The sequence below is a fragment of the Diplotaxodon limnothrissa genome, linkage group LG7, assembly GCF_057381915.1.
Source record: "Diplotaxodon limnothrissa isolate DT_005_m linkage group LG7, D_limnothrissa_male_GT1.1, whole genome shotgun sequence".
NCBI lineage: Eukaryota > Metazoa > Chordata > Actinopteri > Cichliformes > Cichlidae > Diplotaxodon > Diplotaxodon limnothrissa.
In genome coordinates, this window is record NC_140602.1 from 46,991,446 (window position 1) to 47,279,803 (window position 288,358).

Consider the following 288,358-nt stretch of genomic DNA (forward strand, 5'->3'; position numbering starts at 1 on the left):
TGTCTCCTACAGGATCCAATTTAAACTTTTACTTTTTGTTTTTAAGTCACTTCATGCCCGAGCCCCTCCTTACCTGTCTGAGCTCCTCTCTGCCTATGCTCCAGGAAAAACCACGAGGTCTAGCTCAAAACTAATGTTGGCCATCCCACGGACTAATCTCAAATCCCGTGGTAATAGATCCTTCTCTGTGGCAGGTCCCAGACTTTGGAATAGTCTCCCCTTAAATATTAGATCTGCACAAACACTTGAGCAATTTAAATCATTACTAAAGACACATTTCTATGCCCTGGCTTTTAACACACTATGACCCAAGCATTTTGGTCTTATTTGAATTAGTTTAGTTATTGTTTTAATTCTTTTATTGTCCTATTATTGTTTTTTATTGTTATTATTGTATTACATTGTTGCTTTTTAATGCCATTTTTATATTGTTAAGCACTTTGTGCAGCATCGGCTGTTTGAAACGTGCTATATAAATAAATTTGACCTTGACCTTAATATCAAAGCAGTACCTCACATCATAGTCCATTTTCAATTATTATATGGCTATATAGGCTACAATGGGTTTAAATAGTTAGTCATGTGAGCGTATTGTCTATTTGTTCCTTATAAAATTATCCCTTGTTGACTTTCAGCTTGATGTTGTGTAATCGTACACACGGCATGCCTCGTGGGGACTTCAACGTTTATTTTGCCAGCAGCAGGCGAGGAAACGTCAGAGCTGAGGAGTATGTGTCTATTGTCATCTTAAAATCATTGCTATTAAGCTACTGCTGTGCCCAAATTTGTATTGTTGTGAACACTTTAAAACCCATGTGCAAAGAAAAGTTTTTCTCAATTTGAATTGTGTTGTGGACCACAGGGCAGTGGGCATAGCTCTGCTGGTTGTCATCCTTGCAGCACTTCTCATCCTGGGCTGCTGGTACTTCAAGAAAAGGAGTGGCTACAAACTTATCAGAGTGAGACCATCACACTTTATAACTGATTTATGTTATTCTGATTTGTTGTTGGTGAACATCTGTAAAATGTCAAAATGAAAATTCAGTTCACCCTATTTCAAAGAGCATCATGTGTTCAGTTTGTACCCATCTTTTCCCAGCCTGTATCACTATGTTCTCATTTTGTTTCATCACAATGTTCTCATTTTGTTTCATCACAAACCCTCGTACACATTTCTGTAACTTGCAGAGCCCCAGATCAGGTTATACAGGAAGCCAGTACTCGGAGGCAGGATCTCCAGCAGAAAACAAGATGGCTCTTACTGATTTTGGCAGCTTCCGATCTGTGGTGAGACAATTACTTCAGGAATAATAGCCACATATACAGGATATAGTAATGCCCCGCCCAAAAAAAAAATCACAAATCAGTAGGTATTTCATTTAAATTTTGTGCAACCTGATATTCCACACAGAGCCTCAGAGCTTTGAAACATGATGTAGAGCACGTGAAAGCAAAAGCTGTGGATGCCTGAAGCAAGGATTATGTCACCAGACTGGAGGGAGGTATAAAAATGTTTAGTTCCCAGAGATGATGTGTGTATGGTGGAAAAGTGAAAGGAGGATCAGAGCAGCAGTCTTTCAAATATCATGTGGAATCCCGTGTGTGAAAAATTGACATTTTGCATTTGTTGTTATGACACGTCCCTAGGGAAATAAACTTTGGCTTCACTTTTCAACGCTGCATAAACATGTTATTCACATATAACTGAACTGTAGCTTTCATTTTTGTTGTTGTTCCACTTCTCTACAGGTTCCTAATGCACCTCCAGCCTATGAGAAGATTTCCTCTGGGCCTTTGCCACCTCCGTATTCCCCCTGAAGCACTGTGGCTGAAGATGGAAGAGGCAAAGAAAGACAATGAAGAAGGAACTCCAAGCTCACCTTGCTGTTTGAAAATATATAATCTTATGTCCCTAGCAATATAGTGCATTGTAGCCAAATATAGGTGAAACTACTGTATCTCCCACTTTGTAAAATTAAAAACGACAAAAATGAACACAGCTTTAATACTATAGCTTGTTTCAATAAACAGTAAAACACTATTATTGCACATTTCTGAGGATAAGAAAGCAGACACGCTTGTTTGGGACAGTTGCATTGTTTATTTCCATGCAGTATCGTCCAGAATTGTTCCATGAAAATGTACCTAGTAATTTTTTTTATTTTTTGGGGGGGAAAAAAATCTATATGGTAAAAATAAATAAATGTGACTTTAAAACATTTATATTGGCTCAAATATGTAGTACAAATTTCTCTAGTAGTTTATTTCTAAAAAGTAAAATGCCTCTTTCAAATAGTTACTAGTTGAAAATAAGGACATGACAGACTGGATGCTGATGGATTTTTCCTTTCTTTTCTTTCCAACCTGACAGACAAAAGTAGAGCAAGTTGTAATGATAAATCGTAAACAATACTGGGACTGAAATGCTAAACTGCTAAAGCTCAACTTGAAATCTATTTCATCTACCTTCCTGTTGTATCAATTGGTTATAACACTTGCAATTACTCAAGGAAGGGTCTACACATTTGAAATCAGGGCAACCTTAGTAGTGTCCCCCTCCAGAAACTCTTCACAGTATACATTTTTCACCATGTCTGACTGAGCAGGTTTACATGTAAGACAATTAAATCAGAGGATGAAACCTAATGTAGCATAAGTTTAAGTTAGGAGTCAAACTAAAGCTGAAAATGTAGTTCTTTAACCAGGATTAAAACAAGCAAAAATATGTGAACCCTGCTAAAACTAAGCAGCTGAAAAGTGGTGTCTGAGCTTTCACACTCCACTTTAATTGGTTCACTTTGTGTCTGCCGTTGAAGGCTGTAAAGAGGAATCATGTGTTTGTAGTGCTCCAGTGGAACTGTTGGTACAAATCACCAGTGCATCCCGAGGTTCAGTCAGCTCTGCTGAACTGACCGGCCGCTGAACAGTGCTCAAAACAGCCCCATCGGGACTAATGAGCATCTTGGAAGCTACACTTGTATGCAGACCCAGGGCTGAGGTCTCCACAGAGTGTTTTCCAAGTGTCTGATTGGTCAGTACAACAGGTGGATGGATGGTGGTGTTCGTTTTACTCGATGGGATTGTTTGACCTGGAGTGATTATTACAGTTGTGCTGGATGAAGATGTGGTCTCCACAGTTGCTGTTTCAAATGTGTTGACAGTGCTTCCGATGGGTGGAACAGTAGCAACAGGCAGTGCCTGCATTCTAGAGACTCCACTGATGATTGGTGGAACAGCCACAGTTGGCAAAACCTGTGTCCGTGTGCCAGCAGGCACTGTTTGCACGAGTGGGGTCTGTTTTTTGATTGATGTGTTGCTCAGCCCTGAATGCATTAAAACCTGTGGTTGAGCGGTGGTCGGTGCTGCAAATCGGACAGCTGTCTGCTGAGGCTGTATGCCTAGGGTTGTCACTGCAATCACATGCTGGGTAGGAAGAGAACCATGCAAAGCTGGTGTGTCTGCTATTACTGGTGCTACTGGCGAAGAGAGGGGTGCAGGAACTGGTATAACAGGGCTGGGTAGGGTAACAGCTGATGGCCTGGGTACTACAGGCAATGACAGAGGTCCCGACAATCTGGCCAAGGGGGGTGCTACTACAGGTGAAATGGTTGATAAACATTTTGCTTGTGTAGTGGCAGCTAGTCTGACTGTGCCCTGTGCTGATCCAAGACAAGGGGCACTTGTTAACACTGGTACAGTTGGTACACTGTCTAACCTTGCTGTAGGGGAGACCAGAGTGGATGTACCTACTGGAGGTAACGCAAAGTTACCCACGTGTGCAGTTGGCAACCTAGGAAGTGCCGATACTACATTTGTTTTACTGGGTAACAAATTTGAGCCCAGGCCAGGTGTTCCTGTTAGTTTTAGTGACAAGACATTAGGAGTGGTTGCCAGCAACGGTGGAACGACAGCAGGGGTGCTTGCCACAAAGGGAGAACTTACAGCTGTGACACCAGGCAGCCTGGCTGGGGGTTGGGGTAAAACTGGCGCCCTGGGGGCTACCATGGCATGGCTTGCACCTTGAGAAGGTACTGATGGTCCAGTGCTTGTAGGACTGGCAGGAGGCACTTGTTGTGCAGGGCTAGAGATGATAAGGACGTGGCTGCCTGGAGCCAAACCCTGGGGAGGGACTACAAAGCGTGCATTGTTGAGGAGAATTTGTGTGCCAGCAGCAAGTGGCGTAGAGGTGTTAATGACTATTCTCTGCTGGATTGTGCTGGTTGCAGAGGTGGTGAATGGGGTACAGGTGGTTGTTGCAGAGGAGAGAGGGAGTTGGGTTTTATTGCGAGCAAACTGAGATGAAGAGAAGGAGGAGGAGGAAGTGGTTTCTTCACCAATACTCCTCTGACAATCAAGAGTGAGTGTGGAAGTTCGGTCTGGCCTACTCTCCACAGTAGTAGCTGTCTGAACAGGAGTGGTGATGGACACTACGCTTCCTGGGATATTAACATCATTCTTTATCATGTTTCCCTTTGGCTGAGCAGCAGCAGTGTTTATGGATGTATAACAGCCTGTTTGTGACATCAAGGAGGATGCTGGGATTCCCTGGAGGTGAGAGCTGGTGCTGACTGATCCATGAGAGACAAGCTGGGAAGAACTAGTGATGGCATTTAAACTTGTTGCTGGGACCAGTCCAGTGGTAGTGGTGAAGGTTGTTGGACCACATGCATTTGAAACAGACCCTGGTGTGAACTTGGAAGCAGACTGTGACAGGGCATAAGTAGTCTGTCCAGTAGTTGCTTTCCCTGGTAACTGGATTTGAACACCTGGTGAAACATAAAGATGAGAAAAATATTTATTAAATTTGTGGTGGAAAAGGTTTCTTTGATTCCAGCAAATCAAGCACTACAGCGAAGTAGTCAACAATGCGAGTCCAACACATCAGTCTTTTTTCCAAGCCAAACCAACTGTGAAGATGACATCATCATATAGCCATGCTGTCTCTCTCTCTCTCTCTCTCTCTCTCACTCACTCACTCACTCACTCACTCTGAGTAAGAAGGCAGCATGACCAAGACGTGTTGTCCTCAGTTGTTCTGCAAGATAATGCTTTCTACAGAAGACAAGAGCAGCACACATTCCTGTAATCACTATCAAAATCACAGGTAAGTCACTTATCAAACCATCTTCTCTTCTTCTTTTGCCTGCATCCTTTTAAGGCTGCCATAACGAATTATCTTCTTCCCATTCTTTCAAATCAACCCTCTCCGTGCCCTTCTTCACTGCATACATGAACCTTCTCTGTGGTCTTCCTTGTTTTCTCCTGTCCACATGGCAACTCAATCTTGAACATCCTTCGTCCAGTAAATCCACTATCCCTCCTTTGCACATGTCCAAACCATGACCTCAAGTTAATCTGTCTATCACCACTGCAACCAAGAAGGGGTTCAGAGCAGATCCCTGCTCACCAACTTCACTGCTTAAAAAGCTTCACCTGCTCTGCTACATTCGATTTACTTATATGCCAACATTGGATAGTGTGGCATTTCTCCCACTATGAGATACATGTTATACACATAAACTTTACAAAGTTTTCAAAATTGAGCCAACCCAAGACAAACAACAAATAATAATAATAATAAAAAAACAAAAACTCACCTTGGGGCAGGGTGATGTTTTTGCCCTTGGACAATGGCTCCAAGCTGATACTTCTAGCAGGTTTTCCTGGTTTTAATCCCACCTTCAGAGTCTGACTTGATAATGAAGTGGTTGCTCCCTGTCCACTTGCACACGTTGCCATCGCCGGTGCTGAAAGGCTTCCAATGACGGTGGCTGATGATGTCAATGCGGGCTGAGTGACAAACATGAGTCTTGAACTAGGACCTGGCTTCGGGGAGGAGGGTGTCCCTTTGGATGCAGCTACATTTGAGGATGAGGATGAAGATGGAGTAACCAGGATGAATTTGGTAACTTGGGATCCTTCATCTGTAGTGGTGCGTTTCATACCAGTCTTGCTGGTGGCTGCTTGGGAAAACCCTGAGCCACTTTGTAGTGGCACGGCAACACTGCTATTAGCTACTGAAGCTTGAAAATGAGAACCAGCAGCAGGTGTGTGGACTGGCTGAGAAATGTTTGTCACAACTGTAGAACCAGTTGAGCTACTGAGGCCCTGACTTACAGCAACAGCACTGGCTGTAGTTTGACTTTTTGGGCATGTTATACCACTACCAGTGGTTGCAGTGAGCATGGTATTTTTGAGAGAGGAAGGGGTTTTTAACACAGGATGGATCTGCTGCTGGGGTTGGGAAATTGTCATTGCTTGGACAACAGAAGGTGCGGTCTGAGTGGGAGCAGAAGTAGACTGTGTGGCCTTGGACAGAAGGAAGGCTTTAAACTGAGGCGAGATAGTGATGACTGGACTGGTATGTACAGAGCCAAGTGTGTTTTGGTCCGAGGATGTCTGGACCTTGACAATGCCCGTGTTGCCACATCTAGTTGTTACCAGGATTGACTGTGAGTCACGGATGCACACAGTCTTCAGCTCCTGTTTCGGGTCTGTAGGTTTCTCAGGCTCAGTACAAACTGCATTTGAAACTGCTGTGATGGAGGTTGTGTTTGGTGTGGTATCGTGTGAAGCACTAGCTTGGACACTGCATAACTGTGTCTCTTTAGATCCTGCTCTGTTTAGAGCCCCGTGTTGAAGACGAGGTGAAACCGAAGGAGAAGGGGTCTTCACTGTCCTGGCATCTTTTAGGGGCGCCACTTGTTGAACAGGAATTCTGTTTTCAGGAATCCTGAACCCAGGCACATCGGTAGACATACAAAAAGAGCTGGCCACTTTGGAAACTATTGCCTGAAAGCCTTTAGTCTGTTGTTGAGCTAAAGAGCAAGACTTTGCTTCAGTTTTATGAACGAGAAGGTTAGAAGGCAGAATCACTACTTGCTGGACAGTCTTTTCTCCAGTGTCTTGGCCCAGGACGGGCTGAACTGAGATCTTTATTGGGCTATTGTTGTCTTTCCTTACAAGGTGACCCAGTCCCTCAGGCACCTTGTACACCACTTGGACTGGATTTTTAAGTGCAGTCTGTGTTGGTTTGCCTTGTGGAGATTTAGGAAGAACTGCTGCCACAGTGGCCACTTCTGACTGCTCAGGGGCTTTTGTCTGCTGTGGTCCTCGTACCTCAATCTGTTGCTTGTTCTGTTGGGAACTGGATGGAGAACTTTGTGCTTTTGAAAGTTTGGTGTTAGCTACTGCAGTTGTAGGCAGCGAGACCAAAGACCTCTTGCTCGGTTCATCTTCACTGTTAACACCTGGGCAATCAGCAGGTCGATTCATTAAGGTCACTTTGTTTCCCACACTCTTAGCCAGCAGGGTGGGGATGGGCGTGTAGCCCTTAGGTAGTCCAATGGTTGGGTGAAGGATGGGGGATCTGGGAGGCGCTGAAGCATGGGCTGTTACCCTTTCTGCCCATGCTGAATCCCTGGATTTATTTGCTGGGTTCAGGTCAGATCTCGACTGTGACCTGGAGTCGGCATAAGCAATTATGCTGCTTACAGTCTGATCTTTTTGCCACAGACCAATTCCTTTCTCTGCACTGGCTTGAGGGTGTTTTAGGTGGTTTGGAGGTACACATGTCACCGTGTTTTCTCCAGTAGACTCAGCCTTAATGTCTCTAGTGCTTTCTGAGAAGAAAATAGAAAAGTCTATTAGAGATATATTGATTTATAAGCTTTACAATTGCCTATGAAGGTTCAATAGGCAGTGACTTTCATGTAGTACAGTCAAATAAGCTAAGAACAGTGTAAACTGACTGCACTACTGCCTACAGAATGAGGAAAATCTTACATTTCAGTAAACAAAACAACAACGTTAGATTCAAGCGCAATTACCTCCACTCCAGAGACCTCTGGGAACTCTGTTTTCCATGTCTTCCTCTTCTGATCTCCCATAATGATCTGACAGTGAAGGAACCTCCTTCCCTAAATCCCTTTCTTCATCATCATCAGATGATGATGATGATAAATTGCTCTCTTCGCGCTCAAAGTTACTGTACTCTGGGTGCTTCTTGAAATCATCAAATTCCTTCTTCAAACGAAGCCTGACAATAGAAAAACAATGAAAAAAATCAAGACTTCAGTAATGATGCTATATTACAATGAGCTGTTTAAATAAAGTTGTCATCACTATACTTTGTTCTGGACAGACGACCACCAAATGAGCAAACATACCATTAAGACCAGCAATACAAATTAAACAGAAGACAACACCAACAAAACTCAATCATGGTAAACCTTAAATTCAATTTGAATGTATTTGAATAAACACTCACTGGCCAATTTATTAATTGCAGTAGGTTAACTGCTTGTCATCATAAATGGCTAACAAGCCTATCACATGCTTCCAACTCAAAGCATTTAGGCACGTAGACTGAGACAAGATGACCTCTTGAAGTTCAAAAGGAGCATCAGCATAAAGATAAGTCAGGTAAGATTTTTCAGCACAACCCTCTCTAGGGCTTACAAAGAACAGACTAAAAAAGACAAGAGAAAATATCCAGTGAGCAGCAGCTTTCTGATTAATAATGCCTTGTTAATACCAGAAGTCAGAAAACAATTTCCAGATTACTTCAAGATGATAGAAAGGCAACAGTACCTCAAATGGCCATGCCTTACAGCCGAAGTATGAAAAAAAGCATATCTGACTGTAGGGTTTTGAGATATGACGAAATATATTCGACGACGAAATTAAAACATTTATCGTTTCATATTATACCCTACTGTTTGTTTCATGGTGTCGCAAAATACACTGTTTACAGCAATCTGTTTTCATCGTTTGGATGGTCACCGTGTGGATGCAGGCACAGAGAATACCAGCATGGCCAGTCAAGATGGGGCAGAACCAGGCAGCTCCAAACAGAAGGACCTCTGTAGCATGGACATGGTTTGGTTATGAAAAGTCTGACACGGACCAGAAAACTGTACTATTCAAATTATGCCCCACCACAGGCTCAAAACACGACAAACCTCTTCTACCACCTACGCAAGAATCATGTGAAAGAGTACGGAGAGAGTTTACGGATGAGAAGCCTACAAATGATACAGGCTCACCAAAATCGACAATAGGTGATTGGAAAAACATTGCCTGATCTGACAATTATTGATTTCTGCTATAAAATATATTATTTCTTATATTATTTTCCTGACACACTTTGAGCCCCTCAGTATCAGTTGAGCATCATTTTAACACCACAGCCCACCTGAATATTATTGCAAACCATCCTTGTATGACCACAGTGATGGTGATGGTTGACAACTGCTTTCAGAAGAATAACACACCAACTACAGAATTCAAATGATCTAACACTGGTTTCCTGAACATGACAGTGAGTTCTCTCTGTACTCAAATGCTTCCACAGTCACCAGATCTCAATCCAACAGAGCACCTGTGGGATGTGGCGGAAAGCGAGATTCACACCATGGACATGCAACCAACAAGTGTGCAGCAACCGTGTGATGCTATTTCGTCAAAACGCCCAAAATCTCTGAGCAATGTTTATAGCACCTTGTTGAAGCTGTGCGATGAAGAATTAAGGAAGCTCTAAAGACAAAAGGGGGTCAAACCTACCTACTGTTGTACCTAATAAAGTGTCCAGTGAGCTTGCATAAATATGAATGAAGAATAAATCCAATTATTGTGTAAGCGTCAAACCTGTTCCTTTGGTGTGCTTTGACAAGCTTGGGTTCCCAGGGTGAGAGCTCATTCAGTAGTCTGATTAGTGTGCTATGGAGGTCTTTCACTGCTTCTCTCCTATAGTACCACCGACCCTGCGAGTTCAAACGTGTAAAGGAAAACTTAAGTGAGTGGGCAACACTGAAATGTGAGGAAACAAACTTTTTTCCCTCTGCTTAATAAAAATGACTGTAACCTACCAATCTCTTTTTAGTGCTCTCCAGGTCATCAAGCTCATCTTCAGTCTTACCGATCAGCTCGCGTAATTCCTCGAGACTGGTGCAGACCAACTATACAAGAGGAAAAAAAGGGCACAGAAAACTGTCAAGGACTAAATCAGGTTTAAAATTAAAATAGGAAAAAACAGACTAACAAAGGAACAAGATCAGAGTGTACAGTGAATCTGACTACCTTGAATGAGGGCTCAGCTGAAAGTTCCTCTTTGATTTTCTTTGAACATTCAGGTTTTTTACCTGTCAGAAATAATTAATACACAAATGATTTTGATGTAATACTGACGGAAGCCACAGGAGCGACATCATTACCAATCTTTTTTCCCCTCACCTGTTTTATGTTTCTTTTTCTTGTCTTTTCTCTTGATTGTTGTGCCAACTTTCCGCAGTGTAGACTTGGCAGCCTCAGCTGGGGACAGCCTCATCCTGTCCACATGCGGTAGCTGCTTGTGCTCTCCTTTTACCCTCAGCAGCTGTTCCCTCCCTCGCTTTTTCTTCCGCTTTTTTTTTTTAGTCCATATTTTGTCATTCGCCCTCTCTTCAGTCGAGTTTTGAGTGCTCTCAGAAGACAGCTGTGTGGCCAGCTCTGATGGACCACAACAGAAGCCACACTCCTCAGATTTAACACTGCTAGTTTTCTTTTTACAACATTCAAAACACGAAGATCTTTGGTGTCCCTGAGTGGGACTTCCTCCCTCCATTTTGACTCCCAACGGTTTAGTTGGAGAGGCCAGATTCACAGATCGAGCTGGAGACCTGCCTGTGTAGCTGTGCTCCCCTACATTCAGACAAGGCTCTTGTGTTTCTGCTTTAATAGTGCGAACCGCACCCAGTGTCAAGCCCGGCTCCTGTTTTATTGTGATTCTCTTTGCTTGTTGCTCCACATCTAAAGTCTCTTGCTTTAAATGAATTCTTACACTACCTCCTTCACTGGGACTGATGTGTGTGTGGCGCAGTGAGTTTGTGTGTATTTTTAAGTCCAGTTTAGAGTCTTCACAAGAGTCTCCATCAGAGGACGCTAATTCAGAAATCTGCTCCAGCGACCACAACTTTAACTTTTTTTGATCTTCTTCTTTCTCGTTTTCCTTTTTGAAAACACTAAATGTCTCTCTTTTCCGTTTTCCCAAATTACCGGTCTCTACAGTGTCCATGGAGACTCCAAAACACCCCCTATCACTTTTATTGCCCTCATCCCGCATGCCATCTGACTCATCCTCCGTACCTGGCTTAAAATCAACTTTTTTCACCCATACCAAAGGAAATGGGAATGCTGGGGGTGTGCTGGGGCTCTGGCGATAGATCCTCAGGTCTGCGCCACAGAAATGTGGGAAATGTATATAGGTATTCTCCTTGCTGTCATAGCCCAAGATAGACTCCCTACATTCGTGGATGGGCTGGGCGAGCACAGCATCCTGTACATCCTTCTGTGTTTCATACACATGATCACATAGCCCCTTCAGAAGCCATACTCGCTGATAGAAGGGCAACAAGTGGAAGGGTTTCTCTTCTAAAGGGCTAACCTCCCCTAGGGTGCTAAAAAACTGGTGGCAAAGTCCCAGCTGTTCAGCGCGACCTGGCTGATCACGGGAGGCACCAATGGTTCGATACCAGCCTAAAACACGCTGCCTTAGCTCCGACTCCCATCGCCTGTAAGGCAACGTAGGCCGGCGGTGCAGTGTGGCCCTCCTCTGTGGAGGCGAGAGCAGGGAAGACATTATTTTGGAGAGGAGCAGGCTGCAACGGGGCATCAGCAAACAACGTTCCAGCTCAAAAAATATGATCTCAGGGAGGTTGAGGGCAGTCTGAGCTAGGCAGAGAAAGTGTCCTATAGCAGGGAGTTCCCAGAGGGTCTGCACAGTGTGGGGAAAAGCCAGTGAAAGCAAGCTCTGCTCCCACTCTTCCACCTCCTTAGCTGACATTTCTTCAGCCTCTTTCTTCTCAAGCTCACGTTGCCTGCAAATGCAAAGGTATAGTTGTGGTTTTAAACTCTGCTTTACTTTTGCACTAAATCATCACAAAACTCAACACGCAACGGAGACTTTTAGTCTTTCCTTTCAGCAATTCACTCACCTCTTCTCCTCCTTGGCCCTCTGTTGCTCCTCTAGCCGCAGGGTCTGCACCATGATCGACTCGTGCCCACCGACAGTGATCGTAGCAAGGCTACGAGGTGTGGATCGCCGCCGCGTGGAGGTGCCCCCCGTGCCCCGTTCCTCCTCTGCCCCAAAACGTCCTTTAGAAGTAACTGCCAAAGTTGTTTTCTCTCGCAGCGTTCTAGTTTGACAAATGGAGAAAGAAAAAAGGAAAACAAAAAGCCGGGTACACCAAAACGAATAAAGTTACTTTGTAAAAGCAAATGAACATGGAGTATAATGACACTACTAATGTGATCAAACAGACAAATAATTATTTAAAATGGGATAACTGTAACATGCAAGTACATTTTGTTATTAATAAGCAAATAAATACTAAATAAGATGGTTGAGACATAATTTGCTGTCTCGTTACTTTATAAACATTACTTTTTATTATTATTATTAATTTTAGTTTAGTTTAGTTTAAAATAATATAAACATTACTATTATTATAAATTACTGACTGGAAACTTGTGAAACACCAACTTGTTGAGAATCCAAGTGACAGAAAACACCTTTGGTATGATCGTGATTGCAACTTTACAATACTTTGGACATTTCTCTCCGCAGCAATCTGTTCAAGAGTGTAGTTTCATTATCTTTACCTGGACAGCAGCGTCAGCTTCTGCTCCAGCATAATTTCCAGCTTTTGTGCCTGTTTGGAGATCCAGTGGTCCACACCATGGTAGCGATAACAGTTCTCCAACATCAGTCTGAAGTCCGCAACAAACTCTGTTATGGTCTCGTATTCCTGGCTGACAAACTTCTCCTCCATCCTCCGCAAGCACATCGACTGCCTGAGCTGTGACTGCACCCGACCCTTGACCCCTCCGATACCATGCTGGGCCTCCTGGTGGCCAATGGGATAGAGGAATGGGCTGGTGATCCCTTTGTGCTTATCCAAAAGAAAGCCAGTAAATATCCTATAAGCTTGCTGGACCTCATAGTTCATGTCCTCTTCGAAGGTATTGCTGTTGGTGGAAATGCAGACTTCAGGCAGTGAGAGGTCACTGTTGGAAAACTCTGACATACCATCATTGCTCAGAGCCAGGTGGTCACCTTCTGCAGTGAGATCTCCACTGTCACCAGGGCAGCACAACGCCACCACTGTATCAACGTCACAGGTGCCATTACTGAGCCCCGCTTCTGTTATAACGAAGCCGGTGTTTTCAGCGTTGCTGCGCACCCATTTTTGACTTTGTGAAGACATGACGATGTCAGAGGCGAGCTGCTGAGGTGCGGAGTCTCGGTCAGTCACATCTGCTGTGATTTCCTCGGTCATGTCCTCCTGATCCATAGCACTGACGCCTGAAGAGGGTGACAGGTGTCACCTATGGCGACTTCTTATTTTACAAATAACACTCAGTGATGAAAGAATAGACTTGGTCAAATATACAATGCATTTATACAGCCCCCAAAAACCGCAAAATGGGAAAACTGTAAATTAATTTGATGCCCAACATCGCTGAGCTAAGTTTGCTTTCATTTTAAGCGATGTCATGAACAGTGAACACATTATCAGAGACACATGATAAAACGCGGGGGTGTTTACCTCGTAGAATTAGCGGGGTGACTTATCTTACCCTAAATGCCCCATCTTTCAAAACTTTCCCTGCATCAGTGTCTAGCTAACTCGAAGTTAGCTGTTCACACGCTAGCGCAAAATCAAGTCAGAATAACGGTAAGCAAACAAAAGTTTGCTCTGCCTGTTCTTCAACAAAAACTAAAGGGCACCCCCTTATCGCTCCTCGCATCCTGACCACGTGCAAAATAACAACAAAACGAAGTGACCACAGACAGAATTTGGTTGGTTCAACGACATACCTCGCCGTTTTCAGCTCGGCTCCTCAGACGCACCAGGCAGGGCAAGCTTAGCAGCCACGAAGGCTTGCTAGTTCTGCTAGCTTTGCTATTGTTTCCAGCCTAGGGCCTGCAATTGCTGCGTTTGCTCTCCATGGTGAAAATGTTGCAGCGGTTACATGTCCAGGTAAAAAAGTTAAGCGGGCGTATCATGTCGCCATCGCACGGAATGATGTCAGTGACAACTGGACGGCTAACGGAGCATTAGCCGATTGTTTCAAAACGCATAACAGTTCATTGTCACTAGCTACCCAGCTAACCAGCTAGGTTTTCAACTTGACAGCTACTTTATGGCGGGTAAAAATGTACACATTCACTTCAGAGTCAAATATACACCGTGTGGCAGGTATACTATGAACGCTGAGCGCTTACAAAAAGCTAGTAACTGACTCCTCTGGGTTGTTTGAAGACAACTGAAGTGTCCAGTTCGCTTCCACCCTGCGTGCCCTCGATGCAAATGTGCGCAGCTTGACGCAGCTAGCATGTTCCGTGTCACGCCGAACCGTTGTTTTGTTTTGTTTATTTCTTACGAGGGGGGGAAAGGCGGGCACACACATACATTACACACACTCGATGCTGTATCATTGAGCTTTTTAAAAGTATGTCTCTTATCGTCGTGCAAAATGCGAACGCGCTGAGACACTTATCATTACACAAATTAATACACGCGTAAAAATCCACCAACTGATAAAGCCACAATGCACAGAATGACACTGTTTAAAGTTCATTTACACTTAAGGGCTTAAGCGCCTTAAAATAAGTTAGATGAGATATAAAAGAATGTTCGTGTACGACGTAAAGTTCTGCAACGCACACGTCTCACGTTTGGCCGGTAGATGTCGCTAGAGATCAATGTACGGCAGATGAGCGTCACACGCCTGTGATTAGAGTAAATTTCCCTTCTTTTAATCTCTCAGGTCGTCCCTTAACCTCTTTATTAATTACCCCAAATCACATTGTGGCTATACTTGTAATTAGAGTGTGATTTAGCACAACATGTAATACAACTCATAGGTTTACATTAACAAAGCACGTGACATGGAGCCGCAGTAAAATGAGCAACTCTGACAACGAGGTGGTCTCCTGCTGGGACAACTGTTAATTAAGCAATTATGCCACCAGGGAACCGTGCTGCACAGAGACTTCAGCGCAGCTAAAAGGTGGGTTTTCAGTCCAGTATGGGCCCTCATTTTGGCGCAAAATAATGGATGATTATGAGTTATATGACACTTAAGAAATACATTAAGAAAATCCGACTAATATATAAAGCACAAAATACGAAAATATGTGTACTTTCTCCAGTAAATCGTAAAAGGGATATCCAGAAGGTTGGAAATACTGAAGATGGTCAAGAAATTGCTTCCATATGTCTGCAGCATAGTTGCGATACTATGACTGCATTTTAAGTGCCCCGCATGCTTTTGTAGAACATAATGCATGTATTTGATCCCATGTGTCATTAAGTGAAAATATAAATGAAAAAAGAAGAGCAATTGGTTTCCTTGCTGGAGCAAGAGCAGCATCTTTCTCAAAGTGATGCAGCTGTAGGCCTTCTTGTGAGAAGGTGGAAGGTTTGACTAAAATTCAATACTGTGAAAAACTCTTGAGTCACCCTTATTTCTTTATATTTTTAAGATGAAACTTAGAATAGGTGCCAAAGTTAACTGATACATATGCAAACATTAATGGAAATTCAGTATGCAAGACAAAAACAGTTGATACAATTCTAAAGAGCTTGAAAGTCAGTATTTTCGTATGACCACCTTTGTTCTTCAGCACAGCAAGAAGCTTTCTTGTCATTTCTTTAAATATTCTTCAGGAATAGTTCTCTAGATTTTTTGAAGACATCTAAAACTCTGTTCTGTCAAGATGGTCCCACTGCTTCAATAATGTTAAAGTCTGGCCTCTGGGGAGGCCAATCTATGACTGATATCGTACCACTGTTTGTTTTTCCAAATATGCTTTTACTGCATTGCTAGTCTGTTTGAGATCATTGTTATGCTCTTGTCAGTCAGTCTTTCTAGACAATATTGTATTGTGGATCAAAATCTGATGGTACTTTTCTGGCTTAATAAATCCATATTAACAAGATCCCCCAAGACCACTGACTGAACTGTGGGCCCAAACACGATAGAACCTCTGCTGTGTTTTAGGTCTTTCCTAATATTGACAACAATTTAAACCACAAATGTCAAATTTGGATTCATCACTCCATGAAACCTGTTGCCACTGACTTTCAGTGCAGTTATTGTGTAATTTGGCATACCTCATCCTTTTCTCCCTGTTTTCCTTATGTAAGAATCATTTCTTGACAGCCACCCTTCCACTGAAATAATTTCTGATGAAACTTTGGCAAACATGGATCAATTGAAGAGCAAAATGTATACTGCACTGCACAAAGTCTGTGCAGGCCAGTCAAGTTCTTCCAGAACTCGCTCATCTCTGTCTTTATGGACCTTGCTTTGTGTGCAACACGAAGAGGCCATCTTCAAACTGTTCTGTCGGCATTGTTTTGGCACAATGCAGAGAGACAAGTACCGCTCTCCTGGCAACTGCCAAACCCAGACTTTTCCATCGGCATGCCAGATGAAGAACCAGGATTTGTCACCCCAGAACATACTGAACAAAAAGAACACACTGTTCTTGAGCCAATCTGAAGGCCATGTGAAGTTTGGAGCTCTGACTCTGCAGAAAGTTGTTGACCTCTGTGCACTATATGCCTCAACATGCACTGACCCCGCTCTGTGATTTTTCATGGCCTACCACGTCATGACTCAGTTGCTGTAGTTCCCAATTGCTTCCGCTTTGTTACATTACCACTAACAGTTGTCTGTGAAATATTCAGATAGAGGAAATTTCATGACTGGACTTGTTGCACAGGTGGCGTCCTATCACAGTGCCATGCTGGAATTCACTGAGCTCTTGAGAGCGACCCATTCTTTCACAAGAAACAGTAGAAGCAGTCTGCATGCCTACGTGCTTCATTATATACACCCGTGACCGTGGAAGTGATTGGAACACCTGAACTCAATGATTTGGATGAGTGAATACTTTTGGGAATTGAATGTATCTCTCAGGTCCTGTGTCAGGTCTTTGCTGGATTTTTTCCCGTTTTTATGGACATGACTTTCATATACTGCTTACCCGCTTTAGATAGTTTCTCACACCTGCTACATCTTCTTTTGTCCTGCACACCATGCTGAGATATGTCAAATTTTCAGCTAATAGCACTCTGGCAAACCCCTTGTTGGTGCAAAAATATAAATTTATGTCTGTCAAGCTGTGCTGTCTTTAGTATTTGTTAATACTTACTAAAAAAGTACAAACAAATGGTGTGTTTTTGTGATAGTCTCCTAGTAACAAAGTGCCTAAAAATTTAAAAAGGGTTCTTTGGTAAGTTGTCTGTTATGTGTAGACACAACACTGGTTCAGCCCTTAAACTAGGCTCAGTATATATAGGGCCTTGGTGGTCGGCACACTGAACGGCATCCAGAGGACGGTCTGTTTATTCAGCCTCACCTCTGGTGCCAGTGCCCACTTCTCAATTTTAAATCGCACATAGACATTGAGGGTTCCTGGGAGGGGCCGAGCTGTCACCAGCTGAAATCAAGAGAGGGTTGTTGGGACCGTGCCTCTCTTTTAAATGCACTCAAGAACAGCACCCATCAAGACCACACATGAGCGGAGTGAGGCATGGAGTCTTCTCACACCCACTTCTCTGTTTGCCGTCTGGGGCAGGGGGCTGGGAAGAGGAACTGGCCGTCTGGTTGGGGTCTGGGCTTCAGGTCTCTGGGCCTGGGTCTGCTCTGGCTTAGCCAGCTGCTGATGGAACCTGTGGGCTCATCACCGGCTGCTGAGTGACCCCCGTTCCAGGGCTCTCCTCACCTTTTTTCTAGGCGTTTGCCCCTGCAGTGGTCCTGCAGACACACGCAGGTGCGCACACAATATTGTATGCTGCTCAATAAAATTTAATATTTCTTATTTACTGTTAGCAATGCATATGTTGGTTGTTGCTGTGGTTTCCAAACTGTGTTTTTGCTTGTTTTTTTCAGCAGGTGGTGAAGCAGATTTTCAGTGTTTTTTCTCTCTCTATCCCTCTTCTTCTCTATTTTCTCTCCCTTTCCTCTGTTAACTTTCTCCCCCCCACTTCTCTTTCTTCTTCTTTTTCTTTTCTGTCCCCCGGTCTTGTCTGGTCTGATTGTAAAAACTCAAAATAAAAACAAACAAACAATATATTTATTAAGCTTTATATTACAGAACAAGCAAACGATAATCGTACAGTTAACATAAGATTTACATTAAACAACATAGTCCCCAAAATAAACAAATATAGATAAAAATAAAATAAAATAAAACCAAATCAAGCATGGGTAAAACAAACAAAACAAGAGCAAATAATAAATACAAAAAAAATACAAAACAACTCAGCACCAAGTATCATTTTCTAAGTTAATTCCCTTCATAATGTCTCAGAAACTCAATTAAAGGTAACCATATTTCTTCAAATATACTCCCTTTGCTCTGACAATATGAGTAAGTCGTTCCAAATCAACACTTGATGCCATCTCCTTCACCCAATCTAATAAAAATCTAATAAAATATGACTATCAAATGGACCAGTATAGCAAAAGCTATAATGGTCCACTTGGAAATATAAATATGTTGGACATCAGTTGTGACTGCTAAAAAAGAAAGAAAAAGAAAACAAAATTAGGCTAAGTTTTTAATTTTTAGATTGGTGTTAAGTGGTTTACTGGGTCATTATAGTTAAATTAAAAAAAATAGAGAGGTAATATGCTAAAATTCTATTACAGCCTGCCCGATGTGGTATTGATGAGCATACTTCTTGAGACTTTGGCTGTCTAAAAATCTTTGAGTAAACTGTTTTCAAAAAGTTCAGTGTTTTTATGGTAATATCTGCACTGATTTGCCCAAATCTTTTCTCTGATATATGCCCTCCATACACCAAAAAAGAAAAAGATGAAAACAAACTATGAAACTAACTAAAACAAAACCTTTTGAATAAAAACTAAACTGAATTAAAAAAAAAAAAGTCAAAACAACCTACAAACACATCCCTATGAAAATGGTCAGGTACAAGGAGTGGACTGAAAATGAGTGGAAAAAGCACCGAGTGGCCTCAAGAAAGACCTCTAGACAGCCTGAAGAACTCTTTGCAGTATGGCTCATTGAAGTCTTCAGCGCTGTAGACTTCTTTATAGGACCCTGGTTTAGGCCGAGGAGCATACGTCACACATAGTAACATATAGCCCCCACGTGTTGTTGCTAAACATACCATAAGCTTGTTCGGTGGTCTGTACTTGTGTTATACTGCAAAGGGCCTTTTATGTCACTCCTAAGTCCCTGCTGCGTTATTACGTATTTAAGCCTTTCACGCAAACCCCGCAGTATTATTGTAAGACAGCCAACTTGACCTCGTAAGTACACAATAAGAAGTCAAATTCAAATGGTCCCCCCATTATTTTTAGACTAAAAGGGGGAGCTGTGCCTTTAAAACTGCACACTGTGCTTAACGTTACTTCGCGAGATTTGCTTGGCGCCGCGACCTCATGTGAGGCACCTCCTGCGCGAGCCAGTCAGACGTTACCTCTGCAGAGGAAAACGCAATGAAGCCCTAAAAAACACTGACCATTTAAAAAAAAATCTTTAACCCTGGGGCGGGGGAAAACAATTTGTTGCCCCGAATTACCGTTGTAACTTGTTTATCTGAGGCGTAAGACGGCGGCGCAACGATGTGGATCCAGGTTCGTACTATAGACGGGAAGGAGACACGAACCGTTGATGATCTTTCTAGATTGACAAAAATTGAGTCCTTACGCCTGAAAATACAAGACATCTTCAATGTAAGCCCGCAACAGCAGCGCCTCTTCTACCGAGGGAAACAGGTAAAGCCGTGTTTTTGTTTCACCCCGTCACGCAACAGTCAGTTTTTTGACGCTTGGCGAGAGGGTTACGGGTTGCTCGTTGGAGAGTGAGCGGTCCTCCTCTGAGTGTTGTAGCCGTTTCGGACCCTTGCGAGCTTCCTGTTTTGATAGGAATTCGCCAATAGTTCTTGCGCAAGAGAACCGGGGGTACACCGTGTGCAGCAGTCCTCTGGGACGGCACGGATGCGTGTGCCTCCCCATTTTTGTCCCCCCTCCCCACATTGTTTAGGTTGGTGCTGTGGAGAGCTGCATGCAACAAATGTCCCACCACAGTAGACATGTTTGTTTACATTGCCGCGCGAGAGAATAGGGAAGCTCGCGCTCTGTATCCACATGTAGAACGAAAGTAGTGCTGTGCAAACAAAACAGCCCACATCCCTCACAGATGTGCACCCCATTAACAGTTTTTTCTTCTTTCTTTCTTTTTTGTACATTTAAGTATCCTGAAAACACGCTCACGTATATCTGCACTGTATTTCTAACTTGGGTGAGTCGTTTTTTCAAGCTTTTATTGATCCTGTGTTGTGTTTGCGCTCGTGGTGGGTTTTAAGGAAGTACAACACGTGCCCTGACATCTAAAAGCAAGTGTAGTGTTTACAATGTGGCGTCACCACGGTACTCTCACTGTACAGTGAGGACAGTGAGGGCTGTCTACTGTAAACATGCCTGCCTGCCTGCCCTGTCTGCCTTGCCTGACACTGTTGTGCACACACTGCGCTCTGTAACATCCAGATTCACACGGAATACAGGCATGTTTTGCATTAGACACAGAACTGGGGTCCAGACTCTGAGCCTGTCCTCAATGCCATATGATTCTGCTTTGCAAGGCATTGATCCAGTATTTATTTAGCCGCTATAAAAGTCTAATACTTATATTATAAATGCACAGTTAATATGGTTTATATAGAAATCTGTGTTGGAGTTCATATTAAACAAAGTCTCTTTTATGTGCCCCTTATTACTTCAGCAGTCCAGGCTCTAGAACAAGAGTTTATACCTAAGCTACTAAAATGTTATCTTTTATTATAATTGCACCATTACTTATTTATTACATTAAGACTTTGCTAAATGAATGATAGTAACTGTTTTCTGTAGCGCATGATATGTCAAATGTTAAAGAAAAGCATTAATGTGTATTCTTAAATATTCTCAGGTAAATAAATATGACTTTAACCTTTTAGTGTGTGCTTTTAAATACTATTACAAGTATTATGTAAACAATCTAACATTTACATTGTATGTAATTTAATCTGCCCGCATAGACCACTTTGGCTTTTTATATTGCTTTCATAAAAAAAGGCAAAATGTAACATTTTTTGAGATATAAGTGGAAGCATGGTAATGTAGTATGTCACACCTGATAGCAGCAGTGTTCAAGGGGAAGTGTTACAAAAATAAAGAGCTCAAGACTAATTTGAGATTAAGACAATATCTGATTGGTTTTCAGGCTAGAATATGGCAAGAATATGTGGTAATTGGCTTCGGCTTGCAAGATTTTAGTGCACAATTTATCTATCTTTCATATTAATGAAAAAAAAAGCTCATCATCATCATCACTAGCTTTCCATGAAGACGATCGTGAAAGCTGTAATCAGCTTCCATGAGACAGGCGTGCACATTTGTGTGTGTCATGGCGGACGGTCGCATGCAGCTAGCAGCCTCACAGCCTCACAGCCTGTGCTTATTTCTTTATTTTAATGCATGCTGGCGCATTTTACGATCTACCACACACGCATGCATGCAGACTTTTTGTAGCTGTTGAAGGAGTCTATGCAAAAAGCATTAGGAAAATCTATGACTATCACCTGCGTTTCAAGTCCTGCACGTTTGAGTTCAGGGTCTTAATTATTCTGAAAGAATCCAAATATAACAGCGTGACCTGCGATATCTGAAGGTGTGTAATGCGTGAAAGATCACTGGCTGTAACTATCAGTAATAAGCAGAGGATGCTTGCTGCTGGCAGGACACTGGTGCCTTGATTTATACTGAGTTTTAGCATAACATTACAAAGCTGATATTAACACAGTGTGAGTCAGCCAGCCGAAAAAGCCCCGAGGAAGCAGGCAGCCTACGTGATATGTTGATCTCACTTTGTTTACATTCGTTTTTGCTTCCTTCTTCACATGTGTCAGGCTGTATTATAGGCCGAGGCATTCCTCTGCAAAATGGTCCTCTGTAGTTTCAAGCGGGCCTAACTTTCTTCTTCTTTGTCTAATTAAATGATAACAGGCGCTCAATTCTGACTCATGCGTGTCACAATGGGTTGATTTTATTGTGTCTTTTTTTTGTTGCCGCATATACTGCACGACAGAGTGAAAGGAAACTTCGAGAACTGTAGGCAGATTTTTACAGCCTAGCTCGCCGTTGCGCACTCATTACGGCAGATCAAAGAAGAACAAACTGTTGTGATGGAAAGCGATGGTTGAGTAGTTGCTTTTACACCTCTGCGCCTCTCTGGCTAGTAAACTAATTTCAGTGCTCTTAGCACCTTTTTTCTTTATAAAATCCATAATAGCTACCAAGCACAAAGCAAACTGCTCCTCTTTAAACTGTTTGTGATTTAATCAGGGGTAGTAGATAAAGTATAGTAGTGCTATTTGCTCGATGAACAATTAATGAGCTGTTACATTGCAGTTGTTATGTACTGTCGTAGCTGTGGCTGCAAAAGCTAGGCCTGTGTATTAAATCTGATGCTATGCTTCCTTTATTTCACTGGAAAATAAGTGGAGAGCGTTGATTGGGGGATTTCCATGTGTTAAGTAATGCATGGAATGAGCCAGTGACACGCAACATGCACTGGCTAGTGCCCTTACACGCACAGTGGTGCCTGCGCTCTGTGTTAGGATTTAGACTTGTAGCAGAGCAACTCGGTCTAATTCTCTTTTCAAAATGGCGTCTTGTTTTTCCCTCCAGCTCAGTGCTCACGCTGCCTCACCAGTTCAGACTCAAGCTTGCCCTTGAGTCGGAAGGGTCTCAAGCCAGAAGCTGTGCAACTTTGCCACGGTGTTTTGATGTTTCTTTGTTTGTTTGCATTTTCGCCGAGCGGTCCTAGTGTCTCTGTTTCACTTTGAACGTCTCTAGTCAGTCACATTCGCGAGCAGGCTCACACACACCTTCCACTGGCCGTGCGGCCTTTCTGCTCAGCGCCTACACTCATTTTGCAGCAGGCTTCACATTTACTTAGAGGTTTGACTTTTTCCTCAAGTGGTTTCAAGCTCAGCTTGCATTGCACTTATTTGATTTAAGTATGAAGCTTGTTTTATTTTTTTTTTAAATTTAATACCAAAGCAGCAACATGTTTTATGCGCAAAGAGTCGGGATGTCTTCCACTGTTGCTCTTGCCCTGTTGTCGGGCTATGGTTATTGGCTTGCTCCCATTCACACAGGCGCTCGCCGTGACCTAGATATGGTTACTCTTTGATTACACATGGATTGATGTTTTGCCTGCTCACTTGATGGGTTTTCTTTTGTTATTATTAAGTTGTAGATTTCATAGAAAATTTCAAGGGAAGCTGAGTTTTCTGCAGCCTTGAGTGCACACAGTCACACCCTTCTCCAACTGATAGACTGGACAAAGGGCAAATACAAAGGGAGCCATTAAACTACAACCATAGGCTTTCATGTTTTCACAGCTCTACATCTCCACCTCATGGCACTAAAAAAAGCCTGCTTGGTGAGATCAGATTTCCTACCTGTTTAACGCTGCAATGCAAGCTCTGTTACTTTCAAATAGAGTAATACGTTATTTGAATATGTAGACTAATTTAAAGGCCATTAAACTCTTAACTATGCACAGATGCTTTCTGATAACCACAAAAGATTGTTTTAAAAATGTTTGAAAACACAGAAAAGGCAAAAAACCCCAACAACTTTTGAATTGTAATCAAAGGAGCAACAAGCAAAGAGATTTTCATGTTTATGCAAACTTGTTTAATTTGAATGAATGTGGCCAAAGAGGACTGGTCCTCTTTATAATTTAATGATTAAGTAATTGACCTGCTTTATATAAACGATGCAAAACAGCACAGTGTGACATCTGTTACCTTGCCGGCACACTTCTCGTTAAAACCCGCCGTGCGAGCAGTCACCAGGTTATGAAAAGAGCTGCAAGTGGAAGTTACCTTTCTAGGTAATTTGTGCTGGCGAGCAGGGGATTTTTGGTAAATAGATTGGATGACTGTGGGCGGGTTGAAGAATATAAAAGAGCCAAGATGGAAGCCTTTATGTTGCAGGGAAGCAGACACACCCCGTGTCATTGTTTTTGGTAATTTGACCTATTTTGCTCAACTCCTTGCCATCATGGGGCGTGGGTGAAGAAAAAGAAGAAATTGTGCCGGAGCAGGGTGGTCTGCCCGAGCAAGGAGGCTATTTTCTGCCTCATTCTCACCGTCACTTCAGACCTTCTGGTGCTGGTATTAAATGCGCTGCGTTGCTTTCTTGGTCTGTTTATTTGATTCCACCTTTTCATCGTTACACTAAGCAGGTTGCCTAGTTACTTTAATGGCAGAGTGATTCGTGTATTAAAAGCCTTTAAAGTCATACATTGTGATACTGTGTGACAGTACGCTGGTAGAAAAGCGAACGATGGAGTTACCAAATCACTCTCCACCACCACCCCCACACACACCCCGGTTTTTGCTCTTTTATAGGTATTATTGGGTGTATATTCAAAACAATATAAACAGATTAGTTTCACAATGGGAGGTCTGAAACAGAAAAGGGATTGTGGTTTAATATCTCAAGAGTAATGTGAAGAGTGTAGATGTTCAGCATGTTTTTACAGCAGCTACAGGTCTTTGTCTTATCTCGGTTTGATTTTTTCTTTCTTTCTGACATTATACTTTGTGTTTTCTTTGGTATGATAAGCCATTAGTCTTTTAAAGGGCTGTCGAAATTCAGCAGAGAATTTAGCCTTGTTCGTTCGTAGCTGTTAATTTTATTCCATTCGACATTGTGATACACTCACAGGCGAGGGCGCGCGCACGTACACACACACTCTCGTGCAACATCGCCATGCCAAGGATATTTATTATTTTCGACTCTTCGAGCCTTTTGAGAAATCTTCAAGTCAAATGTTTCGGGTTAATCTAAAGCTTTGCCGTGATGTGCGGTCGTGACTAAAGTCAGTCTCCCCCTGGAACAGTAAATGACATTTCAGTGAGTCACACAATGAAGATATCAGAAGCAAGTGTTTTTAAATACTGCCGCGGTTATTGTGGGGAATAAAATGTCATGTCCTTAGTCAACGTTAACGGCATGCTGTCAAATACATCTCGTCCTCCTTGAATGTATAAAGCCCTTTTTCTTTCACCCCCAACATTTGCTGGGTTAGTTGCTTGTTCTTTGTTTTGGGGATTATTCATGTGAGTATGACTGAAGTCAGGACTGTAACATCTCGCAGCGAGAGGCTGATCACACTAATAGTAATGAAGCCGCTGTGGAAAGCAGGTAGAAGCAGCCCAGATATCATTTGTGCGTTTGGTGCAGTGCAATTCTGCTGTATGTTGTTCTCCTTCTCTGTCTGTCTGTCTGTCTGTCTGGGTGATTTTCCATCTCTCTGCCCCGCACTTCTCAGCAGTGAGGCTGCCTCTTTGCAGGTTCTGCCTGCAGTCCTAATGCATATTTTTTGGGGGGAGGTTTTTCTGTTTGTTTTGTGTACTTTTCTTGGTTTAATGCAGTATCAAGTCGCAAAAGATGGACAGACAGACAGACAAGGCAGCGGACGATAGGCAATTACTGAGGCTAAATCGAAGACCGAGCTTAGGCAGGGAGACAGAGAAAATGCTGATATAGACTACCACAGAAAGATAGACAGGTAAGCATAACAACCACTGTATGGCTGTATTTGCACCACTGCTTCTCTGATCTAAATTTCATGAGACTATTAAAAAAAAAACCACACAAAAAAAAAAAGCATGCACGGATGGGGAAATTGTGATTGCTCCCTCTACTGCTCGGCTGCTACACGTCCAAGCGTTCTCCACCTCATTGTCAAATAACGAAAACGAGAGAGCAAAGGAGAGAGAGAGTGGCGGCCATGCTTGTCTCCCCGGCACAATGGGCTTGTGGGGTTGAGCGCTGAAATGAATAGCTGATGTCTGCAATGAGTTGGCGTGTCCACCATAAGCTTCACTCCTAAGGCAGTGGCTGCACTGTACGCTTAACAGTAGATCGTATGTGGTAGAAGAGTGTATTTGGATTTGTAATGGGCCCTCATGTGTTTTTTTTTGATACTTGTGTTTTTTTGTTACTTGTCCCCCCTCCCAGAGGGGAGGGAAAAACATTTGCTGAAGCTCATATGCCACATTGCCTGTTAGGGCCATGCTGGTGATGATGATGATGATGGTGGTGGCGCTAGTTGTAGGTTGGTTGACAGTGATTTTATATATGATTCAGAGTCATCGGGGTGGGGTGGGGTAGGGGGTGCTCTCTTTCGGTTGTCATGGCAACCCAGTCATTTCTTTCCCCCCAGCTACATCTGCTATCACTTTAATTCATGCACCCAGATCTCTTATTTATTTTTTCTTGAGAAAAACCGCTGCGGATGCTAGAGAGCGGCGCCCGCATTTCAGCACATATCCCATTGTCATCGTCAGCAGCGATAGGTGCTAATTGTTACAAATGTTTGTTTTTTTTTCCTTTTCCTCTACGCTCAGAACAATCAGTGAAACACTTAACTTGTACGTGTAGCTAATTGCATTCAATCAGTAGCAGAAAATTGCCCAATTTAAGAACAGAGAGTAAATGTTGTTGCTGCGTCTTTGAGCACCGCGTGCTTTTTGAATTTAAAAGCACGTGAACGTATCGGAAGTGCCGCGTGTGTTTTAATTTCCTCTCTCGAGTGCCGTAACAGTGTGTGTTCTACTCACTGTGCTCAGTGTTGTATTCTGGTGTTGTTTGTCCTTGACAAGCAGCCTCTTGTATTTGTCTGAGGGCACTCTGCAGTGCAGCGGTGGTTATTTCATTTTACACAGATGTCCATTTAGAAAGAAATGTAGAACAAAAGTAAAAAAGTGATGGTTTGTTATGGATTTAAAATGAGCTACAGTATTGCTAATGCACAGTTTAGTAGTGGTTGGAATAATCCTATTTATAAAAGTTAAAATATGTTGGTAAACTATTATTATTTCAAATGTATTATTGTCTTAGCAACATTTTAATAGCTTGTGTTTATTTATAGGCAGTGAAAATGATTGATTGCAGTGTTGTATACAGCAGTGGTTTTCTGCGTCTGTACATCTTTGCCTGTTAATGTTAAAGAGTGAGATTTTCATTTGTATTCATTTAGATGGAGGATGGCCAGACACTGTTTGACTACAACGTGGGTCTCAATGACATTGTTCAGCTGCTGATTCGCTCACAGACCGACCATCCAGACAGCCCTGCCACCAAGGACTCCTCGGGTGTTGGATGTAGTTCCATTTCTCCCCCCGATTCTAAGTGTGAAAGCCACAACTCCTCGGCTCTCGTCTCCCCCGCTGCTATGGAAACCACCAGTATAGACAATGACAGCAGCTTCAGTACCAGCACTGTTAATGAAACCAAGCCAGACGCCAGCATTACCAGTAACGCAACCAAAAATGGGTTCAAGTCCTGCAGCCCTGCGCAGGACACTCAGTCACCCACGTCCAGCAGGAACACACTAGTCGATCCAGGAATTGGCATGTACAAGGTGAGGATGACGGATGTAAATATTTTGGAAATGTTTGCATGGTTTTGTATTTGAGTGGCTGTTCTGGCTCTAGGCCAGCTTACAGAGAGTTTAGTGCCCTATAAGCTAACTCACTGCCAGAGACACTTGGGCAGGTTCTCCTGTTTATGTGGTTGTCAAATCAAATTAGAGACTAAATGTGTCTCTGCTCTTTCACTGCTGCTGAAAACGTCAGATTGCATGGCAATGATGACGTCAGTGTCATTTTGAGCATTAAATGTTGGCCGGTTGCAGTCATGTAATTAAGCCTGCCTGATGAAAGTAACCTGAAGAAAAATGGGTAGAAACATTTGATTTAAGCACTCCTTTTTTCTTACCAGTCATCTTTTACATTCCCTATTGTCTTATGTATTAGCACATCTGCTTAGATATAATATTCCAGCCACAAATTACCCTAAACTTTCTCATATGTAACCATATTCTGGTGTGTTGACACTTAGTTTTTTCCTCGCTCTTCAAGTGTTTGTAGGTCTGATACCCTAATTGCTTTGGGTATAAGCTTCACGTCGCTTACCTTGTCAGGATAGCAACCACACATAAGAAACAGGTTTATACAACTGGGTCACTAACCAGCTTAAAAATTATAAATAGAAAGTCAAAGCCCATACTGGGTATGGATGAGTCTGGCTGAGAATTATATCTGTGGGACTGGACTCAGTTTGATGCGTACAGTCCCGTCCAGCATGCAGGAAAATCAATAATCAAGTAGATGAGCTGCAAATTGTGCTACTGACTTGACTGGATTTTAAGGCCACGTGCATTCACAGTCTCTAAGCATTCAGCACAGACATGGTGTTGACAAATAAACACGAGTAGAATAAATTAATGAATACTTGTGAAATATTTCTGCACAAAAGCATTAAAAATAAACAAAATTAGCACGAACGTGACACACAGGTATAAGTGGTTTGCATGTTTAAACTCATTCAATATGGAAAATTTCAAATCTTTTGTCTTCTTGGACTGTTGTGCAATTTTAAGGTTTAATATGTGACATTTCCAGATTAAGATATCAAGTAATTACTAGACCAGAGTTTTTTCAATTCAACATAGTCAGGTTTTCTTTGTGTTAGCTGGCTTGACAGACCCTAAAACCCCAGTTTAATGGGTATCACAATGATAGTTATCAACTTTCTTTGTTAAACCAGGCTTTCTGCTTCAAGCTCCCATTTTTTTCAGTGTATTTGGATCAACTAAGCACTGCCTAGTCCAATCACAGATGTCATCAGAGGAATAGGTGATAGAGATCTATGAAGAATATAAAAAATATGACAGTAAAATGCAAGATTGGTGCTGTAACTGAGGCATGATGGTAGGCCTAATACTGCAGAAAATTGTTTATTTGATCATTACAAGCTTACATAGTGGTGAAATAAATATATTAATATATTCATTTTTCCACTCATGGAACTCATGAGTGCTGTTTATTTCTAACGTGACAGCTGCACATTAAACTGCAAACTAAGGTTGGGCGATTGGACGAATATATTGAATATCGATCGTTTTTACAAGCGCGGTTTATTTATTTATTTATCCATGGGTAAGTTTGCTAATGATGTCGGTTGAAGCTAACAGAAGCATTCAACAGAAATAATGTTTTAATGGCACCCTCCTTCAGCTGCGAGCAGATGCACACCTCAGAGTGCACCCAAATGCAGCAGCGATTCGTTTACTCAAACTCATAAGAAAAAGAAAGCACGGCAGTAGCCCATGTTCAGAAAAAAGAAAAGCATTTTATTTAAATAGAAAAACAGATTGGTGGGGAGAGAAACAAAGAGAAAATGGCTTCTTTTTTCCACTATAACCGTGTTTACAGGCTGTTCCAGTGTTTATCTGTCTTACATACTTGACCAAACAACATATAAGTTAAAAATCAAAATGTCTCTTCCAGTGAACAAAAAAACCCCTCAGACGTAAAGTTAAGTCTTTTGTGCGATTTGACGCATCTCAAATAAATAAATAAATACATGAATAATCTAAAAAGTAGCTATATTAATACTGAAATAAACAAGAAAAGAAGGTAAAATATTCCCTCCAAACAAAACTTATAAATTCTTTGACAGGAAAACAAGCATGTTTACTTCATCAGGTTTTAGCAGCGGTTAACAATATTACCAGCAGTGTTGAAGACAGTGCTTGTGGCTGGTATACACAGATATTTCCGTGTCATGTGTGATATCAATGGGAAACGTATTTCATGCATTTTCCACCAAGCCAGTGGATCGTCTTCGACTTCCTCGCTGAGGTAACAGTCCGTTATCTGCGCCTTCTCCTCCAGTGTGCAATTTGGCAATTAGCTTGTCCATGTTTGGTCTTCTTCTGTGTTCTAAACGCGCAAATCAAAAAGTCTGCACATGCGCGAATATATCACCTATCGTTGGTTATTGAACTGACGATTGTTGGTTGGAAAATTTGTACATATCGTCCAACCTTACTGCTTACAATTAATAGTTATGTAGCGTAATGAAAAGGAGACATGGGAATTGCTTCATTTTTTCCTAGATAAAATAAATTTTATTTGACTGAAAGGCCACCAGTCAAATAAAATTGGAGATAAATAGCCTAAAAATATAATTAATCAACTCCAGTAGTGTTCTAAAAAAGCCAGACACAGTTTGTACCACTCTTAACTTTACTGCTGGACGTTATTCCATGGTGCTCTTAACTTTACTGCTGGACGTTATTCCATGGTGCTAAATGTGTGATACAGCCACTAGGAAAAATGTATATTCCCCCAACTGGTTGGTGAATGGTTGTTAGCGGTTGCTGGCTGTCGCCACACGAAATTCGTTGCAGAGGTTGCTGCATAAACAGCCTTCATCTGACTGCTTTAACTGCTTTGGCACTGTGAGGGACCAAGCAGCCAAGGCATAGAGGACACAGGCAAAAAATATCTTCAAAAAGGGTTTTCTTTAATTTAACCTAGAGCTGGGCGATATGAGATTTTTTCATATCACGATATGTTTTTTTCATTTCAGGCGATAACGATATCTATCACGATATAAGCCAAATAACTATATTTGTAAGATTTAAATGTGCCGTTGCTCACAAGTAAAATGTGAAATAATCAGCAGCTTGTTTTTAAATATTTATTTCCCATAATAAGTTCAACAGGGTAGATGTACTTAAGGAACATGAGACTTTTTCAGATAAATAAAGGCAAATATTGCAAACTACACAAAAGGCAGCCGCTAAAGCGTTTAAGTTTCAAAATAGAACAAATGAAACAGACTAAATTGTCAATTCCACTTAGAAACAAAATATTAATTCTAAAAATAAATCTTAGTTTGTTTTACAGAAGAACAGACAAAACTGACTAACTTTTGTCAATATCAAATAAACTGAGAACTAAAAGGAAATTCTCAATCTCTCCTTGTTGTATAGCTTAGCTTTTCAAACAGTTTTAACAGTTACTTTAGTCTGACAAAAGCCGAATGACGAATTAGCGCTTCCAGTCAGAGACTGAGGCTACGTCCACACGTACACGGGTATTTTTGAAAACGGAGATTTTCCGTTTTCGTTTTAAAAAATAATCCCGTTCACACGTAAAGGCAGAAATGAAGGAAAACGCTGCTATGAACATGCCAAAGCAGCAGGTGGCGCTAGATTCCTAACCGTGCAGAAATGTTGGCCAATCAGAAGTCTAGAAGCCTCGGTGGGAAAAAGTAAACAAAGCTGCGGCATAGAAGCAGAACCGAGTTGTATGTGTGGACGGACAGTAACTGTGTGTATATGTAAGCATTTAAACACTGCAGAGAGTAGAATTAACAGTAACAGTATTGTAGAAATTCATTTCACCGAAACAATAACGCGGCGCACAGTGTGACGCATGCACCAGTTTATTGTATTTCCAGACTTGCTTTCGGCACAATTTACAGTGCACGCTACTCTGTTTTTTGTCAGACTTGAAATAGCCGAAATACCTTCACACTACGGAACTTCTATGGCTCTTCCGTTCGACAATCTCTCCGGCATTGGAACCATCATCGGTTTTCTCTTCGGTCACGCTCGGTTGATTTTTCTAGTCGGCACACTCATTTCCTCCATTATGCGCTGGCTGCTTCCCAAACAAACACACGTGCAGCTTGGCACTTGTTCTGTACTTAGCAAGTCACGCGACGTGACTGCGGCTGTGATTGGTTCAGCTCTGCGCTACTGAATTTGGATCGGCTGACCTTTTTTTTTCTTTTTTTTTTTTTTTAAGAGGACAAGAGCGGCGAGGTCTATCGCGATAGCTTAATTTCTCTATCGAGTAAAAGTTATATCGCGATACATATCGTTATCGTTCTATCGCCCAGCTCTAATTTAACCCTCAAAAAAGTTAAAAAATGACAAAATTCAAAAACATAATTAGCAGGCCCATAAAAGAGGTCAACTAAATATAACTCCACGAAAAGTAATTTCCAGAAACTTAAACAAACAAAGTGAGACACAACTTAACTCGCAAACTGACCTAATTACAAAGACACATGAGGGTAGCTTTTATAATGGTTTAGCAAAACCATTTACACATAGTAGGGGGAAACAAAAACACACACTAATATTAACTAAGCACAGAATAACCTAACTAAACCTAAAACACCCCTACTCCTGGTAAGCCCATGGTTGGTCCTGCTGAGCAGGCATTTTGTTCCCGGAGTCCTCAGCCACGCCTTTTGCCCAGACAGGAAACAGCCACCGCCCAAACCCAGGGAACTCAAAGAAAGAGAAACATAATTAATATAACAAAACATTTTAGAAAAACCACACAATGCTACTATGTGCGCGCCTCGTAATATCAGTGTTAGGTTTAACCAAATGATTAATGAATTATATTAATGAAGAAAACTGCAAAGCAAACTAATAAAGTGAACAAATGGACTAATTTACCCCTGTGTGGCTGATGCCATCACAGGCACACAAGTAAACATCACATGGTAAGCAGCCAAGTGTCTGCATATCTCAATTGTAAGGTAAAGATCCCTACAATCTTAGAAGAACAACCCCACAGACTTGGCGACAGTGGGCAGGAAAAACTCCCTTTTATAGCTGGAAGAGATCGGAACTAGGCAGCAATCTGCCTCAGACAGTTGGGGAGTGAGGGGAAAGAGAAGAGAAAAAAGTGAGCTTAGAGATATATGACAAAAAAGAGACGTTGAAACAATCATGCAATCATTCAGTGTGGTTATACTTGTTTTAATGTAAATGTTTTGACAGCAAAGCTAGGCTAATCCAGAGTTGGATTTGCAATGAAGGAGTGGTTGAGTCTTATTACGTTTCATTTTCAGTTAATTAGCTTGGCATATATTAGCATTATGCTGTTTCTGGCTATTCTTTTAACCTAAAAACTGTAAAAACATTTAAATTCAGCCCATGAAAACCTCAAAATACATTAGCAAACATGCATGTGCTTTTACAGAGGATATCCCAAAAGAGTCATCACTTTTGAAATATTTTTTTTCTTTCACTAAAAGCTACTTTCAGCTGCTTCTTTATTCATAAGGGATTTCCACAGTGGGTAGCTCCGTATGTTTGATTTGGCAGATTTTATTTATTTATTTATTTTTTACGCTGGATGCTCTTTAGGGCTGAACGATATATCGCATTTGCGATAATATCGCGACATGATCAAGTGCAATTTTCTAACCGCAAAGGCTGCGATTATACTGCGATTATATTATACAATTCATGGGCTGCATCCTCCTGAGGCCGCATTTGTAGACCGATTACGTCACAGCGACACGCCGAAGGCTGTCCAAATTACTACCATATCCCAGAATTCATAGCGCGGCCCAGCCAAACTCCAGTTTCCAGCAATGGCGGCCGCTACTAAGTTTTAAAATTACTCATACTAATCTTTCTGGGTCACAAAATAAACTTTTAACATATTTTCAGGCGAGAAAGTAGTTGTGTAAACATCAAATATCTGCTCGGTTTATCAAGATATCCCATATTTGCAAAAGTGCTTCGACGTTTTCAGAGGCGTCTGCTACCCACCAGCTCGACAGCTAGCCGGGAGCTCGAGGGTTACTGATGCGGCCGAGAACGGCACAACTCCCGGCACATCATTTTCAGATCACCGCGGAGTTTCGCTGCTCGGGTTAAACGTAATATATAAGTCACTTAGACAACCTAAAAATGTTATTGTTGGGCTTTTTTCAGTGTTTTGTTTGTTCGTGAGTAAATCGGTTTGGCTGAGATTAAAGTTATTAGATTAGATAAAATAAAACTTTATTAATCCCCCGGGTGGGTTCCTCCTTGGTTTTCACACAGCTGACTAAACGTCAAACAGAAAACTTATTAAACAGAAGTATGAGACAGTCGAGAATTTACACCAGTGTCTGGTTATATTTTAGATAGCAAGAAGCAGACGGCCGAGTTTATTAAACTCCACCGAGACAGCGGTGACGCTAATCAGAACTAGCCTTCTGATTAGCTAATCAGAAGGCTAGACCGTCCAATTTCACGCCTTTAAATTTTAAAGGCGTGTTTGTGTGTGTGTTTATACAATTGCTATTATGTTTGCACTTTATGTGTAATGTTACTGACTGCAGAGATCAGTAAGATGTGTGTATTTTTTATTTATTAGTTTTATTTATTTAATATTATTTTTTAATTGAATGACTGTCTAGTAGTTCACAGATGTCGAAAAACTGAGTGTGGTAAAGCCACTGATTTTTTTTATGTATATTTCTGCAATCTGCACATTGTACTGACTTTCATTTTAATGTTTACACCAGGGTTCCTTGTCAGCACTTTATGCTCAGATGTTTGTAAGCTAAAAATAAACTATTGTGTATGTTCAAATATACTGTTGTGATTGAAGAAGTTAAATAAAAATGTCAGTCATCAATTCATGCATCACCTCATGTCATCATAACAGAGGTCTGTCTTCCAGGAAAGAACAGTTTAAAATTAATGTAATATAGTATTGGCCATACTATATGATGTATTGCTTGTCTTTGTTTAATAATACAGAAGACAAATACCTTAAAAAATAATCGCATATCGCATCGCAATCGCAATATTGGGGCAAAAAATCGCAATTAGATTATTTTCCATAATCGTTCAGCCCTAATGCTCTTCCTGATGCAACCCCAAAAGGATTTGTGTCTTTTTTTGTCTTTCAATATATAATGTTATTCTTTCCAATCAAAGGTTTTGTTTTTTATCCGTTCCACTGAATAACATTCACTCTGTGATGGTTTGTTTTTTGTATTTACTAAGTGAAAAAGATAATAACAGGGTTATTGCTGTTTTAGAATTTTGACTCTGGCATGTGCTGTATTAGTCTTTGACACTGGATGTTATAATCCCCCTACACATCAGCTCCTCAAAAAAAAAAGACGATATTTGTGTGCGGGGTTCGAACAGGACCGGGTGTTAATTTAGTCATTTTCTCTCCTCAGATTAACGAGCTGGTGGACTGCAGAGACGTCAGCATCGGTGCCTGGTTTGAGGCCTGCATTGAAAATGTGACACGCGCTCCCAAAGGACAGATAACGCCCACAAAGGGCAAGGTGGGCCGGCCCCCAAAAAGGACTAATGGAAAACTGGAGGCCGAGCAGGGACAGGCCCACGGCCACGGTCAAAACACGGACAGTAACAGGACTAATGTTGTGTTAAACTCTGAGAGTAACGGAGCCTCCACCTCTCAGACAGACTCTACAGCAGCGTCGGAGAGCAAGGAGAGAGAAGAGGACGTAATTTACCACATTAAATATGAAGAGTAAGTAGTGGCCCATTCTACTGATGCAGCCTAGCAGTGATAACAAACGCGGCACATCGGTGCGGCGGCATTTTGTTCTGGTGAAAGAAAATCATTCTAGACGCTCAAATCCTGCCCGATCGAAATTTTTTAGCGCCAATGCAAAATGTTTGCCTTCCTCACAGCAGAAAGTACGGTTTCATATCCCAGGTATTAAAAACATTTTTGTTCATGCAGCCAGTGCGTTCACCACTAAACATAAATGTGCTGTGTGTTTGTTTATGGTACTGCTGGCTGCAAGCATCACTAACCGCTGGGAATAGCAGCCTGTTTTCTCCTGGCAGTCCGGGGGATGGAGAAAGGGGGTTTGTGTAGTTGATACTACAATTTGGACTCTATCTCGCGCATACCCCTTTTCCAGCAAATTCATTCAAAAGCCGATGTTTCCATGGCAACTCATGAGTTCTCAGGAGCATTACCTCTTTGCTTGCCTTCTTCAGCTTTGTCTGTAATTGCTGTGAACATGCCACCGGTGAGACATAGCCTCCTCGCCGTGTCTATCGTAGTGTGCATGTGTTTCTGTCAAGGGCTGCTGCGCCAGAGAAATGGTATCGGGGGTTTGTTGAGCAGTCATTGCGTTTTCTTTTATGTGGGCTTCATTCCCATTTGGCATCTCCCAGTTTCCCAAATCTCCAGTATTCAGCTTTGATTCAGTTTTGTATCATTTGCAGCGGGATAAGAATGCTCCTGTAAGGGGAATTAACAAATCTACATCGTTTTTTCCCCCCTTTTCATTAAAACATATAAAATATCATTCTTATGAATCACATATGCTTCTGTTTATTTAGTTTGCTTTAGTCTCAGGTTCCTTATTTGGATTATTCCATTGTTGAAAGTCAGGAGAGACAGAAAAGGGAGAGAAAGGGAGAAACCAGTTAGAACAGCTTTAAACGCAGGATGTTACCATAATATTTGATTTGCATCTTTACCAGCCAAGAATATGATCGCAGTTAATGTTCTTCCCACTATCCGCAATTATTAGCTTTCGTTTTCAGTACGAGCTTATCCAGTATATTCTTTTGCCTCCTACTAAGTGCATATTTACCTCTCTGTCCTGAGCACCATTCCAGGTTTTTTCCATCATTTTGTTTGCCAGAGAAAATTCGAGGGTGGTTAAGATTCCTCTTCCTTCCCACGCACACGCACTCCCCCTCAAACTCCTGCCTGTACAGTCTGAGAAAGACAACCAGCCCTACGAAATGAACCGCCATGTTTTTGCATGCAATGTTTGGGGCAGTATTGCGACAGAACATAATGAGCCGCAAAAATGGAAACGGGGCTAAATGTTGGGACAATCTCCTCTTGGCTGCTCTGAGGAACTGAGCGTGTGCGCTAGACTGTTACATTTTTGCTGAACCCGACATAAGTGTAAGATTCTCGTAATCATTAAGGACATCACAGGCAAATCTAAATTACAGTTGGAGGTTTTCTGCATTGACTACCCCCTAAATTTTGGGCTGATATTTATCTAAACTACAATTAGGCTATTCATAGGCAATTCATAGTAAGTGAACTTCTCCAAAACATGCCTGGAGAATTTAACCAATAAAAATCACTTATATAGTTTATTCAATCCTCTTCTTAAGAAGGATTGGATCTTCTTAAGAAGTGTGGACCACTTGAATTGAGCTTTGAATATAAATTAAACTTTTAATTCATCTTGCCTTTGACCTTAGAAGAAGCTGTATAGTTACGTGTTACATTAAAGACCCAGATGTTATTCAGTCCATTGTAAGATAAAGTTAATACAAATAGAGAAAAATTCAGGGGTCTTCCGAGGAGTAAGAGAATTCCCTACAAGTTGATAAAATCTTTGTTAGATGTCTAAAAGACTATAAGTGTCACGGTTCGTTGTGTGGCAGGCAGGAGAAGGACCCAAGATGCAGACTCACAGACACGGGGATAAACTTAAAGAACACAGCTTTAATGCTGGCACGGTAGAATACAGGACATACAGAACTAACTGGGAAAAGTAAACTAACACTCGCAGGAAGACACAGGAAGATCCACACAACATGAGGGAGAACGCGACGCCGAACAGAGGGAGACTCAGACAGAAATACACAGAGGGTAAACGAGGAAAGTGGGCACACACGGGGAACACAGGTGACACTGATAATCATAACGAGACAGGGCAGGGTGAACTGAACATGACATGTACAGGCACAGAGGTTCAGACAGGAGGAGAGAGAGCACGGGGAAACACAGACGTAACGGGCTGGGGAAACATGAAACAACCACAAGGGGAGACGAGGGCTCATAAATACACAGAGGGCACACAGGGGGGAGAGAGCCATGAAGGGAAAACACTTAGGGAACAACACAACAGGGCAACTCAGAAAACATGGCCTAAATAAGGAACAAAATACAAAAATACATGAAAACTAAGAATACTGGGCCCACATGGCCCAGGACCATGACACCACCCCCCCCTAAAGGGCTGGCTCCCGACAGCCCAAACCCGAGAAACAAAAACAAAAACAGAAAACAACCCACCCAGGGCGGGAGGCGGGGGACCAGGACGGAGGGACCAGAACGGGAAACAAAATAAACAACAGAAAACACGGGAGCACATGACCATAGTCAAAAATAAAGTTCAGGGGGCCGACCCAGAGCCCACAGGCACCAGAGTTCACGGGTCACACGGTCGGGGGGCCGACCAGGCGGGTGGCACAGGTGGCAGAGTTGGTCCGGAGGCCGGCCGCGCGGAAGGCAGCGGCGGCGGCGAAGGAGACGACGGAGCAGTTCAGGGGGCCGGCCGCGCGGAAGGCAGCGGCGGCGGCGAAGGAGACGACGGAGCAGTTCAGGGGGCCGGCCGCGCGGAAGGCAGCGGCGGCGGCTCTCCAGTGTCAGGCGTACTGGCCGAGGCCCGGTGGGCACGGGACCAGTCGAGGTGGGACCGGGCGAAGCACAGGCTGAGGCTGCAGCGGACGAAGACTCTGAGGCTGCAGCGGACGAAGACTCTGAGGCTGCAGCGGACGAAGAAGACTCTGAGGCTGCAGCGGACGAAGACGACTCTGAGGCTGCAGCGGACGAAGACGACTCTGAGGCTGCAGCGGACGAAGACGACTCTGAGGCTGCAGCGGACGAAGACGACTCTGAGGCTGCAGCGGACGAAGAAGACTCTGAGGCTGCAGCGGACGAAGAAGACTCTGAGGCTGCAGCGGACGAAGAAGACTCTGAGGCTGCAGCGGACGAAGAAGACTCTGAGGCTGCAGCGGACGAAGAAGACTCTGAGGCTGCAGCGGACGAAGAAGACTCTGAGGCTGCAGCGGACGAAGACTCTGAGGCTGCAGCGGACGAAGACTCTGAGGCTGCAGCGGACGAAGAAGACTCTGAGGCTGCAGCGGACGAAGACGACTCTGAGGCTGCAGCGGACGAAGACGACTCTGAGGCTGCAGCGGACGAAGACGACTCTGAGGCTGCAGCGGACGAAGACGGCTCTGAGGCTGCAGCGGACGAAGACGACTCTGAGGCTGCAGCGGACGAAGAAGACTCTGAGGCTGCAGCGGACGAAGAAGACTCTGAGGCTGCAGCGGACGAAGAAGACTCTGAGGCTGCAGCGGACGAAGAAGACTCTGAGGCTGCAGCGGACGAAGAAGACTCTGAGGCTGCAGCGGACGAAGAAGACTCTGAGGCTGCAGCGGACGAAGAAGACTCTGAGGCTGCAGCGGACGAAGAAGACTCTGAGGCTGCAGCGGACGAAGAAGACTCTGAGGCTGCAGCGGACGAAGACTCTGAGGCTGCAGCGGACGAAGACTCTGAGGCTGCAGCGGACGAAGACTCTGAGGCTGCGCCAGACGAGGACGAAGACTCTGAGGCTGGGCCAGGCGTAGCAGAAGCACAGGCAGAGGCTGGCCCAGGCGTAGCAGAAGCACAGGCAGATGCAGCCGGACCAGGCGACGACGAGGCGGTCGCAGGTGGCGGCTGGACAGGCTCCTCGGGCCCTCCAGCTGATGCGGCGTGAGGCTGAACGGGCCCCTCGGACCCTCCAGCGGAGACAGGAGGCTGAACGGGCCCCTCGGACCCTCCAGCGGAGACAGGAGGCTGAACGGGCCCCTCGGACCCTCCAGCGGAGACAGGAGGCTGAACGGGCCCCTCGGACCCTCCAGCTGACGAGGCATGAGGCTGGACGGGCCCCTCGGACCCTCCAGCTGACGAGACAGGAGGCTGAACGGGCCCCTCGGACCCTCCAGCGGAGACAGGAGGCTGAACGGGCCCCTCGGACCCTCCAGCTGACGAGGCATGAGGCTGAACGGGCCCCTCGGACCCTCCAGCGGAGACAGGAGGCTGAACGGGCCCCTCGGACCCTCCAGCGGAGACAGGAGGCTGAACGGGCCCCTCGGACCCTCCAGCTGACGCGGCATGAGGCTGGTGCGGTTCTCCTGAACCCCCAGCTGACGAGGAAGGTTGCTGAACGGGCCCCTCGGACCCTCCAGCGGAGACAGGTGGCTGAACGGGCCCCTCGGACCCTCCAGCTGACGAGGTAGATGGCGGCGTGGGAGCCGCGGAGTCCTGGATGAGCTCATCCGAGCCCCCAGCAGGAGCTGATGCAGAGCCAGAGAGATTTGAGACCCCTGGCTGGATGTTAAGCTGACCAGCGGACCGTACTGCTATCGGGGACTGGGCTACAGGAGCTACTGGGGCCTGCGCTACAGGCGGCACTGGAGCTACTGGGGCCTGCGCTACAGGCGGCACTGGAGCTACTGGGGCCTGCGCTACAGGCGGCACTGGAGCTACTGGGGACTGAACCGGGGGTGACACTGGAGCTACTGGGGACTGAACCGGGGGTGACACTGGAGCTACTGGGGACTGAACCGGGGGTGACACTGGAGCTACTGGGGACTGAACCGGGGGTGACACTGGAGCTGCTGGAGACTGCACCGGGGGTGACACTGGAGCTGCTGGAGACTGCACCGGGGGTGACACTGGAGCTACTGGAGACTGCACCGGGGGTGACACTGGAGCTACTGGAGACTGCACCGGGGGTGACACTGGAGCTACTGGAGACTGAACCGGGGGTGACACTGGAGCTACTGGAGACTGAACTGGGGGTGACACTGGAGACCCAGGTGACACTGGTGTACTGGGGTGAAGGCAGCGAGGATGCAGTCTCTCTCCTAAGGGAGGATCGAATGATTTAGCGATAAATCTTGACGGGAAAAGATGCCGATGCTGAAAATACCAGGCAGCGGGGGCTTCCAGGAGGGTAGCCGACTGAGCTGTGAAGGGCTGCGAGGGAGCTAACTGAACTGAGGGTGGCTGCGAGGGAGCTAACTGAACTGAGGGTGGCTGCGAGGGAGCTAACTGAACTGAGGGTGGCTGCGAGGGAGCTAACTGAACTGAGGGTGGCTGCGAGGGAGCTAACTGAACTGAGGGTGGCTGCGAGGGAGCTAACTGAACTGAGGGTGGCTGCGAGGGAGCTAACTGAACTGAGGGTGGCTGCGAGGGAGCTAACTGAACTGAGGGTGGCTGCGAGGGAGCTAACTGAACTGAGGGTGGCTGCGCAGGCGATAAGCAGCTCGCTTTGACCTCCGCCACACAAGACACAGCTCCTGAATGAACAGTCATAATGTCTGGAAAAGACACAGAGTCCTCACTCACCACAGCAGGTGAATTAGGAGTCCGAATGTCCGGCTGTGGGGTGGTGCGACGGCGGCGTGAACGCCGTTCCTTCTTGACTGCAGCTCCCGATGAACCAGACAACGGCGCTTCATGCGCGCCGGGCGGCGTCGCAGAGGCTGGTGAACTGGGTGCTGATGGAGCGGTAGATGAGAGTTCCTGGAAGCTCAGGGGACCCCCGAGAGCCAGGCGGGTTCCCCGGAAGATCTCCTCATAGTCAGGAGCTAGCCACGGCTTCCACCGGAGCTCTTCATCCAGTTGATCGCATGCTGCACGCTGCCGCTCCTCCAGGTCGAAATCCATGACCTCCCCCGCATCCTCGTGTGGCTCGTTGGAGGGCGAAACATGCCGTAGCGCTGGGCGACGGCGACGCGAACGCCGCTTCCTCTTTGAGGTGGTCGTGGATGAAACTTCGATTTCTGTGGCGACCGGCTCCTCGTCTTCTGACCACATCCGTGCCAGATAGGAAGCGGAAGACGGGTAGGTCGGTCGAGGCGGTGAGGGTGAACGACTGAGCTGCGACAGCGAAGTGGAAGCCGGCGAGTAGAGGGACGGCGCCAGCGTAGAGGAGTGTGGTGCCGTGGCGAACCTCAGCGTGCCGACTTGTATGCTCACAGCAGGCGGAGGGGAGGCTGCGCGGCCACGGGGCTGTGGTGACGCAGTCCGCACACCGGACCGCTGATGCTGCCGAGGGCAGGCTGGGAGGATGGTGCGGAGGAAGTCCGAGATCAGAGGGGGTAGCGCCTCCCATAACCAGGGAAAAACCGTGACGCTTGTCCCCAACGAGGAAAGTAACTCCTCCCTCTCCTCCTCGCTAGAGCTTCGGCTCCACTGGTAGCATAACGACTCCACCGCTTGTATTACGTCTCTGCCAGGAGTCGCTGGGTCCATATCGTGTTCGCGTTCTTCTGTCACGGTTCGTTGTGTGGCAGGCAGGAGAAGGACCCAAGATGCAGACTCACAGACACGGGGATAAACTTAAAGAACACAGCTTTAATGCTGGCACGGTAGAATACAGGACATACAGAACTAACTGGGAAAAGTAAACTAACACTCGCAGGAAGACACAGGAAGATCCACACAACATGAGGGAGAACGCGACGCCGAACAGAGGGAGACTCAGACAGAAATACACAGAGGGTAAACGAGGAAAGTGGGCACACACGGGGAACACAGGTGACACTGATAATCATAACGAGACAGGGCAGGGTGAACTGAACATGACATGTACAGGCACAGAGGTTCAGACAGGAGGAGAGAGAGCACGGGGAAACACAGACGTAACGGGCTGGGGAAACATGAAACAACCACAAGGGGAGACGAGGGCTCATAAATACACAGAGGGCACACAGGGGGGAGAGAGCCATGAAGGGAAAACACTTAGGGAACAACACAACAGGGCAACTCAGAAAACATGGCCTAAATAAGGAACAAAATACAAAAATACATGAAAACTAAGAATACTGGGCCCACATGGCCCAGGACCATGACAATAAGAAAAAATAAACATGAAAACTGAAGATTTATTTATAAGAATAGGAAAGCCACTTTCAAAAGATTTCAAAGCGACCAGTTAGGCTACGTCTACACTTAGCTGGATAAATTTGAAAACGGCGTTTTCGTCTAAAAACGCTCCGCGTCCACACTATTGTTTTCAAACTGTACGTTTCTGTACTGCACATGCATGAAATGTAAGACGATTCGACATGCGTCATTCCCATCTGCCGTTTATTTACTTTCCGGCTCTTTGAAACGTTGCAGCAAAGCGTCGACTTTTACAAGTTTTATCTGGAGCTATCTGGAGCACGTACAAACTGATATTAATCTTTAATAGGGCTGTCAAAATTGAGAGCAAACAAAACAACTGCTGGACAACGCCGTCCGCCATCTTAGTTGAATTGGCCACATGACTGCATAATATGACTAAAATGCGTTTTCGAAAGCCAGCGTTTTCACAGTCCACACTGTGACGCGAAAACGGCATTTTCCATTTTATCCACTTTGGAGAGCGTTTTCAAAAAGCTCAGTTTTCCTTGACCATAAGCGCCGTCTCAGTGTGGATGGAAGGCCAAAACGGAGAGAAAAAGGTGTGTCTTCAAACCAAAATGTATTAGTGTGGACATGGCCTTAGATACTTGACAAAAGCCCAAAATAAAACCCTGCATACCAACATCCAGACCTCATGTGTAAAGCATGGTGGAGGTGGCATCATGATTTCAAGTTGCTTTGCTACACTATGGTCAGGTCATCTTAAATAACCCTGTAGAAAAGAACAAATTCAAAATTAGGGCTGTGCGATATGACCAAAATCTCATATCCCGCTATGAGACATTTATCGTCCTGACAACGATATATATCACAAAAATCTTCTGTAAATTCTGTGAATCTCGGGCATTTTTCAGGGCAGCCATTTTTTTGTGAGTATTTATTACACGGCGTGCTGCGGGGAAAAGCCTGTTCTAACGTTTGAGTCTAAGGTTTGTTTTGAGCACCTGACGGCTCTTCTTTTGCTTCTCGTCCCTAAACTCTCTCCATACTCTTTCATGTGATTCTTGCATAGGTGGTAGAAGAGGTTTGCCATGTTTGAGTCTGTGGTGGGGTTATTTTAAATATAAGAGAAAGAGAGAACTTTAAGAAATGAATAAACAGTTTATTTTGTAAAACCACGAAAACAAACGATAGCGTAATATGAAACGATAGACGTTTTCATATCGTCGTCCGATATATATTGTTATATCGAACAGCCCTATTCAAAATTGTGTAAGGAAACATTATAGGGGAATTTTGGGGCAGCAGTCCATGATCTGAACCTTGGGTCATGTAACAAGACAATGACACAAAATCCACAAATTGAAAACAGGTTTTAGGATGACCTGGACATAACTTGAAGTGGGGTGGTATGACATTTAAAGTGCTTTTCAGTCAGTATATCGACGTGTTATTAATGATTAATTATTATTCTTTGGTCTTTTAAGTGCCACAAGAAGCTACAGAAAATAGCTTAAGGAAATTTTGTTTAAAGAATAGCGATATATAACGATATTACAAGGAAATGTGGAATGGAGGCAACAGCATTCAATGCAAACAAAATCAAAGGCATTTTCCAGCCTTCTATTTCAATCAGCTACTCTCATTGGTGACACATACCTCATTCAAAGTGTGAATCAGTTGCCATAATGTGCCAGGAGTAATATTGTAGTGGAATAGTAGTGACACAGTGTAAGTAAAACATGAGCACAAAAGTAGCACAAATGTTGTTTTCTGCCCTGAAAGGCAATGGCTGTACTAAAACTATGATGTTTTATGATGTTTTTATTACAATGTGATGAGGTCAGCCTGTTAGGACGTCATTGTGACGTCATAGGGTGTCATATCGAAAAAAAATCCCAACATGTTTTTTCATATGATGATTACTTGATGTGGTTTCTTGACATTTTTTTCAACATCAACTTAATCAAAATTAAATCAGCTCGAGTTGTTTGTGCTATCTACTAGGGCTGCCACAAACGATTATTTTGATAGTCGACTAGTCACCGATTATTTTTGCGATTAGTTGACTAATCAGATCATCATCCATTGGACGTAAAACGTACAGCTTATTGCACCAGCATGAATCTGCTCTTATATAACTATCATTAGCTTACAGCTTTAAGTGTTTAAAGTATGTGCTAACTAAAAATAAAGACTAGATGGTAGTTTATTAAATTTTAATGAAATTTGCAGATTGTTTCGGTGAAGTTTAATAAACTCCTTGCTATCTAAAATATAACAGGACACAGGAGTATATTCTCCAGCATCTCACACTTCTGATGATCAGCTGTCTGCTTGACGTTTATTCAGCTGTGTAAAAACTATAACTTTAATCTCAGCCAAACCGATTTACTCAGGAACAAATAAAATACTAAAAAAGCCAAACAATAACATTTTTAAGTTATCTAAGTGACTTATATATGTTTAACCTGAGTAGTGAAAGACAGCGGTGGGTTTGAAAACGATTTGCCGGGAGTCTGGGATTCTCACGGGCTCTAGTTAGCTTTGCCCCCGGCTAACTATCGAGCTAGTGGGGAACAGATATCGGAGCGCTTTTCAAAATATGTGGTGTCTTGATAAACTAAGCAGATATTTGAGGTTTACACATTCTCGCCTGAAAATATGTTAAACATTTATTTTGTGACCCAGAAAGAATAATAAGAGTAATATTAAAACTAACTAGCTGCCGCCATTGTTGGAAACTGAGCAGGGCTGCGCTATGAATTCTGGGACAAAGCTACTTCTTCGTCTTCGGGGTTTAACGGCAGCTGGCATCCTTGTACATGCAGTGCTGCCATCTTCTGTTTCAGTCCGTTATTACACTCTTAAATCCTACTACTTATTCTTGCGTCTTTTGTGATCTTACAAAGCTTCAAACGACGCATCGACTATTAAATCAGTCGTCGACGTAATCGTGACTAGGCGACGTAATCGTGACTAGGCGACTAATCGTGGCAGCCCTACTATCTATCATCAGGCAAAATTTGAAAAATATTTTGAAAACTGGCTGCTAGTCTGGTAACAAACAAACAGAACCAGTTACATACTCCCTCCCTTTGAAGGAGAGATATTTAATACTTTAGTTGAATAAAAAAGTAATTAAAGTAAATTGTAACTCTTCAGGAGCCTGCACACATAATAAAATAGGACTTGAAAAATATTTCCTGCCTGAGATGTTATGAGATGCTAGCTAACACTTGCATTTTTTGCAAAGTATTGTGCTTTTCTGGAGATCTGGCGTTTAGTAGGCAAGCCACTTCTTGCTATTGAATTATCTCCCTCTTTAGGTGTTAAATTGTCATCTGAGACTGACACGCTGCTTTCGCTTTCAGACATGCTTGGGCTTCTGTCATTATTATGCGAGCTGGGGAACATATACCTACGGTGTCACTGTGTCATTGATATTGTGAGAGAATACTTTTTATGATATGGCATAGGAGCTCAAAGAAGTGTTTTAATTTTAGTATCCTGTTATTTAGCATCCTGGCTCTCTTTTTTGTATTCTTTACTGGGGCACTTATTTATCATTGCAGATACTTTACCTGCAATGAGAAGTCAAAACTTCTGTTGTAAAAAGTTTCTGCTACTATCAGGAGTTCTGCACCTCATGTGAGGAACTGAGATGTGTTTTTAATCCCACTCGATATTTACGTTTTTAAGCTAAAAGGGGTGTTTTTTTGGTCAGTTTAACTCAAAGTGAAGCTTTAGTGGGTCTCGTCTTCTAATTAACGTAGATCCATGTATGCTGAAGAGAAGGGCTTATTAATATCTAAAGTGCTGGCGGTTAGCCTGCCATTATCTGAGCACGAGAGTATCGCTAAGGAAGTTTTATCTCCTTTCATTCCTAGTTTAGTAAGTGCCAAGGAAATAAGGATGAAACAAAGTTTAGTTTCAGTTCTCTTTCTCACTCTTCACCCACTCTGTTTCCTTTTCTGCAACAGAGCCGTTATTGTTTAACTTTTGAGTTGCAGCACCATATTACTACATGGCTTTTATTGGCTTTGTACAGTTGTAGTGAGAATATCCACCGGCATTATGTAGCTTACTAAATTTAAGATCATGTTTAGTATGACCATGAGCTCTGACAGGCTGGTTTATGGCCTCTTTTCCTATTTTATATTACACACATATAAATTATAATCTAATTCAGTTTAGCTATGTCAGTTGTAGTGCCTGCATGCATGCTGTGGCTGTCCCATGGCTTAGTGGGATACCAGAGTAGGTCAAAACCATTACCATTACCATGTCTGTACCTTAGCATGCTACTCATTTGGTCAAATTATTCAATCACTGTAGTCACTATTTCAGTGTTTTTCTTTTAGAAGTTAAACAGTGTTGCTTTAACATTTTATAGTTGTCCAGACATTTGTGAGCCATGCAGGTAAAATGGGAGCATTAGAGTGGCTGCAAGACAGTACTCTGTTGGATTGTACTTGAAAGCAGAATCTAAAGAGAATAGCCTCCACCCATTAACCATGCCTGTTGTATGGAGTACTGATGTCTTTGCTGAATAGCTGCCAAAAAGTCTGGCAGCTGTTGTCGGTGCTTAAACGGTCCAACAAAACAATGCCTACGATTTTCTGTTCTTTGGGTCATTGTTCTGTATCCCCAAACAAAAATGATTGCTGTAAGTTTTAAGAGGTATTAGAAGATGTTTTGTTTGCAGCTGTAGCGGTGCAGTTTTAAAGAGTTTGTAATTGTACAGTGTGCACCAGTAATGGCAGCAGAACCTATGATTTCTGCAGCTGTGAGGGTCAGTGTGACCCCCGTGCAGACGTCTGAGCAGCCTGAAATATGTAACTATGCGGTTACATCACAAATCACTCTGAGACCAAACTGAACAGAATCACACAAAAAATGAATTCATATATCTAAAAAAAATGCATCTGCTGTCCATATACAAATCTGGAGCTGTCTGCATTTGTGCACCATCTTCAGTCTGTGTGAACAAACTTAATAACCAATCCTGTCTGACCCCAGAAATAGAAAAAAAAACAAACAAACAAAAATAATAGCAAAGTCTTTCTGAAGCTTTTAACACAATGGAATGCAGAGACAGTGGCCTTGTTTTAATTCATCTGAGGCAGCGTGCAGTCATGTTTCCCATTAAATTAATTGTAGTGCACCCATGATGTAATTCTGCTACCGTTTACAAGCGTATGAAAATAACTGAATCGTATTAGACTGTTGACGTCACTGTTAATCAGATTGTCTGTCCTCAAAAGTTGTTGTTGTTTATATTTACATGCAGAGGACTGAGTTACAATTTATGGTACTTCTGCCTCTGCTTCCTGTTTAAACCCCATTGAGAGCCAAAGCCGATATTCCTCTCTCACATGTGTGTTTGTAACGCATGTGCATGTTGATGTTTGTCTGGGGGTGGGTGTTATTGCTTGTATTCACCCCACTCTTTCTAAAACCACAGTAATCCCCTGGGCCTAAAAGAGGAAATCCCATAAATGAGCCTCAGCCTCCACTTCCTGGGAGCACACTAGCTGTGCCACAGCTTACATTTTGGTCTCTGTGGGCTCTCTCCAGTCAGTTTAAAATGCCTTCAAATAGGCCCCAAAGGCTTATCAATAGACAGTAAAGCAAGAAGTAAGTAAAGCAGCATAAAATCTTCCACAATAAATTTGTAATATGTTGGGTGTTCTTGGCATTTTTAGCTGAGCACAACGGGGCATTGTTGATTTCTGAGTCAGTGGTCAGTTTTAGGCTCAGCTTTCCAGAGAAACACACGCATGCACTGCTCGTTCATGCACACAATTCTCTACTTCTTCCAACATGAGCCCCCCCACACACACACAGTTTGTGAACGGACCGAGTCTGTGGGCCATTATGCCGTTAAACACATTGTTCATCTGTACGCATAATCCCAGCTATTGGCAAGCAAGCAAACAAGCTGTCAGTTTATCCTGAGTTAGGTCTGATCCTTACAGCTTGATGATGATTGGCATGCAGAGAACCTGCACAATTAACCTCCCTATAGTCACCGGGAGTTTGCTAGACAAGAAGCCATTTCTCACTTGTTTAAATCGCCATTTGGCAACAGAGGTAGATTTAAAATTATACAGGATGTGCTAATGTTTTTCCTCTTGGCCAAAAATGGTTTTCACCACAAGCACATCTGGAAAGAAATATATATATAATAAATATAAAACTGTTGTATTCGACTTAAGCGTTTTTTGTGTTCAGTCGTCCATTTTGAGGATTTTAAATGAACATTTAAACACAACCCTAAAGAAAATATTTGATTAAGTTAATTTTAAATACTTTGTAAAGACTACTTTGCAGACAATGACCGTCTAAAATTCAAAGACGTCCATATTAAGTTAAATAATTAATCCAAGTATACAGCGAATAAAGCACTGATTACCTTAGCTTTCAAACTGTAAGGTGCACTTAAAATCTTTTAATTTTCTCAAAATCGACAGTGCGCCTTATGTATCAATTCTGGTTGTGCTTACTGATCTCGAACCGATTTCATGTGGTACACGGCGCTCAAAAATTTGTCAAAATGTTTTTGCGCGACTTTGGTAAGCTACGAACCCGCGCCGCTTGATGGATTGTTGGAGCATTACGGCTACCGTAGCCATAATGCCGTTCAGGAGCCTCGCGGAGTAACACGTACTGTGATTCAACATAAAGGTGTGTGGACCCCAAAATGGCACGTGTTAAGAGATATGCTTACGAAGCGAGTTTAAAACTCAAGGCTATCAGTCGCGCAATTCAACTTGGGAATAGAGCAGCTTCAAGAGAATTCCGAATTAATGAATCAATGGTACGGAAATGGAGGAAGCAAGAAGATGAACTGCGCCAAGTAGAGGAGACCAGACAGAGTTTCCGAGGGAACAAAGAGAGATGGCCACAATTAGAGGACACGATTGAACAGTGGGTTATTGAACAGAGAACAGCAGGTAGACACGTCTCTACAGCCTCTATTCGACAAAAGGCAACAGCAATAGCACGAGACATGAAGCTCGACGACTTTCAAGGAGGTCCTTCTTGGTGCTTCCGTTTTATGAAAAGGCGTAATTTCTCCATCTCCACAAATACTACTATCTCGCAGCAACTGCCAGAGGATCACGACGAACAGCGGGTCATTTCTCGCGTCTGCTGCAAGAATAAGATCACTGAAAAGAAGATCCAGAAGAATTTGGATTCGCGGAAGAGGAATGAACGGGAAAAGTGAGTGCATTGTTCTGTATTTTATGTGTTACAACTTTTGAGAGTTATTGTGAATGGGTTGAATAAAGTTTGACTTATCTATTTTGTTTCGCTTAATGCCCCTTCTAATCCGGTGCGCTTTATGTATAAAAATATACCCGTTCATTGAAAAATACAGAACGTATTAACTGGCCACTTCATTAGTACACATGTTCAGGGCAAATCTGGCAGCAAATTAGTGAATGTAGGTATGATCAAGGCAAATTGCTTGAGATCAAAATAAACATACACTGGGACTATGTGCACGTTAGCATATGCTACTTCCGGTGCGGGAACTCCTGTGGGGAGCTTTGTTTCCGGTGTCCTATTCGCGCCTTGTTTACGGTCCAAAACAAGTTAAGCAAATGAATGAATCAAGCAGCGATTTACATTTCTATAGATGTCTTGGGCATTTACCCAATATATCTGTAAATGATGTTCATCGACTTTTCGATATTTTTCCCCCGCCTCAGAGCAAAGGAGAAAAGGGATTCAAATGTTATAGTTCTCAGTATCTGTAAACAGTGGTCCCTCGTTTATCGCGGGTGTTATGTTCTAAAAATAACCAGCGATAGGTGAAATCAAGTAGCCAATTTTATTTTTTGACGGTGCAAAAGTTTCGTGGACATCATGGACATACAGTACTGCTCGTCAGAGTCACACTGCTAGCATCGATGCAGCGATTCCGTACTGTACAGGAGAGACGTCAGGGAGGAGATCGTCTGCAGCGATCAGGACGCAGGACACAATGTGACGTAAAAATAAGCATGCAAACTTGCACTACAAAATCCGCGAAAAAGCGAGGTGAAAGGTGAACCGCGTTATAGCGAGGGACCACTGTAATTTTGAAGGTAAGTCACAACATACCCTTCGTAAATACTAATGTATAGAAACCCTTATCAGCAATCATTAATTTTTTCTGTGGCTTTTTCCAGAGGTGGGACCAAGTCATTGTTTTGCAAGTCTCAAGTAAGTCTCAAGTCTTTATCCTCAAGTCTCAAGTCAAGTCTCAAGTAATGTCAGGCAAGTCAGAGTCGAGTCTCAAGTCACTGGTGTAAAAGTCCGAGTCAAGTCACAAGTCTGAAACTTTGAATTTCAAGTCCTTTCGAATCTTTAAAAAAAATATGAAAAAAGCATGTTGCAGTTATGCTAAATGTAAATATTAGACCATGTAATTTTAAAATCTGTTTTTCTCAACACGTGACAAAATAGTGAACTTAGAAAATATACACAAATTGTGAAATTGCACCTCTTTAAAATGCAGCTCAATTAAACCTATCTCCAAGAATAATTTTCACCGACAGTTCTGAGATAAGCTGCATGTTATTCTTGGATGCGGTTGTAGGACCGGCTTTAAAATCGCATGACAAAAATATCATACACATTAAAAAAAACTGTATCACCAACGTAGCCTGGACAACATTTGCTAGTTAGATGAAGTCAGCTATCTCATCGTAGCATATTTATATGCATATTTATAATTATACGGTTCTTGGAGTGAGTGCATACACTCATGAAGTTTAGTAACTTCAGGTCACTGCAACAAGCCCAGGTACAGTTTACCGCCGGATGGGTGCAGGACCTTGAAATGTACCGTGTAGAACGAAAGACCATCGTACCTATCATAAGTTTACCAGTCTCACAAATTGTCTTCATAAATACACATTCCTTAACCGTTTATTAATAGGACCTTTGAGCTCAACGGTAATTAATTAGTAGTGGAAATAATTTCTGGTACGCGTTACAGAAATGTAGCAGTGACAATAATACTGTATGCTGTAATCGTACTGGGCAATTAGTGATACAAAAAACCTGTTTTATCCTGTGAATAAAAGTATATGTTTTTGTCAATGTACCATGGTAATAACAGAAGCGAAACGCAATATTGTGTCAGGACAATTCACTATTTATGCACAATAAATAAAGGAGCATAGTGCAACAATTTCTGTTCAGCGCCAGACTTGCTTGTAACCTATATCACCAATTATGTTATGAAAATGACGTATTAACTACTAAAAAACACTGACCTTCGTGTAAATGCTTGGAGCAGACTAACCTGTGAGCTGGAGTGTTCTGGGACGTTATATTTGATCTTTGAATGGCTGCAATCCAGGCCACCCGTCGCCTCTTTGTTACTTCGGAAACATGGCTCGAACAATTTCTCTTCAACGACGTAATCCGATAACAACCGATCTCTTTACCTGTCGGCTTCCCGTGGCTGTCATGCGACCGGCTATTGCAGTTAATAATACAACAGCTTCTTGACATTTTTGTGTTTCTTTTTATCGCTGTGTGACTGATTTCAATTGAAAGCCTGCTTGCGCTAGTACCTCTTGCCACGAGTTCCCAGAATCCTTTGCGGTTTACCCCTGAATGACGTCACATTTTCAATCTCTATATAATATGCATGTTAAATTTTATATTTGGGGTGAAATATCAAGTCTTTTCAAGTAAACCGGTTCAAGTCCAATTCAAGTCCCAGGTCATTGGTGTAAAAGTCCAAGTCAAGTCACAAGTCTTAGAACATTTTTTCAAGTCAAGTCTAAAGTCATAAAATTAATGACTCGAGTCTGACTCGAGTCCAAGTCATGTGACTCGAGTCCACACCTCTGGCTTTTTCTCACGGTTTGTTAACATGCTGTGCGGGTCTGCACTTGACTAGCTGATATCGAGATAACGGGAAACATCTAGTTTGACTATTCTTCACCTGTAGTTTGAATGCTGAACATTTGCCTGTTTAAATCATAAGACCAGTTACTATACAGAGATGTGCTTCTGAATGTGGACGATGTGTCTTCTGCATGCAGTAATGCAGTTCTGCTTGTGTTGAGTGATGAAAAAAACTGATCAATCTAAACTCTTTAAACGTCAAAATTGATCATTAGATTTTTTTTATGACACAACAGTGGTGAGTGTTTCCACCTTCTGCTCTTCTGCTCTCGGTCTGATTGACCGCAAAGTAAAGCTACCGGAAATGTACAACCCCACATCCGGTCTCAAACCAGGAAGTTAGCATTTTCTCGTGCATGAGGTCTATTAGCTCAAGAGTAGTGTTTAGAGAGCTTCATGGAATGGTTTCAGTGGCTGAGCACTTGCGTTACCTTACATCCCCAAATGAGATGCAGTGGTTTAAAGTGTGCCGCCACTGGACTGCTGATTTGTCACTCTCTAGAGTGATGTATCACACTTCTCCAGCTGGCTAGCTGATGGACAGATTTGGTTTGGTAGTTGCCAGGTGAACGGTACTTGTCTGACTGCATTTCAGACAAGTGTAGTTTGGTGGAGGGGGAATATGGTGTAGGTTTCTTCTTCAAGAGTTGGCGTTTGAAGCAGGAACTCTCAATGTTTCAGCATACCGAGCAATTTTGGACAATTTCATTCTCCCAACTTTGTGGCAAGAGTTTGGGAATGGTGTCTTCCTGTTCCAACATGACTGCATACCAGTTTACAAACCAAGGTCCAAAATACATGGATGAGTAAGTTTTGTGTGGAAGAACTTGACTGGCCTGCACAGGGTCCTGAACTCAACGCGATAGAAGACCTTTGGGATGAATTAGAGCGGAGATTACGAGCCAGGCCTTCCCGCCCAACATCATTGTCTGACCTCACAATTGCGCTTCTGGAAGAATGGTCAAAAATCCCCATAAACACACTCCTACACCTTTGTACCAACTTGGATTGGTTGTGGTTGAGGCACCACAGCCTACAGGAGTATCAATGCTGACCATCCCTTTATGACCACAGTATATCCGTCATCCTCCACCAATATAGCGCGCCATGTCATAAAATTCACATCATTTTAAACTGGTTTATTGATCATGACCATGAGTTTACAGTTGAAGTTGGCTGCATAAAATATTGCAGGGAAGTCAACCATCACGGTCCTGACGGACATGGGCATTCAAGGCAAGCTCAGTGGCAAGTTCTTAAAGCTCTGACTAGCACTGCAGAACAGGCTAGTCGTTGACTTTGAATCAACATTAGAGACACTATTTCAACTAAAGTAAAAGCGGTAACTGCAGCAATAAGGTAAATTAAGGGAGGTAATGCAGAGGGACACACACCCGAGATGGCAGATGTCGCTGGTAACACTTAGCTCCACATTCATACCATGAATGTGGCTAACAAATCTGCAGCATCTGTGTGACGCTATCATGTCAATACGGACCAAAATCTCTGAGGAATGTTTCCAGCCGCTTGTTGAAACTGTGCCATGAAGAATTAAAACAGTTCTGAAGGCAAAAGCAGTTCTAATCCAGCACAACTGAGATTTATCTAATGAAGTGGCTGATGAGAGTATGTCAAAGGGTAAAATCTGCAAAGTGCTTTGAGTGGTGAGTAGCAAAAGAAAAGTGCTATATAAATGCCAGTCTATTCCATCTCATGAATCAGTGTGTGCTTGTGTCTATTCCAAAAATGTGGTCCTGGAAACTTCTCGTACCTGGAACTAACACAAAGACGGGTTTAAGAATTTTGGTAGATGTTTATCACCTTGTGAGGTAGCTGGATTCTCCTCAGAATCGTGATAATGAGCAAACCTTTTTTGCCAAATTTCCAGCTTTGCGCTTGTAGCCCAACCACAGTTGGCTTGAAAAGGTCAGTGTCTTGCGAGGATCTATTGGACGTGTTTAAGATGCGACAAAGTGTTTATATTGCTTGGTAAAATAAATGTAGTTTAATAAAGTATTCTGATTCTGATTGATTCTGTTTTATTTAGCCTAATCCTGCCATAACTATGAATTTTGCTTTTGTCTGCTGTTGCTGACTGTAGCAAAAGGTGGAGTGCTTCCCAGAAACTGTGCTGTGTTGATAGATGACTAAAGCTCAGTCCAACCACACTAGTTTTCTTGTTTTGTTAAGTGTATGACTTGGTTAAATGAGCCCAGAGAATATAATAAAGCTGCTGTAGAGAGTAATGGACATTTTCTTTTCTGAAAACAACACGTCAAGTGGAGGTCTTCTGAAAATATCTGAAAAGTATAATGTGTAATTTGTCAGTCACACATGAGCTCTTGGAAATAAAACAGTCCAGTTGTTAAGTGGTAAGAGGTTATTCCAATTGCAGTTCCAAGGTTGCTGAATTGAATTGATTTTCTGTGCAGATGTGCCACGAGATCATGGTGGTAAGAATCTATTATGATCCTTCTCTCAAATCACCAGTCAGAAAGATGTTGTGGGCAAATGTCTCCTATAGAAATGCTTCTCTGAAAAGCTACAATATATGAATAGATTTGATTTTAAATTAGTAGACCTGTGGTGTCACAAGGACATCATAAATTACAAAAACTGCACAATTTGTGACTACTGTATTTTCTCCCTGGACACAAAGACGGTTAAATTCACATGTAAAGAAAAAAGTAGAATTAAGATTTTCTGCAACAAAAAAGAATGTGAATTGTGCAGTATTATCTGTATTTGACTTTCAGTATTCGGAGGTTCATGTAGATTTTAGATCTGCGCGTTCTTTCATAGGAATAGTTTTATTTGTTATCAGTGGAGCAGTCTGTGACTTAACCCATTGTGCTTTGAAATACTTGGAGTGCTTGTCCATCAGCTTGTACCAAAAACATGGCTGCATATTCCATCTTTTCTTTCCTCTGGGGATTCTACGTTTTTCTCAAAGGTACATCACAACTGTGATTATTTTAAGTTTAAGATTTCAAGTGAAGACCTTTTCTGTTTGTATAGAGAAGTTTCCCATTTTAATTTAACCTATGGGTTTATATTGTAGTTGTACGTTAACTGCTCACTTCACAAGCACTATATTCAGTATTTGTAGTAGCTTACATACAGCATTGAGACAAATTGGGTTATATAACTGTTACAAAGATTCCATGCTCTTAATCTGTCTCTCCTCAGCTACCCAGAGAATGGTGTGGTGGAAATGCGACCGGTGGATGTGCGACCACGTGCCAGGACACTGCTGCGGTGGGACCAGCTTGAGGTGGGCATGCATGTGATGGTCAACTACAACATGGAGACACCAGATGAAAGGGGCTTCTGGTTCGACGCAGAGATTGTGTCCCTCAAGCAAACCTCCCGCACTAATAAAGAGCTCAGAGTCAATATCCTCCTCGGGTGAGCATCTTCCTTCAAGATTTCAGGGTGATGCTTTCAGGTGTGAAGGCATTAGTGCTAGTTTTATTTTCTTTATCAGAATATCAGTTTGGCAAATCTTGTGTTTTTTCTCTCTCTCTCTCTCTCTCTTTTTTTTTTTTTTCCTTTCCATGTCACATGCTCTCCATTTAGGGGTCCTGGAGATGTGATTGGGGATTGTAAAATTCACTTTCTGGATGAAATCTACCAAGTTGAGAAACCAGGAGCTCGTGCACTATCGGCTGCAGACGGACAGTTTAAACGTATGAACGAGCTCAATCCTGAGCACTGAAAATAATACCAAACTTGCCGTTAATAGTTTGCGCACCAGTATTCAGAAGGCATACATTTGTTCCCAAAGTTAACAAATTAAAAAAAGCTGAGGAATTAGTTAGAAAAAAGAAGAAATAAAAACATTTTCTATAGTGGGTCTTTATTCTTAGTCAACATGTTTTTTTTTTTTTTTCCTCACAACATGAAAAATGTTTGTAGAGCCACTGTATCACCAACAGTTATTAGTGTCAGTCAGAAGAAAAAAAGGAAGACTGATGTTAAATTATTGTTATTTTGCTAAAAAGCCTGAAAACCAACCAAGTTGTCAGCCACTGTTTTTTGAGTTTAGATGTGCTGTTGCTAGTTTCCTCAGGTCTAGAGATTGCCTAGCAACCACCAGTCACCATGGAAGAGTATCCCCCAACTGGTTGCAAGTGGTTGTTAGGTGAAATCGGTCACAAAGAAGATTACAGTATGTCAATGAAAACATCTTTGCCATCGCTTTGATTGCCAGCAGTTTGCCACGGTTGCCTGTAATTTGTCTGGAATGCGCCAACTTGTCTGCAGACATTTGCCAACTACTCTGTAAGCAGTAGTGAAACTTTGAAGAGTGCAACACAGCTCAAAGTAAAAGTTGTGCCTTTTAGAACTCGGTTTCAGTGGTAATGAGCCATTTTTTACCTTGAAAGGGAACATTCTGTGTTCCTGGTTTGTTGCACTTTTTTTTCAGGTTTCACGCACAGTGGTCAGTTAGCAAGTGTTTGCAGACAGCCTCTGTGCAGAAGCCTCTTTGTGACCGATTTCACCCACCGACAGTTAGTAAACTCTTACCAGCCAGCCAAGGAATACATACATATTTTTCGACCAGAGGTTGCCAGGTGGTTGCTGACTGTGTGATTGATGCCCAACTCGTCTTATAACAGTGCAGCCCATCCTTCTTGTTTTCAGTCTGCTTCAATAGCACAGTTGGCATAAAAAAACGTCCCAGAAAACAAATTCTCGTTTGGGAAATGAGCAGATATCAAGCTGAAACACTAATAGCTGTTATTCAAAATAAATGAATGTATTATTGATTTGAACATGTGACAAATACACATTATAGATAGGTTACTTGAACAAAATGAAGTCTGACAACTTAAGACTGAAGAGTAAATTATGTCTGTGTGTGGATTGACCTAGCATTTGTAATATTAAATAAAAACAGTTGGGAATAAGTTGCCCTAATAACCATAATGCAGAAAATCATGTGTCTCATGCTTAACATGTCCCCTTGCAGTGCTCCTACAAAACCTACGCCTGCCAATCCTTTGTCGTTATGTAGTGCAGGAATACCATGATATTATCATTCTGTTCATACATGTGTTTGCATTTATGAATGCTGCAGGAAAGAGTGGTCCGGAGTGTAAGCACTGCAAGGCCGACCCTGACGCAGAGTGCCGTTTCTGCTCCTGCTGCGTGTGCGGGGGGAAGCAGGACGCTCACATGCAGCTGCTGTGTGATGAGTGCAACATGGCGTTCCACATCTACTGCCTCAACCCACCGCTGGCCACCATCCCAGATGACGAGGACTGGTGAGAGAGAGCGCCGCTCGACATTTTGCTGCGAGATTTTGAGCCTCGCAGTCATTTAACCAGGAAAAAAGGCTGATGAGTGCTGTTTAAATGTGGGCTGAAATGTATTAGTGTAGTAATTAAGCGGTGATTGAGGGTAAAATCAATATATAGTAATGAAACCATGCGCTCACAGGTGGGAGTTAATCTAATCTTTGAAAGACTTTCTGCCAAACAGATCTCCACGCCTTCTTGGCATCATTTTCTAAAACGGCACAAAGCTTCATTATCTTGCGTTCTGGGTTCTGTCTGTTTCTCCCACAGTATTGCAACGAAGTCAGAGAGATTATTGGAAAAACAGTTCAGGTACTGATTGTATCTGGTGCGGAGAGAAGATAATACTAATGGCTTTGAAAATAAACATTTTTAATTTTTTGTCAGTGTGGGAATTTAGAAAAAAGCTTAAGAAAGATTAAATCATGGAAATTCTTAATAATTAAGGTTTACAAAGAGCTCTGGTAAGGCATGCTTTGAGAACAGCTCGGCCTGCTTTTCTGTTGTTCTTTGTATAAGTAAACGACAATAAAACAAGACCCCTTCATCTATCGTTTTTAACTTTTTGATGCATTTTCGTAACGTCCACAAAAATTTCATTCTTTTACGTTATGTTTCCTAAACCTAAAAAAAACTTGTAGCTCAGGGATGTCAAACGCATTTTACATTATGGGCCACATACAGTTCACTTGGATGTTTGTAGGTCAGATCAGTGATTAGATCAGATCCCTGAGATACCACAATATAAGAAAGAAAAGTGCAATTTCAACAATATATCTGTTTTTATACATGATAAAGAAATGCTGCTTTAGTTAATGAAAGAAATGTCAGTACGACTCTTGTGCTTAAATTTTAAGAAATAAAATATGTAAATAATTTTATAACTGGAAAAAGATCTGGTAACCATTGCTTATTGACCGTCCTGTAGTTATGAAACATGAACTTTGTGTTAAATAACAGAAAATGTCCCCTTTTTTGTGTGTGTGGACCCATTGTTTAAAAACACAACAAAACAAAAAAATCAGAATTTTTTTTCATTATTAGCACCTTTTTTTTTTTTTTTAAATTTTACATGACTGTCAAATTCTGTTCATATAATTCAGGGCTCTCTCTCTCATTTTAGATCCCGGGGAGCATAAAGGCTAATTTGATCTTAAATTGGCTGGGCCACTAAATCTATGGGATTAAAGTCCTAAAAAAAACCCACCCCAATATTGTTGCTTTTTCTTTTAGTGTAAAACTGTTCAAGGAAATGTTGTTCGCATATCACGAACTACTTATGTCTGTTTTTTTTCTTCTCTACATTACAAAGCAGTGCTGCTGTTGTAAATCAAAGAAACCCATTAGTACTGCTTCTTGGGCTCACACTTTGAGAAATTAAGTGCTGGCAGCTCATTATCCAGACATTTTCTTATAATTAGAAAACAGAAATTATGTTGTTTTTATTTTTTCTGTAGGAGGAAGACATACTAACAGTACATTTAAAAAAAACACCTTGTTTTAAGTCAGATAATCAGCCAATAGTAGCTATTTGTGGATATATTGGTATTAATATTTACAGCAGCTGATCAATTATAATTTTATAAGTAAAGAAGAGGCGGGACAGATATTCTTTAACTGTGTTGTAAGTGTTGATGATGCATACTTTCCTCATCAGAGGGCACAGTTTCCATGTTGGCAACACTTGTTGAAGCTGATCAAAGCAGAGTTGGGCAGAACGTGAATGTGTAAGCCACGCATATATCATAAAATAATATCAATGACAAATGTTATGAAAATCTAATTAAGTTTTGCGTGTCTGAAAGACAAAAATATCGGCGGATATATCACAATTTTAAAATCCCCAAATATTGGTGTTGCTATCAGTCTTAAAAATCCCATATATGTTAAGTTGTAACATTGTTGCTGCAGTTTTTTGATTTTACAAAGCCAGAGTAGAGGCATTTGTAGGCTGGCCTAAAATTTTAGGAAGCACTGACGGAAATTGTTTCCTTCTTATTTTGCCAGGTACTGTCCAACCTGTAAGAATGACACCAGTGAGGTTGTCAAGGCAGGCGAGAAGCTTAAAGCCAGCAAGAAGAAAGCCAAAATGCCTTCTGCAACCACCGAGAGTCAAAGAGACTGGGGAAAGGTGAGACCCAAGGGCACCCTAAAGCACACATACAGCAAAGGTGGACTGACAGCTGCTCTGTAAGAATGAAAGTGAATTTCAATAGAAAGCTGGAGGGAAGAGTTCATATTGTCCTGAAGAAGCAAAGGCCATGTAGACAAATACAAATAAAACAATAACAAAGCAGGGGGTTTTTTTCTCGAAGGGCTTTTCTCTGTTTTATTATCAAAACACTAAAAAGTGCTTCACTCCATCATATTGGCTATGAGAGACAGAAGAGGCGTTTTACATCTCAAAACCTGAATAACCAGATCACTGAAGGAACTAACTGTAGAGGCTAAGCCTACGCTTGAAGCCACTGAGGTGGTCGTTAACGGGGGTGACGCGATGTCACTGGTATGCATGAATTAAGTTCACAGTCCAATAAATCCAGCAGTATGTATCTTGTCCTTTTTGGTCTTTATTCTGTATCGACTTAGCATAACAGCGCAACGGTCACAAACTGTTTGCCTTCTCAATGACACACCTGACGCCGATTACGTGCGTCTACCTTAAATACCTTTACATTACATAATCAAAACAGAAAAAGGTGACCTCTAGTGACCACATAAGGTATTAACCCAAGAATGGCTCCTACACTAACGGTGAACATTTATGCTTCCAGTGTAGTACATTTTATAATGGAAACAGTATATTTACATAGAAATGTTCATAATGTTTTAACATGACTTACTTTACTTTAATGTTTGTTTCCTTACAGTTAATTTCTGTTGTGAGTTTGATAGTTTGTTTAGTCTTTGAAGTCTGAAAAAAAAATTAGTTTTAGTTTAGTAGCTTCGGTGTTAGCTTAAATTTTTTATTCATTATTATAATAGCTGTGATCTTTGTCATAAGTGAGATAGAAGAAATTAACAAAGCAAAACACTTTAGACACTCTGAGTTTCTGTAAGCATGTGCATGAAAGTCTCACCAGACAGGCCATGAGGTCTGCGGCGCTCCAGACTAAAATTAAATATATTTACAGTATAGTTTTATGTTGTTTTACGTAGTTTTGTGCAGTAGCTTTCACGTTTTTAAGGTGAAGGTTTTATTTTTGTTTTAGTGAGACACAATTGTTTTTTTTCTTCACACCGTTTCAGTTTACTCAATGACCTTACGACAAACTGCTATAAGAAGAAAGCTAAGGCCATGCAAGCAAACATCGTTGTATTTCATTCACTTAATCCAAGCTGCCTTTTCTTCAGTTTACTTTTTACATGTTTGCTGTCAGTTATTGTCTGTTGTGTATGTTGCATTATGTTTGATCAGAGACAAAGTAGCTTGTTTCAAATTAAGTTTTCACGTAACAGACATACTCCATTTATAAGGTTTTATTGAACGTCTCATACATGTGGCTCCATAGTGTTGTGGTTAACACAATCACCTTACACACCAAAGATTCCTGGTTTGAGACACACACATAGCCTCAGTGGGGCTCACAAGCTAGCTTACACAGTGCTGTTCCTACGCCCGGATAAATGGGAGCATTTCATCGGGAAGAACATCCGGTGTAAAACCTGTACTAAATCAAACATGCAGATCCATCTGCTGGGGGAGACCCCTTGGGATAAAAGGGAGCAGCCAAAAGTAGCCTTTTAATAAGCAGTAGATATAATGTATTATAAGTTAAGCATTTATTAAGCTTTATGCCGCCATCCCAAAGTGACTTTATAAATTCAGTCTTTCAGTCACAATATACTGATTTTGTCTCTAATATTGAATTTAAAATTTATTGTCATGTCAAAAACAGGCAGATGATAATACTGTAAATGGCCAAGCGGTCTAAACAGACATGATTGGTTTCACTTGAAAGTTTATCACAGCTTTTTCACTATTAGCAACAACTACACTGCAGCGTGGTTACACACTTTACAGCTGAGAAAATAAAGGTTACTGCTGCTAAAGGCATTAATTTTTATGCTACTGTGGTTACTCCTCTCGTACACCAAAAGACTCGCATTCCACACCAAACCCGCTGAGTTGGGGTGAGTCACTGATGCAACAATAGTCACACTCTTCAAAGATGGGGACCGGGTCTACCACCACTCACGGACGGTCAGCTACCGTCTTCAAAGCAACTTCGGTGCAAAGCAGCAATGAAACGACAATAACATGGTGTCAGGCAATTTTGAATGGGGTTAAATTGCACGCAATCTGTTTGTGGTAATGTGATTAGTAGCTGAGAGAAACTGGTGAAAATTTCAAGTCTGTTACTGTCAACATACACAGAACTGTGCATTAAGCAGAAATTCACATTCATTATTTACAATCTGAGACTCTCTCAGACTGTGTGTTGGCTAGGGCTGAACGATTATGGAAAATAATCTAATTGCGATTTTTTGCCCCAATATTGCGATTGCGATGCGATATGCGATTATTTTTTAAGGTCTTTGTCTTCTGTATTATTAAACAGAGACAAGCAATACATCATATAGTATGGCCAATACTATATTACATTAATTTTAAACTGTTCTTTCCTGGAAGACAGACCTCTGTTATGATGACATGAGGTGATGCATGAATTGATGACTGACATTTTTATTTAACTTCTTCAATCACAACAGTATATTTGAACATACACAATAGTTTATTTTTAGCTTACAAACATCTGAGCATAAAGTGCTGACAAGGAACCCTGGTGTAAACATTAAAATGAAAGTCAGTACAATGTGCAGATTGCAGAAATATACATAAACAAAATCAGTGGCTTTACCACACTCAGTTTTTCGACATCTGTGAACTACTAGACAGTCATTCAATTAAAAAATAATATTAAATAAATAAAACTAATAAATAAAAAATACACACATCTTACTGATCTCTGCAGTCAGTAACATTACACATAAAGTGCAAACATAATAGCAATTGTATAAACACACACACAAACACGCCTTTAAAATTTAAAGGCGTGAAATTGGACGGTCTAGCCTTCTGATTAGCTAATCAGAAGGCTAGTTCTGATTAGCGTCACCGCTGTCTCGGTGGAGTTTAATAAACTCGGCCGTCTGCTTCTTGCTATCTAAAATATAACCAGACACTGGTGTAAATTCTCGACTGTCTCATACTTCTGTTTAATAAGTTTTCTGTTTGACGTTTAGTCAGCTGTGTGAAAACCAAGGAGGAACCCACCCGGGGGATTAATAAAGTTTTATTTTATCTAATCTAATAACTTTAATCTCAGCCAAACCGATTTACTCACGAACAAACAAAACACTGAAAAAAGCCCAACAATAACATTTTTAGGTTGTCTAAGTGACTTATATATTACGTTTAACCCGAGCAGCGAAACTCCGCAGTGATCTGAAAATGATGTGCCGGGAGTTGTGCCGTTCTCGGCCGCATCAGTAATCCTCGAGCTCCCGGCTAGCTGTCGAGCTGGTGGGTAGCAGACGCCTCTGAAAACGTCGAAGCACTTTTGCAAATATGGGATATCTTGATAAACCGAGCAGATATTTGATGTTTACACAACTACTTTCTCGCCTGAAAATATGTTAAAAGTTTATTTTGTGACCCAGAAAGATTAGTATGAGTAATTTTAAAACTTAGTAGCGGCCGCCATTGTTGGAAACTGGAGTTTGGCTGGGCCGCGCTATGAATTCTGGGATATGGTAGTAATTTGGACAGCCTTCGGCGCGTCGCTGTGACGTAATCGGTCTACAAATGCGGCCTCAGGAGGATGCAGCCCATGAATTTGGACATGTCCAGAGTATAATCGCAGCCTTTGCGGTTAGAAAATTGCACTTGATCATGTCGCGATATTATCGCAAATGCGATATATCGTTCAGCCCTAGTGTTGGCAGTCTGTCTTTGTGTAGAAATGACAATTACTTGTAAACCTTCGCAGATCTGTGTGAGAGTGATTTTAGTCAATCCAACAGAATAGAAATTCAATCCAATCACAGAGCAGTCACTGACTTTTTAGTAGTGGCAAGGAGGTCTTATTTCTACTCTGGTGTGACGGAGCACAGGTGCAGATACGCTGTGGTTACCTTACAGACGGTGAACTGTTGAACGTTTAATCCTCAATCCTAATCAACGATCTGTTTGTTTTTTGCCGCTGCTCCTCCACACTCTGTGATTTACCGGCGCTCTGAGCTAACGCTAGCTGTTGTTTGGCTGGTCTGATGAGTCACTGCAGTTTGGTGCACTGCATATATCAGCGACATTTGTTCATGTTTTTGTCTTTTTTTTTTAATATTTGCCTATTAGTCAGTTGTTATTAGTCAATTATTAGTATTTTTGGATGCCTTAATGTCCTGGTTTATAATGCCACTTTGTCAAAGGTGTTGATTCACAAAACACTTCAATAAATAAAGTGAAGGATCTTTTTTTTTTTTTTTTTACAATATGGCCAATTGAGTTGTGTATATAGTCAACTTGCACATTAGTATATATGCACAAATTTGGCTTCATAGTCAGAAAATAATAATCTGCTTTACTATATTTTTGCTTTTTTTTTTTTAGTGCAGTAAATTTGTATATGCAACCAGAACTACATATATAATATCTAAAATATATTAATTTATCATATGTCAGCTAAAACTAGCATTTTGATTAAAAGGTTTGCACATTCTGGTGCATTAACCATTACAGAAACATTAAAAAGAAATTTTTTTTGGTAATTACCAGTAGGCCTACTGTTAAATTTAGGGCAGCTGTGGCACAAACCTTACACTATGTGAAGGTCTAATAAATTTGTTAAGTGCTGTGGATATATAAATATGTATGAGTAGAATATGTAATTATATATTCTGAGCAGCGTTTGGTAGCTGCGGCTCAAGTGAAGGACAAAAAGTTAGCAGTGATGCTCTGTGCTATAGATTTATTTTCCAAATCACACCGCTTTGCTTCACAATTTAATCTAAAACAACAGAAAAAAATGGCACCATTGTGTAAATGAGAGGTAAAAAAAAAAAAAGTGAATGAAATGTCAGACATCATTTTCTCATCACAGGCTAGACGATCGCCTATTGATGTGTTATTGATTATGAAGGGTTTTGATTATTATAATGAGTGTGAACTTGCTCCATTCACTTTTTCAAGGCGTTAGAAGGTCGCATTTAAACTTCCTACTTGGCAAAGCAACAACTGCATCCTTGTATCTGCTGAAACAGAAAATGAGACAGGGAGACTTCTCCCGCTCACTTAGTTGCTTATTTAATTTGAATCTGATCTAAGCATGCTGTTAAATATTTTCCTCAAAATCCCTTCAGATTCTTCTCATGGCCTGTTTCCATCCTGGCCTTGCTGTCTCTCTGACGCTCTGCTCCGCGGTGTGTGTAATGTGAACAATGCCATTAAGCATGACTTAGCCACTTTCCTGGAACTGCCAGTGGAAAATAACTCCTTTCTTTACCAGAATGCTCCCTTTCTCGGTGGACTAATTGAAAACAGCCTGGCTTGTGTGTTTGGGCACATTTATGCGCCCTGAGTCATGCAGCATTTATACTTGACTTTTCTTATTAACACGATTTTAGAACCCTTAAAATAAAACGCTTTTCCTCGCAAAAGCTGTCTTGCATTCTGACTTTCAAGAACCGTATATGCCACCTAAATGGGATGCTGATCGCTGTTAAAATATAACTGCTGATTAAGCTACTGTACATTTGATATTTGCATGACCGCTGTGCTAAACGAATGCAATATAAAGGCATTTGTGCTCATTTTGGTATTTTTTTGTGCACATCTTTGTTCTTTCTTCATATAATTGCAGGGTATGGCCTGTGTGGGGCGTACTAAAGAATGCACTATTGTTCCTTCAAACCACTATGGACCCATTCCTGGTGTTCCTGTTGGTACCACTTGGAAGTTTAGAGTTCAGGTTAGCTGGCGTTATTGTTTTTTTAACATTGCATGATAATCAGATATATTTTGAACATTTAAAGAAAAATCATGCCTCACTCTGCACTTCTGTTTCTCCTTCCGTGTATCCCCCTCAGGTGAGCGAGGCAGGGGTTCACAGGCCACATGTCGGCGGCATCCACGGGCGCAGTAACGATGGCTCCTATTCGCTGGTGCTGGCTGGAGGCTTTGAAGATGAAGTGGTGGGTCCTATAATGTTTCTCTCCCCGTGCTAGTTTATTGTGAATCTTGCACGTTTGCCTGTTGTTCGTGATGTTATGGTCACTGTGATCTGTGGTAGGACCGGGGAGACGAGTTCACCTACACGGGCAGCGGGGGTCGTGACCTCTCAGGAAACAAACGGATCGGAGAGCACTCTTTTGACCAGACGCTGACTCACATGAACAGGTGGGGCACTTGGTTGTTTCTGATGTCCATGCTTCTTAATATGAAAGCTGCCTCGCTTCAGGTTTATTTGCTTTAATCTCTTGATTTAAATAACAACATGAAGTATAGCCTTCACATTCATTGTCTCGATTTTTAATTAGTAAATAAATCCTTATTTCTGTACTGAAATAAGGATTTCTCAACCATTAAGCCATCATTTCTTGTAATTCTCACATGTAATAAAGATAATTCTGTTTTGCCCGACCCCTTCAGGGCACTGGCCTTAAACTGCGATGCACCTCTGAATGACAAAGACGGAGCAGAGTCCAGGAACTGGCGAGCAGGAAAACCTGTACGAGTGGTCCGCAGCTCCAAAGGTCGCCGCATTAGCAAGTATGCTCCCGAAGAAGGAAACCGCTACGATGGCATTTACAAGGTATCGCCAAATCTTGTCCACCAGAAATACATCTGCTTACTGCAAGCAGCACTGCATAAAATAGTGTCGATATAGAGTGCAGGTTGTGTACAAACTTACAGAATGATTGAAGTTTTAAAAGCTGCCTTTCAAGCTATATGGGATCCTATTACAGCCGTGTTTCTATAACTAACACTGCGCTTCTAAATCTTCATCTTCTTCTGTCTTAGAAACCGTTTGTCACCAGTCTTAAGTCAGAGCTGCTTCAAAACTTCAGTTCACTTTTTTTTTGAATGAAATTTGCTGTGGTTGATGGCGGCTCGTAGGTGGTAAAGTACTGGCCAGAGATCGGGAAGTGCGGTTACTTGGTGTGGAGGTACCTGCTGAGACGAGATGATCAGGAGCCAGCGCCTTGGACCCCTGAAGGTGTGGAGAGGATCAAGAAACTGGGCCTTGCTGTTCAGGTTAGATATGTGTCTTAAATCAGGCACGTGTGCCTTTGTTGGTGCACTTCATTTCTACTTTTCAAAATTAGGTTCAATCTTCTTTGTCTCTCCTTGTGCGTCTGCAGTACCCCCCAGGCTACTTGGCGGCCATGGCCAACAAATCAAAGAAGGAGGCTTGTGCTCGACCCGGTCGGGGCGGCCGCAGTAAGCACTATCCCGGGAGGGGGCGGCCACGGAGGCAACGCAAGATTAAGGAGAAAGAGGAGAGCGATGACAAGGAGGAGGAGGACGAGCATCCAGTGGCCAATGTGGAAGAGGAGTCTCCACAAAGTAATGGAGTGCAGAAGACAACAAGAGATAGTGGTGGGTGCTTTTAGAAGCTCAAAGCAGGTCAGACAAGGTATTGTGAGACGAGGACAGGTGAGACCAGTGTGATCACTGAAACAGTTTTGAAGATGGGAAATGAATATTTAAAAGCACAAACTCCACTAGGATATTTTTTTTACCTAGCCATACACCACTGTAAATATATATATATATTTTTTTAGTCTCCGAGGATAGATCCTTCTGTTTCTGAAGTCTTAGTTTGTTTTCTCAGCAGAGTCAAAACCGGTGGAAGAGCCTCCTTCTAAACGGGTGAAGATAGAGGAAACCTTCCAGCTGTCAGAGCAGCAGCAGCAGTTGATCCAAGAGGACACAGCCAACAAGAAACTCTGGGATGAAGCCATGGAGCACCTTAAAGAGGGACCGGTATAAAATTTAGTATACCACAATACACATCTCTGGTTTATGTTTATAAAAAATGTTAAGTATCTCACAGCAACTCGCTCCATGTGCTCTAAATAATAAATCTTCTCGATGTAAGAAGATTTACTGACTGAGATTTACAGCCTGTCTGTTGCTGTTGATTTATAAGTAAAGCAGGTTAAAAAGGCAGCAACATCGCCATAATTCAAAATTGCTACAACTTTAGTGTGTTTGTTTCTTTCCCACCTTCATTCCTTTGACGTTTCTTTTTGAAGAATTTCCTTCGCAAGATGGAACAGATCTTCATGTGTGTGTGCTGCCAGGAGTTGGCCTTCCAGCCCATCACCACTGTCTGCTCACACAATGTTTGCAAGGTATAGGATTTGTTTTCTAACTATTATGTGGACATGCTGCGGTTATTGTTTGTTGATTATTATTTCATTTTGACTTTTTGTTTCACTAGGTTTCCACATTAGGTGTGCTTGTTTCAGTTTAGCTTTTTATTGTTTGAAATGTTTAGTTTGTTTAAGTCTCAGTGTTTTAATCTTTTTAAGTATTATGCCAGAGGGAATGATTTTAGCAAGTACGTCAGTACAGGTATAAACATGTTGATCAAAGCTTCATCGGACTTCAAGTATTAAACAAATACTTAAAATAAGAAAATGTTACCTGTATTTTATATTGTATATTTTAGTTTTTTGTCCACATTCACAAAATCACATATTACTTTTAATATTTTTCAAGAATCTAGTTTATTACTTTATTATTTTTGTTAAAAAATTGTTTGGTTTTTTTTTCACATTTTGTTTCAGTTTTTTGTTTGTGATGCCCATTATATGGTGTTTTAAGGTGTGTGAAAGCAAAAAAAAAAAGTTCGTTTTAGCCTGTTGTTAGGTGGTTGCCAGGCAACTTGACAGCATAATATGTCACGCACAATTGAAGTCTTGCGAATATAAATTAGATTTTATTTTTGAGAAATAAAAATGTTTGATGCAGTGTTATAGGTGCATAATTTTAAAAAACAGTTTATTTAAGCCTGTTGCTCTGTGGTTGCTTGGCAACATGATCACATCAGAATATATGATGAGGATGAGAACCTTCAGGGGCTCAGGTGTACATGTGTACCAAGTTTGCTTAGTCAGCTCCTGATTGTGTAGGGGGAGAACAAACACACAGTCTTCATGTATTACAGTAACGTTCACCCTTCTCTTCACAGACCTGTCTCCAACGGTCGTTTCGGGCAAAGGTGTACACCTGCCCCGCCTGCCGCCACGACTTGGGCAAGGACTACGTTATGACCCAAAACAAGACGCTTCAGATGCTGCTCGACCAGTTCTTTCCCGGCTACAGCAAGGGCCGATGAGGTCGAAATCACGTTTATAAGTAGGATACACGCACATAAGCACCCATTCTGTGCACCCTCGTATACTGTCAAGTACCTAGAGCTCCACTTTAAAATGCATTGCACACTCATAATGTACTTACCCACGGGCTAATGTATATTGCATATACAGCCATTTATGTATACAATCATTCATACACAAACAACCTCAGTAGGGACTGACCTCATCTGTTGAACTTGGACTGTCTCCATCAGCATCACCAGCCTGAAAAATCAACCGAGGACATTTTTTAAAACTTCCTGCCACACGAACGCACACGAAAACCAATGCACAAAAAAAAAAAAAAAGAGTCCCCAAACTCACGCTCACACTAGCCATCTCAACAGTTTTTCCCTTTCCACCGTGTTGTCCACCGGTTCAATTAATTGCGTTATGCCGTCAGAGTGCAAATTCTCCCCCGGCAACATCACAAGCGCAGCAGTTAAGAGTTTAGTTTCCTGCCACCCTGTTTGCATTTTGTGTACCATGCATGCAGCTTTACACCAAAGCACTGAGCCAATCGGAGCCGTTTCTGAGCTGGCTAATAAAAAGTGGCCGGTGCTAGGAGGCGGCGGAGGTGAGTAGGTCGTTTGACTGAGAGGGTGCCCACAGAGTTGATCTGTTGTTAACGTGCATTTATAATGAAGCACACTATGTCTTATTCCCATGAAGCACTTTATTACCGACATGTGGAGCAGGCTTGTTTTGTAGGTTAATCAGGAGCAAGTGCTAACATCCTGCTCCTCGTGTCACTTGGAATAATGCCATTGCTTTGCCTTGAGCTAACGGGAATAGCAGATGTCTCACCAGGGGTAACTTTCCTTGTATTGGCAGGGAACACAAATTGGCAACTGCATCCAGTTTGTTTAGAGTGCTGGAAAATTTATGGTTCCAACAAAGCTGCAAATTTTACATACTGATGAGACGCACCAGTGAGTCCCCTCTTTACGTTTTACGTCGAGTCAGAAAAGCCATTTGCTTTAATAAAGACACAAGGCCACAGGGCCGATTATGGGCAAAGATTGCAGGAGTCTGCTTTTAAAAAGTAACCTCGGCTGGTGATTTGTGCCTGAACACGAGATAGAACAAACACACTGTTGAAACTTCTTCAGAAGCACCAAAAAGTCCAGCAGTGTCAGAAATGTGTTAAACGTCACACGCGGAGGATTATAAATATAGTTCTGGTTCACGGTTGTACTTATTAAGTCAGATGACATCGACAAAACTGTCCTGGTATGTCAGGTCCATATGTTCTGGTGTTTTTCAACGAATGCTTTGATGTTACAGGAATAAAAGACTAAAGAGTTTTTAGATGCACTTCTGTTTCAGTGACTGGTGTCCCTGCACTCAAGAAGGCCTTCACATAAAGCTGGCTGGTCTTTATTGTTCATCTGCTGCTGTTCTACCTGTTAGTTAATGGTCGGTGGAGAGCTCTGGAGGTGTCCAGCATGATGTTATTCTCCTCTATTTTGGAAAACTACTTTTTTAAAATGCTTTTTTTAAATAAATAAAAAAAGTTTTTTTTTTTTTTTAATATATATTTAGCGACCCATCCCTGATGTTAAACTAGACTACTAAAAGCACTTGGAGTGCACTGCATAAATCATTAGCTTCTTTGAGTTTGAGACACTATAACAATACCTAGTCCAGGATACTACTGACACTCAAAAATATTCTTACTTATAAGTTGTTTGGGTTTTTTTCTTTCTTTCAATGTTTGACCATAAATCACATTAATCCCCAATTGTTATTGAACTTCTTGTTCTTTATTTGTATGTTTGGCTGCATAGTAACACGTGGTAACAGTCCTGTCATCACCTGTTGGACCCAAAAACAGCACATCCTCACCCCCATGTTCACTTACCTTGTGTTATTTTTTTCTGCTGTTGCCTTTCATCAGATATTTTGTTGACATTGAATTCAGAAGCCTCTGTGCCCTCTGACAGTATCATACTTTAAAAAGGTGTTGCTTTAATTGTGAGCGCAGGAGGCAGATTCGCACCTCTTTCCAGTGCTGATATGGTACTTTAAAATGTCCAGGGTTGGCAGGTCTGATAGCAGCTTTAACAAACGCCTCACGGAGAGCAGCAGCGGCGCAGTCTCGGACAGAGGTCACCTGGAGCGCTGACGTTCGGTTCGTGCATCCGAGTCGGCTTTGTGGGAAAAATGTAGCCCTTAAGGTGCAAAGGCCTTCGAGGCACAGACGTGTTTTGCGTAAAGCTGAGACGAGGGCAGCCTCAGCTTTTTTCTTTTTTTAAAACTCTGCTGACATTCAGATCAGAGGTGAACGCTGTCTTCTTGTCTGACCCCTCCCCCTCGAACCCCCCCTTCATTGGCAGGCTGTTTGTATGTGGTGATGTCCTTGTTTCTGCTCAATCATTCAGGATTTTCTTTTTTTGTTGGGGTTTTTTTTTTGTTTATTTTTTTCTCTTTTTTATTAACATGCAAGTACAGATGCTACTATGGTCTTTAAAGCTAACTGTGATGTGCATTACTTCCACTGTTGCTTAATATTGTTCAGATTTATTTCTTCTTGCATTGACTGGCAAGCTGATACCCCTCCTTTCTTTCTCTGCCGTGACCTTTGCTTCCTCCTCCTCTCACTCCACTGTCTCCTGCCCTCCGTGAACCTACAGTACTAACAACTTTTAGACGTCTTGTGGACGCTTGGCTTCAGTGCTGTGTTTTTTTTTGTTTCGTTTCTTTATTGCACTCTGTTGAAGAGAAAAAAAGTTTAAGAAGTCACATTTGATTTTCCTAGAATGCTTACTATTATCTGTGTCTGCACACCTTTTTTTTTTTTTTTTTTTTTTTTTTTTTTTACTCAGCCATTTTAGTTGCTTCTGTTTTAATCATTAGTCATTTTTTTTATGTTGGCGACTTCAAACATTTGCAGCAAACGCCAGTCTGAGGAGTTTTATTGCTTCATATTGTGATCTGAAATTTTATACATGTCATGATATTACTTGATATGTACCTATTAAATATTTGGATTCAAGAAAGCAATGCTTTGTAATAGTATTTTTTTTTTGTATTAACGAGGTAGGATAAACACAGTGTAAACTTCATCCTATTCTTCTTCAAGCTCTGCTTTTTACTGCTTATAATGTATTTTGTTATTATAGTTAGATTTATATATTCAAAATAAAACAGTCAGTAAATCCATCTGACTGTTTTGCAGGTAAAACAAATATCCAATCAGTCTCCTTGTTGAGGTCAGAGGAAAATGGCCAGATTGCTTTGAGCTGAAGGCTCGAAGCTCAACAGTAACTCAAATAATTAGTCATTACAACCAAGGTAAGGAGACCAGCATCTCTGAATGCATGTCAAACCTTGAAGCAGATGAGCTACAGCAGCAGAAAAGTCACAGCAGGTGCCATTCCTGTCAGGTAAGAACAGGAAACTGAGGGTACAGTTCACACATGCTCACCAAAATTGGAAAAATGTTGCAGGTCTGATGATTTTCTATCTCTGCTGCCACAGACAGTAGGGTCAGAAATTTTCAGTAACTAAATAAAAGTATGGATCTGTTCTGCTTTTGTGTAAACAGTTCAGGCTGGTGGTGATGATGTAATGAATTGGGGGATATTTTCTCAGCTTTGGGCCCCTTAGTATCAGCTCGATTCAGTTCAGTTTTGTTTTTATAACACCAAATCACAACAACAGTCGTCTCAAGGTGCTTTCTATATTATAAAGCAGAATCTCTATAATAATACAGAGAAAACTCCAAGAATCAGATGAACTCCTTTGAACAAGCACTTGGTGACAGCGGGAAAGAAAAACTCCCTTTTAACAGGAAGAAAGCTCCAGCAGAACCAGGCTCAGGGAGAGGCGGCTGTCTGGCGTGCCTGTTGGGGCTGAGGAGAGGAGGACTGGACAACAGACACACTGTGGAAGAGAGCCAGAGATTAATAACTAATGATTAAATGCAGAGTGGTGTGTAAACAGAAAAGCTGAGCCTCGTTTAAACCACAGCATTTCTGAGTACTCTTACTGGCCGTGCCCATCCCTTTATGACCACAGTGTACCCACTGTCTGATGGCTGCTCTCAGCAGGATCATAGTTTCTTAAACATTACAGTGAAATTTCCTCTACAGTCATAAGATCTCAATGCATATGAGCACCTTTGGGATGTGGAGGAATGGGAGATCTTTGCCACAGAGAATTAAAGCAGTTCTGAAGTCAAAGGGAGTCCATTTTAGTACATAATAAAGTGGCAAGTGAGTGTAAATCCCATGACACTATAGATGTCTTGACAACCGAATGTATTTAATTATTTAACAATGTAGGGCACCAATAGAGGAAATTACTGGTTTCCTGTCAAATTGAAGATTATACTAGAGTTCAAAAGCTCTAATACAGATAAGACTTGAAATTTCACTACAGCATTTCATACTTGATACAATTCCAATTAATGCAAGCTACCCTTAGGAAGACTGGCCATCTGAATATTAGCACCTACTCCCATTTGAGCCATTTTTGCCACATTTCAGGGGTTAAAATGTAGTTTAGTCATTTCTGATTTTAGAAATGTTTGCTGTGATCACTTAATGGGTCTTCATCAAAATTGTGCTTGTCAGTTTATGGGCAATAATCTGTAAATTGTGATTGATTGTCAGCTGGATGAGGTACTATGTCACCTGGTTATTTTTCTTTCTTTCTTTCTTCCAGAATAAAATCTGAAAAGGCTCTTTGCCATATTGAAAAGGAATTATGTAACTTAAATCAACACTTTATCACCATTTTCTACTGTTAACAAGAAACAGGAAAAAGAGATGATTTAAGCTTTGTGTCTACAAATTTTTAGCACTAAATCTTTAAGTTTGCCTTTAAGTGATGGTTTGGTCCAGATCTGAGCCAGGGCATCACTGAGCTCCTGGACAGTCTAGAGGTGCAGCCTGGTGCGTCAGGTGGACCAAAACATAACCTCCCAGATGTGTTCTGTTGGGTTTAGGTCAGGTGAGTGTGGGGGGCCAGTCAATGGTATCTGTTCTTTTATCCTCTGGGAACTGCCTGCATAATCTCACCACATGAGAGCGGTCATTGTCGTGCATCAGGAGGAACCCAGGACACAATGCACTGGCAGGGACTGGCAGTGGGTAACGTTAACGTTTTCCACAACTTCTGCAGACAAGTTCACACTTATCACACGTGCTCAGGGTGAACCTGCACTCATCAGTGAAAAGCACATGGCACCAGTGATGGAACTGCCAATTCTGGTATTCTATGGCAAATCCCAATCAGACTCCGCGGTGCCGGGCAGTGAGCACAGGGCCCACTAGAGGACATCGTGAAGTCTGTTTCACACCAGTTGTGTGCTGGAGGTCATTTTATGGGGCTCTGGCTTTGCTTGTCCTGTTGTTCCTTGGATAAAGGGGCAGATAGCAGTACTGCTGATGGGTTCAGGGCCTTCTACAGCCCCATCTAGCTCTTTTAGAGTAACTGGCTGATTCCTGGAATCTGCTCCATGATCTTGAGACTGTGCTGGGAGACAGCAAACCTTCTGCCAATCTGCACATGTTATTGTGCCATCCTGGAGGAGTGCGACTATGTGCAACATCTGTAGGGTCCTGGTATCACCTCATGCCACCAGTAGTGATACTGACCCTAGTCAAATGCAAAATATGTGGGGAAAAAAACAAAAGGTGAAGAGTGTGAGTAGCTTCCACCTTTAAAATGATTCCTGTTTTGGAGGTTGTCTCATTGTTAGCCCTTTAGTGCACCTGTTGTTAACTTCATTAACCCTAAAGCGGCTGAATCTGATTAAGAACCAGCAGACCAGATCAATATCCTACAAGTTTAATTGACTTGATGCTGTACTCTGACTAAAACGTTTTTAATTTTTTAGCAGTATATATTTTACAATTTGCCATTTAAAAACAGATTACACCTTTGTAGAAATTTTATTCTATAGTACTGAAAGGATTTGTAAATGCAAACATTTACAAATTCCATTAGTTTGTCTCGTTCACGACTAAGGGTCATAAATGATAAGTTTTTTTTTTATCCATACCTTTTATACATGCATTCAGAAAAACAATGGTAGGCCTGCAGGGTCCTGTTTTTGCACTCCAAGTAGAGTCACACAAATAAAAGAGAATTCAAGTGAAATATCCAACAATAAAATACATTACAGACCACAAACCTGAGATTACAGGTATGATAATGTTAATCAAGAGCAGTGCAATCACCTGTGGGTGTACCATGGGAGTCCATGGCCTTGAAGCTAATTTTAGTAAACCACACACTGTGAACACTTAACATGCAAATGGTTCCTCTGCAAGGTAACAGTACAGAGTACACACGTGTGAGTCAACCCAAGTTCATCACACCATCTTACTGAAATGAAGGTGTGACGGAAATAAAGGCGATAAGGACGTAACCTTCAGAAGGGTTTAGCAACTGCACGTCTCACACGTGCAATTGCTAAACTTTAAAATTACTGTTGACTAAGATTAAAACTCAGACGGAAAGTGCATCATTACAGGGTTACAGAAGAAATACACAATTCAGTATAATAGTCATAGGAAACTTACGCACATTAAAATCGGATACATAATAGAAACCCAACTTATGAAACGCAAACTACTTGAAGGCCGTTCTACAAAATTGTAAGGAAAACCTGGCTGATCTGTGGAGCCATCTAACGGGCTAAAAATCACATCGAGTGCCGTGGAGCCTCCTGGTGGTACAAGTGTATTTCACAGTCTCAATGTCTTCATCGCTGCATATATATTTGTGCGAGCAGCACAAATTGCATTATGATGTAGCCTAGTTTTAACATGACTAGGTCAAACAAAGGTATATGATATTTAAAATGTACAGAAACATTAAAGCATCTCCCACAATCATATTTGGCATAAAAATTACCTACAAAATACAGCTGCTAAAAACTCAAGACACCACAGCTGAATTTAAAAGCATTGGATAAACAAATACAAAGGCCAATGATCAGTTTTGTTGTTTTATTATCACAGAAGCACAACAGGTACCACTATGCAGGTGAACAACAAATTCAATACTATCATGAAAATAAAGTAGTTAAAAAGGAATGCTTATCTGAGAAAAAGAAAAATCCAAACATTACATCCTTCAAAAACAAACTTTCACAATATTGTCAGATCTACATGGCAGAAAGAAGCAAAAGCACTTTGGATTATTCACTTTCCTTTTTGCGTTTTGTACCAATATGCTCCACAAGATGTTTAACTTGAAACTGAAGCACTTACATCAGACACATGCAGTAGCTTTCATCTTTTTTCGCTCCACTTCTACTTGAAATGGATTCATTATCCAGCTCTAAAGTACCAATTATCAGGAGTGTGGCTTAAAAGTTTCCAAATCCACAATATTACCAGAAGGATATTGGTGCTGCAAAATGAAACTGGTCCTGCTGAAAGGTGTTTTTTTTTTTCAAATCAATTCAGAGAGGGGGGGGGGTGGACATAGAGATATGGGGAGAAGTTTAATGTATTTTTTTTTTAGCCAATCAAAAGAAAGCTGGAGTACCCGAGTGTAAACCTGATGACTTTTTTTGTTGTACATTCAACAAAAGACTGCTCCAACTCAATTGTGAAAGGAAATAAAGACTTTAACCTAAAAGCCATGACAACTGCATTAAGTCAAAAAAGAAAATCCCTCCTTTTAAAACGACTAAATGGAAAACACTATGAAAAAACATAAAACAAAAAAAACCCTCAAAGGATAGATGCTGAAAACAGAAGACACACAGCTTACAATTTATTCCCTTAAACACAAAAAGCATGGGGAGGTGAGTACTTGCATACAGAGCTACAGCCCAGGGTTTAACACAGACAGTATGTGAGTAAGCTGCGACTGAATGGGGGAAACCATACAATAGTAAGGAAAACAAAAGACGTAAGCAGGGGAGGTTGTCCGGCGGGCTACTCCTCGTCTGAGGAGTCCCTGTCAAAGTTGTAGGCCATGAAGAAAACGTCGGGTCGAGGTGGGACGAGGGCATGGCCTGGTTTCACAATCTCAAAGCCCAGGAAACTGAAGGTACGCACCAGTTTAGCTGGAATGAGAAGGTGGACACATTAAAATGATTGAAAATACATAAGTCCAAATTAACATTGTCTTACAGGGTGGACACAGAGTCAAATAGGTGAAGAAAAAGAAAAAACGCTGTTGGCACATACCACGATCATCTCTGTTCTTGTAAAAGCAGACAAACACGCTAACGACTTTCAGATGTTCTTCAGCATACTCCAAGAGAGCTGCGAAACTGCAGGGAGAAAATAGGGCAGCTTAGCTTAGAAAATGGAAAACAAGCCTGCAAGAAGCACGCTCAACCACAATTGACTTTCTCACTGAATCTGGAGCTTATCCTCAGAGGATTAGATGAGTTTTCCTGATTTCTGTATACGCTGTGCTTTTGGTTTCGCCTGCTATGTTTCATGGTCAGCAAAAATGTGATTTTACAACAGATCCAAGTTTAAAGCGTGCAAAGGCGCCAGGGTCCAATCATAATCATAAAATGCACACACCAATTATTCTAACTTTAATTGCTTGTGACTGCTCATGAGGCACCTCACATCTGCCAACCTGGAGATCTGCAGGTATTTTCTGCATATTGCTGCTAATCAGGCCTCACCTCTCCTTGCTGCCATCAGGAAGAGGGTCCAGAGGTATCTCCACGTAGAGTGCACTGCTGCTTAGGACAGCATCCCACTGTATTGTCTTGGTAACGGTAGGACGACTTTGGAAGTGGAGTATCCCAGGGCGACCGTTCCCTGGCGGTTCCTCCGTTACAGTCAACTTTCGATCCTGGAATTTAGAAACACCACACGTGAAAACAGCAGTCTGTGACATCACATTATTATATTAACCCCTGAAAACACTGCACAAAGTGGCATTTCTTCCAACTTACTGAGTAGAGCAGTCGAGCTGAAGGAGTGTGATCCCGTGTGCCATTCCCTCGCCCACCTGGGATCTTCAGGGGTGGGAGAGGGGCATCAGGAGCACCACAGAGGCCCCGGGCCGCGGGTACTACTACAGTGCAGGGAAAGGCTGCAGGCAGAGCAGACAAAGAAAATGTAGTCACACAAACTGCACCCTTACTTTGTGAGGGATCTTTCGTGCAAGTACAGGCACATACATGTCACAGGACTGCAGAAAAACACATACTCGGCCTGTGTGTTCAAAGAAGAGGAGCAGAAATTCATTTCCTGGAATTTTTTCTTTTTGAGGATTTTGTGAAGCATTTCACATTGTGCGCTACTGAAAACTACCTGCAGGCTCTTATTCCTACCAATGAATTATAGAGGATGTTTATGGCACACAGCGGAGCCAACAAAACCCCGATGGGTCACGTGCAACTGTTTTGTTTGAACTGTGAAGCAGCTGCTGTGTCTACACCTTAACACCCTAGGATACAGATAACCCAAACCACTGTTGCACTGGGCACACTCATCTCAAAGGAAGTTCTTGTTCTTACAGTGTTTGATCACACTGATATGCTGATTTTTTTTTTTTTTTTTAATATTGTGAAGTTTAATTATCTTAAAAACAAACACAAGATTAGAAATTATGCTTACCAAAAAGGTTTTGACAAACTAAACTAGCAAAGGCTACAAACAAACACCAGCAGGTCTGGTCTTTTAAATAATTTACAGTTTCAGTTCCCACAACAATGGCACTATGTTTACAAAGCATCTAAAGGAGCCAGCACACCAAAGCAGAAGGATGAAGTGGGAGGCAAACAGCCACAAGCGTTTGCTTTTAAAAGTGCAAACGTGGATTTGTACTCTCAAGCTCCAGTTTGAGTGTGGTTAATTCACCTAGTTTAAATTAACAGCTTAATACAGTCAAACGGCCAAATCCACAAACTAAACCTTTACGTGCTGTGACGCAAACTCATAGATTAACACCATCTTGTGGTGTGTTACACTGACAGGTCAAACTTCTTTGAGAACAAAGCATTGATCAAAGTAGGCCTTTTGTTATAGATGATTGTGTAACATGACTGCCTATCAATACAATAACTTAGTGATCACTAGTAAGCTGAGCCTGATTACTTTTCACAATATTGATTAAATCATCTGCTCCTTATTATTTGTTCCCCCCAATTAAATAGCACTTTTCTACCAACTTTGAACACAGTAAGGGCTTTCCTATAACAAGCATCTTTGTCTAGCTCACACTACAATACAGGCACCATGGGAAACTGGTGTTCGGGATCTTGCCCAAGGACACTTCAACATGTAAGACTAGAGGAGCAGAGGGCTGACCTCCTGACCTTGTGGCTAAACTTAAATCTGATGTTAGATAAAGCACTGCTTTATTCACACTCTACTCTGCTTAGTGTGAATACAAAAGTAGCATCACATCCACACAATTAAGGAGCAGGAACTGAAGAAAAACTAAGGAAATTCTGACTCTTTATTTTACTTAAAAAAAAAAAAAAAGTAAAAGAACAATCTCAAATTGAGAGTGATTAGACAAAAAGGAACGATTTAATAAGAATTTTAAATATTTCAGAGATATTTCAGTAGTACGTACAGTAGCTGTGACATAAATTAATACTCTAATGACTACTTAATAGAACTTCTATCCTATATTTTGTCTGTCATTTAGAAATTTGACACCAAATGATAAAAACCACCCCAAAAAGTCTTTAGTATTGAGCGTACTCTTCGGTTACAGTGTTATACGTGTGCGCATTTATAATGGTACGTCCATCATTGTGTACAGTAATCTTCTCACGTCACCTTCAGTAAAATGGCAGTTGCGTAATAATTTACCGAGTCAGCTCACGATGGCAAAGTCAGCAAAACGTGTTCACCTTTTTAAAATCAGTCTAGTGGTATCATACCTCTCGCTTCCGTCCTTTATTTATCTGGGGCCACCAAATGTTTACGGGAACAGCGGGACTAGCGTTGTTTCCCTGTTTCAATGCGCACAGCCCGATGAGGCGAGTTTTAAGCATTAACAATGTCACACGACAGCTGCCGTATAAAGATCTGCTTCATTCAAGAAGGATATCAGTTTACGTTGTCGGCACGTATTTCACAACATGATGTATTAAATTGCGTGTTTTCTTTTTACTTTCTTTGACAAAGCGATTAACTGTTAAATGCTGCCTACTTGCTAACTGCAGTGACGCAACTCAAGTTCAACGACGTCTGCGGCTAACGTTAACTAATGCTGGTTAAACTGCTTCTCGGGGTCACACAACAAGCCTACGTACTTTCAATATAAGAGTTTTTAAAAGAATATTAAAAACACAACAGACAAAAAAGTGTGACCTAAAGGGTATTTGATGATACTGCGTTCTACTTAAATGCTATTTACTTCCGCTTTTCTGGTGGGCCGCTAGCTTAGCCACCCCTCCCCCCACATCGCGATTAGCCGTTAGCTTAGGCGAGGTGATGGTACTTACTTCCCAATCATGTCACAAATACCGCTACTCAAATTCGCCATGATAGTAAGAGGCTGCGTTTTTCCTTCTTTCTCGCGAGCAAAGCAATGACTGTTTAGGATCCGCTGGAGGTTGGATTTTACCATCCGGCCTCGGGTAGAGACACGACGGGCTGACTGCTCTCTGCTGCGCTCCACTCGGTAGTGAACGTTCACGGAGCTGAGAGCTGGTTAAAAAAAAGAAAATCAAGCGACACAAAACGACACAAAACACCACTTCCTATTTTCAAAAGAGTTGTGAGGACGTTGCGTCTTATGCAACACATTATTTACACGATATTTTTCTTTTAGCATTTGGAAAAAGACTTTATTACATGTTCTTCTTATTTACAAAATAAACTAAACTGATCTGGACTAAGATTACATTGCTGCCCGCAACAATGAGAAAGTCGAAACAGATTATTTTTAATATAACAAGAATTTAGTATTCTAGCAATACATCAATGATTTGTCTTAATAACTATATGTCATAAATTTACCTTATTCTCTGTATATTTTATTAATTTCAAATTAAAAATATTAACGGGGACTATTACTGTGAAAGAGGAAAACGCATTAAAACAGCTATGCCTATTTAGAGCTAACTTTACATTACTAAGCTAATGCTAACCGTGTTAAAAATGCTAACGGAAAAGATATTTTAGGGTGCTAATGTAAAATCTCACATTTACCAATATCTGAGAAAACTGACTCTCCCTGATATGTGACTGGAAAATAGTAAATGTGATCTATGACAATGTCTCCTCAAAGCATAGAAACATTTATTTAAAACTGCGATTTCTTCTGTTTATATTCTTTAGCTTGTTTTATGCTAGCACACACCAGTAGAAGGGGGGGGGCTGTGTTTACTGGGCCCGGAGGCACCTAGAGAGAAAAACTTAGAACAAAGGACTGTATATGAGGCCTATATGGTATCTGAACTCGTACATGAAAAATACCACCTTTAAACTTGTGCTTATACGTTTCTTGCTAGATTTAGATAGATGTTAGGTGGTTTGGTTTACAGCATTTTTTTATCTAAGTTTAATCAGATCTATGAAAATTACATCTAAGTTAATATAACAAAAAGAGTCAATTTTCATTGGAAAATGAACACATTCTGTGCTATAGCAATCACATGATGGCAAGAATGGCATTCAGTGACTTCGTGCGACGCTCCCTCTGTCCACCAGGTGGCGACAACATTCTAAAATTTCGTTTTAGTTCAATGATAATTGTTATAGGTTGAAATAAAAAAAAAAAGTTCATTGTAAGCTGCATGGAGAAGACCCCACTGATGTTGTAGTGGTAGTAGTAGTAGTAGTAGGTGAGACAGCATAATCAAGTGTATCTTTTCAGATGAAAAAAATAAATTGTGTTTGTGAATCTTCTTTCAGTTCCATCTGCACTACAACACGCCTCATAACAGCCTCAAAAACACAGTGAAGCTATACTCCCAAAACACAAGAATGACCACACCTAATTTTCACACACTGAACTTAGTTATAAAACATATTTGCAGCACTTAGGAAATTTATTAGAACACCTGTTAAAAACATGAATTTTTATCATAATGTTGTGAACTTTCAACCACTAAAAACAAAGTTTTCTGTTCATGAAGTATACAACTTCAATTTATAATCTTAAAATTAGAAAATTCACGGGTGACAATCAAAATATTTTAGCAATAAAATAGAAATATTAATATTTAAATAGAGATCTAGTGCATACTTGTGTATTAACCATTACAGAAACATAAAATATGATTTTAGTGATTAGCAATACTGTTAATATTAGGGCAACTCTCACGTAAACTTTACTCTGGGTGGTATAGTCTAATAAATCTGTTAACCACTGTAGTTTATTGTAAGGGTAATCCCCTTACAATAAACTACAATGGTAAGAGAGACAATGTATTTAATTGACACTTTTTTATTTTCAGTATTTTATGGAATAATATTTTAGATTAAAAAACAGAAAACAACAACAATTAAACAGAAAAATGAACTGAAAATAAATCTGGTCTACGTCAGAGGTCTACGTCTACGTATCTATCTATCTGTCTATCTATTTTTTTTCTTCAGGAAATTATACTTAAATATTTTAGTCTCATAAATGTTAACTGAACTGAAGTGTATATAAAGCTTTACCTTGCACAGGGGGTTCATTGAGTTCATTTTAAAGGAATAATTCACGTTTTTTTGTCTTTCCCCGATATCTCTTTTATATTAGTAATTTTAAGAAAAAGATATGGTACTCTGAGAATCTTTAATCGAATCCTGGGAAATTTAAACAACCGAGATGGAGGTGGTAGAAGCATAACTTCAAAGGGGGGAATAAAAGCTTTATGAAACCTTATTTTCGGACGAAGTCAGTAAAAAAAGAAAACGTTTTTAAATCAAATATAAATAAATAAATATATATTTATGTGGTTTTTAAGTCCTAGTAAGCACAGAAATGTAACTTAATTTGCATAACGTTTCGACAAATCTCTTCTGATTTCCCTCCTCCTCCCGCCCTCTCATTCAAGTTTGTCCCTCTGCGCGATCCGTTTGTCGTCCGAAGAGAGGAGGAAAAAAAGAAAAAGAAAAAGGCGAAGACCGAGAGCGACGCTTGCAGCTGATGTACCGCTGGCTTAGAAATGGAGGGCGACACCACTGTCCGGAGAATAAAACCCTTCGGGACTCAACAATACGTCGCTCAGGATAATAACGGAGCCCAGGACCGCTGCGAGAACAACGGCTACAACGGTGAGCCGAAGAGGAAGCCCGAAGTGAACCTTTACCTGCTGCGAGAAGGGCTCGCAGCTTCCCTGGTCTCTGTGTTTATTTTGGTGTTGTGGGCACTCGTTCACTTGTCTTTGCAGCAGCTTGTCATTGGAAAACCGACGGGCGAGTTCAACGCAGTGAGAGCCAGGTGAGTTTTACGATAAGACCAGTTTTATTCTCTAGGTGTTGGCCCGGTTAATCTTTCTTTTGTTGAGAAAGAGACCTGCCCAGAAACCACTGCCTGTTCCGCTCCATCTCCACCTTTACCTTCAACCTAAGCCGCGAAGTGGACAGGTGCCAGTCTCAGGAGAGGATAGGTGCAGCGACTATTAGGACTAATCTGATGTAGTTAACCATTATTCCTCCCCTAAGCCTTTTAAAACCATCCCTGGGTAGATGAATAACAAATTTACTGTCTAAGTCCTAATTCTGAAAGCCGTCAGATGTTAAAAAAGTAGGTGTTTATTTATATACGGTAGCACACAGTAAGTTTTTTATTTGGTGCATTTCCAATGCAAATACACGACAAAGGGTTTTAAAGGACCGGTTGAGAAACAGGAAATGCGGATTTAAAGCACGTGAGCATAGCGGTAGCATGTACATGTACATGTAGTTAGTTCTCTTATTGTAGTGGGAGACAGAAAAGACACCTTTGGGAGCAGGGCTTTTGTTAGATTACATTATTAACAAACAGGAGGAGGAGAAGAAGAAGAAATCACCATATTGATCAGTGACAGTAAGCATCAGGAGCTATCCTACTTATCAACCCTGACATTTTATAAAACACAGAAAAAAATCGAATAAATGTTCAAATACAGTAAGAGGGATCATAATAAACATCACACATCTTGTCCCTGTAAAAGACTGTAGAAATTTCAGATTAAAAGTTCATTCAGTTTCATGGCGTAACAGAGGGCTGCAGGGATTATAGCATTGAATCTGAGGTCTGCTGAGCTGCTGAAAGTGCAGAGCAGCTGGATTTGCCATCTTTTGGCTCATTGCTCTATAAATGAGTGAGACAAGCTGCATTTGAACTGATTAGAGCTCTGAGCTCTGTGTCTGTCGCCCACAAATCCAGATTTTGCAGTAGGTCATTGAAAAATTGAGTGAAAGCAGCACTTTAGATTTCTGAAATATCATGTGGTGCCACACTGGCTACAAGAAAACCAAATTGAGCAGGAGATTGGTTTTTAATCTATACGGATAACAGCTGGACTACAACACATGACTTTAGAGGTCGTGGTTTGATATCAGGCACAGTTCATTTGTTTTAAGTATCAGTAACCACTGCTGTATTTTAGTATCTCTAAAAGCAAACAGCAGTTTTCTTCTAAAGAGAAAGAAAGGGAGTAAGCACCTCCTAAGGCAATATCACTGTTCTCCAATCCCCAGACCTCACTCTTAAGCTTTGATCAATTGTCTTGCTTCCTTAAAAATGTCTTGTGTACAATGCTTCAGGAAATACTGAAGATTGCTCAGTTCAGTTTCCAAGTCTTGTTCTGCATGTATTCAATCACTTTTCAGTAGAAAGCAAGACAAGAAGGGTGAAACTTGTAATCTTTTACAGTTAAATTTGTAGATTTAAAGCAGTTCCCCCCCCCCCCCCCCCCCCCCCCCCCCATATATGTTATGAAAAGCTGCCTCTTTGGAGACACAATTACAGTAAAGTATGATCTAACATTGTTTGTCATATACAACCTTGTTTAGCCCCACAACACTTGGGTTAAAGTACTTGTACAAATATTTTGTTAATCAGCAAAGCCAGCAGCCAGTTCACTGTCTAACACAAAAAAGTTTAAGCCTCGTTGTTTCTCTTACAGGCCATGTCAGTGAGTTCACTCATGTCTTCAGGACATGCATTTAATATATTTTAAGTTTTTTGAAACTTTGTTGATGCTTTGTCTACACATGCACAGTGGCATTCAATCAGACTCTGTAATTACATGACTGAACTGTTAAATTGATGAGCTATGCTCAGATCTGTTGGGACAAGTCACCTTGATTTACTGATGTTTCACAGTAAACATGGCAGGTTATTTTTCTTTCTCTCTTTGTCCTTTTCTCTCACCTCTCAATCTAGGCAGCACTTGGAGCAGATTACTAGTGCTGGCCCTCGGCCTGTGGGCAGCCAGGAGAATGAGGTCCTGACAGTGGGATACCTGTTGAAGCAAATCGAGGACATCCAGGTCGAGACCGCCGCAGGCCCTCATCAACTCTCGATTGATATTCAGCGTCCCACTGGGACCTTCTCCATTGATTTCCTCGGAGGCTTCACTAGCTTCTATGATCACATCACCAACATTGCCGTTAGGCTGGAGCCCAAGGGTGGCGCGCAGCACCTCATGCTCGCCAACTGCCACTTTGACACAGTGGCCAACAGTCCAGGTAAAAACAAATTAATTACTCATTTGAACAGACATGCCTCCGTGAGGGTGAAACCCTGAGTGTGGTGGTGTTTGTTTTATTTATAGTCCACACCTTGCAAATTAACACCTGGAGACCATGTCAACAGCAAATTCTGTGCATTTTATAAAAACATCTTCTTAAATCTGTTGTTGTACTGCAAGTGCTCTTTTGTACTATTTATGGTCTCCAGAGGATGGAGCTCATCAGACTGACTTTGATCACCTTGATTTGCTGTCATTTGTAGTTAGAGTGACACATTTAGAAAACCACTTGGTGTTTTTAATTTTTTTGAGTGACATTTGGTTAAAAAAACCAGTCATTGCAGTGGAGCTTTTGCACGCCTGAGTTGCATGCAAGAACATGTGCATGAGAGCTTTATTTCTACTCCGTTTTAAAACTGTGTCATAAAATAGTTTCTTTGATACTTAAAATTTAGTTAAACACCCCCTCCCCCTCCCCGCCCCAATTGTAAAAGTGGCACAGATATATCTATAAAGAATCTGATCTATAAACACATTAAATAATGTCGCTGATGTACATAAACTCTTAACAACAATCATCATTATTTATAGTCCCTACAGGATGAATTGTAAACTTTTCTTTTCCCTGCTTGGTTTAAATATGTAGCACATTGCAGTGTGCAGCCATTGTGCTTTAGTCTGGTTTTAATTCAGCAGTTTTTTTTGTTGTTGTTTTTTTTTTTAACTCTACACCCTCGAGCCTTGTGGGTAGGCATGTTTTCCCAGCTCTCATTCTCACACACACATATGCGTTACACACAGCTACACTGGTAAAAGGAAATTGATCCAAAAGGTGTGGACCAGGAAGATACACATATATTTTCACATCCCCCGGTGCTTGCCAAGCCTTTGATTTCTTGGAATTCTTAACGTTTGTTTATGGAAAAACAAAGAATAAAAGCAGGCAGGACTTGGTAAGAAACTCATAAGTTAATTCAAAATACTTTTTTCCTGTTTAAAGCTAACCTGCACAGATGCATGCATTCTGAAGTCTTATGGTGAGAGAAAACTATTAATATGCTACTGTCATATGTGGATGGTATGCAGACACAGGGTGAACAAGCCCCCACCCCTACCTCATGAACTCACTGAGTGTAGAAAGCCAGAGCACATGATGTCTGAGTTTGCCCCTCTGATCTGCAGGTCATATTTTCCTTACTTTGGTATATTTTCACTGCTGAGCTGTGTAATCTTTCTGTATCACATGCTCCTTTCTTTTCATCTCATTGGTGCCCCTTTTTCTTTATTCTCTCACCAGGAGTGGTGGAAGTTTTTTTTTTTTTTTTTTGGTAATCAAGTAGTCACATGTTCCTTCACACAGGGCCTATTCTCTACACTTCATAATTTAGAGCTTTATTTCTACCATCTGTGTTTTGTTATCTCGCATTATTTTGCTAGGTAAGGACAGATGGATGTTAATTGCATTTCTCTGAATGTAAATAGCAGGTTAAGACTGATTTCTGTTGCTCTCACTAATGTTTTAGTAAACTAGAAGCCCACGATTGGTATTCGTGACACACTGCTCTCTGTCTAAGACAGTTTCTCTGTCTTAGGTGCCAGTGATGATGCAGTGAGCTGTGCAGTGATGCTGGAAGTCCTCCATTCTCTGGCCAACCAGTCAACTCCTCTTAACCACGGCGTCATCTTCCTGTTTAACGGGGCAGAGGAAAATGTACTGCAGGTAAAAAGAACATTTGGTGGGATGTTAAACTAGCCTGTAAGGAGAATTGGTGTCATTTTGTTTAATTTGTATCTCTTTTTGTTGTTTCTCTCTTTGTCTCTCTGGATCCCCACGCTCTCCTTTAGGCCAGTCATGGTTTCATTACCCAGCACCCATGGGCCAAGCAGGTGCGAGCCTTCATTAATTTGGAGGCTGCAGGTGTTGGTGGCAAGGAGGTTGTTTTCCAGACAGGTACTGTAACGTACTACTTTGAGGAATTAGCCTTGTTTGTTTGTTATGATGCCTTTTTTTTGGTGTTTGTGTGTGCAGCCTACCATCTATAGCATGCAAAAAAGCATTGCAGGTTCTCCAGTTAAAGCAGTCAACTACTGTTCCTTTGTTTAGTACTTTAAAGAGACTTAAATGTTTACAATACCAAAATACAAGCAGGCAGGTTTAAAAATGGTGGAGGCGAGGGGATAAATAACTTTGATGATATATCTTTGTCTACAAAAGGATGAATCTGTATGACAAAATTTAGGAATCAAGGCTAATTGTCAGGTATCTAAAATATTTCAGCAGCCTCTTCTCCCTTAAAGGTCCAGAGAACCCGTGGCTGGTCCAAGCCTACGTGCATGCAGCCAAACACCCCTTCGCCTCTGTGGTCGGCCAGGAGGTCTTTCAGAGTGGTGTCATTCCCTCAGATACGGACTTCCGCATATTTAGGGACTTTGGTAACATCCCAGGTAAGTCCACCGATTCTTACACTACATAACAGAAGCCAATAAGGAAAATATGCAAGTTCTCTTTGCAGAATATGTTTATAGCTAAACATTACTTTATTATGCTTTTTTAAAAGAATGTTAGGAAGGATGTGCTTCCTGACCCGCTGCTCTGGTCAGAATTTAGTGTAGCTTGCACACAATGATCCACTCAATTGGTCTTCACCTAAATTATGCTTAAGGTCATATTTCCTGTGTTATGAGTTTTCAAAATAATCCCTATTCTTCTTGAAATCAGATTTTTGGGATGTGAGTTTTCGAGCCTCCTTGACTTCTCTGAGAATTTTAATACTTGCTAGTTTGTGTAGTAGAACCACTGACAATGAAATGTATCACTTTTTTTTCTGTGCTTCACACGTTACAGTAACCTGTGAATTGGATGAGCTTTTCCATTACTGGCGTTCTGGTTTAATATATTTTTTTGCAGGCATTGATCTGGCTTTCATTGAAAACGGCTTCATCTACCACACCAAGTACGATACAGCTAACAGGATCCTAACAGACTCGATACAGAGAGCGGGTAAGCAGCGGACCTCATATGCTTCCATGCTCAAATATTTATTACGCTTTTATTCAAGACTCATTGCAAATATGTGAGAGCTGTCACTCCAGCACCATTTTTCTGTTACAGACACCTGCTGTGCATTTGTCCTTTGTCCACCAGTCTGTCTGAGGACTTAAATATGCACACATACAGCGGCAGTCACAGACTGTTGCCCCTTGTGCTTCTGCGTTGCTGAATAATTTTGCTTAGCTTAGCAGAGAATCCAGTCAGACAGCGCTAAAAACCTTGCCATCAGTTGGCATCTTTCCTCTCTCCCTCAGGAACTACTGGACATCACCCTTCTGTTCTTCTGTGTGCAGCAACTCCCCATGAAAGGCATGAATTATTAGAGAGAGAAAGTGAGATTTCAGACGGAGGCAGAAGGTATTTTTAGCCTGTAAAGAAGAAGGCAGAAAAGTGCTGTAAGGTGGAGAGTAGGACACAGCACGGAAGGCGAGGATCTATCAGCAGTTCTGCTCTTTTGAAGCTTGTGATGAATACACCCTTTGGCCTCTGCGTAAAAATCTGTCTCTCGGTTTGGTCTAAGCGGAGCAAGCGATTCACTTTTGTTAAAAGCAAACGCAGCGTGGATCTCTTGTAGAGATTATATGTGAAATGTTTTTCTAAAAAGAGCATGTTGCCATGTTTATAAAATGGATCTTATCATTACCATCAGTGTTGGCTTTGTGATAGAAACAGAAAATAGAAAGATGTGAGCAAATTGCAAGCAGTGAACTTTGTACAAAATCTTGATTGTGCAGTGTTGTTTTGGCCACAGCAAAGCTACCAGGCGGAAGAACAATGGAGCTTTGTCTTGCCTTGTGTTTTTGTGCCATTAACTGTGCAGATATGGAGGTAGTATAGTACAGTAGTACAGAGGAAAAAAAACAAAACTGTTTTTTTTTTGTTTTGCTGCAGTGGATTGAAAACAAGTTTACACACCCCTGTAAAAATGCCAAGTTTTTGTGATGTTAAAATACGGGACGACAGTGAGTCATTTCAAAACGTTTCCCGCTTTTTATGTGACCTACAACCTGTGAAAATGAGTGCATTCAGTATTCTTGAGTAGGACTCTACTAGCAGAATAGAATAATCCTTTAATTGTCCACAAGGGGAGATTTGGGTAGCATGGCACATCTTGACTTGATTTGCCCACTCTTCCTCAGACAAGTGCTGCAAATCTATCAGATAGCACTTGTGCACAGCTCCCTTCAGGTCATCCCACACATTTTTAAGGATTTACATCTGGACTCTTGTTGGGCCATTCCAGATTGAACTGGGGCTTTCGTAAAGGTGGAGGGACAAGCATACATCCAAATCAACAAAATAATGGATTCAACAGAAGCAAATTAAAGTTTGGGGTTTTTTAGGTTTTCAGTAGAATATTTGTGGGGTGACCTGAAGAGGGCTGTGTAGAACAACTCAGATCTGACACATTTGGAGTGTGTTTGCAAGGAAGCATAGGCAACTGTTCCCAAGTCAAGACATGCCATGTTGACGAATGGTATGCTGTGATAAAATCAAAAGGTGCTTCAATAAAGTCTTAGTTTAAGGCTGTGCTCATAAGGCAACAGGATTTTTAAATTGATACCATAGGTGTATCTACTACGAGGCTGATGGGTAGCGCTGGCAGTATTTTTTTATATCCACTGTATAGCTCGCTCTTGCTGTTCCTTCCTGTAATCAGATTTCTGATCTGAGCTGAACTTCATATTTGGAGTCAATTTAAACAGAAAGCCCTTGGTGCCCCGTAAACTTGTGTACAGCTGTAAATAAGATTTGTACACACACACACACACACCACTGAGTACTGTCCTTATCTGTCAGATCCTATCATCCTCTCTTACATGTCCTGTCATGGGGGGAAAACTCTTCTGTGAGTAAAACAGTATATGTGTGTTTAATAGGTTTTTACAATATTATTGTTTGTGTAAGAGGTCGCAGTAGTCATCTGCATGTGTTGGGGGCTGTAATTTACCAATATAGTGCCATTTAACAGGCCACCCTCTTTGTAGCCTTTTCTGCTCAGTCAACAGTAACAGGTGTAATGCATGTGACATGTCAGCTCTGTAAAGGATGATCCTTTTAGTCATATGAGGTTATCACTTTCATATTCAGTCATATAATCTGTTTACTTCCCCGTATGTAGGATAAAATCACAAGTGGTGGAAACTCTAAACCTCTATTGACTAAACCTCCCAGTTCCTCTTATTCTGTTGTCATTTACTGTCTGGATAACTTGATTGTATATGGCAGGCTGCCCAGATGATGCACACTGTTCTTTATGGAGTAAATGCACTGAAGCTTTGACTGTCTTTAACTCCTTATTTACGTCCTGTTTTCAGGTGACAACATCCTGGCCGTTCTGAAGTATCTGGCAATGTCAGAAAAGTTGGCTGATTCCTCAGAGTACCGCCATGGCAATATGGTGTTTTTTGACCTGCTAGGTGTAATTGTGGTAGCTTACCCAGCTCGTGTTGGCACTATCCTCAACTACATGGTGGCCACAGCTACGTTCCTCTACCTGGCCAAGAAAGCCTCAATGCCTGGCCATGGAGGTAGGTCACCATTTCCTGCACTTAATCCTTGTTACTGATTGGTCTTTAAATCAAGGATTCTGACTAGGGGGCAAGGTAGTCCTTGAAGAGGTCATTTTCTAAGAAATTGATCATTAAGGTTTGGGGTTACATCACTTACCAGAAAAGTAATGAACATGAAATGCTTTCATTCATTTGCATTAATGGCCCCAAGCTGCGTATATTTTAATGATATGTTGCAGTTTTAATATTTAGAACAAATAGCTTTGATGAGCTCTTGTGGATCTGCAGAATAAATTGGTAAAATCCTAATTTATTTTCTTAAATGGTCACTTGTCTCTGTGTCTCCAAGGTGGGCGCTATGTTCGAGACCTGGCCTGCGCCACAGGTGTAGCATTGCTCAGCTGGTTTGTCACCCTGTTGTCGGTGCTGATTGTGGCCCTGCTTGTCACTCTGTTGGGCCGCTCCATGTTTTGGTACAACCACTTCTATGCCTCAGTCTGCCTGTATGGAGCTGCAGCCACTGGCAAGATGATACTTATACACACACTGGCCAAGAACCTGTACTACGGGGTGAGTGAGTGGAGTTTTAAATATAGAGCTTCCAGTAAATTTCAAGCAGAGACCGAGTGGCCGGACATGATTAACAGTAGCAGTAACACTGAATGTGAAATGTACTGTTAAACCTTTTAGGAGCGATGTCTGATTGTATGGTAAAAGTGACTTTATGCATCACTGTCAAAGATGTGGCTTCTTTCTAAAACCCACTTATATTTGATGAATAGGAAAAATGAATTGTCACAGACAAATTTTGGACTATTTGTTGTGTTAAAGTTGGAAAAAGTATCTTTATTCTTTAAATTTGTTAGTTGCACCTGTTCAACTGCTTATTAAGGCAAATGTCTAATCAGCCAACCATATTGCAGACAACATGCTAATGTTCAAAGTGAGCCTCAGAATGGGGAAGAAGGGTGATTTATGTGACCTTGGATGTGGCACAGTTGCCGGCAGTCTGATCTACTGGGATCTCCAGAGTTTAGAGAGAATGGTCAGAAGTCACTCCTCTCAGTTTAGAACAGAAAACTGAGGCTACAGTTCAAAACTGGACAGCAGAAGGTTGGAAAAAATGTTGAATAGGCTGATTAGCCTAAATTTCCCATGTAACTTTCAGATAGTAGAGTTTGAATTTGGTATGAAAGCATCCATCTAGTCTTGGATGAACATTTCAGGCAGGTGGCAGTGAAATTGTCTGGAGTATATTTTATTGGCACACTATGTGCTCCTTAGTACCAACTGAGCACATGCGGGGTATGGTGGAATGGGAGATTGACATTATGGATGAAAGGCTGACTAATCTGCAGCAACTGTGTGATGCTGTCATGTCAGTATGGACCAAAATCTGTGTTTCCAGCACATTGTTCAATTTGTTCTACAAAGAATTAAGAGAAAAGGGTCTAACCCAGTCCTAGCAAAGTCTACCTAAAAATTGGACGGTGATTGTAGAGTTCAAATCGGTCTTAAATTATTCTTATTGATTGTTTTCTGATTGTAGTAAAGTGGATATTACAGTATTTCACTGTGACTGATGCGTCATGATGACTCGGTAAACTGCTGACAGTCGCCTGTGTGTGGTTATAAAACTGTAGAAATGTGAGACAGACTGTCCTTTGTGCCTCACATGTACATTTACCAGATTTGATCTCTCTCACTGTGGTTTTCAATAGGCTTTCATTCAGCTCTTAGATGTTAGCACCTCTGTCATAAAAGCAAAATCCATTTCTCACATGCTTTAAAAGAGAGTGTTATAGGTTTCTTTGGTAAGTCGTTGAATACTTTGTAGAAACAGATGGTTGAAATTGAATGGGCGTATTGTATGTGTGATATTTATAAAATACGAGCACTAATTTAAAGCTGAAAGAGCTGCACTGAATTGATTTAGATCTGGAGCCTCAGCTTACCACAATGTGAACTGCATCTTATCATGGCCATTTTCCAGTAAGGACACAGACTAACCTTTGTCCCAGATTACATAACGCTTCAGTGAAACAACATGACTATTGAGAGAACGGCATGTTTCCTTACTCTAATCCTGAATGGTATATTCTGCAAGAAAAATGTCTTGCTCCAAGGACAGAGAGTAAAGAAATTATTAGTCCTCAAATTAAACTTATACAAGTTATAGTTGTAGTGATTGTCATTTTCTTAAGTTGTTTTATCCTCCTTTTAGTTTACAGTTGTGATTTCGGGATAAAGCCGTGGAAGTTATTTCTTGTTTTTTATCCACATAGATGAGTTGATGATCTTATTTGCAGTTTATGTAAGAAGAGCCCAGCACTCACATTTCACCCAAATAAGAACCCCTATGTACTATTTCACCATTAAATCGTGTGAACTGAAACTTGACAGCAGACCAAAAGCCTCGGCAGTCAGTTGTTTGCAGTTTGAAAGTTTGACACTTTTAAATGAATCCATTGATTGTTATGCCTAATCTATGGGGCAGGTGAGTATATTAGTGACATTAATTTGTTACTGATATCCCCCCAAAAGTTCTGATTAGTATGATGAACTTCTCTGTATTTGTTTTGCTGTTGTTGTGGTTGTTTTGCAAAACAACAATTAGATTTTCATACTTACAGGTTAAATCCTCATCTGTCAAAGCATCACACACCTTCCCCTGCACATTTCCTGTATGTTGAGTATGTATGTTTTCCTCACAGGGCGTCCGCCTGGTAGAGCTGGGTGACCTTTACTTTGACGTGAGCTTGCTGCTGTGGTGTTGCAGCCTGGTGTGGTTGACCCAACATGGCCTGTGTTCGGCCTACGCGCCCATGCTAATGGTGGCTTTCCCCCTGGCCACCAGACTGCTGCTGGCAAAAGAATTCAAACACAGAGGTAAAGACTTGATCTCAAAGTTGACCTTGTTTACCATGATTGAATGAAGCACAGGGTACTAAAAACTGTTGAAAGTAAGGACGGTTGGTTAATTATTAATACTTTTTCTAGAGTCACAAGAGTAAATTATGTATATGCTCATACCTGCTCTTTATAAGCTCTCTTAGCAGTAAGATGAAGCTAGCATCCTCTCATTGTACTCTAATCTTATCAGGCTATTTTAGACGATTGTGTTATCACAGAAATAGTCAAAGTAACTCCAAGTAACTGCATGAAATAAAGGTGAACCCTCTTCCTTTCTAGCTCCTATTGTGCTCTTGACCAAAGGCCTGTGTATGCTTAAAGTTCTTATCAGACTATCTTATGTCTTTTGAAAAATACACACAAAAGATAGATATGTATCAAAGAGGTGTTTTTTGTTGTTGTTGTTGTTGTTTTTTTGCCCCCAAGTGATCAAAAGGGTTCCGGATTGGATCCTAAATGATTAAGTCGCTGGATAAATAGTAACAATATGATGGATGGATCATGCAGCAACAGACAAATCTTAAGTAGCAGCAGCAGAGTTCAGCGAAATGTTTTTCTAAATATATTGTAGGCAGGAAATAAGGCACACATTCACTGAATCTGCAAAACTCACTGCAAAGCATGTTGTTTTCTTCTGCTTGCACAGCAGAAAACAGGACTGGAATCACATTTGAGTTGTAGTGTTTAGATGTTAAACTTTGAAGACTGTATAAACGCTTTTCTCTTTAAGATGGATTTGGGGGCAGCTACGAGAATCCAGTGTGTGTGTGTGTGTGTGTGTCTCTGGCTCAGTTATACCTGACAAAGATTTCTTTTTTTCTCCAGGAGCATCAGCGAAGTACTGCGTGCTGTACCTGCTGGGCCTGGCGTTGCCATATGTGCACTTCATGTTTCTCATCTGGGTGGTGTTTGAGATTTTCACTCCCATCATGGGGCGGAGTGGCACAGAGATACCCCCCGAGGTGGTGCTGGCCTCCTTAGTCACTCTGGCAACCATCTTCCTCTCCTCCTTTTTTGTGAGTATTTCTACATTATATATAGGAGTGAGAAGAAAATCAGGATTTTTATTAAGCAGAAGAAACAGAGAAATCCCATTTTGAATTAGACAGAATATACTTGACTAAAGAATTGTTTTGATTAATCTGGTAGTAGTAGTGAGTTTATTTTCAAACCAGATACAGAAGGAAATATACGTATAGTATGGAGTATAATTGGCAGAAGTGAATTTAATTTAGAAAATGTGTTGGAGAATCAGGTATTTTGTGCCACCTTAGTTGTATTTTCAAATGCCCGTTCCTTCTGCTGTTTAGTAACACATGCTCATGTCTTTGTCAGCTGCATTTTATCTACTTGGTGCGTAGCACTAAGCGGATCATGGCAGGTCTTGGGTTCGTCTTCACCATTATGTTCCTGTTGGTGTCCTGTGGCCTCTTCTTTCCTTACTCGGGCGATCTAGACAGTCCGCGACCAAAGAGAGTTTTCCTGCAGGTTGAAATTCATAACATGCACACAAAAACACAAATATACACAAAAATGATACAGATACAGTATGTAAGAAAAAGAGAAACTGGATCTGCAAGAAGTCAAAACCAGTAAATGTATTCATAACGGCCAAAACCTAAAGCTCTGGCCTGTCCATTGCATGACGTTTGAGGTCTGAGTGACTCGGTTTGAAATGAAAATGATGCGAGAAGACATTTCTAAATGAGTGGCAGGAGCTTGAAACCCTTGAATTAAAGTACGGTCTGATCAGTTTTGCAGCATTTGGCTGAATCTGAGCTGAGCTCATAGTCCCATACACTGCACAATTCATTCTGCTGCTTCTATCAGCAGTCACACCCTCAAGAAACCAATGTCCACTGGCTGCAATACCTGCTTATGCCATAGTGTTACCTCCACCACAGTTAAATGATAACGTGGTATGATTCAGATCATGAGCTGTTTCTCTTCTCCATAATATTCTCCGCTATTCATTCCAGCACATGTCCATTTTGGTTTCATCTGTCCCAATAATTTTTCCAGAACTGTGCAGCCTCTTTTAGATCTTGTATGACAGTCTAATCTGGCCTTCCTGTTCTTGAGTGCAACCTGCCCGTTTGCACCTCGGTGTAAATCCTTCGAGTTGTAAACAGTCTCGAGGAGCCTAACTCCTCGAGTGTTCTTGACGTGTTAAATTGTGTTTCTTAAACATGAAAATAATTCTGTCATCTTTTATTATTATATTTCCCTCCTTGATGTGCTCACGTATGTAATTTACATTGAGTCATTCCAGCTAAACAGATGTAGCACAAAGCACGTGAAAGAAAAGAGAACATGTTAACATCAAAGAACTTCGTTGTTTTTCTTTTCCTGTTACTCTCCCTGCAGCATACAACACGGACCTTCCACAATCTCCAGGGAGAAGTGGAGAGCCGAGACTCAGGTCTGTGGATAAACAGCTTTGACTACACGGGCATGCAGCACATCACACCCCACATCCCCGAGATCAACGAAACGGTTCGGACCCGCTGCAGAGAGGACCGACCTTTCTGTGGTTATCCCTGGTTCCTGCCTGTCAAGTTCCTCAGCAGGTCAGCCTTGTAGCTTTGATGCCTCTGGTGTCATAATAAATGCTTGTTTCAGTCATGCTTTGAACTTCACAAGTGCTCCCGTGTGTTTGCAGGAAGAACTGGTACCTCCCCGCTCCGGAAGTGTCTCCGAGCTCTCCGGTGGAGTTCAGCCTGCTGTCCAAAGAAGAGACGAGCTGGGGAACGATCAAGATGACATTCAGTGTGAAAGGTCAGGAGCAGCTAATAGAGGGTTAAGATTTTGGGGATCTAAAGAAGTACCAAGTGATAGCAGAAGGAGCAAACCCAAAACATGGACCAGGTGTAAATCAGAAAATTGATGACCATTTTTAAAGAGCATGTGATCACATGTGCAGGATGTGTGAAGAATGTGAGAGTGTTGTGCGTTGATTTGTAGCTGTAGGTATCACTTTGTGTTTCACCCTTGACCTTCCTGTCTCATGCAGGCCCGAGCCACATGTCTTTGTATCTAATGCCTCATCGAGGAGCCAGCCTCTCTACCTGGTCCTTCGGTGACGGGACGCCTCGATTTGACCTGAGCGGAGAATATTTTATCTTCTATTCACATGGCCTTGACGCCCCCACATGGACCTTCTGGTTTGAAATACAGGTACTGACCTTTTCTTCTTATTTACATTTCCTATTTCCATCTTCATAGTGACTTTGGCGCATCAAGCAGTCTGTACCGAAAATTACCTGCAATAGTTTTGCAAATTACAGTAATTAACTGTGATAAACAGGCAAATATCATGTACCTGTTGCCATCTACACACACAGGAATTCACATTAACTTGTTAGATTCAGAGTCCAGCCACAGCCACATGGATTTGACACAGAAATGTCTCCACGAATAGTTGCTGCAGGATGGCAATTTGAGTGCAAAATAACACATGACTGGAAACTTTATTTTTAGTAAAGTTTAATACAAGCACAATATAACCAGTTGAGCCAATCCCAGGATTGCAAATAAATTTGTCACAGATGACTAACTGTTTAATTGCAACATGTTGTCAATTTGTCTTCATTTATAAATTCGATGGTAATTATTTGTAAACCTGAGTGACTGCAGTCAGTCCAGCAGTGAGACCCATGATTATTTGGAGACAACCTGTGCAGTTGCCATCTGAAGCTGGTCACCCCACTACTTGCAGTTGTTTGCTGAAAGTGAAAAACACTGCTGGGAAACCACAGATTTTTCCTAGTCACGAGGTTTTTGTCCTATTATTACGGCCAAACATAAGGCCTGGGGGCCAGAATCAGAAAAATGTAGAATTTTGGACTTTGAACTATGTTTTCATCAGTTTTACTTTTGCAGCTATAACGAGCTCCCCTGCTTTACTGATCAGCTTCACTGATTCCGCTTGCTTAAGATCAAAGTCGGCTGCATGTGGCCCATGTTTTAAAATGAGTGGGACTGAGCCACGATTTGCAATGAATGCTGCACGTAACCCCTCGTGGCTCAGACAAACTCCTCATGCAGCATAATCAGACTTAATACATTGCTAATCTTATTTGGTTCTTCTGCTGTTTTATTTCTGTCCCTCTGTTTGTCAGCCTCCCGCAGACCCTGACCCATCTGGCCCCGAGGGGATCGTCTCAGTCGCCATCTCCTCCCACTATTTCTTTGGGAAAGACCAGAGGACTGCTCGGTTGGAGGAAATGCTTCACAGGTTCCCCACGTGGGCTTTTCCCTCTTCCTGGGTCAGTACCTATGACATGTACCGATACTGAGGATGTCACACATCCCACGAGGCTGCTGCAGAGGAGAGCTTTGGCCTACAGGGCTCCACAAGACAGATGTAGAAGAGATTACAAGGAAGAATACAGAGGAGTGACCCCACTGCCTTTTCACTCAAACTGTAACACACACAACACATGCGAGCTCCACCCCAGCCAGCCTGAGAGACCCCCACCACTGTGTCAATAGGCACTGTAGTTAACCAAGGAGAGATGCTTGGTGCTGTGCTCACTCCTGGCTTAGTGAAAGGAAGGGGTTAGTTTTTTTTTTTTTCTTCTGTTCTCTACTTGTTCGATCGTGCCTTTTGCTTTACTTGCTGTAACTCGCTTTTCCTTTCGCTCACATCCACCCTCGCTCTTCCTCACTAACGCCAGTGTTCCTCCCGAACAACTAACACCGCACGGCTACCTCCACTGCTCTTTATCAGCAAAACCACTCTGAACGTTGTCATATTAAATGTGTCTACCAACCGCGCTGTGCATCGCAGGGTGCAATAACACATGATGGATGAGTTCAACCTGTTCTCTCCTCCTCTGAATTTAACCGGATACTTTGAAAGTCACTTGTCATTAACCTGCACTTGTTTTAATAGTTTGATTTACTGACTTGCCCTTCTTTACTAAGACCACTCATTTTTATTTTTTTTTATTTTTGGAGCCACGCGTTTTAACGAGGAATGTAACGCCTGCTTAAACTATCGGAGGACATGGCGTGCAGACAGAAAACTGTTAAATGAAAACAGATGTCTGAATTCAAGCTGTTCTGGAAGTGGTGGTTAAATCCGGAGGGCAGTGTAATTTCACTTCACGTGTTTATGCAGTTTAATTTTGTTTTAGGGTTTAAAATTGTTCAGGATTACCCCCCCAGTCCACAGGGGGGTGTACCTTTGCATCCGTTTCACATTTGTTCCTACTGTAGTAATAACTGCACTTTTTTTTTTTCTTCTTCTTTTTTAAGAGCAAGGGGGGAAAAAAAGGAAAACTTGACTATGCTTCCAGCCGTCTCCAGCAGTGACTTTAACAAATGTGATCCTCTGCTTTTGTTTATTGCATCTGTAAGCAAAAGAAATGCCTTCCCGGGTCGTGGGTCAGACAATATAAGGTGTCTGAAAACCTCGGGAATCTGGGATTGGCTTTTATTCCCACTTTTTGATTTTCCCTTTCTTGAATGTAAAATCAGCTGCTGGAGAGGGCTCAGTTTTATTTGTGCTGTTGTTTTTTCTGTAGCTCACATCCACAGTCTGCTTCACATGGTACTACCACTACCTCCGGACTGATCAAACTCAACACCGAGATAAGTTTCAGATTGAATGTTACTGTGGGAAAGCTTTAGAGGAGGTTTAGCTAACAAAAGTTAACTAATGTTGAAAAGAGAGATTATTTAAATGGTTTATAAAGTGTCACCATTCTTATCTGTGGGCTACATCCATTTATAGATGTCCATATCTGTGTTTTCAGAAAGTCTGACTTCCCTGCATCCCCAGGTTTGACTCCTCTTTAAAGGAGTCAAAGGTGGAATCGGGTTGTTGACTAATGAAACAAGTCTTTCGTCTGCCTCGAGTCTACCTAGCGAGGTGTCACCGTGAACCATGTTGTCTGTTTGCCACAAAACGAGAAATCACAATGAAAGGAGGCCTTAAAGTTTTGCTTCCAAAGACGCACAAAACGTTTACTGTTGTGGACACGAACATCTCAGTGGTCTTAAAAGCTATCAAGTGCCACACTGCAAAGCGTTTTCATGCCCGTGGATTGCTAACATCCATCACAGCCTTCAGCAGATTGTCCCACTGTGCTCTTTTTTTTGAAAGTCAAACTATTTTAAAGTCATAAAATTCACATTGAGCCACTCTGTAGCTATTCTGGAGTTATATCTCAGCACGTGAGTGGAGTTTGTGTTCGTGTCGCCTCACGGGTCAGATCAAATGATAAAGGATACTTCTTTTTACTGGTTTCATAGCAATGAAAAAAAATTTCAGTCTTAACTTTGACGACAGGCACTTGAAGCGCTTCGACTCCACCTGCTGAGGAAGCCCGTGTGATGCAGGCGAAAGCGCCTGCTTGGACTTTTTCACCTCATCAGCTGATTCCTGCAAAGATCAGCGAGACCTCGGTGCTCCTTCAAAGGATAAAGATTTAAACAAATTAGATTTTTGCTTGGTGGTGATGTAGTTTTTGCTCTCACTAAAGTACCATGCCTATATACATTTAGTTTTTTTTGCCATTTACCTCATGATAACGTTCATCACCTCACCCGTGTTCACGTTTCGGGCGTCTGCAGTTTGAGTGCGGCACTAAAACCTGGGAGGAAAAAAAAGTCCAGTCTTTTCTGATCTGTCCACTGACGGCCGACTCTGTACTTGATCCTGCTGCTCCAGACTGAAAGATGGATTTTTTTTCTTTACTAAGACCAGTAAAAAGTCTCATTTTGTCCCAAGCAGGTACTGCTGTAATAGAGGGGCAGAGCGGGGAAAGGCTGAGAAATGGCTCACCCTACACTGCTGTTACTCCCAGTGTTCGAGAGCTTCATACACACTCCTTTTCAGATGTGAGTGATTTGCATTACTAATGTGTTAGTGTGAGCTAGTGTAGGCTGAGAGGCTGACGGGCACTTCACTGAACGTTTTTGTTGAGCGTGAGTTCAGATTTTGGACTTTATCTTCTTCACACATAACAGTCTAGAAGTCCATATCAAGTCAAGAAATACGTTCTTTAACTGTGGGATACTTTTAAATATCTTAATGTGATATCTAAAAATATTACATTTGAAGTTTTGGGGTTTTTCTTTCTTTAAATTGACCTTTCATCCACATCTGTAACTGCTAGTTTTGTTCTTAGAGTTGATTTCTAACAAGACAGATTTTTTTTTCTTTCTTTCTAACGACCGTCACATAACCGTTAACCTTCTTCCTTGAAGTTTTGTTTTCTTAGTTGGAACTGTTGACTGTTGAGCTTTGGATTATTGGGTCTGGTTAACAGGGTATCCATGTATTCAATTTACGGGATGATTTCACATTATGCAAAAAGTTTGAATTAATTTAACACTTGTACAGCAATTAAAAAGCTTCTTACGTTTAATCTTGGCAAGTGTCACTTCTTCAGACGTGGACACTAACATCATCAGCTATATCAGCTACATGGTGAGGCGGGGTTTCATGTTCACCCAGGTAACTTCAGGGTTAAGCCTGGTTTTTCTTTGATACATCGGCATGGTAACTGGCTACTGACCAATCAGTGTCACTTTATGTCGAGTGAATATGTCCATTTTCTGCCTGTAAAGTATATCACCAATACAAACAAAATCCCTGCCGTTCTGTTACAGCTGACCCTGACATGGCAACCATTTGACACTTGTTTAACTAAAAATTACATTTTGGCCATGAGAATTTTTGCATAAGTAAAATAACTCTGCTCTCTTTCTACAGGCAGAGGAAATGCAACCACTCCTGCTTGCTGATCTTACTTCAAAACTGCATGTACAGATATCAATTATGTTTTAATATAAACACTGCAAGGGCACCACAGCTCGAAGAATAAAACCCAGAACAGTCTTTTAAACGTGAATTTAACAAAACAGTCAATTTAAAGCCAGCAGATTCCCCCGTGTGATATTCATGGAGTTGTAATGTTAATATGTCAGTTAACTCTGTTTTTTCTGGTGTCAAACATTAATATAAGAGCTCTTTTCTAGAGTATGTAAAGCCAAACACACACACACGTTGCTGCTTTGTCTGCAGCTGCTCCGTTGCTTTAAAAATAAGGAGGTCAAAGAGGCAGACAAACCTTTTAAAAATAATTTATTGGTCTATATGTACAAGGGGGGGAAAATGAAGTAGAAAACCAAATATAAGTAGAAAAGGCGAATGTACAAGAGAGTATCTTTACACTGCATTGAGGATGTCTGCTGCCCCAGAAATAAATCTCGACTCTGAGGAAACGAGCAATACTTTTAAACTGTACACAGGTGGGAGGGAGCTGCTGTCCACGTTTTACTGAGCGAGCGAACGACACTCCTCCCTCACAGAGAAGGAAACCATAAAAGAGCTGAAATATTCATTTCCGTAGGAAATTGTCTCGCATACCGTCAGCATTAGTTTTGAGCGATGATGTTTCTGATGAGAGGGCTGGGATGTGCGCGAGTGAGATTCTCCTCCCTCTGCATGAGGACTTGAACGTTCAAATCGGGGTTAAAACAGAAGGCCTCTGGACGTAAAGTCTTTGGTTCATCAAGTGTCCGTGTTCAAGTAAAGCTTGTAGTGGAGCTGTAGGCTTGTTCAGAGCGGAAGGAGGGTCGAAGTAGACGATACAGAGCTGCTCGGGCCGTCTCAACCTTTTTGTGTATAGTGACGGGCAGCTCGTAGAAGAGAAACCATTCAAGAATCTAAACAGATAAACACATCCAACTATAACTTATCATTTTGGTCTAGTATGAGAAGCGCACAGCTGGGGGGGAATGAAAGAAAAAACAAACCCAAAAGCAGTAGTAAGCATAAAAAAATAAAGCTGAGTAACATTTCAATACATTGCACAATATAATACTGACGCATTGTTTTTCTTTTAGTGCTTGTAGTTGAGCCAATGCATGACTTTGATAACTAAAGAGGAGGGAGAAGGAGTTTTGTTATCAGTCATTAAAAACAAAGCAGGAATGATCTCTCAGCTAATAATCCCAATAAATAATAGTAATGACGAGGACTAATGCGATAAAAATCAATTCCACGTGATCAGAGTCACCAATCATGTCAACATGGTGTGAACACGGCCCTGCACACGCGTTCAGATTTCCACTCGGAAGCACGAGAACACGGCGATCGGCCTCCCGCTCGTCTCGCGGGTGGTCCGGACGAACTGCGAGAGGGTGAGGGTCAAAAACCACACGGCGACTTATCTATTGCACAACAATCAATCCCTCAAACTAAAACAATACTAACGCGTTGCTCCTAACACTGCTGACAAGCCAACGATCCACCTGATGGCTTTTAAAAACTCACTAATGATGTGCCTTTGGCGTGATGGGAAACAAAGCCTTTTTTGAATTTATATTAAAAAAAAAAAAAAAAAAAAAAGCATCTTGTGATTTTTTTTTTTTTTTTTTTTTTTGTTCAGCGCAGGAAGTGTTGAGAAGGATCAACACAGATCTGCTTTGCTTTGTGTGAAAACCCACACGGGGAAGGGCGAGGCAGCTGATTCTGTACTTTAGCATCACTAGGGAGGGGGTGGGCAGCGGGCGGGCGAGGTGCTGATCAGTGGTAAGAAACTAGTCTGCACTCAGAACAGTGGGATTCTACTCACAGATCATTTTCTTAGAAACCTTAAATTCAACTGTTTTAAAGAATCGCACAGAATCATCTGCTGAGGGTGTTTTTTCTTTTTTTTTGGTCACAGGGTGACTGCAGAGGGATAGAAAAATAATGTCATCCTGTACACTGTTACATTATAGAAAAAAGGTATCACAAAATATTTTAAAATTATACTGAGGTATGAAAGTATGAAACACCTCTTGTGCACACAGACAGAACGGCACGCTTCACGTACTGTAGGCTCAGACGCACTTCAGCGAGTCCCGTAAAAGGTTCTCGAGCTTTTTCTTTGTTCTACGTTATGCTCCGCGGTTAGCACAAAGATCCGGACAGACCCTTCGAACTGATTCTATCGCTCTACCCAAGCTTTCGCGTGCTGCTCTACAGCTTCCAAAACAACACAAGTGGAAAACAACTGACATGAGTAACCCTCCTCTCTAATCTACCAGCACAATCTGCTGAAATGAGCTCTGTTAAAAAGGAACCGTTTGTGCTGTGATGTCTTTGTGCCTGTCGGGCTGATAGCGATCTAAAGAGTGGGTAATACTGACTGAAGTAGGAACCGACAAAGAGGCGCACAAACGCAGGCACGCACATGCTCGCTCACACAAATGAAGTCTTTTTCCAGTCAGCCAATGCTGCAGCTTTCTCCACTCCGGCCCTTGAAGGGTTCACAGGTTAAAAAGTCCAGAAGAGGCTTCAGGACAAGGTGCAGTCGTAGGTTCCCTCCTCCTCCCCCTGCTCCTCCGTTTGTTCGGGAGGACAGTCCTCAGAGGGGGGACGGGGGAAAACTCCTGCGGGTTCGAGAGAGGGCAGGGCCAGGCCCAGCGGGGTCACCACTCCTCTGCTGTCTTCTGCCCGAGGTACCGCGGCTCCTCCCAGACCTTCAGAGCCACTGAGCTTGGAGCATTGGGTGGCAGGCTGGAAGGCTTCAGGCTGCACCTGCTCCGACGTCGACTCCATCAGCCGCTGCAGCTGCGGCTGGATCAGGCTGAGGAATGGTTTGTAACCCAGGCTACGGGAAGAAGACAAAACATTTATTGTAATAAAAAAGGTAAAGAAATCTCTCTATACGAGTTGTTATATCCATCAGTAGAGTTGGATAGGTCAATCCAAATACTGATAGCATAGTTATCAATACTGGTATCGGTATCTGATTGTTACTGATCGTGACTTTTGATAATAGGATCGATAACAACGCCGGCACTGGTATCGGCTCTATACTAGTGTATTAGGACTGATGGTACTGCTGGAAGGTGTGGTTTGTATTTATTGCGTAATATCCATCCACGCATTCGCATCCGCTTATCCTTATCCCAGCTGTCATAGGGCGAGAGGCGGGGTACGCCCTGGACAGGTCGCCAGTCTGTCGCAGGGCTAACACACAGGGAAAAACAACCAGTCGCACTCACTCCCGCATTCACACCTATGGGCAATTTAGATTTTTCAATTAACCTATCCCCACAAAGTGCATGTCTTTGGACTGTGGGAGGAAGCTGGAGTACCGTGGCTCAGGGGGTTGGGAAGCGTATCTGTAACCGGAAGGTCGCCGGTTCGATCCCCGGGCTCTCTGTCCTGGTCGTTGTGTCCTTGGGCAAGACACTTTACCCTACCGCCTACTGGTGTTGGCTAGAGGGGCCGATGGCGCGATATGGCAGCCTCGCTTCTGTCAGTCTGCCCCAGGGCAGCTGTGGCTACAACCGTAGCTGCTTCCACCAGTGTGTGAATGTGAGAGTGAATGAATAGTGGCATTGTAAAGCACTTTGGGTGCCTTGAAAAGCGCTATATAAATCCAATCCATTATTATTATTATTATCCGAGGAGAACCCACACAAACATGCAAACTCCAATTCCTGATGGTGGAATTGAACTCAGGACCTTCTTGCTGTGAGGCAACAGTGCTAACCACTGTGCTGCCCTATTGTGTAATATAAAAAAAATAAAAAAAATCACAGTGATTTAGTGGTCATTAAAAATGTGTCACAATTTCCAAACTAAAGATGACATCTCATAAATCAGAACACACTGCTCTCCCCTACATAACGTGTTTTTATAGATTAAAAATATCGGTACCAGCACAGAACTACCCACCAGTCTGTGGAGGCCCACGCATCGACTGCTAATAATCCGTTTCGGACACTCTGCACATTTTCCGCAGGAACCTCTGGGTTGTCCAGGAAACTGATCACCTGCTTGATGACATTTGCATCCCGCAGGATCAAACCAATCACCACACACCACTCCAGGCAGCCCGCCTCCATGAACACATGGAGAAGATATCTGATAGACACACAGAAGGCGCAGCTTAAATATACGTGTTGATTTTGCATTGAATTAAACGACCATAGTTTGAATGGGGTCCCACCTGAGCTGCACCTGGGACTTGTGCGGGCCTTTGTTGGCCAGCTCCATGGAGATGTGCTCCAGCTCGGCCTGACTCAGGCTCAAAGTGGACGAGTTCTCGTCCACCATTGTCCAGTCGCCATCCACCACTGAGCTGGTCTCTGTGAGGTCTGTGGCCGAGCCGATGCTGTACTCCTCGACTAGAAAGCGCAGTGAGTGAAAGATGAAGTTCAGCTTAAGCGGATGAAAACAAAAGAAGGGAATAACTGTTAAAGTTGTATTACCTTTGTTGGTGAGCAGTGACAGGAAGGCCTCATGAGTCTGTGGTGAGTGCTGGTTCGAGTGAGCAGAAGAGGCTGTGTCCATGTCTTTGGGTCTCTGCTCAAGCCCGTCCATCCAGGTGTGGTTGTCAGGAGCTGTCGGAGGCGGTGCCGTGTCCATGTCGTTGTTCAGCAGGCTGTCTGCTGACTGTGACTTCAACAACCGTGGGCTCAGCACTGAAAACAACAACGAAAAACAGCAAGAATTACAGCGATGAAGCCAGTGATGGCATGTAAGGATTAAATTGTCAGTAGTATGCAAACTGGGGCACCATACTGGATGGCTATTCAACCATCACCTTTAAATATTTAAAGTAATAATTGATTTCTCTGTAAACCTTCCTGTTCTTCACTCACCTGTACGGCACCGTCCATTCTTCAGTGGTGAGCTGAGGTTTCCCACAGGAATGACAGGGAACGGCCAGAGGAAGTCCTTATGGAGCTTCTTCAGCGCCAATACAAAATCATCAACTCGGGCCACGCGGTTTCGCTCGCGACATAACCAGCCGATGAGTTCGAAGCCCAGCTGAGCGGAAAAGCATCCCAGATCACGAAGGCGCACCTGCTCCAGGAGGTGACGGGCATGGCGCCACAGCATCATGTCGATATACATGTTCTCTGCACACTCCACATCCCGACTGGCGGGAGGATGCAACAGAGGGAAAAGACAGGAATAGTTAGATGAGCAGAGCACATTCTGAACAAACTGCAGTACTAGTGTCCACTTTTATGCAAAATAATGTGCAGGTACCCTTTAGCAGAAGATCCAGAAGGCATACTGAAGGTCTTCTGCAGGTTGAACTTTCCTGCGGTGACCGAGTCGGCCGACTGAGACAAGCTGATGCTGCGATTTCTAAAGAACTCGAAACCTCCAGTTGAGCTGGGTTCCTGAACACAGAAACACGTTTGAAGGTTACCAGTTTAAAGTTTATAAAAAGTGCTTTTCATGGGCATGTAGTCAGAAAGAGCTGTGCAATAACACAGAATAAAACAAATAAATAAAACAGGAAGAGACAATAAAAGATCATTAAAGGACAGTCAGTGAATTTAAGACAGAATAAAGATAAAACCGTACGAGGTTGGTGCCCTTGCTTGAAGCCAGACTGACAGTCACTGTAACATTTTCAGCTCCTCACCTGAGTAGTGGGTGTTGGGGGCGGAGTCTCCATCTCCCCTGAACCAATGGCTTTGAGGAATCTGATCATGTGCCGGCAAAGGTCCCACTTGCCCTGCTCGAGAGCCGTGTTGAAGAGAAGAGTGGCGTGCTGTCTGCTCACTGCTGGAACCTCCATATTCTTTATGGAGGAGGAGAAAAAGAGGAACGCCTGAGACTTTGAGGATCTTTTTAAGGATCTTGGAAAAATAAATTAGACTCTTTTCCAAAGATTTTCAAGGGTGAAAATGCAAATAATCTCTGCCATTATAAAGTTAACTGAAGTGGGGAATGTAGAATATGGTAATATGAGCTGTTGACTCCGCTCGTTACCTGCAGTATAATCAAATAGGAGGCCGCTGTGTCCAGATCCTGAGCCATGAGACACTCCTCAAACAGATCTTTGGGGTTTCCCACGGCTGCAAACAGGTAGTTCCACAGGGCGTACTCTGTCTTCCTGGCGCAGTGGACGATGGTCTGGAGGAACAGGGGGAACTCTGTGATGAACTTTGCAACGGTGGGAAGCAGCGGGTCGGGTATGGGCTCCCGCGACGTTGCCTCTTCTTCCAGCACTACATGAACCATCAGCTCCATGACATGGGGGAAGTAGGGGAGGGAGGCACATGACTGAGCCAGCATCAAAGCCTTGAAAGGAAACAGTAAAGAAAGGAATAAATTCTCTCATATACTAACATCGCACACACTATCAATATTTTCATACCTGAATTTCTTGGTAATTCAAACAAATTCATACAAATTTGAAAAGAAAGTTTCTCAGAGCTTTGTCATCATCATGCCCTGATCATCATCGTGATCAGTGCCTTTTGGTCTTTATTTAAAGTTTTCCTAAACAAAATTGCAAACGGAAAAAAAGTAGGGTTTAACCTTTTCATTTAAAAGTATTCCAGTATCAAATATCTCATCTTAAATTGCCTTATGTGCTCTTAAAAATGCAGTGCTGGAAGCCTCATTTCTTTTCTGGCTTCCTCTTTGGCGACAAGTATCTCAGTTTCTTCGGACTTGGATTTCGAGGTTCTTTTTGCTCAGGGTAAGAACATTACGAGGCTAATGTGATTACAGTATGGACCTGTGTTATCGCTTACAAAGAATGTAGTCAAAACTACTCCAAGCAAAGCAAAACCCTTATAAAAATAAGCAGATATGTTGAGCCAGGCTGCTCCAAGTACCTGTTCACCCAGGTTGCGAACCAGCAGCTGTCTCAGTATGTGGTGGAGGTAGATCTGTGAGGTCCTCTCTACTGTGCAGTAGGGAAACAGTGCCTCCAGTGGCTCTGAGGATCCCTGCATCCCGTCGTAGAGCACAGTCTCATTGGTTGCCCCCAGTACGAGGGCATCCTCGAACAGCACGGCCAAAGGGTAGATGTTGATGTGGAAGGGCAGCATTATGCGTCTGGAGAGGAAGGAGTGGGGTTTGCGATGGTCTCGGGGGAAAAGTGGCAGCCACACTTTCATGCCCGCTTCTCCACAGGACAACCAAAGAGCCTCCAGCAGATGGCGCTTTTTCTTGTTGGATCGACAGGTGGTCCAAACATTCTCCACACACTGGGCCAACACGACAGGGGGACAAAATGGGAGCTAGTGGGGGAAAAAAAAGCAAAGCTGTTATGAGCGGATGCCTAAAATTTAAAATTCAGTTTTAGTGGTGTGAGGTCTGATTTCTGTTTGCACGGACATCAGTATTATTAGAACATTTTGCATGCAAAGATATCAGTGTGAACTCACCAGCTTCTTGTTGACAGCAGCCGTGTCTTTCTCTCGCACTTGCGGTCCTGAACGGTCCCGCTGTAGCATGATCAACTGGCCAGCCAGATTTAACATAATGCTCTCTGCCATGCAGGCCTGACACACACACACACACACACACACACACACACACACACACACACACACACACACACACACACACACACACACACACACACACACACACACACACGGCATTATTAAAACACCTGTAGTTACAGATCGGCGGTTGCTGTATGCTACTGTGTTCCTGCACTACCTGCTGCGGGGCTTTTAATGTGATGCCAGTCTCGGTGCGCACAGACGTGAGAGTGACAGACACCACAAGGGCTGGATGAGGGATGTAACGGGACATCGACACCTCCTGCAGCAGCTCCACACTGGCTGTCGGGTTTGGACTGGAATGATAATAATAATCAGGAGCTTAATGAAAGAAGACTAATGCACGGGAAAGAAAATAATCCAAGAATGCAAAGAAAAGAGCTGAAAACCATACAACGATTCTACATTTTCTACTGTGACAGCTTCACGTTAAAAGGATTTTTCTGTTTAACCAGTTCAAGGCCGGCAGTCATGAAGTGGTCACAGGAAAGCAACATCTCAAGAATCATTCATTATAGTTTTTTTGTTTCATTTGTAAGAATAATTTTCATCATATTTGACATTTTTATAAAATTTTGTTAAGACTCGCATATAATTTCCTGAATAAGAGCCGAGCAACCTTGACTCTGACCACTGTATTCCAAACAAATTCTGAAATCCAAATAAACCGACGTATCAAATCTGTGGGAATTCTCTCAAGGCGTTCCAGATATATAACCTTCATGAAAAGTGATGAATGAACAGCTGAAAGCAGGACCCAACAACATAAGGCCCTCCATCCATAACGGTCACTGGCACAAAAACTGATAAAACCTGCCCAGCGTAACACCAACAGATGACGTTCTTCTCCGGAAACGGTTAATTTGTGATGTAAAGACTGGATTCGTGTGTGTATAGAAGCCCACCTGTCGTTCTTCCTCTCTATACTATAAAGACAGATGGAGCAGTCGGCTCTGAAGAGTATGACCATGTCTCTGAAGACATTGAGCAGCAGAGTGTCAGAATGTAGCTTAGTAACTGAAGCAAAGGCATTGTCCAGGTTGGATGAGCGTTGATAGAGTCTCAACTACAGAGAGACCACAGACGGAGACATCAAAATTAAAGACAGGCATTAGATCAGACAAAAAAACCAAAGGGATTTTTGACACGGTGGTATTATAGGTGGTGCTTCAGTCTCACCTGCTCCTGCTGGTCTATAAAATTGTAACAGGCCACCACCACAAAGTCATTCCACCAAGCCAGACCTCCTGTGACTGTCATGTTCTGCTCCTGCAGAAAAAAGCAACAACACATTTATCAGGTACTGTCCAACAAAAACACTTTTGTGCACAAATTCATTTTTTAAACAGACTGTTATTCTAATTGTATTTTCAACTGCATTTTTAGAGCTTTTGCATGGAATAGCTTTCTCCACGTACATACGCACAAACAATATATGGACAAAAGTACTGAAGCACCAATAAACACACTTATAGAAGCTGTCTGGATCTGGAAACCCACACTGTGAAGCTCCTGACACACAGTTTTTGTGGTGATGTTAATGTCAGAGGAGGTTTGCAGCTCTGCAGTTATTGAGTGAGCAGAGTGGCTTTTACACACTATGCGTCTAGGCAGCACTTAGCGACCCTGCTCTATGACTTCATGTGGTCTGTCACTTTGTGGTTGAGTTGCTGTGGTTCCTAAATGCTTCCACCTTTCAGTAACACCACTTACTGTGGATATGCGCGTTGGAGGAAATGTCACAAACTGGCTTATTACATCAGTGGCATCCTATTACAGCCCCACACTGAAATTCAGTGAACTATTTAGGACGACCCATTCTCTCACAAATGCTTGTGAAGGCAGACTGCATGGCTAGGTGTGTATTCATATTCACAAAAAAAAAAAGAAGTTACAAGTTATTCCTGGCACATTTGTCTTTGTTACAGTGGCAGTATTTTCAACGTGTGGACAAAATAAAAGTATCTTAGAGCTCAGATGAGGTTTTTCCGTCATTGACCACCTATTGATCGCTGCACCAAAGTCATCTATTAAGGTGTCAACATACCTGAGTGATATTCCCAAACAGCTTCCATTTCCTTGTAAACAAGGAGTAGTGTGCAAAGCCTCGCCTCCCTGCTACAGCCATGCACTGGCCTGCTGTGTCTATGGCTGCAAACTTTACAAACATACACAGACGTCGGTAAGATACACCAAACACCAATTTCAAGTGTTGACACAGAAAACGAGCAACTCCATAAAACTAAAAACAGCTCTCACTGGTTTTGCTACCAGTGTGATGACATTTTTTTAAAGTTAAGTTGAGCTTGTTTATAGAGCTTTACATCATATAAAAATGAGCTTTGGAGGCCAGAGGCAACCAAGCCAAAACTTTCCACATAAAAAGAGGACTATACTTCACATTTATCTTCTTCTGCATGTAAAACAAGCTTACTTTATAAAAACTGAATGCATGCATTTATTTATCAAACATCACTGAGATCAACATTAAAGTCAAACACACACACACACACACACACACACACACACACACTTACCCGTATAGGCCAGTTGCTCTCTAGGTATGTGCTGTGAATCTAGAGGACAAATAAAATTCAATTTTAAAAAAATGAAATGACAATGAGCTAAATTTTAGATTTACTGACACACACAGGCCACTTCAAGCTACTCAGTTTATTTGCGTCTGTCTTTCATAATCCATAATCCAGAAATGACTGCAGTTTCTGTGCACTAACTTATTCTTGATAATGACATACAGGAAGTTTGCAGAGCAGCAGGAGGAAGCACATCCTTACCTGGACCACGTGCCAGTGCTTGTGTCCCAGTAAAGTGCTGAGTCCCTGAGAGAGAGAGGAGTCGGGGTTGGGGGGCGGGTGCAGCGGGCTGCCGTCGCGCGGGTGTAAGTGTGTGTGTGGGTGTGTGTCAGAGTTGCTATGGATCTGTGTGGGGTCACCGCAGGTCAGGTAGAGGCGGTCTTCACCGTGGAGTAACACCTGCTCCTGGTTACTCTGCAACAGCCAAGAAAGGAGCAAACCGAGCATAAATGCAGGGCATGGCGCGTGTGTGCGGTGATGCTTCCATCAGCACCGTGCATCTTCTCACCGTGCAGGGGTTGACTGTGAGGGCGCTCTTAATGAAGTGGAACTGCAGTATGCCAGCCTGCAAAGCGCTGGAGTTAGGAGGTGCAACCATCTCCACATCCTGCTCCTGCTCCTCTTGTCTTCTCCTCTCCTGTTTGTGAGGGAGCACCCATAGGTGGTAGCCTTCTGCACCCCAGCTCTAGAAAGGGGCAAAGTGCAAGATTCAGCATACAAAAAAAGTTTTCACCTCTATCACAAATAAAGACTTTTATTTTGATTTTTTCACTCTTAAAACAAATGTCTACATACCATAGAGCTGATTTTAAGGGGGTCTTTCTTGGTACCATCAGATCGATGTCTAAAGGGAGCAAACACACAAAAATCATTACAAACGAACACGCTGTATGAATGTAGCAGGGCCGCATCTGTGCCTTCACTCACATGAAGTCCTCTCCCAGAGTGCAGATGAGGTGAGCTCCGAAGACGCTCCACAGCGACAGGCCGCCGCACTCCCACGTAACCATGACAACGCTGCAGTCAGGTGACCAGCAGATTAGTTTGACAGGGCCCGTCTTGTTGTAGATGTCTGAAAAGGCAAAGAGTGCACAGAAATTACAACACTTCTGTTTTACTGTTGTATTGGACTTTTTCTTTTTCTATTTTATTTATGCACCAAGTTCTGTTGTGTTTTCATTTTTATACATAATGACGAGCAAAATCTGTGAATGGCATCACGTTGGGTGACATCAAAAGAGCAATACTGTTGATTCTGCACAAACACTTTGTGCTTTTCTAGATTCACTGGGATTTTAACAAACATGTAATGACAGTCGACTGAATGTGCAGAAAGGCCACTGCAGGTAAAACTGTGCCACATTTGGCTCTTGTAGATAAAAACATTTATATAAAATCAGAATGATATTACCTAATGGTAACCTAATGAGGGCTTAGTTTGTAGAATGTGATGCAACTGGGATAATATTACAGGAGCTGCTATTTAATTAAAGAGGAGGAGAATTGCATGACACACCTTGCCTCAAACTCTGCGGGAGTTTAAAGTAAGGTGTCTTTACGCTAAGCTCTTAACTACAAAGCAAGAGGAAGACACCAGCCATTTTCATTGTTTAAACAGCCATGGGTCTATAAGGCAGTTCAGCCACTAGGGTGAGCTATGGCTTTGGACCACAAATCCAACAAAAGTGATGCAGGATATCAGATACACAAAGAGAAAGACAAAAAGCTGAAGGAATGTACATTACAACCTGTAAAAGGATGCTAAGTGGAGCTAAGCTAAGATGAAAAAGGAGTAAAAAAAAGCAAGACACAAGAATTGAGGGTAAAATGAGGATACCTGGGTAGTGTTTTGGAGTGAGCTCCAGTTTGTGGGAGAGCTGCATCGACCCTGTTGTGGTGTCGATCATGTACACCAGCACCGAGCCGCTGCAATGACAACACACGCATTTCAACCAGCGTAACATGCTGTGTAAGATGAGAGGAACTGCATGAAACGTCACGGCCTAGCTACAATTCTGTGCTGTGAGCTTCCCCCAGCATGTTTGTGCATCTCTTTGCACGTTAACATGAGACAAACATACATGAAAACAATTAAAACAGCAACACAAGCTCAGCATCTGTACTGTATGTGAATGCCATTAAACACAGATGCTTAAAAATCGGATGTCTGCAGTTGCTCCCTGCCGATATTTTGCTTAAGCTTGTTTTCAAATATGTGAAGACTTTAGTAAAACATTTGTACTTTATACATTTCCAATGTTTTGAAAAATATAGTACAAAACAGTGTAGAAAATAGTGTCCGAAACATGGTGAAGGGGAAAAGGAAGCAGCATGGAGAGAAATTCCTGCCAACCTGGCGTTATTGCTCTGCGTGAGGAGTTCCTGACGAGTACACACTACTTAGCCTCAGCAAACACAAACTGACAGATTCTCACACTGGACACACACACACACCACACTGACAACAACCTCTCTGTACCACACACACACACATTCAACAAACACACCCAAGATCGCTTTCCAGCACTGCCCTGTAAACGATGTAGGGAGACGGCGAGAGAGGGAGACGTTTGCAGAGACATGTACCTGGCGCAGCCAAAGGCCATCAGCCTGTACTTGTTGTTGACAGCCACACAGGTGCCATCAGTCACATCCGCTGCCCAGACACCCTGCAACTGCTGGACAAACACAAGAAGCCTTCTTGAATAACAGGTAACAGTAAAATGATGCAGACTGTCAAAAAAAGAAAAGATAACAAATCTGAGAGTAAAGCACATCATCACTCGATTGGTCACAATTTGTATCTGACATTTATGTCTTGATGTTAAAAATCAACACCCACTGTCTATTTTCCAGCCAAAATATTAACTGTAAACTGAGATGCAAGAAAATGTTTTTCTTGATGGTCATTTCGGTCTTCACCGTGCCAAGAACACTAAAAGCCGCAAGCTCTGTAACTGAGTCATTACCGCAATATTATTAATAACATTTTGTTCTGGCTTTGTGTGTACTTGAACATGTTGCATTATTAGTGTGCATAATTGCTCTCTGGAAGTACTGCTGTGCATCTCCTGCATGGTGAAAAAGCAAGTATATCGGAGTTTCTGACAGTAAATCAGGAAGGGACCAATTCCTGCCACTATTAAAAATGTATATCTTGGAAAATAAATAAATAAATAACTAAAATGATAAAAATAAATGGTATTCAAAACTTTCCACACAAACAAATTAGGTCCATAATCAGACACTTTTTGTGGCTTTGCCTCTGTACATCACCACCACAATCAATATGTGATTAAAGTGCAGATTTTAAGCTTTAATTCAAAGAGTTTCACAGAAATTTTGCATTTGTTCAAAATTAGTGAAAAGCAGTTTTTAAACCAGGTTCTTATTCAAAACAAAGCAGACAAAGGAGAGAAGAGTGTGAGATGGTGATCCATCAGCTCACATCATTTTAAATGTGGTGGCTACAGTGTTACAGCATGTATGGGAGCCAGTGGAGCGGGCTCACTATTTATTGATGATGTAACGGTTTATAGAAGTAGCAGGAAGAACTCTGAAGTGTACATGGCTATACTCTCTGCTCAGATTCAGCCAAATGCTGCAAAACAGACAAAGCTTCACAGTGCACATGGATAATGACCCAAAGAATATTGTAAAAGTTAAGGCAAAGAAATGGGATATTCTTCAATGGCCAAGTCTGTCACCTGATCTCACTCGAGTATAGCAGCTTTTCAGTTACTGAAGATAAAACTGAACGCAGGGAGCTTCACAAACACCTGAAGGTGACTGCAGAAAAGGCCAAGCAGAGCATCTCCAGGGAGCAAACAACACTTTCTATGTCCATGTTTTCGAGACTTTAGGCAGTCATTGACTGAAAATGATTTTCATCCAAGTAATAACACAACCTCTATTTAAAATTACGCTAGTTTGTCCAATAAACTCGAATGTGTAAATGTGTATAAAAAATGGCCATAATTGCTAAATAGTCAATATAAAGGTTTCGTAAAACCCTTTGAATTGAAACTGAAAGTGTGCACTTCAATCACATAGTGACTGTCTGATTGAAAAGCTACAAAAGCAAAACTACAAAAAAAAAAAAAAAAGAAGAAGAAGAAATTCTGAACTTTATACCCTGAAACAAGCTGTTCTAGTCTACTAAAAGCCAACCAGAGCACTCAATTGATTTGCAGAATAAAAAGCATGGTTATCTTCACGAAACAGAGAAATCATTATGCTGTTAGTGATTTGGCTGCATGAAATAGGGCTTATAGTGTTCCTATCATCGTGGTGTCAGGTGTCCTGTAATAATAAATTGGCTATTTAATGCCATAACAACAGCAGTTTTCACACATGCACTGCAGCCTTGAGCATTTCTGAGTGGAACGCTATGTGAGAAAGCAAAGGTCTGACTCTGTCGTCTTGGACATTTAATGGCCCTTACGCTGCCAGCTCCCTACTATAAGGTCTGTGTAATGTGATTTTGCCCATGTGAAAATAGAGCAGGTAATTATTCAAGAATTCACTGCGGACGGCTGGATGGCATGTGGCCGGCCTGCAGCACCCTCGCTTAAACCAAACATAGTTTGAGCAGTGAGAACAGATCTGACACAAACCGCCTCCTGCTGTGTACTGCACATAAACAAAGGGCCAACTGCGCACAATGTCTCGACTATGATTATTACGCCGTTGTGGAAAATGACTAATTCAACTGTTTTGACCGTCTGTGTGCTTTAACGTGACCAGTGCGTGTCTGTGAGCATCCTTACGTCTGCAGTGATGGTGTTGCTCAGTGGGGTGATAAAGCCCAGGCGTCCGTCACTCAGTACGACAGCAAAGCCATCCAGGGTCACACAGTACTCCATACAGCGGATATGAACCCCCTCCAGGTCCAGAGAAGGGCCACCTAAATACACAGGGAGGGAGAACTTCTTTTATAAGATAACATTTTCCCGGCTGAAAAGCTACTGTAGGCTGATTTTGTTTTAATGTTACTCTGTTGTATTTGAGCAGAGTGCATTGATCTTTTAACCTCGAGCAGACTGCAGGTCCAATGAGAAGGGGATTGTAGTAAGGCAGATGGCCTTGCGTCCATTGCTGCCGAGCCCATCCCAATGCAGCACATGGAGATAACCGTCTGCGGTACACACCAGCAAATCCTCCTGGAGGGACTGCAGGCTAGTGGGAAGAAGTTTTTTAAAAAAGTAAATATTAATCAAAGGAACAGGGGGAAAAAAAAGAAGTTAGTAAAAGAAAGCGGGGGGAGCTAGGTAGGCAGGGTAGAAACAACATAACAAGACAGAAAACAGTGGGCTATTCATCATCCAGCTGTGCCCCGTGTGAAGACTGAAAGTTTTACTGGGCAGCTGTGATGAGGCCATGTAGCTGCTAGTGCCAAGTCTCCCTATCTTTTAACACACAAGAGAACAAACAACAGTGTGTTTGTGTGGGTAAAGTACTTCATTGTATCCTAAAAATAAAAAAAAATAAAAAAGGGGTAAGAGGTTTAACACAGAGGAAGGCACGACGACAACAGCCGAGAGTGAGCAAGTGGAAAAATGAAGGGAAGCAAAGGCTTTAAGCACAGTGGACTGACACTGTGGAGGAGGCAACGTCTTTTACTGCAGCTTCACGCAGCAGGAGACACCCACTCATCTCCTGCACAATCAAGCTGTGCCTGTGAAATGCCAACAGAGCGCTCTAATTCAGATGACTACCCCGTAATCTCTGTCGAGCACAGACAGCGGAGGAGAAATGGCAGATGAACACGGAACAATACAAACAAAAACAAAAAGGCGGACAAAACGAAACAGTAAAAGTTCTTGTCACTCATTAAACGTCAAACACGTCAAGCTCCAGGACATGTGGGTTATAGCTGGAACAAAGACAGAAACTAAAACAACACAAAACTCAAACCACCATAGAGCAGAAAGCAATTGTATTAGACTGGCTCCATCGTTCTAGTGCCTCCCCTCACTTTGCGTGTCCAGGGAGCTACACTAACTATACATTTTGGAAAATAGTCTTGAGCAATATTTCTCTGCGATTTCTGAAGATCAAAGTTCTTCTTTTTACATTGGCTGCTTTTTCACTCATTTTCAGTCCACTCCTTACCTGATCAGTTTTACAGGAATGTTTCTTTATTTGTTGTTGTTCATTAAGCCGCTCAACACTGACCTATCATTTAAGCATAAATGGCCTCTAACTGAAAGGATAAACCAGTGTTGTTTCTCCACAAACAACTGAGCAAAGAACTCATTTTCGATTTTAACACGTTGACACGCATAAAATCTCATTTTTCCACCAACAAGAGAATTTGCAAGCGCCATTAACCGCAAAGTTGGCATATCTTGAAGTGGTTTGCAGAACGTGCCCTTTGGTTGGTCCATCTACTGTTCACTGAAGCCTCATTGGAAATGGGTGGTTACCAGGAAAACATTCTTAAGGAAGAGAAACAGGAAGAAAGGCTGAAGTATGCCAAGTTACACAAGAACTGGACATGAACTGAAAATGAATGGCACCAGGTCTTTTTTGGGTGATTAATCCTAATTTGAAATTTTTTGGTTCAGATCATCACCAATATTTACAGAGGAGGTCAGGAGAGAGTGCATCTACAGTCATGGTTTGGGGCTGCATTTCAGTCAGTGCTGTTGGAGATTTAGTCTAAATTGATAGAAGAATAAAAATACCATCAGATATTGATCCACCATGCAATTGCCATCTGGAATGCTTCTGATTAGCAACTGTTCATATGTAAAAACATACTTAAATGGAAAAAACAAACAAAAAAAAAAAACACACTGTGGATCATTCTAAGTCATAGGTCGGCCTCCCCAGAGCCCAGACCTTAAGATTACTGAAGTAGTGTCAGGTCATCTTGACAGAGAACAGAACAAAAAGGCAGCCAACATCCAACGAAGAGATTTGAATGTCCTTCAAGAAGCCTGGAGAACTATTCCTGAAGACAACTTAAAGAAATTACAAGAAAGCTTGACTAAGAGAGTTCAGACTACGTTGAAGAATAAAGGAGGTCACACCAAATACTGACATACAGTCTGAGGAGAACTCTACAAACCACATTTTTGTACTTGTTTTAAACAATCACAGCACCCATTTCCCCCAAGAGTTTTGCCCAGTACTCTAAACGTGCTGGCCATTTCATTAATATATACTAAAAGCTTTTACAGTAACATTGATGAAATCATGTGCTTTGGTCACTGAACTTTCACTGTATAGTGTAAATTCAGTCACACTTTTTAATCAATTAATTTGTTGATTGTTTTCTTAATTTATTCATTGCATCACAAAGTCCTGATGATTTATTGATTAGACTTTAACATTTTAAACGTGAAAGATTTACATTTGTTTTTCTACAAATATAGTGAGGTCATTAGGTAATTGTCCCTGTTATTCAGGCTAACACAGAGTACAATGACTGGAAATGGATCCGTCTTCACACTGATATAAACATGTAAAAAATAAAAAAAATTTACAAGCCCTATTTGCCTAATTTTTACAAATGAGTTTGAGCCATTTAAATGAACTTCAGGTTGTCTGACATAATTAAAGACCTAATTAATGGAATAAAAACAGTTCACACTCGTTAAAATGCAACAGGCAAAACAGAAACGTTACATCTGGAGAGAAAGCACAGTCAACAAACCTATAATGGAAAAAACAAACCAAAAAAGCTAATGATGGATTCTCATCAGACAATTTGCATCTTTAAAACACCCTGTGATGATCTGAATACAAACTATCCAGAAAACAAGAGTCTGATTTGAATTAATTATGTCTTCTTTGCTTTAATCAGTTAGCTCATCTGTCACTCACTCCTCCCTCTCATTCATTTTTGCCAATTCATGCATTTCCTCTCTGTGGGCCTCTGCCGTTAAAAATCCACATCAGAGGACTTTAGCTTCTCTTTGCACCTGAGCTGTCTCTCACTGCCAACACTGTCTTTCCATCAGAGGAAGAGATGTTTTCGAGCCATTACCGTGAGCCAAATGGCTGACAAAGAGCTACATTTGTTAAAAAAATGTTTTAATCTTTAAATAGCTGCTGATAAACTACCTGAGAAGCATTTGTGCACAGCTTAAATCTTTAAAATGTTTCAAATCCAACACTATAGTTAGCGCTCACACAGAACAACAGTGATTCTGATTCTGTTGTGCAGGTTTTATGGAAGCTATCCTGCCTGTGTTTAATTTACGACATTTTAAATCACTGTTTTGAAAGTAACAAGAACATTTATACCCAGGTAAATATTTGTAGGTTCAAGAAAGAGTTATTTACATGGAAACATAAACAGATAATGATGAAGCTAAGCTCAAGGGGTGGCCATAAACATTGTTGAGAGTTTACAGTGAGTGCTTGAATGGAGACAGAGTGTGAGTAAACCTTGAGTGTGTGTGTTTGTGCAGGAGAATTTGCCTGTGTAAATGTGAGCTTGATGACACATCAAAGACCGAGAGGGAGTGAGCTGATGCCTGTGTGAGGCTGAGGCAGACAGGTAGACACAACAGAAAGAAAGTATGTATGAGAGAGCACCTACCTGGTGATGGGGGCCTCCAGATCCACAGGCTTCTTCATCTCCAGAGAGAGAGCGGGTGCACATTGCTCCTCCTTAAAACCAGGGGTCACCTTCACACGAGGGCTTCCTCTGTGCAACCACATCATTCCAAACACACATTTTACTCCCAGTTACGTGAAAGTAAACCCAGTGAAATGCTAAAATTGCAAAGTCACAGAGCTGACAATGAACACTGAATATGTCCTAACTTGCTCAAACGCTGCTGGTGTGCTCTAAAGGAATGTGAAGTACACGCTTTGAGCCGCATTTCAATCAAACAAATGCTTTATATGGTGAACAAACATGGGAGAATTAGCAAGAGAAGAGAGCAAACATCCCTAAGCAGACGGAAAAGTATTCACTTTGCTAAACTTCATGGATATTTTATTGTGTTTTAGATTTTGAATGTTTAAATTATCTTACGGTCCTATTAATCAACACTTCATGGCAAAAAAAGAAAGAAAAAGGAAAACGTGTTTTTTTCAGTTATAAAAAGCTAAATGCTGCAAAAAAGAAATAAATGAAAAATCTGAATGTGCTCTGAATATTTCTAATCCTCCGAGGATCAGCTATGGAGGTAATGGAGAAACTGCAGCTATAATTTCACCGCCTGCTCTAATGACGCAAATGCAATCATGAGCAAACAGAGTGTTTACTAGTAAACTGCACCTGTATACCTGCTACTGCTTTCCTCCCCCCACACATGTTGATAGTCATAATGATACCACACCCATAACATTACATAACCACCTTTCACTGTCAAAGTCTGCATCACAGACACAGTAAAAGATTAAACTGGCAACTGCAGTTGCCAGAGTGAATAAGTTAAGAGTTTTACTTCAAGGCAGCGTTTCCTGTTCTCTCTCTTATGGTTGACTGTATATGTAGACACAGGTGATGGAGACACAGCAGTTTAGCGAGGCAAACATCACTGACAGAAGAGGTAACCAGTGCAATCTGGGCCCTGTTCAACTAATCACTGCATATGTATATAAAGGATGAAAGTACCGACTGTAAAATCAAGAGAAAGGTTAGTGTCCTCCTGGTAAACACCAGCTTACACAGTGTATTTCTCAACCAGTTGCAGAGTGGTTGCAGGAGGGTACTTGCTGGTCACACAGAGGTACAGTGGGGCAAAAAAGTATTTAGTCAGCCACCGATTGTGCAAGTTCCCCCACTTAAAATGATGACAGAGGTCAGTAATTTGCACCAGAGGTACACTTCAACTGTGAGAGACAGAATGTGAAAAAAAAAAATCCATGAATCCACATGGTAGGATTTGTAAAGAATTTATTTGTAAATTAGGGTGGAAAATAAGTATTTGGTCACCTCAGACAAGGAAAATCTCTGGCTCTCACAGACCTGTAACGTCTTCTGTAAGAAGCTTTTCTGTCCCCCACTCATTACCTGTATGAATGGCACCTGTTTGAACTCATCATCTGTATAAAAGACACCTGTCCACAGCCTCAAACAGTCAGACTCCAAACTCCGCCATGGCCAAGACCAAAGAGCTTTCGAAGGACACCAGGAAAAGTATTGTAGACCTGCACCAGACTGGGAAGAGTGAATCTACAATAGGCAAGCAGCTTGGTGTGAAAAAATCAACTGTGGGAGCAATCATCAGAAAATGGAAGACATACAAGACCACTGATAATCTCCCTCGATCTGGGGCTCCACGCAAGATCTCATCCCGTGGGGTCAAAATGATCATGAGAACGGTGAGCAAAGATCCCAGAACCACACGGGGGGACGTGGTGAATGACCTGCAGAGAGCTGGGACCAAAGTAACAAAGGTCACCATCAGTAACACACTACAACGGCAGGGAATCAAATCCCGCAGTGCCAGACGTGTTCCGCTGCTGAAGCCAGTGCATGTCCAGGCCCGTCTGAAGTTTGCCAGAGAGCACATGGATGATACAGCAGAGGATTGGGAGAATGTCATGTGGTCAGATGAAACCAAAGTAGAACTTTTTGGTACAAACTCAACTCGTCGTGTTTGGAGGAAGAAGAATACTGAGTTGCATCCCAAGAACACCATACCTACTGTGAAGCATGGGGGTGGAAACATCATGCTATGGGGCTGTTTTTCTGCCAAGGGGACAGGACGACTGATCCGTGTTAAGGACAGAATGAATGGGGCCATGTATCGTGAGATTTTGAGCCAAAACCTCCTTCCATCAGTGAGAACTTTGAAGATGAAACGAGGCTGGGTCTTCCAACATGACAATGATCCAAAACACACCGCCCGGGCAACAAAGGAGTGGCTCCGTAAGAAGCATTTGAAAGTCCTGGAGTGGCCTAGCCAGTCTCCAGACCTCAACCCCATAGAAAATCTGTGGCGGGAGTTGAAAGTCCGTGTTGCTCGGCGACAGCCCCAAAACATCACTGCTCTCGAGAAGATCTGCATGGAGGAATGGGCCAAAATACCAGCTACTGTGTGTGCAAACCTGGTAAAGACCTATAGTAAACGTTTGACCTCTGTTATTGCCAACAAAGGTTATGTTACAAAGTATTCAGTTGTATTTTTGTTATTGACCAAATACTTATTTTCCACCCTGATTTACGAATAAATTCTTTACAAATCCTACCATGTGGATTCATGGATTTTTTTTTCACATTCTGTCTCTCACAGTTGAAGTGTACCTCTGGTGCAAATTACTGACCTCTGTCATCATTTTAGGTGGGGGAACTTGCACAATCGGTGGCTGACTAAATACTTTTTTGCCCCACTGTATATGATGATGTACTGATAATGTCCTTGTGACTGATTTGGTAGCGCCTAGTTTGCATGGAAGACACTGACATGCCTTAAAAAACAAACAAAAAAACCCACTCCAACGACTTGCTAAACAAAAGTGAAACTGTGAAGAAACCTGAAACACAAACTGTTTGCCTTTAAACTCACAGCTGTGGCCTTTATAACATGATGCTTGAAGCAGCAAGGTACAGCTTTTTCATTGAAGCAGAGGCTCTCCGATTGTAGTTTTTACCTGGTACAAGGTACTACCACCTAATTGAAACCCCACAAAAATGAGTCGCAAAAGCAATTACAAGGAGATTTTTTGTGATCTTTGTTACAGATTTCACTCAGCAGCAGGCAGCAACCACTTGCCAACAGCGAATCAGGGAATACAGATTTGGTTAGTGACCAGTCTCTAAGGCCTGTGTGGCTCATACTTCTGTTACTGCAAACCTGTTATGAAGAGTGAGGGGTGGATCTGCCTAAAACACCTAGCACAGTTGTGCAGATGGTCATTTGTGTTTCTCATGAGTGTCTTTTGATCTCAATTTTTTCCCCGGCTTCTATTTGTTGTGAGCGTTGCTGTTGTTCCCTTTTCTTTTCTGTGTCAACAGACTGTAGACAAGCCCACAAAATTCCCACCGTTCCTCTTTCTGTGTACCCAAAGACACAAATGGAGTGATGCTGCTTAAACCGCAGCAAAATGTCAATCACAAGGTAGGCTCGTCTTCAAGCACGCACTGTTTATAACCCTCTTTGATACTAATGGGGATCTTAAACACATTTATCAAACAATGGTTCGATAGCTCTTTAAAAGTAGTCTGAATGTGTGGCGCACTCACTTTGGATAGACAGGCTCATAGAGGTACTTGTCATCCCCTCCACCAAGCACATCAAACAAAAGGATGTAGCCTTTGGCAGTCTGAAAACAGAGAGGGGGGGAAAAGTCATTAAAACATCATAAACGTAACTGTTGACAGGAAAAATGAGGAAAAGGTGCGAGACAATAAGATGAGTGCCTTTTCAGACAACAACAGAAACTATAACAGATTAAGTCTGAAGCCCTTGTCAGTGACAGGTTTCTAATTTAGCACAGATAAAGTCTGACTAAGTAGCCTTTTTGCACATTTCTGTGAGTATATATGGACTTTACACAGTTTCTGCTCGTAATGTCTCACCATAATTTGGCTACAGTAAGAATCGAGCACTGTTGTTGTTGTTGTTGTTGTTACAGTGAAACTGTTTCCATAGCTGGGCGCTCCTTTTCATGTGCCATCAGATCATGTCAATTAATAAAGAACACTTTATGAAGACTAGATAATGGAAGGAACAGAGAAAGAAAAGCCCACATCACAGCAGGAGGGTGGAGGAGGAAGCAAGGAAGGGAGGAAGCTTAAAATCACAGAACGGAAAACACTGAAGCTGCAGGTCTGGAACAACAGGTCTGCAATGACAATCACTGCAGAAGTGGATAATTGTGATAAGTTTAAAGGCCTTTTATAATTAACGTTATTATGTTTTTATAATCATAGTGGTTATCTTAAGAAAAATGACGCAACTAGACCATCTGATGTGGTGTTCGGCTACAAGTATTACCTACACAAACATGCTAGAAAAAAAAAATTTTGATCAGGTTTTTCGGGTATTTAATTAATGCCCAAGTTGTTTTCCATATCTATATTTGTAACACCATCACAGACACAATAGAACAATAAACATCCAACTGCACACATCTGTGCCGCGACCCTTCATGGCACAAGCTTGAACCGTCTCAACTGTTGAGACAGTTCAAAGTTATATAGGCTAAGAAAAAACTGACAATCACAATTTTGTTAGCATTTCAAAACAGCCCATTTACACCGAAAGCTCTGTACAGCATTTTCTTGTACTTTTTCCACAACACACACGCAAAGAGCTCTGTAGGAAACGGCTGAAACTGAGAGCTTGTGGAATGAAACATGACACGAAACCTGATCTTGACTCCAGTGTCTGCGTTAACGATCCAAGGTTTGCATATAAAGACTGCTGCGGTGCTCGAATATGACCAAACTAAACTCAAATTCTTCTGCTTATGGTCTCCTGAGCTGAGCTCCAGTGTAGGGCAGTATTTTGCTCTGACTATGGCAGTAACCCTTTACGGTTTTACTAGTGTGGTGACAGTGCTGTTACTACAGCTTTAAGAAAAGCCAAGAGGAAGAAGAAAAGGTAATTTCCAGAAACCGACAAAGAGAGCCAGACTGAGGCCTGTTAAAGCCATCAGCAGCCTTGGATCTTGAAAATCTTAGTGATGGGTAAAAATAAGAAAAACTGCAAACCAACAGCACTGCAAAATGCATTAACTCTAAAAAAAGATCAGAATACAGTAACAAAAAAGGTCTGCTTCATACGCTCACTTCTCAAGACTCGCTCACAGAGACCTGAATGTGAAAACTAGAGATTTAAAGTATCATTTACAGGGTTCATTAATTAATGGATAACATTAAAACCAGAATGTTTCATAGCTTATAACCCATAAAACAACAAATCTGACTTTGACATCAAGCACAGTTTGTGTGCAGACCTGATTAGGTAATCACGGTATGCAAGTTTGATTAATTCTAGAGGATTACCAGCTATTCCTGTGAACTTACTGTGGCATAAGCTCGCCAGTCCTGTGCCTGGATGAGTTAAAAACAGATCCCCTGGCGATGGGATCACAGCAGCCTCATCACAGGTATTTTCTTGACCTTCCTACTTCTGCAGTACTATATTCAATACTTCTTGAGCTGATAATCTGCAAGTCTTCCAACAAGTCCTTCATTTTGATCTCAACTACACAGCTGTAAAGATTCATCTTGCACAGTGGGGATGCTACCACACGGAGAATCCAGACACACAAAACACCTGCCAACGTACTCAAAACCACCACTGTGGTAGTTACCCGTAAAACAGATGTTTCTCACGGCACCACATTTACCCTTGAAGACTGATTAAGGAATGAAGTGATGCTGCATTAAACATAACCTTCATAGATTACATTTTCATGTCTAAACAGTATGAGATAATCATCACTAATAAAAGTAAAAAGGCTGCACATGTGCACATGAAATCACCACACAAAGATGTTTACTTGAATCACAAAATACTCTACAAAAATGTAATGAATTGCTGAATCACCTGCACTTCATTTCCCCTCTATCATCATGATCTTCCCTTTAAGAGTGTATCAAGAGTCTAATTTACTGTGTAAGTGAATTAAAGAGGGATGAGTGGGCTTGGAGAATTCTCTGTTAGTCTGCTGAGGAAAATCATTGTGCATTCAGGCTACAGAGACAAAACAGCCTCTTCATCATTTTCATTTTAGCACTATATATAGTTTAGATGAACAGTAGTCTCATCACAATGACCTAGTTAGTTATAATAGCCTCACATGCTTGTGTGATCCACATACAAATACAAGCATTTACAGAGTTCACCCTCCAGCAAAGGATGCACAATTCTTCACATCTACTATTGTAACAGCAGAAAATGTTTGGAATTTGTTAAACCGCTTGAGTTTTCAGACTTGTGGCAAAGCCTTCTGTTAAAGACTATAATTTTATCATCGAGAGCCATAAATTTAAATATAGTTATGTGGCTCAGTTACAAAAACCTTCTGCAGCATTGGGGAAGGCGCAAATCAAGCAGGAATAGAAACGGACAGTGTGGAGGGCAATGAGAAATATGGCACACAGCCAGTTATAACATGGAGTAAACAAACAAGGCTTTCTCCCCCCGAGGAAATTTATAAAAATGGAAATGCGAGGGACACTAGCATGTGAACTGCAGGGAATCTCGCTGAAATATCAAAGATGGGAGGGAAGCTGCAGAAGCAGAAAAACTTGGCAACTCATGATGAACTTCAGTAGTGTCCCCCACTCTTATCATCTCCTCCCTTTAACCTGTAGTTTTGATCACACTAACACATAAAAGCGCTCAGACATCCATTCATCCATTCATGGGCCTTTGATTAGCTTTATTTCAACCTGTCCTATCTGATAAGTGAGCGCTCGTGATGAAAGCAATTGCAGACGAAGGCCTCAATTGGGATGCATCCCGTGTTTCTAGGACTCTTGGTGGGTTCACACATGCACATATAACAGTACAGGAAGAGGCAGGATGCCAGTCATTCTCAGCTGAAACCCAATAAACAAGCAGGCACTGCAATTCAAAGGCAGTCAGTGACCCAGGGCAGGGGAAGTTGCTAGTCACTTTTGTTTTTTCCATCTATGCCGTCTCACTAATAGCAGTCACAAACTCAAGCTGCAGCATTTATGGACAACAGTGAGGCCCTGAAATGTTTTTAAACAGGCCTGTAAAACAGGATGCATCTAAAGAAACCTCAGAGTAACATGTTTGGTATCCTATTGTGCTCATGTTGTGATCAGTAGAGTCTTATGAAAAAGTGAATCACATGAGAGAAATCGATCATTTATTATCAAATGACTTCAGTGCACTGGTGTGTTGCTTTCACTTTTGTCACTTAAATCGTCCTCTTCTTCAGCTTGATAGCACAAGCTGTGACTTAGCATTGTATTTAAAAAAGACAAGAAAAAGAGGAAGATCAGAAAGGACAGACTAAAGGACAAAAAAGTCAAATAAAGAGAGGAAGAAGCCCACTCAAACACTGAAATGAAAAGTGGGAAATAGCTGACTGCTAAGTGCACCAGTTCAGTGTTGCAAGCGGAACGAAAGACTTTGAAAGTTGTTGCTGCAAAAGTAACAAGTCAGCAGAAAGAGTGTACACAGAAAGCACGATGAGCTGCTCTTCTGCATGTCTGAACAGGCTCCACAAGTACACAGGAACATAAACTCGAGGGAACACCGCAGTGTTAAGTGCATTATAACAAAAAAAGAGAAGAAAAAAAAATGGATGCAAACTATTACGATCTGCAAATATTAGATACCTTTCAGTTTGGATTACAAACAAGTATAAATAATGCAATAGCAGAGCACAGATGTGTAAAGTTGATCTACAGCTCTTGCGTGTTAAGTCTTACCGAGTGTGGTTTCAAGGTACACACAGATGTTAACAGTCCTAAATGAACCATGGCAAGTCTAGCTATCTGAACGGCAATCAGTGTGCTGCTCTTGATGAACAACTACAAGACTGGTGACGATAACAGACCTAAATCGCCATTATTTTCGTGGCAGATAAGGAAATATGTGCGGTAGGTAAATCTTGTGTATCTCTGAGTTTAACACTCAGAAGAGTAGAAGTGCCAGGTGAACGGAGGCAAAATGGGCGCTGTTTAAATGTGGAAATTCATATTGATTTAATCATTAGCATCGTAAACAGTAAGCACATTTCTTTTTTAATAAACCATTGGAAATAAATCAAAATGCAACATTTCTTTGTGATCAAGGAGTGGCCACAACAAAAAGCAAAATCTGATACAACCTGCAGTCTCAGAACAAAACATGAAGTGGCTGGAAAAACCAAAAACCAAAAAAAAAAACCTGTCCATTTCTTTCTGTCACGTTTTGTTTTGAGAGTTTTTTGTGTCAGTGAACACTGACAGCTTGAAAGGAATGCATTTCAATAGGAAGTAGATTTCATGTCAGGAGCAGGTATTTTGTCCAGAGAAAGCGGGTAGGTGTCACCATGGCAACCCAGAAAATAAAGCTTTAAAAGAAGTGGAACCTGATCTTTTTTTTCTAAGCTAAATACTGGCGTGTTTTAGAGTGATACGAACGAACGTCTGTGACGTGCATCACTCAAACCTGGGTCTTCGTGAGTGGTGGCAAAATGATTTGCTCCACCTCCACCCTCCAAATGCCTTTTAAAAGTGGAAAGCATTTCATGTCTATGGACATGAATTTGTACATATAAAAAGAGACAGATGAAAAGTCATGTTCAAGGACACAAATATAAGACTGGAAAATTGTTATGCGGAACATGAATCACTAGATTAAATGTTGTGGCAATTTCATAAACTGTCGTGAGACTGGGTTGTTACAGCAAAGAGAGCTCTCTGGTACTGGTATGATACTAAATTTTATAATCTGGTTTTTACTTAAAGAAATATGAAGATTTATTGTCTCAGAAAATTAAGATATGTTTAACAGTAGTGAGTTACTAAGGTCATACACAGGGTGCATTTCTCTAAGTCTAGACTTTCTGAATTGTATCCAGAAGTGGAAAATAAATGCGATAAATGCCATCGTTCTCCTTGTCACCTTAGCCACATGTTTTTTCTGTGTCCTGAGCTACAAGGTTTCTGGACAGGGTATTTTGCTATTATGTCAACTGTTCTTGGGGTAACTCTTCATCCTTGTCCTCTGATTGCTGTATTTGGGATTCCTGTTCGCTCACTTACACTTGATTCCACACAAAAGGATATTATAGCTTTCACATCCCTATTAGCGAGACGTCTAATATTGTTGCATTGGAAGTCTGTTCAGTATCCTACTATTTCCCGGTGGCTTAAAAATGTCATGTTTTTTTTTTTAAAACTTGAAAAATTAAATATACGTTGAGAGGTTGCACAGCCAAATTTTTTCACAAGTGGCAACCCTTTATCTCTTATTTTGCTAGTCTAGAGGAATTGCCTGTTTAAATGCACTTCTGTTACTGTTATATTCCTCTCACATGTTTGATGGCTGTGTTTTAGAATGCGTTGTTTTATATAAGTTTATTTACTTAGGAAAATGAAGAAGGGTTGATTGTATTTCGGTAACCGCAAGTACTGTTGTTTTCTTTTTTCAATAAAAATATTTTCAAAAAAACAGTAGTGAGTTACATCAACTTATTATGGATGTCTAAAGAAGCTAAAATCACATAATCTTAATTCACACTGCTAAAAAAATTAAAGAAACTTTGAAAACACATCAGACCTCAGGAGGAAAAAACCTGTGCTGGGATATTTACACTGATATGGACTGGTAAAGATGTCAGAAATAAGAGGATGCGCCATCGTTTGATGGTAATAAAAATGATCATCTTATAGAGGGCTGAGTTTAAAGCAACTCTAAAAATCAAAGTGACATAAATTAGGAAAATAATAATAATAATAATAATAAAAAATAAAAAAAACGCAAACTCTGATTGCAAAAACTCAAAATGGAATTCAGTAGTTCCCCTTCAGTCGATTCACTCGGTACAACACGTAAGAATGGGATATCATGCCCTCGCGTATCCTGGCTGAAGAAACCTTTATTCACGCCTTTAAGGCAGATGACGTGTGATGACACGCGCACGGCCCCGCCTGCACATATAGCATCACAGTCATCCCTCAGTTCTTACGCTCTTCACCTCGCTGAATCCGCGCTTTCCAGCCACGCACATTTGTCGGAGCACAGAGTGGCCGCGTTTCATCACTGCCTCGCTCAGTTTAATCTCTAAGAGCCACCCATGTCCCGGGCCACCCAAACCTGGGGCCGGACCTTCTCTCCAGGGGGGGTCCTCTGGTGAGAGAACGGAGGTTACACCCTTTAATAGTGGCTCAGATTTGGGACCTAGATACCCTGGAAGCAAATAGATATTTTTGCTTCCAGGGTAAATACTCACTGCCCCCTGTTCTTCTCCATAATTGACCATGATGCACCCTTGGGCTTGGATGCGCTAGCGCACCAATGGCCAGACGTGCTCCTGTATGCATTTCCCCCAGTAGAAATTATATCTCCAGTTCTAGAGAGAGCGCGTCGGCATTCCCTCTCTCTGATTCTAGTGGCCCCTTGGTGGCCCACAAGGTCTGCTAGCAGCGAGTCCTTGGCAGCTTCCTCTCCACAGGGATCTCCCCTCTCAGGCTTGTGCAGAAGTGTTTCATCCGCGCCCAGACCTGTGGCGCCTTCATGCTTACCTGCTGAGAGGTTAAACTTGATTGCTAAGGGTTTGCCACCTAGTGTGATAGCGACAATTCAGAGCGCTAGGGCCTCATCTACTAGAGGCTTGTACGCTTACAAATGGCGAGCCTTCGAGCAATGGTGCCAGGACCGCCACACTCCCATTTCAGTGCTCTATTGTGGATGTTTTGACATTCCTGCAGGAGCTGCTGGATAAGGGCCTTTCATTTTCGACAATTAAGGTTTATTTAGCAGCTATATCTGCTTGTCATATTGGCTTTGACGGGGTGACACTAGGTGCACATCCCCTCGCCATACGTTTTCTGAAAGGAGTTCACCGGCTGAGGCCCGTGCTTAAGTCCAGTGTCCCTGCTTGGGACTTGTCTTTGGTGCTGGAGGCCCTTTGTAGCCCCCATTTGAACCCATTGAGTCTGTGGATATGAAATTTCTTTCATATAAGACTGCATTACTTCTCGCTTTGGCTTTGGCAAAGCGAGTGGGTGACCTTCATGCGCTGTCTGTGCATCCCTCCTGCACACAGTTCTCTCCTGATGGCCACGAGGTCGTATTGCGTCCAAATGCTGCCTATTTTCCCAAGATCATGCCTGCATTTTATAGCTCAATGGAGTTTGAGTTGCTGAGCTTTTGCTCCCCTCCTTTTGCATCTGAGGAGCAGAGGAGGATGCATTCTCTTTGTCCAGTGCATGTGCTACGCACCTACATTGAGCGCACTCAGAATGTGCGTTTATGTGACCAGCTGTTTGTCTGCTTCGCTAATCCAAATAGAGGTAGAGCTCTGTCGAAACCGAGGCTGTCCCACTGGATTATAGAAGCTATCTCACTGGCATACGGCACCAGAGGTCTTGCTTTGCCCCACGGGGTGAGAGCTCATTCCACCAGGGGGATGGCGACCTCATGAGCTCTTTTTAAAGGGGTGCCTGTAGCTGATATTTGTGCGGCAGCTAGTTGGGCATCACCGCACACTTTTGTGCGGTTTTATCGGTTGGACGTTACAGCCCCTTCGGTGGCTCATGCTGTCCTTTCTGCTGGGTCTACCACTCACTAAGGATGTGGTGGTCCAATTCCGGTTCGGTGGCTGCTCTGCAGGGCATGTATATATGTCCCATACTTATGTGTTGTACCGAGTGAATCGACTGAAAGGGAACGAATAGTTATGTCTATAACTTCTGTTCCCTGAAGGAGAGAAATGAGGTACAACACAAGGTGGCCCCACTGAGCAGTTTGGCTCAGTGAAGAGCGGCTATCAAACTGAGGGATGACTGTGATGACAGCGGCTATATATGCAGGCGGGGCCGTGCGCGTGTCATCACACGTCATCTGCCTTAAAGGCGTGAATAAAGGTTTCTTCAGCCAAGACACGCGAGGGCGTGATATCCCATACTTATGTGTTGTACCTCTTTCCTCTCCTTCAGGGAACAGAAGTTATAGACATAACTATTCATTTGTATGGGGCTTATATGCTTGAGTGCTTGCTTTACAGCATCGGGGCATGCGCCTAATGAGACGATGGATGGCATCCTGGGGCATGGCATCCTGGGGCATCTCCTCCCAGATCGGGACTAGAGCATAATTAAGCTCCTGGACAGTCTCACACTGAACCTGGCAGCATCAGGTGGGTCAAAACATAACAATACACAGTCCCATGCGAGCCCAACTAAACCGGTCATGCTGACCAATGTTCCAGGCAGCACAACATTCTCCACGGCTTCTCCAGACTCAAGGTTAACCTGCTCTCGTCTGTGAAAAGCGCAGAGCGTGAGTGGTGGACCTGCCAATCCTGGTATTTTATGGCAAGCTGGCTCCACAGTGCCGCACAGGGAGCACAGAAGCCACTAGAGGACGTCAGGCCCTCAGGCCACCCTCATCAAGTCTGTTTCTGATTGTTTGGTTTGTTTTTTGTTGCATTCCTGTGCCCAGTACACTTACACACTGACCCGACTGGGAAACAGTCATCGCTATGAGAGTCTCACTCTTAGGGCCTGTAACAGCCCAACACCGGAAACCACTACTTACATCCACTAGTATAAACACCTAAACAACACATAACTGAAATCAAGATCACAGCACCAGTCACATGACTCTTTGTGCAGAGGAGTTCATTACTTCAAAAATAAAGCTCAAATTATTAACTGCAACAAGTGTACCAAACTACACTTGACAAAAAGTAACAGTAACTCAATATAAGTTGTAAACTAAATGCACCAACAATATATAGTTATAGGATGTTATCATATATGATATAGTTTTATAGTTATAATTATGTAGTTATGTAATAACTACATAACGGGGCGACGGTGGCTCAGGGGGTTGGGAATCGCATCTGTAACCGGAAGGTCGCCAGTTCGATCCCTGGGCTCTCTGTCCTGGTCGTTGTGTCCTTGGGCAAGACACTTTACCCTACTTGCCTACTGGTGTTGGCCAGAGGGGCCGATGGCGCGATATGGCAGCCTCGCTTCTGTCAGTCTGCCCCAGGGCAGCTGTGGCTACAACTGTAGCTGCCTCCACCAGTGTATGAATGTGAGAGTGAATGAATAGTGGTATTGTAAAGCACTTTGGGTGCCTAGAAAAGCGCTATATAAATCGAATCCATTATTATTATTATTATATTAATTATATAGGACATAATCACATTTATATATAGCTATATTACAGCTATATTTTAGTTATAGGACATAGTTTACGGTTACTTTTATATAGCGCTTTTCCGCATTAACTGAGCATCTAAAGCACTTTTTATAACAAGCCACATTATCCCATAGACACGAACATGCACAATCGCACACGCATTATATAAACACACAGAATGTTAAAGATAAAACAGGAATGAGCGCTGCCTGTGTTTACAAAATATGATACAGTGCTGAAACTGCTGACTCTTTACTTTTAGCTTTCAGTTCCTTCTTTAAAAACCAAAATAAAACGAAACCCTTTTGACCCTAATCCTTTTTCATTTTAGAATGTGTTTATAAATGTATGCTAGTAATATAACTATGTATGTTGTGCATCTGTGTGATAGAAAATTGCACCGTATTCTTGGTCAGTCTTTGGTGAAAACACTTTCCTGAGTGCTGCAGTGTGAGAGACTAAAAACAGAGAGGGAACACGTTGGCCTCGGAAAGATCCCAAAACACACACACACGAGAAAAGCTAAATGGTAAGAAGTATTTCCCGTGTCTGAAGAACGTCATCCTTTCTTGACGCCAACCACACGCAGAAGTCCATCCCTCTCCCTGCTCTGTCAGTTGCTTTACTTATTTCTCTGTCATTCTCATACTCACAGACACACACTGAGCTAAAGATAGTCATAGCTATGGTTTAGTTAGCCTCAAGGCCTGCAGTCAAACATCTGGAAAACAGCTGGTAGCTGAATTAAGGACTACTGCCTGGGCAATGGTGGCTTTTATTGTTCTGCAGTCCAAATCTGTTCCCTCTATAATTACACTGCAGTGCTAATGAAGGTGTGAGGATTTATGGCATTGTGAATAAGCAGCTTGTCAAGACACCACAAATCCTGTGAATGCTTCAAGCAAACTTGAGACCTGTAAGCCTCGATGACTTCTTATGGTTGCATCATCTTTGCCAAACAAATGAAGTGCATGAACATAACTCCTTTCAGCAGTAAGTAAACCCAGGAAGTGAGTGGTGTGTGGGCCCTAGTATTTTTAACTTCTGCACCTGCTCCCTGTTGTGCCGACAGACCGAGCCTGGGACTTACTGCTTTCTCAGACACGTTCATAACATTCATTCATGTATACTTTGGCACTCTTGCAGCAAGGAAAAAAGGTGAGTGAGAAAGAGAGGTGAGATTATTGCACTAATATTTGTTCCACTGTCTTTTGGGTGGGGGTGGGGGTGGGGGGGTGGGGATTACCAGCATATTCCCCATATTTTCTAGCTCGGAAGATGTAAAAGCCAATCAGAAAATAGCATCTGCTGAATAAGCGTATCTGCTTTGCACACTGCAGTATTTGTACACTGGAGCAGCTTCTTTAACACCTGATTCTGCAGAACGGATTCAAGAACAAGAGGTAGTGTTTTGGGACAAACGAGCACACTGCCACACCTCTGAACAATGTATTGTGCCCTTGACAGTTTTTTTTTACATGGAAATGCAAGGGAATCTAACTAAGGTATACCAAACTCCACAAAACACAAACAGGGGATATTCTGCCATTTATAGCCAAGTGGCAAAGTGACCATACATAGCATTATTTGAGACAGATTTTACAGAAATTTTACAGACGTGAGCATCAGAATGGAGAAGAAAGAAAACTTTGAATGTGGTTGCTGGTGGACTGAGTATTTCAGAAACTGCTGGGACTTTCCTGCACAACCATCTCTAGAGCTTACAGAGAATGGTTGGAACAAGAGAAAATGTCCAGTTAGCAGCAGCTCTCTGGGTGAAAAATGTCTTGTTAACACCACAGGTCGAAGGAGAATAGCCAAACTACTTCAACATCCATCCCTACGTGACCACAATGATGGTGCCTTCCAGCAGATTAACAAACCATGTCATGATGTTCAGATCATCTCAAATTGTTTTCTTGACATCAAAACGAGTTTTCTGCACTCAAATGACCTCCACAGTCTCCACATGTCAATACAAAAGAGCACCTTTGGCATGTTGTGAAATTAGAGAATTGCATCATGTATCACCTAACAAATCTGCATCAAGCCCGTGATGCTGCGTGATGCCTTCATTTCAATGTGGACCAAAATCTCATAGGAATTTTTCCAGCACCTTCTTGAATATATGCTGTGAAGAATAAAGGCAGTTCTGAAGGCAAAAGTGGGTCCAACCCAGAACTAGCAAGGTGTAACTAATAAAGTGGCCAGTTAGTGTATATATTAAGAAAAAACTCAAAGTACATATAAAAATTACACAATTAAAATTCCTCATCCTCTGGCTGCATGCCTCTGCAAGCATGGATACTAGCACACCCAAACACAAAGCAGTGGATTTTTTGGAGCAGACACTAATGATCCTAATGAATCAATGCTCTGTGTGCCGGTTGTTTTGATGCCTATCCTTTTGTTTTCTGTCTTGGCAGTCGTGCTATGTGTTGCTGATCACATGGCCTTTAGAACCCGCTTGACTCATCTTCTGACTTAGACACTTGTTTTGTGAGGTTACTCAACCTGACACTTCCATCAGACAGTTATCCCAGTAGCTCAGCTAACAATCATGACCAACTGTAACCAATGACTTCCTGTATGTACAGTAGGCATTCCTGCTCAGGTATCAAGGTAGGAAATTTTGAATGGAACTAGATGATAATATATGAGATGAGCTCCTATCAAACATTTATCCCCACAAGCTCTATCTTATCTTGCATGCAAAAAGAGAAACAGCCCGATTCCACTAACACTGCTCATCCTTCTTTATGTGCATCAGTATGTTTGATAGAACAGATGCAACGTCCGTCTGTTACGTTGCTGAAGAAGACATTAGTTCAACACAGAGAGGGGTCACAGGCAACATGTACCAGTGATTACAATTGAAAATGTATACTTTACAGCGTGCAGATGTACACGCGCACACACACGCACACACACACACACACACACACACACACACACACACACACACACTTTTAAGATGTGGAGATGTGACAGTAAAGGAAATATCTGTCTAAACTAATATCAATAAGCATGTGTGCTTAAATGCTAACAGATGGTGGAAGAACATTTCATCTCCGCAGACATTACCATGTTTTCTACGTCCTATCTGACAGGGGAGTAACATGGTAAGATCCTCTGGAAAATTATAACATCTCTACAAACGTGATATCATTTTGTACAACTTCTAATCTACTTATTAGTGCTCTTTAACATAAAATTTCTTTTTTTTTTTTTTGGTCACCAAAATGATTTTTGTCCTAATAGTGAAACCCCACTCCCAAACAAATCCAAATTTGAAGGCTTGAGTGGTGGGGTGGGGGAGTGAATCACTCCACCATTCCCAAATTATCATTAAAATGGTTACATTTAAGCAACAAAAACTCACACAAAAATATGGTTTGAGTTGCCATTTCTTTAAAGCTTTATCGTCTCTGTTACCATAATAAAGCATGGCCACTGAAGAATCTAGACAACGTGCTACAGACACAAAATATACTTCCTCTTGATATACGTTAGTTATAAAGTCGTCCCTGATGTCCATAAAAAGAGTCAAATAAATCGATATTTTTTGTGACCATTTAATTTTTATTTTTATTTTTTTTGCAATGAGGCCAGGCTGGTTTGGCAGGGCATTACAGTTCCACTTTGGCAGAGAACAATTTGCTTCACTTCAAGCCAACTGCATACTTAATCAGTGTTCAGCAAAGGATAAAGTATGACACTATAGATTAGGAGCAAAGTGTAACCACAGCACAGACATTGTTGCGTCACTGTAAAATCCTTTCTGTTCTTCCGCAACTAGTCCCCCTTCGACATTCCCTGTGCTTTTCAGCACGCTGAGCCCCTCTCAAGTTAATCTTGTCTAAATTATCTCTAACTGTCGACACTTTTACAATTCTTCGCGTCGTTGTTGATGTTTTGCCGTTATTTACTTAAACAGCTGCAGTAGACTTTTTGAATGCTGCAGGCTATTCCGTTCGTGCAGCATTAAACCCGGAGCTGCTTGTGGCCTTTTGAAAGTTGTAGACCTGACACAAGTCAAAGCGTGTTTAGCTTCAAACTTGCTTTTTTGAAACACGTGGACATGACAGTATGTCAAGAGTTCATGTTTTTCAATCAAAAACGCCAGAATTGTGAACACTGATGTACAAATACTCACAACAGGTACCCAAAATGATCTTTAAAATATCTATTATTGAATAGCGAGGCCATATGGTTTATGTCGCTTGTGCGATTCTGCCTTATTTTTATCCACAAAGTGTTATTTTTCTTGACTTAATGTTATATTTACTGTTATATTATAGACCTTAAACATGCAAACTTCACAGTAATATCACACCATAGTTAACGCTGCAGTATGTGTGACTGAAAGTGATGTCTGATGACGTGGACTGCTCAGCAACTGTGTTTCAGTGCTATTGCCGTCATTCACCTCCTACATCGTTCCCTCGCTCACCTGGAGACCGCTGGGAGCACTGTGAGAATCATGTTCTTTGATTTCTCCAGTGCCTTCAACACTATTCTTCCCACGGTCCTGAAGGACAAGTTGGAGAACTCTGGAGTGGACCATCACCTCACTACCTGAATTTTGGACTACCTCACCGACTGACCACAGTATGTGAGAACTCAGGGCTGTGTGTCGGACAGAGTCGTCTGCAGTACGGGGGCCCCACAGGGAACGGTTCTGGCTCTGTTCCTCTTCACCATCTACACTGCAGACTTCTCCCACAACTCCACCCAGTGCTTCCTGCAGAAGTTCTCTGATGACTCTGCAATAGTCTGCCTCATCACTGATGGGGACGACAAGGAGTACAGAGGACTGACTCAAGACTTTGTCGACTGGTGCCAGCTGAACTACCTACAGATCAACACCAGTAAAACCAAGGAGCTGGTGGTAGACTTCCGCAGGCACAAACATCCTCCACTGCAACCACTGAACATCCAAGGTATGGACAAGCTGTGGACAGCTACAGGTACCTTGGTGTTCATCTGAACAACAAACTGGACTGGACTCATAATTCAGACGCCCTCTACAGGAAAGGTCAGAGCAGGCTGTACCTGCTGCGGAGGTCTTTTGGAGTGGAGGGCCCACTCCTGAAGACCTTCTATGACTCTGTGGTGGCCTCAGCCATCTTTTATGGTGTGGTCTGCTGGGGTGGCAACATCTCTGCTGGGGATAGGAAGAGACTGAACAGGCTGATCCGCAGGGCCATCTCTGTTCTAGGATGCCCTCTGGACCCAGTGAAGGTGGTGAGTGACAGGAGAATGGTGGCTAAGCTTTCATCCCTGTTGGACAACATCTCCCACCCCATGCAGGAGACTCTGACAGCACTGAGCAGCTCCTTCAGTGGCAGGCTGAAGGAGACAGAGACGGAGAGATTTCGCAGGTCTTTCCTCCCCACTGCTGTCAGACTCCACAACAAAGACTTCAACTGATCAAACACATTATTAGTCATACTAATATTATTGTAAAAGTGCTACATCCACAAGCATCTTAGAACCACTAATTAAATCTCCATATGTAACAAATCCCAACAGTCATCATCTGTGTCTATCAAATATTGAGATTCACTGGTAAGAAAAGTGATTAATGTTGCACAAACTAACCATAATACACATAAAGATGTTATTAGCGATTTCAGACAGTCATGTAAAACACCGATCCCAGCATAAACTTTTACTTCAACCGCGCATGTACAGTGGGGCAAAAAAGTATTTAGTCAGCCACCGATTGTGCAAGTTCCCCCACCTAAAATGATGACAGAGGTCAGTAATTTGCACCAGAGGTACACTTCAACTGTGAGAGACAGAATGTGAAAAACAAATCCATGAATCCACATGGTAGGATTTGTAAAGAATTTATTCGTAAATCAGGGTGGAAAATAAGTATTTGGTCAATAACAAAAATACAACTCAATACTTTGTAACATAACCTTTGTTGGCAATAACAGAGGTCAAACGTTTACTATAGGTCTTTACCAGGTTTGCACACACAGTAGCTGGTATTTTGGCCCATTCCTCCATGCAGATCTTCTCGAGAGCAGTGATGTTTTGGGGCTGTCGCCGAGCAACACGGACTTTCAACTCCCGCCACAGATTTTCTATGGGGTTGAGGTCTGGAGACTGGCTAGGCCACTCCAGGACTTTCAAATGCTTCTTACGGAGCCACTCCTTTGTTGCCCGGGCGGTGTGTTTTGGATCATTGTCATGTTGGAAGACCCAGCTTCGTTTCATCTTCAAAGTTCTCACTGATGGAAGGAGGTTTTGGCTCAAAATCTCACGATACATGGCCCCATTCATTCTGTCCTTAACACGGATCAGTCGTCCTGTCCCCTTGGCAGAAAAACAGCCCCATAGCATGATGTTTCCACCCCCATGCTTCACAGTAGGTATGGTGTTCTTGGGATGCAACTCAGTATTCTTCTTCCTCCAAACACAACGAGTTGAGTTTATACCAAAAAGTTCTACTTTGGTTTCATCTGACCACATGACATTCTCCCAATCCTCTGCTGTATCATCCATGTGCTCTCTGGCAAACTTCAGACGGGCCTGGACATGCACTGGCTTCAGCAGCGGAACACGTCTGGCACTGCGGGATTTGATTCCCTGCCGTTGTAGTGTGTTACTGATGGTGACCTTTGTTACTTTGGTCCCAGCTCTCTGCAGGTCATTCACCAGGTCCCCCCGTGTGGTTCTGGGATCTTTGCTCACCGTTCTCATGATCATTTTGACCCCACGGGATGAGATCTTGCGTGGAGCCCCAGATCGAGGGAGATTATCAGTGGTCTTGTATGTCTTCCATTTTCTGATGATTGCTCACACAGTTGATTTTTTCACACCAAGCTGCTTGCCTATTGTAGATTCACTCTTCCCAGTCTGGTGCAGGTCTACAATACTTTTCCTGGTGTCCTTCGAAAGCTCTTTGGTCTTGGCCATGGCGGAGTTTGGAGTCTGACTGTTTGAGGCTGTGGACAGGTGTCTTTTATACAGATGATGAGTTCAAACTGGTGCCATTCATACAGGTAACGAGTGGGGGACAGAAAAGCTTCTTACAGAAGACGTTACAGGTCTGTGAGAGCCAGAGATTTTCCATGTTTGAGGTGACCAAATACTTATTTTCCACCCTGATTTACGAATAAATTCTTTACAAATCCTACTATGTGAATTCATGGATTTTTTTTTCACATTCTGTCTCTCACAGTTGAAGTGTACCTCTGGTGCAAATTACTGACCTCTGTCATCATTTTAAGGGGGGGAACTTGCACAATCGGTGGCTGACTAAATACTTTTTTGCCCCACTGTATGTTCCCTAGTGTGTCCAACCAGGCAAGTCTGACAGCAAGAGCCGTGTGTCAGCCTCTGATGACACTTTAGTAAACTAAAAAGGGAGCTACTTCAATAACCTCCAACAAAGCACTGCTCCCACTAAAGATGGAAACAACTAACGTGTTTCATCACTTGAGGCAAAAAACATACAGTTGAGCACAATCAGGCTGTAAATGACGAGATGCTAGCAGCTGGTGACGTGCAACCAAAAAGTAAACAAATGATCCCCCCACCATGACACGAAGAGCAAACAGTGGATGTAAATTATTGATTTGGTTACGTAGTGGAAAAGCAGGGCTTTAAGGAGCTAGTTATAAAACTCGATCGAAGACAAACCAATAGAGGAAGGAAGATACATTTCAGCATTAGTTATTTTTAAACTAAGATGTTACGCAGTCATGTTATACTTTTCCTTAAATTTCAAGGAAAGATAACGAGGCTACGTTTGTGTCAACTTTTGACTTACGTTGTGTCACAACTAGAGCACCATAACGCTCCTGCTGCTGCTGGTGGCACCTTTTTCAATCGACTCGCTCTTCAAAGTAGGAAGTGGCTCAGTGCAAAAGGAGGATGGAAAACACCCATTTATTTACACTCATAAATGCTGCTACTTGTGGGCATCCAAAACAAAAACAAACAAAAAAAACCACTGTTCACAAAATTTTTTTCTATGTAGTCAAAAAAATGTATTGCACATTTCCTTTAAATATTGTGATATACTTCTGAAGCTGTATCACCCACTCCTGGGTGCAACATGTTATATCTAACACCAGCGGTCCCCAACCTTTTTTGCGCCATGCACTAGTTTTGTCTGACAATGTTTTCACAGACCGGCCTTTAAGGTGTCATGGACAAATACAACAAAATAAAACCAAGACTGGTACCAAAAAAAAGAAAAAAAGAAGGTTTATTCATAACACACGGGAAAAGACCCAGGGAAACAGAGTTAACAATAAAAACGACAAAAAAAAAAAAAAATAACGATAAAAACCTTAAATTCCACACCCAAGGCTCAACTCTCACGGCCCGGTAGCAAATGACTCACGGGCTGTGGCCCAGAGGGTTGGGACCGCTGTCTTACACAACATGAATTTGCTTTTGACCTTTTTTAACTGGGGTTTTTTTCTGCACACTGAAGAAGTTTTGATCTTGCAACCAATTCTGACTTTTAACTTGTTTCTTAAGGTTGGGTTTAATTTACTCACACCTAAAATCAAATGGCCTATTAAAAAAAAAAAAAAAAAAAAAAAAGGAGAAGAAGAAACAGGCAGAGTTCTTGTAAGAAGGCAGCACAGACTCTTTGCCTTAACTGCATGCGAACCAATCGTGCTTATGTGAGCAGTCAGCCCTCAAAGACATATGTTTGTGTATGCCAGAAAAGGCTGCTTAACCAGGACATAATTGTGATATATGATTGTTTGATAGCACTTGAAAAGAAAAAAAAAATCTCAAAAATATGTGTTGATGTTTACTCTAATATGCGACACAATTTGTCCCAGGGAAACTCAGTCAAAACTACATTTCTGCAGTTGGTATCAACTTTAGTGTTTTGCAGTAACAGAGCTTGGGGGAGAACGTAAGCTGATCAGTCAAACTGCAAATATGATATGACATTGCCAAAGGGTGTACTTACCGCCACAGCTATCATTGAGTCGTCTGGTTTCCATTCTGCTTTCTGGTAGAAGCCAAACTGAGCCGCTGCCTTTGCAGACTCGATATAGCTGACTATCAAAACACTGGGCTGTGGGTGGGAAACAGAAATATGGGAAAGAAAGTGAGCTCTGGAGGTCAAAATCATCTGATTTGATATTAAACAAATAACACTGGAGCTACAAAAGAAAACAGCATACCTCTTGTATCAAGTAATTAATATAGAAATATTTAAAAAATGCTTAAAAAAACATGCTGTGTGACAGCTAGTAACTCATCTATCTACGAAAAAATAAAAATGAAATAAATCCCAGGCAGCAGCCCAGTAAACAATGTCAGTGTGATATTATGACAGCAGCTTTATTTCTAGTGTTGGTTGTGATTGACAGAGATAATCTATAAAGATATTTGTCAGCCAATGTGCTGGAAGGGGATTTGTCGGGAATGATTTATTGCCTCAAATGGTGGGTATTTGGCAAAGAAGAAATACAGATTTGATTTCAAATTCTTTTCCAAAAATGGGATGACTATAATACCTCAGTGATGCCAAAAATCTCCTACCTAGTGAGGCCCATGGACTGTGAAAAATCTATTTTTACTGAGAAAACAAAAGCATGTTGAGGCTTCTCTTTCTATCACGCAAAATGGATAAACTACAGGTGTGTTGCGAAGTTCTCATACAGCCATCATGGGCATAGATGTCATGGCAATTACCGGTATGTGGGTTTTCATGACTTTCATGAACTGTTCTTTTTCCAGGGCTGAATGACTGTACAGCATACATCTATAATGACTTTAAAAAAAACAAGAACTGGGTGCACAAGGTTCTACAATATCTTTTAAATTGGCAAGACCAAGGCCTATTAAATTCTTTTAGTGATCATGACTACAACTGGTGGTTTTTCTTTGGCAGCATAAAAATGATTTGTTTGATAGCACTCATTGGACTGACCAATACTCAGAACAATGGGGAATTCCAAGGAACTCAGTGATGACCTAACATTTACACAAGTTGACACAAGGAGCCATTGCTAAACAAATACATCTTTCAAAAAAAATGTACACAAATCCAAGTTACTTGAATGTGTCACCACTTTTCCAAAGGGACAGTTTAACCCCAATGACCTGAAAAATGCTGGAACACCAGCATCACTGTCCATAGTGAAGCAGGATTACATCAATGTGGACGACCAAGAAAGAAGCCCTTGATCCAAAATCGACACCTTCAAACTCTACTTAAATTTGCCTTCAGGAGCCAAACGCCTTCTGAAGAAAGTTTTATGTTCAGATGAGACACAATTATTTGGTTGCAATGACAACAGTTATGGTTGGAGGAGTAAAGGTGAAGCTTTCAAACCTGAGGACACTGTACCAACTATCAAAGATGGTGGTGGTAGCATCACGCTCTTGGGCTGTTTTGCTGCCCTTGGCAGATTGCACAAAGTGGATGGAATAACAAAGGAGGACTACCTCCAAATTCTTCAACTTCACTTTAACTCAAGAGTTAGACGGTCGAGCTTTGGACACAGTTGGATGTTCCATTGTTCCAGGAAGACAATAATCCCAAACACACATCAAAATTGGTTTTGGAACAGATAAAAAAAGGCTAATATTAAATTTTTGGAATGGTCTTACCAAAGCCTTAACGTCGACCTTATAAACAATTTGTGAACTATGATTAAAAGCCATGGTTTGTACCTGGAAAATGATCAAATTAAATTAATTCTAGCAAATTCTGCCAAGAAGAGTGGTCAAATATCCAGCCAGAAAGATCCTAGAAGCTTGTTGATGGCTACCAAAAGCAGCTGGTCGAAGTCCAACTTGCTAAGGAATGTTTAACCAAACATAATGGGGATGTACTTACATATTTGAGCCAGTAAGTAAACCTTTAACCCTGTGTGATTTAAAGAAGATCCAAAATGACTTCATCAAAGTTCTGCATGTAATTCTTGTGTTTTAAAAGATGTATGCTGCACAATCACCCTGGGGGGGGGGGGGGGGGGGGGGGGGGGGGGGGAATAAAAAAAAACAAACAAAAAAAACAGTTCAGAGAAATCACTGCAAGCCCAAAGTTAACATGACATTCATGCCTGATATCTGCATGTATACTTATAACCACAACTGTATGCTTGAGGCTACCACCCTTAGTTTACCTCACCTTATTCTCTCTACAGCAAAATAAGAACTAGCCTACAGCTTCAAAAAGAAAACCTGTATGTCCAACCAATAAATTTTCAAGTTTTAAAACAGCTGCTGAAGAGGAAAAAAATGTGAAAAGATTTGGTTTCTTAAGATCAAGCATCTGGCACAGTATAATTCAACATTCAACAATAACAGTACAGAGCATCAACAATAATGGAAGCTTGAGACTTGCTACAAAAGTATGACTGCCAATTGATTTTACTGCCAATTGAAGTGGTAATCAAGCTTTTTCATGTGTGGGCTTCACTCTGGTGACCTCTCTTGATTCAGTTAATCCTGTCCTTCCACTTACACAATTAGCACCACAATCATTGAAAACATTTTAAAAGTATGTATGGCATCCCAGAGTGTTAAAGTAAGGCTGTTGAATCAGTTTTCAGTGAGATATAACAAGGATCATTATTACAGTAAAAACAGGACACTGGCTATGGTGAGGTAAAGCAGTAATGTAATTCCAGCTGTGCAACTTTAATGCTGGTATCTACTCACTGTAATGAGACAACGGGCTTAACCATTCCTAACCTATTGTGTCGCTTTCGTAGAATTAAAATTTAATAATGCCAATGATACCTGAACCTGATGGAAACAGAAACCTATCTCCTCATTAGGAAAAGCAAAACTTACTTAAATAGAAGTAGCACACTGACATGTTGGAAGCTCAATAGCTTACTTTTGTCTTTCTACATCAACACACTGGATTTGAAAGTAAACCATCACAGTGAGGTTAGTCTTTACTTTTGGTACTTTCTGTCAGTCACCTGGCAAGACTGAAAACTACTAAGCCAAATTTTTGGTGCCATTTATTTGGTAGAATAATGATTCTATGAAAATGCTGACTTCTCCTTGGGAAAAACCCCTAATTTGCTCATTGCTAATCACAATATTGACAACATTAACAATACCAAAAAAGGATCCAAGTTAAATTGTATGGAAATAAAAGTTTGTGAACTTTTGTTTCCTTATTTTGTTTAAAAATCAAAATTATTTCTTCCTCTGGTAGCCCTGCAGTAGCCTAATGTTAGCCATCTGATAACCCCTAAGCTATACAGAAAAGTTGAAGGACACAATGGACTTAGTAGGGGTGACCAGCACATGTCAAGAGGAAGAAGTTCCTCCAATCGACATTCCTTTTCCTGGATGCCCCACGGATACTTGCAGGCACTCAGAACTCTTAAGAAAGGAGGGGAAACAAAACAAGGTCGCATCCTGTGCAGGTCTCTGGAAATTAACTGTAACCCTGATCCATTGTTGCCACAACTCAATAATATTCAGACTGTGTGCATGTATCACAGACCGTTATAAACAATGTACACAAGAGCAGGTTATAAAAATCAATTATATGCTCCCTTTCGATGTCACCATGGCAAAAACGTTCAAATAAACAAGGCCAACAGAGAAGAATTCAAAATACTCTGTATGATGTTGATAAAGATACTGAAGAAGTACTAAAATGGAGGCACACCAAACAATTCATGACCCATTCCGCATTTCTATGGTATTGAAAGCTGAGCTTAGTGGGTAGAGAAGTTCCCTGGAAACAGTGAAAGAGAAACCACATCTACTCTCTGCATTTTTTTTAATTTTAGATTTAAAAAAAAAAAAAAGTGTGAAAAACAGGAATTAATATGATGAAGCTGCCACCATGTCCAACATCACCTGAATCCCACATGCAGTGACTCAAAATATATATTGAAATATACGTATTTTTTCTTATGCTGTTAGACTTCTTCAATTAACCCTTGTTTCAACAACTTGTGAAGAAAGTCCTTGATGTTTTTATTTGCATTTCTTGGGAAGAAGAGATTGCCAATAAAGCATTCATGTGTTTGACAAGCTACTGACCTACCACTAATTTCTACAGTCTGTCCTTCCAAGTTCCATTTTGAATGTCACATCACTGGCATCACTATCTGTTCAGCCCTGTTTATGTTGTTACCACGCACCTCAAAGTCACTGCTCCCTTGGCTCTATACCAGCAGGTTCAGGAGTCAATTAAGCCAGATGTTTTAGATGTTGCAGTGCTCAGAGTTTGGTGTTTTGTTAAGAAACCAGCTGCAGCACAGCATGTTGGCACTTTTATAAACTTATTGGACCGCACCAATAAGTTTATAAATAGACAGAATTAACATTGACTGATTGGTTTAAGTCACTGTGAAATGTTCCTGTCATGTGACGCATTTGTGGCCATGACATACAAAATAAACACCGCGATTATTGTGCTGAGATAAGTGTTGACATTTATTTTGTAACTGCGCTGCCTAAATTCCTGAAAACTACTGGTAAGCAAAACATGTCATGGCATGTTTTGAACACTATTACAAATGTTTTGTTGACAGTAACTTAACCTTTGACCTGTATGTTGCTGGGTAAAACTGATGAGTAGAGCGGAGGTAGCTGTACATGGCTTAGGTGGTAGCGTAGGTGGTCTACCAATCTAAAGGTAGTGGACTGCTCCCTGACTCCTCCAAAGGTACTGACCCCCGCTATGTAGGCATCTGTATGAATGTGTGTAACACTTATAGTAAGAAAGTGTTTTGAATGCTCAACTGAGCAGAAAGGCACTATATAAGTACCAGTCCACCTACCAAAATATACAATTTACTAACATTTGGGCAACTTTAAACTGAACTGCTATAAAGCGTCTATCAGGTGAACACCAATCCACTGTGGTTGAGTTTTGCTGTCAAATTATTGTTTTAACTTAAGTAATGAATGACACATCCACGTGTAATGATGTGTAACGAGTTCACCTGCCGTCTGATATCTGTGTACGTGGAACCCTCTGCCAACACATGAAGGTTAAAAAAAAGAAAGAAGACGTAGTAGTTTGAGTTACTCATATGGGGACACCACAGTTTCTCCCCGTGTTTATTTACGGCACTTAATAAAACATGAAGGGCAGCCGGCCAGGTTATCACCCTCTGCTGCAATGCGTTTGAAATGAAAACGGCACCAGATCACATCTTAGCTAGCGTTTTTTTGTTTTTGTTTTGTCAGCTGATTTCAAGACCGATCAGAGTTTCAACTCACCCGACTAAACCAAACGCTGAGCTGCGTCTCTGACAGCAGAGCGAAGTAAAAGCGCTGGGAGCTGGGCTGGATGTAGAAGGGCTCTTCTTCGCTCCTCAGCGGACAAAGCAGCCTCCGTGGCCAGCCGGTTAGAAAATACATGACGGCAAACTCACTCCGCCTCGGCGCAGCAGTGCCAAATAGTTTGTGGCCCCCTGTTCCTCCTTAAGTGCAATATTTAATCCAGGTGACTCATGAGCGGCTCCGGAAATACAAAAAAAATTATAAGGTATATACAAGCCAGTGTTGACACCGGTTAAGGGTACCATACAGCTTCCAAACAGCCGAGTGAGGCTACACAGCTAGCCCGGGCTAGCGCTGGCTTTTCAACTTAAAGCTAATGAGAAGTCCAAGTGTAACCGAAAACAACAGCGCGCAAACCCGCAGCGTCACCATACGGCCCCAAACGGCGGGTTCAGACTCAAGAGCGGACCGATTAACTTCCACACCCGGTGCCGTGTGGGTTCTAGCGAAGTGTGGATCTGCGGTGTTTAGTAACAGCAAAGCGTCCAGTTTTCACTCCTCTGTGCCTCACCGTCGCCATCTTTCCAAGAGTCTGTCTGACCAAAAGCTGATTGGCTGCAATAGTGGAAGTTTGCGTCCTGTTGACATCTGACGTCACCGCTCCGTTGTGCGAATCCAGGTGGCGGTGTCGGCAGCTTGGCTCGATGCTGCCACCTGGTGGTGAAAATGGAAATGCCTGGGAAAAACAATTTCATAGGGGTGTGACTTAACTGCAGTCTATCTGACATCTTTTAATTGTAATACATTCTTTTTCTTCTACTTTTAATTCTTCTTTTCATTATTATTATTTGCAACCATTGCACTGAATCCTGCAACCATAATCCACATTAGATTTGCTATGTTCTTTTTAAATCAACATATATCAACACAAGCTTTTAACCTAATTATTTAGAGCCTGTGCATCAGTTTTATCTTTTATATCCAGCGCATAAATCCATCCATGAAATGGCGCGCTATTTAGCAGAATAAAAGTATTATTGAAATAACATGGAATTTTAATCATGTTAGTGTATCATTCTTCCCATAATAACAAAATAAAATAAAGTTTGTGGAACAGGACTATGCTGAAGCACTCAGTGAGTGTTGATGGACAAGTAGAGAGAAGGTCAGGAGGAGTTGCACTGGGTCTTTGTGGAGCCAGAGAAAGGGTAGGTTTACAAGATGGATATATGACCTGCTGTGTTGTATGGTTTGGAGATCACAGTGTCAACATAAAGACGGGAGACTGATCTGGAGGTGGCAAAGCTGAAGATAATGAGATTACCACTGGGAGTCCACCAAGATTAGAAATGAGTATATCAGAGAAATAGCTCAGGCTGAGTGGTTTGAAAAATAAGTCAAGAGAGGCAAGGCTGAGATGGTTTGGAGCGAAGGATAGCAGATATACGGGACAAAGGATGGAGCTGCCAGGCAGGAGGAAAACAGGAAGACCACAGAGAAGATTCATTCATGTAGTAAAGGAGGATGTGCAGTTGTTGTGACAGAGGAGGATGCTAGAGAGATGCAGGGAAGCAGCTAGATGTTGTCAGCGGCTAAAGAAGGAAAAGAAGCAGTGTTTGTGAGTTTTCCTCCCCATAAACATTTACTGTTTATATATATATATCACTAACGCCACAGATATAAGACATGTATTTAATTTTTTTTTTACTTTATTTATTTACATTTTATTAGACTAGGTGCTTTTTAAAAGTAAATAAATACAACTAACGCGTCAGTAGGTGGCGGTAAAACTCTTATAAGTTCCGCAAACCGCCAAAAAAGTGAAGAGAAGAAGAAGCAAAGGAAGAAGCATGGCTGCAGATATGAGATTACCGACCATTAGAAAAACCGTGTCGCTATCAGCGTCTGCTTTTGACCGAAAAGATCTGGTCGTACCGGGGGATGTTATTACTTCAGACACTGGGTTCATGAGGTAGGTGTTGGTTTTATTTGAGTTATTATGGGAAATCAACCAAACACAGGAGTGTGCTGCTGTTCGGGTCTGTTTCAGGTATCTGGCTTGTAAAGGTAAATAAATAAAAGCTCCAGATGACAGCCAGTGCCATACTGAATTAGCAGGTGAGCATAAAGTCAGCCGGTCTCATTTGCAACCTTCTACACTGATACACAGTAAGTAAGGATAAGGACTCTAATCGGATAAACTGCCGCATTGTGTTGTGTGACCTCTGAATGCTGCACTTTACCCTTGTTTCTTTTTCTTTTTTTTTTTGGCTGTTCTCTTCAGAACTAATGTTTGATACCGTCTGTCCGCAGGGGTCATGGCACCTACGTTGATGACGACAAGTTGACAGCTTCAGTCGCAGGAGAGGTGCAGAGGGTGGACAAACTCATCTGTGTCAGGCCACTTAAGACCAGGTGAGTGATTGAACTCTTAAACGGTCAAAGACTTAGATAGGCCTGTCATCTATATACTCATTCTTACATTGTAAAGTGTGCTTTGATTGCAGGTTTAATGGTGAGGTTGGAGATGTTGTGGTTGGCAGAATTACAGAGGTAATTCCTAGTATTTGTTCTCATATACAACCACTTTAGTTATAAGAAAAGACAGTGATTGCAGAAACTTGTTTTCATTTTGGTTCATTTTGGGGTTTTTTAAAATTTTCTTCTTCTTCTTCTTCTTTAAAATGTATAGGTGCAGCAGAAAAGATGGAAGGTGCAGACAAACTCCCGACTGGACTCTGTCCTCTTGTTGTCTTCTGTAAACCTGCCAGGAGGAGAGTTGGTGAGATGGTAGAAAGTGTGATTCACTGGGAGAAGACAGCTTTGGCTGATGTATTAAAATTAATATTTGATCATCTTTCTTTCTTTCTGTCTTTCTTTCTTTCTGTCTTACTTACTTAGAGGAGAAGATCAGCAGAAGATGAGCTGACCATGAGAGAATATCTTCAGGAGGGAGATCTCATCAGTGTAAGTCAGACTTCTCTATTATAATTTCTCACTGGCTTTCCAGTGATTTTATTCCCGGTTACATAATCTGTGTTGAACCTTTCTTGTGGTTTCAGGCAGAGGTGCAGTCTGTCTTCTCGGATGGAGCTCTTTCACTTCACACCCGTAGTTTAAAGTATGGAAAAGTAAGTTATTCCAGTGTACACAAAGATATGTGAAAAGGTAAAGGGCAAGTTTATTTATATAGCACATTACAAATGACCAGAGTTGATCAAAGTACTTCACAAGTAAGATGTCAGGGTTTTTTTAAAGGCCGGAAAGTAGAAACTGAGCAAAGAAAAGTAAAAAGATCTATTATGGCAGATCTATTATGAAATAGAAACACATTCAAGAGACTCAGGGCAACAACTGAAAAGCTCTATGACCCCTATTTTTTTTTTTTTTTTTTTTTTTTTTTTTTGATTAGCAGACCTCAGAGCTCCGAAAGGAGTGTGGACATTAATAAGAGCAGACAAATACGGGGGGGGGGGGGGGGGCAGGCCAACCTATTTAGTATCCTAAAAACAATCAATAAAATATTCAAATTAACCCTAAAACTGACAGGATGCCAGTGAAGTCAAGCTAAAACTGGAGTAACTGTGTTAGTTCAATAATAAGAGTAACGATCGTTATTTTTATTTTCATTTAAACTAACACCCTGTCTCTGCTTCCTCTGACTATCAGTTGGGTCAAGGAGTACTGGTCCAGCTTTCCCCTTCTCTGATCAAGAGGCAGAAAACGCATTTCCACAACCTGCCGTGTGGCGCATCCATTATCCTGGGGAATAATGGCTTTGTGTGGTTGTATCCCACACCGGGCCAACAAGAGGAGGAAGCTGGGGGTTTCTACACCAGCCTTGAGGTAGGACACCACAAAAAACTGTATTCCATATTTTTATTACTGATCAATGGGCATATGAATTTGGAAAACAATTTCTTGTTGTTTTAGGAAATGTAGGAATTTCAAATTGATACAATCGGTGCATTCACTAAAAATGTTGGTTGACTTCAAATCTCAGTGGAATTGACCTCAAGGTCAAAGGTCAAGTTCTCTGAAAGGTTTGTCTACTCAGAAGCTGAGGGGTAGCACTGGTGGTTGCCCACATTTTTCCTTCTGCTTTCCCAAGTTTGGAAAAGTAATGGATACTAATTTAATGTTTGAGTATTGATTTAAGTACATTTACATCAAGATTGAAAGAACTATGTGTCAGTTTTCTCTGCACACAAATCGCAATAGTAGTTTTCAGCTTGGCTGCTAAAAGTTCACTGAGAGTATTGAGCTGTTCTTGTCTATCAGTAGGAGGATTCAACACACAGCCATGCTTATAAAGAAAGTAACAAGAGACAGAAAAGCAAAAATGTATCAAAATATAGTTAATATATTGTATGTTATATATCAAAAGGTAGTAAATTTAAAAATGTAATTTAAAATAAAGGTGTGCACTGAAAAACTAAGTAGAGAAAACATGTAGAGAACCTAAGCATTCAGCACAAGGAACATTTTTTATTTTTTTCTAAATGGAAAGGCCTGGTTGTAGTTTGCAAAATCAGTGAGAGTTCTGGAACAAATTTTTATGGACTGATGAACTAAAACTTGGAAAGAGGCTCGGGCATGCATGGCTGTCAATGGAACGGGAACGCTGCCATCCATTAATGATTTTTACTGCTCACACAAGTAGTGTTTTGTGTGCTTAGCTTCAACCAAATGCACAAACTTTCATCATTCAACCTAAAGGCAAGGCCAGAGCAACCAACTATTCCATCAAGTTGGGGCATCCTTGACTGTTTGAGTCAATCACCTTCGTGTGCCACACTCGGCTTGGTAAAAAAGCACCTTCAGCAACACGGGCTGAAGGCAGCTTCAGTCTGAAGGAGCATTAGAAAGACGTTTAAAAAAAAATGTTTGCAAGTTGAAGACTTGCAAGAGTATGTAATGATGCTCCGGATGCTTGTGGTTTACACCGTACACACAGAGCTTATTCGTTTGTGCATCTCTCATCTCTGGTTCCTCAGCCTGTCAGCCTGTCGGATCGAGAGGTCATTTCACGGTTGAGAAACTGCCTGCTGGCTTTGGCTGCGCACAAAGTCCTCCTGTATGACACCAGTGTTCTCTACTGCTACGAATCATCACATCAGCACCAGGTAAGAATCACTCCAGTAAAAACCAGCCTTTGAAACTAAATTATTGACATTACTACAATTTACAGTCATTTTTTGTTATAATGACACCTGTTGTTTCATGTTTGTAAACAATATGATTACAAAACTATTGCAACACCAGAAAACCCCCAATTCTTTTCTGTGTCATATTGTGCCATCTAGTGGTCATACTGTAATTCTCCAGCTCCTGGGCACCACTAGTGGAAAAAATACTGTGCAGTTCTCAACTTTGACTCGGCTGTTTTTGCAGTGTGGAACAGTCACGGTTGATTTCATTGCCCTTTGGGGTGGGGAACAAATGACTTAATCGCCCATGCGTCTCGCAAACACTACTCTTGCAATGATATCAGCATATCCACTATGTGGCACATTTTTCTTCTGTATTATATTTACAATCGAGCCAACCCATATAAAGTGTTACTGTGCACTCGCGCTCAAGCTGCAACTCGATAAAAACACTTTCTGTTACCATAAACACAGACTGAAAACATGTACATCCATGGGTGTATGTGGTTATGCTTTTGATTTATGTTGTCTCTGTAGGTGAAGGACATCTTAAAACCAGAGGTGATGGAGGAGATTGTAATGTTGACACAACAGAAGCTCTTGGAACAGGAGGGTTAAAGAGCCCAAAGCCTTGTCACAAGTCAAAATCACATCAGGCCAGCTGTGGACCCGACCACTGATCTGAAAGCTGAATTAGCTTTATTTTCTTAGAGATATAATTAAATTGTCAAAGTCCAACGTGTTTTATTAAAGGAAACCAGTATTATTGTTGGGTTGTTTTTAATAGCAAACGCAAGCGAAGTGTAACTCGTTCAATGTGTGCAGCATTCCAGCTATTCTAAAGTTTTACAAAATAATAGTCAATCTTTTTTTTTTTCTTTTTTTTTTTTTCATGTGAGATATATACTGTATACAATAAATTTTGTGATTTCTATAAATTTTCACTGCATCTCAGTGTGGTCTGTCTGTGAACAAGGAAAAAACGTATCTGGGAATCTTTATTGTTTGGGCTCTAGTTCTTACAGGATTTTTTTTTTTTTTTAAATTTAAATATCAATATTGGGCAATTTTAAAAATCTGACATAGTAGCCAATATTTTTTTGTCTTCTTTCAGATAGATGAAAAAGATTTCTTGAAATTTTCCGTGTAGTTACTAATGACCCTTTACTAAGATTATGTGACGGTGCTGTTTAAAATGATATTTTTGTATCGTTGCAACAAGTTACATTTTTTATTTACACTCTTTAAAAGTTTTGTTGGATCAGCTGGTTGTTCTATTGCCAAACACATGTTGGCAATAGGAAAGTTTCAGAGTTGTGGAGCTCTTTCAGTCATGTTAAGGTTAATTTATTAGACATTAATCTGATATATTGGTTAAGCTGATAAGAACAAACTTCTCACGTCAGCAGTAAAAGTTACGTATAATCACCATTTTAGTGGTTTTAATGGTGTCTGGAAATTGGTAGTTTTTAGTTATTATTTTAGGTTTGAGGGTATTCTTGCATAATCCATCCACTTTAAACGGCTCAATAATGGTGAAATGGGACTTTTCTTGAATAGATTGCTCCATAACCTCCTTTTCTTCTGTTTTACACATCCTTTGGTGGATTTGCTAATGTGCTAGGGGTCACTAGCTTGTAAAAATGTTTGAGCAGCTGGAACTCTATGATAAAATTCAGAAGTCATAGTTGACTCAGTAACTGCCCAAAGTGCCCAGTCACTGAGACAGTGGAAAAGCTAAAGCAAACCCAAACCATAATGTTTCCACCACCATGATTCACAGTATGAGTATGGCTTTGGTATTTGCCACTTCACTGGTACTGTAAACTGTAGGTTTTTTTGTTTTTTTTTAACTTTCTTTTTATTGTTTTTCTTTAAACACTATACAACAAAACAACAACAACAAAAAGATAAATACAACAAGTAGGATAACAAACAAAAAAAAACATGTTGGATCTCTTTGTTTCTAGTTTGTGGTAATGAGGTATGTTTGTTCTTAATTTTGGGTGTTATAAAAAATCTAATTACATTTTCCAGCAGTGCAGTCTCCAGGCACGTGATGATGTTGTTGACTGCTGTATTTTCCAGGTTTGTGACCATTCCTCATCAGATATGTTCACTCCCACTGTAGTTTTATTCTAATTTTCCTCCTGGACAATAAATGCTTTCCCTTGACACCTCTCATGTAGGTTAGATTTGTATAATATCTTTCTTGCGGTTGCAAGAATCCCTTGCTAACCCTGTGAAGAAAGTTTTCTTTTCTCTGCTTTTAGTGTCTTTAAGTTCCCTTAAAGTGGATAATTACAACACACCAGAACACAACAATATATATGTTAGAGATTTAAATTAGGTAAATTCCTTTAGATCGTGTAAAATATATATTTATATACAATCATAGGTTCACTCCCTACAGATATCCTGATAACATGCCACCCCTGATTCTAATAAGTATCTCAAAGTGGGATAAATGTTGAGTTAGATGCTTTAAAACTGAGTAAAGTAACCAAATTTGTGTAATTTATCTGTAAGCACAGAATCGAGTGTTTTCATAGTTTGATATGCCATCCATCCATCCATTCGCTTCCCCCCCGCGGGGGGCGCTGGAGCCTATCCCAGCTGTCATAGGGCGAAAGGCGGGGTACACCCTGGACAGGTCGCCAGTCTGTCGCAGGGCCAACACACAGGGACAGACAACCATTCACACTCACATTCACTCCTAGTGACAATTTGGATTAATCAATTAACCTATCCCCACAAGCTGCATGTCTTTGGACGGTGGGAGGAAGCCGGAGTACCCGGAGAGAACCCACGCAAACACGGGGAGAACATGCAAACTCCACACAGAAAGACCCCGGCCTGATGGTGGAATTGAACTCAGGACCTTCTTGCTGTGCGGCAACAGTGCTAACCACCATGCCACCGTGCTGCCCAAGTTTGATATGCCAAAAATCATATATCCATACATATATCCTGAAGACAATTAGGCCTGGGCTAGATCATATTCTTGAGCAGTGAGTTCTTTATGGCTTTGATCAAATCCACCATTATATGTGTGGGTGGATGAACCTTTAACCTGTGTACCTTCAGCTTTTCTCCCCTGTGTGAGCGTACTCTCTCTGCCTCAGCGTGGCTGCAGTGTTGCTGCTCTCCCAGCACAACAAACCTTTGCTCTAGTCCTCCTGTGCTAGTCCACGCACGCACGTGACGTCGTACGTCGCCCCACCCACCCAGTAAACCACCTTGCGTATGGAAGTATGGCGGCCCCAGCTACAGAACTACTACTCGGCCAAAGTTTACTGCTGCGATTTTCACGTGAAAGCTATGAATAAGTACGAGAGCCAGGGGTTCGGTAACGAAGAGCTCGGCGACTGTGAACAGAGGAAAGGACTTGTAAAAAGAGTCGTCGCTCTCTGCCCGGCTGAGTTGCCTCGATTTGCCTTGATTGAAGTGCCTTTTAGTCCGGGTACCGCAGGGGAAGAAACTCCGCAAGACGAAAAAGTGGACACGGAAGTTTGAAACCAACTGTGGCTTTGGAAAGACCAGCTGCAAAGTGTTGAAAGGGTGGCGGTCAAATCATGTTTTTGTGAGACGTTTAAGTGCACTTGTCGGCGGTTTCCCTACCAGCGAGCCAGCGACAGCCAACTGTTGCCTGCTTGGTGTGCATTTAAGGGTCTGGCGCTGCATACCACCAGCAGTTGGTTAGCTTTCATGGCTATCTCCAACATTAGCTTAAGGTCGCCAGCTAACAAATCATATATATGTTTCTGTGACCGTGTAAGTTTCTGTAAACACTTGTTTTTACTCCCCACGGCGTTCGTAACTAGAGCAAAAGTTTGCTTTATCTGGCACATTTACTTCAGTGCCTGTTACTGATGATTAAATGATCTTTTTTTTCATTATTTATTTTTTAAACTTTGGTATTCCAATAAAATAAGGGCAGTATTGTTATGGCTATCAATACTTGCTACTTTTCTTGCTTTTTCTCTCCGTGACTAGTTTTTAAATCTAACACTTGGCAGTTTTTTTTGCATATCTATAATAGAATAAAATAGAATAGCCCTTTATTGTCATTGTACAACTAAATTGTGGGTGCTCCACACCAACTGTGCGGAATAAAATGTAAATGGTAGATAGCAGGAATAAATATGAATGTATCTTAACCTAGATTAGGGGTTTTAATAGCTATCTTTTTTATTTAAAGAGCCTTGAGGCAACTGATATTGTGTTTGGCGCTATATAGATAAAACTGAATTGAATAGACGGGCATTAAAATTAGAAAATTTAGCTGACGTTTAGGTTATAGGGAACAAGGGAAAACTAATTTGTATAGAAAAGGAAACACCTGACATCACAATTAAAGTGGAACACAATAAAACTAAATGAGCAGTTAAGATTAGCTTGTGGTTTGTTATTTGGCACAAACTTTATTTTGACTTTAGGGTCATATATCTTTGTGTTAAATGAAATCATCACTGAATCTTGTTTTATTTGTCTCTAGATCGCTGTGAAATGTCCTGTAAAGCACTCACACTCCATTAATGCATGATAAACAGAGACATACTGGAGCATCACTGATTTGTGCTGGTGACCTCCATCACCTAAATTCTGGGAGGGGAGTGCCCGAGCCAGGGGAACGGATTCTTTTCTTTTCCCAATCTCCTCTTTTCCTGGTGGGCAACTGAGTCCAGCTTGGAGAGTCCCGGCTGCGGCCTGGCACCCTGCCCTTATGGGGCAGCAGCCGGGGAAGCTTGTAGGGGACCAGAGGAGACCCAGTTTGCCGGCCTTCATCAAGGGCTCGAAGAAGGAATCATCACGCCATGGGAACCAGCCCTGTAATGTTTTTGCTGTGCACGGTAAGATCAAATGTTTTTGTCACTTATTACGTTGACAGCAAATGGATTTCCTAAAGTATAATAAATTTGCTCAGTAGGGGAAATTCTTGATTGTTCAAGTGTGCATGTGTGCATTTTGAAGCTTTTTTTTGTTTGTTTTTTTGAATATCTTGTGTGGGCATTGGCCTGAAATCAAGCACAAAAAAATTCATTGTTATTTTTGACTCTCCCTGTGACAAACATTTTTTCAGCAGAATAAATCCCACAGTGAAAATGCACTTACTGGAGCAACCACTGTACATATTAGCCAAAGCTAAACATCGATTATGATCTGACTAATTAATCAATGAAGATAAAATAAATTGCTGTCCAGCTGCTATATTTATGTTCTTTTTAAATTTTACACACTTTGTGCATAAAAAACAGTATATTTTTAAAGCTCATTTTTAAGAAAAACGATGACATGTAGCTTGTATTTGATGGAAATCTATTAGTAAACATTACCAAATTAACTGTTTACTAATAGATTGAGGAGATGAGTTTACACTTGACCCTTTACAAGATGTAACTTAGTTTATTAAATGTGTGTTTATTATAATAATGACCTCCACAGATGGAAGCAATGTTCTAATGTAATGTCATAAAAGTTTTTTGAGCTTCTTGGGCACAGAAATGCCTTTAAACCTTCAACACAGTCTTTAAAATATTTTTAGCAAATGTGTGCAGTATGCTGAGGGTTTTTCTGACTTTACACTGTCAGACACACGAGATAAACTTTGAGTGACTGCTCATTGTCAACATGTCAAATCTTAACATGAGTGATCAGTCCAGGAATGTTTGGTAGTTTGGTTTAAAAATATACTTCAATGATTAATGGAATATCAGAATAGTTGCATTGTTTCTCCACACCTTTGGGAGCCATGTTTGCCTCTGGGTAAGACTGGCATACTGTTGGTGCAGAGCTTCACCACGTGTGAGAGAGAAGTCTTACCTGGGTGTGTGTCGTCTTTGTGGTTGGCGGGAAGTGCATCGTTTATGTCCATTTAAAGCCGTCTGATTTTGTTTCTGTTTTTCTGCTGGTTTGAGTCTCTTGTTTTTTGTCCACATATTCGATCAGAGCAGACTTCCATAGTTTTAAACATTGCTTATGAAACACTGTCATGTCATGTATTACTTTGCCTCATGTTTCTGTCATTGCTAGCTTATTATTTTCCAGTTTGACTAGTAAAACTGTCTTTGTCTAAATGTGTTGCCCAGAATAGTTAAACCTAAAAAATAAAAAGGTGCAGGAAGGCTTGCACTCTGTTCTAGATCAAAAAAGAAATGTATGATAGTAGGATTTTTAATTTGCCCCTGTAAACTTTTTTAATTGGTCTTAAATTTTCTGCAGTGAGGGGTTCAGATCAAACAGGAAGTAGATTATTACTGCATTAAGCATTTCTGTCTAAAGACCAGACATGCACCGATTGTGAAATTCATGGGTAATATCAGTGTTTAGAATATGGCTGAGTGTCGATTCTGATGGGTTTTTTTGTGTTATGTTTCCTGTGTTTACAAAATCTACAGAGGTATAAATGTTTTTGAAACCTTTCAGCTCTGCACACGTTCTTTTAACATTTATACACCAGTGCAAAGTTATTAATCACTGGCATCTGTAAATGTCATTTTAGTGGTGAACTTTTGCAGTATTGATACTGGCTGATTCCTGGGTGCACCCCTATGTGAGGCATCAGTGGAAAGAGAGGTAAACAGATATTATCAATGTAGAAGACAATTTTTCAAAGTAATGGAAGGGCTGCAGAAAAAAGATACTCATTACTATCAGAGATGCATCTTTTTTTAATTTAATTTTTAATATGATTTTTAATTAGTGGATGTGAATCATGCATCTAGCTAACTGATAGGTTAACCGAATGTGTCTTTAGCGTTGTGATTGCCTTGGCAGGATTGCTTTCCACTGACTCTAAAGCTTGCTTAACACAGTGGGGAACAGGACATCGAAGGTCATGCAAACAGAATGAAATTGTGTGCTGGTAAATGGATTGAATTTTGTAAAGGGTTACTGACATGGGATGCATTTGCTTTTCCTTTCTATCCCTTTCCTCTTGTGATGTGCAGGTTAGACCGTAAGAGGGGATGTGAGTCACAGTGCAAGAGGAGGGCAAGATCAACACATGATTTTATGTTTTGTTTTTTTCTTCCCGGTGAAGCAAACTAGTTAAAACTAGGATCTTTAGAACCATGCTGCTTCTCAGCAGGCAGGTTCAGACCTCTGCATGCAGCTGCTTGGGAAAGAGACAGAGGTAGTGAGGGGCAAGCAAAGACCTGTTTCTGTTCTTGGCACTTCTGCATGCTGTGTGTGTAGGTATGTACTGTGTTTAGGCATGGTTAGCTTGTACAGAACTATTCCATTTTTAGCTTTCACCATGTGTGTTTCAAATTGCAGTGTGTGCGTGCTTAAGTTAATCATACAACTGTGTAGTTCAATAATTAAAGTACATAGTTAGTTAACTGAAATGAATCTTAAAAACCAGAATATGGGGGAATTAACTGAAAAAATGCAAAATGTTTCATTGACATTGTTGCGTTTGTTGGGGAGAAAACTTACAGACATACAGTACAGGACTTCAGAGTCACACTGCTAGCGATCAAAGATTTATGTAAATTTGACAAGCTGAACGCATTCTGTAATGCACAGGAGATACGGCATGAGATCGGCTGTAGACCATTGTCAGTCAATCAGGACGCAGATCACAATACATTATGGGAAAAAAAAAAAAGCAAAGAAATTAGCGAAACAGCGAGGCCACGAAAGGTGAACTGCATTATAGCGAGGGACCACTGTACTGCAGTTTGTGTTGTGTTTCTATCCATCTATCCATTTTCTCCTGGTGATCCTTTTCAGGGTTGCGGGAGGCAAATCCCAGCTACCACAGGGTACATCCTGGACAGGTCGCCAGTCTGTCGCAGGACTAACACATAGAGACAAACAACCATTTGCACTCACATTCACACCTATAGGCAATTTAGAATGACCAATTAACTTAACCCCACTAACTGCATGTCTTTGGACTGTGGGAGGAAGCCGGAGTACCCGGAGAGAACCTACGCAAACACAGGGAGAACATACAAACTACACACAGAAAGTGCTTCCATTTGGTTGAATAAGTTGTTACTTTGTAACGCAGAGACAACTTTACAACACCCTTCATGTGTCATTTATTCTTGGTTAACATCACTTGTTCTAAACTGATGATTTCCTTACTAAAAATGATGAGGGTGAAGAACATTGATTTCTGTCTTTTAATGTAGTGTTATGGTGCCATTACACCCACCGTTCTTGGCCTTGCGAAGGGTGCAACACTCCAAAAGTGACATGCATTTGCTGGGTCAAGCCACGCTTTGGTTTCATTTTGGCCAGTGGTGCACCTCTTGATGTCACAGAGTTAAAGCCACTACAGAGATTCAGAGGTTATACACAAAGAGATTTTTAAAAAGTTAGTGCCTGTGACAGCACCGATAGGCTCCAGTGGGCCCGAAATTCTGAATAAGTGCTTATAAAAATGATGGATGATTTTTTTATTTTGTTTTATACTTCAGCACAACTAGCCAGAGAAAAAATATCTGTTTATGGAAACTGGGATGTGTATGTGACTGCGAGTCATGTATTTGTATTGTAAAACCCATTGTGGACTTAAATTATCCTCTGACAAATGAAACACATAAAAGGAAGTAAAACTATTAAAAAGTAAAAATCACAGCAAACTAGAATTGAGCAGACAAACCCTGGAAAGTGAAACTAAAATGAATCTGGAAGAATTCACCAGATTTTCAGTCAATGTGTCCGTAGAGCTGGGCGATAGAACGATAACGATATGTATCGCGATATAACTTTTACTCGATAGAGAAATTAAGCTATCGCGATAGACTTCGCCGCTCTTGTCCTCTTAAAATAAATTTTTTTTTTTAAAAAAAGGTCAGCCAATCCAAACTAAGTAGCGCAGAGCCGAACCAATCACAGCCGCAGCGTCACGTCGCGACTTGTTACATACAGCACAAGTGCCAAGCCGCACGTGTGTTTGTTTGGGAAGCAGGCAGTGGGTGGTAATAATAATAATAATAATAATGGATTGGATTTATATAGCGCTTTTCAAGGCACCCAAAGCGCTTTACAATGCCACTATTCATTCACTCTCACATTCATACACTGGTGGAGGCAAGCTACGGTTGTAGCCACAGCTGCCCTGGGTAATGGAGCCAGCGCGTAATGGAGGAAATGAGTGTGCCGACTAGAAAAATCTACCGAGCGTGACCGAAGAGAAAACAGATGACGGTTCCAATGCCGGAGAGATTGTCGAACGGAAGAGCCATAGAAGTTCCGTAGTGTGAAGGTATTTCGGCTATTTCAAGTCTGACAAAAAACAGAGTAGCGTGCACTGTAAATTGTGCCGAAAGCAAGTCTGGAAATACAATAAACTGGTGCATGCGTCACACTGTGCGCCGCGTTATTGTTTCGGTGAAATGAATTTCTACAATACTGTTACTGTTAATTCTACTCTGCAGTGTTTAAATGCTTACATATACACACAGTTACTGTCCGTCCACACATACGACTCGGGTCTGCTTCTATGCCCCAGCTTTGTTTACTTTTTCCCACCGAGGCTTCTAGACTTCTGATTGGCCAACATTTCTGCACGGTTAGGAATCTAGCGCCACCTGCTGCTTTGGCATGTTCATAGCAGCGTTTTCCTTCATTTCTGCCTTTATGTGTGGACGGGATTATTTTTTAAAACGAAAACGGAAAATCTCCGTTTTCAAAAACACCCGTGTACGTGTGGACGTAGCCTCAGTCTCTGACTGGAAGCGCTAATTCGTCATTCGGCTTTTGTCAGACTAAAGTAACTGTTAAAACTGTTTGAAAAGCTCAGCTATACAACAAGGAGAGATTGAGAATTTCCTTTTAGTTCTCAGTTTATTTGATACTGACAAAAGTTAGTTTTGTCTGTTCTTCTGTAAAACAAACTAAGATTTATTTTTAGAATTAATATTTTGTTTCTAAGTGGAATTGACAATTTAGTCTGTTTTTGTTTGTTCTGTTTTGAAACTTAAACGCTTTAGCGGCTGCCTTTTGTGTAGTTTGCAATATTTGCCTTTATTTATCTGAAAAAGTCTCATGTTCCTTAAGTACATCTACCCTGTTGAACTTATTATGGGAAATAAATATTTAAATAAAAACAAGCTGCTGATTATTTCACATTTTACTTGTGAGCAACGGCACATTTAAATCTTACAAATATAGTTATTTGGCTTATATCGTGATAGATATCGTTATCGCCTGAAATGAAAAAAACATATCGTGATATGAAAAAATCTCATATCGCCCAGCTCTATGTGTCCGTGGTTGGTGTCAGCATAAAATTTTCTTTAGTTAGATATCTTCTCTTTAGATGTTCCAGCAACCGCTTTAAAGTGCACCACTTGCAAGCTGTAAGAAATTAAATGGCTGCATAGAAAGACTTAAAATAATTCTTTTCCTTTGTTTTCATTCCCTGAAATGGGCTGACGCTGGAAACAGGACAGCTGTGAACGTTTTGGAGAAAAGAAAAGACTTTCTATCTTTTTTTAAGGCTTGCAACAATATTATCTGACTGTGCTTTAATATTTGAAGTACCCAAATGTTGGTGGTATAAAAAGGGAAATTCGCCCCCTGGTGGTCACATTTATTTATGGGGTTGTGTTTTAGTACAGTGAAGTGGTGACCCAGATACCATTTCATATAAAAAGTGTGCTTAATAACCCCACTTAATAACCTAGGATTTAGGTTTCTGTGGGGTTTTTTCACATCAGCAGTTAAAGCAAGACCTGCAAACCACAGGACAAACTGTAAACCAATGCCATCACAATGTTATTACGTGGATATTGTGGCCAAAGTGCACGCAGTTCCTATTAGTAATAATTTGGTGCGTTTATTGTGAAATTATGTAAAACAAACAACCATAATGTAAGGATGGGAGTGTTTGTAACCACCACTGTACGAAAACATACAAGAGAATGCACTTAATCACAAATACAAAAGTGCAGTTTCAAAGCAAATGTAAAGATTTTAGTGTAAAATGATACATTTAAATATTGCAGGTTTGTGGTTGTACAATGCTTCTTTGGAAACAGAAAACACAGATTGATTGTAATTGCAGATAATTTTAGTTTGTAGGCAACAAAAAGCGACCATTGCTAACCTGCGGTCATCAGCCATGTGAGGTGGGTTGCAGAAAACCTCTTGCATGTAGATACTTGCTTGGATATTTGTCAGCATGAGCACAACAGGACTTTTCTTCACCCTGCACTTTTTCATTATTTGATGCCCTGAAGAAAGCCTGGCAGGGCTTGAAAGTATGTTCAGGGCACAGAGAGGGAGATGATTCCTGTTTCTATTTGCTAATTTCTATTTTGGGTTTTTGGATATTAGAGCAACACAATATTCTGGTTAACATAGAAAAGTTGTCACGTATATCAGTGGTTAAATTAATAAGCCAACTGACTTGCATGTTTATGAGGGACTGGTAAATCTTGACGGTGGGAATCACCGGAGACCCCGTGATATAATTGTTATCATGATACTTAAATCCCACTATGATATCTTTGCGTTTTTAAACATTCTGTAAAATGCTTGGTAGTGCAGTAAGGTATATCATGATATATTACAATTTATGACCTTTAAACTTTAAATTCTAATCTGTCTATATTGCCCTATGTTCCCCTCATTTCAGTCATTTTGATTGCTGGAAAATGGCTCAACACTGTCATAAATGCTACATGCACCTGACAAACTGAACTGTTTGTATTACAGTCCAACTTAACTGAATGCAAACATGTGGGCTGCTGTGCTTTTACAGGTATTTTGAATGTGAGCCAGCAGCTGCCAGTCCTCAGTGAGATAGTCAGCTGTTACAGACACAGGAATATGCAGGCCGTGACGATCACGCGTCGCAAGTTAATGCAACCCTTTCTGCTGTAGCCTACCTTTCGTCAACTTCACGCTTCGCTTCTGTCTCGGTGCAGCTGCGTCTGTTGAAGCTGCATGTGGGAATATCTGGCTGTTTTGAGCATGTAAACAAAAGCTGTCGTTTTCCACAATGTTGCATGGACACGGGTCTTTGCACTTAAAGTAGGTGATTGATTGATTTTTGTCCTTTTGGCTTTGTCAACTTAAGAGTGAGCTGATGTAAGGTTAGCTTTGTAGTCCTTGGATAATGTTATGTGAGGATGGTGGCGTGTTAGATGAGCCCTCATGTCGTAGTATTCCTGGAGTGTTTTACTTTCGTGTGACACTCTTGCATATCCCAGCAGCAAACAGTGTTCTCTTTATTTATTTTTTTCTCTGATGCCACTCTCTTTCTTCCTGCACGCTGACCATCACCTCTTTGACCCCTTAAAAAATAAAAATAAAAAACCCCTCAACAACACTACCCGATGGACTGAAAAGCAATTGATTTTTACTATTAGAGCTCTTAAAAAGTTCAATTAGTATTTATAGTTCATGTAACAAGATAAACTTTTGTCCCTTGCAAAATGTTATGCTATAGAGAGCCTAAAGTTGTAGCGCTAAATGAAGCAGCAGTAAAACTGGTCACGTGCAGGAAGTATACCTGATTTCGAAAACATGGTCATTTATAGTGGTGATAGATGGTCATAACTACTGGAGATGCCATGCTCCAGATGGCAAACTTGGGTATTTGTAAAACATTTAGTTTTTGCTGGATCTACTTCAGATTTTATTAATTAGAGAAAAAAATCGTAACTGTGCAAATGAGGATTCTTTGAGCTTTGGAGTGATTTAAGCAAGTTAACATTGCCTTTATAAAGTTGTCCTAGAGAGCAGACAGTGACATCATTTGATATCTGTGTATTTTCCTGCAGCAGCTGCATTTAGCATGTATCCAGTGAGGGAATCCGTTTCTCTTGTAGTCAGTAACTGACTCTTTTTTGGCTTGAACTTGAGGAATCTATACAGTCTAGACACCAAATCTCCTCCCATGATCCCCGTGGGTCCTGAAGATGGAAGGAGGGGGGTCTGTGTGTGTCCGTGTGTACGTCTGTGTGTACATACGCACCCACATACATACCCACAGAGCAGGCGCCTCATAGTAATACTCATTCAGGCCAGCTGTTAGGCCACTGGTGGCTTTTCCCTTACCGTGGCAGACCCTGTCTCTACACTAATGGACACAAAGGTCTTCTGCAACTCCCAACCAAGGGGACTTTTCTTTTATCTAATGTTTAGTTCCTAATCTCGACAGTGGTTGGTTAGTCTTTGGTGATGCTGTCATGTTGTCATACTGTGTTGGGAAATGTGAGTAAAATAAATTTGCCCCTGTCTGGATGACACATTGCTGATTAGTAAGCATTTCCTCTCTCATTAGGTCTTGACCACCTGGAAAAGAGTCTGCTTGCAGCCACAGTAGCCAAAACGGCTGTCTGTATAAATCAAGGTAGTCTATGCCTTACTAGTTTTCGTCTGTTGCACTGAAGAGACACTATTTTGGTTTTAAACCTTCTTTAATGAGCAGGCTTACATTGTCGAGGGATTTAGACAGTAGACAGTATTGAGCAGTTATTAAAACCTGCTGTAAATGGGCTTTTCCCCATTTTAACATGCCTGTAGAAAAGAGCACAGATTCAACTCTTAATGATATTGTCACGCTAAGCTGCGATTAATCAGTATGCACAACAGCGGAACAAAGCACCTAAATAAATAATTCAGCTGTCATTAATGCTGTTGTTTTTACCCGTAGTCTTTCTTTACCGTGACATGTCCAAATGTTTTCCTTCAGAAAGGCCTATTGTGTAACTGTTATCTGACCAGTATGATGATATCGTCAATGGGTTCCGGCCAAGGCCTCTTCATCCTCCACTCTGTTTCCTGGGGAATAACATATGTTTATATGTGATCTGTTGCTCCAGGCTCCGTTGAGTGATATTGTCTATTATTCACAGTTAAAAAAACAAAACAAACAAACAAAATAGAAAAAAACAAAAGAGAGAGAAAGAGAGAGAGAGATGCACACACACACCACTACAGCAGTGGAGAGAAGAATGCAACCTCTTATGCATTCCTCTCTCAAATAACTGGTGCAATCCCCCTTTCTGTTTTGCAAGTTGTTTTCCATTCAGATCATGCCGTATATCACATTCTTAAAGGAGACATATTATTATGTTCTTTTCTGACTTCATTATTTTATTGTTGGACACTACTTGAGTAACTTTGCATGAATTGGGACTTAGTTCAGCTGCTCTTTGAACGAATCTGTTTTTAGCTCTATCACTTTGTCTTTTAACCCACTTTCCTTCTACCTGGCTTTCCTGAGATGATTATATTATGGATATTTGCTCTGTTTGACATCACGCATAGCCGACAGTAAGAAAAAAAACAACAACTCTCAAATGGAGTGTGCAGAGCAGTCCAAAGCCCAAATTTTTGGCTCACAGGTATTTTTTGCAGACATTATTTTAAACAATGGCCATGTTTCATATGAGCCGATTAAACAGTGCAGCAGTACGTACATGAAAGAATGTAATAGGTTCCCTTTTAAAGAGCTGTAAATTGAGCTGCACGCATGCCTACATGTAATTACGTTAACCTGAAGTAAAGAGATCCCAAATGGCAGCAAAGAAAGGAAAAAAGTGACACTAGGGCTAAACCAAAGCGTAAACCAAAGCCTTTTCGATATACGTAGGGCACACAATGTTTTAAACAAAACAATTGAAAGTGTATGCATGTGGATTTAGGACAAACAGTCCTGTTGAGTCACTGACTCTCACCCTGGTTTTTGTTATTTGAAATCACTTCAGCATCAGAAACACTGTTATGAAATCTCGGCTTGTGATTGCGCCGTTTCTGACTAGAAAATAAGTATTTACTGAACCATCTGTGTTTGTTTAAAGCTTTTGTAGCCAAGTTAGACTGTCTTTGTTGATAGATTGCTCAAACTTGAATCGGCTTCTTTTATGTTGGCATCACTACAGTTTTCGTTGTCTCAGTGCAACATGTGGGATCTTCCAACTTATCTCCCCATCGCACATACAGACTTGTGTGCTTACAGAGAACTTCCAAGTTGAGTTAGGAATGCAGCATGGGAGCTTGTCACCACCTGGTTCCATAACACAAGCCCACACTCTGTCACACGCTCACCCTGTTCTCCACTCCGTACCCAAGCAGGCAGTCCCAGCTGTTGTTTTCTTTGCAGACAACCTGCTACCTAGCGTGCCAGCTCTTTCTTTTGGTAAACAGTTCAGCTTTACAGTTCAGAAATTCCCCCTCTTACAGATGATATGATCAAAGGCAGACATGAGGGCAGCACAAGCTGACGTTAGGGCATTTATATGTGGTCGGTGCGCCTCTGTTTGTCTTCAAAAAGTTCCAGTGTCATTTCAGTTAAGCGGGAATAAGCAACCATTCTTTGATTTGTTTTCTTTTTCCCCTTCCTGTCCAGTTTATTATGAAGTACTGTCATGCCGTCCTGTCCCTTAATGCTGTAGTAAGCTCCTCTTCATAGAGCTTTAAGAGGGGGCCTGCAATGCTCGCTCCATCTGGATCCACTTAGACTCTAAGAAGAGCATAAGCACTTCCACTGCTGCAGCCTGAGAGTCTCATAGCCTGAGTGGCTTGCTTGTGTATCTGTTGCTGTTTTTACTCCAGTGGGCATTCAGACAAATGGGTCTTTCCCCAGGCATTTAGATGTCTCTAAGACATGTAATGTTGATAGCAGGAAAACTGTGCACAAAGACTGTTTCTTTCTTTACTTTTATTTTGTTTGTCTGTGCTGTCTTGTCACTGTGTGGTCATTGTGTTACCCACTGATTTACATCCAAAAGTAGTAATAGAAGTTTTTGTGCTAACACTCTTTTCTTAATTTCTGTAGCACTGCAATCCATCTACTCACATGCAACCTTTTCTGTGCAGCTTTCTTTTTCCCTCCCGAAAGTTTGCCTTTCCTATTCTGAATCTGCATACTCATAAAATAATGTGATATATGTTTGAAATAAGCTGTTTAATGCCAGCACTCTGGGTAAACTTTCAGAGTTTTGTTAAAATCTGAAACAATACTGGATTAGCACCTATTTCTGAGCCCATTTGCTTGGCCTTTCTTCTATCCTGCTAACTTTCAGGCGTTCGCAACACAGATGATTATGTTGTCATTTTAAACATGACAAGTGACGGATTGTTGTGTATATTCGACACCGTCTGTCTTGTTTGCTCGGTATATGAAATTTTAACCCTAGGCTATCACCCATATGCTCCAGTACTCTGCAGGTTTGCATAATTATGACTTTTATGCAAGGTTTGCATCTTTCTGGCACACGCTGGACAGGCCACAACACTCCATCATGTGGAAAAATTATGTTGTGCTTAGTCACTTGATACGAGTTGCCCTATTTTTCATCTGTCATCATGATAAAATGGTTCCCTCATTCCTTTTCCAATAGGTCGGCGGGGTTTTGCTGCCAGACCGTCTGTACTAAAGATTGCTGCAAAGCTGAGCTGTTAGTATACTCTTGTCCAATCACATGGCGAGGATTAAACTATACACATGAATGTACTTGTATGGTTAGCTTCCCTTCCATCAACATTAGTAACTTATTACCACCTGCAGCTACACTTCTACAACATTAACCTTGAACTAGACCAGCAACTGTTTTCTTCTTAAGTGTCTCCCTGTGGAGAATTACGTGGAAATCTAAACCCCCTAACCTCAAGTGCAGGTCTGCATGCCTCCGACACTCTGGCTGCATTCTCTAGAGGGTCCTGGATAAACAGCCATATGTGTACCCACATGTATACATGAAACCTGATTCTTGAGTGTCTGTTCAATCAACAGATTAAGGACAACTGACAGATGCGGATTACCTTTGGTGCTAAATTGTGTACAATAAAAATTAATGTGAAATTGCTAAGCAGAGCCCACATAGCTTTGTGCCAATCGCTACACCCCATCTTGTTGTACTCTGAAAGTTTATTCAGTTTAAATGTATATTCATTATTTTTCCATAATGTAGATCTATGGAATTTATAGCATTTTTATGCACTGTGGATATGCTGGACTCTGTGCTCTTTTATGTGCGGGACAGAAATCAGGCTGATGACAACTGTAGTTTTTCATCAACTTCTAATTTTCTTCTTTGTTCCTGTTTTGATTTATCATGCAAGTCAATTGTATACCTCTGCCTTCGTTGCCTTAACACGTCATCATATGAATATGTTCCTAGCGGGTCTTTTTAATTTTGTTCGTGTTTTGGGAAGAGAAATCTGAGTCTGGGTCATGTCAGTGTTACCTGAACATCTTTGCACAAATAGTTTGAGTCTTATTATGAGCGCTCATCCCATACTTCAAGTTTTGGACAAAGAAATCAGGAAGGCAAGAGGGGGGGGCCATAGGAAATGGAGAGAGAGAGAGGGAGAGAGAGGGCTAAAAGCCACCTCGTGGGTGGATGTATGTCAGCTAACTGTTAACACACTAGGTTCAGATTATAAAACGCGAGCGAATGATTCTCCTATGATCTCACTTCCAAACAATGTGCTTCATGTTTCTCCATCTGCAACCTTTTTTCCTTTTTCCTCCATTTTTATAGCCCCTCTCCTCTTCCCCTCATCCTCATCTCCCCAACACTTTGTGACTGCGGTAAGTTAATGGGCCCTTCTCGGAGTCGGAGGGAGCCTGCATTTCTTCTTAATTGGTGTTTGGGGTGGTGCATGAGAGGAACACAAATGTTTGCCATACCAGCACTGAAGCAATGATGTAGGGCCTAGTGGCATGTGACTGAATGTTCAGGGTATTGAGTTTGTTGCTCAAAGCCAGTGAGACTTTGCCATATTGAACAATTCCCATAATTACTAATGAGACTAACAGACAAGCATACAATAGTGTGCTAAAGTACTGAGAGTATCATGGATATGTTGTTTTAGGCCCACCCATGCCAGTGCTGTTATTTGTATAGAGTCACCTCATCCTCTTGGCGGGATTCCTCTTAGTTTGAGATTTTAAAAAGCCAATCTGAGTTTGGCCGACACTTGCAGCCTCCAGAATACCCGTCAAATAAAAAAATAAAGGAAGAAAAACCCCATCACTACAGTTTAAGCTGCATCGTTCTATGTATTCATTTTCACCCTTTCCCCAGCATTGAATAAAACTTTTCCCTTAAGCTTCATCTCGTAGACAAAATAAAACAGACATACCCAATGTGACATCACTCGTCGGATTTGGAATCCATATTTTTTTATTTTTCTTAAGCAGGAGGAAAATCCCGTTTTTAATTTGTAAATCTGGAGGTGAGTTGGAACAAAGAAAGGGTGCTTTTCTGCCTGGGCAAGGAAGAGAAAAAGTTATGAAACACATCAAACAAATCTGCAATGCCTGGAGCAAAATGTACAGCGGCCAGGTGCTAACTGGTAAAACTAAATAACACTAATCAAAACTGTCAAGACAAAGAATTTGGGGTATTTTTACTCTTACAGTTAATTTTCTCTGGTCAGAATCAGTTGATGAATTGAACTTGTACCTTTTCCCCATTGTTTGATTTGTCTCACACAAAGAAAATTCCAAGCAAACCACAGTGCGTCCCTTTTGGACTAGTGGATAACATGGAGAATTTCTCTAATTATCACTTCACTTTACGACTAGTTGGTGCAGTTTGTATATTCAGGATGTCTGCGTTAGTCTGCCACATCCCTGAAATCAAAATATACCTGGCTACAGGAAGGTGTTCAGCTCAAACTTGGAGCGTAGACATGGAAGTTGGGTTGGATCAAGGTTAAATTTAGATCATTTGGAACTGTAGCGAGACCACCTACTTCAAAGGGTCTCTTTGTAGCTGATTTGGTTTTTACTCTGTTCACATCTGCACAAGCAAACTGCACCAAAGGGAAAAAAACACCAACCAGAGTTTTATTTAAGCAGACTAAACAGCGCAGGGGTGAAAGCACCCTTAGACTATAGAGTACCAAAAGTGGATACCAACACCGAAATACCTTAAGCTACACTTATAAAAAAAAAAAAAAAAGAGAGAGACCAAAAATAGAAACGAGGTCATAGAGGTCTATGGGAAAATGGCCCTTTCTCTGTTACCTAAGTAAACACTTTCCCCACTGATTTTACAGGCTTAGTGGTTAGTTTAATCTCAAGTTGAATAAAACATGGGGCTCATTTTGTAAATTATCACAAGTGAGCAGATTGATTAGTCATTGGCCATTAAGTTTGTGGACCCTCTGATTTGGAAAGTGGAAACGTTCACCTCGAGCCTTTGTAACGGGGCTTCAGTGATGTATAGGTGAATTCACAGTGGCTATGTCCAACTGTTATACTGCCTATGATTTAAACAGAGTAATATTTTATGGACAACCTTTATTGCACACATAGGAACATAAGTTGTCATCAACCTGAGCAATGTTATTCTTACTTCCTCTGCTCTTTGCAATGTAGACTCACACTGAGCTAAAACAACACAAATGGAGGTACATGACAGAGCCTGCTACTCGACTGTGATATGAAAGAGCTAATAGTAATGAACTAGGTGCAGTGTAGACTCACATGCATTGGAAAGGGCTTTGGAGATGTTAACAAGAACTTGATTTTTAAAAAAAATATAAATCTGAGTGAGTTTTTTTTAAATAACCTTCATGCTTTCTCCTCTCTTTGTCCTTGACTGCATCAATCTACACATTAAATGAGCCACACACGAAGCCAATTATAGGTTGGACAATCATTCTAATGCTCAGTAATCAGTAATCTTTTACTAAGATGTATATACAGTCATGCGAAGAAGAATGTTTTCACAGGACTCAATGTATTTTGTTAAAAACTAAGTACACCCTTACTGGCATCCATAGGAATTAAGAGGGTAAGTAGCAGCCAGGTGCTGCTAGTCCACTTGATTAACATTCACACGTTTGCCACAGTCTTCTCAGGAATCCCTGCAAGTTCACCCCAAGGGCAGACCATGCAATGCTCAGAGAAACTGCAAAACATCTCAGACTATACAAGCCTGAGGTATCATGTTAAATTTAAATGACATCTCAATTAGATAAAAATGGAACAAGTATGGCTTGTTTGGAAGTGTTGCCAGGAGAAAGCCTCTTCTCTCTAAAACAGTGGTTTAGGTTGGTAGAATTGCATCTGAACAAAAGATTTCTGGAATAATGTCCTTTGGACCATGTACCACAGTACCATGTTTGGTGAAAGCCAAACACACACTCACCACAAACATGCTATCACTCTATAAACCAAAGAATTCTAGAGTCAGATGTGAGGCCATTTGAGGCCATTCGTCCAACAGCTTGGCTGAAATTGGGTCATGAAACAGGAGGTGTTACCTAGTCAAAGTCCAGACCTCAATCTGATTGAAATGCTCTGATGGTATCTTAAGAGAGCTTTGCATGAGAAATTGCCTGTAAACCTCAGTGAACTGAAGCAACCTAAAGAAGAGTGGGCCAAAATTCCTCCATTCCTCCAAAAATGTGCAAGAGTCATACAAAAAATGATTTCATGTTATTGCTGTTGAAGCAGTTTCTACAGTTTCTACATGAGTCTGTAGAATCCCATGTGAAAATATTATTTTAACCAGTAGTTGATAAAGTTTACATCAGTCAACAATGTCACTGCATTCCCATTGTGTTTCAAAGATAAGTCACTGTCATCAGTATGCTTTCCTGTGTAGGGTGTATGTTTAGTCCTTGCTTTTGAAATGAAATTCCAATGAAAAGGTCAACCAGCAAACTAGCCTGACACTCCTTCTATGCATTATGGTGTCCACCCAGTCAGCTTCCCAACAACACCTACATGACTGGACTTCTGATCTCTGTATTCAACCGCATACACACAGTGAAATGTAAGTCATTTATGTGGAAAATATTTGCCAGGGGTAGTCAGAAGCATGTTAAATGCTGTGGTTTTCAAAGCAGTTTCAGGATTCAGTGTATTGATGACCAAAGGTCTTTCATATAGCATGGTGGGACAAAATAAGATGATTGAAGACTCCGTACTTTCTCACTTGTGTATTCCTGTTATGATGAATGGGGAGAACTTCTTCTTTTCTTTTCTTTTCCTTTCTTTTTTTTTTTTCCTCTCTGTCTTCTAGAATATATGGTAATTTGCTTTGATGTAGGTTTTTGTAGCTATGCAGGTTGTGTAGTAATTGTTTTTCTTTGTCCTGTTGGACTACTTGATAAGTCAAGCACTGTATGTATGAAAAGATAGGCTGGTTGAAGTCTGGTCTCATCTTCCAGTTATTTTGCATTATACCTTTGTGTCTTAATATTTGTGTCTTTAAATAAAACACACACACACTCACACATATAATATAATGGTCAGTTGGGGCACAGGAGGGTGCATCTTGCATATGTTTTTAGGAATGGATTTTTAAATTTTGCTAAGAAGCTTTCGTCAAATAGTTTAGAGTTTTTGAAGTTTTTTGACAAATGCCATTGGCAGCTTTAGTAACATTCCAGACTTTGTTGCTTTTAATAATAATTTTGACTTTTTTCATGTGATTTAATTCAGTAGATTTAGTACGCTAGTGTGTTGCAACCTCCGCTTTAGTGATTAATACAGAGATAGCTGGGGGAAAGAGAGAGTTGTGAAGTTGTCCAGCAACTTCTGCCAAGGGTTATTTCTTTTTCTAGTTATGGTCAAGGCAGAGACCCTGCCTCAAAACCACAGAGCCACGTGTGTTTCTTGTAAAGTAAAACAAATACAAGAGACGGTGACAGGCCCTCATTTTGATTAATTTCAATATGTTGCTCACTTAATTCCCATTTCAAATGACCTGTGGTAAATGAGTGTGAAGTCCAGAGCACACAATGGCAGAAGTTATACTTTTCCCCTGTTGATTGAGCACTTTAGCTATGCCTCTAACAACCTGTTTCCAGAACAGATTCCTCAACCTGTAAACATTTCAGACGGCAGGGAGAGAGAGGAAAAACCGAGAGAGAGGGTATAGTGGCAGAAAGATGAAGGGGGGAGGGGATTTAAGCATTTTAGGAGGAGGAGTGTCTTGTAATTATCCTATGACTTCAGCAGAAAGAAAGGAGGAATTTTTTAGAAGTATACACCATCTGAGCTCTTTTCATAGTTTGAAATTAGAGCGTTTGACTCACATGTTGGCATGGGTTTTGGGATACTGGTGGGGTGTTGTTTGTATTCTTCTCGGAGAGTGTGTGTGGTAGTGGTCTCTCCCTCCTACTTTTGAGGTGGGAGGGCTGAGCTGATGTCATTGAGTGCAGCAAACTGAGCCTGAAAGAGGCTCTTTGTTGGCAGCTGCAGCACGAGTAGTCCCTGTGCCTCGGATACTCACTCACACAGGGGGACGGAGAGAGGAATGGCACCGCACAGACGGCCCTAGTGTGTACTCAACTGATAAATCTACAAGGCGATAAACGTTTGGACAAAATCTGCGCTATTTTGTTGGGGTTTTTTTGGTGATTGTTTAACTGTGGAGGCAACCTAAAGCCAAAGAGGGGGGAAAAAAACATGGAGACGCTCATAAGGAAAAGTTGGTAGACTTTGCCGGACAGCGGACTCTTTCTGTTTCGGAAAGGAGTGAGAACAATAATAAAAGGATACATTTCAGTTGGAAGGACTCCAGGAAAAACAAACCAATATCTATTTCTTCTTTACTTGGTGTTCTTTCCACTTTTGTCAGCTTCTTTTGGATTTTTTTATTATTCTTTTGTTGGACACATGTAGACGAGAAACGTTCAAGGGACATCTGGTTTGAACAAGCAACAATATTTTCAGCGTGAAGGGAAAGAAAGCAAATGAAAATGTTGGAGATATGCCTAAAATTGGTGGGGTGTAAATCTAAGAAAGGCCTCACGTCGTCCTCCAGCTGTTATTTGCCAGGTAAAGAAATCTAGTTTTCTGTTTCTTTTGATTTTTACAGTTTGCCATAAGAGGAACAGTCACAGGAGAGATGTGAGAAATGGAGAAAAAGTAAAGGCTTATGAGCACAGAGGAAAGAAAGAAAAGGTTGAAGTATCCACCGTGTAAAATCTCAACAATCATTTCTGGGTTCTGGAAAGTGAAGAATGGGGAGGGGAAAGCGGAGATCAAGCTCAGGGGAGGGTTGGGGAGCCCAGACACACTGGCTAGCTGGAGAGGAAAAAAGTGGAAAATGAGACGGAGAAGAGAATACAAGGAAATCTGACTCCTGCCCATGTCCCACTTAACTCTTGTTTATGTGGAGAGGGGATCTAATCTCAGTCTGCGCTCCCTTTTTCTTCTCTGCTGTATTACACTACTTCAATCTTGTTTAGTGCTCCCATAATGAAGTTAGTAGATAATGAAAGAGGGAGAGGGGGTTGTGAACTTTTTTCCTAGCGTCACGCACAGTTGATTTCCGGATTATCTATGCAACACAAGGGGAATTCAACGAAGTCCAGGACATATTGGGTCTGTACATAGTAAAAGATTAGTACTGGGAGACTGAGTGAAGTCTTGTGTGTTCTGTAGATTGCACAACCAAATGATTTAATAGAGTTAATAGTACTTGTACGGCCCCATTGAAGTAAGTGACAGTGATAAAGAGCCTCTAACTCTTAGATCTTATTGTAGAAGGCACAACAAATCTCCTGATTATGCCTCAGGGAGGCTGTGTTTGTCTTTGATCCATGAACAAAGCAAGCTTTTTGACATTGTTGGAATAATTATATTCCATGGGCATAATAGCAGGAAGATTGTGGATATTTTCAGAGAGCTTGGGGTTTAAATGGTGTTTCTTTCATGCATAGTTGCCTACTTTTTCACCTGGTTCCTTGCTATCTCCCACGAACATCTTGCAAACATATCTACAGTCAGTAGAAGTACATCACCACTTCCTACTTCAGTCATAGCATCTTAAGCAAAAGGAATATATTAGGGTAGAAGTTTTCCCCTTTTCATTACTCATAAATATGTAATTTTGTACTAAGTGTGTTCCATCTGCAATAAATCAGCCTTTTTTTCTCTTTACCAGTTGATGGGAACTAATTGATGGGAACTAACAGCTGTACCAGCTGGTTAGTTGCATTTGTAAACTGGTTCATTAGAGAGAAGTAGAATCACCAGGATGACACAGCTCCTAGTTTTTTGCAGAAATTTTCTTTCTTGCATCAGTGTTTGACTTCCAGTGCATTCCTAATGCTGATAGAAGTGCAGTCATGGCTGTAAATTCTTTAGGAGTTCCTCACATATTTAATCATTTTGACTGTCATCTCACTAATGCAGCCAGGACATGCTGTAATTTCTCCCACTCCATGACTGGGGAGAGCTGCGGTCTGATACGAGGGCTGCTCCCATTCTTTGCTTCTTTCTTTCATTTACCTCCTTTTTTCTGTTTTCATATGACTTTTCATTTCCCCCCTCTTTCTCTCTCTCTGTTGACACATGTGTCAGCATGCTGTCATCATCTCACAAATAGCTGCAGTATTTCTGGCCTGTTAAGTGGGCATGTGTGGCACGGGCTGTTAAAATCGCTGCCCACACACTGTATGACCAGCCCAAACTGTATGCAGCCCCCCGCCCCATTTGAGCCGGTTTCCTATCTTGCTCGATCTCTGGTCTTATCTGTTTGAATTTGGGTTGTTTTTGTTGCTAAAATTAAGCTTGGTACTTATGAATGAATGGCTGGCTGTGCTTTTGAAGGTTTACACCTTGGACAAAAGGACAGGAGAAATATAGAAATGTAGGTATGAGCCAGATCTATCCTGTGTGTCATCAGCAGCTCAGCCATCAGGTCCTTTAGCTACAAAAAAAAAAAAAGCAGCACATTTAGTTATGATAGTCTCACTGTGAGTAGGCTGGTGAGCCTAGCTTGCCAGAAGAGTTGGTGTGAAAGGATTTCATTAGCCTCCAAATACATTGATGCCTGGAACTTGTCAACAATGTCATGTGACAAGTTGTGGGCCTGTTTACTTTGTATAGGGTTATATTAGTTTACTGCTGTATGTTAAATCTTTGAAATACTTTAGGTTGTGAGGAATTTGGAAGTCATATCATCTCCCACTGTGACTAGAAAGTCCATTACACAATGGCCCTTTAAGCTCATGTTGAAATGAACCCATTTGTTGCTGCTGTTATTGAATAACAGCCACTGCTTTTTCCACAAACTGTTATCTTTGCAATATGGTTATTCACCCATCCAAGTATTAATGCATTAAATCAAATTGTGTTATCAATCTTCAAAACGTTGGCGTGAGTTGCCAGTTTTGGAGATATCCACTTTAAAAATGTATTCAGTATAGGGAAACTAGGGTAATATCTTTTTATACTCATCACGAGGCAGTTACAAAAAATGGAGTAGAAACTGTTTTCTTTGTACAAAACAAGCAAAAACCTGTGATTGGAGGTTTGTACTAGTGACAGCGTGACTGGACGAACCATTAATGGCACACCCCTTGGGGTACATGCTTGTTTTGGTTGGTGAATTTAGAGTGGATAAGAACATGCTCTTCTTTAATTGCAAATAGGCATTGTAATGATAAATGCATATGCAAATGAATAATTAGCTATATTTTATTGACTTTTGCCTTTAGGTTACATTATTGGCTTGAGGTAGAGCTATCTTGTTCTATGAACGAGCCCAACTTCCTCCTCTGAAGCTGTAAGTTGTCCTTAGTCCATTGTTAGTCTTGGAATAGGTTATTTATTTCTGTTACAGGATTTTCATAGATGCACTAATGGAAAATTGTCTAGTTTCTTTTTCATTGGGTCAATTAATCACATGTGTTTAGCTGAGTCTTGATTTGTCTGTAGTTTTTCAGTTGGGTCAGAGGCACAACTGTTGAGCATAATTGCTAAATTACTAAATAAACACAGTTACAAGTCAGAATATTTTATCTGCTGTTACCAAATCAGATGTTTTCTTAATCATTCACCCTTTCAGTCAAACCATTTGGCTTTGTTTCTGAGAACGACTAGAACACACAAATGCTGCAGTTGCACAGCAACTAAGATATGTGTGGTGGTATGTGTTGTAATCCATGCAAGACTTTTACATAAAACAAAAGGAGCAGTGAGCACTAAGAGCACAGCAAGGAATGTGGTGATAACCAAAGGAAAGTGATGCAAGATGAATGTCAGCTGTTGTAAGGGAGAGAGAAAAGTGAGCACATGGGTAAGTTTTATAGCCTGTGATGCCCAGGTGACCCAGATCAGCTGACAGCGTTCCTGAGTCAAGAAGTTTCCTGCTGAGCTCGCAGATAAAATGGATGTAAAATGGCCTAAAGCCGTTAAATGATAAAATCTGCACTGCTGTGCTTTGCCGGTAAAACTTAATTTGTCACATGCTAGTAGCTAGCCATTTGTTTTTTGGGAATGCTTGGAAGAATGAAATGCAAGATGGGTCCAAAACATGTGTGACAACAGCTGAGAAAACCGCACAGTCGAGCTCATTTTATAGGCCAAACTGCGTTTAAATAGTTTCTCCTCTTTTTTTTTTCTTGCTCTTCACTGTAAACAAAATCCTTCTTTTTTTTTCTGTGTATTATTTTATTTTGTCACATTTTGAATGTTATCAATCAGGTTTACTTCTTATGCTTTGTTATAATTTAAGACATGTATAACAAAATTTTAAATTAAACTACTTTGAACTTATCTATTTTATATTTACAGACAAGATCAGTGGTGAAACATATTCTCATGGCCTAACTTGGGGGGAGGGTGATTGTCTAGGTATTTAGGAAAATTAAATCTAAACAGGGATAATCCAGGAAATGAAAAGTTGTAGAAGCTTGAGGTACAATTTAGATCACATGATTGGCCTCTTTACTCTTGATTTCATGGTGGGATCACAACTGCTGAAGCAAAACATGGGCTGAAAGTGATATAAAAAAGTATAAAATGACAGATGGAGAGGTTAGTGTTCTGAATCATCCAACTTGTGTGTGAAAATGCTTCACAGGGTCAGTGTTGTGGTGTCTCTTCCGGACTTCATAATTAATATTTTTGCTCATATTGAAGTTTCATACTTGTATTCTGACAGGCTTGTTGTTGTTGTTCTTCCAGAAGCTCTCCAGAAGCCAGAAATTGAGGGTCAGGGTCTGACAGAAGCAGCCCGCTGGAACTCCAAAGAGAACCTTTTGGCTGGACCCAGTGAGAATGACCCCAACCTGTTTGTTGCCCTCTATGATTTTGTGGCCAGTGGTGACAACACTTTAAGCATTACTAAAGGTAAGAGGGTGGGGGCAATAAATGAAGGATTTATAAAAATATTTATATATAAGTTTTTTTGTTTGTTTTTTGTTTTGTTTTGTTTTTTTTTGGGGGGGGGGGGGGGGGGGGGGGTTCCATTTAGCAAATAGTAATAATTACAAAGCAGTATTTGTGAAGGTAGAAAGAAAAGGATTTCATACAAAAGTATGCTAGTGGAAATGAACCAGGCAAGCTAAGCACCTTATTAAACTCCAGGTCACAAGGGCACTACAAGGAAGGAAATAATCCTGACCATTACCCAATTTTTGTAAGAGTAACTCTAGTTTAGAATGAGTCAGATCAGTTTCTGAAAAAGGCTTGGTTGAGTTTGTAATCTAAACCAACACACATCTATTAAATTTGAGTGGGATGTAACTTACAAAATGATCTCTACTGGAGATTGCTGAAGTCTTTATACGATTCTTACCATTGCTGGGAATCCACTTATTAGTGTCCCGTCTCCTTCCCGTTCTGCCTTCGCTCCCATCTGACTCTCACTTCCTGACAATGGCCTCACACGTGGGTCGTTTTCCACTGAAGCGATTGTAAAACAATGCTGCAGACACAGACAAACAGAGGAAGGAAGAATGGATCTTAAGCACAGGAATAAACAAGAAAATGTCCTCTACAGTGCTGCCTTCCAGCTTGTTATAATGGTGCAAAGATTAGGTCTGTTTACTTTGGCTGTTTATTGCCAAATAACAAAGATTACACAATTATTTAATTTAAAAGCAAAAATAGGCCACCATCATTATTTAATTGTGTATGTTTTTTTTATGTCTTTTATGTTGTGTATATGAATAGTTTATTCTCAAAATGTTTTCATATTATGGTGTCTTCAGGATAAGTTGCATTTTATTTGGATAGCACCTTTCAAGATAAACATCACAAAGTGCTTCACAACTAAATGCCAGGTCATGAGAACAAAAGTTAACCAAACCCAAGTCTTAAAAGATGAGTTTTTAGCTGGTTTTTGAATGAGATTAGCAAATCCACAGATCTCAGGGTCGCAGGGAGAGTCTGGGTGGCCACTTTTGCAAAAGCTCTGTCTATGAATGTAAAAGTCAAATAAAGCTCTAAAAGTCAAAATCAGAATCTTAAAATGGACTCTGAGGTTAATAGAGAGTCAGTGTGAGTGAATTGGCAACAGTGTGATCGGAGTACTTAGAAGACTCAACCAGAAGTCTTGTAGGGGTGTTCCAAACAACTTTGAGACATTCCGAGGAGTTTTTGCAACTACTGAATAATTAATTACAATATTCCAGACATGATATAATAATGTTGACTTTCTATGTTGACTAGGGGAGAAGCTGCGTGTGCTGGGTTACAATCATAACGGCGAGTGGTGTGAAGCACAGACCAAGAATGGCCAAGGTTGGGTGCCGTCCAACTACATCACCCCAGTCAACAGCCTGGAGAAGCACAGCTGGTACCATGGACCCGTGTCACGGAACGCGGCAGAGTATCTGCTCAGCTCGGGCATCAACGGGAGCTTTCTGGTCCGTGAAAGCGAAAGCAGCCCCGGTCAGAGGTCCATTTCTCTGCGGTATGAGGGGAGAGTGTACCATTACAGGATTAACACTGCGTCTGATGGCAAGGTGGGTATCAGCGGTGAGAAAGAGTCACACGATAAGAAAGTATTTATGTTTTTGTCTTTTTTTGTTTTTTTTAAATGGGTTCTTTACAAGCACTTTTCCAACTTACTCCACGTCTCTAAGTGGTTGTTTTCTCACATGCTTTCACAATAGTTGGTACTTGGATGGTTCATCTGTATCTGACTGGCCAGCACGTCTTGGTAATCAGGTAGTGCTAACAGTGTGTTCATGATAGTTTTTAAATGTGTGTTCTTGCAACACATTCAAAACTCTAGCTCAGTGTTTTTAAGTAATTTAATTAATTAACGACACACACACACACACACACACACACACACACACACACACACACACACACCAGCAAGCCACAATAGGCCAAGTGTATTTTTATAGTGTGCTGCGTTCTTGCCAAAAATATCTATAGGAAGTAATCGTTTAACTTACTTGCACATATTGTTCATATTGTTGTCTCCTTGAGTATCACAGCATTACCAACTCACATACACTCACTCTAATACGCACTAAATGCTGCCTTCCTGTCTTGCCTTACGGGCACTGTACAAGTCAAATTAAATCAAATATTTTTAATGGCATATTTAAAACCACACAAAATACAATTGTATAATTTAATACCATTTCCACCGTCATTCCGGCCAAAGAATGATGGAAAACCAGTGGGGACAAGAAGGCCTATTATTTATATTGGCTAGCAGTGGCAACAGTGCTGCAGGTATAATTGCACCAGCACAAAGAAAGGATTAAACAACCTCCTGCTTGCACAATCCACTGTCACACTAGTCTTACTCTTAAGTTTTAAATGTGGAGTGTCTCTAGAGGGGAAAAAAAGATGAAAGAGATTTGTTTTAATTCGTGCTTGATTTAATTTTATTCAAGACTAAAGACCTACAAGTTTTACATGTTTCTGTACTTCTAATTGTAACATTTTGCTTAAATCCTTTGGAGTTGAGGCTGGCCAACAACTTAAAAGAGGTTTATTTTAAGAACTTTAAAAATGCAGACTACCAGTATTTAATGTTCATGGCAGATCCACGTAGGTGGCTGAATTTCTTGAGTGGGATTCCCCCCTCCTCCCCTTAAAGGCTATATCGGTCGAGAAGCCACTTTTGGCCGTGTCACCCTGCTGTTTGTGATGGAGCGAGGTGAACTAGGTTTAGGAACGCCAGCTATGAGAAGAATGCCTCTAACTGCCACTGTGCTTCTCATAATGACCAGCAGACGCAAGGCCTGGCCAGACACTGACGCCCATGCAAAGACATGCATTAGCACAGATGCAGCCAAGTATGCACACACATACAAAGAAGCGAATGGACAAACACAGACGCTCTCTCTCACACACACACACATACATACACTTGGTTCCCCATCGCATATTGTTTTCCATCCTCCCACTGAGCTACAAGTCAAGCGTCTGGTATGATAGAGTTCGCCAATAATTTGAAATTACCTCAGCACTCCCTGGAGCTGCAGGTTTTGTTGCACATTGGCTCTGTTATTAACACTGCTCTAAATAGAGAAAAAAAAAGAAAAAAGATTTTCATGTTGGTAAGCTCTTTTTTTTCTTCCCCCTCCTAGATTTAGTAAATGGTCATGGTTTAAACCATTAAATCGTCTTGAGGTTTCTGCGGACTCTTCACCGCAGTCAAGGTTGTTCTCTTTCTTTCCTTTTTTCCTCCCTCCACAGGCCTTAGGCAAAGAGCGTATTCACAAGAATAAAAGAAGGCAGAAGTCACATTCTGGAACAAAAATCAGTTTTTGTTCCGAAAAGGCTAGAAAATCTGTCCACTTTGTTCTGTCCAGTATCCTTCCACCTGCCAAATACTGTACGAGCCTCTGATAGGCTAAGAAAATCTGATCTCTAATCTCTTGCATCCACTCAAATATAGAATCTCCCCCCCCCCCCCCCCCCTCTCTACAGCTTTACGTCTCATCTGACAGCCGTTTCAACACACTGGCCGAGCTGGTGCACCACCATTCCACCGTGGCCGACGGCCTCATCACGACACTGCACTACCCAGCGCCGAAGCGTAACAAGCCCACCATCTATGGAGTTTCTCCCAACTACGATAAGTGGGAGATGGAGCGCACTGACATTACCATGAAGCACAAACTAGGAGGGGGCCAGTATGGGGAAGTGTACGAAGGCGTTTGGAAGAAGTACAACCTCACCGTGGCAGTCAAGACGTTAAAGGTACGGAGACAGAGAAGATTAGCATCGACCTACTCATGTGGAAACATTTTGACAACTACTGGTGTTACATATTAACATTCCAAGCTATGGTTTTAATTTGGCTGAATAATGCTACCATCTGGTGTAGCACAGATGCAACTGCACCCAGCCATCCTTTGCTGTCCTCACTTTCTTTTTTCTTTCTTTCCATAAACTGTGTAGGAGGATACGATGGAGGTGGAGGAGTTTCTGAAGGAGGCTGCGGTTATGAAAGAGATCAAACACCCTAACCTGGTGCAGCTGTTAGGTATGTGACTAAAAACAACAATCATTGCTTTAATGTGGGGGTTTTACATAAACACTGTTTAAATGTAACACATGTACGCAAAATCTTCTGCTAGAAATGATGTATTTTGTTTTTAGTGGCTCCATAGTGTAGATGTGTACACGTGTTTGCCTAACAAGCCAGGAGGAGAAATGGTTCACTTTGGGGTTGCATCTGGAATAAAAACTGCACCCAAGAAAAGCTGTGAGATGATGATTTGTGTTGCGGGACTCGTGTTTTTGGCAGGCGTGTGCACACGGGAGCCCCCGTTCTACATCATCACAGAGTTCATGACCCACGGTAACCTGCTGGACTACCTGAGGGAGTGCAACAGAGAGGAGGTCAATGCTGTGGTGCTGCTACACATGGCCACACAGATCTCCTCTGCCATGGAATACCTGGAGAAAAAAAACTTTATACACAGGTGGGTTTGAAGGCCTAAAAAGCAAACTTGCTAACCTGTCCTGGGTTTATAAGACAGATGTTTTTTTATTGGTTTTTTTTTACCCATCTTCAGTTTTAAGCTGGAAGGGACAAAAAACACCTTTGACCTCATATCTCATTTTCTCTTATTTTTCTTTTTTTTCTCCCCTCTCCTTCCTGAGCAGTGCTCCTCTCACACTCTCATTGTATCACAGACAAGTCGATCTTGTAGCAAAGCTTGTTTGTTCTGGCACGTCCAGCCGTATCTTTTGGAAGCGATTATATGACTTATGACTTACATATTTGTGAAACTGGATTTTAATTTTTAAGCCTGACACGACTCAGCTTGCAATTGTAAATGTATTCTTTTTTTTTTCTTTTTTTTTTTACCCCACAACTCATCTGTAGAAATATGGCACCTGAGAGGATTCTCTAACAAAACACACCGCTGTTCTGTTGTTTCTTTTCTTTTGGGTTCATATCAGCTTAATAAATTCTCATTTCTCATTTTCAAAGTCAGCATTTCTATACAGCTTCCCATTCATCACTTCCTCTCATAACTGCTTTTTCTTCTGTAGGGACTTGGCAGCCCGTAACTGTCTCGTTGGGGAGAACCACCTGGTGAAGGTTGCAGATTTTGGCCTGAGCAGGCTGATGATTGGAGATACCTACACGGCTCATGCCGGGGCCAAGTTCCCGATCAAGTGGACAGCTCCAGAGAGTCTGGCTTACAACAAGTTCTCGATTAAGTCTGATGTCTGGGGTGAGCTCCTGTCTTTTACTCTGCTGTTAAACAATGTGAAACAAATTTAATTTCCCTCATTCTAATTTGCACATATTCCTCACATGATCTCAATTCGTAGTCTTTGACTTTGTTCTTTTTTGATTTATTGTCTTGTTCAACTTGTTCCTGCAGCATTTGGTGTGCTGCTGTGGGAGATTGCCACATATGGCATGTCTCCTTACCCTGGCATCGACCTGTCCCAGGTCTATGAACTGTTAGAAAAAGACTATCGTATGGATCGACCAGAGGGCTGCCCCGAGAAGGTCTATGAGCTCATGATGGCCTGTGAGTACCACAACCCATCTTGTAAAAACATGATTAAAGGCACGCTTCTGTTTTGGAATAACTTTTTGCTTTCCTTTTCTTTTTGTCAGGTTGGAAGTGGAACCCTTCAGAACGTCCAACTTTTGCTGAAACCCACCAAGCCTTTGAGACCATGTTCCAGGAATCCAGCATCTCTGATGGTCAGTGTCCATTTCTTTTCTGTCTAAAACCTCTTTAGTTTGGGGCAAACTGTTCTGATACTCCTCAGGCTTGAGTGTGTTACATAGATATCCTGATGTAAACACACTCAAGCCTGTTGTTTGTTGCTAATATGTCCAAACCTTCTTGTATTTGTGATTTTAGAGGTGGAAAAGGAGTTGGGAAAGAAAGGAAAGAAGACATTAGGCTCCATCCAGCAGGCTCCGGAGCTGCCCACCAAGACCAGACCTCGCAAGAGCAACATAGACAGCCGAGATACAGAGAGCCCAGGTGACATGAACTTAAAGAGTATGCCTGGTGCCTTTATTGCTAGTTGTTAAATATACCTTCACACTTTATTTACATTACCCTGAAATAAGTAGTGCAGTATTTGATGCTCACATTCATAATCTTAATAATCGGTAAGAATTAAAGACCACAAAACGTTCTGTGGGTAAAATGAAACAATGTCTCACCACCAATTTCCCTTTGAAGTAAAGACGGTCTGAGCTTTTGACAACCTGCAAGATCAAGTTCTTACTGAATTGTTTGGCTGTAACCACATAATAAGGATTGTTCCCACCAAAGCATTTTTTCTCCAGCTGTGAGGACTTAATTATACATGATCTGCTGTCCTGCCCTTCTCTTTGCCCTGACATTGCTCTAAATATGTTTGGCAGACACACTGGTGGAGCTTGCTTTTACGCTTTCTTGAAAAAAAATTTTTTTTAGAAAAAAATACAAATAAAAATCTATAGTTGTTTGATTGCCTTTGCTGATAGTCCCCTGGTTCTTTTATGCTCTTCCACAGATCTGTTGGAAACGGAGGGGGCTGTGTCGTCACCCATGCTCCCCAGGAAAGAGCGCCCCCCCCTGGACAGCAACCTGAATGAGGACGATCGCTTGCTGCCCAAGGACAAGGACAAGACGCGTGGCTTTCTCAGCCTCATCAAGAAAAAGAAAAAGAGTGCGCCAACTCCTCCCACACGCAGCTCCTCTTTTAAAGGAGACTGCCTCTCTGACAGGAGGTGCGTTACTCAAGATCCTCGAGACAGTGACATCTTTAACAACGGGGCATCATTGGGCATTAATGACGCCATACATGGCCTCCACAGTACGAATAATAATGGAGCAGCAGGTATAACTAATGGGGCTCCTACCTACCCAGTACCTTCTTGCCCTAGAAAGAAGTTACCTCTTGTAGTGACTAGCCCAGGTGGAAAGGGAGCAACAACTCCACCTAGTGAGGAGGAACCCTTTTCTAACTCTAGGTTTTTCTGGTCCATGCCCACTGGCTCAGATGGCACAGAATGTAAGTCTGTCACACTGCCGCGAGATCTGAGCCATCGCCGCTTCGACACAGGCACCGTCGGGGGCAAGCCAGCTCTGCCACGAAAGCAGCAGAAAGGAGAGAATGCGCCACGGATGGGCACCCTGACTCCCCCACCACGCCTGAATACATCTCCAGATATTTCATCCACCTTCTTAGGCAGAGATAATGATCTCAGTCCTGGTTCCAGTCCCAAGGCTTTGACACCTAAGGTGGTGAAGAGACCCAGTGTGTCAGGGCCAGAAAGCTCCAAGACCAGCGCTCTGCATGCCGAGCTTCTGAAGCCCAATGTGTTCCCTCCTATGGGAGCAGCTGGAGAAGAATGCAGGGCTCGCAGAAACAAGCACACGGAGTTCTCCTCCAGCAGGGATCGAGTAAAAATACAGAAACCCAAGCCAGCCCCACCTCCACCACCCACTAATGCAAAAACGGGCAAGGTCTCCCGCAGCCCCACTCAAGAGCTCCCCTCCCCGACTGCTTCAGAAATCAAAGCTAAGTGCCTCCCTTCCATCTCAGATCCCCACCACACAGCCACTCCCAGTGACCAAGCCCGCTTACCCCTGAGTGAGGCCTCCAAGAAGCTGCCCTTGGGCTCCACCTCTAAACCTCAACCGTTAAAGACCTCCGCCTCTTCTACTTCAGTAACCAGCTCCCCCTCCAGCCAGAGCCTTGGAGGTTTGTCTTCTCCCCTCACCTCCCCCAACGATCCAAATTCACCTACTGCATTCACCCCTCTAGCGAAAACCCGATCCTCCCTCCGCAAGACTGCACCCCGCCAGGCCTCCGAGCGCACTCCAAACTCAGCCGTGACACGCGAAATGGTGCTGGAGGGCACCGAGCTGCTCCGCGCCGCCATTTCCCGCAACTCCGAGCAAACGGGTAGCCACAGCGCCGTGCTGGAGGCCGGCAAGAACCTGTCAAAGTACTGCGTGAGCTATGTTGACTCCATTCAGCAGATGAGGAACAAGTTTGCCTTTCGCGAGGCCATCAACAAGCTTGAGAGCAGCTTGCGAGAGCTTCAGATCTGCCCCAATGCCACGGGGGGCTCGAGTGCACAGCAGGACTTCAGCAAGCTGCTGTCCTCCGTCAAAGAGATCAGTGACATTGTTCAGAGGTAGCGCCTAGAATATGACACTATCAGACATAAAAATGATAACATTTTATGTTACACTACCCTTCCCCCCCCCCTCTCCATGCATGTGGGCCAACTGTTACCCAGGCCCAGCTCATGCTGGAGAGCAGCAGAGGTGGAGGTTCACACATACTCTAGTATGTTCTGAAACACTTAAGCATGTGGTTACTCCGGACTGAATCAAAGAAAGCTTTATGTAGATGCCATCAGACAGTCTGTAACATTGAAAAGCCTTAACTATGAATAAACACTGTCATTTGGCCTTCACATGAGGCGAGGGGCCAAATCTTTCATCAACGTAACCTTTCATGGTTGATTTTTCTTTTTGAAATGATCATGTCTTATGTTTTTGGTTTCTTCCCTTTATCACTGACTCGAGTATTAAAAGAAAAGACCTGTGATAATTGTTTCCATCACTGTTAGTGTTTCATTTTTTTAAATCATTAATGCTGACAACAGTGAACAAAAACAAAAATGCTTAACCTCATCTTGTAGTTTGCCTTTGTAACACAAATGCCATTTTTAAATGTAAGCGTTAAGGAACTTTTCTCACAGTGTTTGTAAGACTCTGTGTTTTGTCCCACATGCCCCTACATTTTCTTGTTTTTTTTAATGCCATCAATGTCTGGTTGTGTGCTGAGTGATGGAATTGTGTCAGTGTTTTTGTATGAATGCTCTTCTGCAGTATTTGCAACCACGTGCCATAATGTTATAATGGGAGCGAGCAAATGAGGCAGGATGAGCCTCTAGCCTTCACAGTTCTGCTTTTCTGCACACTTGGGTAACAATTAGTGCCTTAAACACTTACCGGCAGAGCTGTTCTTACTCTTGACACTTTACAAGTGCAGAAACATGCTTTTATCAAGTGGTTGAGAATGGCTGTTTTTAGGCGTGTTTCTTGGATTTCCATGTCTGCCATACCAAAAAAAAAAACAACCTTTGTTTCCAGTCTATACTGGGAGAGGGACCAGGGTTCTCAGTGGATCTGTTGATTTGCATTGTCCTTAGACTGGACTTCTTTTTACTAAACAAGTTTGATTCAACTTTCACTACATGTCATAAAAGCCATCAGTAGCAGACTGGCCCCGCAGCAGCACGCCGTCTGATCTGTTAGGAGGGGGTAACAGACTGAAACAGCGTTTCCGACTCTGACGGGCCTTCCTCGCATGTTCGAATGGTCTGAATGCTGTTTTGAGGCCTTTTCACCCCAGAGGAAAAAAAATCCTGGGGGAAACACTGGACTAAAATGTTTATGGAGCTATCACTTGCTGTGCTACAAAATGATGTGAGGAGGTGACCAATACGGACTGAAAGAACTCGTCAGATTTCACTTTCACCACGTTCTTTCCTCACTTGCATCTCTCGCACAGTGTCAGTATTTGTGTTGTCGTGTCATCCCCGTGTGCCCCGTCTGACTGCGATGCCTGAGGACAAAAATCAACTGCTAGTTGCCTTGACTTCAACATGGTACTGTCAGTGTTGGCTTCTTTAAAAAAAAAAAAAAGACGAAAAACTTCCTGTACCAACCATACCACTACTCGAATTTTGTGTCCAAGCCTCCTCGCCAATTTTGTACACAAACTTTCACTTGTAAATGTCGCCCCCCCCCCCCCTTTCTCCCCTCTACCCTTGGTGCAATTTTCGTTGCAATAAAAAACAAAGCAGTTGTGCTACTTGAAATACATTTTGTGTACGGCTTATTTGGTCATTTTGGCTGTGAAGTGAAAGAAATGATCTTTCAGAAACCATTTGACTTTTCTCTCCCACCTAAAATGGTTAGAGTATGATAACATCTAGGTAGAGCTTTTTCTTCTCACTGCAAAATTTCAGACAGTGTCTTGTGCTAACACGATACCTCCAGCACAAACTGGAACGGTGTGATGCTCTTCGCTTGTAGTAGACAGGATATTAAAAGTGCTCTTCTCATTTGCCGCCACAGATTTTTTTAAAAAAAGGACACAGCAACAGGTTATGTATAATTTATTTTTTTTCCTGTCTAGAGTATTTTTTTCATTAAAATCAAAATGTCAACATTTTAAAATCATATACACGCAAGAGAACGCATTTAAATGTTAGCACAGCTCCTTAAAAATTTATACATATGTACGTTTCTTTTTGTACTTAGACAAAAGCAGGAAGTGGTCACTCAAACTGCAGAACAGGTGGGGGACACAGGAAAAAAAAAATAAAATAAAAGGAAGACCCGGCCGGCCCACTTCCCACGATAACAAAGCAATCCCCCACTCCCCAAAAGAGTTAAGACAGCGATGCAGCCCCTCCCATACAGAGGAGCGACGAAGGGGTGGAAAAAGAAAACAGAATATAAACAGAGTGCCCCACTCTCCGCTCCGTTACAGATATAAGAATCAAGGCAGACATAAATAGTTTGCGCATCATCTCAATCCGCTTCCTCACCCCTCAACCACTCGGCAGGTTCAGTAGTGTGCAGACGGGGTGATGGGGGAGGGTGTCTAGTTATCTGTCCTTTACATACATTTATTAATAGAAACTATGTTACAGAATTTTTCCCAAGCATGAATTACAGGCAACCCACTAGCACACCAACTGTACAGAAATTGGCAGAGCGACCAAATAAATTTCTAAATTCAAAGTACAGTAGCGAGGTCATCACCAGTAGTTAAGAAGCAATATATACAGCTGTCCAATCGGGGAAACACTATGGTACAAATATTCGTACTTGAAAAAGGAGACAGATTTTTTTTCTTTTGTCATGTTTCGGGGGGCACACTGCTTGGTGTCGCTTTATAGGAGGCAGAAGAAATGGGCTCTTTAGTGCGGCTTTGTTGATTATACAGGAGGGACGAGTATATTTTTCCACTTAAACAGTCGGGACTTTGCTCCTAATACTTGGCCATTTAAGATACTGTGACCGTGCCGACTACCTCAAGTACTTCAGTTATTTGTTTCAGTAAAATGTGACAATGAATCTAAAAGAGCTGATTTATTGAATCGAATTGAATTCAGAGAGCAGTGTGAAGAGCAAGTGCAGCAAAACAAAGATTCCAGAGTAATAACATTAATAATAAGGCAACAAACAATGACAAAGAAAATGCTGGTAAAGACAATCTTGTTATACGTGACGTGAGGGAGAGTTTGGGTGTGAAATGGGAGATAAAGAAGAAGAGCTGGTGCAAAATAAAAAAATTCTTTGTGTGACAAAAACAAACAAAAAAGTCACAGGGTGGCTGTTGTTGTTAAAGTGTCATTTTAGCTCAGTCTATACAAACACAGACAAGCTGGAAAACACCCAATATTCCATGTAATAACTCAGTGGAGAGGCCCGGGGAATAATCCACAAAGAATTTCTGGGTAATTCCTAGTTTTCTAGACCCCCCCCCTCCCCCTCCTTCTTTCTGAGAATATCAGCATTGCCACATCTGGCAAAGGACTGTGCCAAAGCAGAGAAAGCAGAATTTAAAAGACACAGGCAGGTTTGAATCGAGACCGCTGGAAAAAGCTCCCTCAACTACACATTCCTGGACACGTGCTTAAGAGCGTCTACCCGTGTGGCTGCTTGATACATGACTTCATCACCATTGCGTTCTGCTCCCAAGCAAATAAGCACGAGTGAGATATCACATTTGCGTGTGCTGATAAAATACAGGAAATGTAACCCATGCAGGGGAGGCGGACTCTGGGAATATAATTTAGTTCCAACTGATTGGTGGTGGATGAAACTTAACGCAGTGTTTACATTTCGCATATAGCTATAAAATCCAACATAAAAAAAACAGTCTTGCTTTATCATTATCGTATGAACATTACATCTATCTAAAGTGTCAGTGACCTGTGTAATGTGTGGTGGATTCTATGATACTATGATGGAGGGAACTAGGCTGAATGGTGTGAGAGGTTTGTGGGGGGGTGGAAGAAGAAGAGTTATCGGATGACAATACACTGATCGAGATTAAAGAGGAGGAGGAAGAGGAGGAGGAGAAGGGGGAGATGTAGTCCACAAAGCCCAGCTCAGCCTGGCCCAAGTCGATATTCACCCCCCTCTGTTCCTTCCCTCCGCAGCCCTGCTCTCACGCAGCACCTGGTGCAGTGGGATGGGGTGTGAATGCACGGAGGTGGTGGATGGAATGGAGGGGATTGGCAGGACAGGAAAGGGGGTGGGGGGTGGGACAGACAGACAGTGGGAGAAATGGGGCAAAGGGGCTTTTTGCTTGGTCATTAGCAGCCGCAGCCTTCCCTCTGGGGCTGTGGTTCGTTTGTTATCCGGCCGCCCTGAGGGGCCGAGGGCTTATGCTGAACCCCCGACTCGGCAGCATTCAGGTCCAGGCTGCCATCTTGGATATTCTGGTAGATCTTCTTAGCAGCTTCCAGGAAGGCGTCCTCAACGTTTTCACCTCTGAACAGACAGGGCATACACACAAATGTGAGCTACACAGAAGACGGCTGATCGGATCTTGTTCTGCAGGAACTGGAAAGCTGAAGTTGTGCAGACTTACGTTTTTGCGCTGGCTTCCAAGAACAACAAACCTGTTCAACATAAAACAGACACAATGACTGAGTCACTAAAACACAGCGCCAAGTGTGCATACCTCAAATACCAAGTCATCATTCACCCCCTCTTTTAATTAATATTGCTCCATTTCTCCTAGAATTTACTGTCCCACCAAAGTAAACTGAAAGATGTTAATCTTGGCTTTGCCGCCCCCCCCCCCCCCTTTTTTTTTTTTTTTTTTAAATAGAGTTCAAATCAAAACCATCTTAGAGACAGATCACAGAAAACTCATTTTAGTGTCAATATTTGTGGACATTTTGTTAAGAATCCCGTGAATATTATCCTGTTGAAAGTTATTCTTAGACAGATGTAAATGGCTAAAATTGCCTCCCACTGAAACCTTTTTCCACCTTAACCTCCCAGCATGCACCGGTTGACGTCTCGCTCACCGTTCTCCTCGGCAAACTGCTTCGCTTCCTCATACGTAACATCCCTCTGGGCCTCCAAGTCGGCTTTATTTCCTATGAGAATGATCACCTAATGATAAACACAAGGGAAGAGAGTGTGAGACGATCCCCTGGACACTTTGTCTGGGAGAAATTTGCTGTCTAATCCTTTGAGAGATAATAAAGCCAAGGGCAATCCAGGAAGACTCCACTACGTTGCTGAGCTAATTTTAAGATATTGATTGAGAGAACGTGTGCTCAACAGGATCCTTAGCAACTGCGATGTAATTAGAGATTTACTGAACTTCTTTCTAAAAGAGTGACAAAATGACTAAACCAAAACTGCTGTACACCACCTTTTACATGCCAATTTCTTTTGCTTTTACTGCAGAATTGTTCAGCACTAGGGCTAATACCGGCAATATTAGGCAATGATAAGAAAATGAAATATCGCGATAGAATATGGCTAAAATGCGCATGCGCAGTGCCTTTGTTTTCATACACACGTGGGAGGGAAAAGCGGATCGTTGAATGAAACAGCTGAACCACAATTGGTTTTTAAAAATGCTGCAACTTCAGTGGTTATGAACTAGTTTGGGTTTCGTCCGTCAGATACACACCAAAGCACAATTTTTGGTGGAGCATGCTAGCGGGCCGTCGTTATTACCGTGTTTTTCGGAAAACAAGGCACACTTAAAACCAATCCTTTGATTTTCTGAAAAATCGGCAGTGCCCCTTATAATCCGGTGCACCTTATGTATGAATTCTGGTTGTGCTTACTGACCTCGAACCAATTTTATGTGGTACACGGCGCTCAACAATCTGTCAAAAAATGTTTTAGTACGACTTTCGTAAGCTACTAAGCCGCACCGCTTGATGGATTGTCGGAGCATTAAGGCTATCGTAGGCAGGAGCCTCGCCGAGTGATACGTACGGTGCTTCAACATAATATTACCGTACTGTGTGTATATAACTTTAAGTGAAAATACATTGATGGGGTTTTTTTTGCACTAATAAAGTTGTGGAGTTGTAAAGTATTTTGTCTCGCGTCAATTATATCGTCTAAAACCAAGGCAGGCAGATGTTGGGAGTTGGGGCAGATGCTGTGACAACACCAACAGTGCCACCACTTTGTGCTAAAGTATTTAAAATTGGCAAACAGCAGTTCTATTTCACAGCTCAGCGTAGTTTTGGCTTTTGCTTTTGGAAGATGTACAGTCATCACTGCCCACAGTGCTATGTGCACTGAACACTCATTTGTGATTTGACGCTCTCCTCTCTGGTATGCATGCAAACAAGATCAGAAACCACCTGTCAGTGGAGTCAGATCTGCCCGTTTCACAACATTAACACAAGTTTAGAAGAATCCTCATCTTTACAGCTCAGATGAAACACATTTAACCTATTAGACTGATCAAAATTATTCTAATCTGTTATAAATATATTAAGGATAGCTGTATATACTGTTTAGGGACATGAAAACAAATTATTTGATTTCTTTCCCTCAACCTGAGGCACATTCTGTTTCATAGTAAAGGCCTCAGGTTTATCTCCAGTCTTTTTAGTGTTTAGAAGTGGGGTCACTTCCCAGGATACATCACCATGGTAACTTATGCTGAAGTTTATATTAGATAAGAGATCAACTTGTACAGAAATCAGCACCTGCTCACCAATCAGTCCTCTGAAAAAAAAAAATACATTATAATTCCTAGAAGATCCGGTGGATCTTTGTAAGAAAGTGAGTTTTTGGGTTGTTTTTTTCTTAGGGACCGTCTAAAGATTTTGTCTCTTTGTGACAAGCATCAAAATAAATAAAAAAATAATAAAAAATGGATGGCTGCAAGCAATGTTACACATGCAAGAAACTCTTAATTTTTTTTTTTTTTAAACATGTATTAGTATAGCAATATCACCCCTAACCCTTCAACTTGTTGATTGCATATAAAATTAATTATGAATAATAATTATTATTGATTTATAGGATTTTATTTCTTCTTTACTTGCCATCTTCTTTCACACTGGCTCTAAAAGAGCCTAGTCACACTGAATTTAATTATAAATACTGTCAGATGTTCCGATGAGTTAAAGATGGGGGATTACTCAAACGTATGTAACTAAAACATTTTGGGGGGCAATTTCCATGCTGGCTTTAAATAAGTTATGTAGCACACTGTCACTAACTGCAGTGCTGTATGGCACTTTAATACTCCTATTCATACTGTATTCTTTCACACACTGGCTGCAGAAGCTCTGCTCAGAACATTGAGCATCATGTGTTTAACTTCTTCAGATTTATCTAACATTACAGTTTGCTCTCTGTTAGTAAAATAATTCAGCTATGATACCAGTAAACCTCTGTGTTTGTGACTGATCACATGCTGCCAACACTGCCTCTATGTTTGTGTTCACAACTAAACTAGGTAAAAGTCTATGTTGACTTTAAGTTGATAACCACCTTTGTGTAAATGTTTAGCAGGATTAATAATATTGGTGTAGCTTGATGGATTCACTTCATAGTAAAAGTCCCAGATTTAACAACTTCAAAGTGTTCAGATTCTGTTAAAGTGGACTGTGCCAGAAAGAAACCAAAAACTTAATACTGTTCATATTAGCTTAGTAAAGTTTACTTGTACTCGTCATTAAAATGAGCAGTGGATAACACAGCTCCATACAAAGCCTGTGTATAGTTGTGACTGGATATACAGAAACATCCCTTTTTGCTTTCTGCCATCTAAAATGTGAACAGGAAGTGTCATGTTGCACAAACACACTTCCCTGATGGAACACAGACCTCTGAGAGTGAGAGCAGGAAGGTTTAGAGCTAATCATATTTACCAAGAAAAACCTATTTAAGAAATGGACAGGGCTGAGTGGCTCCAAAAAGACTAACAGGGGGGTGACAAAGGGATAAACAGCATAGCGACAACTTAAAGCAATTAAAAGAAGAGAAATCAATGCAGAAAGAGAGTGCAGAGACGAGGCTGTGGAGACACGTGTGCAGCTTAAGACAATCATTAATTTCAGTGCGTGTACTCACAGTATTGGGGTTGGTGAGGTTTCTGGCATCAGTCAGCCAGCTGCTGAGATGGTTGTACGTGCTTCTCCTGTTTGACATCAGAGGGACAGAGGTTACTATGACGACAAGCAAAGACATAACATCCTGCCATCTCTGAGGATGGATTTGAAAAGAGGCAGCAGCTGCCATATAATACAGGCAACAATAACCATGGAGGAAATCATCTGGGAGTTATGGATACATCTGGAAGTGATACTGCTTTCTCCAGATCATAAGTATAAACTTTATTTATATCAACAGCTTCCTGTGCCTGACGATGCAGCTACCAACTCCAATGCCACATTATCCAAGTTACAGCCTCATTTCCATTTTCCAATAAATGAACCAGTCCTCAAAATTTTATTTTGAGCCATCAAGTTAACAAATTCAGACGCTCTGAAGTCTGCTCACAAGATTTCAGGCAGGTTACGAGACAGACAATTCTGCATTGGTTTCTTGACCTCCAGAGACCCGAGCTCTTGTTCCTGGTACATTTTTAATTTCTCCTAGATAGTGGTTAACACATTTGTCTTGCATGCAAAAGATTTGGGCACAAATGTAGCCCAGCGGTGACAAGCTACTCCATGTGGATAAATAGGTGGGTTGCATCAGAAAGGGCATCCGGCGTAAATTTAGATATCTGTGCCAAATCAAATATGTGAATCCATCCACTAGTGGTGAGCCTTTGGGAAATAAGTGAGCAGCTCAGGGTAACTCAGTCAAAGTAACTCTTTTTGGCTGTGATTAGTTGGACTGATAAGTATATAAACTAAACTTTGCCTTCAAAAGGGAAGTGATCACTTTGTTACAGAGTAATTACAAAGAAAAACATGTCTTCATATGGTAAATGGACTGGTTCTGATATAGCAGTTTTTGACTGAGCACTCAGAGCACATTATACAACGCTCCTAATTCACCCATTTACACCTATTCATGTAATAATGAATGCATCCATCTAACCTGGATATTGCACACCAAAGGATATTTGCCTTGCAGCAGTGATCGAACCACCAACCTTCAGATTAGCAGATGACCTGCTCTACCTCCTGAGCTAGAGCCACCCCATGTAGGGACAATGAGTTTATTCAACAGCATAACACAGTGAACTGAACAGTGCTTAAAGTACTGAGCAGAAAAAAGGGGAAAGTGCAGGAAAGCTCAAATATAATGAGTCCCTATGAACACACAGGGTCTCTGGAGGTTAAAAGAAATAATTTGAATGTTACTTATCCAACACAACCTACTGTCTACACTGGTGTGGCCCATGTTAATAACAAATGTATACATAAAAACAGAAGAATGCAAATGAAAGCCACATCTTTTCATTAAAGGATATGGTTATAGTTAGGTGTATAGTCACAGCAACCATAGATGACAAAGAAAACACTGCGTTGGCACTCATTTAGCCCTAGAGGCCATACTGGAGGTGGTTGCAGTTTGGACAGACATTCCACATGTTCAGCTGTGTTTGCTTGGCATACCACTGATACCATCTAACAGTTTGGGTAAGAAGGTCAGTCGCATGCAGTAACACAAACTATTTGTATTTGTTCAGGAGTAGGTGTGCTGGGCTGAACGGTGCGGTTATCAAATGTTCATGCTTTCCTTTAACTTCCTCTTTCTGCACAATGCACTATATGGCTATTGTGTACACTAGGGCTGCACGATTTTGCATAAAATGAGAATCACGATTTTTTTGCTTAGAATTGAGATCACGATTCTCTCACGCTTTTCTTTTCCAGTATAAATATTTATTGCGCTTATTAACTGCACATCAACTTCGTAACAGTTGAGACTGAACATAAAAACAATAAACATAAAAACAACAAATGTCTCACATTTTGTTGTTGCCGCAAAATGTACTGCTTGAAATTCCGTCTCCACCGTTGCTCGACGCTGCGTGTATAGAGCAGGTAGTGCAACAATAGAAAAATAGTTGCGGGATGGCACTGTGTAGCGTTTGTTTAGGGTGTTGATGATTTTCCTAAATCCCTCGTTTTGCACAGTGTTGATGGGAGCCATATCTTTGGTCAGGTGATAAGTGATAGCCTCCGTAATTTCTTTGTGCCTGCGGGAGTTCGACGTGTATAGGGAAGCGCTGTATAAGGATCCCGTTGTTGATGTTTGGGTGGTTGACCGGGACGGATTTTCTCCTGTCACTTTCTTGTCATCCCTGACGTGCTCTCCGTTGTTTTTTCCCTGCCAATTTTAGCAGCCAGCTCCTGTATTACGTGGTATAAGGCTCCGCTCTTGTCATTTGTTGAGCAGGAAGAGTGAGCGCTTGTTTTCATGCAGATTACGTCCCGGATCAAAATGCGGTACAATCGTCGTCGTCTCTCGTTTTTTTTTTTTGTTTTTTTTTTTTAAATCGTTGTCATTTGGAAATGAGATCGCACATAAGTATGAATTGAGATCGCGATTTTCTAATGATTAATCGTGCAGCTCTAGTGTACACTGTCAAAGTTTCTGTGTTAAGCGGTGACCATGACTGCATCAATACATAACAAGCACGCTCTACCTGGTGATGTCGTAGACCATAAGCGCCCCTGCGGCCCCGCGGTAGTAGGAGCGGGTGACGGCCCTGAAGCGCTCTTGTCCTGCTGTGTCCCAGATCTGGAGCTTGATCTTCTGCCCACTTACTTCGATTATCCTCGTACCAAACTCCACGCCAATAGTATGAGGGCAGTCAGCCATGACTGGGGAGAATAAGTATGTCAATGAATTCTACTGTTGCCCTTACTAATGTTTTTGTATTTCAAGTCTTTCTTCTGTCATCCGTTTTGTGAACTTTAACAAAACACGTGCCTAGTTTGAACTTAAAATTACGTAGTAACAAACATTATTCAATATGTATAGGTCACACATAGCCAACTTGTTCCTACTGTACGGCAGCAGCAGTTGCATCAATAATTAATCGCAGTCTTTAAAGTCATCACTTTGTCTAAACTGCAAACACTCTTGATGTATCAATTTGTTTGAAACTGCCACTGAAACCCTCTTCTACATCACTCCAGTGTGTGTATGCATGTGTGCACTGGTGTATGGGTGCAGGCAGGATGCGATTGTGGACAAGTGAATGAGTAACACAGCATCTGGCTTGTTAATAGTAGCACTAAACAACTGAGCTGAATGGTAATGGGAGGCTGCAGCTGGCTCATACACAGAAGAAGAGACTCTCACTGTTGAGCTCACACTCCACATCTATGCTGCTGACTTCCGCTGGTGTATAAAAGAAATCCAAAGAGATTTAGCCACTCCAGTTAAACCTGGCAAATCTCACATGCACTGGGGCACACGCAGAGATGAAAAGGAGTCAAAAGAAGAAAAAAAAAAAAAAAGCAGGGCAGCACTTACATTTCTTTTCTGTGAACTGGTGAAGCAAACATGACTTCCCTACCCCCATGTCCCCTGTGGAGAGAAACTCAGGTCAACCAAGGAAATAACAGAAGAACAACAGTTCTCTATTCAAGCCTGAAGTGTTGCCCCCATGCATGATGCAGCAGACCCTCAGTGACAGTCAGCAACTACACTTAAAATTTCATGTGGACTTAATGAGAGAGACAGGCGGGGATAGATGAGTGTATGTGGTCCTGCAGATTTTGACAATAAATGTTTTTTATTGTCGAAAAACATTTTCTCACTAATGGTACATCTATATTATGCTTTGATTAAGTCTGAAGTACTTTTGCACTTCAAAATACCCCCAATAAATTTGCTGTGAACAATATCATACACCTAAGTCATATAAAACTTACTAAAAATACTTCTTAATTTCCAGCTGCGCGTCATGTAGCTGGAGTTGAGTGTTTTAACCGATGCATGAAACTATACATTTTTAGACATAAGTTGTAACAGCCGCCGTTTTCTTTGTGAGTATTTATTACACAGCGTGTAAGCCTGTTCTAACGTTTGCGTCTAAGGTTTATTTTTTAGCACCTGACGGCTCTTTTTTTACTTCTCATCTGTAAATAATCTGCTCTTTCACGTGATTCAGTTTATTTTGAAAAGTCTCAACAGGATCTTGAGCTTTATTGTGAAAGGTGTATGTGGAACATAAACAAGCGGACACGCAATGCTGTTACCGTCGTTATTGCTAACCACAACGCATAAAAACAGGCACTTGTCCATCCGTAGTGTGGTTATATAAAATACAAGAGAAAGAGAGAACTTTAAGAAATTAATATAGCCACTACAGTGACCATCAAAACGATGAAAAATATTGACGTAAACAGTTTATTTTGCGACACCACAAAACAAACGATAGCGTAAAATGAAACGATAGATGTTTTTATATCGTCATCCGATATATATCGTTATATCGAACAGCCCTATGCCAGAACACCCCCTTGTTAGAAGTACTCAGTTATGTTACCTTCAAAAATGGACTAATATGACATACGCTGGACCCACTCAAAGCCACCATGTAATGGAAGTACAATAAATGTGCAGTTTGTGAGAAGTGCCATCAATATTAGTCACTAGAGAGCCTCCAAACTGCTGGCAATTGGTACTGATCACTTACCGATAATGATGTATTTGAAAATGTAGGAGTAGTTGTACGGTGCGGTGGCCATTGTGGCTCTGAAAGAGGAAAAACAGAAGAACAGTTTAGCCACTTAAACCTTTAACAGAGAAAAGCAACTTTTCCTTAAGAGGGGTCAATACATGTAGATTATAATCATTTGACTTTTACAGTCAGTTTCCCTGAACACTTCCACTAATCTTCCACTCAGATCGCAAGAGGTTTACTAATCTGGTAAGGTTTTGACTCCATATAAATAAACTGCACATGATGCAATGAATAAGAAAAGACAAAGACAATTAAGCATGGACAGCTCTTTCTCACACCTTCTGCACTTTATGCAAAAACAACACGATGTGTGGATATAAATAAAACAACAAGTCCTGTAGTAACAGTAATGGAGCCGCTTACTGTTTAATGACTGTGTTACAGGTGTGATTACTGATCTCCAGTAAAAGCTGTACAAATTCCAGCGAGTAGTTACAGGATTAGCATAGTCCTGAAGTGAAGGTTCAGACAGCTGAGAAGGCTGATTACATTCATGACCAAAAGGACTAACTACACAAAAGCTTCAAGAACACAAATAAATTTAACTCATCAGCAATTGAACATGGATTTTTTTTCAATGTTGTTTTTTGTTTCTAATATGAAGGGAAAAACCTGCCAAACACAATTTTGGCGCCAAGCATAAAAGTAAATTTACCAGAACTGTGATTTACATTAAATTGGTTTAGGTTCATTCAAAATACTTTAAATAATAAATGCTATAAATAATGCTTTGAATAAATTGTGTTTATCAAATGGACAAACATAACATGAAAATCCCTATACTTTAATTGTACATAAAGCAACCAGAGGGTACATTTCCATGCATGAACTATCCAACAATACTTTTTACTAGATGGAGGGATATTAAACTAGCAGGTGATATGATTCAAATACTTTGCAAAAGTCTTGTACCACTGCTCATTTCCTTTATATTAACTTTTCAAGGAAGTTTCCAGTGTTATTTTTTTTATTTTTTTTAAGTAGTGTTAAGCAGTAGTTCTGCAGGCTTTCTGAAGGTCTTTTAAAGTTTTTCTTTGGACACTTGCTGCCGAGGCCTGGTCATGTTTGAGGCTTCATTATAGCCAGTGGTGCTGGTGATCTTGCCCAAATTGACAGAATTATGAATGCAGAAAAGTACTGTCACATTTAATAAATAAATAAATAAATAAATAAATAAATAATACGGTCTGCGCCAGTCTACAACACCCTTACTACAGAAAATCACAAATATACTTCAGAGTACTCATATCTACGACAACCTTTGAAGGGTGAGACCAGAGAGGTGATGGATCTTTTTTAACAGTGTTAGAGCTTTTCAGTTATTAGAAAGACTTTCAAGAAGGAATCCCATTACCTTCCTGTCTCAATCTCACTTCTGAGAAGGCTCTTTCAGACTTTCACTCCTTTCCATTAATCTGACAACATCACACACGCACACACCTCTTAGCAGAAATGATGCAGAGAACTAAAGGTGTGGTCGTTTGATTCCACAGTTGCTGCTGACAGTGCTCATTTCCAACAGCGCAAAAGACCTGCTGCATGGGAGGCATAGCACTGAAGCAACTGCGGATGCTTCAGTGTTCACAATCAAACCAGAATTACAACAATTATATTACAACTAGGTCCATTAATAGGCATTGTTAGGATCTATAAATACCAAATACTGATAACAGTAATTACCGCTTATCAACACTACTCACCATATTGTGGTAAAATAAAGAAATACCAGCAGCTGGTAGTAGTAAGAAGGTATGAGGGTGTCAGTCTGTAATTATTATTTTTTTTAAACAATCAATTTTGGTATAAAATTCCTTTAACACTAAGGCTTAGGGCTGAACGATATATCGCATTTGCGATAATATCGCGACATGATCAAGTGCAATTTTCTAACCGCAAAGGCTGCGATTATACTGCGATTATATTATACAATTCATGGGCTGCATCCTCCTGAGGCCGCATTTGTAGACCGATTACGTCACAGCGACGCGCCGAAGGCTGTCCAAATTACTACCATATCCCAGAATTCATAGCGCGGCCCAGCCAAACTCCAGTTTCCAGCAATGGCGGCCGCTACTAAGTTTTAAAATTACTCATACTAATCTTTCTGGGTCACAAAATAAACTTTTAACATATTTTCAGGCGAGAAAGTAGTTGTGTAAACATCAAATATCTGCTCGGTTTATCAAGATATCTCATATTTGCAAAAGTGCTTCGACGTTTTCAGAGGCGTCTGCTACCCACCAGCTCGACAGCTAGCCGGGAGCTCGAGGGTTACTGATGCGGCCGAGAACGGCACAACTCCCGGCACATCATTTTCAGATCACCGCGGAGTTTCGCTGCTCGGGTTAAACGTAATATATAAGTCACTTAGACAACCTAAAAATGTTATTGTTGGGCTTTTTTCAGTGTTTTGTTTGTTCGTGAGTAAATCGGTTTGGCTGAGATTAAAGTTATTAGATTAGATAAAATAAAACTTTATTAATCCCCCGGGTGGGTTCCTCCTTGGTTTTCACACAGCTGACTAAACGTCAAACAGAAAACTTATTAAACAGAAGTATGAGACAGTCGAGAATTTACACCAGTGTCTGGTTATATTTTAGATAGCAAGAAGCAGACGGCCGAGTTTATTAAACTCCACCGAGACAGCGGTGACGCTAATCAGAACTAGCCTTCTGATTAGCTAATCAGAAGGCTAGACCGTCCAATTTCACGCCTTTAAACTTTAAAGGCGTGTTTGTGTGTGTGTTTATACAATTGCTATTATGTTTGCACTTTATGTGTAATGTTACTGACTGCAGAGATCAGTAAGATGTGTGTATTTTTTATTTATTAGTTTTATTTATTTAATATTATTTTTTAATTGAATGACTGTCTAGTAGTTCACAGATGTCGAAAAACTGAGTGTGGTAAAGCCACTGATTTTTTTTATGTATATTTCTGCAATCTGCACATTGTACTGACTTTCATTTTAATGTTTACACCAGGGTTCCTTGTCAGCACTTTATGCTCAGATGTTTGTAAGCTAAAAATAAACTATTGTGTATGTTCAAATATACTGTTGTGATTGAAGAAGTTAAATAAAAATGTCAGTCATCAATTCATGCATCACCTCATGTCATCATAACAGAGGTCTGTCTTCCAGGAAAGAACAGTTTAAAATTAATGTAATATAGTATTGGCCATACTATATGATGTATTGCTTGTCTTTGTTTAATAATACAGAAGACAAAGACCTTAAAAAATAATCGCATATCGCATCGCAATCGCAATATTGGGGCAAAAAAATCGCAATTAGATTATTTTCCATAATCGTTCAGCCCTACTAAGGCTAGGCAAGAAAAGAGAAAAAACCAACAACCTTGCCACGCTATTTTTTTTTTTTTTCTTTTCACCAGATTATATTCATGATTATTGATATCAACCACAATATAAATGAAATCACTGTTTTTCAAGCTTAATTTTAATTAATTTAGATGTAAACACTTTTTTTGTCAAAACTTCAACAAATTCACTGTAGAATGTTATACGGGTGTCTGTGTTTATGAATAATATTAAACAAACAAAAAAGGCACGAGAGTATACAGTGGGGCAAAAAAGTATTTAGTCAGCCACCGATTGTGCAAGTTCCCCCACCTAAAATGATGACAGAGGTCAGTAATTTGCACCAGAGGTACACTTCAACTGTGAGAGACAGAATGTGAAAAACAAATCCATGAATCCACATGGTAGGATTTGTAAAGAATTTATTCGTAAATCAGGGTGGAAAATAAGTATTTGGTCAATAACAAAAATACAACTGAATACTTTGTAACATAACCTTTGTTGGCAATAACAGAGGTCAAACGTTTACTATAGGTCTTTACCAGGTTTGCACACACAGTAGCTGGTATTTTGGCCCATTCCTCCATGCAGATCTTCTCGAGAGCAGTGATGTTTTGGGGCTGTTGCCGAGCAACACGGACTTTCAACTCCCGCCACAGATTTTCTATGGGGTTGAGGTCTGGAGACTGGCTAGGCCACTCCAGGACTTTCAAATGCTTCTTACGGAGCCACTCCTTTGTTGCCCGGGCGGTGTGTTTTGGATCATTGTCATGTTGGAAGACCCAGCCTCGTTTAATCTTCAAAGTTCTCACTGATGGAAGGAGGTTTTGGCTCAAAATCTCACGATACATGGCCCCATTCATTCTGTCCTTAACACGGATCAGTCGTCCTGTCCCCTTGGCAGAAAAACAGCCCCATAGCATGATGTTTCCACCCCCATGCTTCACAGTAGGTATGGTGTTCTTGGGATGCAACTCAGTATTCTCCTTCCTCCAAACACGACGAGTTGAGTTTATACCAAAAAGTTCTACTTTGGTTTCATCTGACCACATGACATTCTCCCAATCCTCTGCTGTATCATCCATGTGCTCTCTGGCAAACTTCAGACGGGCCTGGACATGCACTGGCTTCAGCAGCGGAACACGTCTGGCACTGCGGGATTTGATTCCCTGCCGTTGTAGTGTGTTACTGATGGTGACCTTTGTTACTTTGGTCCCAGCTCTCTGCAGGTCATTCACCAGGTCCCCCCGTGTGGTTCTGGGATCTTTGCTCACCGTTCTCATGATCATTTTGACCCCACGGGATGAGATCTTGCGTGGAGCCCCAGATCGTGGGAGATTATCAGTGGTCTTGTATGTCTTCCATTTTCTGATGATTGCTCCCACAGTTGATTTTTTCACACCAAGCTGCTTGCCTATTGTAGATTCACTCTTCCCAGTCTGGTGCAGGTCTACAATACTTTTCCTGGTGTCCTTCGAAAGCTCTTTGGTCTTGGCCATGGCGGAGTTTGGAGTCTGACTGTTTGAGGCTGTGGACAGGTGTCTTTTATACAGATGATGAGTTCAAACAGGTGCCATTCATACAGGTAACGAGTGGGGGACAGAAAAGCGTCTTACAGAAGACGTTACAGGTCTGTGAGAGCCAGAGATTTTCCTTGTTTGAGGTGACCAAATACTTATTTTCCACCCTAATTTACGAATAAATTCTTTACAAATCCTACCATGTGAATTCATGGATTTTTTTTTTCACATTCTGTCTCTCACAGTTGAAGTGTACCTCTGGTGCAAATTACTGACCTCTGTCATCATTTTAGGTGGGGGAACTTGCACAATCGGTGGCTGACTAAATACTTTTTTGCCCCACTGTAGTACTGCCTCTGAGGGGCAGCAAGACTCGTACATGGATCAGATGTGCGACTTGACCACAAATGTGATGTGGTCACCAAGCTGTGTCTCTACGCTCTGTGTGTGGTTGGCAAAGCGAGAACTGTTTATGCCCAGGGAGTTGGTGACAAGGGTCAATTACTTGAATCAGTTGGTTACATCTGAAAATTTCAACTGTGCTTACTGGCATCATGACTTTTACAACACAGGTTGGTTGTTGCATCAGTGATGTCTGCGTTACTCTGTATTTTGTCGTAAGGCGTGGTATAGGAGAAAGTTTTGGGACTGTCGTCTTGTGCTGTGCAGGTAAATGGTCAACTGTGCACGTGGCAAAACGATACTTGCCTTTGTAAAAACATGTTTTTGACACATTTTCCAGTGTATGCTACTTTTCTTTCTTGTCAAACTTTAAAAAGCCAAAAATAAATAGCCAACCTCCACACCACTGAACTCTTTGGACCCTCAAATATACATCCTATCCTATATCATATCCTCATCTTTTGGGCCTTGGGCCAAGTCTGTCAGGTTGTTATGTTCTATAACGCTATTACTCAAGTTTGAACATTTTGTGTTGTCATTTTGTCTCATCTCATTTACAAACCTAATGTACTGTTGTGTACTTCTCATATGCTATTTGCATGAACCTAACGTGATGCGGCTGTTCCAACCACACAACTGGCTCAGCGCAGTGATATTCTCATTCTCACCTTTCGTGTTATCTGTCAAAACATGGATGGAATGAATTCTATACTGATCTCGTATTTCTATGAAGGAAAATTATTTTGTGATAGTTACCTTAATTACTGCTGCACAGTATTAAATCGAGATGCTGCTGTACACGATTGACTGCTGTAGGAGTAGTAAATAATTCAGACTTAATCAAAAGAATAATCATTCAGCAGACAAATGATTTCTCTGTAACTTGCAAAGATAATCTGCCTTAAACCAGTGTCATTCTCACATGAAGTTCAAAGGAAACTATACTGCAGTCAGAGCAGTTCCTAGAAACCGAAATCACAGTGCCCGAGCACAACACAATGCTGGTTTTACGCACGTACTTCTACATCTGCAGATTGGTGACCAAATTTGATTGGTCAGCTTAATTTAAACTCAATCGTTAGAAATGCATGTAGCAAGAGAAAAAGTGGAAATAGAAAAAGCAAATAAATGGAAAAATACAGACAGCAAAAGAAGAAAAAAGTGCAAGAAACAGAATAAAAAAAAATTGAGTACATGGTTGAAATAAAGACATAAGACGCTGCAGGCTACTTAACTGAGGTTGAATCAGATAAAGATATCAATTAAACTTTAGCTTTTATAACAGTAAAAACAATGTTGGGTCACAAACCCTCATGTTTACACATACTCATATTGACTCGAGCTTTGACTGAGGAAAAAAACTAGAAATGTGACAACTGAAAACAAGACAGAAATATAGGTGTACAAAGACAAATTAAAACTAGACAGCTAACAATGTAGTAGTTGTATTTTTCTTAATTAATAAGAGCAAAAGTTCCTGAGTGTTATATTTTCAAGAGATGTAAACAACTCTTAGCGCTAGCAGTGCCTTTGTGACTGTGTTTCTGTGGGTGGTCCAAGAAAAGATTTGGCACAGTCTTCTGCAACTTGACCTGTGCTTTAGTGTTTAATCACACCACCAACAAGCAGCTAACTACAGCAAAAAAAAATAATATATATAAAAAAAATGTATGCATAAACTTCCTATTTATAAATGCCCGTATTCTATCCAGGTACCAGACTTGGGGTTGCTCCATAGAAGTAATAAATTACACAGTACCTTTTCATTCGCTCACTATTCACATAAGTGAAGAACCTTTGTAATGAAATTAACAATATAACTGTAACTGTAAAGTGATTACTGAATTTAGTACAATAACACATTATGTTACTACATTACCAAAAACGTAATCTGTAATCACTGGTGGATACCTACATTATTTCTACATTGTGGTGCATTATCAAGTCTGAAATCATCGTGAAAAATCACAAACACAGTAGACACAATGTATGTTTACATTTCATTAATCCCTACAGTGTGATTCATGTGGGTAAAGACAAAACATAACATTGCACTTATGCTCCACACCATGATTTAGTATAGGACCTTGAAGCTGTCACACCTCACTACCATCCTTTTAACTCCCAACATATTGTTTCACACACTCTTTTTCTAGGCTCTCTGCTGTCACATGACCCTCATGTGGTCTCTCTAGCTCCAAAGTGATGGCCTGTTGATTTTGCACAATCCCCAGAAAGAGCAAAAGTAAAATGTGACTTGGCTGTGACATTCGACTTCATTTTACACCCTTTTTTCCTCCCACCGCTACACATGGCATAGAAATAAACCCCATGAGTATCAGTCAAGGAGAAGGCGAGTCAAGACCATGTGACCAGACTGCAGCCTCAGCACTTCTCCTTTCCTGAAGCTTTCTCTAGAGAAACAGGGACACTGCCTTTCTTCCTCTCAACAGACATTCCTCATAGAGGCAAAGAGATGATGTGATTTCAGGAAATCATGACACATATAGTCACACTGTCTCCGTGATGTTCAGACCCACCACTCAAATCACGTGACTAAAAAGAACGTGATACCCCATAGCTATTATATACACTCTTGAAGGACGCTACCGCGATACAAAAATGAGTGACGTGTTTACATGCTTACAGTAAAACAAAAAACTAAATATTAAGTAACGCGGTAATAATTTAAGATAATGTCCACTAACACACAGTGCACTAACACCAGAAACAGAAATGATGCAGCACTTTAAATGTCGACGAAGGCAAAGCTATCTAAATTTCGACCATACAAAAGTTACCATCGTTAACTCAATGACCAATTTTATTTATTTATTTATTTATTTATTTTAAATCGTGTATGCCTGCTCTTTGGAAAAAGGACACCCAAATAAGAAGCTAATACACTACCGGCTAAGGGATTAGCATTGCAGTACAGGAAAAAAAATCGCTTTGTTACAGTTATTCCTACACAAAAACAAGGAATTAGACGGGCCAGTCAAATCCATCGTCAAACCCGACTTGGATATCGGAGGTTGACCCTTCAATATGGAACCCTAACGAAATGCCTGTTTCTTACCGACGGCGACTAGCTTAACGTTAGCTTGACAACCGGCAAAAATGACAGCGTCGCTATGACTAAATCTCTGCGATTAGATTCCATGCGTGAAAAAAAAGAGTGCTGCTACGAAGCGGAAATGGATATAAAACCTGATACTGACTTGAACAGACATTTAGATGGCAAATTCAGATAAATATACGGCCTTAAATTGGATGTTTTGACAAACAAGTTTGCGTTAGCTAGTCACTTGCTAGCTGACAGAGACGGATAACAACAAATCCCATAAATCAAAGCACATAAGCCACCTGCCCTCATCGCCACACAAACAGCTGATTTAAATGCATTATTGAGTAAAAACAGGTTCAGAAACGCAACCTGGCCTGAGCCCAATTTCATGAAAAATGCCTCAATACACTAAACTAACGAAAGCTAGCGACAGTTTTAGCAGGCTAGTTTGTCAGCTAATGGCAAACACGTAACGCGTTATCTTGTTATTTCAAGAAAACCAAGCCCTTTGTCGTAAACAGTAGCATTTTTTCCATAACCGTTTAATATGTGATGCCTCACAATATTGGACTTAGAACCCAACCTTGCATTAGTCATCTGTTAGCTACCATCGTTAGCTTTCCACCTAGCTGACTCCTGGAAAACACAAGAAAGCTTAACACTTCCAAGGGTTTCTTCGTTTAAATATCAGTTTCTCTACATTTATTACACATTACACGGGCGTCTATGAGTGCAATCAAATACCCCCCTTCTTCTGTCCTTACCAGATATTAAGTCTTTTGCGCTTTGAGCTGTTCACAGGAGGTATGCAGGTTATCCTGGCTCAAGTATGATCTGTCTATCCAAGATGGCTGCTCACGGCACAGGGTTTCCTCTGCTCTATACAATGGGCTTCTGGGACAAAGAGCCTCGTATGCGGCGATTTGCAACTTATGCACTGCCTCCTCGAAGGTAATCACCTTCACAGGTGTATTCTTGCAAAGGTTACTACTCTCGTAAACTGCTTAACAGGGAGCAATCGTCATGTCACACTATGAAATAATCACTTTGGTGAAATCATGAGCCACTATAAGAGGGAAAGTTCAAAATTTTAGCAAGCTTCATCTGCCACCTGAGAGGTTTAGGCTTGTGGAGTACGCTCAAATGCATCTGGTCAGCAGATGTTAAAAGAGTTACAACAGCACCATCAGCACACAGCAACACAAAACAATACTAGAACTCCATCGAGGGGCATCGCTAAGATCTTGAAACACTGTGGACTTAGCCCAACCATGAAATCATTTGATTTTCACTGGAAACAGTGGCTTAAATATATTCTTACAATATGATTACTATATATTTTATAGTAAAGTTAATATAAAATGTCAGACACTGTGCTTCACCCTTATAACAATTGGCAATGTTACCAGCGAATGGCCTCCAAAACCCTAAAACTGCACAACACAGGCCTTCACATCCTTTCACAGCAGAGTTTGCAAGCCTATCCAAATCTATCTATTTAGACATATAACACTGGCCTCAAAAATGTACCATAAGTAGGGGCTCTAAAAATACATAATTTTGATAGATGCACAAAAAATAGAAGAGTAAAATAAATTAAAAATTGGATAAGAAAATAATTCAGCAAGATGCATGTTTTTCTTCTTTCATGTGATCTTTGCTCTGATTTTTTTTGTTTTGTAGATGACAGTTTGTGTCAAATAAAACATGTGCTATAATTATATATTATCACAATATATGTAAACATATAACTCTCCTACCTGAGCATCCTTCAGTTTTTTTAAGACAGTTGTCAATATACTAGGTGAACTGTTTTGTTGTTTGCGCTGGGTATGGTAAATGGACAGGTTCTTAAGCACGTCATACAACATGCCTAATTCACTCATTCATTCAAGCACTTTTTTTGCTATGCGTAAGTGCTTCTGTCTAACATTCTGACACATTCACACTCTGATGGATGCATCAGAGAGCAAGTTGTGGTTCGTCTCTTGCCCAAGGATATTTGGCATGCAGACTGGAGGGATCAAACCACCAAACTTCCCATTAGTAAATGACCTGCTCTACCTCCTTTTTTGCTCTTTTAATTTTTGCTCTGATTATTCTGATCAGCACAATGGTGCAGTGGATGGCACTGTGGCATCACAGCAAGAAGGTCCTGCGTTTGAATCCAGCAGCTGACTTGGGCCTTTCAGTGAGGAGTTTGCATGTTCTCACCTTGCTTCCGTGGGTTCTCTTTGGGTACGTCGACTTCCTCCCACAGTCCAAAGACAGGGTGAATGTAACAAGTAGAAGAAAATGATTTGACGCAAGTTCAGACTATATACACAAAAATAAACTACCAAAGTTCAAACCCATTTTCTTTTGAAAAATATCAAACATTTTAATATGTTTTCCACAATATTACATGCTGTCACTGAACAATATTTTTTTTTTACAAACATAGACAGAAGAACCACATGCAGTGTGCGTTCCCAACTAATAATAACATTATAAAACAATTCAATATGAATAGCCTGTGAGTTCACAGAGGACACCACACAAAAATGTTATCTTAAAAATGATAGTGAACACTTTAACCAAGGAAGGAAATGACTGTCTTCCTGTACAAGTGAATTCAACTGAAGTCAGTGTGTTACTGCTTTGCTCATACAAAGTGTCATTACTCACTTCCATAATATTCCATACTTTAAGGTTCAGTAAGTGGATGTGGACATAAATTCACTGATGGCTGCAAGCTGCTTCACCATTATTTTTTATTTACAAGGTTATTTTTGCCACCCCTCTGACTGTAAGTCCAAGCAATGTGAACACCACAATTTAAAGGTGCATACCAATAAAGCCATACTGAGCAAAAATCCCCCAATTCAGTCATACACATGAGCAGCTATGAAAAGAGGCCACTGATTTTATGTTTCTCTTGAGAGTTATTTCACATCACAACCACATCCTTAGCAGTAACAGGGTGAGCAGTGCACAGATATAGTGGAGTGTGCTGGGATGCCAGAAGGGGGTGCTGTTACATAGGTCTGAGCCACAACAGTGGATTCGCACCCCTGGCAGTTCTTGTTGCTGGCAGTGTCTGGATGTAGCGCAACCACTTGTCAGGACGATACCCAGGGCCGCTGCAGGGACAGAAGGGAGAGACAGTCAGTCAGTCAGTCAGTCAGTCAGATAAGAGTGATTAGCTGGTGTTTGGCTCAGCAGGAAAAAAAGCAAAAGTAAGCATTAAATACTGCAAGTGTATAATGAAGAAGACATTTAGAGATCTCCACGGGATATGCCTACACAGCTGAGAAAGAGTACATTTTGTAGTCGTGAATAAAAACATCATCACAGTTTGGAATCTGGCATATATGTGGTGTATTATTTGATAATAACTAAGAAAAGACTTATGTTCTTAAATATGCACAAATACTCCAAGATGTTTGCCCCAAAATTCTGACTATAACTAATTTAATAGCGTTACACAATTAAAATGTAAAATGTTACATTTGATGGAATCTGGTCAAGTGAAATTTACTTGACTCGTATTACATTGTCATGGTTCCTGGGTCGACGATCCAGTGCTTTGAGATTTGTGGAGTCAAGATTTATTTTGAGGATTTAAGAAGTGATTTAAGTTAGAGGTCTATATTATTTCTTCCTTTGTTTTGTTTCCCAGCACTTTTGAGTTTTGTTATGTTTCTAGTTCTGTTCCTTGGTTGATGTTAGTAGCCTACCTCTGTGTGTCTCTGTCTGGTCTCCCTCTTTACTTGTGTCAAGTTAGTCTTTCATCCCAGTTAGTCACGTCTCTGTGTTTGTTTACCTGTGTCAAGTTTGTATGTCTTTGTCTCTGTCTCATTGTTATGTTTCCTGTTTTATTTTGACAGTCCCTCGTTTTGCTTCCTCCTATCTCAGATTCAGTTCAGCTGTGTCACCTGGTGTCTCCACTTTGCCTTATTACTGCCTGTGTGTACTTAAGTGCTCCGTTTTCATCATTTCCCTATCTTGTTGTTGTCAGTCCTCTGCATTTTGGTCTGTTCCCAGCCTACCGCACAGCTACCCTTTGGCATATATTCAGTTTATACCAAGCACATTTTCCTTAAAGATTAAATATTTGAACGAATAAGCCTTTGATTCAAGATTCAAGGTTCAAGGTTCTTTATTCGTCACATGCATAGTTATACAAGTATAACATGCAGTGAAATGTAACCACATGCAGTGAAATGTAACCTAAATGTAACTGAAATTTTATATATTTCAGTTTCATTTTACTCAAAGTGTTTGCTTTATCTATTTTGAAGGTGAAAAAAATTCCTTCTTGAAAGCGTCAAACAAAAAATTGTAAGCTGTCAGGATTTTTGTTACTTGTAATCTGCTCAGGGACTTTATTTGGTATGCACCTCAACCACTTTGCCTTGAGGGTCCCAAAGGTTTTTTTTTTTATATATGTTTTTAATTCAAAATGTATTGATGCATATTTTTAGTTTGCTAGTTCTTCTGATCAGCAATGCATTTTCAGCATTTCTTTCATTTCCTCACTCATCACCTTCTTGATTAGCACCAGTCAACATCTCTTAAAAGACAAACAGCAAACTAACTTCCCCAGATGGCGAAGCAGTTGTTATTTATCTAAACGCAAACAGAGTGATCACGTCGGAGATCAGTCGGGGCAGCATGAAAAGATTAACCTGGCTAATAGTCAATCTGCTGTTTATATGAAATACTTTAAATACTAAAACATGCTTCAACTAGGGGTTAACTGTCTTTGCATATGTTGAATGCTAATTAATAACAAGCATTACGGTGTCTCCTGAAAGTTGTGGCTTACAGTAAGTGAGCACTATCAAATTTTGGCAACGATGATGTTTTTTAACAGTTAAATTACCTCAGCACTCATTTTAATATCACACAATAACAATATTGGATATTTTCCTCTTCTTTATTTCTGTTATAACTCAGAGGAAGGAACACCGAACTTGTTGGGGGTTAAGGGCAGATGTCTTGGGGATATGAGGATAAAGGGCACCAAAAAATCTAAGACTCCTACAGAACTTCAGGAGCATCTGTTTGATTTGCTTTGGACGGGGTCACAGGAAGATTAGCAGCCTGTCCAGCCCCAGTTTACTACCAAGACACAGCTACAAGATTCTGACAAAATGCCTGTCATACTGTGTCTGTCAGGCTGTTATCAGAGCTTGTCTGAGCTTGCTGTTTCTCTGAGCCAATGGAAAAAGGTGCCTCATCAGGCTTTTGGGTAGGAGAGGTTTCTTCAGATGTCAAGCAAAAAACAAAAAATCAAAAACGGAACAAAACAAAAAAGGTCTGAATTGCCCACACTTCTACGAATGTATCCATTTTACCATCAACACCCAGTTTGCCTTAACATGAAACAATGAATGAGTTACAATTTGGTCAGCAAAGCACACTACAGCAGAGTTATGTAACTATCCTCTGCGCTGGGACAAGTCAAATATTCACATCAGCGAACAAAGAACATTTACATGAAAGTATGATTAAAAACGATTACGCCAATGTCCAGCGGTACGCCAGAGTCAATTCGTCATGATTTTATAATCTGCTACCCCATAAATATTCTCCAAAGAAATATCACGCACAAGCGCATTAACTCACTGTGTTAAAGGATAAAGAGAAAAGGAAGATAATCATTAAGCACTCACTGCTCTCTGTCTTGATGCAGAAACGATGTTTGAAGCCTTTGTGAGAGTGGGGGCAGGTGATGACCTCTGGGTTGGAGCAGCCCACGTCAACATACCTCTGGCCCTGGATGATGTTACAGCCATAGCACTGCAGACTATGGACTGCAAGGAAAGCATAGAACAATAAATACAGTGTTTGAGTGCTTTACTAGTACTGAGATCATGGGGAAAATGTACTGATAGAAGAGCTATTATTATGGAATTAAATTGCTTAGATGATGGAAGAGCGTATTAGTCTTATCAGCTCACACATATTGTGTGTGTGGCATCCAGAGAACCCAGTGTTTTTACTGGTAGACCTACTTAGCACCATCACCATATGCTCTTATTGTTATTTTTGTGGTTTCAAAATGTCACTTATATATAAAAAGGAAGATGTGAATAGATTTGAAAATAATATGCTTATCTGTCTAAATTATACTCCTGTACTGTACTGTGTGGAAAACAGTACAGAAGTGGAAGAAAGGTGGACAGTATTACTTTTCATGGTAGTTACATGCATTTGTCAACCCTTTGATTATCATAACACAGTTTCATCCCTGAGAGAATTCAGATTTATGAATGTCTGACACATTTAACTTTGCTCTTGGTGCATGACGTCATTGGATTTCTTGGCTTCCTGTTGTTTACTAATCTATTATAAACTAAGTCCGCTGAGTTGGTTTGAATATTAGCTAAACATAACTGCCAGGCCTTTTTATTTTAAAGGCTGTTCGATCCTGAATGCATAAACCACCTTCAGTGTTAGCAGTGGTGATATTTTTACTTTAACTAGCATCCAAATCTACACAAGTGACATCTTCACTGACTCTGATTTGTATGTTCTATCTTTATGGGAGTTGTAATGATGCATTTGCATTCATTTAAACTGAAAATGAGCAAAATTTAAACCAATTCTTCACTTCAAGCACTAGCTAACGTGTTATTTCATGAGATGCATGCGACCAAGATTCCTACGTAACGCTTGTGATCTCTTAGTCAAGTTTACCATTCAACTGACTAAAAGTAGTGGAAGTTATAACAAAGAAGGCATGGGGTAAAAACATGGCATGGGGTAAAACAACATTAGGTTGTGCTATTTATTTTGCATTTTTAACTGACACATAAGAATGAGAGATTTATCAGTAAACATAATCAGCTTTCAGAATGAGTTCACATACTAAAGGGTGGAGCTGGTGGGTGGGGCTCACTGAAGTGTAACAAATAGCAAGGCCCTTTAGTTTGACACACACAGAAGTTACATCCAGTAACCTTTTATGGGAACATTTCTCCACAGTTGTTGCTCCCACACTGAGACATTTTAATAATTAATTGTACTTTATCCATGATTAATAAGAAATAATTTTTTACAGCTATTGCAGTTTTTTTTTTTTAATCAACTGAGGGTTATATAAAAAATGCTCTGGCCCCACCACCACTTATGTTACTAAAAGAGAAGCTGCCACTGATTTTATCGAGCTTGTCCAGGATTCTGCTGCAAGGATATTAATGAAAATCAATAACAGGGAGCACATCAGTCCAGTCATAGCAAAGCCACACTGACTCCCAGTATCCTATGGAGCTGATTTTAGAATACTCGTACTTGTATGTAAAATCTTTAATGGTCTTGGATCATCTTACATGTCTGACACTTTATGTCCCAACTTGCCCTCCTAGATCCTCCTCTGTTAAATTGTTAGGTATCCAACTCTTCAAAGAGAAAAGTTTAAGCCCTAAACTCTTGATCAGCCTACCTCAAAATACAGGGAGTGCAGAATTATTAGGCAAGTTGTATTTTTGAGGAATAATTTTATTATTGAACAACATCCATGTTCTCAATGAACCCAAAAAACTCATTAATATCAAAGCTAAATGTTTTTGGAAGTAGTTTTTAGTTTGTGTTTAGTTTTAGCTATTTTAGGGGGATATCTGTGTGTGCAGGTGACTATTACTGTGCATAATTATTAGGCAACTTAACAAAAAACAAATATATACCCATTTCAATTATTTATTTTTACCAGTGAAACCAATATAACATCTCCACATTCACAAATATACATTTCTGACATTCAAAAACAAAACAAAAACAAATCAGCGACCAATATAGCCACCTTTCTTTGCAAGGACACTCAAAAGCCTGCCATCCATGGATTCTGTCAGTGTTTTGATCTGTTCACCATCAACATTGCGTGCAGCAGCAACCACAGCCTCCCAGACACTGTTCAGAGAGGTGTACTGTTTTCCCTCCTTGCAAATCTCACATTTGATGATGGACCACAGGTTCTCAATGGGGTTCAGATCAGGTGAACAAGGAGGCCATGTCATTAGTTTTTCTTCTTTTATACCCTTTCTTGCCAGCCACGCTGTGGAGTACTTGGACGCGTGTGATGGAGCATTGTCCTGCATGGAAATCATGTTTTTCTTGAAGGATGCAGACTTCTTCCTGTACCACTGCTTGAAGAAGGTGTCTTCCAGAAACTGGCAGTAGGACTGGGAGTTGAGCTTGACTCCATCCTCAACCCGAAAAGGCCCCACAAGCTCATCTTTGATGATACCAGCCCAAACCAGTACTCCACCTCCACCTTGCTGGCGTCTGAGTCGGACTGGAGCTCTCTGCCCTTTACCAATCCAGCCACCGGCCCATCCATCTGGCCCATCAAGACTCACTCTCATTTCATCAGTCCATAAAACCTTAGAAAAACCAGTCTTGAGATATTTCTTGGCCCAGTCTTGACGTTTCAGCTTGTGTGTCTTGTTCAGTGGTGGTCGTCTTTCAGCCTTTCTTACCTTGGCCATGTCTCTGAGTATTGCACACCTTGTGCTTTTGGGCACTCCAGTGATGTTGCAGCTCTGAAATATGGCCAAACTGGTGGCAAGTGGCATCTTGGCAGCTGCACGCTTGGCTTTTCTCAGTTCATGGGCAGTTATTTTGCGCCTTGGTTTTTCCACACGCTTCTTGCGACCCTGTTGACTATTTTGAATGAAACGCTTGATTGTTCGATGATCACGCTTCAGAAGCTTTGCAATTTTGAGACTGCTGCATCCCTCTGCAAGATATCTCACTATTTTTGACTTTTCTGAGCCTGTCTAGTCCTTCTTTTGACCCATTTTGCCAAAGGAAAGGACGTTGCCTAATAATTATGCACACCTGATATAGGGTGTTGATGTCATTAGACCACACACCCCTTCTCATTACAGAGATGCACATCACCTAATATGCTTAATTGGTAGTAGGCTTTCGAGCCTATACAGCTTGGAGTAAGACAACATACATGAAGAAGATGATGTGGACAAAATACTCATTTGCCTAATAATTCTGCACTCCCTGTATTAGGGAGACAAACTCTGGATATTTTCAAGAAAATCTTCTAAACACACCTTTTTAAATCTGGCATTTAACAACAGCTTCCTCTTAATAATAATACCACTCCACAGCCATGCCTTCAGTAATCTGGCAGATACAGAGTTTTTTTTTCCTCTCCACAGTTTTCATATCTTATTGGCCCTTTACTTCCAAGTTTGAATCTTTTTCACATTTCTCTGTTTTATGGGATTTCATGTATTATTTATTTTTTATATATGGACTGTTTAAATAATAGTGTGTGTGTGTGTGTGTGTGTGTGTGTGTCTGTGGGTTGGGGGCATGTTTATATTTATGACGGGTTGTTTATTTGTTAAAATGTCTTTTTTAATATTTAGACAGAGCCACCTATTTTTCTTGCATGTTTTTTATGCCTGTGAAGCCCTTTGGATTTCCATGTGTAATATTGGGCCATACAAATACATTTCAGTTGAACTGATTGCAATAGAGTGGAATTTATAGAAGTATTTCTTTGAATAAATAAAGCTCCTCAACCAATTCTTTCATCTTTAACGTCCTCCCTTTCCCGTGTAATTGTCTCTCATCAGAAATGCCTAACTCTTCTAAGAAAGTGAGGCTAAGCCTAACCAGAACAAATCCACCAGAGCTTAAAGGGATTGCCCATGAATTCAGACCCCTCACATACCTGCGCCTGACCTCCCAAATCCTGTACACACAAGATGGAAGATCAGCTTTGGCTGAAACCAATCCTCTCTCTTTATCTGTGCAGCCCTGTGGACTCAGAGTGGGCAGAGAGCGGACGCCAGCCTCTTGCTGCCCTGTGCCGTTAAATAGCCCTCCAAAAGCTCTCATGGAGCTTTCAGGAGTAAACTAATCCCAGGCAAATGCTCTTACAAAAATCACTTTAGAAATCTGCTGGAATCAATGTAAAGCCTCGCAGGGACACAGAGCATGTGCCAGTCTGTAGGGGATGTGTCATATTCCCCTGTTGGTGGTAGTGAAAGCTCACATAAATACTGCAGTATTTCATTAGAGTGAAGTAATGGCTGTGGAAATGAAAGCAATGAAATAGTCATTTACATCTGGCAAATAACCTGATTTAACTGTCCAATGTACTGAGATGTTACACACAGCTCTCATGAAACATTAAAAAGCTGCCCTATATGAGCATTTGTCAGCATAATGAGGCCATATTAGAACGACATTCAGCTCCCACGATACGGTGCAGTTTATTATATGAGTATACACACGCTCCTCTCCCAGTATGCATTGCAAATGCTGATTAACTCTGAATCTTTTGTGACCCGAATCCAATTTTATTCATTCATTAGTTTCAAGCACATGCAAGCACCACATTTGTTATCTGTCATCATGTAAAAACTCAGCCATGTTGTTGCCATAGTATTACTATGAGCTTCATGGATTTTATATAAGAATTAGTTTAATAAGAAAGAGACACAGGGATTAAAAGCAGTAGAGACTATTGCCTCTCTGTCTCATTATGTGGAGTTGTTTTTTTTCCCTTTCTCAGCAGCTCTGAGATAAAGGAGTGCTCAAAATGATCTTTTAATGCACTGTAAACACATTAAAAAGAACTAAGTGAAGGATGATGGCTATAGTCAAGCATTATAATACACAATAGGTGATAAATGGTGTGCTTTTGTGGTTTTATATTCCAGAAATGCTATCATTTATAAGTGGAAGTGTGCATATGCAGTTGTTTTGACATATCTGTGCATTTCACGGATGCCAATATTGATAAACAACAACTCAATAATCTGCACAGGAGGTGAATTCAACCCTGCGTCTGAAGTTGATAGCGGCATATGTCTTACTTGGATAAAACAAAGCAAAACGATGTCTCAGAGCGCTACACTTTCTGTTTGCCTGGCAGTCACTGACACAAAGGTTCTTGCCAAACTGAGTCAGGTCAATTGCTATTGCTCTACAGGGAAATTCATTTAGCCTTTTATGGATGTTACCTATTGTTTGGAGGCATAGATTTGAACTCCCAGGTCAATTACGAGCAGAACAAATTTATATTAACTGGAATCAGCTCGAAACACACTTGTTCACCATATTAATGTGATGTGCTCTGCTTTCGGTCTAAATTTTGATCGAACTGTTTGTTTTATTATTATTGCTGTTTGTGTTATTTTAATGTTTTGCAGATGCATAAAATTAATATTAACAATACTTTTGCTGTATTTATTAAATCCTGCAGTATATATAGAGGATTTTTTCTATCACTGGCAATCATGTCTTTGATTACTTTGAATGGAAAAGACTGTTTTAAGTGAAGATTATTGTATCTGGGCTATTACTAGGACTTAGGGCATGCCCCCCCCCCCCCCCCCCCCCCAACCACACACACACACACACACACACACACAAACACACACCTCCACCCCCACCTCTATCTCAACCCACAGACACAAACACACATTGCTCATGGTCCTTTTCTCTAAAAGACCCACAACACATATTTTCATACCAAAGAATACATCCTACCTACCTCGTGCAAAGCAGAGTGTCCAAACCAATATAAATCCAAACCCATACACCAGCCAGGTATGTAAAGTCATGGATGCAGCACAGTAGTGACAGTCAGTGGTCTGCGCTGAAGGACAGGTAGGCACAGATTTTCCCTGCTCTCATCTAATACTCCACCAAACCAGGCACAAAGAGAAATCTAGCAAAGATCCCACTTTCCAAACACGGAGCAGCCCAGCTGTCTCTCTCCACCCCTGCCTCAGCGAAGCTCGCGCAGCGTGTGAGCGAACTGCCAGTGAGAGTCCAGTGAGAAAGGGAGCCAACCATCCAGGGAGTCAAGTCAGCTCAGCAGCCAGTCAGGCAAAGAGACGAAGGAGAGGAAGATGATTGAATGAATTAGCTAGACAGACCAGTGCCTCCCTCAGCGAGCGCCTCGTGTCCTGAGAAGCAGGAGCTGGCAAAAGTTTGAGCACAAAACAGAAAAAAACATCTCATCTCTCTTGTCAGCTCCTGAAGAAAACAAATGAGAACACAGATGAACAGTGAAGCAACGAGTGTGGTCCTTTTCCAATTGGGTCAAGCACATCAGTCAGGATTAATTCCTGATTGATAATCCATTGCTCCTAATAATAGCTCTATCACAATGTGTTAAAAGCCCAGCAGCTAAATGGGATGGCACGCAGGGGTCCTGGGTTGATGTGTGTCTAAGTGTGCATGTGTGTGTCTCTCAGAGAGGGAACAATGCCAGAGGACTTGCAAACACACTTTCCCAATTGGGCAGGTTATCTGAGCTTGGTGTATCACTGCACTTGCACACTGTGGAGAAAATTCTATCTAATCAAGAATTAAAGACTAAATCCTTTCTTAGAGACTGTAATACCAGCGGATAAGGCAGGCTTTGTGGTAAGCCCTCATTCCCTCCCCACCCAAAGCTACATATGGTCTGGCCTGATAGATGGCTGCCAATGATTGCTATCATTCATATTAAGACATATTGACAGGGTCAAAACCAGATTTTGCCACATATGTTTGTATGTTTTCAACACAGATGAATGCAGATACGGAATAATTTCATTAGAGAGCATATTTAGAAATTAAATAGATAATCATATCCTGCAGTTCTTCTCTTTTGTTTTGTGTTACACTTGCGCGCACGTGCCTGTTGTTATTAGTGCAGCAGCGTGTCAGTTGTCTCACTTTTTTGTGTTTTTATCCATGAGTCATTGTTTGTGAGAGTGTGAGAGAACGACAAACAGAGCAAGGACAAAAGAAGTGAAAGCAGTGTCTTAGTGAGGTAGAAAGGTTTATGTGGACAGTTGTTGTGGGCCTAAGGAGAATATATCCATGTGGGGAGAGAATACACATTATTCAGCTAACTGTGGAAGTAATACTGCCCATGCTTGCACACATGGAAACACAGCTCAGCGTGCCACAGTTCTGATTCGTCATGGTCAGGGCTGATGAATCTGTAATGTGAAATTTTCTTCCACGTCTTACCAAAGCAAATAAAAGAGCAGTGCTTGTGAAAGTCCCCATGCTGATGTGCACATGCCGTTTTAGTCACAACCTTTTTCTTCTCTCACCATCTCACAGCTCTTATTCATTTACATTCTGCTGAGCTGCTTGAGTCTTTGAGTGATAAAGCCATGAAAAAGAGAGTGAGAGAAGGATCGACTCCAAGGGGGGAAGAGGAGGTCCAGCAGTACAATGATGAAAGTAAGTCTTTCCCAAGCCGCTTCTGATACACAATAGCCGCTTAAAATACCCTTGAAGTCCCTGCCGGTGGCTAGTTTAGAGTGACAGTGACAAGAATAGGGAAGGCTACATGGCTTTAAATTCTTGATGAAATTGCAATTAAGACACCAGAGGAAGAACTGAGCCCGAGGCTGTGCAAGCAGCAACTTAAACACACATTGTGGAGGAGATGAAACTGAAAATGCCCATTAAGTCCTAACCACAGCCTTGTGGGTTCTCTGCTGTGTTAATGAGCAGTAATCCAGTGTTTGATCACATTGCTTCACAACATGTAAGGACACTCTGGGGGAGCTTATGCAGAGCAAAATCAAAACAAAAACTTTAGAAGCTGCATGAGAAGCAGTGAGGTCTGAGGTCGTCTCAGGAACCACCAGTTTGCCTGGTTGTAGAAATACTCGCAGGTCTCTTTTACTCCCCTTTAGGGAGCGTTTTTGCACATTTGTCACATGTCTTAAGATTATTGGTTTAATGCTGGCACAAGCTGTAAGATTAACCATGGGAGCCCAGAAGGGGAAGCTGCCTTTTAGTACCCACAATACATATGTAATTGAAAGTTTGACCAAATGTACATACCTCTGCAGTTTTACACTGAAGGCAGTGAAAAGCCGGATTCTCCTTATACAGCAAAGGAGATCTCTAAGAAAAAGGCTTAGAATCAGCTCGAGGTACGTAAGCGCTTCTGCGTTTTGATTTATTGCTCTGAAACAGCTCACATCGTTCTTATGGATTTATGTGCATTTCCTCTTGAGTCCTTGCAGTTACAATGAAACATTTTCCCTGTTTCTCATGAAATAGTACTTCATGCATGTGCTGTAATGTATAAAAAGCATGCTTCCAAAAGTTGCAGAATTAAAAGGTATATCTAAATAAAAAAGTTTGCAGAGACAAAATATCAGAGGTTTGGATTTGAACGTTGAGACAGGGGCATGTTTACCACCACGTTGCATCACTTCTTCTTTTACCAACACTAAGCGTTTGAGAAGTGAGGAGGCCAATTACTGTATTTTCTAAAATGTTTTTCCCCACATTTATTCATGAGGTAAGATTTCAGCTGCTAAGAGTTCAGGGCTTCCTGTGTCAACTTCGCTGTGTCAGAATAAATCAGATGTTCTGAATGGTCAGCAGGCAGCTCAGTTTAGCAGCTAGAATCCTTAAAGACATTTTGGAATAAGCAATGACTTCATGTTCTCTAAGGCACCTTCATAGCATTCCAGACACTGGTTTACACTGTGCTCTGGTAATAAGCCAGACAATCCTTCTCCCATTTGGCTCAGTGGATGCCACATCCCCATTTCTAATTTCTTTTTAAATTTCTTGATCTGTTAGACCGCCGAACCCTTTTCCATTTTCCCTCAGTCCTTAAATGAGCAGCATTTCCGGATCTTGCTTGTATTTGTTTTTTGTATTCTTTGTCGCATGGTAACCTAATGGTTTTCAGAAGTGCTTCTGAGCAGTGAATTACACCACAGAGTCAGTCTGCTTTTCTAAATCCCCAAAACGCCAAATCCCAAATTCTCAACATCCTAAACTTTTTTTTTCTTAATTGTCACTGATTTGGCATCAGTTTCCAACCTAGACACATTTCCCAGGCCCCACTGAGAATTTTTACTAAACTCTAAAGACATTAACAGTCACCAGAACACATTCTTCACAGTGATTCACCACCGGAGGCAGATGTTAAAACACGTTTCCAGAAAATGAAATCATCAAAACTCTCAACACAATCGGAAAAGAGTTCACCACTTTGTCAAAACTCCACACTTCTCTTGCAAAATGAAACACAGCACTTAAAACCACGCTCTCTCATCTGAAAAACAACTCCTTCCACTAAAACATTCTATGTACACACAGTACTACATCACCTATTTTAAGTAGTAAATAGCAAAACTAATCATTTCTCTTACATAATGCATTGGCAATATGAGAAATACTATAAAGAAAAACCAGTGTGCAGATGCAAAAGGTAACAAAGGCACTACAAAAAAAAGTAAATTTGCCTTCTGCTCTCTGGGGGGCCTCCTCTTAACCTTCCCCTGTGTTCTTGCTGCACCATCGTCTTGCCTAACGCCTGTACAAGTCAGTTGAAGTTACTTGAGGGCTGTTTCATACTCTGATGCAGGATTAAATTGTTATTCCAGTTGAGTTATCAATACAAAGTGTGCTAAATGCTTAAATGATGCAATTTGTGTTGAGAGATTTCCAAAACTGTGATTTCAAATTACATTTAAATGAGCCAGATGGAACTGTGCTCAGAGTTTAGCAGTTTGGAGTCACGTTGTTGACACACAAGCTTCATGATATTAGAAATGTCTGCAAATTTCTATTTTTTTGGGTTAAATAATGAGGAAAACTGTAAACACAGCATGAGACGTATAGTTAGTCCTATGAGCTATATCGTACACGTAAAGCATAAACGCTTATCATATCGTTTGTTCTTTGTTTTAGTTTCTTTTGTGAATAAAACAAGTAGGACACATTGAATAACCTACCTCAGTAGAGATCCTCTGTTGCTGCCATTTACTGTATAGTCATGTTGCAGGAGATCCAGGAAGACGGGGGGGTTGCGTTCAATCCCTGTGTGCTACATATTTGGCAACTTGTGTAGAATTGCAAGACAGCCTCAGGAGGCTGGAAAAACCCTCCCATACAATTTTCTGATGTAGCATGTAATGAAGCCTCAGTAGAGTCATTACTTTGTGTCTTGTGCATGATGGCGCTGTATGGTTTCAAGCATAAATAAAACTGTTTTGATCCGATTGTGAGATACTGCCACAAGAGAACGAAGTTTAGTGAGAGTTCTGAGAAAAGAGTGAGCGCTTCCAAGAACTGTAATGCAAACACAAGCTTAGTTTTGGGCCTTGATCCTTGCATAAAGAGCTTTCTCTCTGGATTCCCTGAATCTTTTAATAATATTACAGTAGATGATGACATGACTAAATTCTTTGCAATCCTACGTTCAGAAAAGTCATTCTTAAATTGGTGAACCTTTTATCTTCTCTGTCTTTTACAAAGTGGCGAGCCCATGCCCATTTTTACATCTGATAGGATCAGTTTCTCCGACACGCTTTTTTAAAAACACCTAACCTAACCTAAAGAGCTTTTTATTACGTGAATACACAGCATTCCATACTTCTGAAAACATGCTGCTAGTGACAAATTCAAAGTTAAGACATATTATTAAAAAACAGGACAAATATAAAAGTTCCATTTCAACATTTCAATGTGTCTGTGTTTTATTTTCAGTTGAATTTGATCAAATACCACAAAACTTTTCAACAGTCAAAATCACCTATTGAGAGTTGGCCTCAGAGGTTACAACGTCGATCATGATGGGTTAAGTCGGGGTCCAGAGAAATCACCAGGTTAACATACTTGTAAGTCTACTTGAGCATGTGAGTGCTGCTCCTCTGAGCGTCTTATCAGCCTGTGGCACTAAGCGTGGCAGGGTCCAGTCAGTGGCCAGATATTTTGTGCATGGCTGCTCTGTCTTCTTGCCCAGGAGCTTGGGGGGGTGGGGGTGGCAGTTAAAGCCCAGGGGCCTCTCACCATCTGCTGCTCTCACTAGGGGTGGGACAATTACACTCACTGTGCAGAACATCCTTGCTGCTCGGGCTCTGAGACTTTTATCTACCTCACCAGGTTATTCACATCAGCATGATTCACTCTGCCTGTTGGCATATTGAGCAGAACGTATAAATAAGGACTACAGAGTTAAATAAATATACAACTTAAATAGACGTCCAAATGTTTCAGGCGTTCTTCATATTTTCCAAACTGCTGTACTTGACTGATTTTAAAATTATGGAATTGTAAGTTTTCTTTAAGGGCTGAAAGAGTTTGCTGTAATAATAATAATAATAATATAAAAAATGCATCTTTTTAGGTCATCACTCAGTGTAATTCTTGCATTTGACAACTTGGATAGAATTTTCTTTCATGAAACAAAAATCCAAAGCAGATATTTCCTCCCATACGGCCATTTAAAACTATCTGAGGAGCTGTTATCAGATTTCCGAGATTAATGTGCCCCTTGGATGTACAGCGTCTGGCATGAAAAATCAAACCAGTGTTTGAAGGCTTGCTGCAGGGATTTGAACGCCTGATATGCTACAGTGCATCAGTTGCAACACTAATTGGATGTTTGGACTATTTTTAAAAGGTCCACTGAACCCACGGCCAGCTTTTTGAAGAGTGCTGTGATAAATTATTGAGTCGACACAGATATGGAAGAATATTTCACTTCTACCCCCATTTAAAAGCTAAGCTTTACGAACCATAAGCTCAATAATCTCTTAATTTAAACATTCCCCTCAATCTCCAAGGCTTAGAGGCAGCATCTGCCACATACAGAAACATCTTTAGAAAAATCCAACCTGACACATGTTGACATCTGTTTCCCTAATGACTTTCATTCAGCGTTCACTCGCTCACAGACTGAATGGCAGACTAGTGTATTTGTGCACTCACTAAAACACACACTGCAGAGTTTTTAGAGGTTTTAGCTTCTATGCAAGTCTCCTACAACCAAAAATACATTTGCATTTTAAAGATCTTATGATCACACTTAGAGAAAGATGGGTTGTTCTGCAGCCACGTCCCAAATTGGAAAATTAAAACATGCTACTGTAGCTTTGTTTTTTTCCCCTCTGTAGCCCAAGATGCACATCAACAAAAACATTAAAAGCCCTGCCTGATGAATAATAAATAACCCCAGAAAAGAAACTGCCAGAGTCACATGATGTGGAGATGAAGGAGTTATTCAGGAGGGCTCTGCAAAGTAGGAAAACTGAGAGTTAAGATACTGCCAAGAGCTTTGGAGGCTGACCCGAAGGCATGCTGATGCCAAAATCCCGGTTTTATTTGAATGCTTAGTTGAAACCACCACAACTTTCCCGCTGCTGCCAGCTTCATATCTTAATCCCCCCAGGCTTTATCACTTAAATCACCCATAAGGACAAAAGCGGAATCCTATCCTGGCGACTCGCTGCACCTATTGCCTGTGTGTAAGCCCTCTCAGCTCCCTGAACAGATTTGGGTGCAGGCCACCAAAGTCAGGCTATGTCTGTGTGTGTGGAGGGGGAATATGAATGGCATTAGCTCCAGGCTGTTGCCATGGTGTTGACTTATTTACTGTACGTCAGCCCACTGACTTCAAGCAGCACAGTACATATTTTTTTTTGGCTGTCAGTGTCAGTGTTATCATCCAAAGGACACATTTCCACTGGGTGATTTAAAAAATTCAACTGTGGCTGGCTGTGAACAAGTGAAGTTTATGAGCAGGGGCACTCTGAGCTGGAGATACACCTACCCAACAGAAAACGCGTTGTTAGTTTTAATTCATGATATACTTATAATAAAAAGAGTTCCCTTGAGAGGGAAACAAAAAAGTAGTTCATCAAAAAGGTGTGAAAAAGCACAAGGGAGTGATTGTGAACGGACAGCACGGCTACACCATGACAGTTGGGGGGTGGGGAGGTGATATCTTGGGCAGCTGTTTTCTTGAGCAACACGACGACTTGCATTTTAATGAAACCACAAAGGACATTTTATTTTGTGCAAAAATCAATACATGGATGAGTGGATTACAAGAGACTACCAGAGGCAAATATTGCCAAAATGTCTTATGTGAAACCATTTTAGCATAAAATGAAATAAGACCACAAGACAAAAAATAAAAAAAGCTCAGATTTGATCCTAATATTTGATCCCTTCATTTATCCGGTTGTGTAAGATTTGAATTTGAATTTCAAAGATTTGTTCTGTATATCTTTGACACTGCGCATTTAAAGAGTAGAGGGAGCACTCTGTTTAGTAATACCATCAATGATAGTGTGATAACGAATGATAAAATACTTTTTTTCTGCTTAATGTGCTCATAAGGTGGCATTTAAAAGGAATAATCCTAAATTTAGCACTGCAAGTAATTAACAAGGAAACTTTGAGATTCTGTCCCCCAAGCCTGTGTTTGTGCCAGCAACTAAAACTGTTTTTTTGGAGCATATTTCAGGGTTGTATATAGGACAGTTGTGGCGTGGATGGGTAGACTTTCCCTGCCAAAATGTGCTGTGCACTCACAAAAAGTTATGCAACTGAAAGAATTTGTCTTCCACGAGTTTTTGAGTCATATAAAAACACAGTCATCAGAATGAAAGCATATTTGGGTAACGCTCTTTTGCATGCTTGAAGAATATTTTTTATCTCTTTAGTTGTTTCCTGGGGCTAAGCTATACCCAGCACCAAGGAAAAGAAAAAAGAAAAAAAGAACACAGCTTTGTTACTTTGATTTTTTTATCAGTCAGATAAGAGAGATTATATTTGCAAAAATGTGCAACCTTAGTGATCTTAATGTGAATTTGTCTGGATACACTGGAGCTGCAAGATACGGGAACTGTCTGTGACTGTGAATAATACATCGTAGAGATTCAAACTATGACTCAGCAATGAGACATCTGTGCCAGCTTTTATATGTATATAGAAACACTAAAACAATAGGGCAAATGGGTGAGGATGCTTCGTATCAAAAAGAAATGAAAAGCAGCGTTCCTGTTTGATTCCATTTGTACAATACACTGATTAAAATAGATGAATACATTAAGAAATGAATGTTACCCCACCACTGTGAGAGGCCAAGTGGCAAATGTTGTGCTGCTTTTAACAGAATTTAAATAGTCCGGCAAGATATATAAAAAAACATAATGTGACATCTTGGGTGCAGGCATATAAAGATTAACCCAAAGAGCTCAAAATCTGCACACCAGCATTCAGATTAATCTTTAAAAGCTTTCAGATTTTAAACTATATATCAGTGCTTTCTTTTAAAAAAAATCCAATTTTACTTTTAGGGTGAGTGAACAAATTAATTCTAGAAATTTAAGAAACGTAGTCACAGACTTATTAAAAGAAACAGTCTTTAAATCCTGCATGTAAATGAAATATTGTTGTAGCTTGTAACGCGTTTCACACTCCCTGGCAGTAGGGGGCAGCGTTGAGTTTCAAGCCACGCGACTGCACTTGGAGGTAGAAGAAGAAAATGAAGCTCACACGTGTTTTCAACATGTCTGCGTGCTGTGTCTTTTGATGGGGTGTTTTGAAAACTTGATGCCATTTCGATAATTCAGAAATCTGCAGAGAAAAACAAATTTCCTGCCGCGGGCTGAAAGGACACTAAAGTGACAGGATGGCTCAGAGAAAGAAGAAGCTGACGAAGAAGAAGAGACACACAGCCAACAGAGAGCCGGAGACCGACTCTGACGGAGACTTCGAGCTGGCTGTTGAAATTAAAGACGATGATTCGGTAAGTTTTAAATGATTAAAACCTTCTTACACGTCCTCTCGAGTCTCTTAATCATCTGATCGTCGATCTGCGCGATTCATCGATGTCTAATGTCGCTGTTTTGAGCCCGCAGCTCTGTCAGCTACTCATGGTTTTGCTGAGCCAGTAGAAGGCAGAGGGGGTATAGCTCAGTGGTAGAGCATTTGACTGCAGATCAAGAGGTCTCCGGTTCAAATCCGGATGCCCCCTGAAAAAACAGTTTCTTCTCATATACTCTGAATTATTTGTTAGTACCATTGCAAAAACAGTTTGTTTCCTTCCGCTCTAGTTTTAAACTAAACTAAACCCTGAAAGTAGAATGGAAAAACTAGTCTCTAGAATAAGAAAAAGGTTAAACTAATTGAAAATGTTGCCTTTAGAACTGCCCTAATTTCTCCAGATATTTTTGTCCATAATATTTGTCAGAGATGCTCTTGTGCATACATTAACTGTACCCAGTGGTTATTTAGGTACAATTTTGATGTTACCTTCAGATCCAAGTCGTCTGGCCATTCTCCTCTGGCATTAACAAGGCATTTTTACCAAGAGAACTGCCACTCACTGGATATTTCCTCGTTTTTTTGCATCATTCTCCGTAAACCCTAGAGATGGTTGTATAGTAGATCAGCAGGTTTTGAAATGGTAAAAATTTGTAAATAACAAAGTGGCATCTGTGGATATTTAGCGTTTTGCTGCACCAGAGATGTAGGTCTCCCACTCTTACATCACAGCAACAACCCTTGACCATAAGATTTTTATTAATTCATTCTCAGTATAAGGAATATTGAAATCTTTCACTGTATAACGTTTTGATCAGTTTTTTAGACGTCTTGAAGGTTTCATCTTGCTAAGAAGTAGTGCTCGTGTTTCTTTATTTGTCTCACAGCCAGGGCGGAAACTGCCGCGCTTCCCTGCAGCATCAGAGTGCTTGTCAGATGTGGAGCCAGACACCAGGGAGCTGGTCAGAGCTCAAAACAAGAAGAAAAAGAAATCTGGAGGGTTTCAGTCCATGGGTAGGTTTTCCACTATCTGCCTACTTGGATGTGTCCATTTGAGCTGAAACAAAGCTAGATGACCTGTCTGATGTCTGATTTCAGGTCTCAGTTACCCTGTTTTTAAAGGCGTCATGAAGAAGGGTTACAAAATTCCTACTCCCATCCAAAGAAAGGTTTGTTGGTGCTGCTTCGAGGTTATGTGTCATGTTACACTGTGATGTAAATATGTGACTTATTACCCTCTTCTTTTCACCACTTCAGACTGTACCTGTAATTTTGGATGGAAAAGATGTTGTAGCCATGGCTCGGACTGGCAGCGGTAAGACTGCTGCCTTCCTGATTCCCATGTTTGAGAAGCTAAAGGCCCCTCAGGCCCAAACAGGAGCCAGGGCCCTCATTCTGACCCCCACCAGAGAGTTGGCCCTACAGACCATGAAGTTCACGAAAGAGGTGAGTGGAAATTACCGTTCATGTAGGTCTTGCAGGTGAAAAGTGTGAAATAAAGCCGTTAACTACATCTTTAGGTGTGTCATTAATGTACTACCTGTTTTCCTTTCTCTATCGGGGTCTCGCAGCTGGGAAAATTCACCGGTCTCAAGACTGCTTTGATCCTTGGTGGAGACAGGTGCGTGACTACTTAGCTGTCTTGTTACTTTGTTCTTCTTGTTGCTCTTTGATGTCGTCTGTTAATGTGAATGCCTCTGCTGTTTTTCAGGATGGAAGATCAGTTTGCTGCTCTCCATGAAAACCCTGACATGTGAGTGCTTTTATATATTTATTTATTTAACCTCCCACCAACCCCCAACGTGGAGACCTAAGTTAATGAATATGATAACAAAGACATGTAGAAGTTTCAAATTGATACCATAGTTGTGTCTACTGCAAATAGGTATCAAATCCCACCGATCTTGACCTTAAGGTTAGAATTCAGAGGTCAAGTTTTTTGAAAGTCACATGATAACTTAAGAAAAAGGGTACATAGGATTTTATGGATTTTTATGCTGAAATGCTAAGCTCAGTTCTCCCCCTTCAGTATCATCGGTACCCCTGGTCGTCTTATGCACGTTGTCATGGAGATGAACCTGAAGTTGCACAGTGTGGAGTATGTGGTGTTTGACGAGGCTGACAGGTGAGAAATTGCATTTTTCATGTTTTTTTTGTTTTTTATTTATTGCTCTAATTTTCCAAATTGAATTCTGAAATGTTTTCCTGAATCAGGTTGTTTGAAATGGGCTTTGCTGAGCAGCTTCAGGAGATCATCCGCAGACTTCCAGACACTAGACAGACTCTGCTGTTTTCTGCCACCCTGCCTAAACTGTTGGTGGAGTTTGCCAGAGCTGGTAAGATTAACCGTTTCATTTCTACTCTGTTAGGTTTAATTCAGTTGAGTCCAAGTCACAATATTGAAACTCTGTGATGTAAGTAAACAGCCTAAATTATAGATAGAGACCGAGTTGATTTGTTTCATCTGAATGTAGTTGACATCTTCTGCATATTAGAGAAAACGCATAAACTGTCTTCTAATGTTTTCCCATAGCTGCTGTTTTTAACTGTCGTCTGGCCTTTCTCACCTTCATGCCCCACTTCCCTCAGTTTTTGTTAATCATGAAAAAAAAGAAAGTTAGCATCTTTTTTTTCTTGGGAAATGAAAGTTAGCAGAATCTATTGATATACACTTGTTACCTTTTCACTACAAAAATCACATTCAAAGTCATATCCATTTGAGTCCCAGTCACACAGATCTAGAGAACAGTTGGTAAACACCTGCCAACCACTGGTTGGTAGCACAAAATGTGTATTCCCTGACCAGTTGGTGGGTGCTAGAGGTTGCTGGTGTTTGCAGGGTTAAATTGGTTACATGTAGGTTGCAAACACTTGCCAATTACTCCACAAGCAGCGGTGAAACTGTGAAATGGCAACACTAACTGTGCCTTTTTCAAATGTGTTAGCCACGTTGGTGAGGCATAACTTTAACTTTGAAGGTGAATGGTTTCCACTTCCAGTTTGTATCGTTCTTCAAGTTTTACTGCTGATCAGCTGGTAAGTTAGTGAGTGCTTGGAGACAAGTTGGCATTTTCTATACAAACCTCTACAGTTGTTACCTGGATCCTCACTGGAGAGGGACATGTGACCAGAGACCATAGAGAGTGAATGATATTCTTTGACTTCAGGGGATTATGGGAAATAACTGCTGACAACGAGAAGTGGGCGTAACCTGAACTGAAGATCAAGTTTTTCTGGCTTATTTTCTCATCATAAAGCATATTCATTCAACTTAGCTTCCATATTTTTTCGCATCTAAAGGCAAATGAACCTAATTATATTCACACCGGTGTATACAAACTTTTTTCTCAGGCCTGACAGAACCTGTACTGATTCGTTTGGATGTGGATTCCAAGCTCAGTGATCAGATCAAGGTAAAAAGGCAGAATTTGCTTTTGTTTTATTTACCTTTTGGTTAATCTGAGAAATTAGATGGAAGGTTTTACATTATTTATTACAACCTGAGTACAGGATTATTGCATCTACTCTACATGCTAACTTATGTTAAATCAGCTACTGTGTCAGTGTCTTGGTCTTTCTACTTGTTGCTCTGTCTTCAGACACTTGCTATTCAAACATTTTGTATTCTTCTCCCAGAAATGTTGAAAGATTTAAATGTAAAGCCCAAAGCAAAAGTCCTTACAGTCACCTGATGTTTCCATGGCTTTGAGCATGTTTTAATTTCTTCTAACTTTCATCAGCTGTCATTCTTCCACCTGCGTGTGGATGACAAGCCGGCTCTGCTGCTCCACCTCCTGAGGAACGTAGTGAAGCCTCAGGAACAGACAGTGGTCTTTGCTGCCACCAAACACCATGTGGAGTACCTAAAGGAGGTAAGATAACAGTGTAGCCTAAATTTGTGAGAATGTTAAATATTGTTTTAAAAACTAGAGCTTTAGTTGACTTCTTTTTTTCCCCTGATGTCCAGCTGCTGTCGTCAGAAGGTTTAGAGTGTGCCTACATCTACAGTGCCCTTGATCAGACTGCCAGGAAGATCAACATTGGGAAATTTGTGCATCGGAAAGCCATGGTGCTTCTGGTGACTGATGTTGCTGCTCGTGGTATAGACATCCCCCTGCTGGATAATGTCATCAATTACAACTTCCCCTCCAAGGCCAAACTTTTCTTGCACAGAGTTGGTGAGCAGCTGTATGCAGAAGGAACAAAGTGATTGAGCCTCTTTAATTTGAAATGATTAGGCCAGCATTACGTGTATTTTCCCCCTGTCTTTTCCCATCAGGGCGTGTGGGACGAGCGGGCCGAAGTGGCACAGCCTATAGTCTGATTTGTCCTGATGAAATGCCTTATGTCTACGACCTCCACCTCTTCCTAGGGCGACCAGTTCAGTTTGCTTCACCTGAACACACACAAGGTAGACTCCACTGCATGCCTGTCAGGTCTTAAAGTGATAGATGAACTGTTTAACTGATGTGCTACACATTTGAGGTTGCTAATAAACTTTATTTAGTGTTCTTTTTATCTGTCACTGTATTGAAATGTCTGCATTTCTTTTCGTACTCCAGATTCAGAAGGTGTGTTTGGTCGAGTCCCTCAAAGCATCTTGGATGATGAAAGTGCTCATCTGATCACGTCTCACGAAAACTCCCTGGACCTGCAAAATCTGCTCCGTGTCTCAGAGAACGCCTACAAGCAGTACCTCAAGTCGCGGCCAAACCCCTCGCCGGAGTCCATCAGACGGGTTAAAAACACAGATGTGTCCAGCATGGGTGTCCATCCAGTACTTGGTAAGTTCAAAGGAGGATAAAGTATAAAAAGAAGAGAGAAGTTATGAAAATAATCAAAAGGAGTAGTGAGGAACTGATGGCAGTTAAGTAAGACAATTTGATTTGTTTCAGGGTGTGGTCTGGAAAAAATGGAACTGGAGTGCCTTCAAATAGTCGATGCCATCAAGAGCTACAAATCCAAAGCGGTGAGTTTGATGCAGACTAGAGCTGGGCGATATGAGATTTTTTCATATCACGATATGTTTTTTTCATTTCAGGCGATAACGATATCTATCACGATATAAGCCAAATAACTATATTTGTAAGATTTAAATGTGCCGTTGCTCACAAGTAAAATGTGAAATAATGAGCAGCTTGTTTTTATTTAAATATTTATTTCCCATAATAAGTTCAACAGGGTAGATGTACTTAAGGAACATGAGACTTTTTCAGGTAAATAAAGGCAAATATTGCAAACTACACAAAAGGCAGCCGCTAAAGCGTTTAAGTTTCAAAATAGAACAAACGAAACAGACTAAATTGTCAATTCCACTTAGAAACAAAATATTAATAATAAAAATAAATCTTAGTTTGTTTTACAGAAGAACAGACAAAACTGACTAACTTTTGTCAATATCAAATAAACTGAGAACTAAAAGGAAATTCTCAATCTCTCCTTGTTGTATAGCTGAGCTTTTCAAACAGTTGTAACAGTTACTTTAGTCTGACAAAAGCCGAATGACGAATTAGCGCTTCCAGTCAGAGACTGAGGCTACGTCCACACGTACACGGGTGTTTTTGAAAACGGAGATTTTCCGTTTTCGTTTTAAAAAATAATCCCGTCCACACATAAAGGCAGAAATGAAGGAAAACGCTGCTATGAACATGCCAAAGCAGCAGGTGGCGCTAGATTCCTAACCGTGCAGAAATGTTGGCCAATCAGAAGTCTAGAAGCCTCGGTGGGAAAAAGTAAACAAAGCTGGGGCATAGAAGCAGAACCGAGTCGTATGTGTGGACGGACAGTAACTGTGTGTATATGTAAGCATTTAAACACTGCAGAGAGTAGAATTAACAGTAACAGTATTGTAGAAATTCATTTCACTGAAACAATAACGTGGCGCACAGTGTGACGTCAAAAAATGCGCACATCTTTGACGCTGCGTTTTCTCCGTTTTTCTCGCCCACACGTAAATGCAAAAACTGAGTTTTCAAAAATATCCACCCTGGCCGGAGTTTTTAAAAATCTTCGTTTTCAGTGACCAAAAACGCCGTTTACGTGTGGACGAAAGGTGCAAACGCATATAAAAATCTGCGTTTTCAAGAATGCCCAGGTACGTGTGGACGTAGCGCATGCACCAGTTTATTGTATTTCCAGACTTGCTTTCGGCACAATTTACAGTGCACGCTACTCTGTTTTTTGTCAGACTTGAAATAGCCGAAATACCTTCACACTACGGAACTTCTATGGCTCTTCCGTTCGACAATCTCTCCGGCATTGGAACCATCATCTGTTTTCTCTTCGGAAACCTTCGGTCACGCTCTGTTGATTTTTCTAGTCGGCGCACTCATTTCCTCCATTACCCGGGCGGTACGGTGGCTGGCTGCTTCCCAAACAAATACACATGTGCGGCTTGGCACTTGTGCTGTACGTAACAAGTCACGTGACGTGACGCTGCGGCTGTGATTGGTTCGGCTCTGCGCTACTTAATTTGGATTGGCTGTTCCTTTTTTTTTTTTTTTTTTAAGAGGACAAGAGCGACGAGGTCTATCGCAATAGTTAAATTTTTCTATCGAGAAAAAGTTACATCGCGATACATATCGTTATCGTTCTATCGCCCAGCTCTAATGCAGACACATCGCAGCGCTGCATTTTCTGGTAAAAAGTGTTCTAGTAAGCAAAAAAACATATAATTGTCTCCTGAAATAGACCATCTTCGAAATCAACTCCAGTAGTAAGACACCAGCCAGTGAGGTGATGCGGGCCAAACGCTCTAAAGACACTCGGCTAGTGGACAAATTCAGCAAGCAGAGAGAAGACCGAGCTGCAGAAAGCAGGCTGCAGCAGCCAACCAACCCCACCACTACTGCTGACTGTGACATCACCGAAAAGGATGAGAGTGATTTAAAAGTAAGCATGGGTGAAGTATTGCTTCTTTCTTTCTTCCCTGGATTGCTGTAGTTGCAGGTTTACATCAGTTTCATTAAGGATTAAGCACACATTGAACTCCAGGAAATCATAAATGAAAGTGTGGATATTACCTGTCCACAGATTCATGGTGACGTAACTGCTCTTTTAACTGTTTGGTGACTTTGCTTTGTTTGGCGATTGTAGAAATGGTTTACATGAGCTTATAGCTGAGATTCAGAGGTTTCTGCAGCACTTATATTTCTGACCTCTTGTTATAACCGATTAAATGCGATCTCCTCCCTTTTGCCCCCATTTTTGGTGGTGTGGGTGCAAATGATCAGGCATGACATTCTCAAAATAAATCAGATAAGATACTGCAAATAATTATTTCTGGATTTGTGCGATTGAAATGAATTGAAAATGTGTATGCAATGATACAGTTTTAAAGATTTGGCCTAAATAATTTTTCGAGTGAATGAGCCTAAACATGATGACCTAACCAGTGACACCGTGTCACCTGTGAGACACACACACACACACACACACACACACACACACACACACACACACACACACACACACACACGTATGACTTTGCCGGTCTCAGCTGAAACAATTTCAGTGTTTCAAACCATGTTCCAGGATTTTTCCTTCACCATTTATGAGGTTTCAAGAAGAAGATAAACGACAGATATGAATGTTTGAAAAAGTTATAGATGAAAAGATTCGATGAAAAATACTCAAAGGATAAATTCAATTGTTTATTGTTTTATGAATAAGTTGAAAAAGAAAAAGTTAAACAAGTAAATAAAGAAACAAGGTAAAATGAAGTAAGCACAAAACGTTAACAAGTAAATAATGAAACAAGGTAAAATGAAGTAAGCACAAAAAGTTAAGTAAATAAAGAAACAAGGTAAAATGAAGTAAGAGCAAAACGTTAACAAGTAAATAATGAAACAAGGTAAAATGAAGTAAGCACAAAAAGTTAAGTAAATAATGAAACAAGGTAAAATGAAGTAAGAACAAAACGTCAACAAGTAAATAATGAAACAAGGTAAAATGAAGTAAGCACAAAAAGTTAAGTAAATAAAGAAACAAGGTAAAATGAAGTAAGAGCAAAACGTTAACAAGTAAATAATGAAACAAGGTAAAATGAAGTAAGCACAAAAAGTTAAGTAAATAATGAAACAAGGTAAAATGAAGTAAGAACAAAAAGTTAAGTAAATAATGAAACAAGGTAAAATGAAGTAAGAACAAAAAGTTAAGTAAATAATGAAACAAGGTAAAATGAAGTAAGAGCAAAACGTTAACAAGTAAATAATGAAACAAGGTAAAATGAAGTAAGCACAAAAAGTTAAGTAAATAATGAAACAAGGTAAAATGAAGTAAGAACAAAAAGTTAAGTAAATAATGAAACAAGGTAGAGGAGAGAAATCCCCAACAATCCCCTCTGAGCACGCACTAGGCGACAGTGGGGAGGAAAAACTGCCTTTAAACGGGCAGAAACCTCCGGCAGAACCAGGCTCAGGAGGGGACAGTCAACTGCCGGGACTGGTTGGGGAGGTGAACAGAGGTGGAGCAAGACGAGGCTACACCTGCTGAGGAAGCAGTAGAGTTCCTCCTCCAGGGCCAGCGGAAGCGTTTGTTCTTCTTTTTCATGCAGTTTTCTACAAGAGCTTTTTTTTCCAGGATGAGGGTTCTCAACTCATCGATGGTTTCTTTGTTTTGTTTCTCAAGCTTCTTGCACGTTTTCTCCACCTCTTCCAACGTTGCTTGTTTTTCTTCAAGCTTTTCCCTGAGCTCTTTGGATGTTTCCTCCTGCATTATCTTGTCCTTGTGCATGTCTGCGTTTCTTTGTTGTACTTCTTTGTACATGTCTTGTAGCTCCTCATTTCTTCTGTGGATATCTTGGAGCGTACGCTGCAGGTCGTCATGTATGTTGTCTTGTTCTTGCTTTTGCGCCTGCATTTCAGTGTGTTTGCGCTTCAAGTTGTTGTATTCCAACAATATCCCCTTAGTGAGCTCGGAGTTGTTTCTCGCCATTTGCTCCATCCTTTTCTGCATGTGCGAGCATTGTTTGTCCAGTTTTTCTTTTTCCCCTTCTAGTTGCTTTTTCTCGTGAAGAAGGTCTTTGTTTTGGCGCAGAGTATCATCCACCTTCTCTTTCAGCATTCTGTATTTTTCCTCCGTGACTTTGAGTTTGTGCTCCATGTCTCTTTGCTTTTTCTCCTGTTCTTCCTTCTGTTGGAGGATTTCTTCATTTTTTTTCACAGCTTCATCGAAGTTTGTTTGGAGCAGCCGATTCATTTGGTCCATATATTGGAGATCCCATTCTGTCTTCTCAACCGTAGCTTTGCTGTCTTTAAGCTGGTTGGACATCTCCTTTAGTTCCGCGCTCTTTTGCTTGTTTTCCTTAATTAGGAAGACAATCTGCTCTCGGGCTTGTCCAAACTTGATTCCCCAACCCTCATTAATAATATTTATGTCGGGCTGGCGTTTTTGTCTTTCTTCCAGGTTCTTATTTTGCGCTTCCATCTGTCTACACTTCTCCTCCAGTTGAAGTTTCTCTTCTTCAATCTGTTGAATTTTATTCTGGAGGTGGTAGTTTTCCTTCTTACTGTCATGTAATGCCCTTTGGACGGCTAAGAGGTCATTTGGGGAAATTGGCCGGCCACGACAGGAAGGAGAAGCGGCGTAATCTTTTTGCCTTGGTTGGTGTCTTGTTGGATACATGTTGAAGGTTGTACACGACAACAACGAAAAGGTTTCCAAAAGTTTCTGTGGTGAACGCGTGAAGGCTGCAAACACAAATGCTGCAAGGACACGAACTAAAAAACTGCTGTGTGTCACCCCTGTTTAAGGAAAAACTTCAAAGGATCGTGTAGTGACATCATAACTCCGTGAGCCAATGAGATTGTCATGTGACATTTTGGAATGGAGATATTTTTTTTTAAACCGTTTTCAAATGTAACTTAATATTTGACTGTTTCTTAACTGACCTGTTTAGCTGATTAAGAAATGAATTGAAACGAGCATCACTAACGTTATATAACAGACAACAGGAAAAAAAACAGGTTTTTTTCTAAGTAATAGAGGTATAATACATTTTTTAAAATTTTTTTTTAAATTATCCTACTTTTTATAAGAGGGAACATTATTTAAAGAATATGTATTTAATTGGAAAACTCTCTATTCATCTAAAGGCTATAACAAAAAAGGTGAGCTTCCTGCTCAAAAATGAAATGACCAAAATAAATGGAGCATTTCTCTGCAATTACAAACTCTGTGTAAACAATCTTGGTTTCAAAATAAGGCTAATGCTGGTGAGATGTCATCACAGGTGTAAATATTACTGCAGATGTTACTATGTCAAAGTCTCACAACTGTCTTATGTTTATTTATGTAGGCAAGACCTACTTTTCACTTCTTTGCTTTGCTATATGTTCTTGAGTGTATTAGTTTGCCAGCAGCACGAACATGTACTAGTGTCAATAATAATAGTACGGTGGATTAGAAAACCTGCTCACAAGTTGAATAAACACCCAGGATTGTTTCATCATTTTCATTCAAAACCAATATTTGAGTCAAAATGAGAAAGTTGTTTGTGCTGTCTGATGAAGAAGAAGCAAAATAAAGTGCAGTTTTGATGTAGATGATGTTGTATACAAACTAGAAGAGGAAGATAGTAGGATCTCTGTATCATGCTTTGTCACTTTGTACCATGTAATTCTTTCTATTTCCACCAGGGGGTGTTTTCAGAAGTGGTAGGTGGTAAAAGAAGAGGTCAGCAGGAAGATGGCGAAGAGCGACCAAAGACCAAGAAAAAGAGGCAGTCAGGCAAAGATGAAGAGTATTATATCCCTTACAGACCTAAAGACTTTGACTCTGAGAGAGGGTGAGGCATTAAACTGTTGCATCTGTTTCTTTAAAAAATGTGAATGGCTTTGTGTTTTATGCTGTTTTGTCCTGTGTTATGCGTCGACAGGTTGAGTCTCGGTGGAGAGGGCAGTGCTTTTGAACAGCAGGCCTCTTCAGCTGTCCTTGATCTCATGGGAGATGAAGGCGATCGCCTTAACCAGCAGAAGAAAATGATGAAATGGTACAAATTTCCCTATGTTTGACTCAGTATCCACCAAATGGTCATTTCAAACTATAATTTAAAGTCTTTTTTCCCCCTTCTTTTTTTAGGGACCGTAAGAGGAAGCGTTTTGTGAGAGAAACGGGAAAAGAAGACCAGAAGAAGAAGATCAAAACAGACAGCGGTCAGGTTATCAGTAACAAGAAGAACAGGAAGAACTTGTATCCTTCCAACAAAAAGCTTCTCTGTGTGCTGCTCTCAATGACCCTCTTCTCTACTCCTATGACAATATTAAGCTGTACTGTGAAGATGTTGTATCACTTGACAACATGTCAGTTATGAGGAGTGGAAGAAAAAATACAAGATTGATGATACAGGATCTGGATCAGATGGAGAAACAGGCGGAGGAGGCAGGAAGCCAGCAAGAGGTAGGAAGGCATCAAAATGAATAGCACAAACATGTTAAATATAGACCATCAGCCACCATGTTTTAACTCAACTCTAAAGGTAAATACTTCAAGTCCCTCTTCCAGCCTTGCGAGCTATAACCTCCAACCTCTTTGTTGTGTCGTGCCTCTCCCAGGTCGTGGCCGTGGCCGACGAGGTCCAAACGTACAGAGCTCCGGTGACCACAAAGCACGCTCGGAGCTGAAAACAAAGGATCAGATCATGAAGCAGCGCAAGAAAAAGCAGAAGCACCAGTTCCTGCAGGGCGGGGGGATGAGGAAGCTCCGCTCCAAGAACAAAAAGTGGCTCGGAGAAGTTAAAAAGTCAGGTTTTGGAAGGGGTGGCCATAAGAAAGGCAAGCTGAGGAAGAAACTGTGAGGAGGACAGAGGGTTGATGGTGTGGAGGACATCACGAGGAACTGGGTGATAAGCGTCAGAATCATCTGAGATCATCACCAAAGATTTTCCTGGTGCTTCGTGTGACTGTAGATTAAGGAGAAAATGATTTGTGCATCTTTACACTGCAGAAATGCACGTCACTTCTTCCTTGATGGCCTGCTGAACTCTGCGTTTGCCACAGAGTGATGTTTAATTATGATCCACTAACCTGGATTTACTACTTGTAAGCATGTTGGCTGTCTAATAAAAGTGTTTTGGAGTACTGAAATATGTCTTATCAAAATGGTAAAATACAGATATTAAATATTGTGTGCTTAATTTGCAGTTAGTTTCAAAAATCGTCTCGCCCATCTTTTCTTAAAATAAGAGGTGCTCTATAAAAATGACATTAAATTCTGTAAACGTGCTCTATTTGCAATTATTTATCATTACTGTTGTCCAAGTGGTCTCATTTCAAAGTTGAAAGCGAGCATCGGAACGGGCAAGAAAGGCGACTTTTAATTGACTTTGAATGTGTTGTGGTTACTGATATCAGATGGGCTGGGTTGAGAAACTGGCTTAGAATTCCTCTTGCCTTCAGCATGGCCACGCCCCTCTGACTTCTGCAATCAACAAGGCATTTTTACCCAGGGAAATGTTTATTTCGCTTTTCAGTTTGGACTGTTCTCTGTAAATTCCTGAGAAAATTTGAGAAGATCAGGAGTGTCTGAAAAACGTAAAACAGTCCATCTGTCACCAACAGCAATGCTGCCTTCAAAGTCACTTAAATCACCCTTTTTTTTTCTGGCATGTGATTGGCTGTTTAGATATTTGCATTCAGAAGCAGCTGAATAGGTTAGTGGATAGTGGGTCTGTATTGTGTTATTGTATATTGTTTTTTCCAGTTATTGCTCTGGTATAGAAGTTTTTTTTCTTTAAGTAATTTAGTAATTCTAACATCTCCGCTTATGTGAAGTGTAGACCTAATAGTAAACATCATTTACATGTCCAGTTTTCAAATATTTTTAATCTTGTCTGGTAAAGTTTTCTTTTTTTTGTAATTCACTTACATTTAGGGAAGGAAAGTTTGAAGAAAGGAAATTTGACGTGTATGTTCTAAGATAACGGTGACATTGACGACCTTTATTATAACTGTATTGGGCATGTTCACTTAACCAACAAAAATAACAAACCAACAAAATAAGAAAGAGAATTAATGTTTTATAAAAAGAAACAATGACCAAGCCATCAGTTACTTTATATGCCTACAATATCCACATCCCGTTCCCAAAAAGTCAGTGGTCTCCTGTCTGAATGACTACCGTCCTGTTGCACTGACATCCGTCATCATGAAGTGCCTGGAGCGGCTGGTCAAAGGTCACATCTGCTCCTCCCTCCCTGACACACTGGACCCTCTTCAGTTTGCCTATCGGACAAACAGAGCCACAGAGGATGCCATCGCCCTGGCAACGCACACCACCCTCACTCACCTGGAGAAAGGGAATACATATGCAAGGATGCTCTTCATCGACTACAGCTCGGCATTTAACACCATCATCCCCTCAAAACTTGCCGCGGAGCTCGTCGACCTTGGGCTGGAAACACCTATCTGCAGATGGATTCTAAACTTCCTCACAAACAGGCCCCAGGTGGTGAAAGTTGGTAAGCACACCTCCTCACCACTCATCCTAAACACAGGTACGCCACAGGGTTGTGTGCTTAGTCCCCTCCTATATTCCCTGACTGTGTTGCTAAACACGAGTCCAACATCATCATCAAGTTTGCGGATGACACAACCATCATAAGCCTCATCACAGGCAATGATGAGACGGCCTATAGAGAGGAGGTGATGGCACTGTACGAGTGGTGTCTGGAAAATAACCTGACTCTCAACATCAGCAAAACTAGAGAAATGATAGTGGACTACCGGAAACGACCAGTCAGAGAACACCAGCCCAGCCACATCAACGGTGTCAAGGTCGAAAGGGTCAGCAGCTTCAAGTTCCTTGGAGTCAACATCACAGAGGACTTCTCCTGGACCCTTCACACAGACACTGCTATCAGGAAAGCTCGCCAGCGGCTTTATTTCCTGAGGAGGCTGAGGAAGTTTGGCATGAACGCCAACATCACCTCAAATTTTTACAGGTGTGCAATTGAGAGCTTGCTGACCAGCTGCATCACAGTTTGGTACAAAAGCTGCTCTGCCAGCAGCCGTAAATCACTACAGAGGGTGGTGAAGACAGCAGAGCACATCACTGGCACGAGGCTTCCTGCCATTCAGGACATTTATCTTCAGCGATGCCTCCGTAAAGCACACAGCATCATCAAGGACCACAGCCACCCAGCACATCAGCTGGCGTTACAGACGTTACAGGAGCCTGTCTGCTCGGACTACAAGACTACAAAACAGTTTTTACCACCAAGCCATACGACACCTCAACCACAACACTTAAACCGACACAACACAGTCCACAGGACGCACTCAGAAGCTACCCTACAGCTTCACAAGTACTCTGTTTAATCTGCACTGGTCACTCCACTTTATTGTTATTGATATTTATATTTAAAAGTGCAATACTGTGATTTTCTGCTGCTCATTCCTGTGCAATATCCCATCTGCCCTCCCGTCATATTTCTTTTCAAGATTTTCTTATTTAATCACTAGTGTACATATATTTATATTTATAGATACATATATATTTAGTCATCTTTTCTCTTTTACCACGTCTCTCTAATATTTTGCTCCTTACTATTTTTCTATTTTTTTTATTATTTTATTATATTTTCTTATACTGTACCATGCTGCTGAGTGACTGCTGCTCGTCAAACACATTTCATTGCAATGTTGACCCTGTGCTAACTTGCATATCGTTAGCTTCATAGCATAATTGCCTAAGTCATTTGACTAAGTCAATGACTTAGGCACTTATGCTATGAAGCTAACGATATGACAAATAAAACTGAAAACTGAACTAAAACGGATTTATTTTTATTAATAAAATTGGAAATGTAAGATATTACTAGATAAATTTACAAAAGAAATTTTAACAGTGTGGATTTTAGTATCTGCTTTTTCTCTATTATTTATTGTATATATATTTTTTTACATTAAGTCAATTGATTAAAAAAAGGTTTATTTTTTCAATTTCTCTATTGTCCCACAAGGGGAAATTAGTTTAGCAGCAGGATATAAATAAACAGAACAATACTATAAAATAATAATGACAATAATAGTGATAGAAAGTCCAAGGACAGTTATTTGCCATTGAGGAGACAAGATGCAGTGGGGATAAAAGAGACCTGGAGTCTTTTAGTCTTCCTCACAGGTACGCTAAAACGGCGGCCGGAAGGCAACAACTCAAACTCACTGTGAAGTGGATGGTTCAAACAATTAATAATAGAATGAGCCTTTCTAAGCACATTTCTATTGTAAATGGCCAAAAGTCCATCTTGCCAGCGCCCTGAAATTTTGCTAACAGTTTTTACCAGAAGTCCCAACCGATTCTTATTCTTCACCGTCAGGTTACCAAACCAGGCAGCGATACAAAAGGACATCACAGATTCAATAAAACTTCTATAAAACAAAGACAACATCTCAGATGAGACATTAAAAGATCTCATTTTCCTTAAAAAGAACAATCTTTGTTGAACTTTTTTAGTAGTGGCTTCAGCATGAGATTCAAAACACAGTTTATGGTCAAGTACCACACCTAGATATTTATAACTCTCAACGATCCCAATATCAGCAGTTTTAATGATAGTGGGTGATGAGCTATAAAAGGACTTCCTAAAATCAGTAATCATGTCTTTAGTTTTTGACACATTAAGTGAAAGGAAGGACTCACCACACCAATTCACAAAATCATCTACAACCTGTCCATGGCCTGACTCGTCCCCCACTAGAAGGCTGACGATCAGTGTGTCGTCAGCAAACTTCAGGATGTGTCTGTTCGTGAAATTGCTGCGACACTCATTCGTGTACAGAATGGACAGAAGGGGAGAGAGGCAGCAACCCTGGGGTGATCCAGTAGAGGAGGTGAGCACATCAGAAAATACATGATTCACCCTCACGCATTGTGACCTATTAGTCAGAAAGTCTGTCACCCAGCCGACCAGACTAGTGTCAAGCTTGAAATGATTGTAAAGCCTGTCAGCAAGTAAGAAGGGTTGAATTGTATTGAATGAAAGTCAGCAAATAATAATCTTGCATGGGTGTGGGGGGCCTCAAGATGCTTATACAAGAGATGCAGGAGTGTGACAACAGCGTCCTCCACACCTCTCCCTGCTCTATAGGTGAACTGGAAAGGGTCAAGATGGTGTTCAACATGCATTAAAATCTTCTTAATTATCTTCTCAAATGACTTCATCACTAAAGAAGTCAGAGCCACAGGCCTATAATCATTCAGCACCTTAGGAGAACTGCCCTTAGCAACAGGAACAATGACAGCATGTTTCCAAATCTTAGGTACTGTCTGTAGCTCTAAAGAAAGTGAGAAGATATGGTGAAAAATCCCACTCAGCTGATCAGTACCTGTCCACAGATGTTGTCAGGTCCAGACTCTTGCTTTTAGTGTGTCTAAAAAGATTAGCTAGCCCCCTCTCATCAATACAAATTGATGGGGGAGTGATAGTCTTTTCCCTCAGTGTGCTGGTCTGCCTAGAACAGTCAAAGTTCTCAAAACGAAGGTAAAAACTGTTAAGACTGTCTGCTAGATGTTTGTCAGCGGTAAACCCCTCTAAGGTAATATTACTTTTACCTTTCGTCTGTAGCCCTGCCATTGTTTTCATACCAAGCCAAGCTCCTTTGAGGTTGTTACTGCTGAGTTCTGTCTCAATCTTATTTCTATACCTCATCTTGGCAATCTTTATTGCAGCCCTCACCTCCTTCCTCAATATTCTCATAGTGGGAACGTCTCCCTCGTTAAAAGCAATTTTCCTTTTAAGAATCAGATCCTTAATATCTTTAGAGAGCCACGGTTTGTTATTAGGGAAAGTCTTAAATTCTCTGACTGGAATCACAGAGTCTTTGCTACACACCACATCAGTGAGTTCATCCAAATCAGAAGTGCTCTCTTGAAACAAGGACCAATCAGTGCAATCAAAACACCCCTGAAGGGCAACACAACTGTCTTTTGTCCAGACATTAGTCCGCTTCACACAGGCCTTCTCCCTCCTAATCACAGATATGTAAGCAGGGAGGAGAAGAATAACATTGTGATCCGAAGAACCTAGCGCAGGTCCGGCCACAGACTTATATGCCCCCTTAATTGGTCCATAACACAAATCCAGCGTTTTGTTATGCCTTGTAGGACAAGTGACATATTGAAAGAAATTGTTCAGTAATTTCTTAAGATTACAAATGTTAAAATCACCAAGAATAAAATTAGGAGCATCCGGTGAGAGAGTCTGCAGATCGTGTACCACTTTAAAAATGGCATCGGCAGCAACTTTAACGTCAGCTTTAGGATGAATGTAAACAACAGTGACAAAAATTTGAGGGAATTCCCTCGGTAAGTAAAAAGGCCTGACAGATACTGACAGGAGCTCGATGTCAGGAAGACACAACCGCTCCCGCACAGTAAAGTTATTACACCAGCCCTGGTTGATATACAAACATACCCTTCCTCCGTGAGATTTGCATGTTACTCCACAGTTCCGATCCAATCTGACAGGGGTCCTAAAGCCGCTGATTTGCAGTGAAGTATCACTGTCCATATCGGTCAGCCATGTCTCGGTAAGTGCCATCAGACAAGCCTCCCTGTATTCCCATAGATGAAGCACATTTCCTTGTAATTCATCCGTTTTGTTCCTAAGAGATTGGACATTGGCCAGAATCATAGAAGGCAGAGGAACACGATTCTTCCTCCGAAGTTTTCTTACACGCTGATGCACGCCACCTTTCTTTCCACGTTTTCTCAAGCGGCGGGGCTTTCCAAAATTAGTCTTTGACCGGGCAAATAAATCCTCACCAAGAATCACATCTGTCCGAGCATTAGAAGAGTCGTACATAGACAAACAGGACCACTGTAATCCAAGTAGTTCCTCGCGTGTATAAGTGATTGTCAGTGAGAGTGAATGACTCCAGGTGAATATCGCCAACAACAATAAAACTAAGGTGTAGAAGTTCTCCATCTCGGCAAAAAACAAAACAAAAAAAAACTCATAAAAAGTTAAAACCACGGTTAAGAACAGAGTTAAAACAAAGTTAAAAACAAAAAGAAAAAGCCAGTAAACACCTGCTGCAGGTCGCCACAAGAGCAGCCCATCAGAGCCTCATGAGTGAAAAAAGTCTGCTACATAATAGTATGTAGCAGACTTTTTTCACTCATCAGTGATGCGCTGGCTCTGTCACATGTGAGTGTTTTTTTTTAGTTTTTTTTTTTACCGTATTTCAATACATCATGTAATTTATTTCCTGCAGAAGATCCAACAGTCAATCATCTGACCAAAGAGACTTCTGTCATTCCTTCAGCTGCTTGGCAGGTGCAAAATATGACCACATGCGCAGCACAAGAAAGAGCAACACAACACAGTCGAAGAGCAGGAGTCCATCTGGATGTGATTACAATGCTCCTGTTGTTTCGGGATGATATGGATACATACCATAAAAAGTTACCCATTTATTCATTGCTGCTGGCTCCTGACTCATGAAGACTTGAGGCTTTCAGTTGTCTGTGTGAAAGCAGCTGAAGATGAAGAACAATAGATTGGTACAAATTAGAGATGGCACGATACCACTTTTTTATGTCTGATACCGATACCGATATCATAAATTTGGATATCTGCCGATACCGATATGAATCCGATATAGTGTGTTTTTTAATCAATCAAACGTTTTTTTAATAACTTGCTGCATTTTGTATAAGTTTATACTCAAGTTTAAATAAATAACAACACTAAAGCTATTCTGTTATACCTGTAGGTAAAAAATACACTGCGCCCAAAATATTTCATAGTTCAGCAACACTGATCAATCTAATAAACTTAAACCTACTCCATCCTCCCTATTCTGGTATTTTAAAGAGTACTTAGCAGAAATATTAAGCAACCTAACTAATAGGGTTGCAAACTCCGAGCAAAAAATAAAATAAAAATAGGGAACCACCCTCCACCTCATGATGCTTAATCGATGTAATCAAATTTAATTTGATGCAGGGGGGAAAATGCACAGAAATAAATTATTTTTCAAGAATAATTTAATAGATTCAACATCTTTCTTCAACAGAATTGCAGACTGCACAGATGGTATCTTCCCAAAGGAAAAGGTATATTAGACTTAACAGTTACTATATACAGTAATGGACTTCTCTATATTTTACATCAGATTAAAACTTTGGGTGTAAGAGTCAGATAATTATTTATTAAAAGCTAGACATTTTAAATGAGAATAAGAAAGAAAAAGTATGTCTTTGTGCCCCCCTTTTCCCTGTTCATGCCCTATCGGCCCCCCTGGCTTAACTTTGCTAGATCCGCCCCTGCACAGTTACCAGCCGTCAGCTACGTAGAAAAGGATCCTGGTGTAGAAAGTAATATTAAATACATTCTAACAACAGCTTATCAAGCTTAATAGTGCTGCTGTTGTTCAGCTGCTGGTTTCCTCTTTCTGGTGAGAAGTTGGCCAAAAACAAAGAAGAGAGACAGACTCACAACAGAAAAGCCGATCAGCTGATCATTAAGCAGTTTCACGATTGAAGTAGCAGCAGGAGAGAGAGAGAGAGGCAGTCGCTCCATATATCTGTTGTTAAGCTTAACATGGGAACACTTTATAGACATTCAGAGATGAACTTGCACACTTGCTTTACTTCTCTCTGGGATAACTTCCTCGGAGATGAAATGCTGGTTTGGTAGCAAGGCTACAAATACACCATCACGTGATGCATACTTCTACGGTTATGAGCCGAGTTACGCCGTGTGGCAAGTTTTGTGGGGTGCTTTTTTGATATTTAATGGATCGATTACATTTTTTATTTCTCACCGATATCTGATCCAGTAATTTGGGTCAGTATCGGACTGATACCGATACGTAATATCGGATCGGTCCATCTCGGCTAGTGACACTCGGCTAGTGGACAAATTCAGCAAGCAGAGAGAAGACCGAGCTGCAGAAAGCAGGCTGCAGCAGCCAACCAACCCCACCACTACTGCTGACTGCGACATTACAGAAAAGGTTGAGAGTGATTTAAAAGTAAGCATGGGTGAAGTATTGCTTCTTTCTTTCTTCCCTGGATTGCTGTAGTTGCAGGTTTACATCAGTTTCATTAAGGATTAAGCACACATTGAACTCCAGGAAATCATAAATGAAAGTGTGGATATTACCTGTCCACAGATTCATGGTGACGTAACTGCTCTTTTAACTGTTTGGTGACTTTGCTTTGTTTGGCGATTGTAGAAATGGTTTACATGAGCTTATAGCTGAGATTCAGAGGTTTCTGCAGCACTTATATTTCTGACCTCTTGTTATAACCGATTAAATGCGATCTCCTCCCTTTTGCCCCCATTTTTGGTGGTGTGGGTGCAAATGATCAGGCATGACATTCTCAAAATAAATCAGATAAGATACTGCAAATAATTATTTCTGCATTTGTGCGATTGAAATGAATTGAAAATGTGTATGCAATGATACAGTTTTAAAGATTTGGCCTAAATAATTTTTCGAGTGAATGAGCCTAAACATGATGACCTAACCAGTGACACCGTGTCACCGGTGACACACACACACACACACACACACACACACACACACACACACACACACACACACACACACACACACACACACAAATGTATGACTTTGCCGGTTTCAGCTGAAACAATTTCAGTGTTTCAAACCATGTTCCAGGATTTTTCCTTCACCATTTATGAGGTTTCAAGAAGAAGATGATATGAATGTTTGAAAAAGTTATAGATGAAAAGATTCGATGAAAAATACTCAAAGGATAAATTCAATTGTTTATTGTTTTATGAATAAGTTGAAAAAGAAAAAGTTAAACAAGTAAATAACGAAACAAGGTAAAATGAAGTAAGAACAAAACGTTAACAAGTAAATAACAAAACAAGGTAAAATGAAGTAAGAACAAAACGTTAACAAGTAAATAACAAAACAAGGTAAAATGAAGTAAGAACAAAACGTTAAGAAGTAAATAATGAAACAAGGTAAAATGAAGTAAGAACAAAACGTTAACAAGTAAATAATGAAACAAGGTAAAATGAAGTAAGAACAAAAAGTTAAGTAAATAATGAAACAAGGTAAAATGAAGTAAGAACAAAACGTTAACAAGTAAATAAAGAAACAAGGTAAAATGAAGTAAGAACAAAATGTTAACAAGTAAATAATGAAACAAGGTAAAATGAAGTAAGAACAAAACGTTAACAAGTAAATAATGAAACAAGGTAAAATGAAGTAAGAACAAAACGTTAACAAGTAAATAATGAAACAAGGTAAAATGAAGTAAGAACAAAAAGTTAAGTAAATAATGAAACAAGGTAGAGGAGAGAAAACCCCAACAATCCCCTCTGAGCACGCACTAGGCGACAGTGGGGAGGAAAAACTGCCTTTAAACGGGCAGAAACCTCCGGCAGAACCAGGCTCAGGAGGGGACAGTCAACTGCCGGGACTGGTTGGGGTGGTGAACAGAGGTGGAGCAAGACGAGGCTACACCTGCTGAGGAAGCAGTAGAGTTCCTCCTCCAGGGCCAGCGGAAGCGTTTGTTCTTCTTTTTCATGCAGTTTTCTACAAGAGCTTTTTTTTCCAGGATGAGGGTTCTCAACTCATCGATGGTTTCTACGTTTTGTTTCTCAAGCTTCTTGCATGTTTTCTCCACCTCTTCCAAGGTTGCTTGTTTTTCTTCAAGCTTTTCCCTGAGCTCTTCGGATGTTTCCTCCTGCATTATCTTGTCCTTGTACATGTCTGCGTTTCTCTGTTGTACTTCTTTGTACATGTCTTGTAGCTCCTCATTTCTTCTGTGGATATCTTGGAGCGTACGCTGCAGGTCGTCATGTATGTTGTCTTGTTCTTGCTTTTGCGCCTGCATTTCAGTGTGTTTGCGCTTCAAGTTGTTGTATTCCAACAATATCCCCTTAGTGAGCTCTGAGTTGTTTCTCGCCATTTGCTCCATCCTTTTCTGCATGTGCGAGCATTGTTTGTCCAGTTTTTCTTTTTCCCCTTCTAGTTGCTTTTTCTCTTGAAGAATGTCTTTGTTTTGGCGCAGAGTATCATCCACCTTCTCTTTCAGCATTCTGTATTTTTCCTCCGTGACTTTGAGTTTGTGCTCCATGTCTCTTTGCTTTTTCTCCTGTTCTTCCTTCTGTTGGAGGATTTCTTTATTTTTTTTCACAGCTTCATCGAAGTTTGTTTGGAGCAGCCGATTCATTTGGTCCATATATTGGAGATCCCATTCTGTCTTCTCAACAGTAGCTTTGCTGTCTTTAAGCTGGTTGGACATCTCCTTTAGTTCCACGCTCTTTTGCTTGTTTTCCTTAATTAGGAAGACAATCTGCTCTCGGGCTTGTCCAAACTTGATTCCCCAACCCTCATTAATAATATTTATGTCGGGCTGGCGTTTTTGTCTTTCTTCCAGGTTCTTATTTTGCGCTTCCATCTGTCTACACTTCTCCTCCAGTTGAAGTTTCTCTTCTTCAATCTGTTGAATTTTATTCTGGAGATGGTAGTTTTCCTTCCTACTGTCATGTAATGCCCTTTGGACGGCTAAGAGGTCACTTGGCTGGCCACGACAGGAAGGAGAAGCGGCGTAATCTTTTTGCCTTGGTTGGTGTCTTGTTGGATACATGTTGAAGGTTGTACACGACAACAACGAAAAGGTTTCCAAAAGTTTCTGTGGTGAACGCGTGAAGGCTGCAAACACAAATGCTGCAAGGACACGAACTAAAAAACTGCTGTTTCTCACCCCTGTTTAAGGACAAACTTCAAAGGATCAAAGTGTAGTGACATCATAACTCCGTGAGCCAATGAGATTGTCATGTGACATTTTGGAATGGAGATATTTTTTTTTAAACCGTTTTCAAATTTAACTTAATATTTGACTGTTTCTTAACTGACCTGTTTAGCTGATTAAGAAATGAATTGAAACGAGCATCACTAACGTTATATAACAGACAACAGAAAAAAACAGGGTTTTTTTCTAAGTAATAGAGGTATAATACATTTTTTTAAATTTAAAAAAAAAATTATCCTACTTTTTATAAGAGGGAACATTATTTAAAGAATATGTATTTAATTGGAAAACTCTCTATTCATCTAAAGGCTATAACAAAAAAGGTGAGCTTCCTGCTCAAAAATGAAATGACCAAAATAAATGGAGCATTTCTCTGCAATTACAAACTCTGTGTAAACAATCTTGGTTTCAAAATAAGGCTAATGCTTGTGAGATCTCATCACAGGTGTAAATATTACTGCAGATGTTACTATGTCAAAGTTTCACAACTGTCTTATGTTTATTTATGTAGGCAAGACCTACTTTTCACTTCTTTGCTTTGCTATATGTTCTTGAGTGTATTAGTTTGCCAGCAGCACGAACATGTACTAGTGTCAATAATAATCGTACGGTGGATTAGAAAACCTGCTCACAAGTTGAATAAACACCCAGGATTGTTGCAGAATTTTCATTCAAAACCAATATTTGAGTCAAAATGAGAAAGTTGTTTGTGCTGTCTGATGAAGAAGAAGCAAAATAAAGTGCAGTTTTGATGTAGATGATGTTGTATACAAACTAGAAGAGGAAGATAGTAGGATCTCTGTATCACGCTTTGTCACTTTGTACCATGTAATTCTTTCTATTTCCACCAGGGGGTGTTTTCAGAGGTGGTAGGTGGTAAAAGAAGAGGTCAGCAGGAAGATGGCGAAGAGCGACCAAAGACCAAGAAAAAGAGGCAGTCAGGCAAAGATGAAGAGTATTATATCCCTTACAGACCTAAAGACTTTGACTCTGAGAGAGGGTGAGGCATTAAACTGTTGCATCTGTTTCTTTAAAAAATGTGAATGGCTTTGTGTTTTATGCTATTTTGTCCTGTGTTATGCGTCGACAGGTTGAGTCTCGGTGGAGAGGGCAGTGCTTTTGAACAGCAGGCCTCTTCAGCTGTCCTTGATCTCATGGGAGATGAAGGCGATCGCCTTAACCAGCAGAAGAAAATGATGAAATGGTACAAATTTCCCTATGTTTGACTCAGTATCCACCAAATGGTCATTTCAAACTATAATTTAAAGTCTTTTTTCCCCCTTCTTTTTTTAGGGACCGTAAGAGGAAGCGTTTTGTGAGAGAAACGGGAAAAGAAGACCAGAAGAAGAAGATCAAAACAGACAGCGGTCAGGTTATCAGTAACAAGAAGAACAGGAAGAACTTGTATCCTTCCAACAAAAAGCTTCTCTGTGTGCTGCTCTCAATGACCCTCTTCTCTACTCCTATGACAATATTAAGCTGTACTGTGAAGATGTTGTATCACTTGACAACATGTCAGTTATGAGGAGTGGAAGAAAAAATACAAGATTGATGATACAGGATCTGGATCAGATGGAGAAACAGGCGGAGGAGGCAGGAAGCCAGCAAGAGGTAGGAAGGCATCAAAATGAATAGCACAAACATGTCTGCCTGTTAAATATAGACCATCAGCCACCATGTTTTAACTCAACTCTAAAGGTAAATACTTCAAGTCCCTCTTCCAGCCTTGCGAGCTATAACCTCCAACCTCTTTGTTGTGTCGTGCCTCTCCCAGGTCGTGGCCGTGGCCGACGAGGTCCAAACGTACAGAGCTCCGGTGACCACAAAGCACGCTCGGAGCTGAAAACAAAGGATCAGATCATGAAGCAGCGCAAGAAAAAGCAGAAGCACCAGTTCCTGCAGGGCGGAGGGATGAGGAAGCTCCGCTCCAAGAACAAAAAGTGGCTCGGAGAAGTTAAAAAGTCAGGTTTTGGAAGGGGTGGCCATAAGAAAGGCAAGCTGAGGAAGAAACTGTGAGGAGGACAGAGGGTTGATGGTGTGGAGGACATCACGAGGAACTGGGTGATAAGCATCAGAATCATCTGAGAACATCACCAAAGATTTTCCTGGTGCTTTGTGTGACTGTAGATTAAGGAGAAAATGATTTGTGCATCTTTACACTGCAGAAATGCACGTCACTTCTTCCTTGATGGCCTGCTGAACTCTGCGTTTGCCACAGAGTGATGTTTAATTATGATCCACTAACCTGGATTTACTACTTGTAAGCATGTTGGCAGTCTAATAAAAGTGTTTTGGAGTACTGAAATATGTCTTATCAAAATGGTAAAATACAGATATTAAATATTGTGTGCTTAATTTGCAGTTAGTTTCAAAAATCGTCTCACCCATCTTTTCTTAAAATAAGAGGTGCTCTATAAAAATGACATTAAATTCTGTAAACATGCTCTATTTGCAATTATTTATCATTACTGTTGTCCAAGTGGTCTCATTTCAAAGTTGAAAGCGAGCATCGGAACGGGCAAGAAAGGCGACTTTTAATTGACTTTGAATGTGTTGTGGTTACTGATATCAGATGGGCTGGGTTGAGAAACTGGCTTAGAATTCCTCTTGCCTTCAGCATGGCCACGCCCCTCTGACTTCTGCAATCAACAAGGCATTTTTACCCAGGGAAATGTTTATTTCGCTTTTCAGTTTGGACTGTTCTCTGTAAATTCCTGAGAAAATTTGAGAAGATCAGGAGTGTCTGAAAAACGTAAAACAGTCCATCTGTCACCAACAGCAATGCTGCCTTCAAAGTCACTTAAATCAACTTTTTTTTCTGGCATGTGATTGGCTGATTAGATATTTGCATTCAGAAGCAGCTGAATAGGTTAGTGGATAGTGGGTCTGTATTGTGTTATTGTATATTGTTTTTTTCAGTTATTGCTCTGGTATAGAAGTTTTTTTTTCTTTAAGTAATTTAGTAATTCTAACATCTCCGCTTATGTGAAGTGTAGACCTAATAGTAAACATCATTTACATGTCCAGTTTTCAAATATTTTTAATCTTGTCTGGTAAAGTTTTCTTTTGTTTGTAATTCACTTACATTTAGGGAAGGAAAGTTTGAAGAAAGGAAATTTGACGTGTATGTTCTAAGATAACGGTGACATTGACGACCTTTATTATAACTGCATTGGGCATGTTCACTTAACCAACAAAAATAACAAACCAACAAAATAAGAAAGAGAATTAATGTTTTATAAAAAGAAACGATGACCAAGCCATCAGTTACTTTATATGCCTACAATATCCACATTTATTTTTATTAATAAAATTGGAAATGTAAGATATTACTAGATAAATTTACAAAAGAAATTTTAACTTAGTGTGGATTTTAGTATCTGCTTTTTCTCTAATATTTATTGTATTTTTTTTTACATTAAGTCAATTGATTAAAAAAAGGTTTATTTATTTGTTTTTAAAAAGCACTAATCTTCGGGGGTTATATTCATAACTAATAGTATGTAGCAGACTTTTTTCACTCATCAGTGATGCGCTCTTTCTGTCACATGTGAGTGTTTTTTTTTTTACTGTATTTCAATACATCATGTAATTTATTTCCTGCAGAAGATCCAACAGTCAATCATCCGACCAAAGAGACTTCTGTCATTCCTTCAGCTGCTTGGCAGGTGCAAAATATGACCACATGCGCAGCACAAGAAAGAGCAACACAACACAGTCGAAGAGCAGGAGTCCATCTGGATGTGATTATAATGCTCCTGTTGTTTCGGGATGATATGGATACATACCATAATAAGTTACCCATTTATTCATTGCTGCTGGCTCCTGAAGACTTGAGGCTTTCAGTTGTCTGTGTGAAAGCAGCTGAAGATGAAGAACAATTGATTGGTACAAACACAACAGAGTAACCATGGAGATGGAGCACTGTCATAGTTCCCAGTAGTGGGCTCTTTATATCACACCCGTTTATAGATCTTTGTGTTTAATGCACTTTTTATAACAGAAGCCAAAACTGAACTTGGCACTCGTTGTGATTTAAATCCTGAATGCATTTAATTTGTTAGTAAAACTTTTAGGCTCAGTTACTTGAGAGAGAGAGAAAATAAGGCTGCATATAATTTACCAACTAAAGCAGTGCATACAATATAAAATCTAGCTAAACAATTAACTCAAATAAAATGCATTATATGTCTACATTGAATGTAGCATGTACAAACGTGATTATGCAATATGAAGAAAATATAAGCAATTGTCCATTAACCTTATTTTTACATGCACACACATCTACAAATATTTATTTTGGGCTTTGCAACATGATCATATTCTAGAAAATGTAGATGTATTTGCAGATATTATTATTCATTGTATGTGTATACTTACATGTATATGCACAATAACCATGTACACTGTGTGGAATTTATCTTGTCTATTCAACTCACAATCAGCACATCATAGATATAACGGGGCATAAAAGCCATTCATGCACTTACATACAAAAAGGGGACTTTTAGAATTAAATAAGATCTTTATATTTGTATTAAAAGAACGATTAAAATGAGGCTTACAAAAGTGTGTCACTGGGCAAACTTAATCAATGTGTTATTAAAATTTTGCAGTCCACTGTTTACAGACCAATATTAAGTACCGAATAAAATGTACAGGCAGACAAACTAAACAATGAAGCAATTTAGAAAAAAAAAGTCAAGCTAACTAATCTCCACTTGCTCATAACCAGGAATATGTCTTACTGCATGGAGAATAACATCCAGACAAGGAATTTGAACTGTCTGTCTCCAAAGTATCTGGACTGGAGGAGAGAATGTTGCCTATGATATCAGTTAATCCCCATGCACAGATACTGAACCACAGCCTACCTTTTCTTCATATCCGCATCCTCTGTGAAACCATCCCTCACCCACCTTGTCTATCTCAAGTCCCCACTCCCCGTCCTGGCACTCTCTAGTGCTACAGCGGCTCTCCAGTCATCAGGAACGGCAGCTTTATCTTTGTTTAGAGTTCCCAGGACTAACACAGCATCCACTTGAGATATGACAAGAGCTTGAGCATCAGAGTGCTGCAAGTCATATAACACTAGGATGCATATGTTACACAGTTATACATATATGTGTTTAATTATAGAATTTGACATGCTGCTTTATTAAGCGTAGTTGATTTAAAGCTGCAATTTCTTTTTTTACATTTGTAGTTAGCTCTGCAAACTTTGAAGCAGTGCTGCTTATTATTTTGGCACTCAATCTGTTGCGTTCTGTCCTTCTTGATACTGTAAAGGATAGTCTGACTATTGTATTGTATTGTATTGTATTGTATTGTAAACTGTTCTATTGTAAAATACCCTAATAATAAATAAACAAATAAACAAATAAATAAATAAATAAATAAATATTAATGTTAATAAATGCAGTCTATTTAATTTAATCTATTTTTAATTAATATCTTAATTATTATATACAATTATTTTTATGTTACTTTAGTAATACTTTAAATGCATAGATGATGTGCAAAAGTAAAATAAATAACATATACAGAAATAAATGAGGTTAGGGAAACAAAATAGGCTAAATAAATAGAAAAAATATATATATAACATTTTGTAAAGTAATACCTACCTTTATTTTGATTATATTATTTGTTGTATTTAATGGCATAATATTTTACACATTGACTAATTTGGTTAGTTCTTTACTTATTTGTGATCTTGGCAGTTTTGGTCCTCCATATTTGATATCAGAACAATATATTTAGATTTTCTTTCCCCCATAGTTATCTCATTAATCTTAATCTTTTATCAGTGTAATTATCTCTTTGCAGATGTGTGTGTGTTTCATTCCTTCCCAAGCAGCCTTCTTTGCATGCAGTCTGGCTCTCTTCTCTATGTGCTCTCTCCAGTGATAAGATTGCTGCCCTTTCTCAGGCTATCGCTTACAAGGCAAAAGGCCACTTGTGGAATGACAGGGCCAACAGGACTGACATTAACCGCTCTCAGTAATTTTATTTTTCTATGGGGGGAAAAATGCCAACAACTTGTTAAAAGTATAACAACATGAATACCTTCAATGGGGAATTTTCTGTGAGTGTGTGTGACTGTTGTTGTTGTGTTCTTGTTTTATACAGCTTTCAGGGTCTGGCCTGGCAGACTGGGTGGAGCTGAGATGTTGTTGGGTCAAATGCTGGTTAGCTTGGTTTATTGTCAAATTATAATTACAGTGCTGTGGCTTTGTTTTGGAAACAGGCAGCCTATGAAGATGTTTGGAACAACCTGCTATGCAGATGCTTAAAGGGAACCTAAAATTAGCTTGATCACAAGGGAAGGACTGCAGGCTGTCTCGAGCCAGAAATGTCCTAATTAAAATAGAAAGGTCTGTTGGGATTGTGTGCCTGTAAGCCTTTTACTAAGACAAATAGGAACCAGATTGGCATCAAACCAATCTGAATGTCAAAAATCTGAAAGGACTGTGATGAAGTGTTACAAGCTGAAGTTCAGAAATGAGCTGCAGCAGTACCTATTGCAAGCATATTGTGAAAGGAAATACACTTCTTCAGATGCTTCTAAAATCTGTTTACACTTGCATCATATCAAATTGTGTAACAACAAATAAATGAGTTAAACAGCTTAGAATCCTTCAGTCCTGATAATGGAAAACGTCTGAGCCCAATCACACTCGTAGCCCGGCTACAAACTGCACGTGCACTGTCTGACATGTCCTCTGCTTATCTTCAGATTATTAATCGTTATTTGGAAATATTTGAATGAAATGTCAGGAAAACAATTTGTCATCACCGCAGCAATGATTACTTTAATATGTCAGTGACTTTGTGGATTTGAAACATTAAACATTAACTGATGTATGACATAAGCTGTCTAAGCTGAACCCCTTCTCAAATTGCCTCAGTATATGCTCTCTGGAAAGACATGCCGTCTAAAATTCACGATCTTCCAATTGTTATGTACAGAAAATCTGTCACTGCCACAGAGCTGTGTCTCTGCTATGATCTGTTACTGCTGACAAGCTGTAAATCTGGGTGCACCCTCTGCAAAAAGGAAAGAGGCTTTCCAGCTAGGACAATTACATCTACAGCAAGCTGCTAGATGGTGTTTCCACTGCTCGCCTGTGTGCTATTATAGTAAAATGCAGCCAGTATGCAAAGCCTTTTCCCTGATTTGGATTTCTTTTTTTTTTTTTTATTACCCTCAGCATCTTCCAACATTCTCTTTATTTTGTGTCACTTTGACCACAAACGCTGAATATAGAGGTTGTTGGGTTGGTTGTGCGTGTTCCAACGTTGAATAGTTAGTTAAATATACAGTTGTAGGCCTTTGGAAATTAACAACACACGTCTGCTGCGAACACATACGTTTAGTTTGTGCACAATTAAGAGCATCTGCATTTTGATTTTTAGACCACTGTGCTTTGGAGAGGGGAAACATGCTGGCACGGAGCCACAGCTCATCATCCCATTGGATTAGGACTCAGAGAGGGTTATTTTTGGGGATGTTCAGGTGCCTGGGTCCCCGTCAGAAAGCCCTTATAAAGAGGTCCTCTCTGGGTGGGTGGAAAGTGAGTTATCAACTCCACTGTCGCTTCTAGATGGGGCCGACTCGTTTGCATCTAGTCAACACCTTCCACCCCTCTCTGGCACAGAACCCGGCTCCCTAAAGTGACCAATGGCCCTGCACCTTTTTCCTTGCATACAATATCCCTCCCCATACCATCATTCATCTGTGGGTAAGCATTAAAAAAACTGCTTACCTACATTAGTTCAGAAGAGCCATTGTGGATTTGATTTCTTTAACTGCAGACTGTCAGTTTGTGCATTTGTATCCCTTTCAACAGTTAACTTCACGTCTATGCATCCTGATCCAGCCTTTTGCATTTGACTTAACATGCTGAAGAATAGCATAACCACATCTTTCCATCCTTTCCTCCCCCCTCTACCCTCCTCTCCTTTCCTTGTCTAAGGAATGTTTTCCTAGACTCTCTTTTCACCCTCTGTGAGCTGTCTGTCTCTCTGTGGTTCCACACTTCATTTGTCTTCCACAGGATCAGAGAAACAGTGAAAATCAAAATAATCACTGGACATTGAAGCAGTAGGATGCTTAAAGCAAACCATGGATAACAAGATGACAAAGTTTGTTAAGACAGAGGCTCTCGAGAATCTGGACAGTCCAGACAGTTGTTGTATCTGTTATCCATATTTATCAAGTTCTCGGTTTCTTTGTAAACGCTGAGCACATTCTCTTATATTCACATCATGAATATCTTGTGGTTCATGTTGTAGAGCTTCAAAACATTTGACTTGTGTAATTGTGTTTAGAGTTTTTGCACATTTTATTAAGTGATGAACATGAATTTGATACACATTTAACTTTTTAAAAAATTGAACTTTTTCTATATTTGTCTCTCTAATATTGCATATTATGAACTATAAAAAAAAGATTTTCAAGAAGTTTCTTTATATATTATATATATATCTTGAGATATTTTTAACCCCACCTTATAATAATATGATGTAAGACTAAACTAATACACTCAAGCTCTAGTATATGTTTTTACTTTACATTACTTTTTTGTGGTTAATGTTTTACAGGAAAGGATATCCACACATGCACATACACTCCTGCTATTACCTTAGTCACCAAAAGATGGCGGTATTACCATTGATGGCAGGTCAGACTCAGATGACTGAAAGTCATTTCTGTGAACCCCCACCGTGGCACAAGTTCTGGTTGTTTGTGAGTGATTTTAAAATGAGCACACGTTCAGGCACTGTCCAGTGTGGAAAGGTTTGTGTGTGAGGCCATTCATCAGGGATCCCTGAGAGCTAACAATATTTTGAAAAGTGGCCCCCAACTGTTCATTTGCAGTATGCACTTTGGGGTGTTTGCAGGAGTCTCCTGAAGCCTAATATTTGTACAGCCAGGTGCAGAGTTAAAAGGTTATATTCTTTACATCTGGTGTGTTGAGTAATATAGATGTAAAAGACAGAATGACTTAAAATTACAGTTATGGTGCCTGGAGAGGGGATGAGGAGTGCTGTAACCTTTTCCATAAGTTGAACTAAGGATTGTGATTGGTTAAAGACTATTTTCACATCTCTCACTCCCCCTTGCTTCCTCCCCTCGCCGTCACACCAGACCCTGGATGGCATGCAAGGCCCTGACCACCGCTGCAGCTTGGCGCCAAGAGGGTACAGTGTATGTGTGTATGTGGGTGTGTATGTGTGTGTGCTTGCGCGCATGCGTTGTATGCATGAGTCAGTTTTGAGGGCCGAGACCCCGGATATGTTGTGGAAGTGTCCAGTGGACAGGGGCCAGACAGGACACGACCTCCTGGAGGAAGCTCAGCCGACCCTATAGGCCAAATAACTATCAATCAACCCAATTTGTCCCGCCCCCAGCTGACCACTTCAAACGCACGGCAGGATCACACCCGTGGTCAGCTTTTTTTAATCTCTTGTATAAATGACCTCATTTTGTTTAGATCACTTCGTCAAATTGGGCGCTAGTAGAGCTCTAAATATTTAAAAATGGGCAGATTACAGGCAGTTATGTGTTGATTCACCAGAATTCAAGCTTTCTATGTAAAAGCAGAGTATGACATACGTCTGTATCAGTCACCTGTAACTGTTGGACACGATTATTTATTATTATTTTGAACTCCACTGTAATTTAGCAGGGGAACTTTCATTACTCCCAATTCACAGCAACTGCAGATCAAAGATTCTCCTCCTCTGCAGGCTGTCCAGGGTTGAGCCTACGCTTCGGACAAATGACCACCAGGTCAGAAACTCAGTTCCGCTGAGGGTAGAGGCCACGGGCCTGTACTGACCCTGGACTGATGCCACTGTGCTATGAATTGCTTCTTATGGCTTTCATTTTCAAACAAAGCAGTTTGGGTTACTCTGGGTTACGTTTTTGTTCTGCGGTGGCTGCACTGCTATGACAGCTTGGTAAAAAGTCAGCTTTTTATTATTTTCCTTATGCCACAGTTTTTACCCAATACTTTATATTTTATATTAATTGATGTTAATTTTGACATAAAAGTTAAAATAAAAACTTTGCTGCAAGATGTGGCCCACAGGTTTAGCACTATTCCTTCATTCAGGTAATTACAGCAGTCATCTGGATTTTAATTTTCATTTGTAAGTGTTGCTGTGCATTTGTTATCTTCAAACTCAGATTTACTTGTTTGTGCAACACTTTTGTTGCCTGTAGGATGATGTTGCTTTGCTCCACATATACAACCTAAAACAAAGAAACAGGCTAAAGATGCAGAACGAGGACCAGAGTTAGCAGACATATGGATGTCTTACTGTTGTCTGTGTCTGGAGGGAAAGGGCTAAAGGTGCTAATTAACAGGGCTGTCAGTGGTTCCTTGAAGTGAAGTGAACTTGCCGATAACCAGAGTGGCTTGTGGAGGAAAACTGACGGGGCCCTCAAACCATCTGGATCTTGTTCTCCCAAAAACGCCAGGCTGTGGCACAAAATTGTGTATTGGCAATGAAATCTAAAGATGGATATAAAGGCTAATGGGACTTCACTGTGTTTTCTAAGGTAGAAAGTCAGTGTAAGGTAGCAGTGTTGACAGGTGCTGTAGATAAACAAGTAATAAGGTTTGTACAATATAAACTTGAGATTTTTGTCAATTTCATTTGCTTACAACACATTTCTGCCAAAACACAAAGCAAGAAACACAACCGTTACAGCATATGAAATGTGTGAGACCTTATATTCTTGCTGATATTCAAAAATAGCAACAAAAACAGCAACCCCCCCCCCCCCCCCCCAAATGGTTTGATTTTCCCCCTTTATGTTTCCTTGATGTCTTCAGCGATGGAGCTCGGCTGTGACAGCGTGCTATCCTGTGACTCTGGAGGGTCTGTGTAGCTCATCTCCTGCAGGTAATCAACCATCATTCTTTCATGAGGCTCTGAGTGTTCAGGAGAGACTCTGGATCTCCCCTGCTGCTTCTGCCAGCAATACATCCTGCTACACGTTAGGAAACATGACAACTGCACTCCCTCCCAGTTCAATGCACCTGAACACACTCCTGTATCTCATGACATGATAGGTCAAGTCAGAGCTCTTTTTGCTGGAGTCCGCTTCAAGGGAGCTGAGAAAGGAGTGGTATAGATTAGGATCTTTACAAAAAACACGATTCTGTTTGGTGAAGCTGAACCGTACTGTAATTAAAATGTACTGTAGAAAAAAAAGGAAAAATAATCCTTAAAGTTTTGTTTTTTCTTTGTCACCTACTCCTCTTATTTATATCAGAAGGCAATAAAATGTACAGAATGAATATCACTACTTTCAGATTTAGAGAGATCGCTGTAAATATAAGTGACTGGAACTTAAAGGCCTTACACAAAGTAGTGCTGGAGCAGCAGACTGCTCACAATCTAATTTCTGGTGTAAAGCATTTAGCCCATTACATTAACAGGCAGCAAATTCTACAGTGTTGGTTGTTTAAAGTTCAACACCAATGGCTAAAAATGGCTAACATGGTTGCACCATATTGAACACACATATAAATCTGGCTCATTAATGCATACTCATACTTAACTTCATTGTGAAAAATTAGCTTGACACAATGTGGGATTCAATATGCATCTTTAAACATTTTGAATGAGTTGACTTTAAATGTGCATTAAGGGATTTTAATAGAAGCAACTACACAATGCTTCATTTAATTTTACCATAAGCAGCACCTCTGTCTTTGCATTTAATGTAACAGTAATCTACTCTAATCTAATAAAACTATAAACCAGTTATAGGTGGCAAAATGTTACTGGAGATTTATTATTATTATTATTAACTAAGAAATTGTCACATTCAAAAATACATTCTCAAGTATATATATATATATATATATATATATATGAATATGAAATATGATTGAACCGATAAGTTAGAGGGGTTAGAGAAATGAACAAACAGCATTTGCTATGTTCCTGCTGTTCACTGCTGCATACATAAAATGATTAAAGTAAAAATAAAGAAGTCTTATGTTAATGTGTCACCCTCACTCTCAGAAGCACTCCCCGTGGGTGCCTGTTTAGCTTACAGGGGGAGCAGGCAGCCATTTGCCCCAAGGCTGAATGCCGCAGGCCAGGTTTGACTCTGACTCCTTTGCTGCATGTGTTAATCCATTTCCCTGGCTACTTTTCACTACGCTATTTAATAAAGTCAAAAAGGCCAAAAAAAAAACTATGTTAAAAAAAGCTCTGCCCTCTTCTTGCACCTTTTATGTTGTCACGAGTGATTATATTTCTGCAACTTTTCAGCATTTACAGGCTTTGTTGTGCCTTCCACGTTGAGATTCTGCTTTTAAACGTGATCTCTGACTTTATAAACTGGTCTTTTTGGATAAACTGCAATTCTTGGATTTATTCAAAAGTCTGGTCTAGATGAACCAATTAAAGTGATCAGAAGATGAGACACATAAATCATCAGTTCAAGTTAGTATTCTGGAAAGTGCACACGCATAACAAAGCACACCTTACTTCTCTGATTGGCAAGTTATTGCTTTTGTTCCTCTTTATGCTGTCAGAAGCAAATTCATTGCATAAAGATTAATTTACATTTTTTCCCCCCTCAATGACTGACTTACAACTGACAACCAGCACACAGCACGTCCACTTTATTGGCTCTTCCATGAACCAAGAACTGTCCAGAATGGCAAATCTTTTTACAGGACGCCTGCTGTTTTCACGCTTGCTGTATGCTTGAAGACTTACTGCAGTCTCTTTTTCTTTTCTCTCAACTTATCTCATCGCTTCCATATATTTTTAGGATTAGGTGTGGGTATATTGTGCCTGTGTGTGTTTGCGTGCACACATCATTTGTGCGCCTTTGTTCGTGAGACATGGTTTTATCAGTGTAGCTCAGTGGTTAAACAAAAATGGTTGAAATGATATCCAGAGCTCAGACATCAAACACCAGAGGCCAGTTGAGTTATGGCGCATCGATCGACTGCAAGAACAAAGGGAGGGGGGGGGGTTTAACGGGATGGAAATCGTGGAAGAAAGAGATAGATGAAGTAGACAGAAGACAAGCAGCCCAGTCTGCAGGCAGATTCTGTTTGGGGTCTGAGGCTCTGGGGTTTATGTCAGTCAGGATCTGGAGGAAAAGTTGCTCCCTTGAGAAAAAGAATGGAAAGAAAAAGAGAGAGAGGGATGCAAGCGGATGTGTGGGGCACTAAGAGTCTAGATGACAGGTGACATTAACCAGGTGCCCTCCTGGCCCAGCTGTCAATTCATCACTTTCCCTTCTTCTCCTCAACAATAAAACTTTAAGAATGTTTAAAAAAAAAAAAAACATGGGCCAAAGTCAGGTGCTGCATTCGAGCATGCACGGCTGCTGAGTTTCTGTCTGCCTGTGTCTGTTTTTCTAAGCTGTTACAGTCGGGTATGGGCACATGTCTGGATGTTGATGAATAACCAGACCCTCTTTAGTTATCTTCACTTCCTTTCAGAGTTTCAAGTGAGAGCCAGATGTAGCTATTTATCTTAATCTTACCTCTCATTCAGATGAAGTTTGATGCCATTTCTCTTTTCATTAAATTATCAAGCATTAGGACAAGTTGTTATTAGGTGAAAAAAAAAATCGGGACGTTCTGAGTACATTTTCACCATATGTTTAAAATGCCAAAGCAAAAGACAAATGCCCGCAAAAAAAAAAAATTGCGGTAGACTTAAATAATCTGGACGCTGTATGACAAAAGATGTGTGACCCCAGGAAGCTGCTTCATGTACACATAAAGATTTAATTTACTGTAGTAATATTCAAGCTAATGCATTTAAGATGTACTTGAGAAAAACCTTTCGAGACAAAGACAGCCTGAGTGTTGAGTCAGAGGAGATGGGGCTCCTCACACCATTGTAAATAGACGACTGTATAATACATCATAAATCATTCAACACGCACCACATTTGACTAATTCATTGTCTGCCCTAGTCTTATGTGAGTTTTTAAATACAGATCTATAATAATACTTACAATAATACCAATACTACTATTAAAAATAATAATGGTAATACTAATGAACAGTGTTGGTACTGGGCAATTTTAGGAAGTAGAACGCAGTAAAAACACAGCAAACTTCAGTTCCTCCAAGACGTTATTAATTTGTCTCTAGCACCACATATTGACAGCGTGCACTCTTGTTGTGTGCAATTAACAGAGTTTACATGGTGTCATCCTCAGTGATGACAGACCACAGGCTATGAAAGCTCTCTGACAAGGAGCATGGCTCATATATGTGGATCGTTCAGGACGTGTGAGTGTTGCAAAAAGATGATCAAAACCACATTTTATTAAAAAAATTGGTGAGGGAGTGTCAAAGACGCTCACGTGTCCGTGAGTCATCTCTCAGAGCAGGCTCTTCTCTCCCTTCCCTAACCGCTTGGAAGGGAGAGAATGGGCCCATTAAAGAAAAACGATAAAAACATGGAAATGAACTAATGACACAGGCTTTTGTTATGTTTTTGTTATGTTGCTGCATGTTATATCTACTCCGTTTGATTTCATCTCTCTCTCCTTTAACTTAGAGGCTAAAATGTAAAAACATGACTTTGGAGTTTCAGCACCTTTATGAAATTATGTTGTTCATCACTTTTGTGGATGTTTCCTCTTCTTCATACACTAGTAATTAAAACCATGAGGTCTTGGATATTGTTCTTCACACGGTTGCGTCTCACAGCACATTAAACATTGAAGAACGCAGCTGAAAAGGTTTGTGGTGTGTTCAGACAGCGGTAATGACCTGGGCGAGTGAAGAAGAGAGGACTCCTGTGTGCACAAGTCTGTGCAGAAAGGCGCATGGCTAAAGCACATGTACGTGTGCTCACAAGGTGGCTGTATTGTGCTGCAGTAATTGATAATAAACAGGTCTCATAGAGGGGATTTTTATTACTTTTCCAGTCTTGTTAATTCAGAAAAGAAATGTTTGGTTCTTTCCTCCCTCTTTTTAACTGAGGTTCTTGTTGGCCAGCTCCATGAACGTACCTTTATTATGGGCACCGGTGGTCAGGCTGCTTTAACTGGCTCTGTCAATAACAGAGGCGGAAATCTGGTGGCTGCCATGTCAGGTCCAACACTGCACAGAGTGTTCAATAGGGAATAGTGCGCCTTAAATGAGAACTGTGCAGGAGTTTTTCTTTTCCGCCAGCTGTTGTTTATTTTACAAAATATACAGAAATAAAATAGAATTTTACTCTAATGACAAAGTAAGATAAGTTTGTGAGCCGGCTAGGATAGATAATAGATTTGCAGTCCAAAAAAACAAACATTACATAACTGAAGGTTTCTGTGAATTGTCCCATTTCATGCAAATGAACAACTGAGTTTTGTATTCTTTCAGTTAAGCATGTAACAACCATTATCATATAGTTTCCAGCTGAATGGGTTTGGCTGTATGCATGAATACATTAAAACAATTCACTGCAATCACACACATTTTCAAGTAGTATTTCTTACACCCACCATTATTCATGTTGTTTGTGTTGGCTGTGGGGGTGGAATTAAAAAAAAGTTTTTATAGTACTTTATAAATCAGCTATAGCCAGTCAACACTGGTGTTTGTTGTCAGTATTTTCTGTGAAATCAACCGTCCAGATTGCCGCCCTTTGTGTTGGGGATTGAGGTTGAACGGTGGGTGGGGGGTGGCAGGAAGAGCGGAGGGCTGGGAGCGAATTCTTGTCCAAACATTCTGCACGCGGATTTGTATTCATTGCACCCCTGCTGCTATTGATATCATTACGCAGGGTGCTCATGCTGCGAGGAGGGGCCTGGGACTGGCAACGGGGAGGTCATGGAGCTGCAGGCCCTAACGAGAAGTGACACTGGCTCCAGGTCGGCCAAGCATCTACCGGATTTCAATGGGAGCCGCACTTTCCCAGTCAGCGCATTAGATCAAAGATCATTACCTGCTAATCAAAACACATGAACATAAGGGGCTTCCCTTCTTCCAGCCTTTCTTTGGAGGAGATGTGCTGGTAAACGAAGGAGGAGACAGGAGCAGCTACTAGACTGGATGGAGCTCCATGGCCCCATGAAAATGGACACTGCACTGAGCCTATTACTTCCTGGACTCATTCAGGTGCCTTGGCTGACCAGCTTTAAACTAATGGTTTAAAGAAACATTGCCACAAAATCAGATTAGGTTACATTTCATTGCTATTAAAGCTTAAACAAAATTCACTGAGTTCTTTATGAATGAGATGCATCATCAGTAGCTTCCATCATACTTGAGACGGACTCACGTGGGATATATTGGGATGTGTGCGTCTGTTTGCATCTGTGTGGCTATTTTTAAACCTTTTGTCTCTGTACTTGCTTCATCACTATCATTACAGACTGCGTTCAGTGAGCTGCTCTTTGCCGTAAGACTTGATTGCAGCACTTGTCCCGATAGGAACAGACCTTTTTGCTTCTTTAGATAGCTTTGCAGCCAAAGAATGCCTTTGTTTCAAATCATAGAACCAACATCTGATTAAAGACAGTACAGAAAAAGTTAGGCAATATTTCTGTCTTACACTCTCCTTTAGTGCACGAGATCCCTCTGGGATGTTCACAATATTAAGTTGTGTTGTCTGCTTACATCGCTTGAAGTGTCTCAGCAGAACTGGAGTAAAGGGGTGGCAGAAAATACGTCGCTTCTGGGTAGAGGCCTGGGTTTTTAAATGTCAATCCCCCCTTGGTCAACATGGGACAGAACAAGAACAAGTGACTACAGAGAGGGGGAGCAGTGGAGGATATTTTGCTGCCGTACTAAAGGCTCCATGGCCCATTAATCGTTTGTTTGAGTTTCCGCCCCGGCGAGCATGTCATGTCTCTATTAGAGAGGGTTTGTTTCTTCTTCCTGTCCGTCTCTTGGCAGCAGGGGGCTCTCATACATCTCATTTGGCCACGTACTGCTGTCTGGTGCCAGGCAGGCTGCCCTGCATTGTGTACGTGTGTGCACAAATTTGTATATATGTGTGTATTTGTGTGTCCAAATGTACGTTGTGAATTTCATGTTTTTAGACTACTCATTCATTGAGGTGAACTTTAATGCTATTTGAGCTAGTAGGGTATGTTTCCAATGTGATCTGCTGCACACAGCAAATCCCTCCTAAATACTGTTGTCAGTTACTTAATCCTTCCGACTACTGCAATTCATGGATTACTCATAATTGGATTACTTTTGTTATTTTATTGCCTTTGTTTGCTCCGGTAATATGCAAAACAAATTATTATATATCCATATAAATTTTCTCTAACTTCAGCGTCCATGCTGCTAAATGTTGAAGTTGCAAAGGGCTTTTTGATAGTAATAGCTGAAAACACTTAAGCTGGGGCAATAAAAATGAAAGAACACTTATTCACTGAGCGTCATACTTTTAGACTTATTGTGAGCTATGGTGGATGTAATACTATGTTGAAAGTTGCAGTTAAAAATCCACAGTTTTAAACTTAAGGAGAGTGATGATTGAAGGACGACTTCATTAATTCAAGAACTGGATACAAAGTCAGTTATTGGCAATTGCTGTTGCTTAATTTGGCAGTTGTTTTACTTCTTAGATTACATGCTGTATGAATTTTCCTTGGAGCAACCAAAGTCACAGGAGCAAAAGCTCAGTATAATTTTTTTGAAATATGGTATTTCTTCTGCAGACATATTCTGGGTGGAATGCTGAGAAACAACATTCCAGTGAGTCTGCTGACTTCCTTACTGAGTCTTCAGTGCAGGAGCAAAGCGACTCTGCTGCTGCCTATCTTGATGTTAGTTTGACCGTTGACCTAAGACTATGCTGCAGACATCAGACTGGTGACCTGTCAAGCAGGCCCCTTTATTCCCGTGACCTGCGAAGCTTTCCCCTTTAAACTGAAATATGGCTGCCAAGCCTGCAGAAGCCGGCCAATTAGAAAGTGGAAAGAAATCAGAGTGGCACAATGAGCCGAGACTAATAGAGTCCTCTTTATCTGCCGCCTGCCCGTCTGAATGCCTCCCTGCTCTCTTAATGCCCTCAACACTCCTGCTGCCATTCTACTGATTGCCTCTGTGCACAATTGGAAAAATGTCAATAAGATCTGTTCATTGTGATTGATTATTCCTGCTTTTCTTTAAAACAATGCTCAGCAGCTCTATGTACAGTGCCACAAAAAAGCATTTGCCCCTTCCCGATTTATCTTTTTTTTCTTTTTGCATGTTTGTCAGACTTACATGTTTTAGAGCATCAGACAAAGTTTAATATTAGACACCAGTAAACCAAGTAAATACAGTAGAGTTTTAAAATTATTTCATTTATTAGGCTTAACATTTTTGGGAAACCCCCTTTTTTCACTTGTCACACTTGTTGATTCAAGAAATCACTAAAATTGAACCTGTCTGACAAAGTGGAGTAGGCTAAAAGATTTTAAAATGATAGACATGATGTCACAAGCCAAAGTCATTGACATATATTAGTCTGAAAAAGGTTACAAAGCCATTTCTAATCTTTTGCTATTGTCCACAATTGGACAAAACACAAATGGAATAGTGGCGATCCTTCCCCGGACTAACCACCCACAAAAATTTCTCCAAGAGCACATCAACGATTCATCCAGAGGGTCACAAAATAACCCACAACAATATCTAAAGAACATCAGACCTGAAGAACTCCAGGTCTCACTATTCTCAGTTAAGGTTCATGATTCAACAATAAGAAAGACACTGGGAAAAATGGCATCCATTGGAGAGATCCAAGGTGAAAACAGTCCTGACCACAAAAAAGGCAATGCCTTATTTTTTGCCAGAAAACACATCTTGATGATCCACAAGACCGCAAAATGAGTCAAAAGCTGAACATCTTGGAAGGTTTGAGCCCCGTTACATCCGGTGTAAAACTAACACAGCATTTTATAAAAAGAACATCACACCATTGCTCAAACATGGTGGTGGTAGTGTGATGGTCTGGGGCTCGTTTGCTGCTTCAGGACCTGCATGATTTGCTGTAATTGTTGGAACTATGAATTCTGCCCAGTTCACGCCCTGAAACTCAAGCTCCCTTTGGTTATGCAGCAGGACAATGATCTGAAATGCACCAGCAAGTCCAGCTCTGAATGGCTCAGAAACAAAATAAAGGTTTTGGAGTGGACTAGTCAAAATCCTGTTTGATTAAGATGCAGATCTTAAACAGGCCCTTCATGCTTGACAACCCAACAATGTGGCTGCATTAAAACAATTCTGCAAGGAAGAGTGAGCCAAAATTCCTCTACAGCAATGTTAAAGACTCATTACCAGTTATTGCAAACGCTTGATTGCAGTTCTTGCTGCCAAGGGTAACACAACCAGTTATTAGGTTTAGGGGCAATACATTTTTTCTTTCTTTCTTATATTTAGCAGGGACAACACATGTTAATGAGCATCAACATACCAAGCGTATAAAGTGTAAACATGCCAGATTATAGCAAAACTACTAATTTACATCTATAGTCCCAGGACAGGTCACATAAAACCTTTTCATATGCCGCAGTTCCTTTAATACATGAAGTCATCACTTAAAAACTGCACTTTTATATTCACTCAGGTTATCTTTGTCTAGTATATACAAACAATATTTGTTTGATGATCTGAAACATGTTCATGGGGGGGGGGGGGGGGGGGGGGGGGGGAACAAGACCAAATGTTACAGAAGAAAATGAAATAAGAATGTTAGAAACTGACAAATGCAATAACTTGTTGGCATCCAGTCAGGCAAACCGCGGAGGCAGCGGTTGAAATGATTATGTTCCTTTAGTATTCCCCTTCATTAAGTAACTTCATCATGATCATATGCTTGTCAGCCATCCAGTTGCCACAATATACTATACTGTGATGAAAAACACAAAACTGTATAGCACAATAAAGCTCATTGAAAATAATATGAGGGTTTGTAATCTTGTTTTCATCTAGAAATCTGAGATAATCCAAAATGCATTTTTTATTGTTTCTTTAATGGAGTACTTGAACAACCTCAATACCCACAACAATGCTGTATGACTCAGGATTTTGTTTTTAATGATTCAAATTCAAATATAAACTAAAACTGAGTGTGGTAATTCATTAACAACATCATATTTTTACATTTTTGTCTGTAAGTTTAAAAGCCTATCCAAATGTCTATTTTTTGTTTTGGAAAAAAGTCAAACCCCTTACAAAACTATGAAAGAATTTTTATTATTATTATTTTAATATTCACTATTTGAATAAACTCTGCATATATTAAGGGCATATTATTAATGATGGATTTAAACTTTCACTTGTTTTATAAATTATCTGTTCAAGCCACGAATTTATATGAATCGTTAAAAGTTTTTAAAACTGTGACACTCCTGCAGCTGAAATATCTTTTATTGCTGGAAGTTGTCTGTGTGGTCCTTGTTTTTCTGTTTGAGGTGGCCAGTCCCAGTTCCTCGTGTCTTTACTCTTCCTTGAATGTCACCGATTTTTCCTGATGCGTTAGCAAAGACAAACAAGGTCTACTTGCACATGCATTTTTATTTTCTCCCCTCTGATCTTATTTACTTCCAGGACTTTTCCTCTTTCTTTTTGCACTTAAAGCAAGTTTGCATCCTTAAGCAGCTTAGGGATGCTGCAGTCAGCAAGGACAATTGTCTCAGTTTAAAAACAAGGACACTCATCTCTGGAGGTGTTTTCCTGAATGACCTGGTACACATTTGAGTAACTTGTTCAGTGGCGGTGTCCTTTTATCACAATTCCCACAGGAGAATGAAAGAGTGCCACCAAAGGCAGCAGAGTGTCCAGAGCTTAGGAAAACTAGGGACAAAATCAATTGCTTACTAGAGTGGAAGTATTGTAGACTGTAAGCTGAAATTTCTCACCTTGTTCTGAAACCCAGCTAACCTTGCCCCCATCTCCACCATGTGCTGGATTGATATCTGTTGCGCTTGTAGATGTAGATGTTGTTTTTCGATTGCAAACCTAAATTAAGGAGTGTCTTGACTTTAAAGTTTCTGTCCCGGCTTGCCCATCATGCAAAACTGAAAAACACCAGCAAAAAGTTATAAATTTATTGAAAGGCCAAAGAAAAGTATCCATATTGTGTAACTGCATTTATTGTACTTATTACAGATTGCTATTGTGGTTGTAACAAGTATTACAAAAGCAAAGAGGCAAAAGAGCTATGTTAAACCTTGTAGGCCATAAATGTGCATTTAGACTGGGTGTTTCACAATTTATGGAGAGTGACTTGCTTCAGCCTAATGTGGCCATTCTCATTTCATCCTTAGTTAAATTTTTCTATGGATCCCACGCTCTGCCTGTGAGTACAGTATTATGCAAAAGTCTTGAGCCACACCTGATTTCATGAAATTTAGCTAGGAAAATGGCAGATAGGTACAATGATTTTTTGAAATGTGCAAACATGGCAATTAATTAAGCATATGAAGCTGTGCATAATGAACTCTCTTAGACAAACGTGTTTGTAATTTCTTTGAGTAGTCTTCAGGAATAGTTCTCCAGGCTTCTTTTACAGACATTCAAAACTCTTCTTTTGATGTTGGCCTCCTTTTTATTCATTCTCTGTGAAGATGATCCTCACTGCTTTAATAATGTTGAGGTCCAGGCGCTGGGGAGGCCAATCCATGGTCTATTCAGGTATGCTTTTATGGGGTTGACAATAAGTTTAAAATTGCCATTATTCTGAAAAACGAAGCCAATCAAACACTTTCCAGATGATATTGCATGGTGGATCAAAATCTGGTGGTATTTTTCTCTGTTTGTAATTTCATCAGTTTTGACTATGGCAGAGGATCCACCGTGTTTCACAGATGGCTGTAGACACCAGTAGCTGTATTTCTCTCCTGACCTCCTCCATATTAATTAATGACATTTTAAACCAAAACATTTTATTTCAGTTTAATCACTTCATAAAACCTGTTGCAATTCATTTCTCAGGTCTGGTCTTTGCTGGATTTTTATGTATATTTTAAAGACTGGTACAAGGACTGAAATCAGGATGAGTAAAAAAAAAAAAGCAGCCAATATCCAAAGAAAGACTTTGAAAGACATTCAGGAAGTCTGAAGAACCATTGCTCAAGACTACTTAAAAAAATGACACCAGTCTGGCTCCTTTTAGAATATATAAAGAAATGCTTGGTGACTCAAGACTTTTGCACAGTACTGTATGTATACACACTTCTCCTGCTGAATGTATTTCACATGTCAGATAAGTGCATCACATTGATGGAAAGCAGGCTGGGGTATTTTTACCTCAGGATCCACTTCTGTCTGCTGACCAAGATAATAAAGATGGACTCAAGCAAAGATTACGAGCGAGCTCTCCCAGTTCACTCTTAGTTTTCATAGCATCCTCATTAACTTGAAGGCACTTTGTTAGCTACTTGTAAAGTGCTATTCTTTAAACACATATATATCACCTCGGTAATCACACAGCACTCGAAGGTTTTGTTGCCATGTTAATTTGCTCTATGTTGCACCTTTTTCATGCATTGAACTTAGTTTGTTCATCGCTGTTGGCGATCTAATTGAAGGACATAAAATCATTTGAATTTTGGTTCCCTGGATTTAAAACAATGTATAGTTAAGTTAGATCTCAAATAAACTAAGAGTATTATAATATATTGGGTTACAGTGAAGCTTGTCTGTTTCTTTTCTATTAAAAAAAAAAATTCACAGTCATTTACCTACATCACCTGAAATGATCTAATACAGGGGTGGGCAATTCCAGGCCTCGAGGGCCGGTGTCCCTGCAGGTTTTAGATGTGTCCTTGAACCAACACAGCTGATTTAAATGGATAAATTACCTTCTCAACATGTCTTGAAGTTCTCCAGAGGCCTGGTAATGAACTGATCATGTGATTCAGGTTTGTTGACCCAAGGTGAGATCTAAAACCTGCAGGACACTGGCCCTCGAGGCCTGGAATTGCCCACCCCTGATCTAATACCATACACCTTTGAGCATTAAACTGTTGCCATATTGTGGGTGCTCAAGTAGCCATTTATGCTCTAAGTTCATATTTGTGCTTGCTGTTCTTTGCAGTTGTTAGCAAGATCTGCACTCCAACTAACCAACTTCCTCTTAGCTATCAGGTTTGTAAAATCTTCAAGTGAAGGCTGCACTTTAACAGTGGAAATTGCTTTTGATAAATATATTTTACTACTAAAAAACCCCCAAAACTCTAAAACAGCTCCAAAAACGTTTGATTAATTTACTTCATACATTTCTTATCTTAATCTACCTAAAACCTAAATACACATGCATTTGTTTTAAAGGTCCATATTCTTCCATTTTTGTTCCATGTTTTAAATGATAAACCCCCTAACCCTTGTCAGAGTTTTTTTTTCCTCAAAACGTGAGAGCCAGCGATATCACTATTCTCTCACACCAGCACTCTACACATTGTCACTGTTTTTCTTTTGTCAAGGTGGCCCATGTTTCAGCACCCAATCTCCAGAGCAGATCCAACAACAAGAAGGAGGGTCAAGAGGGAAAGTGAGTCTTGAAAGAGTGCATCGCTTAACCTTGACATTGGGATTGCATTTCTCTAAATGTGTGTGTGCAACTACAGCTGCTCCGCTTGCCACTTCAGAGAGTGTTTACATTTTTGGAGAGGTCTTTATCTCCCCCAAGCCTGGGGTCGCTCTGGGTGAGTTTATACAGCAAGTACACACACGTGCACACACAGACGAGCACGCGCACACACACACACACACACATACACATTTTGTAGTTCATCGTGAGCCTCCCATAGAGTGACTAAAGGGAGAGTGCTGTCACACACTCATCCATCTCAGCTATATACTGGGCCAATGCCGGGTTTAGAAGTTCGCTCTCTGAGAGCCCAAACAGAGCAGAAGTAGGTTACCTACAGTCTGGATAATAGAGGGTAAAAAAAAAAGATTGTATAAACTACACTAGTAAGAGTATTCATAGACATAACAGGGAATTTCGACTTTCTACTTAGACTTTAATGATGGTAGCAGACCTCATAAATCACCAGATTTTCTAAAAAAAAAAATAAAAAAAAAATAATCAGAAGCCCATCATTTTTCAGATTTCTTCCAAAAAAGCTTTCATTAGCTACTCTGGTCACTTATAGCACATGCATCACCAAGACCAAACAAGTATAATCTAAATGGCACGTAGAGATTAGCGTGTGTTTGCGTGCAGCATTTAAAGGCCTATTTATCATAAGTAGTGTCTGTCGGTTGTCCTATCAGTGAGTTTAGCCATTTATTGTCCTTTCAGAGCCATCTGTCTTGATAGGCTGCTTCTTTAAGATATGGAACCGTGGGGTGTCTTCCATACTGTTACTGTCAGCTGTCAAGTACCTAACCATCAACCAATGCTTTCAATATGCAAATGAAATTCTAGTAGTGGGTGCAAAGTTATTTAAGTAATAACTTCATGCTTGATCTGAGGAGTTACTAAAGAAATGAGTATTTACCAAGCATTTAGCCAACAGGCCAGCTTGTTAGCAAAGAACGGGAATAAAAAAGACCACCAACATGATATCAAAGAAGACTCTCTCTCTTTCTCTCTCTCTCTCTCTAGCTCGCCACACACACATACACACTCATACGTTAACAAATGTGTGACCTTTTCCACTTGCATAGATAATAAGCTGTTACAAAAACCAAACAACCTGTCAGTGATAAGATAAAAACAGAACAGCTGATTCACAGACACACAAAAGGCTTGGCAATCATTAGCGCTGTAACCTAGCCTTCAGTTTTACAGTGGTGTTAAATTACACCGCGAACCAAATCAGCAGCCCTGAGGAGCTCAGCTTTCTTTTTCAGAAGCTTTCAGATCGAGCAATCTCTCTTCTTAACTTTTTGTGCCATTCCTCTACTGCTCACTTTGAACCCACACTACTTTTTAACCCAGCACTCTTTTATCTGGTGAATGTTGCTGCTGACTAACTGAGAACCCTCAAGACTTGGCGTACAAAGCAGAAAAACAGACAAAAACAGAAACACAAACTGGTATGGATCCAAGGGAACCTACTGGTGAGATATTGAGTGTTTGTCTCCTCAAGGGCCCGCCTCTATCAAGGTGATTCATCGCAGAGGACCTGACTAACTGTGAGGGGTGCGATGAAAGTCCATCTCAGATGATGGTTTTATTGATGGCATCAAGTCACACGTCGGCCTCTGTGGAGGTGCTACGCTGGCTGCTTTGCCTGGCTGGTGGGAGAGGGAGACACAGAGTCAAAGCAAAGGCAAAAGGGGAAGGGTGTGCTTGGCGGTGCATGGCACACAGACGGGCCATATTGTCTCTCCAAGCGCAACATGCAGACACTTGCATTTAGGGAGATCAATACCTTGCCACAAGAAGCTAAGAGTGCCTCTGGAGGATAAAATGCATCGATTTGCAGCTGGTGTTAATAGAGAGGGGGCGATGTATTTGGTATTCTCTGTTATCTTTTTGGTTTTTAAAGCAAAATTGACCCAGTCCCATAAGAGACTGGTCCATTCTTGCCACCTTGTAATGTAGTTACAATATTAAAAACGTAAAAGATAATACAATTATCTCGAAAGACTTTATAGTAGTTGTTTGTAACCATTTTAGAAAAAAACTCATCATAAATTAAATAAAACAGTGAATCTAAATATAAAATAAAACCCAGACTTCAGCAAACTATAAACATGAAAAGCCACAATATTTACATTTGTTTACAGATTTAACTTAATTTAAATGAACTACTTTCACAAGGATGTGGCACACTTGATAAACCAGCTTACCGTCCCAAACTGTGATGGCCCCATACTGCTTCCTCTAGACTTATTGACCTGCTTTGCTGGCACACTGTCTCTCAAGACATAGATGGGTCAGACAGTGTTGTTGCCTGAGTACCCTTAGGTTCAGTTACTCTGTGGGCACAGTATTGATCCCCCAGCAGTTACGGAGCTCCCTGTTGAGTATTTCTATAGATGAATGGCAGCAATCTTGTAGTGTCCCATAGTTAGCACAGAGTGCGGCAGGGTTTTCGTGCCAGGGAGTGGTACATTGTTGTCGCTGTGATGATTAATCGACAGATTTGTATGATCAAATTATTTATACTCAGTGTGTCCTGCTGCCTCTGCATTAGGTGTGACATGTTCACAATCCTTGCTTTAACATAGACCACCAGTCAATTTAACCCTTTAAGACCTACCATAGAACCAAGTCCGCCAGAGCTTATATTATATTTTTACATGCTGTAGTGTCATTTTTGGGAGCATTTCAAGTTGCTATACATCAATACAACCATTATAGCCCAAATTTTAATAATATGCATGCATTAAGTGCATAGAAATTACATAAATTGCAAGAAAGTGCAATAAACTACAAAAAAATTTTTAAATCATTTTTGTTTTTTTTAACATATATTTCTAGTTAGAGAAATTTAAGAGGCTTATCCCTCAAAACTGTAAATACAAAAAAGTTGCACAAAATAGTTTCCCATCACAGGAAATTTATTTTGAGTGTCTTCATAGTTTTATTTTTGAAATACACCAATTTTTATATACTGCAGGAAAAACGAAAATAAATACAGGGAGTGCAGAATTATTAGGCAAATGAATATTTTGTCCACATCATCCTCTTCATGCATGTTGTCTTACTCCAAGCTGTATAGCCTCGAAAGCCTACTACCAATTAAGCATATTAGGTGATGTGCATCTCTGTAATGAGAAGGGGTGTGTGGTCTAATGACATCAACACCGTATATCAGGTGTGCATAATTATTAGGCAACTTCCTTTCCTTTGGCAAAATGGGTCAAAAGAAGGACTTGACAGGCTCAGAAAAGTCAAAAATAGTGAGATATCTTGCAGAGGGATGCAGCAGTCTCAAAATTGCAAAGCTTCTGAAGCGTGATCATCGAACAATCAAGCGTTTCATTCAAAATAGTCAACAGGGTCGCAAGAAGCGTGTGGAAAAACCAAGGCGCAAAATAACTGCCCATGAACTGAGAAAAGTCAAGCGTGCAGCTGCCAAGATGCCACTTGCCACCAGTTTGGCCATATTTCAGAGCTGCAACATCACTGGAGTGCCCAAGAGCACAAGGTGTGCAATACTCAGAGACATGGCCAAGGTAAGAAAGGCTGAAAGACGACCACCACTGAACAAGACACACAAGCTGAAACGTCAAGACTGGGCCAAGAAATATCTCAAGACTGGTTTTTCTAAGGTTTTATGGACTGATGAAATGAGAGTGAGTCTTGATGGGCCAGATGGATGGGCCCGTGGCTGGATTGGTAAAGGGCAGAGAGCTCCAGTCCGACTCAGACGCCAGCAAGGTGGAGGTGGAGTACTGGTTTGGGCTGGTATCATCAAAGATGAAAAAAAAAAGCAGCATATGCATCAAAATAAACTGTTTCCAGCAGTGCAATTTTAATTCTAAGCATCCCAGAAATGACACAGAAAGTCATAAACTGAAACATAACTTTTAAAAACACCAGTATAGGCTCATGAGGCCCTGATGGTAAAAAACTACATTTCCGCGAAAACGACGTCACTTCCGGTTTTGGGCAGGTAATGGCGGACATGCGATAGTTCACGCTGACGTCTATTCTAACGTGTTATGATCAGCTGATCGGATCGGCAAAGCCTGTTTCTGGAATATTATGTTTTTGTTTCTGCAAGCGCTTTTTATGCAGTTTTTGCAAAGCTATATGTGGAAGGAAACTGTGACCTAGGACAAGCTGATGGCACAAGATGTAAGTACAACTCTTCCGGTTTCATATGCAAAAAAAATTCTTGCGCTAGCTTATGTGGTTGCAGTTCTACAAGGATTTAAAAGTAGTTGCGCAAAACGGAGCGTGCTGCTCTGACCGGTTTTAAAGGGTTAAACATTTACAGTGTGGCTGTTTTCTTCACTTGATTCTATTGGATAACTCAAAGCGACACAGTGTGCGGAAACCTTTGGTTCCTTCCTGTTTATTTTTCATTTTTATTCTCATTTGATAGTTCTGTGGTAAATGCAACACTTTCTGGTTTTAAAAAGAAAACCACAACAGCAAACAACAGAAAAAACATGCTTGTATGGATGCCTAACAATGTCGGGGCGCGCTCCTAATAAGATGGTGAATCTCCTTCCAGATCTGGACCAAGGCATCACTGCGCTCCTGGAGAGTCTGGGTGGACCGAAACATAATGTCCCAGAGATTCAGATTCAGGACAAGTGAGCATATTGGCCAATGATATTTTGGAAGAAGGTCAATGATATAATATCCTTCATTCTCTAGGAACTGCTTTCATACTTTTACCACATGAGGCCACGCACTGTCATGCACCAGGAGGAACCCAAGGCCTATTTTACCAGTGCAGAGTCTGACGATGGGTCCAAGAATTTCATTCCAGCATGCCACCCTGACTAATGGCAGTCAGGGTGGCAGTGCCTAGCCTGTGGAGGTTTTTGCTTCCCTCCAGGGATATGTCTTCACAGACCCTCACTGTCCCACCACCAACTAGTCATGCTGAATGATATTACCGTACAGGGAGCAAAATTTTCTCACAGTCATCACATGTGCTCAGGGTGACCCTGCTGTCATTTGTGAAAAGCACAGAGCACAGAGTGCCAGTGGTGGAACTGCCAGTTCTAGTATTCTATGGCAAAAATGCAAGTCGGGCTCCACAGTGCTGGGAGTGAGCACAGGGCCCGCCATTGCTACCCTCATCAGGTCTGTTTCTAATTTTATGGTCAGAAAGATTCACACCATTGGCCTGTTGGAGGTATTTTGTAGGGATTTGGCTCTGGCAGTGCTAATCCTCTTCCTTCTTGAACAAAGTAAAAGATACTAGTCCGGTTGATGGATTAAGGACATTCTACGACCCTGTCCAGCTCTCCTAGAGTAATTTGCTGTCTCCTGAAATCTCCTCCATACTCTTGAGACTGTGTTGGAAAACCTTTTTGCCTTTGCACGCATTAATGCGCCACCTTGGAGGAATTCGACTAGCTGTGCAACCTCTATAGGGTCTAGGTATCGCCTTATGCCAGCAGTAGTGACACTCAAATGCAAAATGATTGATAAAAGAGTCAGAAAAGATGAGGAGGGAACAAATGCCAGTAGCCTCTACCTGTAAAACCATTCCTGTTGCCTCATTGCGGTCCCTCTGGTACACTAGTTGTTAATTTCATTAATACCAACGCAGCTGATACTAGTCAACTGACCAGATCCAAATCCAGAAGCTTAATTGACTTGTTACTAATTCTGTACTATAAAAAGTCTTCATTTAATTTTTTTGAGCAATATATTGTTTTTGGTAAGTGGATCTAATCACTACCTGTCCAACATAGTGTATCACTGTAAATGCCTCACAGTACAGCAGTGGGGCATTTACAGGCAGCTTAGCCTGTTCTGTTAACTGTACCAGTCTGCATGGTCTTGATGCATGCTCAATCGTCCAGGTAAGTAAATCTCCAAAAGTTGATTCTGTTCATCTGGTCGTTTTGTTTTGTGGGAGAAACGTTTCGTCGCTCATCCAAGTGACTTCTTCAGTCTCAGCTGACTGCAGGTTTCCCCAATCTTATAAACAGACTTATAAACAGACTTACAAACAGACTTACAAACAGACTTACAAACAGACTTACAAACTGTTTATAAGATTGGGGAGTGACTAAATGTTTCTCCCACAAAACGCTACGTCCAGATGAACAGAATCAACTTTTGGAAACCTGCATAGTATTTTCATGCAACCAAAACTCTAAAATAAATTATAAATTTAAACGTACAAGTTCATAAAACTGCACTTGAGAGAAGTCCTTACATTTACATTTGTCCTTGCATATTCTCTGATCTTCCTCTCGTTTCCTGTCTTTCTTAAATCCTTCTCTATCTCTCACTGTTCTTCCTTCCCTGGAAAATACAATCACAAACTGCACAGAAAGTTTGCCTGTTTGCTGATATATTGAAATGTTTAAAAAATTCAATCTGAAAATACCAGATTTTTTTTTAAAGTTACTCTTCATTTAAGCTTGCTCCTTTGCTTGCTAGACGCTGAGTACCACAACCACAACTTTATTTACATCTACACCATGAAGTCATAAAATAGATGAGAAGAAAAAAGGAATGTGTTGAGGGTGTAAGCAATCCTTAGGATGACATTACTTTCTTATTACTGACCAAGTACCAAGTATACCATGCCTGTGCAAGAAGAAAGGTTGCAGTACATATAAAAGTGACATTCAGTCAGTCCTGTTTACCTCAGCTGTCAATGCCGGGTGAGAAGCATCCACCATTATTTATTATTCTGGAAGAGGCTGTAAAACTTTGTGAATGGAGTTAAATATAGGTCAGTGACTCAAAGACGCCCACTTCTGACTGATGACAGTAATAATGATGTAAGTTCCACAAACCTCAAACCTGCTCTGATGTATTTTTAATAGATTAATTCTAAGTTTATGAGAATGTAAAAATTGGTTGGAAGACATAATTAAACACAAACTGTCTAAATTTGCAAGTACAATATGCTTTTTGTCTATTAAATAACCTTAAAAAATGTACAGTCCAGAAGACTGTTTCTCAGAAGGCTACAGTAAGAATAAAAATGTTTGAAAGAAACAAAGCATGATTCCCAAGCTCTCAGAGACTGAGAGAGCTTGGGAATCCTAGTCTAAATGTGTTCCATATGGAGAAACTATGACCCAGGTGTGTGAGAAAATGGGTTGTTTTTTTCCAGTACTTAAAGCCTCTACCTGTAATTCCCATAGACTGAAAGACGCATGCAGGGATCCTGGCCCTGGTGCCTTATCAGCTCTAATGATGAGACAGCTGGAGGCCATTTTTCAGTTGGACTCAGTTTTGACATTGAAACACTTATGATCTACCTGGTCTGGTCTCTCTGTGATGGGGATGGATGGGACTTCTGCAGTGTTATCAAATGATATGACGATGTTTCACTCAGTTGTTGCTTGCAACCAAGGAAGGATATGGTTGGTTGAATAAAAACAAAAAAACAAAAAACTGCTGTCATTGGAGGGGAGTAAATAGTTCTTGTTTGATGAAACATAATGGTAAAAGCAAATCCTGATTGATGCAGGCAATGATTAAAAAGAGTTGCCAAGATGTCACTGTGTAGTTTATGAACAGATGTGTGTTCTTTGTGCTAAACTGGATAGCATGACTGGTACAGCAATAATTCACTAATGTCCACAGGCTTTTGGGATTGGACTTGTTGCAAAGTCATATTTTACCTGGCATGAAAAGATCTCTCATCAGCTACTATAAATTGATTTGGCCCTAGATTCAGTAGGGGTTTCTCAATATTCTTTTACACAAAACAATTTTTCTCAAAAAAGTATTGCAATCTCCTTCTTGAAAGATCAAAGTCATCAAGATTATTCCCTCCTCTTGCCTTTCTGACTTTCTACATGTTGTTTTTAATATATTGGTCTCCAAACTATTGGAAACTAGTTCTTCCCATGTCTGACTTGTTTTTTTAAATCTAACTAATCCTGTCATCTGGTGTCATGTTAACGTCGAAAAGCCATGAAATATGTTGAAAATATTGACAGAACACATGAATGCTGATAGATATCAGAGACAGAGATGACCATTCAGTCTTTTTCAAATCTTTTTAACTCATAGCGGTAAATTACTTTAAGAATGAGCTGGCTTGAGTATAATAAGCAGCTTCTGGTTTAAATTTATTGGCCTCTACATAAGCATGAGACAGCTCCATTGTAAATAAATTGTAAATAGTAGAACAATGTTGCATGTGTAAACAAATTAATAACAGTCCTGCAATGTTTAGAAATAACTATTTGAAAGCATCTGAAAAAAGATTTATAGAGCATATATTGAAACCATAGATGTTTTTAGGCTATCTGGAGTTTGTTAAAATTACTGTTTATTTATTTTGTGATTGGACACAAAAACCCATGAAAAGGAAATGAAAAAAAGTGATGGTTTATCCTGCCTGCGCCAACAAGTTTGCCTATCTACATATTTTCATTAAATCATTTGATTATTGTGTCACCACTGCATTAAATAAGAAGCTGAGGGCTTTTTATTGATACCAACTAGACTCCGAGGCCGTGGCATCTACAACATAGGTCAGAACCAGCGGTTCTGAAATGAGAATAATCAGAATCAAATTTATGTACCAAACTAAGCACAGCAGTAAACCCTGAAACAAATCTTCCACAATGTGGTATTTTATGACGCATAAAACTAACATTTCTACGCTTTACAAAGAGTTGTGACTTGACGGATGATTCTAGGACAGCTTAGATAGTTTTAGATTGTTTTCTGATGTGCAAAATAGCACGTAGGAAGTTCCACTCTAGTGCATGGACATAGCTTAACAGCTTTTGCACTGCTCTCTGGCTCCAAGTCACTCTCTGGTTCTCACCCTTTCAACACTGCAACATCCCTGTCTGCCTTTCTTGGAGGACGCTCCCAGCCCTCCCCATTTGCCTGTTGGCTCTCCCCAGGATTCTGGCCAGGAGTGGTGCTGAAAGACTGAATGGTGGGAGGTGGAAGGGTCTGTTCTCCCATGTCAGCACTTGGTTGCCAGGACTTGTCTTAGCTAACCGTTAAGGCAAAAACGGCTGTTGTGCACAGATGCACACTGCACATCTCGTTGATGCATATCTTTGTTGATACACTGAACATCTTTACATGAACCAGAAAATGTGTTATCTGATGGAGGACTCTACTCCATCCAGACTGACCACAACTGCTACCCCACCACAAACTTCAAGCTAGGCATAAATATCAGCTCTGGATATGTGCCAGGATATTTGTGCTAGACTTTGCTTGATTTGCCAGAAAGAACAATATTAGCATTTACTCCTTAAGTGGATGGTCCAGATGCTCTGTCGATTGAAGCCCACATGGGTTCATCTTTATTAGAACTGCACAGAGAGGCACAAAGTTCAAGCTAATTTCCTTGCCCCCTCCTCTTTTTGTTCATTTAGACTTCATTTAAATGTTGACTTCTACAGATTTCAAAAGTGGAGCTACACTGTTTTAAGAAAAAGACAAAGAGTTGCATCAGTATGACTTTTCAAACAGATGTTTGCAACTCCTGCAAGAGATGGATTTGATTCTCTGAAACCCCTCTTTGTGCGAGGTGCTCATCCATCTGTGGTTATCTGTGTTTCAGTACATCTTAATAAAGTAATCCCCCCCCTTCCATCCCTCGTTTTTCTGCTCCTAGGAATGCTCTTGTTCTTGCACTCTTCTCCTTTGTCATGCGTGGCACCCAGACTGTGATTTGTTTAGGTTTAAGTTTTAAGGTTGACTGAGGCCATGACTCATCATTACTCTGAGATGACTTGTTTTAATTTTCTCTCTCCAGAAGCAACAAAATGAATTAGGGTCAACTGAAAGATACTTAAATAGGAATTCAGTGATGTTTTAATGTACTTGCACTCATCTAAGCTTGACGGTATTATAATAAATACATCTCATCATGCATGCATCATCTTCATTTCATCATATTCAATCAGCATAAAAGTGTTGTTTCTTTTCATCCTACCAACCCCGTCGGTCCCAGTATGGCAAAGATATACACTCATAATCGAAATAAACCAGTGATTTTCCAGCATGAAGTTTCATTTATTATCCAGGCTTTCCATTCATTAGACATTCATTTGTTTTCCTCCTGACATATCTCCAGACTTTCAACTGCTGACCATGATAACTGAAGCAGTGGCCAAAGGTTTCAAGTCCTCCCTTTGAAAAGCTGACCCGTTCTTTAAATGTTTAAAGAGCCTATTGCATCATCGGCCCTCGCCCACACATGCATGTTTGGGTGAATCTTGGGGGGATGTGTGGGGGTGGGTGTTGCGATACATCATGTGTTTAAGCGGTGGAGGAGAGGCCTGGGTTGTATGGGGTTAATGACTGGCCCTCTCCGTGGGCTGTGCCGGCTCTCTGAGAGGATAAGACTGGCGGTGTAGGGGCAACTGGAGTGCAGGGGTCACATCACTCACATCAAAGGAGGCTGGGAGTCTAGGTCAGTGTGTTTGGCCATGGGGTTGTGGAGAGAGTGGTGGCGTAGTTAGAGGGATTGGGAGCAGGATCAGAGGGAGTTAATGGAGATGAAGAAGCACAAGGATGGGCAGAGACAGAAACAAAGACAAATAGAGCAGCGATAGAACAGGATAAGGAGGGTAAAGTGATGGAACAAGGTTTGGTATTTTCTAGTTTCCTGTAAACATGTCATTTTCATAAGTGAGCTGTCTCATTTGTTCATGTTCACTTCCACATCCATGTTCACTTTCTCTTAATGTAAGCACCTCAGCTTTTCTTTTAGGTTTAAAATAGCAACGTTTCCAAATAGACCCTTCTCACAGCAAACGTTTTGACACATATGTAATTGTTAACATTAAAAATGACTGCATTCCATCTAGGTGAGCCCCTTTCGCAGTCCAGGGATTCTGCATCCTGGCCCACTGTCATGGCTTACTTGCGCACTTTTGTTAACAAACTATGTATCTACTGAGTATGAAAGATTTGGAAACATTGTTGGGTTGTGTCACATCAGTAATTAATTATGAGTGAGATCCATTCTCCTGTGATTCCCGTTAGCTGTGGCCTGCTAGTCTCCAGTTAGTACATCTCTAAGACTTATGATAAGATCCTGTTCTGTTCAGCTACTAAAATGGTCTGAATGTCAAAAAAGCAAAATGAACAAAAATAATGTGACACAAATCCTAATAAAGAACTACCATTCAAGGGCAAAATTTGATGAAATGGTAAAAATGTTTACCATTCGAGGGTAAAAGAAGAATAAGAATAAGGAACAATGAAGGCAGAAATGGTGCAGAACTGCATTACTGTGTGACAGAGTTGTGAGACAAGGATAGCTTCTTGCTATGGATGGAGATTGTGGCACAACAAAAGGACAGTGGATGGAGCTGGAGGTGGCAGACATGAAGATATTAAAATTTTTGTTGGGAGTAACAAAGAGGGACAGGATTAGAAGTAAGTCTATTGAGATCTAGCCTCTTAGGGGCCAATCCATGACTGATAGGGTTCCATTGTATGTTTTTCTATCCAGATTTGCCTTTACTATATTGGCAGTGTGTTTGGTATCTTTGTCACAGGGAAAAATGAAGCCACTCAGATGCTTTCCAGATGGTACTGCATGGTGGACCAAAATCTGATGGTACTTTTCTGCTTTCATAATTCCATCATTTTTGACAAGATCTAACACCACGGCTGAAATGCAGCCCCAAACCATGACAGAGCCATGTTTTGCAGATGGCTGCAGAAACTCGCTGTTGCACGTCTCTCCTGACCTCCTCCATGCATATTGTTGATGATTTTAACCAAAAAATTATAAATTTGGATTCATCATTCCACTGATTTTCAGTCCAGTGTAATTTTGCATGCACCAGTCTTTTTCCCCGTTTCCCTTTCTTCAAAATGGCTTCTTGACCAATATTATTCCTTTTCTGATGAGGCTCAAGTCTTGTGTGAGGTCTTTGCTAGATTTTTATCTTATTTCTTTGAGGACATGATTTTCAGAAACAGTCCATCAACTGTGTTGGATGTAGTGGTGTAAAACACAGAGCCACTGGACTCTAGAGCAGTGGAGACGTGTTTTTTGGAGCGACAAAATACGCTTCTATAGTAATCCAATGGATGAGTCTGGGTTTGGTGGTTGCCAGGAGAATGGTACTTGTCTGACTGCACTGTGCCAAATGTAAAGTTTGGTGGATGGGGGAGTGTGGTGTGGGATATTTTTTCAGGAGGAAAGGAACCGTTGATGCATACTGAAACATTTGGACATTTTCATGCTTCCTACTCTTTGGTAACAGTGCACAGTCATGTTGGAAGCAAGGTCCATAAAGGCATAAGTGGGTTTGGTGTGAGAGAACTTGATTGACTCAACCCAACAGAACACCTTTGGGATAAATCATCAATATCA

The 288,358-nt window shown here is 40.9% G+C and overlaps 11 protein-coding genes and 1 non-coding gene across 16 annotated transcripts; 8 read left to right on the top strand and 4 right to left on the bottom strand.

Annotated features, from left to right (window-relative positions):
• Positions 1-639: 639 nt before the first annotated feature.
• Positions 640-1,818, top strand: mlana (melan-A). Its single transcript, XM_085358279.1, has 4 exons — positions 640-728; positions 863-959; positions 1,189-1,287; positions 1,750-1,818. Exons 1-4 carry the CDS (start codon positions 640-642, stop codon positions 1,816-1,818), a joined length of 354 nt encoding a protein of 117 aa, XP_085214405.1.
• Positions 1,819-2,765: 947 nt separating this feature from the next.
• Positions 2,766-14,348, bottom strand: brd10 (bromodomain containing 10). Of its 2 annotated transcripts, XM_085359780.1 has the most exons (10): positions 13,859-14,348; positions 12,640-13,342; positions 11,973-12,173; positions 10,234-11,855; positions 10,081-10,142; positions 9,870-9,959; positions 9,649-9,764; positions 7,830-8,038; positions 5,598-7,622; positions 2,766-4,766 (listed from the first exon to the last, which is right to left on the bottom strand). In XM_085359780.1, exons 2-10 carry the CDS (start codon positions 13,329-13,331, stop codon positions 2,794-2,796), a joined length of 6,990 nt encoding a protein of 2,329 aa, XP_085215906.1. In that variant the 5' UTR covers positions 13,332-13,342; positions 13,859-14,348; the 3' UTR covers positions 2,766-2,793. The 2 variants fall into 2 exon arrangements, with proteins under 2 accessions (XP_085215906.1, XP_085215907.1); XM_085359781.1 differs by lacking the exon at positions 13,859-14,348 and having other exon boundaries at positions 12,640-13,381.
• A 5,124-nt stretch (positions 14,349-19,472) lies between these two features.
• Positions 19,473-71,777, top strand: uhrf2 (ubiquitin like with PHD and ring finger domains 2). Of its 2 annotated transcripts, none has more exons than XM_085359782.1 (16): positions 19,473-19,800; positions 27,128-27,511; positions 34,939-35,258; positions 55,515-55,733; positions 55,905-56,014; positions 57,409-57,595; positions 59,636-59,759; positions 65,491-65,598; positions 65,717-65,821; positions 65,920-66,026; positions 66,279-66,441; positions 66,747-66,884; positions 66,992-67,229; positions 67,465-67,616; positions 67,889-67,987; positions 68,830-71,777. In XM_085359782.1, exons 1-16 carry the CDS (start codon positions 19,648-19,650, stop codon positions 68,974-68,976), a joined length of 2,754 nt encoding a protein of 917 aa, XP_085215908.1. In that variant the 5' UTR covers positions 19,473-19,647; the 3' UTR covers positions 68,977-71,777. The 2 variants fall into 2 exon arrangements, with proteins under 2 accessions (XP_085215908.1, XP_085215909.1); XM_085359783.1 differs by having other exon boundaries at positions 67,468-67,616.
• Positions 71,778-75,998: 4,221 nt separating this feature from the next.
• oaz1b (ornithine decarboxylase antizyme 1b) lies at positions 75,999-80,576 on the bottom strand. The gene is given in 6 exon segments (XM_085358280.1): positions 75,999-77,030; positions 77,155-77,240; positions 77,610-77,782; positions 77,886-77,972; positions 77,974-78,025; positions 80,397-80,576. Coding segments are annotated over 6 exon segments (654 nt in total). The 5' UTR covers positions 80,522-80,576; the 3' UTR covers positions 75,999-76,899.
• A 2,424-nt stretch (positions 80,577-83,000) lies between these two features.
• ermp1 (endoplasmic reticulum metallopeptidase 1) lies at positions 83,001-101,395 on the top strand. Its single transcript, XM_085359790.1, has 15 exons — positions 83,001-83,329; positions 85,262-85,566; positions 87,161-87,288; positions 87,414-87,519; positions 87,867-88,013; positions 88,477-88,569; positions 90,939-91,151; positions 91,483-91,703; positions 93,848-94,022; positions 94,872-95,062; positions 95,382-95,534; positions 96,414-96,616; positions 96,709-96,824; positions 97,060-97,223; positions 98,168-101,395. The coding sequence occupies exons 1-15, from the start codon at positions 83,055-83,057 to the stop codon at positions 98,342-98,344; spliced, it is 2,667 nt and encodes an 888-aa protein (XP_085215916.1). The 5' UTR covers positions 83,001-83,054; the 3' UTR covers positions 98,345-101,395.
• Positions 101,396-104,301: 2,906 nt separating this feature from the next.
• On the bottom strand, positions 104,302-148,469 carry ric1 (RIC1 homolog, RAB6A GEF complex partner 1). The gene is made up of 27 exons (XM_085359784.1): positions 147,889-148,469; positions 142,640-142,747; positions 124,077-124,156; positions 120,477-120,584; positions 116,955-117,100; positions 116,692-116,828; positions 114,509-114,600; positions 113,760-113,848; positions 112,850-112,994; positions 112,718-112,766; positions 112,431-112,607; positions 112,124-112,336; positions 111,866-111,904; positions 111,376-111,486; positions 110,508-110,597; positions 110,234-110,394; positions 109,486-109,624; positions 109,206-109,322; positions 108,651-109,058; positions 107,797-108,108; positions 107,447-107,605; positions 107,062-107,198; positions 106,668-106,948; positions 106,275-106,487; positions 106,013-106,190; positions 105,739-105,927; positions 104,302-104,662 (listed from the first exon to the last, which is right to left on the bottom strand). The coding sequence occupies exons 1-27, from the start codon at positions 148,027-148,029 to the stop codon at positions 104,347-104,349; spliced, it is 4,335 nt and encodes a 1,444-aa protein (XP_085215910.1). The 5' UTR covers positions 148,030-148,469; the 3' UTR covers positions 104,302-104,346.
• Positions 148,470-149,733: 1,264 nt separating this feature from the next.
• On the top strand, positions 149,734-153,869 carry exosc2 (exosome component 2). Its single transcript, XM_085358281.1, has 9 exons — positions 149,734-149,863; positions 150,205-150,306; positions 150,399-150,444; positions 150,584-150,673; positions 150,793-150,858; positions 150,954-151,022; positions 151,561-151,737; positions 152,889-153,017; positions 153,579-153,869. The coding sequence occupies exons 1-9, from the start codon at positions 149,742-149,744 to the stop codon at positions 153,657-153,659; spliced, it is 882 nt and encodes a 293-aa protein (XP_085214407.1). The 5' UTR covers positions 149,734-149,741; the 3' UTR covers positions 153,660-153,869.
• Positions 153,870-156,288: 2,419 nt separating this feature from the next.
• abl1 (abl oncogene 1, non-receptor tyrosine kinase) lies at positions 156,289-189,958 on the top strand. 3 transcript variants are annotated; one of them, XM_085359785.1, is made up of 12 exons: positions 156,289-156,815; positions 157,540-157,894; positions 179,905-180,069; positions 181,393-181,688; positions 183,622-183,894; positions 184,096-184,180; positions 184,445-184,622; positions 185,200-185,384; positions 185,538-185,690; positions 185,780-185,869; positions 186,033-186,158; positions 186,679-189,958. In XM_085359785.1, exons 2-12 carry the CDS (start codon positions 157,768-157,770, stop codon positions 188,313-188,315), a joined length of 3,315 nt encoding a protein of 1,104 aa, XP_085215911.1. In that variant the 5' UTR covers positions 156,289-156,815; positions 157,540-157,767; the 3' UTR covers positions 188,316-189,958. The 3 variants fall into 3 exon arrangements, with proteins under 3 accessions (XP_085215911.1, XP_085215912.1, XP_085215913.1); XM_085359786.1 differs by lacking the exon at positions 156,289-156,815 and having other exon boundaries at positions 157,084-157,894; XM_085359787.1 differs by lacking the exons at positions 156,289-156,815; positions 157,540-157,894 and adding an exon at positions 174,969-175,764.
• A 344-nt stretch (positions 189,959-190,302) lies between these two features.
• On the bottom strand, positions 190,303-210,019 carry rab14l (RAB14, member RAS oncogene family, like). Its single transcript, XM_085359789.1, has 8 exons — positions 209,943-210,019; positions 200,821-200,879; positions 199,653-199,706; positions 198,817-198,994; positions 196,281-196,347; positions 193,247-193,334; positions 192,802-192,832; positions 190,303-192,701 (listed from the first exon to the last, which is right to left on the bottom strand). Exons 2-8 carry the CDS (start codon positions 200,870-200,872, stop codon positions 192,524-192,526), a joined length of 648 nt encoding a protein of 215 aa, XP_085215915.1. The 5' UTR covers positions 200,873-200,879; positions 209,943-210,019; the 3' UTR covers positions 190,303-192,523.
• A 19,462-nt stretch (positions 210,020-229,481) lies between these two features.
• Positions 229,482-241,804, top strand: ddx54 (DEAD (Asp-Glu-Ala-Asp) box polypeptide 54). Its single transcript, XM_085358282.1, has 20 exons — positions 229,482-229,720; positions 230,625-230,751; positions 230,836-230,906; positions 230,995-231,183; positions 231,309-231,358; positions 231,449-231,490; positions 231,767-231,862; positions 231,952-232,073; positions 233,089-233,150; positions 233,478-233,609; positions 233,705-233,915; positions 234,017-234,148; positions 234,300-234,521; positions 234,633-234,706; positions 236,428-236,628; positions 240,375-240,523; positions 240,614-240,727; positions 240,817-240,927; positions 241,043-241,134; positions 241,290-241,804. The coding sequence occupies exons 1-20, from the start codon at positions 229,604-229,606 to the stop codon at positions 241,529-241,531; spliced, it is 2,556 nt and encodes an 851-aa protein (XP_085214408.1). The 5' UTR covers positions 229,482-229,603; the 3' UTR covers positions 241,532-241,804.
• On the top strand, positions 229,877-229,948 carry trnac-gca (transfer RNA cysteine (anticodon GCA)). Its single transcript has one exon. It is a non-coding gene; the product is annotated as a tRNA-Cys (tRNA).
• A 10,951-nt stretch (positions 241,805-252,755) lies between the features above and the next one.
• Positions 252,756-254,499, top strand: LOC146629032 (ATP-dependent RNA helicase DDX54-like). The gene is made up of 5 exons (XM_085358914.1): positions 252,756-252,806; positions 253,335-253,483; positions 253,574-253,687; positions 253,777-253,997; positions 254,258-254,499. The coding sequence occupies exons 1-5, from the start codon at positions 252,756-252,758 to the stop codon at positions 254,497-254,499; spliced, it is 777 nt and encodes a 258-aa protein (XP_085215040.1).
• The last annotated feature ends 33,859 nt before the right edge of the window (positions 254,500-288,358 follow it).

What these genes read in the sequence shown, in the direction of transcription:
- abl1 (XM_085359785.1), top strand. Translation starts at nt 157,768, where the DNA reads ATGGGGCAGCAGCCGGGGAAGCTTGTAGGGGACCAGAGGAGACCCAGT. An exon ending in TAACCTGGTGCAGCTGTTAG is followed by an intron (nt 184,181 to 184,444) that starts GTATGTGACTAA and finishes TGTTTTTGGCAG; the next exon opens with GCGTGTGCACACGGGAGCCC. An exon ending in CCGAGATACAGAGAGCCCAG is followed by an intron (nt 186,159 to 186,678) that starts GTGACATGAACT and finishes GCTCTTCCACAG; the next exon opens with ATCTGTTGGAAACGGAGGGG.
- ddx54 (XM_085358282.1), top strand. Translation starts at nt 229,604, where the DNA reads ATGGCTCAGAGAAAGAAGAAGCTGACGAAGAAGAAGAGACACACAGCC. An exon ending in AGGATGAGAGTGATTTAAAA is followed by an intron (nt 236,629 to 240,374) that starts GTAAGCATGGGT and finishes TATTTCCACCAG; the next exon opens with GGGGTGTTTTCAGAAGTGGT. An exon ending in AGGCAGGAAGCCAGCAAGAG is followed by an intron (nt 241,135 to 241,289) that starts GTAGGAAGGCAT and finishes TGCCTCTCCCAG; the next exon opens with GTCGTGGCCGTGGCCGACGA.
- uhrf2 (XM_085359782.1), top strand. Translation starts at nt 19,648, where the DNA reads ATGTGGATCCAGGTTCGTACTATAGACGGGAAGGAGACACGAACCGTT. An exon ending in ATCCCAGATGACGAGGACTG is followed by an intron (nt 57,596 to 59,635) that starts GTGAGAGAGAGC and finishes TTATTTTGCCAG; the next exon opens with GTACTGTCCAACCTGTAAGA. An exon ending in GCTACGATGGCATTTACAAG is followed by an intron (nt 66,442 to 66,746) that starts GTATCGCCAAAT and finishes GGCGGCTCGTAG; the next exon opens with GTGGTAAAGTACTGGCCAGA.
- rab14l (XM_085359789.1), bottom strand. Translation starts at nt 200,872, where the DNA reads ATGGCCACCGCACCGTACAACTACTCCTACATTTTCAAATACATCATT. An exon ending in CCAGTTCACAGAAAAGAAAT is followed by an intron (nt 198,995 to 199,652) that starts GTAAGTGCTGCC and finishes TATTCTCCCCAG; the next exon opens with TCATGGCTGACTGCCCTCAT. An exon ending in TTGGAAGCCAGCGCAAAAAC is followed by an intron (nt 192,702 to 192,801) that starts GTAAGTCTGCAC and finishes CTGTCTGTTCAG; the next exon opens with AGGTGAAAACGTTGAGGACG.
- ric1 (XM_085359784.1), bottom strand. Translation starts at nt 148,029, where the DNA reads ATGTATTTTCTAACCGGCTGGCCACGGAGGCTGCTTTGTCCGCTGAGG. An exon ending in AGAGCAACTGGCCTATACGG is followed by an intron (nt 111,487 to 111,865) that starts GTAAGTGTGTGT and finishes ATGTTTGTAAAG; the next exon opens with TTTGCAGCCATAGACACAGC. An exon ending in ATAGAGAGGAAGAACGACAG is followed by an intron (nt 109,625 to 110,233) that starts GTGGGCTTCTAT and finishes TTATCATTCCAG; the next exon opens with TCCAAACCCGACAGCCAGTG.
- ermp1 (XM_085359790.1), top strand. Translation starts at nt 83,055, where the DNA reads ATGGAGGGCGACACCACTGTCCGGAGAATAAAACCCTTCGGGACTCAA. An exon ending in AGACTCGATACAGAGAGCGG is followed by an intron (nt 88,570 to 90,938) that starts GTAAGCAGCGGA and finishes TCCTGTTTTCAG; the next exon opens with GTGACAACATCCTGGCCGTT. An exon ending in CTCAATGCCTGGCCATGGAG is followed by an intron (nt 91,152 to 91,482) that starts GTAGGTCACCAT and finishes TGTGTCTCCAAG; the next exon opens with GTGGGCGCTATGTTCGAGAC.
- brd10 (XM_085359780.1), bottom strand. Translation starts at nt 13,331, where the DNA reads ATGGATCAGGAGGACATGACCGAGGAAATCACAGCAGATGTGACTGAC. An exon ending in AGAGCACTAAAAAGAGATTG is followed by an intron (nt 9,765 to 9,869) that starts GTAGGTTACAGT and finishes TTGAACTCGCAG; the next exon opens with GGTCGGTGGTACTATAGGAG. An exon ending in AAAGCACACCAAAGGAACAG is followed by an intron (nt 8,039 to 9,648) that starts GTTTGACGCTTA and finishes TTCTATTGTCAG; the next exon opens with GCTTCGTTTGAAGAAGGAAT.
- exosc2 (XM_085358281.1), top strand. Translation starts at nt 149,742, where the DNA reads ATGGCTGCAGATATGAGATTACCGACCATTAGAAAAACCGTGTCGCTA. An exon ending in GTCAGGCCACTTAAGACCAG is followed by an intron (nt 150,307 to 150,398) that starts GTGAGTGATTGA and finishes CTTTGATTGCAG; the next exon opens with GTTTAATGGTGAGGTTGGAG. An exon ending in AGGAGGGAGATCTCATCAGT is followed by an intron (nt 150,859 to 150,953) that starts GTAAGTCAGACT and finishes TTGTGGTTTCAG; the next exon opens with GCAGAGGTGCAGTCTGTCTT.
- mlana (XM_085358279.1), top strand. Translation starts at nt 640, where the DNA reads ATGTTGTGTAATCGTACACACGGCATGCCTCGTGGGGACTTCAACGTT. An exon ending in GGAAACGTCAGAGCTGAGGA is followed by an intron (nt 729 to 862) that starts GTATGTGTCTAT and finishes TGTGGACCACAG; the next exon opens with GGCAGTGGGCATAGCTCTGC. An exon ending in GTGGCTACAAACTTATCAGA is followed by an intron (nt 960 to 1,188) that starts GTGAGACCATCA and finishes TGTAACTTGCAG; the next exon opens with AGCCCCAGATCAGGTTATAC.
- LOC146629032 (XM_085358914.1), top strand. Translation starts at nt 252,756, where the DNA reads ATGTATTTAATTGGAAAACTCTCTATTCATCTAAAGGCTATAACAAAA. An exon ending in GACTTTGACTCTGAGAGAGG is followed by an intron (nt 253,484 to 253,573) that starts GTGAGGCATTAA and finishes ATGCGTCGACAG; the next exon opens with GTTGAGTCTCGGTGGAGAGG. An exon ending in GTTGTATCACTTGACAACAT is followed by an intron (nt 253,998 to 254,257) that starts GTCAGTTATGAG and finishes TGCCTCTCCCAG; the next exon opens with GTCGTGGCCGTGGCCGACGA.